At 40.6% G+C, this 288,358-nt stretch overlaps 4 protein-coding genes and 1 long non-coding RNA gene across 6 annotated transcripts; 4 read left to right on the top strand and 1 right to left on the bottom strand.

Moving 5' to 3' along the window:
- Positions 1 to 843: 843 nt before the first annotated feature.
- Positions 844 to 20,906, bottom strand: LOC129551812 (complement factor H-related protein 3-like). The gene is made up of 7 exons (XM_088845231.1): positions 20,849 to 20,906; positions 15,017 to 15,205; positions 14,401 to 14,577; positions 11,255 to 11,428; positions 10,378 to 10,554; positions 7,646 to 7,819; positions 844 to 1,052 (listed from the first exon to the last, which is right to left on the bottom strand). Exons 1-7 carry the CDS (start codon positions 20,904 to 20,906, stop codon positions 844 to 846), a joined length of 1,158 nt encoding a protein of 385 aa, XP_088701357.1.
- Positions 20,907 to 28,096: 7,190 nt separating this feature from the next.
- On the top strand, positions 28,097 to 79,393 carry LOC148775075 (membrane cofactor protein-like). The gene is made up of 11 exons (XM_088845021.1): positions 28,097 to 28,258; positions 36,415 to 36,600; positions 36,945 to 37,044; positions 47,289 to 47,374; positions 48,642 to 48,839; positions 51,229 to 51,411; positions 60,839 to 60,886; positions 65,355 to 65,408; positions 66,122 to 66,157; positions 66,691 to 67,063; positions 78,626 to 79,393. Exons 1-11 carry the CDS (start codon positions 28,138 to 28,140, stop codon positions 78,696 to 78,698), a joined length of 1,458 nt encoding a protein of 485 aa, XP_088701147.1. The 5' UTR covers positions 28,097 to 28,137; the 3' UTR covers positions 78,699 to 79,393.
- Positions 79,394 to 96,074: 16,681 nt separating this feature from the next.
- On the top strand, positions 96,075 to 135,894 carry LOC129551813 (membrane cofactor protein-like). The gene is made up of 7 exons (XM_088845020.1): positions 96,075 to 96,117; positions 102,357 to 102,545; positions 102,883 to 102,985; positions 119,958 to 120,043; positions 120,861 to 121,055; positions 134,901 to 135,083; positions 135,791 to 135,894. Exons 1-7 carry the CDS (start codon positions 96,075 to 96,077, stop codon positions 135,892 to 135,894), a joined length of 903 nt encoding a protein of 300 aa, XP_088701146.1.
- A 42,827-nt stretch (positions 135,895 to 178,721) lies between these two features.
- LOC129551221 (membrane cofactor protein-like) lies at positions 178,722 to 232,280 on the top strand. Of its 2 annotated transcripts, none has more exons than XM_088845024.1 (13): positions 178,722 to 178,919; positions 184,237 to 184,425; positions 184,762 to 184,864; positions 200,046 to 200,131; positions 202,767 to 202,961; positions 211,570 to 211,752; positions 212,155 to 212,199; positions 213,734 to 213,772; positions 217,793 to 217,835; positions 219,579 to 219,613; positions 228,556 to 228,606; positions 231,671 to 231,706; positions 232,210 to 232,280. In XM_088845024.1, the coding sequence occupies exons 1-13, from the start codon at positions 178,877 to 178,879 to the stop codon at positions 232,278 to 232,280; spliced, it is 1,119 nt and encodes a 372-aa protein (XP_088701150.1). In that variant the 5' UTR covers positions 178,722 to 178,876. The 2 variants fall into 2 exon arrangements, with proteins under 2 accessions (XP_088701150.1, XP_088701149.1); XM_088845023.1 differs by having other exon boundaries at positions 217,793 to 217,832; positions 219,576 to 219,613.
- A 30,827-nt stretch (positions 232,281 to 263,107) lies between these two features.
- Positions 263,108 to 269,086, top strand: LOC129551042 (uncharacterized). Its single transcript, XR_008684983.2, has 3 exons — positions 263,108 to 264,206; positions 265,763 to 265,805; positions 268,960 to 269,086. It is a non-coding gene; the product is annotated as an uncharacterized LOC129551042 (long non-coding RNA).
- Positions 269,087 to 288,358: the final 19,272 nt, after the last annotated feature.

Here is a 288,358-nt window from a genome sequence, read left to right on the forward strand (position 1 = left end):
AATAACACATTCTATGCTTCAAAGGTGATACACATTAAAGACAGAAAAAGTCAAGAACGCATGTATGCAAAAAGGAGTTAAACACCACATTTTACCCCATTATCTCTAAATTCAGCTATAGTTATTCTAAATATTCTATTACGCTTCTTGCCAATATTTTTCTATTAAAATGCATTCAGTGTTTAAAGCATAGTGTGTTTATGTACATGTGTGTTTATACTAGATGTAATTAAATGTTTTTAATTACTTTAGTCACTTTTAAAGTCATGTTATAATCATTATGTACCCAGTTGGATTCTAATTCCTCTTTCTTTGAATTATTGTGTGCTAGACATGCATATTGTAAACGGTCATGTATTTCATCACTTTTTGGTATATTTATCTTTTGGTAGATGAACAAAAGTAAGAAATATCTACTTACATCTTGTTACTATCATGTGTATGACACAGTTCGCTCTTTACATGTTTGGAAATGATATTATTTTGAAGATACCAACAAGGATTCTTTTCCTTTTTCTTTTGAAATAGTCTCAGAAAACCTCAGAAGTTATGGAGAAATCTTTGAGAAAGTTAGGAAACTGATTGATAGAAGAGGCACTGAAGTGATTGCATTAATTGCTTACTCGGGTATTTTATCAACAGGACACAAGACACAAAGCACTTGGTTTGCCAAGTTTAATGAGGTGCTTTAAAGAAGTGATTCATTAGTCTTCCTGATTATAATTTCATCATCCCCATAACATCTGATTTATGAATCAAAATGAATTAAACAATACTTGATAAAATAAACTGAGAATTGGATTAATAATGAAAAATTCTCAATACATGTACATACAATTGCATTTAACCAGTGTTTTGTTCACAATGAGGATACACCACTTTTCCTTCCTGACAAGCTGTTTGAAATGTATGATATGGTGTCACTGGACGATATCCACGTTTACATATAAATTCAATACGATCCTGTGTTTTAGAGTAAAGTTTTTTTGAAGTTGTCCATTTTAACTGTATGTTATGTTTTTTCATCATTTCTTCTGAAATTTCACAGGCCTCTGAAGATAAAAATATAAACATAAAACATTATATAGTGAACAAATATTTTCCATAGAATTTCAAGCTTTCAAGTAGAATCTTCTACTCTAGTCCAAATATTCCTTCTCAAAACCTTTTCCAGACCAACTCATTGAAAATCTATTATGCAGGTTTCATCATTTTAAATGTAAGAATGAGGTACTATATTTAATGTAATAATTAAGTGTTCTAATCATAGACTTACAATGTCAATTACCTTATGAAAAATTTCATTAAGGAACCTCTTGTTGCTCTTTTTCCTGACCAGAAAATTTCCAAACTTTATTTCCACACATGGTGATATTTGGTAATCAAGCGTGCGACAGAATGGTTTGTCAGTCTGTGAGGGCTCTGTTATAAACGGCTAAGCCGCATGCTCAGCGCGAGGATCTCCGCAGGATCCTGAGGAGACTGAAGCATGTGCCTGAGCGCTCCGGTGGTCCAGACCGCTCTCCGCTCCGACCCACACTGCTTCTCTTTCCCTGAAGCCCACAGGCGGCCTGGCGCTGAAACGCCACAGCTGACCCCAGAGGACACACAGGGGTGAGGAGTGACGTAACGTCTCCGTTGTCTGTTGGTGGAGGAGGCCCACCTTTTCCTTGAGAGTCTAAAATCTGTGTTGTTTGATTTATTGAAAAACCACCCCCCCACAGTTTAAAATAAAGGGAAAAAATGTAGCCTACTCTGTAATATCAAGACTTGTGACTTCTGATGACAGAAATGATTTATTGAAGAACATCTAATCACTTAACAGGAAAGGCACATTTTTAAGTTTTACTTTACCCCACTTGAAGTCACACATAATACATTCACAAATATGTCTTCTGTGCAGGGTTCTGTTATTAAAATACATTTTCTTAGTTAATGTATGCTAGGCAGATGGATACTGAGGAGAAATATAACATTTCTTTCATCCTTACGTACAACATACTGCAGTGTCTTGAATCTCGAGTCATTTTTATTGATTTTCAAATTGTTACAAAAGGAACATTAGCTCCATCAACTCCTTAAATAAAATTCAAACAATTACAGATTTGAATAGTGGATTTCCTTTCTTGCATAAGTTGAGATGCTTATTACATCTGTGAAGTATTTCTTCTGCTAATTAAAAATCCTGACATATTATAAAAACCAACACAGGAGATTTTTAAAGATGTAGAGAAGATGTCAATCTGATTAGAGACCTTGGGATTCAAGAAATTACACTGCAGACAGTGGCTTGGGTTTTAATTTGCTTTCTGTGTATCTTGGTCAAGCCACTGAGATGACAACCCAGAAATGATAACAAGTTCAAGCAAAAAAGAAAAAGGTCTCAAGAAATACTTGACCTTTTTCATCAGAGGCCCAGAAAGTGGTATGCATAAGCCTGCCAAGTCACTTGTCGTATCCAATTCTGTGCGACCCCATGGACTGTAGCCCTCCAGGCTCCTCTGTCCATGGGATTCTCCAGGCAAGAATACTGGAGTGGGTTGCCACTCCCTCCTCCAGGGGATCTTCCTCCAGGGATCAATCCTACATCTCCTACAATGTAGGCGGATTCTTTATTGCTGAGACATTGGGGAAGCCCAGAAAGGGAGCAGGCTAGCAAGACAAAAAATTTTTATAATACTGACTTACTCTAGAAATACACCATAATGGAAACCTAATACTTTGGCCACCTCATGCGACGAGTTGACTCACTAGAAAAGAGTCTGATGCTAGGAGGGATTGAGGGTGGGAGGAGATGGGGACGACAGAGAATGAGATGGCTGGATGGCATCACCGACTCGATGGACATGAGTCTGAGTGAACTCCGGGAGTTGGTGATGGACAGGGAAGGCTGGCGTGCTGTGATTCATGGGGTCCCAAAGAGTTGGACACGACTGAGTGACTAAACTGAACTGAACTGAAGACTAACTCTTTCCCTGTCTTGATCAGCAGGGGCCAAGCAAAGAGCCCAGACTTCCACTCACACGGTTGGGAAGCAAGATACCTCTGCCCTTTCTCCTTGAGTCAGTGGAGGCCAGGTGGGAACCCTGGACTTGCACCCTGCCTGGCAGTAATGGAGGCCTGATAAATGAAAGATTCCAATAAAATCTAGGATCTCAAAAATCATAATACCCCAAAAGTCCAGGATACAGATCATTCATAAAACCAAGGACCTGGAAAGCCTCAAAAGAAAAAATAAATCCACAGAAGACAACACTGAGATGACACAGATATTGAAATAATTGGTAAATGTTCTTTCTTAATGGAATCAAATTTATAGAACTAAAAAAAGTGACTAATATAATTTTAAAAACACATTGGATAGGCTCAATAATACACTGCAGATGACAGAAGGATAAATAAGCTTAACTACAGACTAACTTTGAATATAGACTGAAAAAAAATGGACAGAGCTTCAGGCAACCATAGGAAGATAGTAAAAGATTGGAGACCCTGAAGGTAAAAAGAAAAGGGATTGAGATGAAAACATAACATAATGACTGAATATTTCCCAAATAGGGCACAAGGCACAATTCTACATATTAAAACATCTGAAGAATTCCAAACAGTATCAGTTCAGTTCAGTCGCTCAGTCGTGTCCAACTCTGTGCGACCCCATGAATCACAGCACGCCAGGCCTCCCTGTCCATCACCAACTCCCAGAGTTCACTCAAACTCATGTGGATCAAGTCGGTGATGCTATCCAGCCATCTCATCCTCTTTCATCCCATTCTCCTCCTGCCCCCAATCCCTCCCAGCATCAGGGTCTTTTCTAATGAGTCAACTCGTCGCATGAGGTGGCCAAAGTATTGGAGTTTCAGCTTCAGCATCAGTCCTTCCAATGAACACCCAGGACTGATCTCCTTTAGGATGGACTGGTTGGATCTCCTTGCAGTCCAAGGGACTCTCAAGAGTCTTCTCCAACACCACAGTTCAAAAGTGTCAATTCTTCGGCGCTCAGCTTTCTTCACAGTCCAGCTCTCACATCCGTACATGACCACTGGAAAAACCATAGCCTTGACTAGATGGATCTTTGTTGGCAAAGTAATGTCTCTGTTTTTTAATATACTATCTAGGTTGGTCATAACTTTCCTTCCAAGGAGTAAGCATCTTTTAATCCAAACAGTATAAACCCATAGAAATTAATGTCAAGATACATCATAACTAAATTGCTGGAACCCAAAGGAAAAAGTCTCAAAAGCAGCTAGATAGATATTATACAATACTTATACAGAAAAAGGATCCAAACATCAGTAGAGTTCTCATCCATGACAATAGAGACAGGAAAAAGTGACATCATTTTTCCAATCCTGGAAGAAAGGAATCGTCAATCCCAAATTCTATATCCTGTGATACCATCCTATAGGATTAAAGGGAGAAAGAAAGACATTCCCAGACAAAGGAAAACAGAATTTGTCACCAGCAGACCTACTTAAAGAATTGCTAAGGGAATTCTTAAGATAGGAAAATAGGGGATTGAGACTTTAGGAAGGAAGGAAAAATAATAGAATTGATTAAAAAAATTCAGGGGTAAATATAATAAGACTGTCTTTTCCCTAATGATTTTATTAGATCATCAGTTCAGTTCAGTTCAGTCGCTCAGTCGTGTCCGACTCTTTGCAACCCCATGAATCACAGCACACCAGCAAAATTATGTCATTTGGAATGTGAAGTCAAGTGGGCCTTAGAAAGCATCACTACGAACAAAGCTAGTGGAGGTGATGGAATTCCAGTTGAGCTATTTCAAATCCTGAAAGATGATGCTGTAAAAGTGCTGCACTCAACATGCCAGAAAATTTGGAAAACTCAGCAGTGGCCATAGGACTGGAGGGTCAGTCTTCATTACAATCCCAAAGAAAGGCAATGCCAAAGAATGCTCAAACTACTGTACAATTGTACTCATCTCACACGCTAGTAAAGTCGTGCTCAGAATTCTCCAAGCCAGGCTTCAGCAATATGTGAACCATGAACTTCCAGATGTTCAAGCAGGTTTTAGAAAAGGCAGAGGCACCAGAGATCAAATTGCCAACATCCGCTGGATCATGGAGAAAGCAAGAGAGTTCCAGTAAAACATCTATTTCTGCTTCATTGACTATGCCAAAGCCTTTGACTGTGTGGATCACAATAAACTGTGGAAAATTCTGAAAGAGATGGGAATCCCAGATCACCTGACCTGCCTCTTGAGCAACCTGTATGCAGGTCAGGAAGCAACAGTTCGAACTGGACATGGAACAACAGACTGGTTCCAAATAGGAAAAGGAGTACATCAATGCTGTATATTGTCACCCTGCTTATTTAACTTCGATGCATCATGAGGAACGCTGGGCTGGAGAAGCACAAGCTGGAATCAAGATTGCCAGGAGAAATATCAATAACCTCAGATATGCAGATGACACTACCCTTATGGCAGAGAGTGAAGAGGAACTCAAAAGCCTCTTGATGAAAGTGAAAGAGGAGAGTGAAAAGGTTGGCTTGAAGCTCAACATTCAGAAAACAAAGATCATGGCATCTGGTCCCATCACTTCATGGGAAATAGATGGGGAAACAGTGGAGACAGTGTCAGATTTTATTTTTTTTGGACTCTAAGATCACTGCAGATGGTGACTGCAGCCATAAAATTAAAAGACGCTTACTCCTTGGAAGGAAAGTTATGACCAACCTAGATAGTATATTAAAAAGCAGAGACATTACTTTGCCAACAGAGGCCTGTCTAGTCAAGGCTATGGTTTTTCCCGTGGTCATGTATGGATGTGAGAGTTGAACTGTGAAGAAAGCTGAACGCCGAAGAATTTATGCTTTTGAACTGTGGTGCTGGAGAAGACTCTTGAGAGTCCCTTGGACTGCAAGGAGATCCAACCAGTCCATTTTAAAGGAGATCAATCCTGGGTGTTCATTGGAGGGACTGATGCTAGAGCTGAAACTCCAATACTTTGGCCACCTCGTGGGACGAGTTGACTGACTGGAAAAGACTCTGATGCTGGGAAGGATTGGGGGCAGGAGGAGAAGGGGTTGACAGAGGAATAGATGGCTGGATGGCATCACCAACTCGATGGACATGAGTTTGAGTGAACTCTGGGAGTTGGTGATGGACAGGGAGGCCTGGCGTGCTGTGATTCATGGGGTCGCACAGAGTCGGACATGACTGAGGACTGAACTGAACTGATATAGTGCTCAGTGTGTTGAGGGAATACTTAAGGAATTTATGTTAAAAATGTGGGGAGGGTAAGTAAATCTAAATGGAAATAAGGTTTCCACATTTCACCTGAGGTGATAAAATGTCAGCAACAGTAGGGAGTGATAAACTACCTATGTGTGCCTGAGTACCTACAGCAACTATTAGTAAAACCCTGCAGAGAAAAGCGTATGCCCGAAAGCAACGCAGATGTATCACAGTTAAATCATTTTATTGGAGAAGGAAATGGCAACCCACTCCAGTACTCTTTCCTGGAGAATCCCATGGATGGAAGAGCCTGGTGGGCTGCAGCCCACGGGGTCGCAAAGGGTCAGACACAACTCCACAGTGAAGAGAATGAAATGGAGATGAGAAACAGAGAAAACACACAAAACACATAATAAAATGGCAGACACTGTCCCTCAGAGTAGTTACTTTAAATGCAAATGGTCTAAATACTCCAGTTTAAAGACTGAGAATGGCAGGTGAGCACAAAACCTGTATGCTGAGCTGTGTTTTAAACATGAAGACATATTCAAGTGGAATTTGCCAAAAATTCACACCAGGCAAACGTTAACTTGATAAACTAGAAGACGCTTGAGAGTCCCTTGGACAGCAAGGAGATTAAACCAGTCAATCTTAAAGAAAATCAACCCTGAATATTCATTGGTGGGACTCATGGTGAAGCTAAAGCTCCCATACTTTGGCCACCTGGTGGAAAAAGACTGTAATGCTGGGGAAGATTGAGGACAGGAGGAGAAGGAGGCAACAGAAGATAAGATGTTCGGGTGACATCACTGACTCAACGGAGATGAGTTTGAGCAAACGCTGGGAGATAGTGAAGGACACGGAATCCTGGTGTGCTGCAGTCCATGGGGTCGCAAAGAGCTGGACATGACTTAGGGACTGAACAACAACAATTTCTTGTTTCAATTCCCTTCCTTTCTGAACTCTAAACACTGAAGCGTCCCAAGACCAAGTTCCAGACATTTTTTTTATGTGTACACTAATTCCCTGAATGAGTTCAACTCATTCATACCTTTAAATATTGCCCATATGTGAAGATGCCCAAAAGAGCCACATTCTGTTACCAGGCCCCAGTTGCTTATTCCATGTCTCAGAGTGAAATTCCTTGGGCTGTCAAATGTACTTATGGTATCTTTAACACATTTATTCTTCAAGAAATAACTGTCTTAATATTTAAGACAGGAAATGTTCCGTGATTCCAACCATTCAAATCTGGTCAACTATTTCATAAAATATATATGTGAGATTATTTATTCATTCCACAAAAGAACTGGATGTTAAGCACCATCATTTTCTTTTAATCAAAAAATTATTCCCTAAGAACTTCTTCAGTATCTATTTATATCAACATATTTTATTCCTAATACTTTCTCTTAAATCAAGGAGTGGGTAGACAAGATACTCTACCTTTGCACCGAGGTGGTTTTGTCCAAGTTCCATTTAAACATGTCACATCTGCGTCCCCCAAAATGTCGTAAGTTCCGATGCATTCATAACGTGCTCTCTCACCATTTTGATACCTAGGCCTCTCACTTTGTACAACTGCATTTTCCACTCTGGGTGGATTCACACAGGAAACATCTGAAAAAAAGAAGAAAAGTATTTCTAATATAATGATCCTTATGAACAATATGCCAATGAGTGAATGTCAAATATATTCCATGGATACTTAAATTCAGTAGGTAATCTGTCATGAAAGACTGCTAAATTCAATAAGTTTACATATACGATTAAGGAAAAGGAGATAAAGCAATATTTTTCAGGGCAAATTAAGCCTTATTACCTTAAATCTCTGCCCCAGCCATCACTAGCAGGTTAATACATGATTTCAGGCCAGTGAAAATGAGAGCTTTTCTGGAAAACTCTTTCTGAGTTTAGTAAAATCAGTGTTATAAATTATATAAATTCACAATGAATTTATAAGCCATAAGGAAGTCATAATAATAAGATCATATGGATTTGATTTAAATCATCAGGATTTGGTTTACAGTCATTCTGTTTATTAACTGTAACTTAAGACACCTAGAAAAATAACCACAGTAGATACTTCTTTAGAAACTTGATCAAGATTTAGCACACTTTGAAGAATACCATTGTTGAAGGAAGAAGATGATTAATTAAAAGATCCAAACATATCCGGGAAACAAAACTATTCTTTGATGATATTTTTTGGAAAATGCTTAAGGACACCACAGTGAGTGATGGGTCATCCCTCAGTGAGATTCAGAGAATGTAAGGTACAAGAGGCTGTAGCCTTGACTTCTAAACTGAAATGTGCACAGAATCCCTTGGGATTCCTTAAAACCGTGTCAGAGTTGCAGCCCCAGAGGTTTTGATTCAACAGGTCTGAGTGAGCCTGTGAATCTGCTTGCATATCTAACAGTTTTCCAGAATATGCTGAGATTGCTGTGCCAGGGATGTGCTTTTATTTATTTATTTTTAATTTTATTTATTTATTTTTAATTTTTTATTTTTATATTTATTGGAGGCTAATTATTTTACAATATTATATTGGTTGGTTTTTGAACATTGAGTTTCAAGCCAGCTTTTTCACTCTTCTCTTTCACTCTCGAGACTCTAGTTCCTCTTTACTCTCAGCCATTAGAGTGGTATCATCTGCATATCTGAGGTTGTTGATATGATCCCCAGAAATCTTGATTCCAGCTTGTGATTCAGCCAGCCTAGCCTTTCACGTGATGTACTCTGCATAGAAGTTAAACAAGCAGGGTGACGATATACAGCCTTGTCGTACACCCTTCCCAATTTTGAACCAGACAATTGTTCCAGGTCAAGTTCTAACTGTTGCTCCTTAACCCGCATATAGGTCAAAAAAGTTTATGTCTCAGCATAAAAAGAGATGGGATTGTGTTCTCAGTGTTTAGCATTGTAGCCCTAAACACTGAGAACACAATCCCATCTCTTTTTATGCCCATGGGATGTGCTTTTAGAATTATTGGGCTACAACGCTAAACACTGAGAACACAATCCCATCTCTTTTTATGCCCATGGGATGTGCTTTTAGAATTATTGGGCTACAACACTAAACACTGAGAACACAATCCCATCTCTTTTTATGCTGAGACATAAACTTTTTTGACCTATATGCGGGTCAAGGAGCAACAGTTAGAACTTGACCTGGAACAATTGTCTGGTTCAAAATTGGGAAGGGTGTACGACAAGGCTGTATATAGTCACCCTGCTTGTTTAACTTCTATGCAGAGTACATCATGTGAAAGACTAGGCTGGCTGAATCACAAGCTGGAATCAAGATTTCTGGGGATCATATCAACAACCTCAGATATGCAGATGATACCACTCTAATGGCTGAGAGTAAAGAGGATCTAGAGTCTCGAGGGTGAAAGAGAAGAGTGAAAAAGCTGGCTTGAAATTCAATGTTCAAAAAACTAAGACCGTGGCATCCAGTCCCATCACTTCATGGCAAATAGAAGGGGAGAAAGTGGAAGCAGTGACTGATTTTATTTTCTTGGGCTCCAAAATCAATGTGGATGGTGAGTGCAGCCATGAAATTAACAGACGCTTGCTCCTTGGGAGGAAAGCTGTATCAAACCTAGACAGCGTATTAAAAAGTAGAGGCATCACTTTGCCTCCAGAGGGCAGTATAGTCAAAGCTATGTTTTTTCCCCAGCAGTCATGTATGGATGGGTGAGTTAGATCATAAAGAAGGCTAAGTGCTGAAGAATTGATGGTTTCAAGCTGTGGTGCTGTTGAGAGTCCCTTGGACTGCAAAGAGATCAAACCAGTCAACTGTAAAGGAAATCAACCCTGAATATTCATTGGAAGGACTGATGCTGACGCTGAACCTCTAATACTTTGTCCATCTGATGCGAAGGGCCAATTCACTGGAAAAGACCCTGATGTCGGGAAAGATTGAAGGCAGGAGAAGGGGGTGACAGGGGATGAGATGGACTCAATGGACGTGAGACTGAACAAACTCTGGGAGATAGTGAAGGACAGGGAAGCCTGGTGTGCTGAAGTCAATGGGGTCGCAAACAGTCAGACACGACTTATCGACTGAACAATAATAAGAACAACGAATAACCTAAGGCCATTTAATGATGGTGAATACTATATTACTTAAGATACGTTAATAATAAAATTTAAAAATTTTACCGAAGTACCTCTGCACACTGGTCTTCCTATCCATCTGCTCTTAACACACTGTATGGTGTTGGATCCTTCCAGCTGATAATATGGTCGACATTTAAAAGCCACTTGTTCTCCTGATCTATATGATTTCTTCTTCTTGCCTGTGAGTACAGCATCATCAAAGCTGGGCAAGTTAAAACAATCTGTGCCTGAAAAAATATATATTATTAGTTTAGTCCATCTTTAAAAATACATAGTGACCAATGATTATATTCTAGAAAAATAGGTACATATCAAACCAATCAGTATTGTACAGATTTCTCTCATAACTTAAAACAAACATCAGACATCTTGACCTAGTCACACTGAGTGTCTCTGTATTCATCAGAAGTACGGCATGGGAATGGTGATATTCAAAGAGATAGGGCTACACGTGATGCTTGAGAGCAGACTTCTCACACTTAAATTCTTTTTCCCCATTGCAGGCCGCCTACATTATAAACGCGTTTCTGTTTCTTCAATCAAAATCTGTTACCTTGAATTATGTCACATGTCTTAGAAAATTACATATTATAAAGAAATGATTGACAGATTAACAGTACATTGAGTAGTGATAAGACTGATGAGCAGAGGTCAACTATGATACAGTCATGTGGAACGAAGACCAGAAATCTGAGGATGTTTATCAGAGGGTGTCCAAACTGCCCCGAGTTGATGTGAAAATGAGATAATTTAGCTCCTGTTTTCAAACATGTTATTACGAGGATTGTTAATTCCCTACTAGAATTCAGAACTTTCACAAGATGCCTTGTAAAGTTCTAGAACTGCTGCTTAGTTTCATATTTGTACCATCTATGCTCTTAATTAAAGATATTTATCAGCATTAGAATAAAATGAAATGCACTATACTTATGCATTTTGGTGTACGGGACCATTTTCCTCCTAAACATCTTATAGATGCAAATCCATAAATCCTAAATCCTTTGGTACATGTGTATGTGACTTTTTCTCCATATTGATAACTGTCATTCTTGTGATGTACAACACCATTCTGAATTGAAGGTGGAGGTCCACAGGGAAGTCCTAGGAATAAATGAAAGAAAGATTTTATGTTTCACTAACTCTGAAGTTTAACTTCCGTACAGCTTGTCATATTTGATAGTTTAATTGAAAGTAATAAACGACTTTACAGGAGCTTTCAAGATATCACACAGAAGTGCACAAATGTGTCCGAAAATCACCATTCTGATGTGTGTCCAGCTGTCCACATAAGCAAGAACTTGAAACCAAAAGTACCAATACATGAAAAAGACTGTGCTCTCTAACCAGTCATGAGTAATCACAGAAAAGCACACTGAGATTTCATCATCGTAGAAGGAGTGCTATAAATTGTAAGATATTAGAAGGGACGTTGTAGGAAGGACAGAGGACATTTTTTGGAGGAAAACTTGGTGGCGATGCAAACACTGCAACTTCTAGGAATAGTCAGATTATGAATACATTTACTGATATGAATAGGAAGGTTTAATTTTGTTATACATCCAACGCCAACACAAAAAACTGCCAAACTTAAAAGTGGTTCTGTATGGAACCGATGAAATTAAGAAAAAGAATGATTTGAGCATGCAAAAATTAATAAAATGCATTAACATATAATCATCACCCTATGCAAAATCATGAAAATAGCCATTGTTCCCCAAAATTTCTTCATATTACAAGCAAGAATCTGCCAAACGTGTCTGAGTCACACTCTAGCTTTTCTGTGACAGATTTTCTATTCATGTTTTCATGAGCATATGCACATGGCCTCATAAACAACATTCAGTGGACTTTCTCACTGTGGTACTCAGAATATAGAAAACAATTCATTTTTATTTCCCCCTTAGGCGAACATGTTAATTTTTTCATTAAGGTATTACTTATAGGTATCTCACCTTGCAGGCTATTTCTACCAGGAGATTCACTAAAAATTATATGCACATGAAAGTAGATAAAATTATCTTTAGGAGGAAGGCTGAGTGTTTGAATCAATATCAACTTACCCTGTCCTTAAGCAGTGGAAAACCACAAGGTGAGGACATTGATTAGTAACAGCCTGTTAGATTTTCTCGATGGTACAGTCACACAAATATTCCAGCTGCACCATTTGAGCTTTAAAATCTGCCTCGTTTGCAGTTCCCAAATGTGACTCCGAAATTAAGTGTATTACAGTGAAGCTGGTTAATGTGTCACTTAGTAAATATCAAAGTTCAATTTCTTACACTATCCCTAAATGTTTTCTGTTGGTAGTTTCATGGTAAGTTATTTTACTCATCACCTGACAAGTAAGTCCATAGCTTTATGTGGGACCAGGTATGAACTGGCTCCAGAAGTAATATAAAATACTAATTTTCAATAAAACATCTCAAGATAGTAGAAGTTCTTTCTGCCTGTTGAATCATCTGTATTTTCATGGGCTATCGAAACTGATACATTTTTTAAAATTACAGTAGATCTTAATATGTACCACACAGGTTATGGGGTGTTAAATGTGGCGATAGTGTTAAAGAATCCACCTGCCATTGCAGGAGACGTTGGTTTGATCCCTGGATTGGGAAGATCCCTTGAAGAAAGGCATGACAACCCACTCCAGTATTCCTTGAGAATCCCATGGACTGAGGAGCCTGGCAGGCTACAGTCCGTGGAGTCGCAAAGAGTCGGACACAACTGAAGGGACTGATCATGCACAGTGTAATGATTTGACTTATATATATGTATGTATATAATGATAAGCTTACAACAGTAAGTTTAGTGAATATCCATCACTTCATTATTTGATATCCATTACTGTATAATTATTATGTTCTTCCGTTTGTGTTATAGTCCTTGATTTTTGTGTTCCTTATAGTCTCAAGTTTGTTTTGTGTTAGAAGCATGCTGTGTTTGCATTTAAAACAGCAGTCACTTCCTCTCATCTTTACAGACTTGCCTTGGGGAGAGAAGTTTACTCTGTCACTGATGAGATTTTGAGGCTTTTCCAGACCTCTTTTAAGGATGCACTGGCCACATATCTCAGTTCCTCTTGGGAGAGAATTTTGAAGCTCGTATGCTTCTCTCAACCCAGCAGAGCCAGTCTCTCTGCTGACAGCTTCCTGGCTGCTTCCCTGGGGCAACACTGAGGACTTGGTTTGTGTACTTTCTCACAGTCCCACGGGGCCAGACTGGCTTCTGCATGTCTCACGGATCAAAGGCTTGGACGTCACCGTGAGGGCCTGCACAGGGAGCCGGCCCTGGGGCAGGGGGACGTGGATACATTGCGGTGCCCGTGGGAGAGCAGGACCCACAAGCAAGGTGTCTGCAATGCCGAGAGGGTGGGCTTCCTGGTAGTGTCTCCAGCATGGTCAGGAGGATCCATGTCCCTCAGTGAGTTCTAGCTCTGGATGCTGTACAGCTGGCCTCTCCCTACCCCTCAGCCATGCAGATGACCCCAGTGTCCTGGATAAGGGGAGAGAGAAGTGCGCCTTCTCAACAGTGTTGGAAGCTGAGGAAGCCACCCTTGGTCAGATGCTCTTCTTCCCCCACAGGTGAAATCCTGCGCTGAGCAGTCTCTCTTGGCAGTAAGCTGTGCCACTTTAGGGGAGGGTGGCACACGTAAAGTGAGGCTGCTCCTCTAACCCTCTGTGATGTGCCAGGTCTTGAATATTTGCTGTAACTTCTCTGCTAGACTCCTTGCCTCCCACAAAGATACTCTCATTCATGGGTGGCTGTCAAAGTCTGTGTTTGTATCAGGAGAGACAGTAAAACTCCTATTCTGCCATCTTGCTAACTTCACTCTGTTACTACAGGTTTCTTCTTTGTGGTTTTTTTCATTTTCTTGACTAATGTCCATCAACAGGCACATTTATTTTGTTATACACTTATCTAGGAATCTGTACACTCACACATGCTTGTTAAAGAATAAAATTAAATAGGTCCTTTGACAAAACAAGAGGCTGATCTAAGCATTTTGCAGTGGATAATATAGCTGAGTGTTAGAAACTTATGAACATACTGGGGTCTCAGCCCAGTTTACTCACCGACGCGGACGCATACTGGAGGAGGGTACCAGCCCTTCTCTGTGCAAGTCATTGTGTTCTGATTATTGTGAAGACTATAGCCATCATGGCAGCGGACTCTTACAGTTTTACCTTGTAAATACTTTTCTTGGGAATTTGTGTAATATCCATTTTCCAAATAATTGAAAGTACATTGTCCTAAGGATCATAAAAACAATAGAATAGAAAAATAACATTTATTTGGTAAAAAAGCACAGTAAAAATTAACTTTTTGTATTTACCTGACAATGCATTAGTATTCTAAAATAGCATACAACTTAATAAAAATGAAAGTTACCACCACATTTGTTAAAAAGGAAAAACGAAAGAATACTCCATATCATTTATCTTTAGTTTTTATAATTAAGATACGTATAAATGATGCAGATATTCTTGTAAGGTCTCTATAATTCTCCTGTGATTTCCATGAAGAGCTCCTCATGAAAGGAAGCCCTATTTGGATCTTTTTACTCACAGAACTTGTCCCTCAGCCTTCCTGTTGTATACAGGACCTAACTGTACTCACTTACTAGTGAGTACTAGTGTCTTTTCACACTTTGAAAGATTTATACACATAAAATTAAAGAGGTCTACTTACTGAGGCAGGGCACTTCTGGAGACCATCCTTTCAGGGTGCAAGTCATGTAATCCCAGGAACTTTGTGAAGGAGTCACAAAATACCGATTACAGCGATAGGAAAACCGTTGACCTACACTTGCTGGAAAGTATCCTTTAAATGCATAATATAACCTTCCATGTTTTATTACTGGAAAATCACAAGGTTTCACTTGAAATGAAAAAAAAAGTATAAATAATATTTTATCTTAATAATCAAATTAAAATTGTTTCATCTATTAATTATACTCTCTTACTAGCATAATTACACTCATTGCACTAGGGATTCTAGGACAAGAAAATTTATAAAAACTTCAGATGATTAACATATGTAAGGAGATCCATGCTAATGTAGCTGCTATTCCAGGGTCTGGCTTCTCCTTGCCAGACCTCCTCTGGGAGGCCCAGCATCTCCAGTTTCCTGGGATTTCAGAGAACGAAATAGCAGTTATGAATGGCTGTGCCAGCGCTTCTCACAAGTCATTTCCCAGCTACTTGTGGAGTGAGCATCTCCCAGTTTCTTCATGGAAGAGTCACACCACGCATCTAGACCTTCATCTTCTTCAGCTGCTGCCCGAGGAACTGGCTTCTAGCTAACCCGTCCCTGCGAGCTGATGAAGCCCAGAGTTGGCTTGATGCCTGGGGACTACAGAGAGCTTAATCATGGTTTTGAAGAGCACAAGGTTTGAAGGAGCGTGCATGCATTTGCACAGCTCCTCTGCCCAGCTTAGTGCAGAAAGAATGAAATGATAACCTCCAGTTCCCAGGTTTACCAACTATTCTGGCTTCTAGCTCACCTCTCTCAGGACACTAATGGGAGCTGGCATACTCTAGACCCCTGAAAGACGCTAAAAACAAGGACAGTGGTTTGGATGAACATAGAGGTTAGAGAGGCACCCAGAATCTCTGGCTAGGCTGATTGATGAAAGGGTTCTACGTATGAGGCAGGTCTGTGAAGACTAGGCAAAGTGGACATTTAATATAATGCACAGATATCAACACGGAAAGTCAAGAAAAATGGTAAAGTGAGAAATATGTTCAAATCAGAAGAATAAGATCCACTATTTTTGCTTTTAACCCAACAACAGAAATTAGACATCCATCCACAGAGAAACCTGCCTTGGACGGAGGTGTTTGACTCAACACTCTATGCCAAGGGACCCAGAAGGAGTCTCGCCCAAACATGCATGAGGGAAAGGCAGACAGACCTCTGTCCTGACTGTGGTGGCTGCGGTGGCTCACGAGCCAGCTTTCAGCCTCTCAGCCACAGTCCAAGAGCCCCTGTAAACATTATCTTAGAAAATCAGGCATGGAGGTAAGTCCTCATGTGAAAGTCCAGTTTTTCACCGAAGCTCTGTCTGCGTCACTCACACACCTTCCCCACTTATAGCCAGCTCCCTGTGGGTGCAACTGACATTGGAGGCAAGAGCAACTTTGACAGATCACCAGTGAGTGTGCACAGAAATCTGGCTCGAATCTGTGGGACAGGAGGAGAACACAAGCTTAAATGAAGTGCTACTTCTGGGGAAACCAAAGATAGGCTGTCAGCACCCTTTCTTGTGCATTGCAGGATATAGTCAAGGCGTAGAAGCACAGAAATTCTCGGAAAAGAGGGATAAGTGTCAGAAGGTGCCCCATAGAAGATCTGAGATAGTTTGAGAGTCTCTAGAAAGGTTGACTATGCTTTATTGACTATGCCAAAACCTTTGACTGTGGGTCACAATAAACTGTGGAAAATTCTTAAAGAGGTGGGAATACCAGACCACCTGACCTGCCTCTTGAGAAATCTGTATGCAGGTCAAGAAGCAACAGTTAGAACTGGACATGGAACAACAGACTGGTTCCAAATCGGGAAAGGAGTACGTCAAGGCTGTATATTGTCACCCTGCTTATTTAACTTATATGCAGAGTACATCGTGAGAAATGCCGGGCTGGATGAAGCACAAGCTGGAATCAAGATTTCCAGGAGAAATATCAATAACCTCAGATACTCAGGTGACACCACCCTTAGGGCAGAAAGCGAAGAAGAACTAAAGAGCCTCTTAAAAGAGGAGAGTGAAAAAGTTGGCTTAAAGCTCAACATTCAGAAAACTAAGATCATGGTATCTGGTCCCATCACTTCATGGAAAATAGATGGGGAGACAATGGAAGCAGTGATAGACTTTATTTTTTGGGACTCCAAAATCACAGCAGATGGTGACTGCAGCCATGAAATTAAAAGACGCTTGTTCCTTGGAAGAAAAGTTATGACCAAGCTGCTGCTGCTGCTACTGCTGCTAAGTCACTTCAGTCATGTCCGACTCTGTGTGACCGCATAGATGGAAGCCCACTAGGCTCCCCTGTCCCTAGGATTCTCCAGGCAAGAACACTGGAGTGGGTTGCCATGACCAAGCTAGACAGCATATTAAAAAGCAGAGACATTACTTTGCCAACAAAGGCCCATCTAGTCAAGGCTATGGTTTTTCTAGTAGTCATGTATGGATGTGAGAGTTGGACTATAAAGAAAGCTGAGCACCAAAGAATTGATGCTTTTGTGTGTGGTGCTAGAGAAGACTCTTGAGAGTCCCTTGGACTGCAAGGAGATCCGACCAGTCCATCCTAAAGGAGATCATTCCTGGGTGTTCATTGGAAAGTCTGATGTTGAAGCTGAAACTCCAATACTTTGGCCACCTGATGCAAAGAGCTGAATCATTTGAAAAGACCCGACTCATTTGAAAAGACCCTGATGCTGGGGAAGATTGAGGGCAGGAGGAGAAGGGGATGACAGAGGATGAGATAGTTGGATGGCATCACCGACTCAATGGACATGAGTTAAAGTAAACTCTGAAAGTTGGTGTTGGACAGGGAGGCCTGGCATGCTGCAGCTCATGGTGTCTCAAAGAGTTGGACACGACTGAGCGACTGAACAGAACTGAAGTGACTTAGCATGCATGCATGCACATTTCCACCCAAAGATTGGAGACCTGTGATTTACCCAATGGAGACTTCAAAACAGCTGTTTTAAAAAACTCCATGTGCTACAAGAAAATACAGTAAGACAGTCAAACAGAAGCAGAAAAATAGTAAATGAACAAAATGAGCAGTTTAATAAAAGTAAACAAATCGTATAAAAATCCCAGAAATTGTGGTACTGAAGGATTCAAGGATGAAACGAAAGTGCTTCAGAGAGCATCAACCACAGACTGAAATGCGCAGAAGGAAGAACCTGTGAGACAGAGGACATAGTGACGTTACCGGTCAGGGAGGATCAAAGCGAGTAAAACAACAGCGACAGCAATAAAAAAAACAAAGAACGAAAAGTTCTACGTGATCTATGGAGCAGTATCAACAGAACTAACTTGTGAACTATTGAGTTTTCAGAAGCAGAAAAGGGGAGATGAGGGTGAAAGCTAATTTAAAGAATGACTGCTGCTGCTGCTGCTGCTGCTAAGTCGCTCAGTCGTGTCCGACTCTGTGTGACGCCATAGACGGCAGCCCACCAGGCTCCCCCGTCCCTGGGATCCTCCAGGCAAGAACACTGGAGTGGGTTGCCATTTCCTTCTCCAATGTGTGAAAGTGGAAAGTGAAAGTGAAGTCGCTCAGTCGTGTCCGACCCTTAGCGACCCCATGGACTGCAGCCTACCAGGCTCCTCCATCCATGGGATTTTCCAGGCAAGAGTACTGGAGTGGCTTGCCATTGCCTTCTCTGAAAGAATGACTGAGAGCTTGCCAAATCAGGGGTGTGATTTGGGTATCGAAGTTCGTGAAGTTTATACATGACTGAACAAAATCAACATTAAAACACATCTACAACACATACTATAATGAAGTTTCAAAAATTAAAGAAAAACAGAGAAGTCTTAAAGTCTTAAAGCGTGAATAAAAAAACAAAAACATCAAACAAAACAAAAAATCTTGAAACTTACAAAGGAACACTCATATGTCTCTAAGCATATTTCAAAGCAAAATCCTAACAAGTCAGGAGAAAGTGGGATGATATATTCCAAGTGCTGAAAGAGAAAACTGGCAACCAAGAATACTGTCATTCAGAAATGAAGATGCAGACTTCTCCAGACCAACAAATACTGAGGGAACTGAATACCTCTAGATTTGCCTTACTAGAAACCCTGAAAAGAGTTATTCAAGGTGAAATGAAAGCATGCCAATTAATATCATGAAAATTACCAGTACACTGGTAAATATAAGTGTACAGTTGCATGCAGGATACTCTAATGCTGTAACATGTTGTAATGTTAGGTGTTTTTCCCCTTCATTGTGGCTTCCATATTGGGAATTAAACTACTAATTTAATCTCATTCCTTTTGGTTAACATTCTAGTGTATGTTTCCAACACCGTTGGAGATTTGGTATAATCATTCTTACCCTTGGGTTTTTCAGTTTTCAGCATATGTCATTAACAAGTGTGATTTCATGATGAGAATGGGTCATGAACAACAGATGATTGTTCTATTTCTGTAATTTTGAGTTTCAATTAAAAAGATGTGACTCTATTTCTGTTGCATAAGGAAGTAGTTCTTAGAAGAAGTCTACAATTGTGAAGCATTTATCTATTATGAAAAATAACTATTCGCAAATATTCAGAACATTTATCTTTAAGGCCACTTTTAGAAAGAGTTCCCTTGTTAACAAGAAGACTAGTTATTAACTGGAATATCAGGCAAGGCTTTGTCCAAGTTCCAAATTTCTCTTTCATGCTTGCATACTCCTTCTCCTCTGCTATCTCTCTTCCTTAGAAATATGCCTTTAATGTTTTCTCTAACTGATTAATAGACCATCTCCCACATACCTGAGAACCAGGCATAAACTGAGTAACACATCTGTCTGCCCTTCAGCAAGCACTCTGGTAATGGAGCCATTCTTATAGGTGACCTGGGACCTAAGGTGCTTTTAATTGTTACCCTTAGGACTGGACAGGAAGCTTTGTTGTTTTGTAAACATTGTTAATGAGGAAAATTGACAAATTTATTTAAATAATATGCAAAACCCAACATGCAACATATTATGAAATCAATAATGCACAGCAATGCATATTATAGTCACACCTAGTGTTTAATGAGGTATCATAAAACTCTTTAGAAGATATATTTACAAGAAAGAAAGGACTGGATTATTTAAAAAAAACAACAGAAGAAAAGCATCATAATGAAGAACTTATAAATTTCAAGATAGCAGTGATTTAAATTGTTTTTTTAAATTTCACAATTTCCAATGCTCTCTGAAAACAATTTTAAAGTTTTGGCATTGCAGCAGGAATAAAGAATATAATCTGGATTTTGATAAAAGAGATATGCCTGTTACCTGTAGTTAATTTTGTTAAAACATTGATTTGGCAGTGATGTTAATGACTTTTAGTAGCTTTACTAAGATATAATTGAAATACAGTCAACTGAACATACTTAAAATTTAGTATTTGATGAAGTGCGAATCTTCAAAATCAACACCACATGTAAGATTATGAAGATATACACTGTTCTCTAAATTTCTTGGATCACAAATAAGAATGCCCTAAACATTTTGGAGTTATACTCTAGCTCCTCTGTGTCATATTTTCTGCTCACATTTTCATAAGCATATTCACACGACCTCACGAATCAATATTCAGTGGCTCTGCGTGCTGTGGTGCTCAGAGGATGCAGAGGACAATTTCTCTTATTTTCCCCTCAGGTGAATATGTGATGATTGTTTCATTAAGGTATTCTTTGTGGTTGTCACATCCTGAAGACTATTTCTACCAGCTGATTCAATCAAAACTACACACATGAAAGTAGAAAGGAAGTAGGACGAAGGGTGAGTGTTCATACCTGTTTCAACTTACCTTGCCCATGAGCACAGGGGAACCACAAGGCGAGAACAATATTGATGAGCAAAAACATGTTAGATTTTCTGATGATACATTCACACAAATACTCCAGTGGCGCTCTTTGAGGTTTAAAATCTACTTCATTTACAGCTAGCAAACATGACTCCAAATTTAAGTGCCTTACAATGAAGCTAGTTAATTAGTGCCATTTAATAAATATCAAAGTTCAATGTTTTACAATAGCCATAAATGATTTCTGTTGGTAGTTGCACAATAAGCTATTGTGTTCAACACCTGTTATGTCCATGTACAACTTTATGTGGGACTAGGTGTGGACTGGCTTCAAAGTATCATAAAATATTAATTTTTATTAAAACATTTCTAGAGAATAGGTGAAGTTTTTCTCAGCCTTTGAATTATCTGTATTTTCACATGCCTAGGGAAGTGAGGAGATTTTTTAAAAATTACATTAGATCTTAATACCAAGTACACAGGTTATAGTGAATTCTTTGTATTTATATGCTACTTATTTATGGACATTTAATGGTTATTATTTTTTCCAGCTCTTTTGACATATAATTGACATGCAGCACTGCATAAGTTTCAAGTGTGCAGAGCATAATTATTTTGTTTTAAAATTTTATTTATTTTAATTGAAGGATAATTACCTTACAATATTATGATGGTTTTTGCCATATATTAGTGTGAATTGGCCATGGGCATACATGTGTCCCCTCCATCCTGAGCTTCCCTCCCCACCATACTCCTCCAGGTTGTCATAGAGCACTGGCTTTGGGTGCCCTGCTTCATACATCAAACTCGCACTGGTTAACTATTTTACATATGGTAATGTATATATATATATATATTTCAGTGCTGTTCTCTCAAGTCATCCCATCCTTGCCTTCTCCCACCGAGTCCAAACATCCGCTCTTTACATATGTGTCTCCTTTGCTGTCCTGTATGTAGGATTGTTAGTACCATCTTTCTAGATTCCATATATAGAGCATAATGATTTAATTTATATATATCTTGAAATGATGACAACAAGTTTCGTGAATATCTATCATCTCATATGGGCTTCCCTGATAGCTCAAGTGGTAAAGAATCCCCCTGCAATGCAGGAGACCCCAGTTCAATCCCTGGGTTGGGAAGATTCCCTAGAGAAGAGAAAGGCTCCCCACTCCAGTATTCTGGCCTGGAGAATTCCTGGACTGTCTAGTCCATGGCGTCACAAAGAACTGGACACGACTGAGTGACTTTCACTTTCAGATCATCTCATATGAATACAATAGAAAAATATATTTTTTGTGAAGAGAACTCTTAGGACTTACTGTTCTACTAACTTTCATACATAAGATGCAGCAATATTAACCATATTTACCACATTGTATGATGCATCCTTGGTTCTAATTTATCTCACACCTGGAAGTTGTTACATTTTGACTGCCTTCATCCAATTCTCCCATCCCCAGCCCTAGCCTTCATAACCACATAACAGATCTCTTTTTCAATATGCTTGTTTTCTTACGTACAATTGGCCAAGAACACTGTTACTTCCTGTTACCCAGTGTAGTGATTCCATGTTTCTGTTTATTTCAAAATAATCACCACAATAAGGCTAATTACCATCTATCAACATTTTATTTAAAAATCACATAATTAAAGATTATATTCTTTACATTGAATATTTCATGCTCCTGGCTCATTTGTTTTGTACTGGAAGTTTGTCCTTAACCTCCCGATCCTCTCCCATTAAAAGACACATACAGAATGGTTCATGGCAGCTTTATTTATAAATGGCAAAAATACAAATTGTTCCCATGAACATTTTGCAAAGCATTTTTAGCATTTTCATACCATGGATTAATATTCACTAATTTAGAAACCAAAATGAAGTATAGCTATTGACAGCAATTTTGCAAAAGCTCACAGCTCTCATGCTAAACAAAAAAATCAAACACACTCACTAGGTTAATCAATTTATTATTGATATAAATTTAAAAACATGGAAAACCTGACCATAAGGGTGGTTGCCTATGGAGATACGGTGTGGTACAGAATGGGAAGAGACAAAAGGAAATCTTATGTTGTGCTGGACATTTGCTCTCTTTAGTTCTAGGTAGTAGTTATATGGGTATATATATGTGATTAAAAGACATCAATCAGAACACTTAAGGTTAATTTCACTTTAGGTACTTAACTATTTATATGTTTACTTTAGGTTTAAAAATACCATTTTTTTGAAGAATAAAGTTAAAATTACTGTTTTATTTCAAATGTTCGTTTTTCATTGAAATCAAACTTTCACCCTAAAAAATAATAATGTAATTATGGAATAGGGAGTGATTTCAAAAGGCATGAAGGAACATTTGGGATGATGAAAATATTCTACATCTTGATAATAGGGTGATTATATAACTGTATATATCTTATCTTTAAGATGTCTTCACACAAACATCTAACTGATAATTTCACCAAGCATCTGAGTACTACTGTCTAGCCAAGTTGACACAAAATTAACTACCACACAAAATATCCAAGATGAACTTGGATATTTAGTTCGGAAGATTCCCAACCCAACTATGAAAGATCCACCTGATTTCTTCTTGCTTCTTGTAGTAAATACATTCAGTGCAATGGAAATTGAAGAATGAACTGTCAAAGATAAAGGAACCAATATGAGATGATTTGAAATGAATCAGCCTATCCGTATACTATACTCACCAATCAAGCCCATAGTGAGGCTGGACAGTCCTTTGCTTGTAAGGTTACGCATGTGAGTGGAGATCCAATCAATTGTCTCAGCCTAAGCCAGAAGTAGAGATGCTATTATCCAGGGAAGATGTGTGATGTACACACACGACTAAGAGCTGGCATGTATTAGGGCATAACAGACTAAGTTTTTGAGAAGGTTATTCTAGCAGAAATGCTTCCAGCTAGGACTGAAAGGAGCAGATATCATACAGGTAAAGGAGGAATGTCTCCAAAGATAGCGCCCTGGTAGGCGGGGCCAACAGGGCCTCTTCCTGCTGAGAAGATAGTCTCACCTCCCTGGTGGTTCATAAAGCGGAGTCTCCCCGCATAGGGGCCGACAAGGAGCATTACTTTCACAGAGGAGTGTTCTCTGTTCCCAGAATCTAATGAGATTTCTCTTGGTTGGTTTTGAATTTGTTTAAGACTTGTGACCCCTTTCTTATCTCTTTCTCCATTTATGAATGGTAATTTCTATCCTATGTCAATATTAACATTCTACTTTGGAAGCACATTACTTGTTTTCTGGTTCACAGGGCCACACCTGACTGCAAATTTTGCCCAGGGATGGTCCAGAAACTGAGTCTCACTCATAACTTATTTAGAAGACATTTAAGTAAAATCTGGGCCTTTGAGTTGATGCTGGAAAGAGTGAAAACTTTGGAGGATGTTGGGATTGGGTGAATCTATTTGACACATGGGCAAATAGGAATCTGAGAGATTGCAATGTGAACTCTTAAGTGTCAAACAGGGTCCCTTACGGCTAGGACCTAAAAGTGTTACCTTATTTGGAATTAGGGTGTCTACCAGATGTAATCAAGTTAAGATGAGGTCATTATGATGACCTCCAATCAAATACGACTGACATCCTTGTAAGAAGAAGAAAATACAAGTAAAGACAAAGACAATCGGGGAGATTATTTTGTGACCAGAGGGGCAGAGATTAGAATGATGCAGCTGCAAGCCAAAAAAACCAAAGATAGATGCCCACTCCTAGAAGCTACAGAGCAGGAAGGAAAATTCTACCAATTCTCAGGAAGAGCATGAAATAAAGAGAACAAATGGAAGTGAAAGGAAGTACATGCTATCCTTGGTCTTCCGGTTCGTAAGTGCTCCGTCCAAAACACCTCATCTAATCCTTGATGTTGTTCAGTTACTCAGCCACGTCCGACTCTCTGCAATCCCATGGACTGCAGCACGCCAGGTTTCCCTGTCCTTCACTGTCTCCCAGAGTTTGCTCAAACTCATGTCCATCGAGTCGGTGATGTCATCCAACCATCTCATCCTCTGTCGTCCCCTTCTCCTCCTGCCCTCAATCTTTCCCAGCATCAGGGCCTTTTCCTTGAGTAGGCTATCCCATCAGGTGGCCACAGCATTCAAGTTTCAGCATCAGTCCTTGTAATGAATATTCAGGATGGATTTTGTTTAGGATTGACTGGTTTGATCTTGCAGTCCAAGGAACTCTCAAGAGTCTTCTCCAGAATCTGTGTCCTTACCGTTTTCATACATGTAAATTTCACCTTCAGTAAAACTTAGTTGCTCAAGGAGTGAGGTCCCATAGAGTTGAGGTCTTTTACGCTAATGGTCTGTGTGAATAATTTACCTTCCCAGGAGTCCTTTTCTAGGAGTAGAGGGGAAAATAATTGACTAGCAGTTGGGAGAGCAATGGCCATACCTTTCCTAATTTTGAAATCTATCGGGCCACTAGAGGCTTCAGCAGCAGACAGTCAACCATGGAAACCTCAGCTGTTGTTCTGAATTATACCTGCCTAATGCCAAAGACATGTCTACACATGGACATCACCAGATGGTCAACACTGAAATCAGATTGATTATATTCTTTGCAGCCAAAGATGGAGAAGCTGTATACAGTTAGCAAAAACAAGACCAGGAGCTGACTGTGGCTCAGATCATGAACTCCTTATTGCCAAATTCAGACTTAAATTGAAGAAAGTAGGAAAACCACTAGACCATTCAGATATGACCTAAATCAAATCCCTTATGATTATACAATGGAGGTGAGAAATAGATTAACGGACTAGATCTGATAGATAGAGTGCCTGATGAACTCTGGACGGAGGTTCGTGATATCGTACAGGAGACAGGGACAAAGACCATCCCCATGGAAAAGAAATGCAAAAAAGCAAAATGGCTGTCTGAGGAGGCCTTACAAATAGCTGTGAAAAGAAGGGAAGTGAAAAGCAAAGGAGAAAAAGAAAGATATACCCATTGAATGCAGAGTTCCAAAGAATAGCAAGGAGAGATAAGAAAGCCTTCCTCAGTGATCAATGCAAAGAAATAGAGGAAAACAAAAGATTAGGAAAGACAAGAGATCTCTTCAAGAAAATTAGAGATACCAAGGGAACATTTCATGCAAAGACGGGCTTGATAAAGGACAGAAATGGTATGGACCTAAGAGAAGCAGAAGATATTAAGAAGAGGTGGCAAGAATACACAGATCTGTACAAAAAAGATCTTCATGACCCAGATAATCACGATGGTGTGATCACTCACTTAGAGCCAGACATCTTGGAATGTGAAGTCAAGTGGGCCTTAGAAAGCATCACTACGAACAAAGCTAGTGGAGGTGATGGAATTCCAGTTGAGCTATTTCAAATCCTGAAAGATGATGCTGTGAAAGTGCTGCACTCAATATGCCAGAAAATTTGGAACACTCAGCAGTGGCCACAGGACTGGAAAAGGTCAGTTGTCATTCCAATCCCAAAGAAAGGCAATGCCAAAGAATGCTCAAACTACTGCACAATTGCACTCATCTCACACGCTAGTAAAGTCATGCTCAAAATTCTCCAAGCCAGGCTTCAGCAATACGTGAACTGTGAACTTCCAGATATTCAAGCTGATTTTAGAAGAGGCAAAGGAACCAGAGATCAAATTGCCAACATCCGCTGGATCATCGAAAAAGCAAGAGAGTTCCAGAAAACCATCTATTTCTGCTTCATTGACTATGCCAAAGCCTTTGACTGTGTGGATCACAATAAACTGTGGAAAATTCTGAAAGAGATGGGAATACCAGACCACCTGACTTGCCTCTTGAGCAACCTGTATGCAGGTCAGGAAGCAACAGTTCGAACTGGACATGGAACAACAGACTGGTTCCAAATAGGAAAAGGAGTACATCAAGGCTGTATATTGTCACCCTGCTTACTTAACTTATATGCAGAGTACATCATGAGGAACGCTGGGCTGAAAGAAGCACAAGCTGGAATCAAGATTGCCGGGAGAAATATAAATAACCTCAGATAAGCAGATGACACCACCCTTATGGCAGAGAGTGAAGAGGAACTCAAAGTGAAAGAGGAGAGTGAAAAGGTTGGCTTGAAGCTCAACATTCAGAAAACAAAGATCATGGCATCTGGTCCCATCACTTCATGGGAAACAGATGGGAAAACAGTGGAAACAGTGTCAGAGTTTATTTTGGGGGGCTCCAAAATCACTGCGGATGCTGATTGCAGCCATGAAATTAAAAGACACTTACTCCTTGAAAAGAAAGTTATGACCAACCTAGATAGCATATTAAAAAGCAGAGACACTACTTTGCCAACAAAGGTCCATCTAGTCAAGGCTATGGTTTTTCCAGTGTTCGTGTATGGATGTGAGAGTTGGACTGTGATCACCAAAGAATTGATGCTTTTGAACTGTGGTGTTGGAGAAGACTCTTGAGAGTCCCTTGGACTGCAAGGAGATCCAACCAGTCCATTCTAAAGGAGATCAGTGTTCATTGGAAGGACTGATGCTAAAGCTGAAACTCCAATACTTTGGCCACCTCATGGGAAGAGTTGACTCACTGGAAAAGACTCTGATGCTGGGAGGGATTGGGGGCTGGAAGAGAAGGGGACGACAGAGAATGAATGTCTGGATGGCATCACCGACTCTGTGGACATGAGTTTGAGTTAACTCCGGGAGTTGGTGATGGACAGGGAGGCCTGGCGTACTGTGGTTCATGGGGTCGCGGAGAGTCGGACACGACTGAGCGACTGAACTGAACTGAACTGAATGCCAAAGACTGAGCGAGGGCCCAGGTGTGGGCCAGTGTGGAGGGCCCCAGGTCCAAGGTGGAGTCCTGAGCGGTGTCTGCTCCACAGCGATCCACTGACTGCTTTCAGGTGGAGGCGCTTGATTCTTTTTAAATAGCCCAGCGTCTGGAAAAGCGTCAACGATGCCCGCGCCTGCCCTGATTCCTTCCCATCCTTCCTAAGTAGGGCAGAGACAGTGTGTTCACGGAGAGGCGGTGACCATTTCCCGCGAGCCGCGGAGGTTCTCTTCAGGTCTTCAGACGGAGAAGCGATGCAGGCGGGGTCTGAGCAGGAGGTGCAAGGCGGCCCGCGCGCTCAGCGGTTAGAGCCGGGGGGGACCGCCCCCGGCCCGAGGTCCGCCTGGGGACCGCCCGCTGGCCGGCCGTCGGCGTTCCCGGCCACGCCCCCTCCGTGACCGCCCCGGACGGGAGAATCGGCGGATTGTTGCGCGCGGCGGCCCAGTTCGGAAAGGTCCGTCCCGCGTTGGTCTGCGGGTTTCCGCTGGTCGTCCTGAAAATGACAGCGTCTCGCGCGCCTCGCCAGGCACCTCCCGCTCGCCCCGAGAGTCCCCTCTTCCCCTGGTGCTGCGTCGGGATGCTTTTGGCGGCCCTGGTGCTCCCGTTACCCATATTCTCCGGTAGGAGCCTGGAGACAGCGTGCACCCAGGCGGCGAACTGGCGCGGGGCGGGGGCGGGCAGCCCAGAACCGGGGCCTGGGGGCTTTGCTTGGTGGCGCGGGGCGCCGACACGGAGCTGGATCCACCGGGGGCCCCGCGGAGTTGGGGTAGAGGGCGGGGCGGGTGTTTCCCGGGTCTCGCTGTGCGGGGACCTGAGGAGAAGGCTTGCTTGTTGGGGGACATTGATAGCTGCGCGATGGTGGGCTCGGCCTGGGTTGACCAGGGCCGGGCTGGTTCCCTGGCAAGAGCTTGGAGGGTGTTCACAGGACAGAGCCTGGTGAGGACAGGTGCAGGGCCCTGGTGCTGCCGGAGAGGGCTTACTCAAGTGTGTGGGGATGTTGCGAGGGGAAGGGGTTGCCTTGTGTTCCCTGGGCGGGTGTGGGTGGGGGTTGTGTCCCGCTGGGGGAGCCGGGAGATGCTTTGTGGAAATCACCACCCCAGTGGTGCCCAGTGTGGGACTAGGAAGCTGTTTGCTTTGCATGGGGCTTACCAAAGCAACCGAAAACACATTGGTAGCCAAACCTGGTGAAAAATGAGTATCCTGGAAATGAACTATAAATGATGTTCTCCTGGTTTTCTCTTAAAGCTCATAAATTAGAGCTGAGACCCCGTTCGCTAAGTTTGTGTGTTTCATTGAATCGAATGAATACTTTAAGTATGTACAGAAATACATGCTTATTGTATAAAACATAAACGAGGACAACCAGTTTTTACTACTTTGGTGTATTTCCTTGTCTTTGTCCACAGATGTGTGTCTATGCCCAGGATAGTTTTAGGATTGGTTCCATGCAGTTTGTTTGCTGCAGTTTTTCTTAGCAGCATTCATTCAACAAATACTTGTCTTCTGTATGCCAGGTCCTGTCCAGGTCCTGGGGATGCACTGGAGAACAATAAACACAGTATTCCTATTTGCACTATCCCGATTTCACTCTGTCTGTCCCCCTCCCTCACACACATGTGAGTATATGCAGTGCCAGACACACATTAGGAAGTTGAATATTAATATTTGCTAGAATTTATTGGGAGTGGCAGACGGTAGCCAACACGTAAGACTAATAAATATGTTATAACCCAAGAGAAGTGCCCAAGAGGAAAGAAGCGTGATTCTCTGATGGCATTTAACAAAGGGCTGGTGGGAGGGAAGACTTTTCTGCTCAACAAACAGGCTAGACTTTGCCACCTTGTCTTCTGTACTTGCTGTTTCCTCAGAGGGCTTAGAGAATTTTTCTGCCTTATGCATAATTAACTCTTTCTTATTCTTTAAGCTCTGCGATGTCACCTTTTCAGAGGGACCTTCTCTGACCTACCATTTCCAGTGGACAACACACACTTCAGTTTAATTCCCCTGCTAACTGGTAGTCACCCACCCAAACTATGTTTTCCATTCTCTCCTCACTAGAATGCAGAGATCTTGGCTGTCTTGGCATACTTGTGGTTTGAAATGCCCATTTTTTTGGCCTCAGTGTCAACACTCTCGTATAACTATCGAGTACCAGGAAATTAGAGGTGACTTTCAGCTGGGGCTTAGAGCCCAGGAATAACTTCTCTTGCTTCCAGGAGGAAGGTTCTCTAAAGAGCCACACTTAGACAGCCTTTCTGTGGTGTCTAATAGCTAAGGCAGAGGCAGCTGAGAATCAGAAAGGATTTATATGCCCCTGCTACTAGACTCCTCAGGGCTCACACTCCTACAGTCTTGCTTGTTACAGGTCATTTAAAAAGTTTATTTCTCTGCAGGAGAGGTGTGAGCGATGGAACGGCAGTGCTAACAAGAAATTAGAAGGAATTCTTTAATGATGTTTAAAATATGCTTAAGGCTAGAAGTTGAATGAGATGATGAAAATTGTTCAAAATAGAGGGGAAAAAAGGATAAAATGAATAGGGTCTATCAGGGAAGATACCAACTGGAAATGAAGAGGATGAAAAGGTTATGTTTAAGGTTGAAAGGTAAAATCAGGATAGGTAGGAAACTTAAATAAGGTATAAATGGGAACTCACTATACGGGGCATGGAAAGTATGTGGATACTACAGTCACAGAAGTGGCTCTTGAGGAGCAGGTTTAATAAGTAGTAGTTGTGCCTGGAAGGCTTGCTAGCTCAGAGGTAGTTGCCAAATGGAAGGAGCCCACGGAAAGGACCAGTCTCATTCCTCCAGAGCAGGGTCTGCTTTTTGGGCCCAAACCTATAATTTCCTTTTATAGGTTATCTCTTCTGCCTATATTAAGTCTTTTCTTTCTTCCTAATGAAAGAAGCCAAGATCAGTAAATGTTTACATGATAGTTTCTCAGTTTTCTTACTCTTCGTATTACAGTGCAGGAACAACAGTCGTTATCGGTCAGTTGATAGGTTACCATACTGCTGGCAGATAGACAACAAAAAAAATGATGCGGTCAAATACTTCGCCAGTGCATAGATTATTTTCAATGGTTTGATTTATTGCACTATATTCTTTACCATTGATTTCTGTTTAACAGTCGTGATACTTTGAAAAGCAAAGCGTTTTGAAGAACGACTGTGATGGACATCATGTGTGAGATGTTGTTGGCCACAGGGATGAAGGGAGTCCACTGTATTATGTGTTAAACATAAAAGCATGTAGTGGCAAGCATGCAGAGGAAAGCCCAAGTGCTGCTGAACTCAGGTTGGACTACTCACCACTCAGAAAGCCAATACTTAAGAGACAAGTGCCAGTAGGAGTGGAAAGGTTGCTTTAGGCAGAAGGCTGGCATCTGGGGAGAAGGCGAACTTCTGTCCCAGGACCGACTCTGAGGATTCTGCTTGGCCCTGGAAGTTTTTAAAGGGAAAAAGGGGAAGTAATCTCCAAAGTTAATCATTGTGATGTGTGTGCATGCTCAGTCATGTCTGACTCTTTGCAACCCCATGAACTGTAGCCCGCTAGGCTCCTCTGTCCATGGGGTTCTCGAGGCAAGAATGCTGGAGTGGGTTGCCATTTCCTACTCCAGGAGAATCTTCCTGACCCCAGGGATTGAACCCACGTCTGTTGTGTGTCCAGGCAGATGCTTTACCACCGCACCACCGTGGAAGCCCAGTCACTGCGATAGGAGCCATATTGTTGACATCTCCAGTTGCCTGCAGACTTCCTGACTCCTATGATCTTTCTATAGATGCTCTCTCCTGGAGTTTGCTCTCAAGATTACTGAAGGGAAAACTGGGGGAAAGAGCTAGCCATCTCTTAATTATTCTTCATTTTTATTTCTTGAACTTAGAAAAGAGCCAATAGGTTAGGCAGAGTATTGTGTGATCAAAAGATGTGAAAGGTATGCTTGGGCCAGAGGTTAGTTACAATATAGCTTTGATAAAGTGACAAGACAAAGGGGACGTCCTGCAGATAGCTCTTTCCTACAGAAAGCTGCTTACACACGAGAAGGGACTGATCACTGCCTCCCCAAGGAAGACAAAAATACTTCCTAGAGGAGATGTTGTGTGAACAAGGAAGACGAGCTGAAGGAGTTGCTCCAGAGCAGGAAGAAAGGTTCAGAGCAGAGGAAGGAGTGTGAGCAAAGGCTCAGAGAGGTGACGTGGCTCAGGGCAGTGGTGACCTGTCTAGCTACCCTGCGTGGCAGCAGTGGGGTGAAGGAGGTGAGAGGAAGGCAGCAGTGTAGATGACAGAGTGAATAATTGTGGAGAAACAGGATAGTTAGGAATTAACAATTAAAATCCTGAAAATCAGGCTGCGATATTGTTACCTGTTCTTTTTGGGCACCTTGAGACTTTTTGTTGGCTCTGGCAAACGCACATCTAAACTCTGTGTGTGTGTGTGTGTGTGTGCGCGCTCAGGTGTGTCTGACTTTTTGCGACACAACTTGGCCTGCAGCCTGCCAGGCTCCTTTGTCCATGGAGTTTTCTAGGCAACAATACTGAAGTAGGTTGCCAGTTCCTACTCCAGGGGATCTTCTGATCCAGGGTCTCTCGCATTTGTAGGCAGATTCTTTAGCACTGCATCACCTGGGAAACCACGTCTAAACTAGGTTGCTTTAATTTCCCCAGGCTCAGTATAAGACCATTTCTTAAGGACTAAATGCAAACGTTGCTGTCATGACCGACAGTGATGGAAAGCAGTGTTGGTAGTGGAACCAAGATTCCTGGCTTGACCCTGGGTGTGCTACCTACTAGGAATGTATTCACGGGAAAGTTCCTCCACCTTGCCATAGTTCAAACTGCTTATCTTAAAGCAGGGAAAGTAGTACCCAACTCATAGGAAGACTGTGAAGGAGACATTAGTTTAAAAAACACCAAAACAATGATTGGCACAGGTAATGTCTGATTTGCTGTTTCTAAAATGATTGTTATCACCAATGTTTTTGTAAGAAACATGTTCTGGAATTGTTCATTGCTAATCTTTAGGAAAAATATAACCTACAGTCTTTGGAGTTCACTCTTAATGTTAAAATACTATTTCTAGTCATAGAAGTGATATAAAATAGGTTTATAATAAAATATTAAAACAAATATTTTGACATGAAAGAAGTGAAAAATTCTGATAAAGTGAAATTTTTGTAAAGAAACCCCCCAAAAATGGAAACAGACAAAAACAGCAGTAAAAAAAAAAAGTGATGGTTTGAAGATATTTCTGGAGCAGTTTGGCTGAAGAGTAAAGAATTTTAATTTTATCAGAAGTATGTAAAACTGATAACGGTGCTCCTTCAACTGTGGCGCTCGGAACCAGAAATGCAGTGGTGGATGAGACGTGCCTCCCAGGAAGGTTACCGTGCCCGAGGGAATATAAGCAATGAACAATTACAGTATGAAAAGTGCTGTGAAAGCAGTAAATTGCGGCAGCCATGAGGACACTTGACCCAATTTTTTTGAGTGATAGATGTTAAGAGCCTCAGGGAAGAAGTGGCACCTAAGATGAAACTGAAGGAGGAACGCGAGGCCTCTGGCCAAAGCTGGAGTCAAGTGGCGCATGGAGGTCCAGAGTGCCGCAGGAGGCTGAGTGATTTAACGGGCGCTGCTGGTGGGGTTGAATGTGGCTTAGAGAGTGTGCAAGAGTGAGCAGATACTAAAGCTCTCTTAGCCGTATCAAGGGACCTTAGACATTCTCATGAGGGAATAAGGGAGCCGCTGAAATATATCTGACTTGGAAGAGCCCTGGACATAGTACTGTGTCAGTATTGTATGGGGCAGTGTGTAAATGAACTGAATGAGGGTGGCAAGACCAGTACGGAGACCTATTCAGAAACTCTCGGAGCAGTTCAGGTAAGGAATGATAGGGCTTGAATTTTTAGTAGAAGTAAAGGTGGAAATGGAGAGAGAACAGGCATTTCAGTTGTGGAAGCTGGGTATGAAGAGTCAAAAGAGACCACACCCTGGCTTCATTATGTTGTCTGAGAAAGTGCAACACCTTCCAAGTAGAGCTGTGCTGGGAGGGAATTGAGTGCACAGACTTGGCGCCCCAGCGAGAGATCCAGGATGGACAGAGTAGTGTGGGAGGCAGCTCCTATCAGTGTCAATGATGTCATGAGGGTATGTATTCTCACCCAGGGGGATTTGCAGAATGAAAATTAGAAACGTTCCTAGAATAACCCACGAGTAATGTCACATAATGCAGTCAGACATAGAAGGGAGAGTAGCCACAGGACAGGCTGAACATCGAGGTCATTTGTTTCCTGAAAACCACGGGAAAGAGGTTTTTGGGCATGAAGGAGCAAAGGGAAAATGATCAATAGCTCCAGATGTTGTAGGCAGGAAACCTAAAATTACTGAGGGAAAGTGTTAGGGTGAATTTACCTAGAAGGAGGCTACTTAATGACTTTGAAAGTGCATTATAAATGAGTGGAAATTTAGAAGTAAAATTAACACATTATGTGTTAGAATTTGCACTTTGAAGAAGCAAAGAAATTTTAAAAATAGATAAGATTTGGGGACATTATGTCTGGGGTCAGAGACCATGATTTCCTGGGGGGACTACATGAGAAGGGGTATGGGTGTGTGCTTGTGTCAGAGATTTATTTTAAATTTTTGCAAGTGGGTAGAAAGTGAGCAGTTCTCTTGATTCATAGCAGAGTACTATTTCATTTTTCTGTCACTTTTCTGGAGCACTGGGGAATTTTCTGAATGCAGCCTATTGTATTATGTAATATTACCTATATTTAAAGTATAATATTGCATTTCTTGCCTTATTTTTTGCTAATGACTTATTACTTGATATTTAGTTTGTATTTATTTGAGACTATAGAAATGATGTTAGACAAAAAGCAAATTTGAGTGAATTTTTATTTGAGTTCAAAATGGGTCATAAAGCAGTGGAGACAACTTACAACATTAACAATGCATTTGGCCCTGGAACTGCTAACACACACACAGTGGAGTCGTAGTTCAAGAAGTTTTGCAAAGGAGACGAGCACCTTGGAGATGAGGGACATAGTGGCTGGCCATGGGAAGTTCATAAGAACCAGCTGAGAGGATTATCAAAGCTTCAGTGTCAACCATTCCACAGTCATTCGGCATTTGAAGCAAATTAGAAAGGTGAAAAAGCTTGATAAGTGGGTGTCTGAGGAGCTGACTGAAAATCAAATAAATCATTTTGAAGTGTTGTTTTCTCTTATTCTACACAGCAACAGTGAACCATTTCTTGATCAGATTGTGACATGCGATGAAAAGTAGATTTTCTGACAACTGACAACAGCCAGCTCAGTGGTTTAACTGAGAATCTCCAAAGCACTTCCCAAAACCAAACTTGCACCCCCCCCCAAAAAAAAAGCTCATGGCCACTGTTCGCTGGTCTGCTGCCCATTTAATCCACTTTAGCTTTCTGAATCCTGACAAAACCATTATATCTGAGAAGTATGCTCAGCAAATCAGTGAGATGCACCAGAAGCTGCAACGCCTGCAGCCAACACTGGTGAACAGAAAGGACCCGATTCTTCTCCACGACAGCACCCAACCGCACATCACACAACCAGCACTTCAAAAGTTGAAAAAATTGGGGTAAGATATCTTGCCCCATCCGCTGTATTCACTTGACCTCTTGCCAATCAACAACCACTTCTCCAAGCGTCTTGACAACTTTTTGTAGGGAAAATGCTTCCACAGAAAGAGGTAGAAAATTGTTTCCAAGAGTTCTTCGAATCCCGAAGCATGGATTTTTATGCTACCGGAATCAACAAACTTATTTCTCATTGGCAAAAATGTGTTGATTGTAATGGATCCTATTGTGATTAATAAAGATGTGTGTGAGCCTAGTTATAATGATTTAAAATTCAGTCTGAAGCCACAATTACTTTTGTATCAACCTAATATATAAAGTGAAGTCATATTTTGAAATACATAGTCCACATCTATTTTGATCTTTGAAATCCACAATGCTTATTTAATAATCTCTTCTTACTACAGCAAGTCTTGAGCACCCAGTGTGTACAGAGTGTAGTAGAAAAAGAAGGTAGATGATCCCTTCCCTCTAGAACTTTGCCTTCTGAGAGGAAACTGAGCCTGAATTGACAGATGATCATATGCTTGTGTTTCAAACTATGGAAGAGTAATCTGAGCAGAGTGTTATAGACTATAAAAGAACTTTTAAGATGAGAGGTGAGTTTTGAAATAAATTTAGAGAAAAAATGTGTAAGGAAACATGTGCTGTGCTGTGCTAAGTCGCTTTAGTCGTGTCTGACTTTTTTGTGACCCCCTGGATTGTAGCCAGCCAGGCTCCTCTGTCCATGGGATTCTCCAGGCAAGAATGCTTTAGTGTGTTGCCATGCCCTCCTCCAGGGGATCTTCCCAACCCAGGGATTGAACCCGCATCTCTTATGTCTCCTGCATTGGCAAGCGAGTTCTTTACCACTAGCAGCACCTGGGAAGCCCATGAGGATACATATATATATTTAATACCCAAAAGATAGATTTTGTGTCCTTGAATTTACTGTTGAATGAAAATTTAGCTTATTCCTCAACAAATTAAACGGATTTTAATAGGATTTTTTTAGTAAGCAAGACACATTCTCCACTACTGCCATCGCTTGGATAAAACCATGGATAAAATCATTTAAAATCTTGCTAAGAAACTTTCTACTTATTCTATACTACCTGCTTGCTGCTACGCGACAGTGGAAGATGGGAAAGATTAAATTCCTAATTGTCTGTTTTTATTCTCTTATTCCTAGTACGCTGCATTGATCCACCAGTACTGGAAAGTATGAAGCTTAAGGGGGTCATTAAACGCCATTATTATCCTGGGGACAGAATAGACTATGAGTGTTACCGAGGATACTTTTACGTGTGGCCTTATTTCCTCTCGTCTACTTGTGAGCCTAATGGCTCGTGGAGCTTTATTGAAGAAGCATGTTTAAGTAAGGAAACTGAACCATTTTTATTTCTTGGGTTTTTTTTTTCTTTTCATTCTCTAGAGATGTTTGCACATTTTAAGAGTTCATTTTCCACTGCAACAGTAATGATTTTCTCATGAGAAACTAGGTTGTAGATAGCAATCCATTTTTTCTGGCTTTGAGAAATCTCCAGGGAATCTTTCTTGGGGATTAGTCCCTCGATAAATGTGAATTTCAAGTTTGCCCTTATAATAATTAAATAAAGAAAATAATATTTCATCAATAGAAAAGAGCAGTGTAGAATTTTGATCTTGACTTAAATGTTTTGAAGTAGGTATGAAAAAACAAATTTGAAAATTTTCTTTTAGGAAAATCATGTCCAGATCCAAAAGTAAAACATGGTAAAGTAGTTGCCCCAAATGAAACCTTTGAGTGGGAATCAGAAGCTCACATTTCTTGTAATGAGGGGTAAGTAAGTCACTCTTTAGAAAGAAATAAGGTAAACATTGTGAATTTCATTTTTCTTTGCTTCTCAACTTGATCATTTCCTTAAAGTTGATTTCATTTTTCTTTCTAGGTGGTAAGTTGCACTTGAAATAATGTGTTATACTGAAATGATAAGTTACACTGAAAAAATGTGTAATTAATAGAACTTTAAATTGAAGAAAAGCACGATTATATACTTGTTACATGTGAGAATAAGCCTATTGGATGTGTCAAAAATGTAATAATCATGATAACTTTATCCTTAACTACAAAGTACACCTGTCTAAACTGGCCATTCTCAGAGTTGAAGGAGGGCTCCCAGAAATGACTGACACCAACAGTGTAGGAGGGCTCCTTTTTCTCCACACCCTTTCCAGCATTTATTATTGGTAGACTTTTAAATGATGGCCATTCTGACAGGTATAAGGTAATATCTCATTGTAGTTTTGATTTGCATTTCTCGATGGCATCACCGACTCTGTGGACACGAGTTTGAGTGAACTCCGGGAGTTGGTGATGGACAGGGAGGCCTGGCGTGCTGTGATTCATGGGGTTGCGGAGAGTCGGACACAACTGAGAGACTGACCTGACCTGAACTGAACTGAATAATTAGCAATATTTAGCATTTTTTTTTCATGTGCATGAAAAAGACACTTGTATGCGTCTTTGGAAAAATGTCTGTCTAGTCCTTCTGCTCATTTTTTTATTATGTTGTTGTTGTTTTTGGTATTAAGCTGTGTGAACTCCATATATTGGAAATTAATCCCTTCTTGGTAGCATCATTTATAAATATTTTCTCCTCGTCCATAGGTTTCCTTTATTTATGATTTCCTTTGTCATGCAAAAGGGCTTCCCATTTAATTAGATCCCAGTTTTTTTATTTTTGTTTTTATTTTCAGTACTCTAGGAGATGTATCCAAAAAAATATTGCCACAATTTATGTTAAAGAGTGTCTGCCTATGCTTTCCTCGAAGAGTTTTATAATATCAGGTCTTACATTTAGGTCTTTAATCCATTTTGAGTTTAGTTTTGTATTTATTTGTATATGGTGTAAAAGAATGTTCTATGTTCTATATGGTGTAAAATGTTCTATATGTAGAATGTTCTATATGGCGTAAAAGAATGTTTCATTCTTTTCATATATGGCTGTCTAGTTTTCCCAGCACCACTTATTGAAGAGACTGCCTTATCTCCGTTGTCTATTCTTGCCTCCTTTGTTCTAGATTAGTTATCAGTGTATGAGTTTATTGATGGGCTTTCTAGCCTGTTCTGTGGTTCTATGCATCTCCTTTTCTGCCAGTACCATACTGTTTTGAAGACTGTAGCATTATAGTTTGAAGTCAGGGACCATGACTCCTCCAGTTCCATTCTTCCTTCTCAAGATTGTTTTGGCTATTAGGGGTCTTTTGTGTTTCCGTACAACTTAAAACATTTTTTACTCTAGTTCTGTGAAAAATGCCATTGGTAATTTGGTAGGGATTGCATTGAATCTATGGATTGTCTTGGGTAGTATAGTCATTTTGACAAAGCTGATTCTCCAAATCCAAGAACATGGAATATCTTTCCATCTGTTTGAGTCATCTTCAGTTCCTTTCATCGGTATCTTATAGTTTTAAGAGTATAGGTTTTTTGCCTCCTCAGATAGGTTTATTTCTATATATTTTATTCTTCTTGATGCAATAGTAAATGGGATTGTTTCCTTAATTTCTTTTTCTGATATTTCATTGTTAGAGTATAGAAGTGCAACAATTTCTGTATATTAATTTAGTATTTGGCATCTTTTCAAAATTCATTGATGAGCTCTAATAGTTTTCTGGTAGTATCTTTAGGATTTTCTATGTATAGCATCACATCATCTGCAAACAGTGATGGTTTTACTTCTTTTCCAATTTGGATTCCTTTTATTTATTTTTCTTCTCATTTCCTGTGGTTAGAACTTCCAAAACTATGTTGAATTAAAGTGATAACAGTGGGCATCCTGGTATTTTTCCTGATCTTAGAGAAAATGTTTTCCATTTTCACCATTGACTATGATATTAACTGTGGATTTGTCATATATGGCCTTTATTATATTGAGCCATATTTTCTCTAAGCTCACTTTCTGAAGAGGATTATCATAAGTTTTTTCTGCATCTATTGAAAAGATCACATGGTTTTTGTTCTTTAATTTGTTAATATGGTGTAATGTGTTGATTGATTAATGAATATTTAAAAATCTTATATCCCTGGGGTAAATCTCACTGGATCGTGATGTATGATCCTTTTAATGTGTTGTTGGAGTTGGTCTGCTAGTATTTTGTTGAGAATTTTCTTTTATATTTTAATCAGTGATTGACCTGAAATTTTCTTTTTTGTGTGATATCTTTGGTTTTGGTATTAGGGTGATGCTGGTCTCATAGGATAAGTTTGGAACTTCTTTCTTCTGCAAATTTTTGGAATAGTTTCAGAAAGATGGGTGGATATTTGGTAGAATTCACCTGTGAAGCCATCTGGTCCTGGAATATTTTGCTTGTTGGGAGTTTTTAAATTACTGATTCAATTTCAGTACTGGTGATTAGTCTTTTCATACTTTCTATTTCGTCTTGGTTCAATCTTGAGAGATTATCTCTTTCTAAGAATATTTCCATTTCTTCTACAATAGATTGTCCATTTTATTGGCAAATAGTTGCTTGTTGTAGTCTTTTGTGATCCTTTGTGTTTCTGATGTGTTGGTTGTAACTTCTTTTTCCTTTCTGGTTTTATTGATTTGGGCCCTCTCCCCTTTTTTCTTGATGAGTCTAGCTGAAAGTCTACCAATTTCTTTATCTTTTCAAAGAACCAACTTTTAGTTTTATTGGTCTTTTCTATTTTTTAAAAGTTTATTTATTTTAATTGGAGGCTAATTACTTTACAATGTTGTGGTGGTTTTTGCCATCAGTTCAGTTCAGTCGCTTGGTTATGTCTGACTCTTTGCGACCCCATGAATCGCAGCACGCCAGGCCTCCCTGTCCATCACCAACTCCCGGAGTTCACTCAAACTCATGTCCATTGAGTCGGTGATGCCATCCAGCCATCTCATCCTCTGTCGTCCCCTTCTCCTCCTGCCCCTAATCCCTCCCAGCATCAGAGTCTTTTCCAGTGAGTCAACTCTTTGCATGAAGTGGCAAAGGTATTGCAGTTTCAGCTTTAGCATCAGTCCTTCCAATGAACACCCAGGACTGATCTCCTTTAGAATGGACTGGTTGGATCTCCCTGTAGTCCAAGGGACTCTCAAGAGTCTTCTCCAACACCACAGTTCCAAAGCATCAATTCTTCAGCTCTCAGCTTTCTTCACAGTCCAACTCTCACATCCATACATGACCACTGGAAAAACCATAGTACATTGACGTGAATCAGCCATCGGTGTACATGTATCCCTCCGTCCCAAAACCCCCTTCCACCTCCCTCCCCATCCCATCCCTCTGGGTTGTCCCAGTGTACTGGCTTTGAGTGCCCTGGTTCATGCATCAAACTTGGACTGGTCATCTGTTTCACATATGGTAATATACATGTTTCGATGCTGTTCTCTCAAATCATCCCACCCCTGCCTTCTCCCACAGAGTCCAAAAGTCTGTTCTTTTTAATCTGTGTTTCTTTTGCTGTTTTGCATATAGGGTCATCATTACCATCTTTCTAAATTCCAGATATATGCATTAATATACTCTATTGGTGTTCTTCTTTCTGACTTACTTCTCTCTGTATAATAGCCTCCAGTTTCATGCATCTTATTAAAACTGTTTCAAAGTCTCTATTTCATTTGTTGCTGCTCTAATCTTATGATTTCCTTCTCTTTACTGACTTTGACTTTTATTTGTTCTTCTTTCTCTAGTTGCTTTAAGTGTAATGTTAGGTTGTTTGTTTGAGATATTTGTTTCCTGTGGTGAGTTTGTATCTCTATAAAATTCCCTCTCACTACCATTTTTGCTGCAGCCCATAGATTTTAGATCATGTTTTCATTTTCGTTTGTGTCTAGGTATTTTTAAAAAATGTCCTCTTTGGTTTTTCTTCAGTGGGTCGTTGGTTGTTCCCTAGCATCTACATGCTTGTGTTTTTTGCAGTTTTTATTTTCTTCTTATAGTTGATTTCTGACGTCACAGGGTCATGGTTGAAAAAGATGGTTGGTATGATTTCAGTTTTCTTAGATTAGCAGGAGTTGCTTTGTGGCCCAGCATGTGATCTACCCTAGAGAATGTTCCATGTGTACTTGAAAATGATGTGTATTCTGCTGCTTTTGGATGAAATGCTCTATAAATATTAAGTCCATCTAGTTCAATATGTTCACTTAAGGCTGTTGTTTCCTTATTAATTTTCTGTCTGGATGATCTATCCATTGATGTAAGTGGGGTGTTAAAGTTCCCTACTATTATTGTATTCCTGTCAATTTTCCCTTTTTGGCTGTTAGCACTTGGCCATATGTACCGAGGTGCTCCTATATTAGGTGCATATATATTTAAATTGTTGTATTTTCTTCTTGGATTGATTCTTTGCTCATTATATAGTGTCCTTCTTTGTCTCTTGCAGTAGTCTTTATTAAAGAGTATTGTGTCTGCTAGAAGTGTTGCAACTCTGACTGTCTTTTGATTTCCATTTGCATGGAGTAGCCCTTCCCATTGCCTCACTTTCAGTGTGTATGTGTCTCCAGATCTAGGTGACTTTCTTGTAGACAGCATGTATATAGGTCTTGTTTTTGTAATCATTTGGACAATCTGAGTCTTTTGGTTGGGGCATTTAGTCCACTTACATTTAAGGTAATTATTGATATATGTGTTCCTGCTGTCATTTTGTTGATTTTTTTTTTTTTTGCTTTTTTTTCTCCTTCCTTTCTTGTCTCTTTTGAAGACTATCTTCACTGTTATATTTGGATTCCTTTATCTTTTTTATGTGTATATCTATTACAGTTTTTTTTGTGGTTATATGAGATTTTTGTATAGGAGTGTATATTTATACATACTTGTTTTAAGTTGCAGATTCCTTAATTTCAGATGTGTTTTAGATATCCTGCCTTTTATTCTCCTCCCCTCACAATTACTGTTTTTGATTTTATATTTCACATCTAATTTTTGTGTATCCCTTAATTGCTTATTGTAGATACAAATTATTTCATTGCTTTTTTCTTTTGACTTCCCTACTAGCTTTGTGTGTGGATGATTTTCTAACTGTATTGTAAGTTTGCCTTTACCCATTAGCTTTTCCATTTTATAATTTTCTTCTTTCTATTTGTGATCTTTTCATTTCCACAGAGAATTTCCTTAATTATTTGTTGTAAAGATGCTTTGGTAGTAGCGAATTATTTTATCTTTTGCTTGTCTCTAAGACTTTTGATTTCTCCATCAAATCTGAAAGAGAGCTTTGTTGAATAGAGTATTCTTGATTGTAACTTTTTGACTTTCATCACTTTAAAGCCTCTTCTTTATGGCCTGCAGAGTTTCTGCTGAAAAATTAGTTCATAGCCTTATTGGAGTAATCTCATATGTTATTTGTTGATTTTCATTTGTTGCTTTTAATATTTTCTCTTTATCTTTAGTTTTTGTCATTTTGATTATTCTATGTCATGGTATAGTCCTCTGTGGGTTAATCCTGTATGACACTCTACACTTCCTAGACCTGGGTGACTGTTCCTTTTCCAGGTTAGGGAGGTTTTCAGCTATTATCTTTTCAAATATTTTCTCAGGCCCTTTGTCTCTCCTCCTTCTGGGACCCTAATAACACAAATGCTAGCATGCTCAATGTTGTCCCAGAAATCCCTTAAATTGTCCTCATTCTTTGTCATTCTTTTTTCTGTTCCATGGCACTGATTACCACCACTGTGTCTTCCACCTCACTGATCTGTTCTTCTGCCTCATTTACTCAACTATTGATTCCTTCTCGTGTAGTTTTCATTTCAGTTATTGTATGCTTTAATGTATTTGGCTTTTCTTTATATTTTCTAATTCTTTGTTAAAAACGTCCAATTTTTAACTTTGTGCCTCCATTCTCCTGAGTTCTTTACTATCATTACTCTGAACTCTTTCTTGGGTAGATTCCATTTCTCCACGTCAGTTAGTTCTTCTGGGGTTTTATCTTGTTCCTTCATCTGAAATGTATTTTTCTGTGTCTTCATTTTCTTTAAATTGCTATTTGTATCTTTTGTATGTGGTAAGTTGGTTACTCTTTTTTGATTTTGGAGAAGTGACCCTCTGTAGGAAATGTTCAAAGCATCCCAGCAGTGCACTCCCCTCTCATCACTCAAGGGCCCAGGATTAGCTGGTCTGCATTTGTAGACTCAATCTGCAGGCTTCAGGGGGCTGTAATTTTCTTGCTTCTAGTGTCAGCCCCATGGCCCCTGGAGCTGGATCTTGGTCCTCTGTTGGGCAGCGTCATGTCTAGTGAAGTGAAAGTCGCTCAGTCATGTCTCTTTGCGACCCCATGATTTATATAGTACATGGAATTCTCCAGGCCAGAATACTAGAGTGGCTATCCTTTTCCATCTCCAGGGGATCTTCCCAATCCAGGGATTGAACCTAGGTCTCCTGCATTCTGAGCAGATTCTTTCCCAGCTGAGCCACAAGGGAACCCCAAATGTGGCTGTGGGCTCAGGAAGCCTTTAGGCAGCCTGTCTGCTCACATTCATTTGTTGTTTGGCCTGAGGTTTTTCCAGCACTGGATCCTACAGACTGTTGGGCGGGGCCAGGTCTTGGTGCCTAAATATCAGCCTCTGGGAGAGCTCACACAGATGAATGCTCCCTGATATATCTGCCATGCATGTGTATTCAGTTGTGTTCAACTTTGCGACCCCATGGGCTGTAGCCCTCCAGGCTCCTCTGTCTATGGACTTTCCCAGGCAAGACTACTGGAGTATGTTATCATTTTCTTCTCCAGAGGATCTTCCCAACCCAGGGATCAACCTGCATCTCCTACACTGCCTGTCAGGCAGATTCTTTACTGGGCCATCTGAGAAGTCCTATATATCTGCCACCGATGTCTATATCCCCAGAGTGATTCACAGCCACCCCCTGCTTCCTCAGGATACCTTTCAAGATCAGTAGGTAGTTCTGATCCAGGATCCTATGAAGTTATTGCTTTTGCCTTTGTTCCTGGTGTCTATGAGACTTTTATGTACCCTTTTAGAGTGAAGTCTCTGTTTCTTCCAGTCCTGTGAGCCCCTGTAATCAAGCTCTGGTGGCTTTCAAAGCCAAATGCTCTGGGATCTCCTCTTCCCAGTGCTGGAGTCTTGGGTTAGGGGCTTCACTGGGACTCAGAACTCACTCTAGTGGTAAAACCTCTATAATATAATTATTCTCTAATTTGTGGGACACCCACCTAAGGGAATGGGATTTGATTATATTCCTAATCTGCCCTCCTACCAGTCTCTTTGTGGCTCCATCTTTTTGTTCCTAGCTCTAGGGGACATTTTCAGTCTTTTTCGATGATGATTGTCCTGTAGATTGTTGTGATTTTGGTATTCTTGTTAGAGGAGGTGAGTTTAGGGTCCTTCTACTCTGCCATCTTAGCTACTCTGTCTTTGTCTTTTGAGAGTTTGATTATTATGTGTCTTAGTATGGACTTCTTTAAGTTCTTTTTACCTGAAAGTTGTTGAGCTTCTTGGTTGTGTTTCTCATCACATTTTGGAAGTTGTCTGCCATTATTTTTTTAAATGTTCTCTCTGTCCGTTTCTATCCCTCCTCTCCCTCTGAGACTCCCACAGTGTGTATGACCCGCTTGATGGTGTCACACAAGTCCTTTAGGGGCTGCTCATTTTTCTTCACTCTCTTTTCTTTCTGTAGCTCAGATTCAGTAACTCCCCCCATTCTATATTTAGGCTCACTAATTCTTCTTTCTGCCTGCTCAAATTTTCTTTAAATCCCTCTACTGAATTTTTTATACCAGGTATTGTACTTTAAGCCCAGAATTCCTTCTTGATTTCTTCTTAGGTTATCTGTCTCCTCATGATGGGCTTCCTATGTGGTGCAGTGGTAAAGAATCTGCCTGTCAATGCAGGAGACACAAGAGACAAGGGTTGGATCCCTGGGTTGGGAAGCTACCCTGGAATAGGAGATGACAACCGACTCCAGTGTTCCTGCCTGGAAAATTTCATGGCAGAGAAGCCTGGCAAGCTGCAGTCCATGGGGCCACAAAGAGTCAGACACAACTGAGCAGACACACACGAGCATTCTCCTTATGATTGTTCTGCTTTGCTCATACATCATTTTCTTGATTTTCCGCACATCTTTCTTTAGTTGTTCGAGCATGTTTAAGATAGTTCTTATCTAATCTATCTGTCATCAGATGTTTTTCAGGAGCAGTTTCTGTTCATTTATTTTTATTTTGAATGGGCCGTAATTTCCTGTTTCTTTGTATGCCTGGTGATTTTTTGTGGAATACTGGACATTGGAATTTAATAACTTTGGAAGTCAGATCCTCCCCTTTCCCTGGATATTGCAGTTTTTGTTATTGTTTTTTGATTGCTGTAGGATACTTCTCTGCCAGCAATCATCCTAAGTTGTAAACTGAAGTTCTTCTCAGGCCATTTCTGAATTTTTCCCAAAATGTGCACACTTACTTTCTAAATTTCCCCTCATATGCACTTGTTTTTGAATGTCTAATCTTTAATTATTGGCTTCCGATGCATTAAAATGAAGTTGGAAGCAAAAATCAAATTGGAAGCAAATGGTGCTCAATCTTTAAATCCCATGTAATCCACTTCAGCCAACAAGGAAGGGGCTTGCAAGTGTCAGCAGGACATGACAACAATGGCTGCCCACCATTTTCTGTGATCAGGAACAAAAAGCAACTAGAGTACATATCCGTGGTTCTTGGAGGACAGTCCTTTCTGGGTACTCTGCCTCCTGCAATCTGTGTGTGAGCCACTCAGGAAAACATGCACAGCTGCCTGCTACACTGCTGAGAGTGGGAACGGGTAGCTGCTGTTTTCCTAAGGGCTGAAATTGACTGAAATGAATGTGATTTGCCTGCCTGAGCTTTCCTCTGGAACTTGCAATTCTTCAGCAGACTCCAAAGTCCAAAAATAGTGACTCTGCCATTGCAGTTTTTGTCTAGTTATGGAGACAGATTCCTAGTTCCTCCAACTCTGCCACCTTCCCCAAGTCCTCTCCTAAAACACTATAGTATACAAAAAATGAGGGCAACTTGATGGAGAACTTGACTAGAACCTTGTGCAAGCAGTTTCACTGATATTTGAAAATTGATCCAGTAAAAATATTAGAACATTCTGTCATAGATGTAGAGAGCCTATTAGCTACTTTGAGAGGTTCCAAAAACTTAAAGCATAGACTCTTCTCAAAAAATTGAAACACAATATATACTAGTATAATTCAGTTCATTTCAGTTCAGCTCAGTCGTGTCCGACTCTTTGCGACCCCATGAATCACAGCACACCAGGCCTCCCTGTCCATCACCAACTCTCAGAGTTCGCTCAAACTCATGTCTATCGAGTCGGTGAAATCCAGCCATCTCATTCTCTGTCGTCCCCTTCTCCTCCTGCCCCCAATCCCTCCCATAAAGCAAAATAGTAAATAAGAAGTGCCGAATACATACAATTATTTATGATCATTACAATGAGGGTCCAGAGGGAGGAGAGAGCACTGTGAATTTAAATTATCAGAAAAGATTAAGAGAAGATTGCATTAAGTAGCAGTCCTAAGATGTTCCTAGGAAGATACTCTGATCTAAAGAATATTAAAAAGAGCTAAAACTTACCTAGCACTCACTATGGGTCAGATGCTAACTTACTCTCTAAACAGTCCCACGAGGTATGTCCTATTGTGTCGTTTACATAGATGAGGGAATTGAGCAAGAAAAACCGTAAAAGACTTTCCCAAGCTCAAATAACAAGTCCGTCATGCAACTAGAACTTGAATCCAGGCAGGCAAACTTTAGAGCCTGGTCTCTCTTTCTCAGTTCTAACTGAACACAGTGGTGGGAGCAAAAGCTTAGAAGTGAAAGTGTGATGCGTTTGCCAGAGAGAGCAAAGATGCCAGACTGACAGCTTGACAGAGTCATGGAGACTTTGCTGTGGGCCAATGTGTGTTCACAGGCAATAACTCTTTATTTGATTAGAATTGAAGATTTGATTAGCACTTTCATTTTTATCATGTCACTTAAGAAACGTCTCCCTCAAAGTACTATAGTATAGAAAAACAACCATATAAAAGTTTTCATTATTATGTGTGCTGTTAAAGAAAGAGTAACCTTTTCTTTTTTCAATTTAGTTATTTCTTAAGAGGAAAGCCTATTATAATTTGTAACCTTATTGGAGAGAATGTGTCTTGGAGTGATACGATTCCACACTGTGAAAGTAAGTAAATTCTCACTTTAGAATTTAGATCAAGAATGTTCATAAATCAGCAATGATCCCAAAGAACTTTTCTTTATGTGCCTTGCTGTGCTAAGTTGCTTTAATCGTGTCCAACTCTGTGGTCCTGTGGACTGTAGCCCACCCTGGGATTCTCCAGGCAAGAATACTAGAGTGGGTTACCATGCCACCCTCCTTGGGATCTTCCCCACCCAGAGAATGCACCCGCGTCTCTTATGTCTCCTGTGTTGGCAGACGGGTTCTTACTACTAGTGCCACCCGGGAAACTGTTTCTTTGTGTGGTTTATGTCTACTGGTATTCATTTTATTGAAATTAGAGTGAAAGTTTTTGAAATAGTTTTTTATTAAATCACTTTTAAGACTTGTACAAAGTCAATACATGTTAACATATACACCATATTTTTATGAAAAAATAAAAAATTTCCAAAACAGAATAGTGGCATTGTTTTACATTTTTTGCAAATATCTGGCTTAAAGGAAGACATCTGGATTCAGTCTGTTTCAAATTCACACAATTTGTAGATTCTGCGAAATTTCACTGTACAGTTACAAGGATGACAGTGAAATAAGACAGTATTTTGGTATTATTGTGAACCTGTGATGTAGCGAATGGATATGTTTATAAATTATAAAGAATTTCTTAGCTAGTGGTGGATTTTATTATTTTTAAATTAATTAATTTTTTAAATTGAAGGATAATTGCTTTACAGAATTTCATTGTTTTCTGTCAAACCTCAACATGAATCAGCTATAGGTATCCATATAGCCCCTCCTTTTTGAACCTCCCTCCCATCTCCCTCCCCACCCCACCTCTCTAGGTTGATTCAGAGCTCCTGTTTGAGTTTCCTGGGCCATACAGCAAATTCCTGTTGGCTATCTATTTTACATATGGTAATGTAAGTTTCCATGTAATCACAAGCATATTTTCTCATTAAATTTCCATCTCTTATGATGTCTAGAACAAAACTTTGCATGTCCTTGTAGATAATATAGGAATTTCATGCAGATACTTTAATAGGTATTTAAGGAAGTGAGTTTGGTTCTTAGAAGTTAATTTCTATATGAGTTGAATTTGGAATAATACATTCTCTTATGGAAACTTTCCTCTAAGTGGATAATGGATTCACAATTAGCTTCTAGAAATCATAAGTTAAAGCGCTTATTGAAGGCAGTGATAGGATTTTACTAACGCCATCTTACTCTTCCACCTTTCTTTTGCCTTTGTTTTCTCTTTTTCTCCCCTTTTAAGAGATTTATTGTGGACAACCTCCAAAAATAAAACATGGAAAACACACCAATAGCTACAGGAATATATTTGAATATAATGAATTAATAACTTATAGTTGTGATCCTTCAAATGGACCAGATGAATATTCACTTGTTGGACAGAGCAGGCTCACTTGTGTTGAACCTAACAAATGGAGTAGTGACCCTCCTCTGTGCAAAGGTAATCACATTTCCATTTATCTCCTTTATTTGTAAATACTGTGGAACTTTGTAAATAGTTTTGTTGTTGTTCAATGACTTAGCTGTTGTCTTTGCAACCCCATGGACTGCAGGATGCCAGGCTTCTCTGTCCTTCACCATTTCCTGGAGCTTGCTCACACTCATGTCTATTGAGTTTTACCAATAAGTAAATAATTTTGCCAATAAGTAAAACAGTCATGCAAGTTTCCTCCTCTGTTTACATTGACTTCTAATTTAATTTAGGCCAAACTGAATAGGAAATAGTTCTAGTTGTGGGGTTTCCCACTCCTTGCCCCAGATGTTATTGGCATTCCAGTTTACACATTGTGAACTGATATGTGTGTGTGTATAAAGGTTAGGATTTTTTGCTTCAAAAACTAAAAAACTCAACACACACTGCCTTAAAAATAAAGATTTTCCTTATATTGCAAGATGTCTGAGCGTTCTGGCCACAAATAATAGTAGTGCAGATTTTTAAAGGCTAACTCTCTCATTGATAATAATGACAAACTCTGGACAAAATATATTTTTAAAACACTGTTTAAGGCACTCAAGTGACATGAAGCAAGGAGATGCTAGAGGGGCTTTGACTCTTGGAAGGAAACAATCACTGAGTACAGGATAATATTTACTCTTTTCAACTGCACATGGAACATTTTCTGAGGGAGATCATATTCTAGCACATTCCAGAGAAATAAAGTCATTCTGAATACATTATCTGATCAAAATGGAATACATGTAGAAATTAAAACAGCTAATCTAGAAAATTCTCAAATATTTGAAAATTATGAAAGATACTCATAAATAACCCTTAGTTAAAGTAACAAGGAAAGTTAGAACATATTCTGAATTGAATAAAAATGAAAAATACGATATATCAAAATAGCAAAATTTTGTGTGATACACCTAAAGCATTGCTTAGAGGGAAATTTATAGCATGAATTTGTGTTAGGAAAAAAAAGTCTCAAGTCAATAATTGAATCTTCCAGCATACAAAACTAAAAAAGAAAGAGCAAACAAACTCAAAATAAGGAGACATAAGATAATCATAAATAGAGAAAGATCAATAAAATTATAAAGAGAAAATAATGGAGAAAACCAATGAAACCCTGTGGTTCTTGGAAAAGATTGATAAAATAAATAAAGCTATAACAAGGCTGACAAGAAAGGAAAAAGATATTTAATAAATCAGACAGAAAGAAAAATATCATACAATATCATTTATATAGAGAATCTAAATAATACAACAAACAGTAAATATAACAAAAAAGAAACAGACTTAGCTACTGTTAAGAGAACAAGCTACTGGTTATTAGCGGGGAGAGGAAAGAGAGGCAATATCGGGGCAGGGAGCATGGCCGTAGCTGTGACAGCTTAGCCATGGCCAAGACAGGCTACAAGAATGCGTTGTATAACATGAGGAACATCGGCGCTAGTTTGTAATAACTGTAAATGGAGTGTACCCTTTAAAAGCTGTTTAAAAATTTAAAATTTTTACAAAGTAAAAAAGAGGACATGGCTAATGTATTATACAGACATTTAAAGGGATGATCAAAGAATATGATGATGATGATAGTTGTAATATCACAAATTTATGCTTATAAATTTGACAACAAATGAAATTAACAAATTCCTCTGAAGAAAAATATACCAAAATATCTCCAACACAAAGATGTAGGTAGCCTGAATAGTCTTATATCTATTAAGGAAATATAATTTGTACTTAAAAACCTTCCCACAATGAGAACAGAGACCTCCTTGATCTGAGAGATGGCCTTCTTGGGGAATTCTGCCATACACTGCAGGAATAAATAATAACCCCTCTATACAAACTCTTCAAGAAATATGAGAAACAAGTGCTTTTCAACTCATTTCATGGGGACTTTACCCTGATACCAAAGGCAGACAAAAAATTTGAAAGAAAATTATAAACAAGATCCTTACTGAATATAGAGCTTCTCAACAAAGAGAAGTCTGGCACGCCACAGTCCATGGGGTCACAAAGAGTCGGACACAACTGAACAGCTGAACAACAACATTGAAAAGAAAGAAATAAAATAATCCGTATTCACTTACAACATGATTGTCTCAAAGACTGATGTTTTACCAAGGTCGCAAAATATAGGATCAACATACAAAGAATGTAGAAAGCCAATAAACTATAATGACAGTTTCTTCTAAGTGGAAAAATGTTGTTTTTCTAAATCTGTTTCCCTGGAATTCAAATGCACAAATGAAGTCTTCTTTTTTTTTTTCCAATTAGCATCTTGCTTTTTTTTCCTGGCCTCTTTCTTCCCACTTTGCACTAGTTTTTCTGGTCCTGTGCGAAAGCAGCTTTTTATTAATTCTGGAATTTCTCCACTTTTCAGTTGTCAAATGTGAACGACCATTTCTTGAACATGGAATAATGGTGTCAGGAAGTAGAGAAAAATTTTCGTACCAATCAGTGGTGGTGTTTGAATGCCTCCAGGGTTTTTACCTGAATGGCAGCAACCTAGTGTTCTGTGGTGGTAATGATACTTGGGAACCTGAGATGCCAACATGTATTAAAGGTACAAGTGTTGTCTTTTTGCTTTTTCTAATTTTGTCTTTTAGTTTTTAAGACTAATTGAAAAAATTGATAATAATAGATAAGAATAATTGAAAAAAATCTTAGTATTTAACTCTGTCTTATATGCATTTCCATGGCAGATGTACGTCAAAATCTACATAGAATTCTATTGTGATTTGGTATGTTTTTATGGAGTCTTAGCATGTTCTGTTAGCAAATAATGCAGGAGTATTTATTTCTCTTGTTCAGTATTTTTATGTATAAAAATAAGTGGGGAACCATCTTTCAAGAATGAGAATTTTTACCTATTTAAGTCAAGAAAAAAAAAATGAGAGGCATAATTCACATAAATGAAATGAAAGCAGTAATCTCAACTGGTTGGCCCTACATTATTTCTTTTTCAGTGGTGATTTCTCTCAATACAAAGCTCACAATTTTGAGCCATTTGGATTTAGTATCTTTTTGCTTATGTTTTACAGAAAATTATTTAAATTCATACGATTTATACTTATTCATCATTTTCAGTAATAAAAAGAGGAAGAACATATTTACAGCCATTTAGTTATAATTCTCTCAGTTCAGTTCAGTTCAGTCATTCAGTCGTGTCCGACTCTTTGCAACCCCATGAATCGCAGCACGCCAGACCTCCCTGTCCATCACCAACTCCTGGAGTTCACTCAAACTCATGTCCATCGAGTCGGTGATGCCATCCAGTCATCTCATCCTCTGTTGTCCCCTTCTCCTCCCGCCCCCAACCTTTCCCAGCATCAAAGTCTTTTCCAGTGAGTCAACTCTTCGCATGAGGTGGCCAAAGTATTGGAGTTTCAACTTTAGCATCAGTCTTTCCGATGAACACTCAGGACTGGTCTCCTTTAGAATGGACTGGTTGGATCTCCTTGCAGTCCAAGGGACTCTCAAGAGCCTTCTCCAACACCACAGTTCAAAAGCATCAATTCTTCAGCGATCAGCTTTCTTCACAGTCCAACTCTCACATCCATACATGACTACTGGAATAACCATAGCCTTGACTAGATGGACCCTTGTTGGCAAAGTAATCTCTCTGCCTTTTAATATGCTATCTAGGTTGGTCATAACTTTCCTTCCAAGGAGTAAGCATCTTTTAATTTCATGGCTGCAGTCACCATCTGCAGTGATTTTGGAGCCCCCCAAAATAAAGTCTGACTCTGTTTCCCATCTATTTCCCATGAAGTGATGGGACCAGATGCCATGATCTTAGTTTTCTGAATGTTGAGCTTTAAGCCAACTTTTTCACTGTCCTCTTTCACATCCTTAGTGATTCCAAAAGTATTTGTTGAGGTCTGCAGATGTCAACAGGTGTGTAAACTCGGGCAAGTTATGTAAACTTTACATATGTTTACCTCCATGTAAAGGAGTGCTTTCCTCACTGGGTGAAAGTAAAGTTAAACTAGGTCCATTTAAAGCCCTGTAGCATGGAGAAGGAACTGGCAACCCACTCCAGTGTTCTTGCCTGGAGAATCCCAGGGACGGGGGAGCCTGGTGGGCTCTGTGGGGTCGCACAGAGTCAGACACGACTGAAGCGACTTAGCAGCAGCAGCAGCAGCACGGTGCTTGGCATTTAGAAAGCTCTTAAAAGGTAGCTCGTATGACTTCCAGCATCACATTTAGAGAATATTTCCAGATCCAAGACTGTGTTTTGTTTTCCAGACTGCAACTGTCTTGGTTCTTTTCATAAAACTGGGTAATTTCTGCTGTCACCAGAATAATATCAGTATTTCTACCACCCCCATCATTCCCACCTCATACAATTATTATTTTTCTGTTTACTGGTCATTTTTACTTGGCAACAGAAAGTAAATTTCTTAAGAACTGAAAAACAGGAAAAGTCCTTACTTACTGAAATGACGTGGAGGATTTCTGGCAGGGACTATTTTTCAGCTGCACTTTCTAAGACTTAAGAGACTATTTGATATGGCTGCTTCTATTTAGTTGCATCGGAAGCTAGAGACAAGAGGAACACTTGGAAGAGGGTTAGCCTGGGCAGAATGCTCTCAGGGTCCTGCTGCTGCTACTGCTGCTAAGTCACTTCAGTCGTGTCCGACTCTGTGTGACCCCATAGACGGCAGCCCATCAGGCTCCCCCGTCCCTGGGATTCTCCAGGCAAGAACTCTGGAGTGGGTTGCCATTTCCTTCTCCAATGTGTGAAAGTGAAAAGGGAAAGTGAAGTCACTCAGTCATGTCTGACTCATAGCGACCCCATGGACTGCAGCCTACCAGGCTCCTCCATCCATGGGATTTTCTAGGCAAGAGTACTGGAGTGGCTTGCCATTGCCCTCTCTGCTCAGGGTCCTAGCAACTTCATTTCTGTGGGTTCTAGTTTCCTGTGGTCTGTTGATACAAACAAATGTCACTTACTGGCTTCTAATTTGTTTCCTATTGTCCAAATATTTTAAAGTATTGAGGGGCATTATTCATGTTAACATGGTAATGAGAACTCCTTTTTGTAATTCCTGTAAACCTGGTACCCAGTAGCTTCCTTGAGTACTTTGGTGAGTGCTATGAAGTTTTGTGGGGAAAAATACATTTTTCTGATGGATGAGATATATATATATATATCATATACTTATATATAAATATATTTATTTATTTATATATGATATATAAATTATAAATTTTTATATATAAATTATATAAATATATATTTTATGTAAATATTTTATTGAAATCTATACTCATTGTCCCATCCGTGTTTACTCATATGGTTAGTGAGTCTATGCACTGTGGTATACAGTGTTTGTTGATATGCCTTTTTAAAAGTTGACCATAAACATTTCATAAGAAGAAAAAGCAATACAAGATGGCAAAGTGATCATCTGGGGAGGCTTTACAAATAGCCGAAAAAAGAAGAGAAGCTAAAGGAAAGGGAGAAAAGGAAAGATATATCCAACTGAATGCAGAGTTCTGGAGAATAGCAAGGAGAGGTAAGAAGGCCTTCTTAAATGAACCATGCAAAGAAAGAGGGGGACAGCAGAATGGGAAAGACTAGAGATCTCTTCACGGATACTGGAGATATCAACGGAACGTGTTATGCAAGGATGCACACAAATAAAGGACAGAAAAGACAAGGAGCCAACAGAGGCAAAAGAGAGAAAGAGAGGCAGAAGAATACAGAGAAGAATCGTACAAACAAAGGCCTTAATGACCTGGATAACCACAGTCGTGTGGCGACTCACCTAGAGCCAGACATCCTGGGGTGTGAAGTCAAGTGGGCCTCAAGAAGCATTATATGAACAAACCTAATGGAGGTGAAGGAATTCCACCTGAGCTATTTAAAGTTCTAAAAGATGTGACTGTTAAAGTGCTGCCCTCAATATGTCAGCAAATTTGGAAAACTCATCCGTGGCCACAGGACTGGCAAAGGTCAGTTTTCGTTTTAATCCTAAAGAAGGATGACGCCATGAATGTTCAAACCACCGTACAAGTATGCTCATTTCACATGCTAGTAAGGTGATGTTCAAAATCCTTCAAGCTAAGCTTAAGCAGTGTGAAATGAAAACTGCCAGATGTACAAGCTGCGTTTAGAAAAGCAGGCAAACCAGAGATCAAATTGCCAACATCCGTCAGATCATACAGAGCAAGGGAATTCCAGAAAAGCATCTACTGGTTCACTGACTATGCTAAAGACTTTGATGTGTGGATCACAGCAAACTGTGGAAAATTCTTAAAGAGATAGGAACACCAGACCAGCTTACCTGCCTCCTGAGAAACCTGTATGCAGAGCAAGAAGCAACAGTTAGAACTGGAAATGGAACAACAGACTGGTTCAAAATTGGGAAAGGAATACATCAAGGCTATGTATTGTTGCCCTGCTTATTTAACTTCTATGCAGATCACATCATGCAAAATGCTAGGCTGGATGAATCACAAGCTGGGATCGAGATTGCTGAGAAAAGTATCAGCAACCTCAGGTATGCAGATGATAGCCAATCTAATGGCAGAAAGTGAAGAGGAACTAAAAAACCTCTTGATGACATTGAAAGAGGAGAGTAAAAAAACTGGCTTAAAACTCAACATTCAAAAACTAAGATCATGGCATCTGGTCTCACCACTTCATGGCAAATAGAAGGGGTTAAAGTAGAAACAGTGATAGATTTTATTTTTTTCAGTTCCAAAATCACTGTGGACAGTGACTGCAGCCATGAAATTAAGATGCCTGCTCCTTGAAAGAAAAGCTATGACATGCCTAGACAGTGTAATAAAAATCAGAGACATCCCTTTGCCAACAAAGGTCCATATAGTCAAAGTTATGGTTTTTCCAGTAGCTGTGTACAGATATAAGAGTTGGACCATAAAGAAAGTTGAATGCTGAAGAACTGATGCTTTTGAATTGTGGTTCTGGGAGGACACTTGGAGTCTCTTGGACAGCAAGGAGATCAAACTACTCCATCCTAAAGGAAATCAACCCTGAGTATTCATTGGAAGGACTGATGCTGTTGATGCTGAAGCTGATACTCCAATACTTTGGCCACCAGATTCGAAGAGCTGACTCATAGGGAAAGACCCTGATGCTGGGAAAGATTGAAGGCAGGAGGAGAAGGGGACAACAGAGGATGAGATGGTGGAATGGCATCACTGACTCAGTGAACATGAATCTTAGCAAACTCCAGGAGACAGTGAAGGACAAGGGGGCCTGGCATGCTGCTGTCTACAAAGTGGTAAAGAGTCAAATGTGATCAAAACAACTGAACAATAATCAAGTAATTTTAAAACACTCATACAGTTTACTGTTTGAAGAAGAGGTGAATATTTTGTGAGAAAAATCATATGAAAAGACTACAGGGATCTTTCCTTTTTTAACAAAAAATAAACTCTCCTTATAGGATTGTCAGTCATTTTTTATCCTTAGTTAGAGAAAGACTCCAACAAAAGGATCATTAGCAATATATAATGGTGTTAGTCAGTTCAGACACTTGGTCGTGTATGACTCTTTGCGACTCCATGAACCACAGCATGCCAGGCCTCCCTGTCCATCACCAATGCCCGGAGTCTACCCAAACCCACGTCCATTGACTCGGTGATGCCATCCAACCATCTCATCCTCTGTTGTCCCCTTCTCCTCCTAACCTCATTCTTTCCCAGCATCAGGGTCTTTTCCAATGAATTAGTTCTTTGCATCAGGTGGCCAAAGTATTGGAGTTTCGATTCAAAATCAGTCCTTTCAATGAACTCCCAGGCCTGATCTCCTTTAGGATGGACTGGTCGGATCTCCTTGCAGTCCAAGGGACTCTCAAGAGTCTTCTCCAACAACACAGTTCAAAAGCAACAATTCTTCGGTGCTCAGCTTCCTTTATAGTCCAACTCTCAGATCCATACATGACCACTAGAAAGACCATAGCCTTGACTAGACGGACCTTTGTTGACAAAGTAATGTCTCTGTTTTTCAATATGCTGTCCAGGTTGGTCATAACTTTCCTTCCAAGAAGTAAGCATCTTTTAATTTCATGGCTGCAATCACCACCTGCAGAGATGTTGCAGCCCAAAAAAATAAAGTCAGCCACTGTTTCCACTGTTTCCCCATCTATTTTTCATGATGTGATGGGACTGGATGCCCATGATCTTAGTTTTCTGAATGTTGAGCTTTAAGCCAACTTTTTCACTCTCCTCTTTCACTTTCATTAAGAGGCTTTTGAGTTCCTCTTCACTTTCTGCCATAAGAGTGGTGTCATATGCGTATCTGAGGTTATTGATATTTCTCCTGACAATCTTGATTCCAGCTTGTGCTTCATCCAGCTCAGGATTTCTCATGATGTACGCGGCATATAAGTTAAAAAAGCAGGGTGACAGTATACAGCATTGATGTACTCCTTTTCCTATTTAGAACCAGTCTGTTGTTCCATGTCCAGTTCTAACTGTTGCTTCCTGACCTGCATACAGGTTTCTCAAGAGGAAGGTCAAGTGGTCTGGTATTCCCATCTCCTTCAGAATTTTCCACAGTTTATTGTGATCCACACAGTCATGCGACGAGTTGACTCACTGGAAAAGACTCTGATGCTGGGAAAGGTTGGGGGCGGGAGGAGAAGGGGACGACCGAGAGTGAGATGGCTGGATGGCATCACCGACTCTGTGGACATGAGTTTGAGTGAACTCTGGGAGTTGGTGATGGACAGGGAGACCTGGCGTGCTGTGATTCATGGGGTCGCGGAGAGTCGGACACGACTGAGTGACTGAACTGAACTGAACTGAACAGAGTCAAAGGCTTTGGCATAGTCAATGAAGCAGAAATAGATGTTTTTCTGGAACTCTCTTGCTTTTTCAATGATCCAGCGGATGTTGGCAATTTGATCTTTGGTTCTTCTGCCTTTTCTAAAACTCATTTTAACATCTGGAAGTTCACGGTTCACGTATTGCTGAAGCCTGACTTGGAGAATTTTTAGCATGACTTTACTAGCATGTGAGATGAGTACAATTGTGTGGTGGTTTGAGCATTCTTTGGCATTCCCTTTCTTTGGGATTGGAATGAAAATTGACCTTTTCCAGTCCTGTGGCCACTGCTGAGTTTTCCAAATTTGCTGACATACTGAGTGTGGCACTTCCACAGCATCATCGTTTAGGATTTGAAATAGCTCCACTGGAATTCCATCACCTCCACTAGCTTTGTTTGTAGCGATGCTTCCTAAGGCCCACTTGACTTCACATTCCAGGATGTCTGGCTCTAAGTGAGTGTGAGTGATCACTCCATCATGATTATGGGTCATGAAGATCTTTTTTGTACAGTTCTTCTGTGTATTCTTGCCACCTCTTCTTAATATCTTCTGCTTCTGTTAGGTCCATACAATTTCTGTCCTTCGTTGAGCCCATCCTTGCATGAAATGTTCCCTTGGTATCTCTAATTTTCTTGAAGAGATCTCTAATCTTTCCCACTCTATTGTTTTCCTCTATTTCTTTGCATTGATCCCTGAGGAAGGCTTTCTCACCTCTCCTTGCTGTTCTTTGGAACTCTGCATTCAATAGGTATATCTTTCCTTTTCTCCTTTGCTTTTCCCTTCCCTTCTTTTCACAGCTATTTGTAAGGCCTCCTCAGACAGCCAATTTGCTTTTTTGCATTTCTTTTTCTTGGGGATGGTCTTGATTCCTGTCTCCTGTACAATGTCATGAACCTCCATCCATAGTTCATCAGGCACTCTGTCTATCAGATCTAGTCCCTTAAATCTATTTCTCACTTCCACTGTATAGTCATACAGGATTTGATTTAGGTCATACCTGAATGGCCTAGTGGTTTTCCCCACTTTTTTCAGTTTAAGTCTGAATTTGGCAATAAGGAGTTCATGATCTGAGCCACAGTCAGCTCCCAGTCTTGTTTTTGCTGACTGTATAGAGCTTCTGCATCTTTGGCTGCAAAGAATATAATCAGTCTGATTTTGGTGTTGGCCATCTGGTGATGTTCATATGTAATCTTCTCTCATGCTGTTGGAAGAGGGTGTTTGCTATGACCAGTGCATTCTCTTGGCAGAACTCTATTAGCCTTTGCCCTGCTTCATTCCGTACTCCAAGGTCAAATTTGCCTGTTACTCCAGGTGTTTCTTGACTTCCTACTTTTGCATTTCAGTACCCTATAATGAAAAGGACATCTTTTTTGGGTGTTAGTTCTAGAAGGTCTTGTAGTTCTTCATAGAACCGTTCAACTTCAGCTTCTTCAGCATTACTGGTCGGGGCATAGACTTGGATTACTGTGATATTGAATGGTTTGCCTTGGAAACAAACGGAGATCATTCTGTCATTTTTGAGATTGCATCCAAGTGCTGCATTTCGGACTCTTTTGTTGACTTTGATGGCTACTCCATTTCTTCTAAGGGATTCTTGCCCACAGTAGTAGATTTAATGGTCATCTGAGTTAATGGTGTTGTCAGATCTAAATGTGCTAATGTGAACAAATGTCCAAGAAATCCTTAGTGAAAAAGAATTATGGAATATGGTACTGCCTGGATTTTTTAAAATAACACATAAATTTTATTATTTATTATTAGTTAATTAGCTCACTTCAGCAATATGAGAACCGTGAACTTCCAGATGTTCAAGCTGGTTTTAGTAAAGGCAGAGGAACCAGAGATCAAATTGCCAACATCTGCTGGGTCATGGAAACAGCAAGAGAGTTCCAGAAAAACATCTATTTCTGCTTTATTGACTATGCCAAAGCCTTTGACTATGTGGATCACAATAAACTGTGGAAAATTCTGAAGGAAATGGGAATACCAGACCACCTGACCTACCTCTTGAGAAACCTGTATGCAGGTCAGGAAGCAACCGTTGGAACTGGACATGGAACAACAGACTGGTTCCAAATAGGAAAAGGAGTACATCAAGGCTGTATATTGTCACCCTGCTTATTTAACTTCTATGCAGAGTACATCATGAGGAACACTGGGCTGGAAGAAGCACAAGCTGGAATCAAGATTGCTGGGAGAAATATCAATAACCTCAGATATGCAGATGACACCACCCTTATGGCAGAAAGCGAAGGTTGGCTTAAAGCTCAACATTCAGAAAACTAAGATCATGGCATCTGGTCCCATCACTTCATGGGAAATAGATGGGAAAACAATGGAAACAGAGTCAGACTTTATTTTTGGGGGCTCCAAAATCACTGCAGATGGTGATTGCAGCCATGAAATTAAAAGACGCTTACTCCTTGCAAGGAAAGTTAAGACCAACCTGGACAGCATATTAAAAAGAAGAGATATTACTTTGCCAACAAGGGCCCGTCTAGTCAAGGCTATGGTTTTTTCAATTGGTCATGTATGGATGTGAGAATTTGACTGTGAAGAAAGCTGATCGCTGAAGAATTGATGCTTTTGATCTGTGGTGCTGGAGAAGACTCTTGAGAGTCCCTTGGACTGCAAGGAGATCCAACCAGTCCATCCTAAAGGAGATCAATCCTGGGTGTTCATTGGAAGGACTGATGCTAAAGCTGAAACTCCAATACTTTGGCCACCTATGCTACAAGTTGACTCACTGGAAAAGACTCTGATGCTGGGAGGGACTGGGGGCAGGAGGAGAAGGGGACGACAGAGGATGAGATGGCTGGATGGCATCACCGACTTGATGGACATGAGTTTGAGTGAACTCCGGGAGTTGGTGATGGACAGGGAGGCCTGGCGTGCTGCGATTCATGGGGTTGCAAAGAGTCAGACATGACTGAGTGACTGAGCTGAACTGAATTGAATTAACTATTAGGATGTTCATTATAAAATACTCAGTTGTAGTGAATATTTTATACATACATCCTTATGTACTTGTTAAATATTTAAGTTAAACCCAGAAAGAGAATTGCAAAGTCTGAGTCTATGTTTTTATTTTTTTAAGAAATAATTTTTAGAAGAATAAAAACCAAAATTAAATTCATAATTTTGTATTGATATGGCTGGCGAATGGAGTCAAATTTATTTTTCCAGGTTACAAGCCAACTCATCCAACGAAGACTCCACTTTCAAAATATCCAGGTTCAGTAATTCTTTATTCTACTTCTAGTTAAGAGCTTTATAAGGTGCAAAAGTTGCCTTATATGGCTGCAAAATCATATGTTTTATTTTAATATTCATTTCTTTAATCAGTGAGACTGAACTTTTTATTGTTTACATTTATTAATGTTTTTTGTTCATTTTTCTATTAAGTTTCTAAAATATTTTTCATTGTTAATTTGAACTTATAAAATCCTTTAATATGAAGTTTTTTCCGAGGGTTGTTAATTTTTTCTTTCTTTTTTTTTGCTTTATTTTCAGTAGTCACTAGTTTTATAAATGAATATATGTTTGTAAATTTTCAAATATTACCAATGTATACAGAGTAAAAGGTGAGTTATTCTTATCTTTCTGTAGCCTATTGCTATTATCACTCTTAATATTTTAGTGTCTTTGTCATGTAAAAGTAGACATTTCCAAATTGATTGGCTTTCTAAAGAATCTTTGAAATTAATTTCTCATTTTGGTAACAGTTTCTCATTTAAATACTTTCTTCTCTGCAATTGCCTTCTGTGTTTTTTGTCTTAACTCTATTGAGGTTTTCAAATGGCTGTCGAAGATTTCTCTTGGTAAATGTCACATTGCACTTGCAACTATGCAGGTTATTTTCAAATATCTTTTGATAATGATTTCTAGCATAATCCACAATAATAAGAGAATAGACTCTATATGATTTCAATACCTTCAAACCATGAAATTTTTGCTCCTTGTTTTATGTCATTGGATATGTTCCAGTGTCTCCTGGTTTATAGTCTTTGGGAACATGAATAGAATTTGTATCCTGCCTTTGTGTGAAAATTATATAAATTTAATTATGTTGAATTGGTTCATAGTGCTTTTCAGGTCTACTATATCCTTTTACTTTTCTCTCTAATCATCCTATTTTCTTTTGAGATTTGATATTTAAACTCCAACTAAAAATCTTAATTTATCTACTTAAAAATAATTATAATATATAGTAGAATTATATGTAACTTTGTTCTGTATTTTCTAAGTCTCCTGAGAATGTGTTATTATGCTTTCATAATTTTAAGAAAATTTTAAAAATTAAAACTAAAAACAAAACAAAAATAGTTTAAGGTGACTTTGTATCTATTTCTGTATATCAAAATCCTTACATGTGTAGCTACACATTTAATTTGGTGTCTGTTTCTTTTTTACTTAAGCAAAAATGGCATCATACTGTTCACATTTTTCTGAAACTTGGATTTTTCTACTTAATATCCTGTATTGGGATTATAGTTTGAGTTATTCTCATCCTTTTCAATGATGACTTTAATATGCACCATTATATTTTATTTAACTATTCTCCTATCCGAGAATAGTTAATGATTTATATGTGCAAAAGTTGTATATTAATAGGTAGCTGGATGCATGGATCTTTTGTCTGATGGCTATGAGTGTTGTGTCTTTCTTTAAAAGCTTTAGGATTTCCCCATGCCAAAATTATATAAACATAACACCCATACATACTGATTGCATTCTTTGGTACATCTGAAATTTATTATGATATGGAATGAGATTGGATCCCTCTTCACTTCACCCAACCCCCATCCAATGGCAAAGTGACACCACTTGTTGAATAACTTGTCTTTTCTCCAAGTGTTTTGAGATCAACATTTATGTAATTTTTCTTACCACTTCAGCCAATTCAGTAGCATTAAATGTATTCACATTGTTGTACAACCGTCACTGCTATCTCTAAAACTTTTTCACCACCTCAAACTAAACTTTATACCCACTATAAGCAGTAATGCTTCTTTCTCAACCATCATCCCAGCTTCAGTAACCTCTATTCTTTCTGTATCTATGAATTTAACTTACCTAGATACCTCATTTAATTAGAATTTTGCATGTGTCTTTTTGTGTCTGGGTTATTTCTCTTAGCATAATATCTTCAAAGCTCATCCACCTTATCTCAGAACTTTATTCCTTTTATGGCTGGAAACATTCCAGTGTTTGTATATAACATATTTTATTTGTAATTTCATCTGTCAATAGATACTGGGTTGTTTTTACCTTTTTACAATTCTAAATGATGCCTCTCAGAATATTGGCGTCTAAGTATCTATCTGGAGTCCCTGTTTTGAATTTTGGGGGCGGGTATATACCATGGAGTGGAATTATTGGGTTATATGTTAATTCTTGTTTAATTTTCAGAGGAACTGAAAATACTGTCCTCCATTAAAAAAAAATGTTTTAAATTGGTTGCACCATTTTCATTCCCACCAGTGAACAGTTTCTAATTTCTTGCCCTCTTTTCCAATACATGTTAATTTCTGGTTTTTATAATAACCAGAATTATCTATATTAGTTAACAGGTGTGAAGTAGTATCTCGTGGCTTTTATTTGCATTTCCCTAAAGTTATGACCAGCCTAGATAGCACATTAAAAAGCAGAGACATTACTTTACCAACCAAGTTCCGTCTAGTCAAGGCTATGGTTTTTCCCATGGTCATGTATGGATGTGAGAGTTGGACTGTGAAGAAAGCTGAGCGCCGAAGAATTGATGCTTTTGAACTGTGGTGCTGGAGAAGACTCTTGAGAGTCCCTTGGACTGCAAGGAGATCCAACCAGTCCGTTCTAAAGGAGATCAATCCTGGATGTTCATAGGAAGGACTTATGCTAAAGCTGAAACTGCAATACTTTGGCCACCTCATGCGACGGGTTGACTCACTGGAAAAGAGTCTGATGCTAGGAGGGATTGGGGGTAGGAGGAGACGGGGACGGCAGAGAATGAGATGGCTGGATGGCATCACCGACTCGATGGACATGAGTTTGAGTGAACTCCAGGAGTTGGTGATGGACAGGGAGGCCTGGCGTGCTGTGGTTCATGGGGTCGCAAAGAGTCGGACACGACTGAGCGACTGAACTGAACTGAACTGAACTGAATGATTAGCGATGTGAGCAGCTTTTCATGTGCTACTTGGCCATTTATATATCTTCTTTGGAGAAATGTCTATTCATATCTCTTGCCTATTTGTAAAATGGCTTCTTGTTGTTGCTGAGTTTTAGAAGTCCGTGGTATATTTTGCATATTAATCCCTTATCAGGTTTATTATTTGGAGATGTTTCTACTCATTCTGTGAGTTGCTTTTCACTCTATTAATGGTGTCCTTTGATGCACAAAAGTTTTTAGTTTAGATATAGTCTGATATATCTATTTTTCTGTTTGTTACATGTGCTTTTGATGTCACATCTAACAAATTGTTTCCAGTTCAATATCATGAAATTGTCTTCTTTATTTTCTTCTAAGAGTTTTATAGTTATATGTCCTTTGTTTTTCAATTCATTTTTAATTACTTTTTGTATATGGTATATCACAGAGGTGTAATTTCATCCTTTGCATGTGGATATCCAGTTTTCTGAAAATTGTTTGTTGAAAAAAGCTGCCCTTTTCCCATTGAATGCTCTTAGCACCCTTGTGAACAATCATTTGACCATACAAGCAAGGGTTTATTTCTGGGCCCTATATTCTACACCACTGGTCTGTACGTCTGTCTGTATGCCAGTATTGTCCTGATTATTGTAGTGTTTTAGTAAGTTTTGAAATCTCCTTCATTTATTTAAATGTTCTTCACTTTCTTTCAGCAATTTTTTTATACTTTTCAATGTACAAGTCTTTTATCTTCTTGGTTAAACTTATTTGAGTATTTTATGTTTTTGGTGCCATTGTGAATTGAATTGTTTGCTTACTTCCCTTTTTGGGTTGTTCATTGTTAGTGTATAGAAACACAACTGTGTTTTGTGTGTTGATTTTGTATCCTTCAACTTTGCAGAATTAATGTACTAGTTCTAGCACTTGTGTGCATTTGTGTGAATGTATGTGTGATCTTTAGAGAGCTTTCTATGTGAAAGATCATGCCATTTATAAAGAGATCATTTTATTTCTTCCTTCCCATCTGGATATTTTTAATTTCTTTTTTGCATAATGACTGTGACCCAAACTTCCAATATTATGTTGACTTCAGTGGCAAATGCAGGAATTCTGTCTTGTTCTTGACCTGAAAATAAAGTTTTAGTCGTTCGACATTGAGTGTAATGTTCGCTATGAGTATTGTATAAATGGCCTGTATTATGTTGAGGAGTCTACTCCAGAGCAATTTATAAATCACTTTTAAGCCCTCCTCTATCTAGAATCACATTGAATTCAAGACTGATTTTGAGACTATGCTGATGATAAATTTGCTTGCTGTACATAGAGTTAGTCACAGGACTATCAACAGACCAGAAGAAGAATGCTAATGGCACTGAATATAATAATATAATTTAAGCTAAAATAAAAGTTTATAATATTTAATGATGCAACTTTGAATGAGAAACAATATAATTTATAAGGAAAATTAAATTATAATTATAAATTATAAAAAGGTGCAAAACCAACAGCAATGAATTTATAGATCTTTAAGATTTATTTAGTCTTCCTTTTATTTCCAATTTTTTCCCTTAGGATATCCCAATCCCAGTGAAGAAATACCATCACTTGAAGACTTTGAGGATTTAGGTATTATTTTGAGTATTAATAACCCTGCATTATGAAACCTTAGATTTCTATATGGAAACATGATGGTTCAATCATTTGTAGGTAGGGAAGAAACAATGTGTCACAAATAATTAGTAATAATTGACATTTACAATTATGTTATTAATGCAGCTACCATGACAAATGTTAAGTGGTGGGATATATAGACACATGTAGTTAATTTTCTCTAATCTAGTGAATTCTAATAGTCTTGGTGTGCTTGTGCTAAATCATTAAGTCATGTCCAACTAGTTGTGACCCCATGGACTGTAAGCCTGCCAGAATACTGGAGTGGGTTGCCATTTCCTCCTCCAGGGGATCTTCCCAACCCAGGGATTGAACCCTATCTCTTGCATGTCCTGCATTGGCAGACAGATTCTTTACCACTGAGCCACTTAGGAAGCCCCTAATAAGCTGTACTCGATAACCTGGTGTTGTTAGGCTGTACTCGATAACAACACAATGAAAAGGGAGGTTCCTGTTAAGAGTTTAACAAGATGGATCCTGTACCTGGAATCTATTTAAAAGGGTTCTGCAACCAAAATGACTTGGATGCACTCAGCAGTCGTGCTCAAACTAGACTGATAAACATTTTTGCTGTAGTTCTTAGATGATATGATCAAAATTAAAGTGTAGCTGCTATCTGGGATCCATATGTGTTTCATATCTTCAAATTTTTTTAAATTTTTTCTCAGATGCAGGAATCATTGCTCTGGCTATTCTCACTGCAAGTAAGTATCTCAAATTTTAATACCACTTAAATAATGATGGAATATGAAGATGAAATGTGCATTATTTTTTCAATGATTCTCAGTTACTGTAATTTTTACAGTAGAACAGTCTACTAACACCTGACCTTTTCTATGATATACTGCCTTATGTTGGTGATTGTGTATTGTTTTATATTCTACATGTCCTCTTAGTAACAAACCCTAAATAATACATGTTTTTTCAGTTGGTCATGAAAATGACCATGACCATTGGTCATGTGAGTCTACTTCCCAAATATGCTTTGGATAATTTTCTAAATTAAATAAGGGCTCTAACTTACTGTGGACTGTTCAAGTGATTCCAGGGGGCTGGATTTAGATACTGAAGAATCAACATGGAATGTAAATGTACACGGGCTTAAATAAAATAGTATTTTCTGATGATAGAAATGGTCAGAAATAAACGTAACTCACGTTGCTTTCTTCTGCTTGGTTTGGAATCTTGGTAGTTAGTTTTCAGCATCACATGTCACGTGTTTCCTGTCTTCTTGTAGTTGTTGCTGTTATAGTAGTTTGCACGTGCCTGTACCGATGTCTTTTTGGTTGGAAGAAGGAAGAGAAGGAGATGAAGGAGAAGGCAAAGGAAATAAAAGAGAAGGAAGAGAGGGATGTGAGAGAGAAGGAGGAGAGGGAGAAGGAGAAGGAGCAGAAGGAGAAGGAGGAGAAGGAGAAGGAGGAGAAGGAGAAGGAGAAGGAGCAGAAGGAGAAGGAGGAGAAGGAAAAGGAGAAGAAGGAGAAGGAAAAGGAGAAGAAGGAGAAGAAGGAGAAGGAAAAGGAAAAGAAGGAGAAGGAAAAGAAGGAGAAGGAAAAGGAGAAGAAGGAGAAGAAGGAGAAAGAGAAGCAGCAGAGAGAGGAGGCGATGAAAGGGTAAATCAAAACACATTTCCTCTAACTTATTCTGGCCTTTTTACTTTTGACATATTTTTGTGAAGTTTTTGTTTGTCTTCTGTATTGCATGCTATATTTTTTTAATGTGCCTGCATGAGTACACTGTCTGGATTTCATTTCATTACTAGAAATGTTTTTAGCTACTTTTAATATCACTGAAGCAGGAGGAATTTGTGCAGAATTTTGTCAGCTACTATGACTGTAAGAAAAATTTCTGTGGAGTTTGAGGTTTAAGTTCTATAGCAAATCATGGACAGTTATGGGGTTTTCCCCACCCTAGGTATACCCTCCTCCTTGGATTGGACTAGTGGCCCAGATGAACTTTTAAATGGTTCCCTGTGAAGACTTTGGCATTTATATTCACTAGAATTTTTATGATGAAGATCTCCATTTGTCTGTATAACTTAGGTCATTGTAAGAAGCTGTGTAGCTAAAAACAGATTTCATTTAGAGTTGTTATTTATATGTTATACTGAAGAATTAAAAGCAGCATTATTTGATTTCCCCTTTATGTTTTCTTAATTTGCTAAGTGGCAGTGGAACTGATGGGGTTAAAATTACTGAAAGGAGTAGGATTTACAAGTCATCTCATTAATTTTGTCTTGATCTATGAAAATGAAAAAACTCTGCTAGGGGTACTGAGAATTTAAAAAGTATACAAATTCATATTGTTTAAGGAAAATAGAGGTTTTAAACATAAAACTTAAATTTTAAGGAAATAATTCACAGTTTAATGAAATATTTAGAATAAGTCATGGCTAATAAACCTGATTAACATAGGCACAAAAAATCCTTAACAAACATAATTCAACAAAACATTAAATGGATCACACACTATGATAAAGTAGAATTTGTGGCAGTGATGCAAGGATAGTTCAACATCTGCAAAATAATCAATGTGTTGTTGCTGCTGCTGCTAAGTAGCTTCAGTCGTGTCCAACTCTGTCCGACTATAGACAGCAGCCCACCAGGCTCCCCCGTCCCTGGGATTCTCCAGGCAAGAACACCGGAGTGGGTTGCCATTGCCTTCTCCAATGTATGAGAGTGAAAAGTGAAAGTGAAGTTGTTCAGTCATGTCCAACTCTTCGCAACCCCAGGGACTGCAGCCTACCAGGCTCCTCTGTCCATGGGATTTTCCAGGCAAGAGTACTGGAGTGAGTCGCCATTGCCTTCTCCAATCAATGTGTTACACCACATTAACATAATATAGAATAAAAGTTATACAATCTTATCGATCTGTTCAGTTTAGTTCAGTTGATAAGTCGTGTCTGACTCTTTGCAACCCCATGAACCACAGCAGCCAGGGTTCCTTGTCCACCACCAACTCCCGGAGTCTACCCAAACTCATGTCCATCAAGTCAGTGATGCCATCCAACCACTTCATCCTTTGTCGTCCCCTTCTCCTCCTGCCCTCAATCTTTCCCAGCATCACGGTCTTTTCCAATGATTCAGCTCTTTGCATCAGGTGGCCAAAGTATTGGAGTTTCAGCTTCAACATCGGTTCTTCCCATGAACACCCAGGCCTGATCTCCTTTAGGATGAACTGGTTGGATCTCCTTGGATCTGGTATTCCCATCTGTTTCAGAATTTTCCTCAGTTTATTGTGATCCACACACTCAAGGGCTTTGGCATAGTCAATAAAGCAGAAATAGATGTTTTTCTGGAACTCTCTTGTTTTTTCGATGATACAGCAAAGGTTGGCAATTTGATCTCTGGTTCCTCTGCCTTTTCTAAAACCAGCTTGAACATCTGGAAGTTCACAGTTCACGTATTGCTGAAGCCTGACTTGGAGAATTTTGAGCATTACTTTACTAATGTGTGAGATGAGTGCAATTGTGCGAAAGCTCAACATTCAGAAAACTAAGATCATGGCATCTGGTCCCATCACTTCATGGGAAATAGATGGGGAAACAGTGGAAATAGTGTCAGATTTTATTTTTTGGGGGCTCCAAAATCACTGCTGATGCTGATTGCAGCCATGAAATTAAAAGACGCTTACTCCTTGAAAGGAAAGTTATGACCAACCTAGATATTATATTAAAAAGCAGAGACATTACTTTGCCAACAAAGGTCCGTCTAGTCAAGGCTATGGTTTTTCCAGTGTTCATGTGTGTATGTGAGAGTTGGACTGTGATCACCAAACAATTGATGATTTTGAACTGTGGTGTTGGAAAAGACTCTTGAGAGTCCCTTGGACTGCAAGGAGATCCAGCCAGTCCATTCTAAAGGAGATCAGTCCTGGGTGTTCATTGGAAGGACTGATGCTAAAGCTGAAACTCCAATAGTATGGCCACCTCATGCGACGAGGTGACTCACTGAAAAAGACTCTGATGCTGGGAGGGATTGGGGGCAGGCGGAGAAGGGGACAACAGAGAATGAGATGGCTGGATGGCATCACTGACTTGATGGACATGAGCTTGAGTGAACTCCGGGAGTTGGTGATGGACAGGGAGGCCTGGCGTGCTGTGATTAATGGGGTTGCGGAGAGTCAGACACGACTGAGTGACTGAACCGAACTGATTGAGATTATTATGTGGTTTTTTTTTCCTTCACTTCTGTTGTCGATGTGGTATATCATACTAATTGAGTATGTTGGACCATTCTTGTGCTCCTGGGATGAATCTAACTTGGTCATGTTATATGATCCTTTTTATGTATTGCTGAATTTGGTTGCTAATATTTTGTTGAGAAGTTTCACATCTATATTCAAAGAGATACTGGCCCACAGTTTTCATCTTTGGTAGTGCGTTTGGTTTTGGTGTCAGGGTGATGGAATGACTTTGGGAGTGCTTCTTCCTCTTCAGTCTTTTGGAAGAATTTGAGAAGGATCTGTGTAAGCTCTTTGTACATTTGGTAGAATTCCCCAGTGAAGCCATAGGGTCCTGGACTTTTGTTGGAAGGGAGTTTTTAAGTTGCAAATTATATTTCACTTGTAGTGATAGGACTATTCAAATTATCAATTTCTTCTTGATTCAGCTTTCATGGGCTCTGTGTTTCTAGAAATTTGTTCATTTATCCTGGGTTGTCCAATTTGTTGACATATGACTGTTCATATTGTTCTCTCTTGGACTTCCCTGGTGGCTCAGATGGTAAAGAATCTGCCTGCTGTGCAGGGGACCCGGGCTTGATAGTTTTCTCTTATGAATTTTTTGTGGAAGTTCTTCTTTTGTGCCAGAATGTATGTCTGCAAAGCTGTGACAAGAAGATACACCTCCCTCCACTGGTAATGCAAGGCACTACCCTAGATTATAATCACAAATTTGGGAGCAGATTCTACAAAGGGTAATAAGAAGGGCAACTTCATAGTAAAAGCACAGAGGTGTCTTTGACCACAGGGGCAGAGGGAAAGGCAAAACATACTGGCTAAAATGGCCATGTGGGCCTACCCAACACTATATATCTGCTGGGTTCTCTAAGGATGCCACTGGGGCTAAAGTCAACCAGGAAAATTGTTTTCATATAGGCCATGAGCTTCAAGTGTCTTTAAATACTTGATGTTAATAAATGCTGAAGGTAATATAACAAAGCTGTGATTAGTAATTCACTTTTGCATTTTAATCATCTTCAATTATCTACATTGTTATGTCAAATGAATATTTAAGTTTATGTTACTGCTATTTATCTTTCTTACATATTAGATTTCTATTTATAACTCTATTTTAAGAAGGGATTCCATTAGAGAAATATAGTGATCAGGCCTAACTATTGAATCTCTCTCCACAATAACCCTGAGGAAATAGCTATGGAACAGGTACTGTGCTATGACAGTGCTGGTTCATAGAGATGCCTCTCCCACCAAGGGAAATATTAAAGTCTCCAGCATTAACACGGTTAACTCTTACATGAGGTAGGCACCCCAGGGGTTTGCTGGGGCAGGCACACTGTAAATAACCAACGGGTCCACATTTGGTTCCCTTTGCAGTTCCCTGGTGGCTCAGTTGGTAAAGAATCTGCCTGCACAGAAGATAGGATAAGTGAGGTGGAAGACAGAATGGTGGAAATAAATGAAGCAGAGAGAAAAAAGAAAAAAGAATTAAAAGAAACAAGGACAACCTCAGAGACCTCTGGGACAATGTTAAACACCCCAACATTCAAATCTTAGGAGTCCCAGAAGAAGAAGACAAAAAGAAAGGCCATGAGAAAATACTTGAGGAGATAATAGTTGAAAACTTCCCTAAAATGGGGAAGGAAATAGCCATCCAAGTCCAAGAAACCCAGAGAGTCCCAAACAGGATAAACCCAAGGTGAAACACCCCAAGACACATGTTAATCAAATTAACAAAGATCAAACACAAAGACCAAATATTAAAACCAGCGCAAAAAGCAACAAATAGCACACAAAGGGATTCCCATAAGGATAACAGCTGATCTTTCAGTAGAAACTCTTCAGGCCAGAAGGGAATGGCAGGACATACTTAAAGTGATGAAAGAGAAAAACCTACAAACTAGATTAGTATACCCAGCAAGGATCTCATTCAAATATGAAGGAGAAATCAAAAGCTTTACAGACAAGCAAAAGCTGGGAGAATTCAGCACCACCAAACCAGCTCTCCAACAAACGCTAAAGGATCTTCTCTAGACAGGAAACACAGAAAAGGTTTATAAACCCGAAACCAAAACAGCAAAGCAAATGGCAGCGGGATCATACTTATCAATAATCACCTTAAACGTAAATGGGTTGAACGCCCCAACCAAAGACAAAGACCGGCTGGATGGACACAAAACCAAGACCCCATACATGTGTCTACAGAGACCCCCCTCAAACCAGGGACACGTACAGACTGAAAGGGAAGGGCTGGAAAAAGATACACCATGCAAATGGAAACCAAAAGAAAGCAGGAGTAGCAATACTTATATCAGATAAAATAGACTTTGAAATAAAGGCCGTGAAAAGAGACAGAGAAGGACACTACATAATGATCGAAAGATCAATCCAAGAAGAAGATATAACAACTATAAATATATATGCACCCAACATTGAAGCCATGAAATTAAAAGACGCTTACTCCTTGGAAGGAAAGTTATGACCAACCTAGATATTATATTAAAAAGCAGAGACATTACTTTGCCAACAAAGGTCCGTCTAGTCAAGGCTATGGTTTTTCCCGTGGTCACGTATGGATGTGAGAGTTGGACTCTGAAGAGAGCTGATCCATGAAGAATTGATGCTTTTGAACTGTGGTGCTGGAGAAGACTCTTGAGAGTCTCTTGGACTGAAAGGAGATCCAATCAGTCCATTCTAAAGGAGATCAGTCCTGGGTGTTCATTGGAAGGACTGATGCTAAAGCTGAAACTCCAATACTTTGGCCACCTCATGTGAAGAGCTGACTCACTGGAAAAGACTCTGATGCTGGGAGGGATTTGGGGCAGGAGGAGAAGGGGATGACAGAGAATGAGATGGCTGGATGGCATCACCGACTCAATGGACATGAGTTTGAGTGAACTCCGGGATTTGGTGATGGACAGGGAGGCCTGGCATGCTGTGATTCATGGGGTCGCAAAGAGTCGGACATGACTGAGCGACTGAACTGAACCGAACTGAACATAGAAGCACCACAATATGTAAGGCAAATGCTAACAAATATGAAAGGGGAAATTAACAGTAGCACAATAATAGTGGGAGACTTTTATACCCCACTCACACCTATGGATAGATCAACTAAACAGAAAATTAATAAGGAAACACATACTTTAAATGATACCATGGACCAGTTAGACCTAATTGATATCTATAGGACATTTCATCCCCAAACAATGAATTTCACTTTTTCTCAAGTGCACACGGAACCTTCTCCAGGATAGGTCACATCCTGGGCCATAAATCTAGCCTTGGTAAATTCAAAAAATTTGAAATCATTCCAAGCATCTTTTCTGACCACAATGCAGTAAGATTAGATGTCAATTACAGGAGAAAAACTATTAAAAACACAAACATATGGAGGCTAAACAACATGCTTCTAAATAACCAACAAATCACAGAAGAAATAAAAAAAGAAATCAAAATATGCACAGAAACGAATGAAAATGAAAACAACAGCCCAAAACCTATGGGATTCAGTAAAAGCAGTCTTAAGGGGAAGGTTCATAGCAATACAAGCTTACCTCAAGAAACAAGGGAAAAATCAAATAAATAACCTAACTCTACACCTAAAGCAACTAGAAAAAGAAGAATTGAACCCCAGGGTTAGTAGAAGTAAAGAAACCATAAAAATTAGGGCAGAAATAAAGGAAAAAGAAACAAAGGAGACTATAGCAAAAATCAACAAAACTAAAAGCTGGTTCTTTGAGAAGATAAATAGACAAACCATTAGCCAGACTTATCAAGAAAAAAAGGGAGAACCAAATAAGCAGAATTAGAAATGAAAATGGAGAATCACAACAGACAACACAGAAATACAAAGGATCATAAGAGACTACTCTCAGGAACTATATGCCAATAAAATGGACAACTTTGAAGAAATGGACAAATTCTTAGAAAAGTATAACTGTCCAAAACTGAACCAGGAAGAAATAGAAAATTTTAACAGACCCATCACAAGCACAGAAATTGAAACTGTAATCAGAAATCTTCCAACAAACAAAAGCCCAGGTCCAGACAGCTTCACAGCTGAATTCTACCAAAAATTTAGAAAAGAGCTAACACCTATCCTACTCAAACTCTCCCAGAAAATTGCAGAGGAAGGTAAGCTTCCACACTCATTCTATGAGGCCACCATCACTCTAATACCAAAACCAGGCAAAGATGCCACAAAAAAAAGAAAACTACAGGCCAATATCACTGATGAACATAGATGCAAAAATCCTTAACAAAATTCTAGCAAACAGAATCCAACAACATATTAAAATGATCATACATCATGACCAAGTGGGCTTTATCTCAGGGATGCAAGGATTCTTCAATATTCACAAATCAATCAATGTAATACACCACATTAACAAATTGAAAGATAAAAACCATATGATTATGTCAATAGATGCAGAGAAACTCTTTGACACAATTCAACATTCATTTATGATAAAAACCCTCCAGAAAGCAGGAATAGAAGGAACATACCTCAACATGATAAAAGCCATATATGATAAACCCACAGCAAACATTATCCTCAATGCTGAAAAATTGAAAGCATTTTCCCTAAGGTCAGGAGCAAGACAAGGGTGCCCACTCTCACCACTGCTATTCAACATAGTTTTGGAAATTTTAGCCATAGCAATCAGAGAAGAAAAAGAAATAAAAGGAATTCAGGTTGAAAAATAGGAAGTAAAACTCTCAGTGTTTGCAGATGACATGATCCTCTACATTTTAGAAAACCCTAAAGATACCACCAGAAAATTACTAGAGCTAATCAATGAATATAGTAAAGTTGCAGGATATAAAATTAACACACTGAAATCCCTTGCATTCCTATCACTAACAATGAGAAAACAGAAAGAGAAATTAAGGAAACAATTCCATTCACCATTGCAATGAAAAGAGTAAAATACTTAGGAATAAATTTACCTAAAGAAACAAAAGACCTATATATAGAAAACTATAAAACACTGATGAAAGAAATCAAAGAGGACACAAATAGATGGAGAAATATACCATGTTCATGGATGGGGAGAATCAATATGGTGAAAATGGGTATACTACCCAAAGCAATCTATAGATTCAATGCACTCCCTATCAAGCTACCAACAGTATTTTTCAGAGAACTAGAACAGATAATTTCACCATTTTATGGAAATACAAAAATACTTGAATAGCCAAAGCAATTTTGAGAAAGGAGAATGGAACTGGAGGAATCAACCTGCCTGACTTCAGACTATACTACAAAGCTACAGTCATCGAGACAGTATGGTACTGGCACAAAGACAGAAATATAGATCAATGGAACAAAATAAAAATCCCAAAGATAAATCCATACACCTACAGACACCTTATCTTTGACAAAGGAGGCAAGAATATACAATGGAGAAAAGACAATCTCTTTAACAAGTGGTGCTGGGAAAACTGGTCAACCACTTGTAAAAGAATGAAACTAGAACACTTTCTAACACCATACACAAAAATAAACTCAAATTGGATTAAAGATCTAAATGTAAGACCAGAAAGTATAAAATTCCTAGAGGAAAACATAGGCAAAACACTCTCTGACATAAATTACAGCAGGATCCTCTGTGACCCACCTTCCAGAGTAATGGAAATAAAAGCAAAAATAAACATATGGGACCTAATTAAACTTAAAAGCTTTTGCACAATGAAGGAAGAAACTATAAGGAAGGTGAAAAGATAGTCTTCAGAATGGGAGAAAATAATAGCAAATTGACAGAGAATCTCAAAAATATACAAGCAGCTCTTGCAACTCAATTCCAGAAAAACAAATGACCCAATCAAAAAATAGGCCAAAGAACTAAACAGACATTTCTCCAGAGAAGACATACAGATGGCCAACAAACACATGAAAAGATGCTCAACATCATTCATTATCAGAGAAATCAAAACCACAATGAGGTACCATCTCACACCAGCCAAATGGCTGCCATCGAAAAGTCTACAAACAATAAATGCTGGAGAGGGTGTGGAGAAAAGGGAACCCTTTTTCACTGTTGGTGGGAATGCAAACTAGTACAGCCACTATGGAGAACAGTGTGGAGATTCCTTAAAAAACTGGAAATAGAACTGCCATATGACCCAGCAATCCCCCTGCTGGGCATACACACAGAGGAAACCAGAATTTAAAGAGACACGTGTACCCCAATGTTCATTGCAGCACTGTTTACAATAGCTAGAACATGGAAGCAACCTAGATGTCCATCAGCAGACGAATGGATATGAAAGCTGTGGTACATATACACAATGGAGTATCACTCAGCTATTAAAAATAATGCATTTGAATCAGTGCTAATGAGGTGGATGAAACTGGAGTCTATTATATAGAGTGAAGTAAGCCAGAAAGAAAAACACCAATACAGTACACTAACACATATATATGGAATTTAGAAAGATGGTAACGATGACCCTATATGTGAGACAGCGAAAGAGACAGAGATGTAAAGAACAGACTTTTTGAGGGTGGGATGATTTGAAAGAATAACATTTAAACATGTATATTACCATATGTGAAATAGATCGTCAATCCAGGTTCCATGCATGAGACAAGGTGCTCAGGGCTGGTGCACTGGGATGACCCTGAGGGATGGGGTGGGGAGGGAGGTGGGAGGGGGGCTCAGAATGGGGAACACATGTATACCCATGGCTGATTCATGTCAATATATGGCAAAAACCACTACAATGTTGTAATTAGCCTCCAATTAAATAATAAAAAAAAAAATCCTCCTGCAATGCAGGAGACCTGAGTTCAATCCGTGAGTTGGGAAGATCCCCTGGAGAAGGGAACAGCTACCCACTCCAGTATTCTGGCCTGGAGAATTCTGTACAGTCCATGGGGTCACAAAGAGCTGGACATGACTGAGTGACTTTCACTGTTCACTTTGTCTGTTGTAGTCAGTTTCCTAAGCAGGGGTGGAATTGTGTTTTCCAGCTCCAGAGCCAGTGGCTTTCAAGGACATCAAAAGTGTTTCATTCTGTGTAAAATGAGCTTGAGTGCACAGTACACATCAAAGACTTCATACAAAATATGTACACTCCATGAATACCAGATTAGGCGAGATATAATTGAAACTAATTTTCCTGCTTCTTTTTGTTTTTTTAAATGTAGCTTCTAGAAAATTCAAAATTACCTATATGGCTTGCACTATATTTCTTTGTGCAATGATGGACTTGGATAATAGATATTATTAAGCTCTCTTTGTTACCCAAAACAGTGTAATGTGAGTTTTGGTTACCTAGGGGCCTTTCTAACCAGAACACGTGATTCCCTGGCTTCAGCAATATGTGAATCGTGAACTTCCAGATGTTCAAGCAGGTTTTAGAAAAGGCAGAGGCACCAGAGATCAAATTGCCAACATCCGCTGGATTATGGAGAAAGCAAGAGAGTTCCAGAAAAACATCTATTTCTGCTTCATTGACTATGCCAAGGCCTTTGACTGTGTGGATCACAATAAACTGTGGAAAATCCTGAAAGAGATGGGAATCCCAGACCACCTGACCTGCCTCTTGAGAAACCTGTATGCAGGTCAGGAAGCAACAGTTAGAACTGGACATGGAACAACAGACTGGTTCCAAATAGGAAAGGGAGTACGTCAAGGTTGTATATTGTCACCCTGCTTATTTAATTTATATGCAGAGTACATCATGAGGAATGCTGGGCTGGAAGAAGCACAAGCTGGAATCAAGATTGCCGGGAGAAATATCAATAACCTCAGATATGCAGATGACACCACCCTGATGGCAGAAAGTGAAGAGGAACTCAAAGGCCTCTTGATGAAAGTGAAAGAGGAGAGTGAAAAGGTTGGCTTGAAGCTCAACATTCAGAAAACGAAGATCATGGCATCTGGTCCCATCACTTTATGGGAAATAGATGGGTAAACAGTGGAAACCGTGTCAGACTTTATTTTTTTGGGCTCCAAAATCACTGCGGATGCTGATTGCAGCCTTGAAATTAAAAGACGCTTGCTCCTTAGAAGGAAAGTTATGACCAGCCTAGATAGCATATTAAAGAGCAGGGACATTACCTTGCCAACCAAGGTCCATCTAGTCAAGGCTATGGTTTTTCCCGTGGTCATGTATGGATGTGAGAGTTGGACTGTGAGGAAGGCTGATCGCCAAAGAATTGATGCTTTTGAACTGTGGTGCTGGAGAAGACTCTTGAGAGTCCCTTGGACTGCAAGGAGATCCAACCAGTCCATTCTAGAGGAGATCAATCCTGGGTGTTCATTGGAAGGACTTATGCTAAAGCTGAAGCTCCAATACTTTGGCCACCTCATGCGACGAGTTGACTCACTGGAAAAGAGTCTGATGCTGGGAGGGATTGGGGGTGGGAGGAGACGGGGAAGACAGAGAATGAGGTGGCTGGATGGCATCACCAACTCGATGGACATGAGTTTGAGTGAACTCCGGGAGTTGGTGATGGACAGGGAGGCCTGGCATGCTGTGGTTCATGGGGTCGCTAAGAGTCGGACACGACTGAGTGACTGAACTGAACTGAACTGAACTGAGGGATAAATGAGGCACCAGTGAACTTTAATATGCTCGATATCATTACCTTTGTAAAGGTTTCATCTCAGAGCCAGAATTAAAATTGCATTTTAGGGAAAATGAATGTTTCTCTCTAGCCTTTCCCACTGGTCCTAAACTAAAATAAGGAAATATTTACTGAGTAAATGCAACTGCTCTATTTCTTGTGTTAGAATCAAAAGTATAATGCAGATATAGAAAGGGGATTCCTGGAGTGAGACTAATTGAACATTTGAAATTTCTTTAAAAGAACCATTTTAAAGAAATGAAATCATTTTTAAGAAAGAAATCATTTCCCAGTTCAGTGACTCTTGGTGTTGAAAATACATTTTTTTTCATTGTTTCCAAATGGACTGCTAGAATTTAATTTCTGTACTTAACTGTGTTTACCTCTGATGCTGTCTTTTTGTCTTTCCTTGCAGAAAAAAGGGAGTTGGTGCTGGACCTACCACTCAGCAGAAAAAACCTACCAGTCTGGCAGTGCAGAAGCGCTAATTATTTTCTACAAACCTATGTATCAATTTATATTTTGATTATACTAATATGTTAAGATCTACAGTAAATTCATACATCAACTATGGAAAACTGTATACAGGTCCCTCAATAAGTTAAAAATAGCACCACCTTTTGAGTCCATAATTCCACCACAGGTATATACCCAAAGGAAACAAAACCACCATATGGAAAAGATAACTGCACCTCCCTGTGTATTGCAGAATTATTTATAATAACTGTGACATGAAAGAAATCTCAGTGTTCACTGCCAGATGGATGGGCAAATAAAACGTGAGATATACAGATTATATATATATATGTATACACACATACATGTAAGTGTATATGCATACGCATATATACACACACAGTGGAATACCATTCAACATAAAAAATAAACCCTGTCATTTGCAACAGCACTTATAGAACTCTAGGGCATTACGCATTGGAGAAGGAAATGGCAACCCACTCCGGTGTTCTTGCCTGGGGAATCCCAGGGACAGGGGAGCCTGGTGGGCTGCTGTCTATGGGGTTGCACAGAGTCGGACACGACTGAAGTGACTTAGCAGCAGAAGCAGCAGGGCATTACACCAAGTGAATCAGTCATACAGAAACAGACAAATACTGAATGACCTCACTGATACATGGAATCCAAAAATCTACACTCACAGGAAAAGAAACCAGATTTCTGGTTGTCAGAGGCAGGGGCTAAGGATGATGGTGGAACTGCGTGACAGGTGTCAAAAGGTACAAAATTCCAGTTATAAGATAAACAAGTACTGAGACGCAATGTACAGCATCAGTTCAGTTCAGTTCAGTCGCTCAGTCGTGTCCAACTCTTTGCGACCCCATGAACCGCAGCACTCCAGGCCTCCTTGTCCATCACCAACTCCTCGGGTCACCCAAACCCATGTCCATTGAGTCAGTGGTGCCATCTAACCATCTCGTCCTCTATCGTCCCCTTCTCCTCCTGCCTTCAATCTTTCCCAGCATCAGGGTCTTTTCAAATGAGTCTCTCTTCACATCAGGTGGCCAAAGTATTGGAGTTTTAGCTTCAACATCAGTCCTACCAATGAACACCCAGGACTGATCTCCTTTAGGACGGACTGGTTGGATCTCCTTGCAGTCCAAGGGACTCTCAAGAGTCTTCTCCAGCACCACAGTTCAGCATAGTGACCGTAATCAGTGATTCTATATTGTACAATAGTTGATATCCTGACAGTTGCTCGTTCCCAGATAAAGAGAGCTGCTGGTGTTGTGCCATGTTAAAGGACTCACGCATTCAGATATTTATTTGCTGGGGAAGGAATGGGGGATCTGGCACCAATCTGCCTCAGATCCAAGGAATGACGGCACTGGCAAATTGCTAAGAGAGTAGATCTTAACATTTGTAATCCTAAGAATGATTGGGTGTTAAGAAATGTATTGTCGTAACTCTTCAGCGTATACATTATCAAATCATGCTGTACAGCATGAACTTGTACAGTGTTACATAGGCATACCTCATTTTCCTCTTCTTCACTTTATTGCACTTTGCAGATACTGCATTTTATTTTTTCACAAATTGAAGGTTTATGGCAACCCTGTATGAACAAGTTTATTGGTGCCATTTTTCCAATAGCATTTGCTCATTCATGTATCTGTTTCACATTTTCGTAATTCTTGGCAATGATTCAAATTTTTAAAATTATTTTTCTGTTTGTGATGGTGATCTGTGTTCAGTTATCATTCTGGTTCCTGCTATAACTCACTGAAGGCTCAGGTGGTGATTAGCAATCTTAGCAATAACTTATTTTTAGTTAAGACTTGTACTTTTTTTGTTAGACACATAAAACTGCACACTTAGTAGACTGAAGGACAGTTTAAACATAAAACTGGGAAATACAACAATTTATACTACTTGCTTTATTGAGATGCTCACTTTAACACAGTAGTCTAGAACCAAGCCCATAATATCTTCAAGTTATACCTGTATGTCAGTTATGTCTCAATGAAAACAGAAGGAGAAGAATAATCCACAAAGTTTGTTCTCCAGTTTCTTTTTAGTCTCATGAATGCAACTGTTAAGTCACAGTGCTAGTATTTTACTGTGACTTGAACATCTCACCATCCTTTACACTTTTCTGAAAAATGTAGGAATTTGGAATTGAACATTGTGTGTGTTTTCCCTCAAATAACAGTTGAATTTATAGGGTAAGTCAACACAGCATCCCTCGTAGTATTAGGTGAAGAAATTAAAAAAAAAAATAAAATCTCCAAACTCAGAGAAACAAAATTCAAAATGAAACTGCATTTTGTTTCTTAAAGAAAGTGATTTTGAAAGGATTTTTGTTCAAAGATGAAAGCTGACTATTGAGTAATTATTTAACACCCACAAAATGTATTTTATATGTTTATCATAAAGAGCCTTTAGAAATATATGTACACTAATTCAGCCCTTAGACAGTAAAAAGGACAACACTGCAGATTTGGAATTTGAACAAGTTTGACTTCCTTAACTAAGCATATTGCTAGAAAATATGCTTAGAGTAACAGGGTAAAATTCTGTGTTTAAAAATTATTTGTAACTTCCTGATGATTTAGAAAAGCAATAAAATTTATGTCTGGCATTTGTTCTTCACCCTTTTAATAACAATAAACCAGTCTAAGAAATAAAAAATAATTCAGCATCAGTTTCAGGCTTCTGTAGACAGAGGGCTCCGACTCTTGTAGCAGGAATGCCAGCTCAGGCCAAAGTGAACACGGCAGCCTTGATGTTTTCTTAACAAAGAATTCCACTCTTTAAGAGAATTGGAATCCAGTCTAAATTCTGGCTATAGGTGGTTTTCTCTCCCCACTTTAATAAAGGAGATGTCTTACTTTAAACATGTTACCTGAATGTCAGCAGTCTGTAGGGCCGCATCAGATAACCTCAAGTTGCATGAGAGCCTTTGTGGGCTCTTCACCTCATCTATAAAGGGCAGAGTGAAAATGAAGCCCCGTATTTCAGAAAAGCAGACTTTGCAAATTTACTGTAGGTCATACAACGGAATGTGGAGAAGGAAATGGCAACCCACTGCAGTATTCTTGACTGGAGAATCCCAGGGACAGGGGAGCCTGGTGGGTTACATATAGTCCATGGCATTGCAAAAGAGTCGGATACAACTGAGCATGCATGCATGCAATGGAATGGAAACAGGAAACAGCTCAGGTAGCTCTGGACACTCGGGTGGGACAGCTCCCAGCTCTGTGCTCACATCAGCGGCCACAGAGGAGGGACTATGCTCTAAACTCAGATTATGTTTTTATAGGTGGTGTTTCAGACTTCTATAGGTAGTAGCATAAACTGGGCCAAAGAAATGTTGCCTTGAGAAGGATATAAATGAGAAATTAAGAGTGGACCAGAGTAATTATTGTTTTACTCCTGAAGGACATGTTTGAGGTCCTTCCCTTTGTAATCTCTGGTGAGGAACTTTAGGTAGATATGTTTGAGCAGAAATAAACAGGATTTCTGAACTAAATACAGAGTTGAAGTTGCACTATAATCATTTTCACGTCCTTTTCAAGAACCAGAGCACTTGCTTAGAAGCGAGGGGTGACTATGTGATTTATCTTTTTAACCCTGACTGAGGAGTTTTTCAAATACAAGTTTTATGCTAATCAAAATAAATGGACTTTTATAGTTGTTTCTTTTATATGTGAGATTGATATGTGTATATTAATATAAATTATGTTATATTTATCAAATAATTTATCAATTACCTAAATATATGGTGAAACTTTTTCTCTAGTAAAGTTTGTTTAAATGAGAGGGGAAACATGTATTTGAGTTCAAAGGTGTCTTAAAACTGCAAGAATGTATCCCCTGTGGTCTAATGTCTTGTTCATTTTTTTTGAGAACTGGATCTTCAAGTCTATTTAAAAAATAAAATGTTCTTTTGGAGAAGTTACATTTGGAATGGTGTATTGATTTCCAATGCGTTTTAACTCAAATAAGAGTATGCTTCTAACGGGGCCCACCTTCTCTAAACACCCCTCCCCCCCCCGCCAGTCACCACTCCCGCCCCTCCCATCTCAGAGTCTGCAGGCTTCTCTTCTCCTAATCGGTCCTGTGCCTCCCCTGCTCAGAGGTGTTCAGTCCCACCACATTACCTGCAGCATGAAGTTCAAGTTTCTTTCCTGATACTCGAAGACTTTGAACCACTAAATCCCAGCTTTTCGCTTCCAAGTCTCCTCTTTCTGCTGCACTTCAGATAACCTGCTCCCAGTCCAGCTAGACCATCTGCTCCCCGCTCTCCATGGTAATCCTAGTTCACTGTTGTCTGAAGCGCCTCGTCTCCTGTCTGATCCTGAGCATCTTTCAAGGCCCAGCTCACGGAGTGCGCTCCACGCAGCACTCCCGGGATGCTACCCAGCTCTCCTAGTCTCTGTGATCACCCGGCCTTGAGAAAACTACATTTTAGTATCTAAGTACACGTTTGGTAGAAGACCTATCTTCCACATACATTATTGCATGTGTATAGCTGGTTAAAATCCCAAGTTCCAACCATGAAAGCATAACATGTTTCTGTATGGAACTAATAATGGAATTTGTTTCAAATTATGCAAAAAAGTATGTTTTCTTGGCAGATTTGAATCTCATTGCTATACCTTGAGATCCAGCCTCAGGCTTTCTGAACCACAGCTGTGCACTGGAATATCCTGGGAATTTTCACTAATGCCTGGATCCCACCCCTCAGAGACTTGTCATGTCCTTGACCTGGAGTGTGACCTAGGCATCATTAAAAGCTTCCCAAGTGATTATAACATGTAGCTAAGTGTGAGAATGTCCTCCTCATTAGCGGTTTTCAAGTCCCAGAGTCCACTTCTGCATATGAACTTATAAAGACATATGGTAAATGATTATAATTACAAAATATAACCATGGTTTTGCAATCCAACTTATTAAAGAAATAAAAAACATCTGAAACTTGAATAAAATCTTGTTTCCTGCCTAACCAAAGGAGACTATCTGTGGTTTAAAAAGCAAAACAAAATAAAACAGAAGCAATCTTTCTAATATCCACCCTGGATGAACATTAGTTTGGCTATAATTTCAAAATGTGTTTTATCAAATTTTTTAACTTGAGACTACAGTATATTTTTTCAGTTGGCATTAAATACACAGGAAGTTCTTTTAAAGTGAATAATAAAAGTCCTGTACAAGAATTCTGAAGACAGCTGGGGTAGGCAGGAATTTAAATTTAAATTGTTGAAGAACATTCTAGGTCTTAGGAAAATAAGCAAATCTGGCATTCTAAAACTTTAATTCTTGGTAATATTGTAACCAAGAATGAATAATTTTGTATACTAAAAGTGTATATATTTGTACTCAAGAGCAGAATTTAACATAATCTAATGAATTCCAGAAATATTGCAAAACTGAGTGAGCGCACACACATTTTTTATTTCCCTAACCTGCATTGCTTTCATCATTTTCTAGGCTCATCCATTCAGAAAAGCTTCCTCTGGAATGGTCAGGCTTTATAGTCTTAGCGCTGCTGCCCTCATGTGGGCTATTAAGGCATTTGCCTTACATTGGTCAGATTTCCGTCATTGCGGATTCCCAGAAGCCATTTTTTATTTTGTTTTTATTAACTAGCTATTTTCTGCTTGCCTCCTAGGAAATTAACTTTTGAAAAGAGGCTAACATCTGCATTGTCAATCAACTGTTTTTCCTCCCCTCTGGCTTACAAACCTAAAGAAAGTGACCAAATTGCCTTAAGCATGAATCACACTGAGAAAGGAACAGCCCTGATTCCTGACTTGCTAGCCAATACCCCCACCGTCCAAAAAAAAAACTTGTTTGGGGTAGTAAACTCATATTAGCTGGGCATCAAACTTAGGCACTCGCCTTTTTTATTGTCCAGCTCTCACATCCATACATGACTACTGGAAAAACCATAGACGGACCTTTGGTTGACAAAGTAATATCTCTGCTTTTTAATATGCTGTCTAGGTTGGTCATAACTTTCCTTCCAAGGAGCAAACGTCTTTTAATTTCATGGATGAAGTCACCATCTGCAGTGATTTTGGAGCCCCCCAAAATAAAGTTTGCCACTGTTTCCATCGTTTCTCTATTTGCCATGAAGTGATGGGACCAGATGCCATGATCTTAGTTTTCTGAATGATGAGCTTTAAGCCAACTTTTTCACTCTCCTCTTTCACTTTCATCAAGAGGCTCTTTAGTTCCTCTTCACTTTCTGCCATAAGGGTGGTGTCATCTGCATATCTGAGGTTATTGATATTTCACCCAGCAATCTTGATTCCAGCTTGTGCTTCTTCCAGCCCAGCATTTCTCATGATGTACTCTGCATTTAAGTTAAATAAGCAGGGTGACAATATACAGCCTTGACGTACTCCTTTTCCTATTTGGAATCAGTCTGTTGTTCCATGTCCAGTTCTAACTGTTGCTTCCTGACCTGTATACAGATTTCTCAGGAGGCAGGTCAGGCGGTCTGATATTCCCATCTCTTTCAGAATTTTCCCCAGTTTATTGTGATCTACACAATCAAAGTCTTTGGCATAGTCAATAAAGCAGAAATAGATGTTTTTCTGGAACTCTTGCTTGTTCGATGATCCAGTGGATGTTGGCAATTTGATCTGTGGTTCCTTTGCCTTTTCTAAAACCAGCTTGAACATCTGGAAGTTCACAGTTCACGTACTGTTGAAGCCTAGCTTGGAGAACTGTGAGCATGACTTTACTAGCGTGTGAGATGAGTGCAATTGTGTGGTAGTTTGAGCATTCTTTGGCATTGCCTTTCTTTGGGATTGGAATGAAGACTGCCCTTTTCCAGTCCTGTGGCCACTGCTGAGTTTTCCAAATTTGCTGGCATATTGAGTGCAGCACTTTCATAGCATCATCTTTTAGGATTTGAAATAGTTCAACTGAAATTCTATTACCTCCACTAGCTTTGTTCAAAGTGATGCTTCCTAAGACCCACTTGACTTTGCAATCCAGGATGTCTGGCTCTAGGTGAGTGATCACACCATCGTGATTATTTGGGTTGTGAAGATCTTTTTTGTACAGTTCTTCTGTAGATTCTTGCCACCTCTTCTGAATATCTTCTGCTTCTGTTAGGTCCATACCATTTCTGTCCTTTATCGAGCCCATCTTTGCATGAAATGTTCCCCTGGTATCTCTAATTTTCTTGAGATCTCTAGTCTTTCCCATTCTATTGTTTTCCTCTATTTCTTTGCAGTGATCATGAGGAAGGCTTTCTTATCTCTCCTTGCTATTCTTTGGAACTCTGCATTCGAATGGGTATATCTTTCCTTTTCTCCTCTGCTTTTCACTTCTCTTCTTTTCACAGTTATTTGTAAGTCCTCCTCAGACAGCCATTTTGCTTTTTTGCATTTCTTTTCCATGGGAATGGTCTTGCTCCCTGTCCCCTGTACAATGTCACGAACCTCCGTCTATAGTTCATTAGGCACTCTATCAGATCTAGTCCCTTAAATCTACTTCTCACTTCCACTATATAATTGTTAGGGGTTTGATCTAGGTCATACCTGAATGGCCTAGTGGTTTTCCCTACTTTCTTCAATTTAGGTCTGAATTTGGCAATAAGGAGTTCATGATCTGAGCCACAGTCAGCTCCTGGTCTTGTTTTTGCTGACTGTATAGAGCTTCTGCATCTTTGGCTGCAAATAATATAATCAATCTGATTTTGGTGTTGACCATCTGGTGATGTCCATGTGTAGAGTCTTCTCTTGTGTTGTTGGAAGAGGGTGTTTGCTATGACTAGTGCATTCTCTTGGCAGAACTCTATTAGCCTTTGCCCTGCTTAATTCTGTACTCCAAAGTCAAATTTGCCTGTTACTCCAGGTGTTTCTTAACTTCTTACTTTTGCATTCCAGTCCCCTATAATGAAAAGGACATCTTTTGCGGGGTGTTAATTGTAGAAGGTCTTGTAGGTCTTCATAGAACTGTTCAACTTCAGCTCCTTCTGCATTACTGGCCGGGGCTTAGACTTGGATTACTGTAATGTTGAGTGGTTTGCCTTGGAAACGTACAGTGATCATTTTGTCGTTTTTAGATCTCTGAGGTTCTGTATTTCCTTGTGTTCCATACACTATTTGTGGAGGATGTCTAACAGCTTCCAGAGGTATCTGAGTCCTAATGCCTGCAAACTGGGAATGTTTTCTTATAACTAAAAATAAAAGGTCTTTGAAGAAAAGATCTTGGATGGGGAGATTATCACCACCACCCCCGCAGGTGGGGCCCTAAATGTAACCTCGTTTAATCCTCACAAGAAGAATGTAGAGGGAGACGTGAGTACAGCAGAAAGCGGTGAGACCTCTGAGGCAGCGTGCCAGGGTGCTGGCTTGGAGGACGCAGGAGGGGGCCTCAAGCCAAAGCATGCAGCTCCCAAAGCTGAAAAAGGCGAGGTAATGAATTCTCTTCCAGTACATCTTGGAGGGAATGTGGCCCTGTCTGTAACCTGATCTCAGACTCTGACCTTTCAGAACTTAAAGAACACAGATGCATTGTTTTAAACAGTAATTGTGTGAATGTTTGCATCACATCAAAATTTCTGTTAAAATACTACTCCAGAGGTGACAGCATTAGCCAGTGGGGGCCACTGAGAAGTGATTAGGTCACGAGGGTGGATGACTGGGGTTAGTGTTCTTATGAAAAAAGACCTGGTAAAATTTGCTCACCCCGCTGCCCCAGGAAGTTACAGCTAGAGGGCACTGTCTGCAAACCAGACAGCTGGTTCTCCCCAGACACCATCTCCGCCAGGGCCTTGATCTCGGTCTTCCCAGATTCCAAACTGTGAGAAACAAATCTGTTGTTTGCAGGCTGCCTTGTCTGGAGTGTTTGTTATAGACGCCCGAAGCCACTAAGGCAAACACCAGGTTTGCTGTACTTGGTGAAAGAAGCCGCAGAAAAGCTCAGACAGAGGGACACGCGCCCCTGACCGCACAGCCGCATAACCTGGGCAACTTGCAAATCAGAATTGTAGGGGTGGGACCTGAAAATCACACACTAACGGCCCCTCGGGTGACTGTGATGGGAAGGTGGGTAGAACAGAATCACATCAGAATAGACACAAAGCATAGCATTCCCTGCGTTCAAGGAAAACTCTCAAACTGCCCCAAAATGTACTAGTCCGCTAGGCACTTCCCTAAAACTATACACCAGCTTCTCAAAATGCAGAGTTGCCAACATCTTACGTGAGGACTTAACCAGGTTCGAGATTTAACACAGTCTTTTCACCCTAAGTTGGCCAAAGATTCGGCTTCTCTCATGTTTATTGAGATTCGCCGGCAGTTAGTTCTGCAGCTGGAAATTCTTCGGCAGTGCAACCGGCATGAGGCTGGGGGTGCCTTCAGCCCAAGGCGCTATCCACTGATGCGCTTACCGTAAATATGTGGCAAAACTCAGGTGAGTAGTACGCATGCCCGGCAAAGAATTTTCTAGCCAGATAGAAACCATCGCTTGGAAAACCGGACTCAAGATATCTCCAAAAGAAACATTTTGCTTAGCAATTTATTAGGGAAAACCACTTGGAGTGCTGATTTTAAGCAAAGAGCTGCTAGCCTGCAGATGAATAAAGCAAAATAAACCTAAATGAGGGTCACGTTAGTTACTTGGGGCATGCGTTTTGCTTTTCATGACCCAGCCTTGAGCACTGTTAAACATTAAGCATCCATGAGAACTCCAGAAACTGCTTTTATGGAAAAGATGTACAAGTCACTGTTTTTATGCTTTTATGTTCAACTCTGTCTTCTGACACTTTCTTATTTGGGGACTGGAATCACAGCAACCTGCTGGCAGGATCCACAGGTTACTTCCTTTACTGGCAATATCTAGCCTGGAGCCAGGGCCACAGTAGGTGAATCGGAAGCTGTCCAGTTTGTTACAGCTGAACCAAAGCTGTCATGCCCATGGGTCTGTTGTAGCTACCTCAGCAGAGAGGTGAATAAAGCAAACCAGGGTCTTAACTGTTCCCACATAATGGGAACCAGAACCTGAATTCTCCAGTCAACAGCCCCAAACAGCCCTGCAGCTGCAGTGGGAGGTGCCCCCCATTCCCGGGGAAGTTTTCCCAACAAGAGTCTTCACCCGCCTCACCCCACCCCACCGGGCAGGGCAGCCAGCTGGGGGGAGACTGGCAGGAACTGGACCTCAAAAGACTTCCCAAGTGGTTGAGATGCCACCGCTTAAGAAGAACCACTGGTGTGAAATCAAAGTCCTGCAGGTAGGTCAGGAAATGGCTACCCACTTCAGTGTTCTTGCCCGGAGAATCCCGTGGACAGAGGAGCCTGGCGGGCCACAGTCCATGGGGTCGCAAAGAGTCAGACACGACTGAGCACAGTAAAGAAATCAGAGTTTAAAATACCACAAGTTTTAGTAAATTTCCTATCTTTCTGAACTACTTCTTCAGATATCAATGTGAACTAGTCTAAACCTGGCATTTCATAGTTATGCCATGTCAGAAATCTTATTTTCAACAGAAGGTAGTATTAATATTAATAGAAATAGATACAGGAGAAGGTAAAGATATGGGAGAGGCATTTAGGGCTAATATATAGGCAATTCAATTTTTCTGAACAACAAAAATAATACAGCTTATATCCTATTTCCTCCTAAACAGAAATAAATTTTCAAAGCCCTGTCTGTATTATCTGGGATGGCACTCAACTTATGTCTGTGACACCATGCCCCTGGAGTAACATGTTTTCCACTAATATCTGTGGAAACAAAATCTACATTACTTTTTAAGAATTTAGAATTAGTAATTCATTTTTTGAAGCTTTAAAGATCATCCATCCTGATCTTTCTCAGTGGGTCTGTGCATATGTTCTGAGGATGCTCAGCTGGTATGGCAACAGGATATAAAGGCTCAAGATGAAAATGACAAGGCTTCCTGTGAGAATACTTTTTCTAGCTGTATTCCAATAGTTTGAAGGGGAAATAGAATTATTTCTGTATTTACACAAATACATATATAAGGGAGCAGAAGGCAAACGAGGCAGAATAGTTTATGATGAATACAATAGAGAATATCGTGTTTTCAGGAATGTTTTAAGTTATGCCTCCAGCTCTTTCGGGCGCTGCATTCCTTTTCCTTTACTATTAGGGTACTAGGTTAGAAAAGTTGTACAAAACGATTCATCGCCATCTGTGCTACCATCATATATAAACAGACTAATTCCAGACTCTGAAAATATAAACATAGGTTGTCCTTACAAGTTATTTAAAAAGTATATTCCATAAGAATGCTCAAAATATCATTTGACTTGGCCTTATTCCTGCCAGGTTACCTGCCTAAAACACATTTCCCCTTTCTTTCTATCTAAGCTGCATTAATATAGCTCAGAATTCACTCAACCATGAAGCTCTTCCAAACAATTCCAAAGTGATATCTTTCTTTGGAACTCATTGCATTTCCTCTCCATACTAGTTTGTACTTATTTTTAAACAATTTTTTTTAAAAAATAAGCCATTTTCCTTGAGTAATATGTGCTTATTATTGAACACACAGAAAATACAGAAAAATATAAAAATTATCTATAATGGCCTCCTTCCAGTGGTAGCATTCTTAAGCTTCTTTGCATATTATTTTACATTTCCAGATTTGTATCTTGAGATTATCCTGACCGTATAATACTGAAATCTTTTTAAAAATTTTTACCAAATGACAACCATTTCACCCTTTACTCAAAATTGTATATGAACACATCCCATAGTATTTGACGATCACGTCTTTTAATTGCTTTCTTTCAATTTCTCATTCATTCATTCTTCTAATATTGAGTAGTCATTTTAATTTACCACAGATTGTGCTTATGTCTTCTTTCCCATGCTAAATTAACATCTGTGTAAGGCTCAATTTTTTAAGATACATAATTTCTGAGTATAGACAATCAATGAGAAGTGTAAATATTTGAGAATGAATTTATCAAAATTGCAATTATTCCCCAATCTTTGGAAAACATACTTCACAGCATCTCAAGCTGTGCACCTTGACTACTGAGCGCCTTTCAAATAAAACAGCAGGAAGCCCTGGACAAATTTGTCTCAACGGTTTCTTTTCAAATAGCTTCTTTGTTCACAATGTTCCAAAGTAGCAAAGTTAATCATTTGCAGCAACATATGGTGGATAAAGATCGGGTCAGAGTCCTTGCAAAGTCTAACCTCTGTGCACCTAGAACAGGTGCAGGGGCAGAGAGGGCGACCCAGGGGCAGAGAGGGCGACCCAGGGGCAGACAGGGTGACCCAGGGGCAGAGAGGGCGACCCACGGGCAGACAGGGCGACCCACAGGCAGACAGGGCGACCCAGGGGCAGAGAGGGCGACCCAGGGGCAGACAGGGTGAAGAAGCAGACTCCAAAGACACAGCCTCACACTGGAGGCCACCAGAACATGTTCTGGAATCAGGCTCTTTTTATTAGTTGCTTAACTCTGAAAACTCTTTCCTTTGACAAAAGAAACAATAAGGAAAAGTCAAGTTAGCCAATACTCTCTCTCTTATCTACTCCGCGTCTTGAATCATGCTCTTTCCTGCACTCAACATAAGAACCGCCACAGGGAGGAAACAGACACTTCTTTTCAACTTATTTTGATAATGTATGTGTAGTCCTTGCATCATGATTATCAGCATAAAAAATTTGGGTAATCCATATGTCGATCAAGCTCTCATCTAGATAAAAATCTGTTATTTCAGTGTCCTTCCTTGACAAAGAAATATAAAGCTGGAGAACACCTTATATTAAAATGTTGATTGAAAAGGAGCCAATTCATGTCACCAGAGTAAGCTCTGAGAGTTATAAAGTGTAAGAAGTGACTTCACAGAGATGCGGACATGGACCCTCGAAGATGCCGAAGCTCTCCCGGCATGCAACGAAGCTCCCTGCTCTTAGTCTGGATTCTGGTCACCCCTTCACCCTTCTCTCTTGTGCTGAAACCAAACATTATCTAGTCAGGAGAAACTGCACTTGGGACTTATAAGTAATGTCAATTACTTAAAAGAAAGATGTCACCTAGGGTTTCTATTTACATGTTTGTCATCTTTCTTATTTTCAAATGTTTATAATATAGAAGGGAGTCATCAAGGAGAATTTAGAAAATGCAGGAATATTTAACATAACATGTACTTATATTACTCAATGATAACCATTATTAATGCTTTAATTTTCTTGTAATCTTTCTTTATATGTTTCTTTATACACATATACCTTTCTTAAATAGCTATTATCTTTATACAGTTATTATTCTTAAAGTTATTATTTTATAGATTTATAATATATTCCCTGTAGACAGACTAAAGTAATATATATATAGTGTATCAGTTTTTCACTTTCTTAAAAAATGTAATTGCAAGAGATCCATGATTTTTTTAAAACTTCAGTTATCTATGGAAATACTCTATGTATTAACTATGGATAAAATACTATATTGCCTAACTTTACTTGTTCAGTTCAGTCGCTCAGTCGTGTCCGACTCTCCGCGACCCCATGAATCACAGCACGCCAGGCCTCCCTATCCATCACCAACTCCCGGAGTTCACTCAAACTCATGTCCACAGAGTCGGTGATGCCATCCAGCCATCTCATTCTCTGTCGTCCCCTTCTCCTCCCGCCCCCAACCTTTCCCAGCATCAGAGTCTTTTCCAGTGAATCAACTCGTCGCATGAGGTGGCCAAAGTATTGCAGTTTCAGCTTTAGCATCAGTCCCTCCAATGAACATCCAGGAGTGATCTCCTTTAGAATGGACTGGTTGGATCTCCTTGCAGTCCAAGGGGCTCTCAAGAGTCTTCTCCAACACCACAGTTCAAAAGCATTGATTCTTCGGCGATCAGCCTTCTTCACAGTCCAACTCTCACATCCATACATGACCATGGGAAAAACCATTGCCTTGACTAGACGGACCTTGGTTGGCAAAGTAATGTCTCTGCTTTTTAATATACTATCTAGGTTGGTCATAACTTTCCTTCCAAGGAGCAAGCGGCTTTTAATTTCATGGCTGCAACTTTACTTGTAGTGTTGAGCAACTCTGTTCACCTCTGGCCTCACATTTTCTATCTGAAAAGCAGGAACTGCAACTATTGGTCTGGAAGCTATTCCTAGTGACAGCGTTCTAATTTTGTTTCATTTGCTTTTTGTATGGTTAAGCGTGAGATGTCAGTCAGTTTCAGTCTACGATGCAGGAGAGCTCGAAGCCTATACTCTCCGTTCTCTCCTCATTTTCTCATTGGCACTTTCACAAAATCTTTAGGGGACGTTGGAGGAACCACTAGTGTTTAAGCCCCCACTTCACTCAAAGCCTTGACTCTTAAGTTCTATTCCTCTCAGGACCTTAGGAAGTTTGCAGTCAATACCCCCCCTCCTTTGAACTCTGTCGCTAAAATCATCTCAAGGCTAAGGGTTAGACAGTGAACAGATTCACTTCATAGGTCAGCTTGTCTGCCTGATTTAGGAAAGTTTTCTGGGCATACACTTGTAGGTCATTCTTTTCAGAGGCAAATCCTGCTTTGTTCCCAGAACATAACATTATTAAAATCTCTCATAACCTTCCCAAGATTTGGTAAATCCACACTGGGGGAGGAATAGCAGAGACATGTTAAATGCATCTGACAGCAACACCCATTTATTTTATTCAGTATTTAATGGGTATTTGTTATGCACCTAATATAGGTCTAGAACTGTCTCAGTGTTGGAGAAACAGCAAGAAAACTATCTCTGCCCAATGGAACTTGTACAGGAAAATAGAGGACAAGGTTCAAAACCTTGCAAATGGAACCTCCTTTTCGTCAAATCAAAATAAGCAGAAGAAATCCATGTGAAAGTCTTTAATTTAGAATAATTTGATGAATCCCAGGTGTTGAAACTTTAGAGATCATAAGAACATTTCAGTAAAACCCAACCTTTAAATCTGATATACCAACTGAAACTAGAAAACCAAAATATAGCATTATCTCTTTCCTACCTTTTAAAAATCTGATGAGGAAACACACACAATTTACTTACAGACCTAAAAATACACAGGAAACTTTTTCTCAGTTTTTTTTGAAATATAATTAAATGGATTCTCCTTTCACAAATAATTGCCAACAATAAACCACAGATTATTTCTGTTACATCACTCTTTCACAAATACAAGAATTAAAAGAAATTTCAGTTCTCTCTCATTGTGTTTCCTTTCATTGTCTTTTTGATTATAACTCCCTTAATTGCATTATCATGGATTTTATAACCCAAGACACTAGGGTATTTCTTTTATACATCACACCCACACTTTGGGTTTTATATGCTCTTCCAAGAATTCAAAAAAATTGTGTTGGTCTGGGAGGAAGAAGAAATTCCATGGTTTGTGTATCCCAGAATATCTTTAGCATATTTCAGATATAAAACTGCTTAAACGCTTATAAAGTATAGTAATCCAAGCTGATGCATTTGACTTTTATGAGCAGAATTTTCATTTCCTAACCATCCTCTCATTCCTTTACTCTGTGTGATACAGGCTCTGTCCCAGCCATTCTATGAACAAAGGAACATTTGAGATGCAGGTTGCATGTAAATTCTTTTCTTTACCTGGTTCAAATGTAACATAGGGTCAATATAGAAAGCTGAAAAGCACAAGGAAAATGAAATATCCATAATCCTATCAACTATTACTTCATTTTGGAATATTTCCAGCTAATCTCTTTATGTGTATCAAGTACTATTTTTGTTTTAATAGAAGGAATGACAAAAGTTATGAAGTGGTTTGGAGTCTGTTTTGTCCACTTAAAATATATCATAGTTTCCCACATTGATATTTTTTAAGCTGCTGCACAGAATTTCATCCTTTAAATGACCTATCATAGAATCCTTAAGGCTTCTGCTAAGTACATAGGGCTTAAATTTCCCCAAAAAAACTATAAATCTTTGCTCACAGATGATTCTTTGGGATAAACTCTAAATGGGACGGCTAAATTGTTAAGAAGTCATGTTCACTTTAAAACTTGTGGCATATAAAAAGTTATGTTAAATATAAAAATTGGAGAGTACTGGTCTCCCAATATGTTTACTCACATTGGTTGCCCTTTTTAGCTTTTCTCAACTAAGAAGATGGAAATGTCAACTCCTTTTGTTTGCTCTTTACTGCCAGTCATGTTACTTTTGTCTTTCTTCTACTAAGCATACAGGTTTACTTATAACTTTACAAATAAATTGAGCTCACTCTTGATGTTGCAGCGTCGTTTGCAAGATTGTTTCAACAGAAAAGTTCTCCCGCTTGCCACTTCACCTAACCAATTCCTACCCCTCCCAACTCTAACGACAGTCATTGCTTCCAAGAATTTTGCACTTAATGCATCCTTGTCCTCACCTTTTCAATAAAAGTGTATTTCATCTTTAATAAAACATTTAGTCGTTCAATGACAAGGGTTCCTGCGAGTTGAAACCCATTATGCTAACGACCCATGTTATTTAATAATTTACCTTCCCGGGGCACTCTCTCGGAAATGTGTGGGAGACTGACTGATCCTAGCAATTGGGAGAGCAATGGGTAAATCTTTTCTGATTCTGAAATCTATCAGGCCATGAGAGATTTCAGTAGTAGACGCTCAACCACAACTATAATAGTTTCCTGAATTATCCCTGCTGCTGCTGCTAAGTCACTTCAGCCGTACCAAAGACTGAACAACGGACCCAGGTTGTCCGGACAGTCTGGAATGCCCCAGGTCCAGACTGCAGTCCTGAGCGGTGTCTGGCTGACAGTGACACGCTGCCTGGGCTTAGGTTTTTATCCTCAGGCCGATGCACTTGATTCTTTAACCCAGACTTCCAGAAAAGGGACAATAATGACCGCCCCAGCCCTTGACTCCTTTCCACCCTCCCTGCGCAGGGTGGTAACAGTCTGTTCACCAAGAGGCGGTGAACCAGATATTCCCGCCGAGTCGCCGCGGCTCTCGTTCACGTCTGCAAGGAGAGGAACCAGAGATACGCCGGGTGTCGGCAGAGGCGCTCCGACGTCTGCGCGCCCACGGGGAACCCTCCGTAGCGCCGCGCCCCGCCCCACGGCGCACGGACCGCCCCTACGGGCACTGGAACCTCCCTCCCCTCCGGGCGCCGGGACCGCCCCACCAGGCTCGGGTACGGCTCCCGGCGCCGAGGCCCCGCCTTGCAGCCCGCCCATTGGCCCCGCTAGACCCTAACCCCGCCCCCGGCACGGCCCAGCCACGCCCCCCGCGTTACCGCTCCGGACACCTTGTGAGTCTGGGGATTGTTGCGTCTGGCAACCGAGCTCAGAGTCCCGCCGGGCCGGGCTCAGCTTTCCCGCTGGTGTCCCCGAAAGTGATAGGCTTTCGTATCGCGCAAACCCCCTCCTGATCGCCCCGAGAGGCCCCTTTTCTGCCGCCTTGTAGGGATGCTTTCGGTGTTCCTCGTGCTCCTGCTGCCCACAGTCTCCGGTAGGAGCCTGCAGAGTGTGCCCGCTGGTGGGGAACCGGAGCGGCTCCGAGGCCGGCCGACTGGAACCGAGGGTGGGAGGAGATTCGCTTTTTGTCTCTCGTGAGAGTCGCGGGGCTGCGTCCACTAAGGAATTGGGGTAGAAAGCGTGACCAGAGGGGACCACGTAGCGCTGGAAGAGACGTCTTGCCTGTTGGTGCGCGCTCAGCGGTGCGGGGTGATGCGCGCAGCCGGAACTTACCAAGGGACAAACTGGGTCACTAGCAAAAGCTTGCAGGGTTTCTGGGACTGAGCCACTTGGGGACGGGCCTGCTGGCCTGTTGGTGGTGGTGATGGCTTGCTTTTGAGTTCCCAGGTGCCTGGGGATATTGGTAGGCTGGTTCTGTGGCTGTGTTATGTGTGGAGGGAGGGGACAGGGTGGGCAGGGAGGTTTGCTCTCTGTACTCTGGGCAGGTTTCTAACAGGAGTGGAGTATTTGTATCCCACTGCCCTGGGCTGGGGGAGTCCGTGCAGGGTGTTCGCTAGTGTGACTTATGTAGAAGTGGCCACCCAGCGGTGCCAAGTTGGGGAGCTCGTGTGGTGCATATAACGGTCAGGTGGGAGAAGCCGCTGTGTATTCTGCCTACATCCCCACGTTCCCAGCCCGGCTTGGTGATGGAGGCTGTGGCTCAGAATCCAGGAGGCAGCTCAAGAAGTCGCCATCCTTGTGCCCCGGGTCCTCATACCATTGACACTGGCAGCAGCAAGGCACCAGTAACCACAGAGGCATAAGAAGTGACAAGGTGGCCACTGGGCATATTATCCTGATAGAGGCAGTGGAGGGTGAAAAGTGCTCACTTGCCTTGATTACCAGAGGGAGCGCTGGACTTTCCAGGTGGCTCAGTGGTAAAGAATCTGCCTGCCATACAGGAGACACCACTCTATCCCTGAGTGGGGAAGATCTCCTGGAGAAAGGAGTGACAACCCACTCCAGTATTCTTGCCTGGAGAATCCCATGGACAGAGAAGCCTGGCAGGCTACAGCCGATAGCGTCGCAAAGAGTTGGACATGACTGAAGCAGCCTAGCGTGCATGCACGGAATGTCAAGCTGACTGTCGTAGGCAATGCAGAGCCCCAGCCACCCCAGGACCCAGTCTTGCCCACCAGAAGGCTGAAGACACAGCGGCCCGCATTAACCCTAGGATCCCTGGCACCCCAAAACCAGGTGTAGAACACGGTCTTGTCTGCAGGAGGTCAGCATCGATCCCTGACCTGGCCTAATCCGTGAAGAGAGGGACACCTACCCCAAGAGCCCCTGAGCCACAGCCCACTGTGAACACTGTGTGTTCACACCAACTCCAGGACCCTGCCCTGAAAGCAGGGTCCCTGGGGCCTGGTCCTGCCCACCTTGAGCCTTGGTAATGCCAAGACCCACAGAGCCCCAGTCCACCAGCAAGCTGACACAACCTCCAAGATACCTTGCACCCCTCAGCCAGCCATGTCAGGATCTGACCCTACCCATCAACTGGTCAGCACCAGCTATGGAACCCACCTGTGCCATGACCCCAGCCATCAGCAGGAACACCAGTTCTGGGGCCCCTGACCCTGCAGCTGCCACCCTGAGACCAGGTTCTATCTACCCCCCAACACACACCCAAAAAACCACCCACTCACGTCGCCATATCCAGCCACTTTGTGACCTGGTCCTACCTGTCAAAGGGCTGGCTCCAGGACTGGGATTCCCCTGACCTCGCAGCAAATCATACTAAGATCCAGCCCTACACACCAGTGACTAGCAGCCTCAACACAGAACAGAGCCTGGCAGTCATCCAGACCAGGAGCCCGCCATTCCTGCAGTCATGCCCACAGTAGTCAGACCACCACAGCAGAGGTGTTCGGACAGCCCAACTTACGATCTCTGAAGACAAGATATGGCTTGGCATTCAGTACCCTTCCTTTACGATTGATGATGCATCTGCAATCCAGTTTCATCTTCCCCACCAACTAGAATCTTCTTTATGTGGCATTTTTTTCAAGTTTGATAAAAAAAAAAAAGTGCAGTGTTGTAGGATATAGCTGTTCTTGCTCACGAGCATTGTATCAGCCTTTTAGAATGTTAGTTTATACAAACATGGACTTATGTCTCAGTGAAATTTATTTTGGTATTCCTTTTAAAGAGTAGTTCGTGTGGACAGTGAGAGAAGGGGCACGATGGTCAGGTTTCATTGAGGTCCCACTTTGATCAGAGACCATAATTATCCTGACGTTACCATCTGGGCACAGATCTGGGTTTGTGCTTGAGTGTGAGAGTTATTTTTAAATTTTGTAAGCAGGTAGAGAGTGCTTGCCCAACTTTTGCAAGTGTACAGAAGGTGAACAGTTCTCTTGATACGTATAGAGACTGTTTCATCTTCTTTAAACTCATCTGGAAAATTGAAACATTGGGGATTTTCTGAGTGAAATCTATCATATTCTATAATGGCATACTATACAATGCTTCTTGTAAAAGTATAGCATTGCAGGCCAATAACAATTGTACTGTAAACCATCTGGAAAAAAATCTTAGTCGAGATATGTTTACTTTGAAAATCATCACAGGAATAAAGAATCCAGTAGTATGAATAAGAGAAGAAATTATTCAGATACATGAAGCAAATCAAATACATAAAACTAACAATACTTTTATAATTTAATTATGGGCATGCTATTAACTTGATTTCTTTCTTGGTTCCAGGAAGCTCTGAATGATGTTATACATTTCTGTCTAGAATGGAATTGTATAGCATTTCTAGTCCATTTTTCCCCTATCGTAAAATGAGAACGTATAGCTCAAATTGAGTAAATATAACGTTATTAGTAAAATCCAACTCTATACTGATCATTAAACAGTGTTTTTAATAACTGCATCCTTTTTTTTGTTTTGTTTTTTGCTTTTGTTTGGGGCAGTTGATGGAGGTGCATTCATATATTCAGATCAAAATACTGGAAATGTTGAAAACATTTTGCCAATAGGTGGATTTCAGCACATGGTGTAAATGAAATGTCAGACAGAATATCAAGTGAGCAATCTGGAATTTAGAAGATGATGAAAAAGGAGAATAATATTTCACTTGTTCAGAGTTCTCTCTTGACTAGTCTGTCAATCTGAGACCTAGATCCAAGAAGTAATTACAGTAAAAGTTCCTCAGGGATCAAAATATATCTATCTCCCTTCTCCTTTAGGTCCTTAACCTTGTAGGAAAGGCCTGTGCATTCTTTTAGAGCTTTAGAACTTTAAATATCATAATATTTTACATCATTTCTAGCAGATTCATAAGATTTCCAAGAGCACAGATAATTGAAAGGAAGAGGACTTCTTGAAGCAGGAATGACACTGTTCTAGGGAAGAACCCCCCACAGAAAAAGGCCAGAGGTAAAAAATTCTAAAATCATAGCAATATAGTTGACTGTCAGGATACGTTGTATAAACAGCCCAAACAGTGACTGCAGGAAGCCTTTAAGGGCATGTACAATCCATTAATCAGCAAATGAAGATTAAATTATGTTTACAGTAACAGCCAAGAAACCAATTTTTTATGTAAGGTTATTCAAAGTAATAAAATTTGATATTTAAAGGGTATCCATTTACTTATAAAACATTCAATTCACTAACCTAGACAGTGTATTAAAAAGCAGAGACATTACTTTGCTGACAAAGGTCCATATAGTCAAAGTTATGCTTTTTCCAGTAGTCATGTACGAATGTGAGAGTTGGACTATAAAGAAAGCTGAGCGCCAAAGAATTGATGCTTTTGAAATGTGTTGGAGAAGACTCTTGAGAGTCCCTAGGACTGCAAGGAGATCAAACCAGTCAATCCTAAAGGAAATCAGTCCTGAATATTCATTGGAAGGACTGATGCTGAAGCTCCAATATTTTGGCCACCTGATGCGAAGAGTGACTCATTATAAATGATGCTGGGAAAGATTGAAGGCAGGAAGTGAAGGGGAAGACAGAGGGTGAGATGGTTGGATGGCATCACCAGCTCAATGGACATCAGTTTGAGCAAGCTCTGGGATATGGTGGAGGACAGGGAAGCCTAGCGTGCTTCAGTCCATGGGGTCGCAAAGAGTTGGACGTGAGTGACTGAACAACAATTCACTAATACAAAACACATCAGTTCAGTTCAGTTCAGTCGCTCAGTCATGTCTGACTCTCCGCGACCCCATGAACCACAGCACGCCAGGCCTCCCTGTCCATCACCAACTTCCGGAGTACACTCAAACTCATGTCCACAGAGTCGGTGATGCCATCCAGCCATCTCATTCTCCGTCGTCCCCTTCTCCTCCCGCCCCCAACCTTTCCCAGCATCAGAGTCTTTTCCAGTGAGTCAACTCGTTGCATGAGGTGGCCAAAGTATTGCAGCTTCAGCTTTAGCATCAGTCCCTCCAGTGAACATCCAGGATTGATCTCCTTTAGAATGGACTGGTTGGATCTCCTTGCAGTATAAGGGACTCTCAAGAGTCTTCTCCAACACCACAGTTCAAAAGCATCGATTCTTCGGCGATCAGCCTTCTTCACAGTCCAACTCTCACATCCATACATGACCACGGGAAAAACCATTGCCTTGACTAGACGGACCTTGGTTGGCAAAGTAATGTCTCTGCTTTTTAATATACTATCAAGGTTGGTCATAACTTTCCTTCCAAGGAGCAAGCGTCTTTTAATTTCATGGCTGCAATCAGCATCTGCAGTGATTTTGGAGCCCCAAAAAACAAAGTCTGACACTGTTTCCACTGTTTTTCCATCTATATCCCATAAAGTGATGGGACCAGATGCCATGATCTTTGTTTTCTGAATGTTGAGCTTCAAGCCAACCTTTTCACTCTCCTCTTTCACTTTCATCAAGAGGCTTTTGAGTTCCTCTTCACTTTCTGCCATAAGGGTAGTGTCATCTGCATATCTGAGGTTATTGATATTTCTCCCAGCAATCTTGATTCCAGCTTGTGCTTCTTCCAGCCCAGCATTTCTCATGATGTACTCTGCGTATAAGTTAAATAAGCAAGGTGACAATATACAACCTTGACGTACACCTTTTCCTATTTGGAACCAGTCTGTTGTTCCATGTCCAGTTCTAACTGTTGCTTCCTGACCTGCATACAGGTTTCTCAAGAGGCAGGTCAGGTGGTCTGGGATTCCCATATCTTTCAGAATGTTCCACAGTTTATTGTGATCGATACAGTCAAAGGCTTTGGCATAGTCAATGAAGCAGAAATAGATGTTTTTCTGAAACTCTCTTGCTTTCTCCATGATCCAGCGGATGTTGGCAATTTGATCTCTGGTGCCTCTGCCTTTTCTAAAACCTGCTTGAACATCTGGGAGTTCATGGTTTACATACTGCTGAAACCTGGCTTGGAGAATTTTGAGCATGACTTTACTAGTGTGTGAGATGAGTGCAATTGTGCGGTAGTTTGAGCATTCTTTGGCATTGCCTTTCTTTGGGATTGGAAAGAAGTTATATTTTTAAATACTTTAGTCCATGTTTATTTTGACCTATGAAATTCACAATGTTTATCTGATATTACCTCTTACCCAGTGTGTACAAAGTGTAGTACAGAAGGAAGGCATATGATCTCTGTCCTCTAGGACATTGCTTCCGAGAGGAAACTGAGCCTCAACTCTGGACGAGTAATCTGATCAGAGTGCTATATTCCTTACAAGACTTCTTAGGGAGAGGTGAGTTTTGAAATGATGACTTTAGAAAGAAGAGGGAAGGACACATACCTATAAATGCATTTTAAAACCCAAAATATAGATGCTATCTTTTCAATTGTATTGAATGAAAGTTCACCTTATTCCTCAACAAACCAAAAAAACTCATAGATGGTTATTTAAAGTAAGCAAGGCACATCCTTTGCTATTACTGCCACACGGGTAAAAGCATGGGCGTGTATGTGTGCTCAATTGTGTCCAATTCTTTTCGAGCCCGTGGACTATAGCCTGCCAGGCTCCTCTGTCCATGGGATTTCTTCAGGCAAGTATACTGGAGTGGATTGCCATTTCCTCTTCCAGGAGATCTTCCTAACTGAGGGATCGGACCCAGATCTCCCGCGTCTCCTGCATCCTCAGGCAATTCTTTACCACTTAGCCACCTGGGAAAGCATGAGACAGTCATTGAATCTTTCTATATATTCTGTAGTACCTACCTGAGGCCAGGCCGCAGTCCCTGGCTGATGAAAGAGTTAAAGTACTTCACTTGCATGTTCTTATTCTCTCTGTTCCTAGAGGCTTGTGATGATCCACCAAGATTTAAAACTATGAAGCTCCAGGGTGAGCTTAAACACAATTACTATCCTGGGGAATGTGTACAGTATGAGTGTCGTCTAGGTTTCAAGCCCAAGGTTCCTGCGCTCCCCAGATCTGCTGTTTGTCAAGATAATGATACATGGTCATCTCTCCAGGAAGCCTGTGTAGGTAAATAAACAAAAATGTTATATAGCGCTGGATATTTACACACATCTTAGTGTGCCTCTTCCACCACTTCAGTGATGATTTTATTGTGTGAAAATAGGTTTTTAGATATCTGTGTATTTGTTCAGGCTTTGAAAAGTCCCCAGGGAATCTTTTTCTTGGTAATTGTTTACCTGGGTAAATATGAATCTTGTTTGGCCATATAATATGGAAACAAAATAACAGTTAAGTGAATAATAATATTCCCATGAATTCAAACAAGCAATGTAGACTTTTCAATTTGATTTAAATCTATTTTTGAAATTAGTACAAACCAACATATTTGAATATTTTCTTTTAGAAAAATCATGTCCTAATCTAGGCGATCCTGTGAATGGCCAAGTTAACTTCGTGAACGGAAGTGTTCTGTTTGGCTCACAGGCTCACTTTGATTGTAATCTGGGGTAAGTAAGATGCTTGTTACAGAAAATAAGGTTCAGTATTACTAATTCCATTTTTGTTCTGCTTCTCTTTTTAAACATTTCTATAAACTAGATTTCATTTTGTTTTCTATGTGACAAGTTGTACTTGTAGCCAAACAATTATTGCACTATTTATGAAGACCTGAAAAATATGTAATTAGAAAGAAGTTTAAATTGAAGTAAAGCAAAACTGTATAACTTACCATGTGTGTGGTCAGTCAGTCAGTCATGTCCAACTCTTTGAAACCACATGGGCTGCCAGGGTTCTGCCAGGCTGCTCTGTCCATGGAGTTTTCCAGGCAAGAATACCTGGGTGGGTTGCCACTTCGTACTCCAGGGGATCTTCCCAATGCAGGGATCGAACCCGCATCTTTTGTGTCTCCTGCATTGACAGGGCATTCTTTAACACTTGCATCACCTGAGAAACCCATATAACTTACTATATGTAATAAAAAACCTATTGTATAAATTAAAAATGTAGTAATCATGGTAACTTTATTCTTGACAGTTGTTTAAAATTGCCAATTCTTAGAGTTGAAATGGGGTTTATGGAAATAGGAAGTAGAACTGTCAACCAAACATACTCTTATTTTGAGATAATCTGTAGTTTTAAGGACCTAAATTGATCTGCTTAGCCTGGATGATAATGTTGATCATAATCTCTTAATGGGAGAACCTTATTTTTGACGCTGCTACAAAGGAATGAAACATCTCAAAAAGGGGTACTGAGCATTTAAAAATCGCTTTTTTTCCCCCTACAGGGCTCCTTTAATGCTACATATTGGAGATACTGGGCATTCATTTTAAAATATGATTTTAGAATTCAAATGTAATACACTGGAAAGCAACAGGTTTCCTTAATATTAAGCATCTTTGCCTTTGTTCATCTCAGAGGAAAGTCTTCAGTTTGTCACCACTGAGTGTGATATGCTGCTGTGTGTTTCTCATGTGTGGTATTTGTTACCCTGAAGTGGGTTCCCTCTGTTCCTAGATCGTTGAATAATTTTTATCATGAAAATGTAGAGTTTTGTCAAATGCTGCTTCTTCATCACTTGAGATGATCACGTGGGTTTTGCCCCTTCCTTCTGCTGATGTGATGTATTGCATTGATTGATCTTCATGTTGAACCATCCTAGCATTCCAGGAATAATTTCTGCTTGGTCATGGTTTTTAATCCTTTCCATATGCTGATGAACTGTATTACATTGAGTATTTTTACATCAGTATTTATAAGGAATACTGTTCTGTAGCTTGGTTACTTGTAATGTCTTATTCTAGCTTTGGTGTCATTATTACACTGGTATCATAGAATAAATTCAGAAGAGTACCTTCCTCTTCAGTTTTTGTAAAACTGTTAGAAGAATTGGTATTACTTCTCTTTTAAATGTTTGGCAGAATTAAACAGTGAAGACATCAGATCCAGGACTTTTTTTGTTATTGGGAAAATTTTGATTACTGATTCAATCTCTTCACTAGTCATAATCAATTCAGATTTTGTATTTTTTAATGAAGTCTTGGTAGAGTTTGTGTTTCATGAATTTGTCTTTTATATCTAGGCTATCCATTTGTTGCATAAAATTATTCATAGAAGTCTCATAATATTTTTTAATTCTGTAGAACTAAGGGAAATATCACCATTTTCCTTTCTGATTTAGGTAATTTGGATCTTCCTTTTTGTCTTAGTCCATCTAGCTAAGGGTATATCAGTTTTCTTCCTCTTTTGGAAAACCAACTTTTGGATTCATTTGGTATTCTCTACTAATTTCTCTTCTGCTCTAATCTTTATTGTTTACTTCTTTCTACTAGTTTTGTGTGTTTATCTTTGTTCACTAGTTCCTTAAGTTGTAATATTAGGTTGATTATTTTAGAGCTGTCTTCTTACTTTTAGTTATGTGGTCCACTGGAGAAGGGAATGGCAAACCACTTCAATATACTTGCCTTGAGAACCCCATGAACAGTATCAAAGGGCAAAATGATAGGATACTGAATGAGGAATTCCCCAGGTCGGTAGGTGCCCAGTATGCTACTGGAGCTCAGTGGAGAAGTAACTCTAGAAGGAATAAAGGGATGGAGCAAAAGCAAAACCAATACCCAGCTGTGGATGTGACCGGTGATAGAAGCAAGGTCCGGTGGTGTAAAGAGCAATATTGCATAGGAACCTGGAATGTTAGGTCCATGAATCAAGGCAAATTGGAAGTGGTCAAACAGGAGATGGCAAGAGTGAACGTTGACATTCTAGGAATCAGTGAATTAAAATGGACTGGAATGGGTGAATTTAACTCAGATGACCATTATATCTACTACTGTGGGCAGGAATCCCTTAGAAGAAATGGAGTAGCCATCATGGTCAACAAAAGAGTCCAAAATGCAGTACTTGGATGCAATCTTAAAAACAACAGAATGATTTCTGTTCGTTTCTGAGGCAAACCATTCGATATTACAGTAATCCAGGCCTATGCCCCAACCAGTAACGCTGAAGAAGCTGAAGTTGAACGGTTCTATGAAGACCTACAAGACCTTTTAGAACTAACACCCAAAAAAGATGTCCTTTTCATTATAGGGGACTGGAATGCAAAAGTAGGATGTCAAGAAATACCTGGAGTAACAGGCAAATTTGGCCTTGGAGCACGGAATGAAGCAGGGCAAAGGCTAATAGAGTTTTGTCAAGAGAATTCACTGGTCATAGCAAACACCTCTTCCAAGAACACAAGAGAAGACTCTACACATGGACATCACCAGATGGTCAACACCGAAATCAGATTGATTATATTCTTTGCAACCAAAGATGGAGAAGCTGTATACAGTTAGCAAAAACAAGACCAGGAGCTGATTGTGGCTCAGATCATGAACTCCTTATTGCCAAATTCAGACTTAAATTGAAGAAAGTAGGGAAAACCACTAGACCATTCAGATATGACCTAAATCAAATCCCTTATGATTATACAGTGGAAGTGAGAAATAGATTTAAGGGACTAGATCTGATAGATAGAGTGCCTGATGAACTCTGGATGGAGGTTCATGACATTGTACAGGAGACAGGGACCAAGACCATCCCCATGGAAAAGAAATGCAAAAAAGCAAAATGGCTGTCTGGGGAGGCCTTACAAATAGCTGTGAAAAGAAGAGAAGCGAAAAGCAAAGGAGAAAAGAAAAGATATAAGCATCTGAATGCAGAGTTTCAAAGAATAGCAAGGAGAGATAAGAAAGCCTTCCTCAGTGATCAATGCAAAGAAATAGAGGAAAACAACAGAATAGGAAAAACAAGAGATCTCTTCAAGAAAATTAGAGATTCCAAGGGAACATTTCATGCAAAGATGGGCTCAATAAAGGACAGAAATGGTATGGGCCTAACAGAGGAAAAAGATATTAAGAAGAGGTGGCAAGAATACACAGAAGAACTGTACAAAAAAGATCTTCACAACCCAGATAACCATGATGGTGTAATCACTCACCTAGAGTCAGACATCCTGGAATGGGAAATCAAGTGGGCCTCAGGAAGCATTACTACAAACAAAGCTAATGGAGGTGATGGAATTCCAGCTGAGCTATTTCAAATCTTGAAAGATGATGCTGTGAAAGTGCTGCACTCAATATGCCAGCAAATTTGGAAAACTCAGCAGTGGCCACAGGACTGGAAAAGGTCAGTCTTCATTCCAATCCCAAAGAAAGGGAATGCCAAAGAATGCTCAAACTACCTCACAATTGCACTCATCTCACACACTAGTAAAGTCATGCTCACAATTCTCCAAGCCAGGCTTCAGCAATATGTGAACTGTGAACTCCCAGATGTTCAAGCAGGTTTTAGAAAAGACAGAGGCACCAGAGATCAAATTGCCAACATCCGCTGGATCATGGAGAAAGCAAGAGAGTTGCAGAAAAACATCTATTTCTGCTTCATTGACTATGCCAAAGCCTTTGACTGTGGGGATCACCATAAACTGTGGAAAATTCTGAAAGAGGTGGGAATACCAGACCACCTGACCTGCCTCTTGAGAAACCTGTATGCAGGTCAGGAAGCAACAGTCAGAACTGTACATGGAACAACCGACTGGTTCCAAATAGGAAAAGGAGTACGTCAAGGCTGTATATTATCACCTTGCTTATTTAACTTATATGCAGAGTACAACATGAGGAACGCTGAGCTGGAAGAAGCACAAGCTGGAATCAAGATTGCTGGGAGAAATATCAATAACCTCAGATATGCAGATGACACTACCGTTATGGCAGAAAGAGAAGAGGAGCTCAAAAGCCTCTTGATGAAAGTGAAAGAGGAGAGTGAAAAGGTTGGCTTAAAGCTCAACATTCAGAAAACAAAGATCATGGCATCTGGTCCCATCACTTCATGGGACATAGATGGAAAAACAGTGGAAACAGTGTCAGACTTTATTTTTTGGGGCTCCAAAATCACTGCGGATGCTGATTGCAGCCATGAAATTAAATGATGCTTACTCCTTGGAAGGAAAGTTATGACCAACCTTGATAGTATATTAAAAAGCAGAGACATTACTTTGCCAACCAAGGTCCGTCTAGTCAAGGCTATGGTTTTTCCCATGGTCATGTATGGATGTGAGAGTTGGACTGTGAAGAAAGCTGATCGCCGAAGAATTGATGCTTTTGAACTGTGGTGTTGGAGAAGACTCTTGAGAGTCCCTTGGACTGCAAGGAGATCCAACCAGTCCATTCTAAAGGAGATCAATCCTGGGTGTTCATTGGAAGGACTGATGCTAAAGCTGAAACTCCAATACTTTGGCCACCTCATGCGGCGAGTTGACTCACTGGAAAAGACTCTGATGCTGGGAAAGGTTGGGGGCGGGAGGAGAAGGGGACGACAGAGAATGAGATGGCTGGATGGCATCACCGACTCTGTGGACATGAGTTTGAGTGAACTCCGGGAGTTGGTGATGGACAGGGAGGCCTGGCGTGCTGTGATTCATGGGGTGGCGGAGAGTCGGACACGACTGAGCGACTGAACTGAAATGAACTTTACCTACAAATTAAATTAGTCCAGATGCATCAGATAGGGATTTGATATTTCTATATATTTCAAAGTGAATAGCATGATAAGTCTAGATACAATTTATCACCATACAAGGTTATTACACTTTATTGACTATTTTCCCCATTATATCCTTGTAACATTCTTTTGTAACTAGAAATTTGTACCTCTTAATATCACTCATTTAATTAATTTCTCCCTCCACCCCTTCCCAGGGCCAACACTTTTTTGTTTTTTGTAACTGGATCTTTTCATATTGTTCATGGGGGGAGGGCTGGCGTGCTGCAGTCCAGGGGGTTGCAAAGAGTTGGACACAACTGAGCAACTGAATGGAACTGAACTGAACTGGAGTCTGTTTCTGTTCTTTTTGTTTCCACATTTGCTTTGTATTTAAATTGCAAATATAAACGATATAATCCAATATTCTATTTTTCTGTCTGACTTGTTTCACTTAGCATAATATTCTATAGGCCAATCCATGTTGTCACTAATGACAAGATTTCCCAGTTTTTATGGCTGACTTGCAGTCCATTGTGTGTGTGTGTATAAATATATATATATATATGTTCTTAATCCAGTTAGACTATTGAAGGGTCTTTAAATGAATATAATCGTTTTATATTAGTTCAGTTCAGTCACTCTTTCATGTCCGACTCCTTTCGACCCCGTGGACCACAGCACGCCAGGCCTCCCTGTCCATCACCAACTCCCAGAGGTTACTAAAACTCATGTCCATTGAGTTGGTGATGCCATCCAACCATCTAATCCTCTGTCGTGCCCTTCTCCTCCTGCCTTCAATCTTTCCCAGCATCAGGGTCTTTTCAAATCAGTCAATTCTTTGCAACAGGTGGCCAAAGTATTGGAGTTTCAGCTTCAGCATCAGTCCTTCCAATGAATATTCAGGACTGATTTCCTTTAGGATGGACTGTTTGGATCTCCTTGCTGTCCAAGGGACTCTCAAGAGTCTTCTCCAACCCCACAGTTTAAAAGTATCAATTCTTTGGCACTCAGCTTTTTTTACAGTCCAATTCTCACTGGAGAAACCATAGCTTTGACTAGACAGATCTTTGTTTGCAAAGTAATATCTCTGCTTTTTAATATGCTGTCTAGATTGTTTATAACTTTTCTTCCAAGGAGCAAGTGTCTTTTAATTTCATAGCTGCAGTCACCATCTGCAGTGATTTTGGAGCCCCCAAAAATAAAGTCTGCCACTGTTTCCATTGTTCCCCATCTATTCGCCATGAAGTGATGGGACCAGATGCCATGATCTTTGTTTTCTGAATGTTGAGCTTTATGCCAACTTTTTCACTCCCCTCTTTCACTTTCATCAAGAGGCTCTTTAGTTCTTCAATTTCTGCCATAAGGGTGGTGTCATCTGCATATCTGAGGTTATTGATATTTCTCCTGGCAGCTTGTGCTTCATATTAGTTAGTCTACTAAAATGAATATCATCATTTTAACAGTATTAATTCTTCTAACCCATGAGCATGGTATATCTTTCCATATTTTTCTGTCAAAGAGTCAGACACGACTGAGCAACTGAACTGAACTGATAGCTATTTTGTTTATGGTTACCATTGGGATTACATTTAACTTCCTACAGTTATAGAACTCCAAGTTGAATTAACACCAAAATAACTACAAAAACTGTAGTAGCAAACCACCTTTAATCCAATGCTATTTTTAAAAATTGCCTATGAATTTACTTTTAGTGAAATCTTTATTTTTCCACAACAAATTGAGTTACTGTCTAGTGTCCTATGATTACACCTAACAAGACTTCCTTAAGTGTTTCTTACAGCTGAGGTCTCAGTCAGTTCAGTAACTCAGTTGTGTCCAACTCTTTGCGACCCATGGACTATAGCACGCCAGACTTCCCTGTCCATCACCAACTCCCAGAGCTTACTCAAACTCATGTGCATACAGTCGGTGATGCCATTCAGCTCTGTCATCCCCTTCTCCTACCCTTCTGCCTTGAATAGTTCCCAGCATCAGGGTCTTCTAAATGAGTCAGTGACTCATCAGGTGGCCAAAGTATTGGAGTTTCAGCTTCAGCATCAGTCCTTCAAATGAATATTCAGGACTGATTTCCTTTAGGATTGACTGGGTGGATCTCCTTGCAGTCCAAGGGACTCTCAAGAGTCTTCTCCAGCACCACAGTTCAAAAGCATCAACTCTTCGGCGATCAGCTTTCTTCACAGTCCAACTCTCACATCCATACATGACCACGGGAAAAACCATAGCCTAGTCTAGACAGACCTTTGTTGGCAAAGTAATGTCTCTGCTTTTTAATATACTGGCTAGGTTGGTCATAACTTCCCTTCCAAGGAGTTCAGTTCAGTTCAGACACTCAGTCATGTCTGATTCTTTGCGATCCCATGAATCACAGCACGCCAGGCCTCCCTGTCCATCACCAACTCCCAGAGTTCACTCAAACTCACGTCCATCAAGTCGGTGATGCCATCCAGCCATCTCATCCTCTGTCGTCCCCTTCTCCTCCCTCCCCCAAACTTTCCCAGCATCAGAGTCTTTTCCAGTGAGTCAACTCTTTACATGAGGTGGCCAAAGTATTGGAGCTTCAACTTTAGCATCAGTCCTTCCAATGAACACCCAGGATTGATCTCCTTTAGAATGGACTGGTTGGATCTCCTTGCAGTCCAAGGGACTCTCAAGAGTCTTCTCCAACACCACAGTTCAAAACCATCAATTCTTTGGCGATCAGCTTTCTTCACAGTCCAACTCTCACATCCATACATGACCACGGGAAAAACCATAGCCTTGACTAGACAGACCTCGGTTGGCAAAGTAATGTCCCTGCTTTTTAATATGCTATCTAGGTTGGTCATAACTTTCCTTCTAAGGAGTAAGCATCTTTTAATTTCATGGCTGCAATCAGCATCCGCAGTGATTTTGGAGCCCAAAAAATTAAAAGTCTGACACTGTTTCCACTGTTTCCCCATCTATTTCCCATGAAGTGATGGGACCAGATGCCATGATCTTAGTTTTCTGAATGTTGAGCTTCAAGCCAACTTTTTCACTGTCCTCTTTCACTTTCATAAAGAGGCTTTTGAGTTCCTCTTCACTTTCTGCCATAAGGGTGGTGTCATCTACATATCTGAGCTTATTGATATTTCTCCCGGCAATCTTGATTCCAGCTTGTGCTTCTTCCAGCCCAGCGTTCCTCATGATGTACTCTGCATATAAGTTAAATAAGCAGGGTGACAATATACAACCTTGATGTACTCCTTTTCCTATTTGGAACCAGTCTGTTGTTCCATGTCCAGTTCTAACTGTTGCTTCCTGACCTGCATATAGGTTTCTCAAGAGGCAGGTCAGGTGGTCTGGTATTCCCATCTCTTTCAGAATTTTCCACAGTTTGTTGTGATCCACACAGTCAAAGGCTTAAGCGTCTTTTAATTTCATGGCTGCCGTCACCATCTGCAGTGATTTTGGAGCCCAAAAAGATAAATTCTTTCACTATTTCCATTGTTTCCCCATCTATTTGCCATGAGGTGATGGGACCAGATGCCATAATCTTAGTTTTCGGAATGATGAATTTTAACTTTTTTTACTCTCCTCTTTCAATTCATCAAGAGGCTATTTAATTTTTTGCTTTCTGCCATAAGAGTGGTGTCATCTGTATAACTGAGGTTATTGCTATTTCTCCCGGCAATCTTGATTCCAGCGTGTGCTTCATCCAGTCTGGCATTTCTCATGATGTCCTTTGCATATAAGTTAAATAAGCAGGGTGACAATATACAGTCTTGACAAACTCCTTTCCTGATTTGGAACAAGTCCATTGTTCCATGTCCAGTTCTAACTGTTGCTTCCTGACCTGTATACAGATTTCTCAGGAGGCAGGTCAGGTGGTCTGGTATTCCCATCTCTTTAAGGATTTTCCACACTTTGTTATGATCCTCATAGTCAAAGGCTTTGGCATAGTCAATAAACCAGAAGTAGATGTTTTTCTGGAACTCTCTTGCTTTATCATGATACAGCTAGATGTTGGCAATTTGATCTCTGGTTCCTCTGCTTTTCTAAATCCAACTTGAACATCTGGAAGTTCACAATTCACATACTGTTGAAGTCTGAATTGGAGAATTTTGAGCATAACTTTGCTAGCATGTGTGATGAGTGCAATTGTGCAGTAGTATGAGCATTATTTGGCATTGCCTATCTTTGGGATTGAAATGAAAACTGACCTTTTCCAGTCCTGTGGCAACTGCTGAGTTTTCCAAGTTTGCTGGCATATTGAGTGCAGCACTTTCACAGCATCATCTTTCAGGATTTGAAATAGTTCAACTGGAATTCCATCACCTCCACTAGCTTTGTTTGTAGTAATGCTTCCTGAGGCCCACTTGATTTCCCATTCCAGGATGTCTGACTCTAGGTGAGTGATCACACCATCGTGGTTATCTGGGTTGTGAAGATCTTTTTTGTACAGTTCTTCTGTGTATTCTTGCCACCTCTTCTTAATATCTTTTTCCTCTGTTAGGCCCATACCATTTCTGTCTTTTATTTTGCCCATCTTTGCATGAAATATTTCCTTGGTATCTCTAATTTTCTTGAATAGCTCTCTAGTCTTTCCCATTCTACTCTTTTCCTCTATTTCTTTGCATTGATCACTGAGGAAGGCTTTCTTATCTCTCCTTGCTATTCTTTGGAACTCTGTATTCAGATGGGTATATCTTTCCTTTTCTCCTGCGTTTTGCATCTTTTCTTTTCTCAGCTACTCCTAAGGCCTCCACAGACAATCATTTTGCCTTTTTGCATTTCTTTTTCTTGGGGATGCTCTTGATCCCTGCTTCCTGTAAAATGTCATGAACTTCCATTCATAGTTTTCAGGCACTCTGTCTATCAGATCTAATCCCTTGAATCTATTTCTTACTTCTACTGTATAATCATAAGGGATTTGATTTAGGTCATATATGAATGGCCTAGTGGTTTTCCCTATTTTCTTCAAATTAGGTCTGAATTTGGCAATAAGGAGTTCATGATCTGAGCCACAGTCAGCTCCTGGTCTTGTTTTTGCTGACTGTATAGAGCTTCTTCATCTTTGGCTGCAAAGAATATAATCAGTCTGATTTTGGTATTGACTATCTGATGATGTCCATGTATAGAATCTTCTCTTGTGTTGTAGGAAGAGGGTGTTTGTCATAACCAGTACATTTTCTTGGCAAAACTCTGTTGGACTTTGACCTGCTTTGTTTTGTACTCTAAGGCCAAATTTGCCTGTTACTCCAGGTATTTCTTGACTTCCTACCTTTGCATCCAGTCACCTGTAATGAAAAGGACATCTTTTTTGGGTGTTAGTTCTACAGGTCTTTAGATCTTCATAGAACCATTCAACTTCAGCTTCTTCAGCATTAGTGGTTGGGGCATAGACTTGTATTACTGTGATATCAAATGGTTTGGCTTAGAAATGAACAGAGATCATTCTGTCATTTCTGAAGTTGCATCCATGTACTGTATTTAGGACTGGTTTGTTTACCATGATGGCTACTCCATTTCTTCTAAGGTATTCTTGCCCACAGTAGTAGATATAATGGTCATCTGAGTTAAATTCACCCATTCCAGTCCATTTTAGTTCGCTGATTCCTGAAATGTCGATGTTCACTCTGGCCATCTCCTGTTTGACCACTTCCAATTTGCCTTGATTCATGGACCTAACCTTCCAGGTTCCTATGCAATATTACTCTTTACAGCATTGGACTTTACTTCCATCACCAGTCACATCCACAACTGGGTGTTGTTTTTGCTTTGGCTCCATCTCTTCATTCTAATGAAGTTATTTCTCCACTGCTCTCTAGTAGCATATTGAGCACCTACTGACCTGGGGAGTTGATCTTTCAGTGTCCCATCTTTTTGCCTTTTCACACTGTTCATGGGGTTCTCAAGGCAAGAATACTGAAGTGGTTTGCCATTCCCTTCTCCAGTGGACCACGCTTTGTCAGACCTCTCCACCATGACCCGTCCGTCCTGGGTGGCCCCACACGGCATGGCTCATAGTTTCACTGAGTCAGACAAGGCTGTGGTCCATGTGATCAGATTGGTTAGTTACCTGTGATTGTGGTTTTCAGTCTGTCTGCCCTCTGATGGAGAAGGACAGAGGCTTATGGAAGCTTCCTGCTGGGAGAGACTGACTGAGGGGGAAACTGGGCCTTGTTCTGATGGGCGGGGCCGCGCTGAGTAAACCTTTAATCCAGTTTTCTGTTGATGGGCGGGGCGGTGTTCCCTCCCTGTTGTTTGACCCGAGGCCACACTCTGGTGAGGCGAGGAAGACAATGGCGACCTCCCGCAAAAGTCCCACGATGCACTGCTGCGCTCAGTGCCCCGCCCTGCAGCAGGCCCCCGCCGACCCACGCCTCCCCTGGAGACCCCTGGACACGCCCGGGCAAGCCTGGGTCGGTCTCTTGTGGGGTCACTGCTCCTTTCTCCTGGGTCTTGTGTGCACAAGCTTTTGTTTGTGCCCTCCAAGAGCCTGTTTCCCCAGTCCTGTGTAAGTTCTGGAGGCTCTATGGTGGGGTTGATAGTGACCTCCTCCAAGAGGGCTTAATCCATACCCAGGTCTACTGTGCCCAGAGCCCCTGCCCCTGCGGCAGTCCAGTGCTGATCCGGAGCTCCTCAGGAGACACTCACACATTGTTCTGGCTCAGTTTCTGTGAGGTCTCTGGGTCCTGGGGTGCACAAGGTGTGTTTGAGCCCTCTGAGCACCTCTGGCAGGTATGGGGTTTGATTCTAAACGCATTTTCACCCTTCCTATTGTCCTACTTAGGTTTCTCCTTTGCCCTTGGATGTGGGGCATCTTTTTTGGGGGATCCAACATTCTCCTGTTGATGGCTATTCAGCAGTGATTTGTAATTTTGGAGTTCTCAGAGGAGAAGTGGAGTGCACATCCTTCTACTCTGCCATCTTGGAGTCAAATATAAATCACACTTCTAGAGCAGGAGAATGAGTATTCATTACGTTGGTTGTCATGTTCAACAGCTATAACCCAAAATATCTTAAAAGGTCAGAAATTCTCTGAGACACGTTCAGGTTCTCTGTTCCAAAGCACAGCCAGCGCCACACACACCTCATTTCCCCAGAAAAGTCTGTGAGTGTCCAGGAGTCTCCAGTGGAGGTGTGGGTCAACAGTGACCTAGTGGTCACAGGCTCTCTCCGTTTTTATTTCTGGAAGGGTCCTAATTTCTCCATAACTTTTGAAGAACAGTTTTTCTCTGGATAGAAGATTTTTGTTTGATAGTTTTTTTTTTTTTTTTTTGGTTTGTTTGTCTTTTAGCACTTTGAGTATATATACTCACTGCCTTGGGGTTCTGAGTTCCTAATGAGAAATTTCATAATCTTGTTTAGAATCCTCTCTATGTGATCATTCTATCTCTTTCTTACAACTTTCAATATTCTCTCTTTGTCTTTTGAAAGCATGAGTATTGTGGGTTTCTTTGAGTTCATCTTAGGGTGCACTGAGATTTTTGTCATGTTTATAGTCACATCTTTAATAAAATTTGGATCGTTTTCTGCCGTTATTTTTTCAAACATTCTCTCTGCTCTCTTCTCTACATTGTCTCCTTCTGAGAGTCCTGCATTGTATATGTTGGTAAATCTCCTGGTGTTCCACAGTGCCAAAGGTTTCTTAGGCTCTGTTCGTTTTTCTTTAGTCTTTTCTCTTTCTGTTCCTCAGAGACACTGATTTCCATTATCCTGTATTCAAGTTCTCTGATCCTTTCTTCTTTCTGCTCAAATGTGCCTCCCATGGATTTTTAAAGTCCATTATTGTACTTTTCAACTTCAGACGTTCCTTGAGGTTTCTTTCTAGTTCTTCTGCCTCCTGTTTGAGATTTCCATGTTTCACACGTATTCTCTTGACTTCATTTCTTCCTTTAGTTCTTTAAACATCTTTAAGCCAGTAATTATGTTTTTGTTTTTCAAATATTACTGAGGGCCTACCCATGGGGGTTAGGCAGGAGGCCTCTGTGAAGTCAAAGCAGGCACCAGTGGAGAGGCATTATTTGACCTTCTTCTGGAGGCAGTTTATTGGTATGGCTGCATTTCTTCTTATGGCAGTTAGCAGCATGAAGATTTAGGTGAGCATACACTTGTGGGAGATCATTTGTAGCAGTATATTTTGGGGCAAACTTGCAGAAGGAAGTTCTCAATGATCCCACCCCACGGGCAAAGCACCAAATGCAAGGTGGATTATTATTATTTTTAATTGTCGATTGATGCTCTGTGCTGGGAGAAGGCAATGGAAAGCCACTCCAGTACTCTTGCCTAGAAAATCCCATGGATGGAGGAGCCTGGTAGGCTGCAGTCCATGGGTATCGGGGTCCAGCCTCGATATGACCCAGGGTATCCTCAGGATGAACGGCATCGGCGTCAGAGAGAGAGAGAGAGAGAGAGAGACAGGGGCTGATGATTCCTTGGTTTACGCTGGAAACCAATAAAACCCCAGCAAGGGGCTTGCTCTGTTTACGTAGGCCGCAGGCGCCCTCTCGAATCACTGGAGGCACCCCACCAGGGCACCCCCTCGAGTGGGTCTTAGAAGCCCAGGCAGATAAGTAAACTCAGAGGACCCAGTGCTCCAAGGATCTCAACCAGAAAAAGGAGAATAGAGAAAAGGATGGAAAAAGAGAAAGAACGACACGGGGAGACCAAGCTTCAGTGAGCAAGGCCCAAAACTTTATTTTCCAGTGCTGCTTTTATACCCTAAGTTATGCGCATAAGAAACAGAGAAAGGGAGGTATAGATTCACACCAAAATCACGTGGGGTCAGCAGTCTTGACCCTTATCAGGATCAGGGCTTATTTTTGTGTGATAAAAGTTTTAGGTGATTTACATCATCTTCTGGCCAGGGGGCCTGCTAACAGTTTTATGGCCCTCTCTCCTGACAATAGGTTAGTTAGCAAGTAAAAGACTTTTCTTTTAAGGTGACTTTCCTAAAGTTAGGTGGTAGACACATAACAAAGTTACATTCCTATAAGGCACCGGTGTAGTGAGCTGCAAGAAAGGAATTTATTAACTTAAGATCTGATGTGGTTAAATCAAAGGATTAATATATTTCCAAGAATACAATAGATAGAGGAAACTGCAGCAAGCATTGATTCAACAATGAAATCTTTTCTAGTACTATTCTAATGATTTTAACTTCTTCAACAGATTCCTGTATTTTAGAATATTAGGCTTTCTGTCCTTGCATGGCTGGGAGGCTATAAACAGTCACACTCATAGTTGTAAGAGCCCGGACAAACTTGTCATGCAAGTCAGAAAGCTATCAGAGGGGCTTGGATTGGAACACTCCTATTAAGCCGAGGAGAACTTTTAAACTACAGCTCTGAATTAATGTTTTCAGAGAAAGGTGGTTGGGGGGAAGCCCCTGTAAGTATTAGAGGACTTGGTAAGAGGCGTAAGATAGTAAAGCAGCCAGACTCCAGTTTTCTTTGGGGTAGATGCTCAGGTAAGTCCAGGGGGTTCCTCGAGCCCTGATTAGCCTTTGCCCGTCAGGCCTCTTCCCCAATTGACCTTTGCCATGGGTAGGATTTCCCTCGCTGGCTCCCGGCACATGGGGTCGCTAAGGGTCGGACACGACTGAGCGACTTCACTTTCACTTTTCACTTTCACACATTGGAGAAGGAAATGGCAACCCACTCCAGTGTTCTTGCCTGGAGAATCCCAGGGATGGGGGAGCCTGGTGGGCTTCCGTCTATGGGGTCACACAGAGTCGGACACGACTGAAGTGACTTAGCAGCAGCAGCAGCTCTGTGCTGAATATCAGCCTGATGTACAAACTGAAAAATATTTCAGGTCTTTCCTGAGCCACTCCCTAGGCATACACTATCACTTCCTGATTTTCCTGCATGTGCAGTTGCTTTTGAATGTCCTAGTATTTAATGTCTGGCCCCTATAAGGGGAGAAACTAAAAATGAAGTGGGGAAAAAAGGCACTTAATATTTAAGCCCCTGAAAGTTACTTCAGCCAGGGCAGAGGGGATTACAGGAGTAGGGGGAGGTGTGTCAAAAATGGCTACCTGTTTCTTTGTCTAATTATCTGTGATCGGAAGCAGCTATTAGTGACAAGGACACAGATCCTTATGTTTGGAGGACAGGATTCTTTTGTAACACCTTGGCTCCCACAACTTGTAAACTGCTCTGGGAACACATGCAGAGAACCCTGCCACACTCCTATGGGTGAGGATGGGTAGCTACTACTCTGCTAATGTAAGAGTTGAAATGGACCAAAATAAGCCAATTTACCTAAGTCTTTACCTGGACATTGTAAACTATCAACAGAAGTCAGAGTTCCAAAATAGTGACATCAGGCAGATTCTAACCATGCAATTATTATCAAGGTGGGGAGACAGATTCCTGATGCCCCTTAATTGCCATCATACCAGAAATACACATTATAATCTAGAATCAATGAATGAGTCTTGTAGAAAAGTCAGCTGGAAGCAGATAGGGTAACTTAATCAATTAGAAATAATGGAACATTCAGTGAGACCCTGCTAGGTATAGAGAGACCCTGCTAGGTACTTTGAGGAATGCCAAAAGTTTAATACATAGATTCTTCCTAAAGAGGTTGTATCCTTCTTGAGAAATACAACATATACAGAGAGGGGTCAAAGCATAATAGTGAGAAGAAGTATAAAATACATAGAATCACTCACAATCATTACAGTGAACTTCCAGAAGGCAGAGAGTGTATTGTGAATTTAAATCATCAGAGAAGATTTCATCAAATAGGAGTATTCCTGTGCTACTCCTAGGAAGGTGAAGACATACCTTGGAGATATTACAGATTCAGTTCCAGACCACTGCAATAGAGCAAGTCAAATGAATTTTTTACATATGTTTACACTATACCATAGTCTAATAACTATGTAATGGAATTATGTTTTTAAAAAATGTACATACCTTAATTTTAAAATGGCATATTGTCAAAAATTGTTAGGGCTTCCCTGGTGACTCAGATGGTAAAGAATCTGCCTGCAATGTGGGAGACCCAGGTTCAATCCCTGGGTTGGGAAGATACCCTGGAGAAGGGAATGGTCATAATCTTAACCTTCAGTGAGTCATAGTAGTAACATTAAATAGCGTTGATCACAGATGACCACAACAAATATAATAGTAGTAATAAAGTTTGAAATATGTGATATTTATCAAAATGTGACAAGAGAAATAAAGTGAGCAAACATTGTTGGGAAAATGGCACAAATAAACTTGCTTGATGCAGGGTTGCCATATACCTTCAGTTTGTTAAAATCTCAAAAAGTTAAGAGCAATAAAATAAGGTGGGTGTGTATTCTGATCTAAAAAATATTAATAAAAGTTAAAATTTACCTAGTACTCACAGTGTGCTAGAGACTAACTCATCCAATCCTTAGAACAATCCCATGAGTTATGTAGGGAAAGCATTAAGGAAGCATTAAGGGATTCCCTGGAGAAGGAAATGGCAAGCCATTCCAGTATTCCTGCCTAGAGAATCCCGTGGACAGAGGAGCCTGGTGGGCTGCTGTCCATAGCGTCGCACAGAGTTGGACACGACTGAAGGAACTTAGCAGCAGCAGCAGCAAGGGATTTCCCAAGCTCAAGTCAGTCATGGAGCTGGAACTTGAATCCAGGCAGGCAAGTTCTAGGGCCCTGATCTCTCTGCTCAGTCCTTACTGAGCAAAATGGTGTGAGCAAAGAGTAGAAGTCAGTGTTTAATACACTTGCCAGAGGGAGCAGAGGGGCTACACTGACCAGTGTGACAGTAATTTACACATTTTACTGTAGGCCAAAGTGGGTCCGCATGCAGAAACTCTTTGTTTGATTGAGTTGCAGATTTAAGACATCCATTATATTAAGAAATTTCTCACTCAAATTACTATAGTACAGCAAAACCATCATATAAAACATTTTTGATTATTATATACATCTTATAATTGCTTAAAGGACATGCTAACTTTTTTCTCTCATTTAGTTTTTATCTGATTGGAGCAAAAATTCTATATTGTGAAATTTCTGGAGATAATGTGGACTGGAGTGATAATCTCCCAGTTTGTGAAGGTAAGTATGTCTTCTCTTTAGAATATAGAGCAGCAGTTTTCAAACTTTATGACATCTTTCTGCTTTTAAATTAACATAGACACCAAAGAACTTCTCTTCATATGGGTTATGTCTATTGATATTTATTATATTGCAATTAAAAATGAAAAGTTTTAAAAATAATTATTAATTCATTTTTAAGAAGTGTTAGCTGCAATACATATAAATATATGCAACATATTTTTATGAAAAGTCAAAATTTTCCAAAACAAATAGTGGGAATTGTGTCATTGTTTTATATTTTTAAGTTACTTCAATATCTGGTTTAAAGGAACACATTTGGATCTAGTCTACTGGAAAATCAAACAGCTGTATATGAAAAATTTAATATACATCATCGGAATGAAAGTGAAAAATGACAGTAATGCTCAGTATTAATGTGAACAACCTATTTGTGAATGGAGATATTTATAAATCATGAAGTATTTTTCAACTAGCACTGGGTTACCTTTTAATCACAAGTACATTTTAGCATTAAATTGTCAGCATCTTTCATGATGATAAGAGCAAAACTTAGCATGGCCATGCTGATAAAAATGTATTTCATATTTCAGAAAATAAGTTTTTTCTACATTAATGGCTTGAATTTGGGATAATACATATTTACATAGGCTTTCTTCTAAACGGATATTGAGTTCACAACTGGAGTATATTAATCATATGTTAATGAATTATATGAAGGCAGTTCATAGGCCTTTGCTAATGCTGTCTTAATATTTTATACTTAATATAATATTTCATACTTAATACTTCATGTCCTTTTTCCTCCCTTTTTAAGTAATTCTGTGTGCAGCACCTGGAAATATAACAAATGGAAGATTCACCCATTATAAGGAAGTATATCAATATGGTGAAGTAGTAATGTATAGGTGTAATCCTTCAAATGGACCAGATGAATATTCTCTTATTGGAGGAACCACCCTTATTTGTGTTGATCATAACAGATGGAGCAGTGACCCACCAGAGTGTAAAGGTAATACTATTTCCATGTATTTCCTCCTGAATCTAAATGCTGTGGAAACACTTCAAAAATATTTTTATCTACAAGTTAACAAAAGATTCCTATGTAATTGCTCCTTCTGCTAAATTGACTTCTAATTTAATATTGCTCAAATCAAATTAAAAGAGTTCTAATTGTAGAGTTCCCCACCAGTCAGTCAACATGTTCTTGGCATTTCAACTTATACATCATGAACTACTGTGTATATGCAAGAGCTAGAACTTTTGGATTTTGTTGTTATTGTTTGTTCGCAAGCATCAGAAAACTCAACACACCGTGGCTTAAGAAATAAGAAAGTTTTGTCTTGTAATATAAGACTTCTGAGAGTTCAGGCTACAGGAACATTGAAAGACTAACCTTCTCACTGATAAGATTGTTAAAGTTTGGACAAAGCTTATTTTAACAACTTCACGTTAACTAAAAGTAGAGAGACACGGGATGGGATGTGACTCTTGACAAAGGATCCACTGAATGATAGCAAAATATTTATTTTTCCCCAGTGTACATGGGACATTCTGTAATATCATTTTTAGGTAATATTTTTAACATATTTATTTCCAAAATATTGAAACTAGTACCAGTACGTTAACCTGATCACAATGGGATGAATGTAGAAATCAAACCAAATACTTGAAAAGTGGGCAAGACACTTTTAAGTAACCCATGAGTCAAAGAAGCAGTCACAAGGGCAATAGAAACTGGTTTTAATTGATTAAAAATGAATAGCATATTAGTATACCAAAATTTGCAGGATACAGAAAAAGTTTTGCAAAAGTTTTGCTCAGAGGATATTTATAATGTGAAATACTTACGTTGGAAAAACAGAAAAGTCTCAAATCAGTCATCTATGCTTCTGCCATTAGATGTTAAAAAAGAAGAGCAAATTAAATCTAGAACAAGAAAACAAAAGGAAATAATAAAATTGGAGAACCATGAAATTGAAAAGAGAAACATAACAGAGATAATCAAAGAAATCAGCCTGGTTTTTGGAGAATATGGATACAATAGATAAATCCATACAGTCGGACAGGAAAACGATAAAATCACCAATACCAAGATTGAAAAGGAGAACATCATAAAATGTCCTGTAGACGTTTAAAGCATAATAAGGAAAAAAAAAAACCACTATATGCCTATACATTTGACAACTTAAACCTTCTCACAGAGAGTACTGCAAACCATGTATCCTTATTGAACTCTACCAAACATTTAAGCAATAAATAATGGCAGTCCTACACAAAGCCACTGGGCCTCCCCAGTGGCTCAGCAGTAAAGAATCTGCCTGCAGTGCAGAAGTGTCAGGGGCTACAGCTTCCATCCCTGGGTTGGGAAGATCCCCTTGAGGAGGGCATGGCAACTCACTCTAGTATTCTTGCCTGGAGAATCCTATGGACAGAGGAGCCTGAGGGGCTACAGTCCATGGAGTCACAAAGAGTTGGACACGACTGAAATGACTTAGCATGAACACACAAACACAAAGCCTTAAAAAAACACAAGAGGAGAGAATCTTTCACAATTCATTTCAAGAACAGCATTGCCCTGATGCAAAAACCAGGTGTATAACATAATGATTCCACATTTACATATATAACAAGCTGATCACCATGATGTCTAGTTCCCGTCTGTCACCATTTAAAATAAGTACAGAATTGTTGACTGTATTGTCTGGTCTGTGTATCATAACCTCATAACTTATTTATTTTATAGCTAGAAGATTTTGCATTTTAATCCACTTATTTTCCTCCTCTTTCCAGCCACCTCCTCTCTGCCAATCACTAGTTCTCTGTATTCATGAATCTGTTTCCTTTTTATTAGCTTATTTGTTTTATTTTGTAAATCCCACATATGACTGAAATCACATGGTGTTTCTGACTGACTTATTTCACATTGCATAATTCCCACTATGTCATCAATGCTGTCGCAAATGGCAAGATTGCATTCTTTTTCTGACTAGGTAATATTCCATTTTATATGTACCATATCTTCTTTATTCATTATTCTATCAGGACACTTAGGTTGCTTTCATATCTTCAGTTCAGTTCAGTTCAGTCGCTCAGTCGTGTCCGACTCTTTGAGACCCCATGGACTGCAGCACGCCAGGCCTCCCTGTCCGTCACCAACTCCGGGAGTTCACTCAAACTCATGTCCATCGATTGCAAAAGAAAAAAAAAAAATGCTGTAATGAAAAACGGGCTGCACAAATCTTTTCGAATTAGTGTTTTCTTTGGGTTAATACCCAGAAGTGAAATTGCTGGATCACGTGGTAGTTCTGTTTTCCTCAGTCTGTGGCTCACTTTATTTATTCCTATACAGTATCTTTTGAAGCAAAATTTAGCTGTTCTTTAAATGTGTAATAGAATTCATCTGCGAACCCACGGGTCCTAGATTTTGTTTGCTGGAAATTATTTACTAATTCAATTTCATTACTAGTAATTGCTCTATCCCCAAATTTTCTATTTGGAGATGGCAATAGCACCCCACTCCAGTACCCTTGCCTGGGAAATTCCATGGACAGAGGCACCTGGTGGGCTGCAGTCCATGGGGTCGCTATGAGTCAGACATGACTGAGCGACTTCACTTTCACTTTTCACTTTCACACATTGGAGAAGGAAATGGCAACCCACTCCAGTGTTCTTGCCTGGAGAATCCCAGGGACTGGGGAGCCTGGTGGGCTGCCGTCTATGGGGTCGCACAGAGTCGGACACAACTGAAGCGGTTTAGCAGTAGCAGCAGCAGCATTTTCTATTTCTTCTTGACTCAGCATTGGCAGATATGTTTTTAGGAATTTATCCATTTATTTAAGGTTTTCCAATTTTGGATATATAATTATTCATAGTATTCTCTTATGATCCTTTGTATTTCTGTGGTATTGTTAGTAACTTCTCTTTTATTATTTATTTATTCAGATCCTTTCGTTTCTTGATGAGTATGGCTATATGTTTGTCAATTTTATCTTTTCAATGAGCCAACTCTTATTTTCACTGATTTTAAGTCTCAATTTCATTTATTTCCACTCTTTTCTTTATTATTTTAATCTGCCACAAACTTGCAGAGAGGGTTGTTCTATTTTTTGTATATAGGTGTAAATTTAGATTGTTTACTTGAGATTATTCTTGTTCTTAAGGTAGACCTATATGGCTACAAACTTCTGTCTTAGAACAGTTTTTCCTGTGTTATGTAGATTTGGAATGGATTGTTTCTATTTTCGTTAGTCTTAAGATATCTTTTATTTCCTTTTTAATTTCTTCAGTGAACTACTGATAGTTGAGTAACATGGTTTTTTTGGTCCCCATGTGTTTTTTAGCCATTTTTCTTCTGATAGTTGATTTGTAGTTTCATACTATCATGGCTGTAAGAGATGTTGGACCACAGATTCAAATGTAAAACCTAAACTGTAAGACTTATGAGAAGACAGGAAATATGTATGAGTTAGGAGAAGGCAATGGCAAGCCACTCCAGTACTCTTGCCTAGAAAATCCCATGGACGGAGGAGCCTGGGGGGCTGCAGTCCATGGAGTCGCTACAAGTCAGGCATGACTGAGCAACTTCACTTTCACTTTCACACATTGGAGAAGGAAATGGCAACCCACTTCAGTGTTCTTGCCTGGAGAATCCCAGGGATGGGGGGCCTGGTGGACTGCCGTCTGTGGGGTCACACAGAGTCGGACACGACTGAAGTGACTTAGCAGCAGCAGCAGCAGCAGAGATTTCTTCAAAAACCTAAAAGCATTATTCTTTAAAGACAGAAACAAAAAACAAACAAAAAAAAAGAGTGGATTTCCTAAAAACTGAGAACTTCTCTCAAACACACTGTTTGAAGAAAGAAAAAACTTGTCACAGACTGGGAGAAAATATTTGTCAGGAACATTTCTGAATGGACTTCTAGCTATGATGTATAAACAACTCTCAAGACACAATAAGAAGAAAGCAGCCCAGTTTACAAAAAAAGGAGTAACATATTTGTATAGAATTTTTCCCACCAAAGAAGAATGTGGATGTTAAAAAAAGTACATGAAACATTGCTCAATATCATTAGTAATAACAGAAATGTAGTTTAAAACCATAAGAACTTATTAGAATGCCTGAAATTAAAAAGAAAAAAGTAACAATTCCATGTTTTGGTGATGATATGTTATATTTGGGACTCTGATAACATTGCTGATAAGAATGCAAGAGGTATGACCGTTTGGAACACAATTTAGCAACTTCTCATACAATTAAACATATACTCAAGGTATAATTCAGCTGCTGCTGCTAAGTCACTTCAGCCGTGTCCGACTCTGTGTGACCCCACAGACGGAAGCCCACCAGGCTCCCCCGTCCCTGGGATTCTCCAGGCAAGAACACTGGAGTGGGCTGCCATTTCCTTCTCCAATGTGTGAAAGTGAAAAGGGAAAGTGAAGTCGCTCAGTCGTGTCCGACCCCTAGCGACCCCACGGACTGCAGCCTACCAGGCTCCCCCCTCCCTGGGATTCTCCAGGCAGGAGCACTGGAGCGGGCGCCATTGCCTTCTCCGATAATTCAGCTCCCCAGGGTAAAATGAAAACATGTACACATAAAATCTGCATGAGAATATTCATAGTATCCTTAGTCGTAATCATCCTATACTGGAAACAATTCATATGTCTTTGAACTGGTAAATGGAGGAACATCATTGGTACATACATACATATACTCTGCAGGAGGGGATGATGAGCTTTTAATTCAGATAACAGGAATGAATCTCAAATGCATTGTCCTAAGGAAGTCAAACTCAGAGGCTGTGATTCCGTATGACATTCTGGAAAAGTGACACTATTGTGGTCACTCAGTTGTGTCTGACTCTATAAGACACCATGGACTGCAGCATGCTAGGCTTCCCTGTCCTTCACTATCTTGTGGAGCTTGCTCAGACTCATGTCCATTGAGTCAGTGATGCTATTCAATCATCTTGTCCTCTGTCGTCCGTCTCCCTATTCCTCCTGCCTTCAGTCTTTCTGAGCATCAGGGTTGTTTCCAATGAGCCGGCGCTTTGCATCAGGTGGCCAAATTATTAAGCTTCAGCTTCAGCGTCAGTCCTTCTAATGAATATTCAGGGTTGAGTTCGTTTACAATGACTGGTTTGATCTCTTTGCTATCCAAAGGACTCTCAAGAGTCTATTCCAACACCATACAGTTTAAAAGCATAATTCTTTGGTGCTCAGCCTTCCTTATGGTCCAACTCTCACATCCATATATGACTATTGGAAAAACCATACCTTTGACTAGACGGACCTTTGTTGGCAAAGTAATGTCTCAGCTTTTTAATACGTGGTCTAGGTGTGTCATAGCTTTTCTTCCAAGGAGGAACATCTTTTAATTTCATGGCCGCAGTCACCATCTGCAGTGATTTTGGAGCCCAAGAAGATAAACCCCATCACTGCTTCCATTGTTTCCCCATCTATTTGCCATGAAGTGATGGGACCAGATGCCATGATGTTCATTTTATAAGTGTTTGAGTTTTAAGCCATTTTTTCCACTCTCCTCTTCCACCTTCATCAAGAGGCTCTTTGGTTCCTCTTTAATTTATGCCTTAAGGGTGGTGTCATCTGCATATCTGAGGTTATTGATATTTCTCCCAGCAATCTTGATTCCAGCTTGTGCTTCATTCACCCCAGGATTTATCATGATGTCCTCTGCATATAAGTTAAATAAGCACAGTGATAATATACAGCCTTGACGTACTCCTTTTCCTATTTGGAACCAGTCCATTCTTCCATGTCCAGTTCTAACTGTTCCTCCTTGACCTGCACACAGGTTTCTCAGGAGGCAGGTAAGGTGGTCTGGTATTCCCATCTCTTTAAGAATTTTTCACAGTTTGTTGTGATCCACATAGTCAAAGGCTTTGGTGTAGACAATAAAGCATAAGTAGATGTTTTTCTGAAACTCTTGTCCTATTTCAGTGATCCAGTGGATCTTGGCAATTTGATCACTGCTTCATTTGCCTTTTCTAAATCCAGCTTGAACATCTGGAAGTTCTCGGTTCATGTACTGTTGTAGGCTCACTTGGAGAATAATGAGCATTACTTTGCTAGCCTGTGGAATGAGTGCAGTTGTGCATTAATTTGAGCATTCTTTGTCATTTCCCTTCTTTGAGATTGGAATGAAAACTGACCTTTTCCAGTCCTGTGGCCACTGCTGAGTTTTCCAAATTTGTTGGCATATTGAGTGCAGCACTTAACAGCATCATCTTTTAGGATTTTAAGTAGCTTAACTGAAATTCCATCTCCTCCACTAGCTTTGTTCATAGTGATGCTTCCTAAAACCCACTTCACTTCACACTCCAAGATGTCTGACTCTAGGTGAGTGATCACACCATCATGGTTATCTGGGTCATTAAGATCTTTTTAGTACAGGTCTTCTGTGTATTCTCTCCACCTCTTCTTAATATCGTCTGCTTCTGTTATGTCTGTACTGTTTCTGTCCTTTATTGTGCCCATCTTTGCATGAAATATTCCCTTGGTATCTCTAATTTCCTTGAAGAGATCTCTAATCTTTCTCATTCTATTGTTTTCTTCTATTTCTTTACCTTGATCACTGAGGAAAGCTTTCTTATCTCTCCTTGTTAGTCTTTAGAACTCTGTTTTCACATGGGTATATCTTTCCTTTTCTCCTTTGCCTTTCACTTTTCTTCTTTTCTCAGCTATTTGTAAGGGCTCCTCAGAGAACTATTTTGCCTTTTTGCATTTCTTTTCCTTGTGGATGGTTTTGATCACCACCTCCTGTACAATGAAACGAACCATAGTTCTTCAGGCACTCTATCAGATATGATTCCTTGAATCTGTCACTTCCACTGTATAATTGTAAGGTATTTGATATAGGTCATACCCGAATGGTCTAGTGGTTTTCCCTACTTTCTTCAATTTAGGTCTGAATTTTGCAATAAGGCGTTCATGACCTGAGCCACAGCCAGCTCTTGGTCTTTTTTTTTTTTGCTGACTGTATAAAGCTTCTCCATCTTTGGCTTCAAATAATATAATCAGTCAGTATTGACTATCTCTTTACAGCACCGGACCTTGCATCTATCATCGGTCACATCCACAACTGGGTATTGGTTTTGCTTTTGCTCCATCCCTTTATTCCTTCTAGAGTTACTTCTCCACTGATCTCCAGTAGCATACTGGGCACGTACCGACTTGGGGAATTCCTCATTCAGTATCCTATCATTTTGCCCTTTGAAACTGTTCATGGGGTTCTCAAGGCAAGTATACTGAAGTGGTTTGCCATTCTCTTCTTCAGTGGACCACGTTCGGCTGTGGTCCATGTGATCAGATCAACTAGTTTCCTGTGATTATGATTTCAGTGTGTCTGCCCTCTGATGCCCCCTCGCAATACCTACCGTCTTATTTGGATTTCTCTTACCTTGGTCGTGGAAAATCTCTTCACAGCCGCTCCAGCAAAGTGCAGCCGCCGTACCTTACCTTGGATGTTAGGTCCATGAATCAAGGCAAATTGGAAGTGGTCAAACAGGAGATGGCAAGAGTGAACGTAGACATTCTAGGAATCAGTGAATTAAAATGGACTTAAATGGGTGAATTTAACTCAGATGACCATTATATCTACTACTGTGGGCAGGAATCTCTTAGAAGAAATGGAGTAGCCATCATGGTCAACAAAAGAGTCCAAAATGCAGTACTTGGATGCAATCTTAAAAACGACAGAATGATTTCTGTTCGTTTCCAAGGCAAACCATTCAATATTACAGTAATCCAGGCCTATGCCCCAACCAGTAACGCTGAAGAAGCCGAAGTTGAATGGTTCTATGAAGACCTACAAGACCTTCTAGAACTAACACCCAAAAAAGATGTCCTTTTCATTATAGGGGACTGGAATGCAAAAGTAGGAAGTCAAGAAACACCTGGAGTAACTGGCAAATTTGGCCTTGGAGCACAGAATGAAGCAGGGCAAAGGCTAATAGAGTTTTGTCAAGAGAACGCACTGGTCATAGCAAACACCCTCTTCCAACAACACAAGAGAAGACTCTACACATGGACATCACCAGATGGTCAACACCGAAATCAGATTGATTATATTCTTTGCAGCCAAAGATGGAGAAGCTGTATACAGTTAGCAAAAACAAGACCAGGAGCTGACTGTGGCTCAGATCATGAACTGCTTATTGCCAAATTCAGACTTAAATTGAAGAAAGTAGGGAAAACCACTAGACCATTCAGATATGACCTAAATCAAATCCCTTATGATTATACAGTGGAAGTGAGAAATAGATTTAAGGGACTAGATCTGATAGATAGAGTGCCTGATGAACTCTGAACGGAGGTTCGTGACATTGTACAGGAGACAGGGACTAAGACCATCCCCATGGAAAAGAAATGCAAAAAAGCAAAATGGCTGTCTGAGGAGGCCTTACAAATAGCTGTGAAAAGAAGAGAAGTGAAAAGCAAAGGAGAAAAGGAAAGATATAAGCATCTGAATGCAGAGTTCCAAAGAATAGCAAGGAGAGATAAGAAAGCCTTCCTCAGTGATCAATGCAAAGAAATAGAGGAAAACAACAGAATAGGAAAAACAAGAGATCTCTTCAAGAAAATTAGAGATTCCAAGGGAACATTTCATGCAAAGATGGGCTTGATAAAGGACAGAAATGGTATGGACCTAACAGAAGCAGAAGATATTAAGAAGAGGTGGCAAGAATACACAGAAGAACTGGACAAAAAAGATCTTCATGAGCAAGATAGTCACGATAACGTGATCACTGACCTAGAGCCAGACATCTTGGAATGTGAAGTCAAGTGGGCCTTAGAAAGCATCACTACGAACAAAGCTAGTGGAGGTGATGGAATTCCAGTTGAGCTATTTCAAATCTTGAAAGGTGATGCTGTGAAAGTGCTGCACTCAATATGCCAGCAAATTTGGAAAACTCAGCAGTGGCCACAGGACTGGAAAAGGTCAGTCTTCATTCCAGTCCCAAAGAAGGCAATGCCAAAGAATGCTCAAACTACTGCACAATTGCACTCATCTCACACGCTAGTAAAGTCATGCTCAAAATTCTCCAAGCCAGGCTTCAGCAATATGTGAACCATGAACTTCCAGATGTTCAAGCAGGTTTTAGAAAAGGCAGAGGCACCAGAGATCAAATTGCCAACATCCGCTGGATCATGGAGATAGCAAGAGAGTTCCAGAAGAGCATCTATTTCTGCTTCATTGACTATGCCAAAGCCTTTGACTGTGTGGATCACAATAAACTGTGGAAGATCCTGAAAGAGATGGGCATACCAGACCACCTGACCTGCCTCTTGAGAAACCTGTATGCAGGTCAGGAAGCAACAGTTAGAACTGTACATGGAACAACAGACTGGTTCCAAATAGGAAAAGGAGTGGTCAAGGCTGTATATTGTCACCCTGCTTATTTAACTTATATGCAGAGTACATCATGAGGAACGCTGGGCTGGAAGAAGCACAAGCTGGAATTAAGATTGCTGGGAGAAATATCAATAATCTCAGATATGCAGATGACACTACCGTTATGGCAGAAAGTGAAGAGGAACTCAAAAGCCTCTTGATGAAAGTGAAAGAGGAGAGTGAAAAGGTTGGCTTGAAGCTCAACATTCCGAAAACAAAGATCATGGCATCTGGTCCCATCACTTCATGGGAAATAGATGGAAAAACAGTGGAAACAGTGTCAGACTTTATTTTTTTGGGCTCCAAAATCACTGCAGATGCTGATTGCAGCCATGAAATTAAAAGATGCTTACTCCTTGGAAGGAAAGTTATGACTAACCTTGATAATATATTAAAAAGCAGAGACATTACTTTGCCAACAAAGGTCCGTCTAGTCAAGGCTATGGTCTTTCCCGTGGTCATGTATGGATGTGAGAGTTGGACTGTGAAGAAAGCTGATCGCCGAAGAATTGATGCTTTTGAACTGTGGTGTTGGAGAAGACTCTTGAGAGTCCCTTGGACTGCAAGGAGATCCAACCAGTCCATTCTAAAGGAGATCAATCCTGGGTGTTCATTGGAAGGACTGATGCTAAAGCTGAAACTGCAATACTTTGGCCACTTCATGCGACGAGTTGACTCACTGGAAAAGACTCTGATGCTGGGAAAGGTTGGGGGCGGGAGGAGAAGGGGACGACAGAGAATGAGATGGCTGGATGGCATCACCGACTCTGTGGACATGAGTTTGAGTGAACTCAGGGAGTTGGTGATGGACAGGGAGGCCTGGTGTGCTGTGATTCATGGGGTCGCGGAGAGTCGGACACGACTGAGCGACAGAACTGAACTGAACTGAACTGATTGACTATCTGGTGATACCCATGTGTAGAGCTGTCTCTTGTGTTGTTGGAAGAGGGTGTTTGCCATGACCCGTGCATTCTCTTGGCAAAACTCTGTTAGACTTTGCTCTGCTTCATTCTGTACTCCAAGCCCAAGCTTGTCTGTTACTCCAGGTATCTCTTGACTTCCTACTTTTGCATTCCAGTCCCCTATGATGAAAAGGATGTATCTTTTTTTGGTGTTAGTTCTAGAAGGTCTTGTAGGTCTTCATAGAACCATTCAGCTTCCGTTTCTTTGGCATTAGTGGTTGGGGCCTAGACTTGGATTACTGTGGTATTGAATGGTTTGCCTTGGAAATGAACAGAGATCATTCTGTCATTTTTGAGATTGCACCCAAGTACTGCATTTCAGACTCTTTTGTTGACTATGAGGACTATTCCATTTCTTCTAAGAGATTCTTGCCCACAGTAGTAGATATAATGTTCTTCTGAATTAAATTTCCCTTTCCAGTCCATTTTCTTTCACTGATTCCTAAATTGTCGATGTTTACTCTTGCTGTCTCCTGTTTGACCACTTCCAATTTACCTTGATTCATGGACCTAACGTTCCAGGTTCCTGTGCAATATTGTTCTTACAGCATCAGACTTTACTTTCAGCACCAGTCACATCCACTACTGGGCACTGTTTCTGCTTTGCCTCAGCCTCTTCATTCGTTCTGGAGCTATTTCTGTTTTTCTCCAGTAGCATATCAGGCACCTGATGACCAAACAAAACTATAGGGATAGAAAATTGATCAGTGGTAGGCTGGTTGAGAAAGGCAGAGTTATTGGTGGGCATCATTTACAAAGTGGCATGAAGAAATTTGTGGGGGTGGTATGGAAACTTTCTGTGTCTTTATTGTATTGGTAATACATGATTATTTGCATGTATTAAACAGCAAGCAGTTGTACACTTTTACTGTTTAACTGTATCTAATGCAGTTAAAACTCAACATTCAGAAAACTAAGATCATGGCATCCGGCCCCATCACTTCATGGCAAATAGATGGGGAAACAATGGAAACAGTAAGAGAATTTATTTTTGTTGGGGGGGGGTTCCAAAATCACTGCAGATGGTGACTGCAGCCATGAATTTAAAAGACACTTGCTCCTTGGACGAAAAGCTATGACCAACCTAGACAACATATTAAAAAGCAGAGACATTACTTTGCCAACAAAGGTCCATCTAGTCAAAGCTATGGTTTCTCCAGTGGTCTATGTATGTATGTGAGAGTTGGACTATAAAGAAGGCTGAGAGAAGAAAAATTGATGCTTTTGAACTGTGGTGTTGGAGAAGATTCTTGAGAGTCCCTTGGACTGCAAGGAGATCCAACCAGTCCATCCTAAAGGAGATCAGTCCTGGGTATTCATTGGAAGGACTGATGCTGAAGCTGAAACTCCAATACTTTGGCCACCTGATGCAAAGAATTGATTCATTTGAAAAGACCCTGATGCTGGGAAAGATTGAAGGCAGGAGGAGAAGGGGACGACAGAGAATGAGATGGTTGGACAGCATCACCGACTCAATGGACATGAGTTAGTTTGAGTAAGCTCTGGGAGTTGGTGATGGACGGAGGAGTCTGGCATGCTGCAGTCCAAGGTGTCACAAAGAGTCGGCCACGACTGAGCGACTAAACTGAATGGAAACCTAACAACGAAAATCATTAGCACAAGTATCAGCAGTGTCGCACAGCAGAGAAAAGATCAGTGAGCCTGAAATCCATACTATACAAATGTAACATGATTTCAAAAGAAATATTACATGAGAGAGAGAGAAACTTACGCACCTGTGGAAGAGTAGCAACCAGTAAACGTACATGTAATTAGAGCGTCATAGTAAAAGAACAGTATAGACAATTATTTGTCTGTCTGTTTTATGTTGGAGTATAGTTGCTTTACAATGTTGTGTTAGTTTCTGCTGTATGGCAGTGTGAATCAGATATATGTGTGTGTGTGTGTATATATCCACATATATATCCCTATTTTTTAGATATTCTTCCCATTTACATCACCCAGAGCATTGAGTAGAGTTCCCTTTGTTATACTGGAGTTTCTCATTTGTTATCTTTTGTATACATAGTAGAGTATATATGTCAATCCCCATCTCCCAATTCATCCCACCCTGTTTTCCCTCTGGTACCCATAAGTTTGTTCTCTATTTATTTTATTCTCTATTATTTGAATTTGATCCACAACACTCACCCCAGAGATCCACCCCAGGGAATTCATTGACCCTAGCAGGATAAATAAATTCTGGAAATTTACCAAAGAATCCCCATTAGACTAAAAACAAAAGAAAAAGCTGCCAGTCAGAGGCAGAAAGAGCATATTACATTCTTCCTTCCTCACCTCAAAGAAAGAGTAGCAGCTGACTTCTCTCAAGAAACTGTAAAGAACAGAAGACAGCAGCTTCTGCTAATGTGCTGAAAGAAAGATAAAGCACTTATCCTAGAATTCCCTCTCAAGGAGGAATCTTTCAGAACTGAAGCTGAAATAAATGAAAACAGTTTCAGATAAAGAAGAGCTAAGAGAATTTGTCATTAGACAACCTGAACTAAAAGAATTGATAAGTTCTCCTGGCTGAACAAAAATTATACCTAATGAAAATTCAGATCCACAGGAAAGGAGAAAACATCTTTCTGGCTTAAAAGGCTATATTTCTGGCCCTCGTCTATTGCTCAGATTAATCTCATAAAACGTTCTCTTGAACTCACTGCCCTGCCCAGGGTTTTTTCAGATTTGTTTTGTTTCCAAATTCTACAAAATCCATTAGCAGATCTGAAGTCAATCTAGAGGGCCCTGACCTTTAAGTTAATTCTGGAGATGTAGAGTAGAATGGAATATACCACAATACACTGTTGTGAGTGCTAAATATTAACTTCTAGCATTATCTCGGGCATATGTGCTTGCATACTGGTTTAACACTTAAAATGTGTTGATCTATGGGTTTACAATCCAAAATGTTTGGAAAACACTGCCCTAACTCTACTGACCTTTGTATTTCTTGAACATCCCAGTTCCTGTATGTTGTTGCCAGCTGAGAACTATTTCCTCTTTTTTTCTTAATGGCTAGCTTCTTTTCAACTTTTAAATTTGTACTCAAGTATTACCTTCTCAAAAAAGTCGTTACTATCTTTCTAAAAGAACATGGTACTGTAATTAGTGTCAGCGTGACCTGAAAAAAATCCTAGAGCTAAAGAACATCAAAAGTCATTTTTGAACTTACCCTGAGTTTGTATCTGGTAGTCAGACCTTTCTCAATACATGTCAGTACTGGAAAAAAATGTAGGAAAGCCAAAAACTATTATGATAGACTGTTTTGGTAGAAAAACATTATTAGATTTCTCTACATCTGTTTCCCTGGAATCCAAATGCACAGAGTCTTGTGTTGTTTTATTTATGTTTTTTCAATTAACATCTTGCCTTTCATTCCTCATTTCTTCCTTTCTACTAGAAGTTATTATTTGCACTAGATATTTGGTCTTATATGAAAGTAGGCTTTCAGTAATTATGGAATTTCATCACTTTTCAGTGGTCAAATGTGACTATCCAATCGTCCAATATGGATCAATAGTATCAGGATTTAGAGGAAAATATTACTACAATGTGCAAGTTGTATTTCGGTGTCATGATGGTTTTTACCTTCAGGGGAGTAACATAATTGTCTGTGGTGCAAACGGTACTTGGGAGCCCGAGCTGCCAAAGTGTACTAAAGGTATGAAGTTGTCTGTTTCCTTTTTCTTTTTTAAAAGATTTTATTTTTTCCACAATAGATTTCAATGATATAGAGCAATTGGAAAGGAACAGTTTTAGTACTTATGTCTGTCTTATATTCAATTCCATGTTACATGTTTGACTTCTAATTCACAAAGAAACTTGTTTTGATTTTCCTTTTATAGACTCTAAGCATGTTGCATACATCACACAGATGCGTAAATTTCTCTTGTTCAGCATCTTTACATGTAAAATGGATCGCAAACATTTTTTAGTGTAAATTAGGAAATGACAACCCACTCCAGTGTTCTTGCCTGGAGAATCCCAGGGATGGGGGAGCCTGGTGGGCTGCCATCTTTGGGGTCGCACAGAGTCGGACATGACTGAAGTGACTTAGCAAAGTGTTAGTAGCTCAGTTGTGTCCAACTTTTTGCAACCCCATGATGGACTGTAGCCCACCAGGCTCCCCTGTCCATGGAATACTCCAAGTAAGAATACAGGGGATCTTTCCGATCCAGGGATTGAGCCCTGGTTTGCACTGCAAGCAGATTCTTTACCATCTGAGCCACCAGGGAAGCCCGAATTAAAACATGTGCATTTTTACCTAAATAAGTATGAAAAGCATAATTCATATAAGTGAATATTAGTAGAAAGCAATAAATCCCAAGTAATTAAATGAGTTTGTATATTTTTTTGTTTGTTTTCCAGAAGCAGTTGCTACCACTACGGTGTCTACAACTTCCAGTGCGTCAGGTTTCATAAAGTCCTGCTTATATTTGTCCATATCCTTTAAATTCCTTGTGATTTTCTAAAATCCTTTAAATGTCTGGTGATTTCCTTTCACTGGAACTTTTGGTAATAAAAGGAAGAAGAATGCATTTATAGCCATTTTTGCTATTATACTTAGTAAATCTAAAATTACAGGTCATAGTCCACAGATATAAACAGGTTTGTAAACTTAGGTAATTTATGTCAACTTGTTTACATACATGTGTAATGATTGAATGCCTTCTTCACTGTGTGATATTAAAGTTAACAGTGGGATGCATTTAAAGCACTTAGCACAGTGTCTGGTGTCTAGAAAGCTCTTAAAGGTAGCTCACCTAATTTACCGTTTCATTGGAGTCAATATTAATGTAGAAATCAATATTAATTAAGGTCCACAGCTTCTGTTTTTTAATATGTATGTTTTCTGTGTCATCAACATTGATAATTTGTTCATTTTAAAAGTAATCTGTTGACATCTCTGTACAGGGTATCATCCAGGTTCAGGAATGTGTTTCATTTTCCTGCCAACAACCAGTTTGGTTCTTTTTATAGAGTACAATTTTAACTGGGAAATTTCTACTGTCTCCAGAATAAGATTTGTATTTCTACTCCCCGTCCCAACCTAACCACCTCATGCAATTATTTTTTTCTCTTTACTGGCTTTTATTTCTTTATTTTTTTTGGCAACAGGAAGGGAATTGTGTAACAATGGAAGGGCAGCAGAAGTCCTTATTTGTGGAAATGAACTGGAGGACCTCTGGCAGGGTTTATGGAGCAGTCTCTCTGCCTAAGACTTGAGAGACTATTTTGATATGGTGAAAGGAATTATCTTCCTGCGTCCAGGCTGTTATCTTTGGCTTCTTTTTGGATGCAACAGAAGCAAGAGAACAGTGGCAAGAGCATTAGCCTGAGCAGACTGCTCTGCTTACTCAAGTAACATCATGTCTGAGGTTTCTAGTTTCTCACCGTTGAATGACTCAAACAAATGTCAATCACTTGCTTCCAATTAGTTTACTTCCTATTATCATATAATTTTAAGGGTTGAGGGGAATTATTCATATTAGCATGGTAATTAGAACACCTGTTTATAACTCCTGTAAACCCGGTACTCCGTGCCTTCCTTGGGTGCCCTGGGGGTGCTGTGGAGCTCTGTGGAGAGAGCAGTGTCTCTGGATGATGCATGAAGCTGCGTATGAGGTCCACACCCATTACCTCACTCGTGTTTGCTCGCAGGGGTCCCAGTGGGAACGTGCGCTGCAGCATGTTATGCTTATTGATGCGCTCTTTTGAGAGCTGACTGTAAGCATCTCATAAAGAATTTCTAAAACATATATTCAGTTTAGCATTGGAAATAACAGGAGAATTGTGAGGACAAGTTTATAGAGGTGATAAACTATAGGGATTTTGTTTTAAATATCATAAATCAGTGTTCCTTGTGAGGTTTTCAATAATTTTTTATCAGTAAGACAGTATGAAGAGCATCATTAGTGACATATAATGTTGATAAAGATAGATTTAATTGTGTGAATGTGAAAAAATTGGGGCAAATATGAAGTGACAAACTAAGAATACAAATTATGTAATATGATGCTATGTGGATGGTATGTTTTTAAGATTTGTAAACTTATTCTGAACACATAATTTCTATGATTTATTATTTGTTAATTTCCAGGGTTTCCACTATGTAATACAGAGCCATAGTGCATATTCTTATGCATACATTCTAATGTACTTGCATAAATATATATTTAAGTTAACTTCCCAGAAATAGAATAGCATAGTTTGGAAAGTATGTGTATTTTCATTCTGAGATATAATTCATTTTGAGAAATAATTTTCTTCCAAAATGAAAATAATTGAAGTTAATTCTACAATTTTGTATTGATGAGACTGGTGAATTGAATCAAAATTCATTTTTCCAGGTCCTCAAACAGCTCCAGCTCCAGAGTCAAGTCTTATAGGTTCAGTGCCTCTTTATCTTACTAACATTGTTTAGAACTTAATAAGATGATGGGTGAAAAGTAATGTCATGTACTAATTTGTATATTGAAATTATCAGTGAATTTTTTGGCTTACAGTCACTTATATTGGTCTTTCGTTCACTTTTCTATGTGATTTCTGAAATGTTTTTCATGTTGATTTAACAAAGCTCATTATGAATTAAAATCCTTTTATCAGGAAGCAGAATTTTTCTCTAGTTTGTCGTTATTAAAAGTCAGTTTTCTTTGAAGATTTTACACTATTAAATATCTATTGCTTTCTGTACCTTTTAACTATGTTAGTATACTAATCTGAGGGGCTTTCCAGGTGGCTCCCAGCAGTAAAGAATCCACCTGCCCCTTCAGGAGATGTGAATTCAATACCTGGGTTGGGAAGATCCCTTGGAAGAGGAAATGGCAACCCATGCCAGTATTCTTCCTGGCAAATCCCACGGACAGAGGAACCTGGCAGGCTCTGGTCCATAGGGTAGCAAAGAGTTATATACGACTGAGTGACTGAACATGCACACATACTAATATGAATTTTTAAATTTCAGATATTACTAAAGCATACATAGTGAAAAGATCGGCTCTCCACTTCTTTCTCTCGTCTAATTATGAAAGTTAATATCTTTATTAACTCAACATTCAGAAAACAAAGATCATGGCATCTGGTCCCATCACTTCATGGGAAATAGATGGGGTAACAGTGGAAACAGTGTCAGACTTTATTTTTTTGGGCTCCAAAATCACTGCGGATGCTGATTGCAGCCAGGAAATTAAAAGACACTTACTCCTTGGAAGGAAAGTTATGACCAACCTAGATAGTATATTAAAAAGCAGAGACATTACTTTGCCAACAAAGGTCCGTCTAGCAAGGCTATGGTTTTTCCAGTGGTCATGTATGGATGTGAGAGTTGGACTGTGAAGAAAGCTCATCGCTGAAGAGTTGATGCTTTTGAACTGTGGTGTTGGAGAAGACTCTTGAGAGTCCCTTGGACTGCAAGGAGATCCAACCAGTCCATTCTAAAGGAGATCAATCCTGGGTGTTCATTGGAAGGACTGATGCTAAAGCTGAAACTCCAATACTTTGGCCACCTCATGCGACGAGTTGACTCACTGGAAAAGACTCTGATGCTGGGAAGGATTGGGGGCAGGAGGAGAAGGGGGCGACAGAGAATGAGATGGCTGGATGGCATCACCAACTCGATGGACATGAGTTTGAGTGAACTCCGGGATTTGGTGATGGACTGGCATGCTGTGATTCATGGGGTCGCGGAGAGTCGGACACGACTGAGCGACTGAACTGAACTGAACTGAACTGAGGGACTGGACTGAACTGAACTGAACTGAATATCTTTATAGTTTAGGGAGTCTTTTTAATCTACTTCTATGCATAAACATTCTTATTTGTGTAGGTTTATATATTTGGCTTTATTCTTATCCAAAAATGTCATCTTGCTGTTCATATTTTTCTGAAATTTGCTCTTTTTCCACTTAATGTCTTGAATTGAAGCTGCAGTTAGATTTATTCCCATCTTTTTATACGATTTTAATATGTACCATATTTCACCTGATTTTTCTGTCAGTGGTCATTTAAATGTACAGAATGTTTATATTAATAGGAAGTTGGATGTGTTGATGTTTTCCCTAATGGCTAAGAGTGTTGTGTTTTTCTTATAAAAGCTTCAGGTCTTCTCCATGCTGAAATTACATGAACGTTGCCATCATAGTGCTTTTGTGATTGCATCAAATCGTTGATTTATCTCACTTTCTTTAGGGTATCTGAAATGCGGTTAGGTTTCTCTTTACTCCACTTACTTTCATCCAGTATGAAGTAGCACCATTTGTTGAGTAAGTCCTTTTCTTTCCAGCTTTGTTGAACTACCAGTTTTTATCACACATTAAATGATCTGATCTGATCTTTCTGTTCCCTTGAATTCTGCCCATTCCTGCCCCAGCACCAAATCAATGGTTTGATTACAGAACAATGATATGTTTTAATATCTGGCAGAACACTTCCTTTTCAGACGCTCAGGCTACTCTCTGTGCTAATTCTTCTAGGCCAACTTCTATTTTATTTAACTGACAATTTTAGCTAGTTTAATTGTACATTTCAGTGGCATTAAGTATATTCACATTTTTGTGCAACCATTATTCCCATCTATTTCTTAAACCTTTAATCACCTCAAAATGAACATTATACCTAAGAAACAATAACTCTCCATTCTCCCTCCTCCCAGCCGTGTTAACCACTACCTATTGTCTATGTTGATTAATTTGACTAGACTTAGAATCACTTCTGTATTATTTCACTTAGCATAATGGTTTCAAGGTTCATCCACCTTGTAACATGTATCAGAACTTTATTTCACTTATGACTTGGCAATATTTCCTCATATAAACCACAATTCCTTAATTCACTCATTTGTTGGAAGACCCTTTGTTTGACTATGCCAAAGCCTTTGTGTGGATCACAACAAACTGTGGAAAATTCTTAAAGAGATGGGAATACCAGACCACCTGACCTGCCTCTTGAGAAACCTGTATGCAGGTCAAGAAGCAACATTTAGAACTGGACACGGAACAATAGACTGATTCCAAATCAGGAAAGGAGTACGTCAAGACCGTATATTGTCACCCTGCTTATTTAACTTATATGCAGAGTACATCATGAGAAATGCTGGGCTGGAAGAAGCACAAGCTGGAATCAAGATTCCTGGGAGAATTACCAATAACCTGAGATATGCAGATGACGCCACTCTTATGACAGAAAGTGAAGAGGAACTAAAAAGCCTCTTGATGACAGTGAAAGAGAGTGAAAATGTTGGCTTAAAACTCATCATTCAGAAAACTAAGATCATGGCACCTGGTCCCATCACTTCATGGAAAATAGATGGGGAAACAGTGGAAACAGTGAGAGACTTTATTTTTAGGGGGCTCCAAAATCACTGCAGATGGTGACTGCAGCCATGAAATTAAAAGATGCTTGCTCCTTGGAAGAAAAGCTATGACCAACCTAGACAGCATATTAAAAAGCAGAGACATTATTTTGCAAACAAAGGTCCGTCTAGTCAAAGCTATTGTTTTTCCAGTAGTCACGTATGGATGTGAGAGTTGGACTATAAAGAAAGCTGAGTGTTGAAGAATTGATGCTTTTGAACTGTGGTGTTGGAGAAGACTCTTGAGAGTCCCTTGGACAGCAAGGAGATCCAACCAGTCCCTTCCTAAAGGAAATCAGTCCTGAATATTCATTGGAAGGACTGATGCTGAAGTTGAAACTCCAGTATGTTGGCCACCTGATGCGAAGAACTGACTCATTGGAAAAGACCCTGTTGCTAGGAAAGATTGAAAGTGGAAAAAGGGGAAGACAGAGGATGAGATGGTTGGATGGCATCACCGACTCAATGGACATGAGTTTGTGTAAGCTCTGGGAGAGGGTAATGGACAGGGAGGCCTGGCGTGCTGCAGTCAATGGGGTCGCAAAGAGAAGGACATGACTGAGCGACTGAACTGAACTGAATATTTCTTTGTATAAACCACAATTCCTTAATTCATTCATTTGTCGAAAGACCCTTGGCTTGTTTCCACCTGTCGGCTATTCTGAATAATGCTACTCTGAACAGTGGCATTCAGATATCTGAGTCCCTATTTTTAATTTTGGTGGTTATATACCTAGGAATAGAATTGCTGTGTTATATAATAGTACGTCGGGCTTCTCTGATGGCTTAGATGATAAACAGTCTGCCTGCAATGTAGGAGACCCAGGTTTGATCCCTGGGTCAGGAAGATCCCCTAAAGCAGGGAATGGCTACCCACTCCAGTATTCTTTCCTGGAGAATTCCATGGACAGAGGAGTCTTGTGGGCTACCATCCAGGGATGGCAAAAAGTCTGACATGACTGAGTAAATGACACTTTCACTTTTTTCTCATAGTATTACGGTTCATTTATTTTTTTGAGGAGCAACCAGGGAATCTTCTGCAGTGGCTGCACAATGTCGCGTTCCCTCCAGTGACACACAAAACTCTCAGTTCCTCCACTTTTTTGGCAGCAGGTGTTGTCTTTCTTTCTTTTTTTGATAAACGCCATACCAGTATATGCGAAGTATTATTTCATTGTGGTTTTTCTTTGCATTTCTGTAATTATTAGTGATCGATCACCTCTTCATGTGCATGTTATTGGTCTTTTCTATATCTTCTCTGGAGACATGTCTGTTCAAGTCCTTTGCCCATTTTTGAATTGGATCTTTTTCAATTCTTATAAGCTCATAATAGGTTCTGAAGGTTAATCCCTTATCAGATACATAACACAGCTCCCTCCCATCTGTGGACTGCTCTCTCTCTGATGAGTGTCCCTTTTTAAACAGCAGTGTTTGGTTTTGATGAAACCTGGCGTATCTGTGCTTTTGGTGTCACATCTGAGAAATCACTGCCAGACCCACATCCTGAAGCCGTCCTCCGTGTTCTCCGTAAGAGTTTCGTAATTTTACCTCTTAACTTCATGGTTCATTTTTGTTCCTTCTTTTCCTCTCTTCACTTGTACTCTGATGACTATATTTAGTGTTATGTTGGATTCCTTACTCTTTTTTATGTGTATATCTATTTTAGAGTTTTGTCCTCCTCATGAGGTTTATACGTAGCTATAATGTATATACACACATACACACATGATTATTTTAAGTCGCTGATCTCTTTATTTTGTACACATTCTAACAACCCAGCACTTTTACCCCATACCACCACATTTAATGTTTGTAGCATCATATTTTACAACTTTTTGTTTTTTTCGTCCTTTAGCTACTTATTGTGGTTATGAATGTGTGCTACTAGGATGACTCGTACTGACCAGCTGGGTGGTGGAGCTGGGTCCTGGGGAAGCCGGCTGTGGTCTCAGAGCAAGTGTTGGCCTACTGGCACATGGGGTTGTGGCCTGAGGGATCCTAAGGCTGGTGTTACCCTGCTGGCAGGCAAGGTCATTTCCTGACTTGGCTGATTGCAGTGTCCAGGGGGTCCTGGAGGTGGTGTTGGGCCACGTGTGGATGGGATCTGCCCTTGGGGAGGCTGATTGAGGGGTCCATTGTTCCTGGAGCTAAAATCTGACTGCTGGGCTTGGGCCCATGGGCTTCTGGGGCTGATGTTGGCTCACTGGTGAGCAGGGCCAGGTGCTGGGGCCTGGCTGCAGTGTCCTGGGCCTTCTAGTGGACAGGCGTCCAGGCGGAGGGTGAGGGGATCTGAGGCAGTCAGCCTGCTTGTGGGTAAGGCTCTATCCCTGCTCCAAGAACTTCTGGGCCCGGGGTGTCCCAGAACTTGCACTCGCCTGCTGGGGGGCAAGGTCATATCATAGTGCTAATAAGCTAGAGGGAGGATTCCAAAATGCCACTTGCCAGCCCCAGACTCCTTCTGGTATGCACTCCCACCAGTGGCTACTGCCAGAATCTCTGTGCGCAGAGTGAGTCCGTGTTGTCCTCCGCCTCTCCAAGATGACAAAGTGAATCTGACCAAAACTCCTTTCAAATTACTGCTTCTGCACTGGGTCTCAAGAGTGTGTGACAATTTGTTCGTGCTCCTTAAGAGCAGAGATTTTTTTTTTTTCCTACAGCCCCTTGGATCTCCCAAAAATATGCTGTGTTGGCTTTCAAAGCCCAACATTCTAGGAGCTTGTCTCCTGGTGCAGGACCCCTGCACTGGGGAATCTGATGTGAATCTCAGACCCCTGCTTCCTTGGGGAGAACTTGTGCGATTGTAATGATCCTCCTAGTTTGTGGGTCACCTACCTGGTGTTACGGGTCTTGTTTGTGCCATGTCTCTGGTCTTCTTTCCTATCTCATGTTGGTTCCTTCTTAATATCTCTGGTTGTAGAAGACCATTTATGCTAGTTTTCAGGTCGTTCTCATCCATTATTGTTCTGTAAATAGTGGTGATGTTCATGTGCCCAAGGAAGTATGCAAACTCAGAGTCTTTCTACTCCACTGACTTAGCAACTTCCTAGGCCTTAAGTTTAGTTCCTGATCTCTTAAATTAATTTTTGTGTATGGTGTAAGGTAGGTGTCAAAATTCATTCTTTTGCATATGGATATCCAATTTCCCATGAGGAACGCTGGGCTGGAAGAAACGCAAGCTGGAATCAAGATTGCCGGGAGAAATATCAATAACCTCAGATATGCAGATGACACCACCCTTATGGCAGAAAGTGAAGAGGAACTCAAAAGCCTCTTGATGAAAGTGAAAGAGGAGAGTGAAAAGTTTGGCTTAAAGCTCAACATTCAGAAAACGAAGATCATGGCATCTGGTCCCATCACTTCATGGGAAATAGGTGGGGAAACAGTGGAAACAGTGTCAGACTTTATTTTTTTGGGCTCCAAAATCACTGCAGATGGTGACTGCAGCCAAGAAATTAAAAGACGCTTACTCCTTGGAAGGAAAGTTATGTCCAACCTAGATAGCATATTAAAAAGCAGAGACATTACTTTGCCAACCAAGGTCCGTCTAGTCAAGGCTATGGTTTTTCCTGTGGTCATGTATGGATGTGAGAGTTGGACTGTGAAGGAAGCTGATCGCCGAAGAATTGATGCTTTTGAACTGTGGTGCTGGAGAAGATTCTTGAGAGTCCCTTGGAATGCAAGGGAGATCCAATAGATCCATTCTAAAGGAGATCAATCCTGGGTGTTCATTGGAAGGACTGATGCTAAAGCTGAAACTGCAATACTTTGGCCACCTCATGCGACGAATTGACTCACTGGAAAAGACTCTGATGCTGGGAAAGGTTGGGGGCAGGAGGAGACGGGGACGACAGAGAATGAGATGGCTGGATGGCATCACTGACTCTGTGGACATGAGTTTGAGTGAACTCCGGGAGTTGGTGATGGACAGGGAGGCCTGGCGTGCTGTGATTCATGGGGTCGCAAAGAGTCGGACACAACTGAGCAACTGAACTGAACTGAACTGATCCAATTTCCCAAGAATCATTTGTTGAAAAGATTGTCCATTCCCTATTAAGTGTTCTTAGAACCCTTGTGAACAATCATTTGACCATATAGGTGAAAGTTTATTTCTGGTCTCTCTGCTCTTTTATGTTTTTTTAATAGAAATATCGTTGTTTTACAATATTGTATTATTTCTGAACATAGAGATTCAATATTTTTAAAGTTTTACTCCAGGTAAAGCTATTACAAAATAGTAACTATATTTCCTTGTGGTGTACAGTGTATCCTTATTGTAGCTTTTTAGTAAGTTTTGGAATTGGGAAATGTGAGTCCTCTCAACTTTCCATTAAGATAACTCTCTTCAGATTCCATATTAGGTTTAATTTGTCTATTTTGCAAAGCACATTTTCAATATAGTCAAAGGGCTGCGTTTAATCTGTGGATTGCTTTGTGTGGTATTGACATCTTAACAATATTATATTTCAATCCGTGAATGGAGGAGGTCCTTTCATTTTCTTATGTCTTCTTCAGTTTCTTTATGCAGTGCTTTGTGGTTTTCAGGGGACAAGTCTTTCACTTTCTTAGTTAATGTTTATTCCTAAGTACTTTGTCCTCTTTGCTGCTACTGTATGTGGAGCTGGTTTTTTAAATTTTCTATTTAGACTGTTCATCCGTCGTGTATAGAAATGCAGCTGATCTTTGTTGATTTTGTAACCTCTGACTTTGTTGAATTAATTTATTAGTTCTATTTAATAGGTTTCTGTATGTGTGTGTGTGTGTGTGTGTGTGTGTGTGTTGGTGTGTGAGCATGCATAATCTTTTGAGTTTTCCATTTTAAAGATTATATAATCTGGAACAGAGAGAGTTTTATTTCTTCTTTCTCAGTTTGGATGATTTTTATTTTTTTCTCTTACCACTGCTCTCACTAGGCAAGAAAAATAAGTTAAAATATTTTGTTGTATTCATATGAACATCCAGGATTGCTCCTGACTTAAGGAAAATAAATTCAGTCTTTAACTATTGATATGATGTTATCATGTCTTTTTTTTAATAAGTGGCCTTTATTAAGTTGAATTTTATTATGTTGATTCTATTGCAGATCAGCTCTTAAATGGTTTTAGGCCACTGTATGTCTTTTGTTTTTCAGTCTTTTTTTAATGTTTTGATTGAAGGGAAAATTGCTTTATAATGTATTGGTTTCTGCCATAGTGAAGTAGCTCAGTCGTGTCCGATTCTTTGAGACCCCGTGGACTGTAGCCCACCAGGCTTCTCCATCCATGGTATTTTCCAGGCAAGAGTACTGGAGTGGGTTGCCATTTCCTTCTCCAGGGGATATTCCTGACCCAGGGATGGAAGCCAGGTCTCCCGCTTTGCAGACAGACACTTTACCGTCTGAGCCACCAGGGAAGCCGTATAACATCAAGCAGCCATAGTTATGCATCTGTCACCTCCCTCCCCTCTCCCCACCCCACCCCTCTAGGTCATCACAGAGCCCCAGGCTGGGCTCCCTGTGCTCTCTAGCAGCTTCTCAGAAGCTAGCTATTTTACACATGGTAGTGTTCTTCTGGGAGAAGGAAATGGCGACCCACTCCAGTGTTCTTGCCTGGAGAATCCCAGGGACGGGGGACCCTGGTGGGCTTCTGTCTATGGGGTCACACAGAGTCGGACACGACTGAAGTGACGCAGCAGCAGCAGCAACAGCAGTGTTCTTCTGGGAGAAGGAAATGGCAACCCACTCCGTTCTTCTTGCCTGGAGAATCCCAGGGAGGCGGAGCCTGGTGGGCTGCCGTCTATGGGGTCGCACAGAGTCGGACACGACTGAAGCGACTCAGCAGCAGCGGCAGCAGCAGTGTTCTTCTGTCTGTGCTGTTTTCCCGCTTCCTTCCACTCTCTCATTCCTTCCCCTGCTGTGTCCACAAGTCCATTCTCTATATATGCCTCCCCATTCCTTCCCTGAAAATAGGTTCATCAATAACATTTTTATAGACTCCATATATATGCATTAATATATGATATTTGCCTTTCTCTTTCTGACTTTCTTCACTCTGTGCAACAGGCTCTAGGTTCATCCACCTCACTGGAATCCATTCTTTTTTATGGCTGAGTACTAGTCCATTGTATATATGTAATTTAAAAAAAAACTAAACTGTATGTAATTTTTTAAAAAGACATTTAAAAATATATAATTTAAAACAAACAAAAACTAAAGGAATAATAAAGAACCACATTAGAACAGTATAAAATACATATATATATATAGAGAGAGACTGGTACTATGAAGAATGTCCTCCTGAGCCCTCCATTGTCCACTCCACACAGTGAGCACCAGCCAATCTACCTACCCAGAAAGTCCCGCAATATTTCTAGGAAGGTCTCTGGACCTGCTGTGGGCTCTGTGGGGTCAGCTCTGACTCAAATCTGGCCTCATTCCAGCTTGCACTTGCTCCCAAAGTCCACAATTGTCCCCAGAGCCCACAGTCTCGCTAATTACGGGGATTTTGTCAGCTGCACCTGCAGCTGCAGGGGTGAGTCCCCTTCCTGGCGCTCACACAGCCCGTGGCGCTCTGCTCTGCTTTGGGGACTGCCTCTGTTTCCAGGTCTCCCTCTGGCGCCTGTTTCCCACCCAGACCAGAGCAGGCAATAGTAGTGGCTTATTAGGGTCCACCTGCTCAGTCGGCCTGGGGAGAGGAAGGGGTGCGGAGGCCACAGCTGGGGTGTTTGGGGAGTGCCTGCTGCAGCTGAGGCCCATGGGAAGTTGCTACAGTCTGAGGCGGGCCGTGTGCTCTCCCAGACAAATTGGTCACAGGTCTGGTGTCCCTGGGCAAAGCCAAGCTGCACAGGCTCCCAGGAAGCTGTGCGTCATAACCTGGGCTTGTTCTTGGCTTGCTGACATCTGCAACCTCTGGGGTTGGCATTTTGTTCCCTGCCTCAGGTGCTCACCCTTGGCTTTTTGTGATGCTGTTTTTAAAGAGATGCATTGAGATAATGCACATAGGGAAAGTGAAATTGTACAAAGGAAAAAAAAACACCCATAAATGTATAGGTCTTTAAGCTTTATTATTTTCTTCTTCTACCTTTTATTCTTATTTCCTTTTTTTTTTTCTTTTTCCAGCATATCCCAATCCAAGTGATGATTTACAGCCTGAAGGTTTTGAAGATTTAGGTATTATTTTGGTTATAAATAGCCCTGCATTATGAAACTCTAGAGTTCTACATGAAACTATTGCAATAATATATAACTAGAGAAGAAATAACATATCACAAATTGGTGTTAATTGGCAATCATATTATTTTAATAATGCAGATCCCATGACAAATTTAAGTGGTGGTATGTAAAGTGGGAAGTGTTAGTTGCTGAGTTGTGTTCGAGTCTTTGCGACCTCATGGACTGCAGCCCATGAGGCTCCTCTGTCCATGGGATTCTCCAGGCAAGAATACTGGAGTGGGTTGCCATTTCCTTCTCCAGTGTAGACTTGTAACTAACACGATTTTCAAGAAGTGCCCCTACTTAGGGTTCCCAGTGGAGTGAGAGAACTTTTTTAAATGCTGTGGTCACGTGCAGGTTAAAATATATAAAATGTAACTTGCTTATCATGTGATAGTGTTCTTTTATCATGGAGATTTGTATATAAATTTTCTTTCTGTTGGTATGTTGTATACCCAAGCCTTATGTCCCATATTTTGGGATAGTTTTTCTATAACAGGCAGAGTCAGCACACTTCAGGTTGTCTCCCATAGTTCACACAATATATGTTAAAGAACATGGTGAAGTATAGTGGTGAAGTTAGTTGGAATATAAAGATTTCTTGATAAGAAAAGATCTGTTACTTTTCTTTATTTTACAGTGAGGTAGTCAAGTTTGTCTTTTCATCAAATGCACTTCAGGCTTGTTATGTTTCCTTCTGAAAACTGTGGTCAAGTTGTCGGTGTGCCAGGTGATCCCAGTGCCATTTTTTTGGTGTGGGGGGTAAAGCTGCTTGAGATTTTCTTCTCTCAAACGTGTTTGCGTGTTTTTTGTTTTGGTTGCGCTGGGTCTTCATCGCTGCGTGTAGACTTCCTTTGGTTGCAGCGAGCGGCACTCCTCCGTTGTGGCACACAGGCTGCTTCTTGTGGTGGCCTCTCTCATCACGGGGCACAGGCTCTGGGCTCACGGGCTCAGTAGTTGTGGCTTGCAGGCTGAGTAGTTGAGGTTCATGGGCCCTAGAGCTCAGTAGGTGTGGCACCCAGGTTTAGTTGCCCTACAGCATGTGGACTCTTCCCAGACCAGGGGCCAAACCTGTGTCCCCTGCATTGGCAGGCAGATTCTTATCCACTACACCCCCAGGGAAGTATTAGTGTCATCGTAAGACAGTTACAGTTAACATTTACGAAATAAGAAGAGCAGAGCTACCATGACATTTTATACTCTGAGTTAAAGGTAGACGCTGAGGTACTGCTGACAAACATTTATAAAGACACGTGTTAGTGTTATTTCTTGCTCTCTGGATTGTCAAAAATGCATGTTAACATTTTTGCACATAATTTTTATCCGTGTGCCCTGATGTTTCATTAGCATTATTAGACAAAATCTTCTTGTAATTAGGACTGTGTCTTAATCTGGGGACAGGGAAGTAAGAAGGGCTGATGGTAAGTTAAAGCATTGTTTGTGAAGACTGCAAATAGCATTTGTGTGATAAGAGTTATAGAGCTTTATTGTCATTTATTCAAAAATCACACTATTAGAATAGTGTGTTATATTCTTAATAATATCATAAGGACTAGATTGATGATGCTGTGAAAGTGCTGCACTCAATATGCCAGCAAATTTGGAAAACTCAGCAGTGGCCACAGGACTGGAAAAGGTCAGTCTTCCAATCCCAAAGAAAGGCAATGCCAAAGAATGCTCAAACTACTGCACAATTGCACTCATCTCACACGCTAGTAAAGTCATGCTCAAAATTCTCCAAGCCAGGCTTCAGCAATATGTGAACTGTGAACTTCGAGATGTTCAAGCAGGTTTTAGAAAAGGCAGAGGCACCAGAGATCAAATTGCCAACATCTGCTGGATCATGGAGAAAGCAAGAGAGTTCCAGAAAAACCTCTATTTCTGCTTCATTGACTGTGCCAAAGCCTTTGACTGTGTGGATCACAATAAACTGTGAAAAATTCTGAAAGAGATGGGAATACCAGACCACCTGACCTGCCTCTTGAGAAACCTGTATGCAGGTCAGGAAGCAACAGTTCAAACTGTACCTGGAACAACAGACTGGTTCCAAATAGGAAAAGGAGTACGTCAAGGCTGTATATTGTCACCCTGCTTATTTAACTTATATGCAGAGTACATCATGAAGAACGCTGGGCTAGAAGAAGCACAAGCTGGAATCAAGATTGCCGGGAGAAATATCAATAAGCTCAGATATGCAGATGACACTACCCCTATGGCAGAAAGTGAAGAGGAACTCAAAAGCCTCTTGATGAAAGTGAAAGAGGAGAGTGAAAAGGTTGGTTTGAAGCTCAACATTCAGAAAACAAAGATCATGGCATCTGGTCCCATCACTTCATGGCAAGTAGATGGGGAAACAGTGGAAACAGTGTCAAACTTTATTTTGGGGGGCTCCAAAATCACTGCAGATGGTGACTGCAGCCATGAAATTAAAAGACTCTTACTCCTTGGAAGGAAAGTTATGACCAACCTAGATAGCATATTAAAAAACAGAGACATAACTTTGCCAACCAAGGTCCGTCTAGTCAAGGCTATGGTTTTTCCCGTGGTCGTGTATGGATGTGAGAGTTGGACTGTGAAGAAAGCTGATCGCTGAAGAATTGATGCTTTTGAACTGTGGTGCTGGAAAAGACTCTTGAGAGTCCCTTGGACTGCAAGGAGATCCAACCAGTCCATTCTAAAGGAGATCAATCCTGGGTGTTCATTGGAAGGACTGACACTAAAACTGAAACTCCAATACTTTGGCCACCTCATGCGATGAATTGACTCACTGGAAAAGAGTCTGATGCTGGGAAGGATTGGGGCGGGAGGAGAAGGGGATGACAGAGAATGAGATGGCTGGATGGCATCACCGACTCGATGGACATGAGTTTGAGTGAACTCCGGGAGTTGGTGATGGACAGGGAGGCCTGGTGTGCTGTGATTCATGGGGTCATGAAGAGTCGGACACGACTGAGCAACTGAACTTAACTGACTGAACTGAACCTTACTATATAACCTGGTGTGGTCACTATAGTACACAGTGTAACAAGTTAGGTTCCTGTTAACAATTTCAGGAGATAGATCCTAACCCCGGAATGTATTTTGAAGTGTTCTATGAGAAGGCAATGGCACCCCACTCCAGTACTCTTGCCTGGAAAATGCCATGGATGGAGGAGCCCTGTGGGCTGCAGTCCATGGGGTCACTTAGAGTTGGACACAACTGAGCGTCTTCACTTTCACTTTTCACTTTCATGCAGTGGAGAAGGAAATGGCAACCCACTCCAGTGTTCTTGCCTGGAGAATCCCAGGGACAGAGGAGCCTGGTGGGCTGCTCTCTATGGGGTTGCAGAGAGTCGGACACGACTGAAGCGGCTTAGCAGCAGCATGGTCAAAATGACCTAGATGCACTAGCAGTCATGCTAAAACTAGATTGGTAATTTTTTTCTTTGCTGTAATTATAGCTGATCTATGATCAGATCATTAAAATGCAGTAGCTATTTGAACATACCTGTGTGTTTAATTATCATCAAAATTTTTCTTATTTTTCCCAGATATAGCACTCATTACTACAATTGTTATTTCTGTATGTAAGTATTCCAAACTTTGATATGACTTAAATCAAGATATTACTGTGAAATGCATTATCTTTTTTAGTGTTTTCTCAGTTTCATTTTAATAGTGTGAAATTAAGTAAAGCAGTTTATGAAAAATAGCCTTTTATATACTACTTTTCGTTGGTGATCGTATATTCTTTTATATTCTATAAGTCCACCTACTAACAACCATAAATAATACATGTTGTTTCAAGATGCATAGCCATATGTGTTTACATCCCAAATATGCTTGGGGTAATTTTCTAAGTTAATCAAGGACTGCTCTGACTTCCTGTGAACTGTTTTAAGTGATTCCAGGGAACTGGGTTCAAATAGTGAAGAAACCAGACAGAATAAAAATGTATACGTGATTAAATAAAATATCATTTTCTGACCATGGAAATCTAACCAACAATTTTTCCTTATTTTAGATTTTGAACAGTAAGCAGTGATTTTTCAGTTACATGCCATTTGTTTCCTGGTTTCTTGTAGTTGGTGCTGTTGCAATAGTTACTGCGTGTCTGTACAGATTTTCCACACGGCCGCCAGAGAGGGTACATTAAAGCATTTTTCTTTAATTTATTGGTCCTTCTCACTCTTAACATAATTGTATGCAGTTTTGTTTGTAATCTGTTTTATATGCCGACTTAAAAAAAGAAGTGCCTGCATGTGTATGCTGTTTGGGTTGCATTTCTTTACTAAAAATATTTTTAGCTGCTTTTAATGTCAGTTCCAGGAGTTGGTGATGGACAGGGAGGCCTGGTGTGCTATGATTCATGGGGTCACAAAGAGTCGGACACGACTGAGCGACTGAACTGAACTGAACTGAACTGAATGTCAGTTCAAGAAGATAATCCATGCTGGTCACTTCAGCTATTATGATGTAAGAAAAATTTCTGTGGGACTAGAGGTTTAAGTGCTGCAGCAAGTCATGCACTGTCGTGGCGCCATCCCTCCCCTGGATATACTCTGCTGCCCAGATTGGACTTTTATCCAAGCTTAAATTTGAAACACTGCACTGTGCACTTAAAAACTCTAGTCCCTGATATTTTTGTGGTAAAAGTTTCATTTGCCTGTGTAACTTAGGTAGTTGAATTCAGAAGGTACGTAGCTGTCAAATCCAAATACCTTGTTTTACTTTTTTTCATTTAGAATTGTACTTAATACAAGTTAAACTAGGGAATTAAAAGCAACTCTATTTGATTTCCCTGTTATGTTCTTTTAATTTGCTGGGTTGTAGTAAAGCTGATGGGGTTAAATTAAGTTGCTGAGAGGGATAAGATTTACACGTCACCTCATTAATATTGTCTCTTTTATCTCTATAAGTGAACAAAAAGGAAGGGAACTTAGATTTTTTTTTAAAGTACAAATGCATATATTCTAAGTAGAATAGGGTTTTTAAATCAAGCTTAGATTATTATGAAGTAATTTACAATTCAATGAAAGACCTAGAATAAATCATGAAGCATAGACTAAGATTAGGTGCTTTGATGTTTATGATTTTTAATGATTTTTTCCCCCTTTAATGCTTTGGAAATAGTTTTTTGAAATCAAACTAAGACTTTTGCAACTCATGGTTTATTTGTCGTTTTAATATTATAATTTTTATATTGATGACTGGGCTTGGACTAAGTATAAAAATATCTTCTTCACTCATATGGAGCTCAGATTATTTTCCAGTGTTGCTTGGTTATCTTTTTAAAATACCCACAGTGCCTTGGTTTGGATCTTAAACCTTATATTTATAGAATACATGATGGGCATATTTGATTTCTCTGTCAGTGCATATTTTTAAAAATACACAAGCACAGCAGTCTGGGTGGAAAATTCTGTCGGTGAATTTTTTCTGTTTCTTGACTGTGCTCTGTGCTCGTGGCGGCCCGTGGGGCCTTCACTGCGCCATGTGGGCTTTCTCTTGTTACTTGCAGGCTCCTCCTGTCGCAGAGCATGGGCTCTAGAGCACTCAGGCTCAGGAGCTGTGGCCCACAGGATTAGCTGTCCTGAGGCCTGTGGGATCTTAGTTCTCTAACCAGAGATCGAACCTTCATCCCCTGCAGTGGAAGTTGGATCCTCAGTCACTGGGCCACCAGGGAAGTCCTAGGTGAAATATTTTTAAAGGTCCAAAAGACTTGTATAGATATAACCTCTAAAGAGACAAAACAAAATAGCTTTCTGCTCTTCACTCTCCATCTTTTTTCAAAAACATCACTGAACCGAGAAGATACTTAAACGATACAGGATGCTCGGGACTGGTGCACGGGGATGACCCAGAGGTAGGATAAAGGGAGGAGGGAGGTGGGAGGGGGGTTCAGGAAGGGGAACTCATGTACACCCGGGGTGGATTCATGTCAATGTATGGCAAAACCAACCAATATAATATTGTAAAATAATTAGCCTCCAATAAAAAAAAAAAACATTCTCAAACAAGTATTAACCAAGCTCTCTCTAGCTGTAACGGGTCTTTTAAAGCCAAAGAATTATCTGAGCATCTTACCCCCAGGGTAAAGTACCAGTAGCATTAGAGCTCTGAGACCCCATTTCTAATGAGCTTCCCAGTGATTCTGCTGCCGGGCCTGGATGGCACTGAGAGGAACCAGGGTGTAGACTGTTACTGATGTGCCTGCGCTCTTTAGCTTTGAAAAATCACCAGGCTTATTGGGAAATGGCTCACCTGTTCAAGGTAACTGGATTTTGGAAAGACTGCTCAGCTATGTGTGTGCTTTCCAAAAGAATGTGGGGGTAACAACCTAGCTTTAGTTTGATTTCCTTTTAAAAAGGTGAATGTTTTTATTATGTTGTTTGCACTGTTGAATGCCCACTTTCTCTCCAAAATTGGATTTGTTGTCCATTTAAATGATGATGAAAAACGGCCACAAAGTTAAAGCGTTCAATTGTAGCTCTCTGTTTCTTAGCTCTCAACTAAGAATAGAATAGGATCCCACTTGGTGTGATGGGCTCCATCTACACCCTTTTCCCTTCCAGGCTCCTTTCTTAACTAACTCTTCTAACACACTTTCCAGACTTGGGAATCACAACCTTTGCCATCTCTTTTGCCACTGCCTGAGTACTATCTTGCAAGTCCTGACTGTGTGTGTCCCAAAAACAATATACCCTTCGTTTATATAATGTTTTCACTTATTTGTAGTGATTTTCCTTTCATAAATGAATGATTTCACTTACTGCAATTAAATCACCACAGAATAAATAAGAGTTTGCTGAGTTCATTAGAATTATTCCATAATTTATGTATTTTATAAACTAGGACAAAATTTTTTCCATTAAGGAGATTTATTATTTGTCATAAATTAATTTATTTTATTGAAGTATAGCTGGTTTACAATGCTGTATTAATTTCTGCTGCCCAGAAAAGTGATTCAGTTATACACATAAATATATTCTTTTCATATTCTTTTCTGCTATGGTTTATTACAGGATATTGAATAAAGTTCCCTGAGCTATACAGTAGGATCTTATTTATTCATCCTGTACATAATAGTTTGCATGTGCTAATCCCAAACTCACAAACTATCCCACCTCCATCCCCTTGCCCTTGGCAACTACAAGTTTGTCCTCAGTGTCTTCCAATACACTGATCCTTTGCTTTGCTTTGAGTCCCTTATCGTATTTTTCAGATCAGTCATTGTATTCTTTAGCTCCGTGACTTCTATCTTTACTTTCTTTTATTTTCCATCTCCTACTTGGTGTTCTCACTAGGTTCATCCATCCTTCTCACCAGTTTGGTGAGCATCTTTATGACCATTCCTTTAAATTCTTTTTTAGGTAAATAACTTACCACAATTTCATTAAGGTATTTCCTGAGGATTTATCTCATTCATTCATTGAAGATATCCCTCGATTTCTTCATTTTTTTAGACTGTTTGTCTTTCAGTTCAATCACTCAGTCGTGTCTGACTCTTTGGGACACTGTGGGCTGCAGCATGCCAGGCCTCCCTGTTCATCACCAACTCCCGGAGCTTGCTCAAATTCATGTTCATTGAGTAAGTGATGCCATCCAACCATCTCATCCTCTGTCATCCCCTTCTCCTCCTGCCTTCAATCTTGCCCAGCACCAGGGTCTTTTCCAATGAGTCAGTTCTTCGCACCAAGTAGCCAAAGTATTAGAGTTTCAGCTTTAGCGTCAGTCCTTCCAATGAATATTTAGGACTGATTGCCTTTAGAATGGACTGGTTGGATCTTCTTGCCATTCAAAGGACTCTCAAGAGTCTTCTCCAACACCACAGTTCAAAAGCATCAACTCTTTGCTGCTCAGCTTTCTTTATCGTCCAACTCTCACATCCATACATGACTACTGGAAAAACCATAGCTTTGACTAGATGGACCTTTGTTGGCAAAGTAATGTCTCTGCTTTTTAATGTGCTGTCTAAGTTGGTCATGACTTTTCTTCCAAAGAGCAAGCGTCTTTTAATTTCATGGCTGCAATCACCATCTGCAGTGATTTTAGAGCCCCCAAAATAAAGTCTGTCACTGTTTCCACTGTTTCTCCATCTATTTTCCATGAAGTGATGAGACCAGATGCCATGATCTTAGTTTTCTGAATGTTGAGTTTTAAGCCAACTTTTTCCACTCTCCTCTTTCACTTTCATCAAGAGGCTCTTTAGTTCTTCTTTGCTTTCTGCCATAAGGGTGGTGTCATCAGCATATCTGAGGTTATTGATATTTCTGCCAGTAATCTTGATTCCAGCTTGTGCTTCTTCCAGCCCAGCATTTCTCATGATGTGCTCTGCATATAAGTTAAATAAGCAGAGTGACAATAAACATACTCCTAAACGTACTCCTTTCCCAATTTGGAGCCAGTCTATTGTTCTATGTCCAGTTCTAAATGTTGCTTCTTGACCTAGCATAAAGATTTCACAGGAGGCAGGTCAGCTGGTATTCCCAGCTCTTGAAGAATTTTTCAGTTTGTTGTGATCCACACAGTCAAAGGCTTCGGCATAGTCAATAAAACAAAAGTGAATGTTTTTCTGGAACTCTCTTGCTTTTTCCATGATCCAGCGGATGTTGGCAATTTGAACTCTGGTTCCTCTGCCTTTTCTAAATCCAGCTTGAACATCTGGAAGTTTACGGTTCACGTACTGTTGAATCCTGGCTTGGAGAATTTTGAGCGTTACTTTGCTAGTGTGTGAGATGAGTGCAATTGTGTGGTAGTTTGAACATTCTTTGGCATTGCCTTTCTTTGGGATTGGAATGAAAACTGACCTTTTCCAGTCCTGTGGCCACTGCTGAGTTTTCCAAATTTGCTGGCATATTGAGTGCAGCACTTTCACAGCATCATCTTTTAGGATTTGAAATAGCTTAACTGGAATTCCTGCAAGGAGATCCAACCAGTCCATTCTAAATGAGATCAATCCTGGGTGTTCATTGGAAGGACTTATGCTAAAGCTGAAACTCCAATACTTTGGCCACCTCATGCGACGAGTTGACTCACTGGAAAAGAGTCTGATGCTAGGAGGGATTGGGGGTAGGAGGAGACGGGGACGACAGAGAATGAGATGGCTGGATGGCATCACCGACTCGATGGACATGAGTTTGAGTGAACTCAGGGAGTTGGTGATGGACAGGGAGGCCTGGCATGCTGTGGTTCATGGGGTCGCTAAGAGTCAGACACGACTGAGCGACTGAACTGAACTGAACTGAACTGAACTGAACTGGAATTCCGTTACCTCCACTAGCTTTGTTCATAGTGGTGCTTCCTAAGGCTCACTTGACTTCACATTCCATGATGTTTGGCTCTAGGTGAGTGATCACACCATTATGGTTATCTGGGTCATGAAGACCTTTTTTGTACAGTTCTTCTGTGTATTCTTGCCACCTCTTCTTATTATCTTCTGCCTCTGTTAGGTCCATACCATTTCTGTCCTTTATTGTGCCCATATTTGCATTAAATGTTCCCTTGATATCTCTAATTTTCTTGAAGAGATCTCAAGTCTTTCCCATTCTGCTGTTTTTCTCTACTTCTTTGTGTTGATCACTGAGGAAGACTTTTTTATCTCTTCTTGCTATTCTTTGGAACTCTGCATTCAAAAGGGTATATCTTTCCTTTTCTCCTTTGCCTTTCATGTCTTTTCTTTTCTCAGCTATTTATAAGGCCTCAGCAGACAACCGTTTTGCCTTTTTGCATTTCTTTTTCTTGGGGATGGTCTTGATCCCTGCCTCCTGTACAAAGTCATGAACCTCCTTCCATATTTCTTCAGGCACTCTGTCTATCAGATCTAATCCCTTGAAGCTGTTTCTCACTTCCACTGTATAATCATAAGGGATTTCATTTTGGTCATACCTGAATGGTCTAGTTTTCCCTACTTTCTTCAATTTAGGTCTGACTTTGGCAATAAGGAGTTCATGATCTGAGCCACAGTCAGCTCCTGGTCTTGTTTTTGCTAACTGTATAGAGCTTCTCCATCTTTGGCTGCAAAGAATATAATCAATCTGATTTCGGTGTCGACCATCTGGTGATGTCCATGTGTAGAGTCTTCTCTTGTGTTGTTGAAAGAGGGTGTTTGCTATGATCAGTGCGTTCTCTTGGCAAAACTCTAGTTTTTTTCTTTGTCTTTACCGTAGATGAAGCCACCACCTCTCTCGGTATTGAGGGAGTAGTTTCATGTGGAAACAAACCATGTCCAACTCCTCAGCTCCTCATATTCTCTCAAATCTCTGTGCTTGGCCAAGCTACCCACTGTATTTTTAATAGCTCCCAACAGTTAAGGATGTCCCAAGACATGTCAGTGAGCCAAAAGGCAGGATCTCAGCACCTAGATTCGGGCTGACTAGAAGACAGACTGCCAGGCATCAGCTTTTAACAGTATGAAATACATACAGTCTTTCGAGACTGCAGGCGTAACCTCCACTGATCACCAGAGCCAGCCAACCTGGAGGTGCCCCCTGAGTATCATGGACATTAGGGCTCCAGACAAATGTATAAACTCTTTTCTGTGTGATACCGGCAAGCTGAAGCCGGGCAGGAGGGGAGTATCAAGATGACATGCATAGTTTATGTTCCTTGAGAGCAGCTCCATAGACCACTAAATAAATGTGTGCCTGACCTGAAGACTGTTCCTCAGACCAAAGCTCCATGATAAGCACAGAGGGCTTCGTCACAGAAACTCTGGGCAGTGTGCCCCAGTACACTGGTTTGCAGTGCCTTGAAGGTGGCTGCATGCCAAGAGCCACCTCTTCAGTTGCCACAGGGCCTTGGGACCCAGGATGCAAGACCTCAGCCATCAGCACCAGGCCATCAAGAGACATCCCATGGAAAGCAGCCACAAACACTAGGCTCTGAGCAAAAATCAGGGCACCAATAACATGTAAAGCTTCCCTCCAGAAGACCCTGGTACATTGAGAAAGGCAGAGGATGAGCACAAAAATAGCATCCACCCTCCAGGGTCTCAGGAAAGGATTACAGGAAGCCCCAAGATCCTGCCAAGTGCCAGAGAATTGATGCTTTTGAACTGTGGTGCTGGAGAAGACCCTTGAGAGTCCCCTGGACTGCAAGGAGATCCAACCAGTCCATCCTGAAGGAAATGAGTCCTGAATATTCATTGGACAGACTGATGCTGAAGCTCCAATACTTTGGCCACCTGATGTGAAGAGTCAACTCATTGGAAAACTCATTCCTGATGTTGGAAAAGACTGAAGGCAGGAGGAGAAGGGGACGACAGAGGGTGAGATGGTTGGATGGCATCACCGACTCAATGGACATGGGTTTGAGCAAGCTCCAGGAGATAGTGAAGAACAGGGAAGCCTGGTGTGCCACAGTCCACGGGGTCACAAAGACTCAGACATGACTGAGCGACTGAACAACAAGATCCTGCCTAGTCAGATTCCCACCCCTTGAGCAGAACTCAGGATAACCAGTTTAAAAACCTTCACAGAAAAACCAAGCTCCTGAGCCTGTTGCCGCTTGCTGTGCCCAAGGGATGGTGTTTAAAAACTCTCCCTCTCTATGGATTACAGGCCTGTGACACCCACTAGGGTGAGTCCCACTGGCCTCCAGAGCCAGGTGTTGCAGAAGAGTTCCCTGGCAGCAGTCTGAAAACTCGGGGCACCAGATAGAGATATGACATCCTTTCTGAGTGACACCAAATATTAAAGAAACAAATGTTAAAGAACAGGAACACAAGCTTCCCCCAGAGAAATGAGCCATGGATGAAGAGATGCTCCCAAGAAAGAAGCCACAAAAAGTAGGAGCACTAGACACACGCAAAAGTTCCCCTCCAGGAGACAGCAGTGATCTGGAGCACAGCAGGAGGACACCGTGAGGCCGGCACACAGCAGCCTGTGTTCTCGGGGTGTTGAGGCTCCAAACGTCTGCTTAACTGGATGCCCCCGAGGCCTCGGCTGTAACGTAAGTAGATTACACTTTTCACTTTAAATCTGGATACTGTGGGCTGTCTATGAGCTGGGCTCTGGGGTGGGCAGCTCTGAGTAGGAGCCCTTTAAGAGTGGCCTCTCAGATCGCTACCATCTTGTGGGTCTTGGGAAGTGATCCCATTGGTTTTCAAAACCAGATAATTGGAGGCTTCTCTCTGAACTGTACATCCGCAAAGTAGGATTGCCCGATATGGGGTCTGAAATCCTTGCTCTTCAGGGAGAAACTCGAGGTTCAAAGGTCCTCCTGGTTGTGGAATACCATACTGAGGTAAGGTTTATGGTAAGAAGGTTTCCTGGGGTGTCCTACCCACTTCAGTGTCCCCATGTGAAGTTGGACAATGTGTCACTCAGCCAGCACTTCACATGATTTAAGAGGAGATTGTTCATACATAGCTATAGACTCAAGTGTGTCCATGGGAGGATGTGAGTGCAAGACTTTCTGTGCTTCCATTCTGAAATAGAACCTATTTTTAATTCATTTGTAATACCTTGCACATGGTTAAGATAGAGACTCAAATGTGTTCTGATGCCATGAGCACACACCATTTGGGCTGTGAATGGAGGGAGCTACAATTTGAGTCAAAATTTTCTCACACAGGCACTTCCCAGGTGCCGCTAATGGTAAAGAACCCACCCAGTGCTGGAGATATAAGAGATCCAGGTTTGATCCTGGGTCAGGAAGATCCCCTGGAGAAGGGGATGGCAACCCACCCCAGTATTGTTGCCTGGAGAATCCCATGGACAGTGGAACCTGGTGGGCTATGGTCCATAGGGTTGCAAAGAGTCAGACACGACTGAAGTGACTTAGCACACATGCATGCTCTATACAATCTATTCTCAAAGTGTATAGCTTTTTTCTTTTATGGAGATTTTGTTCTCGATGGCTTCTCTTGTCTTCTTATGCTGAAATGACTGACTTAGCTGTGAAATGGGGCAAAAGCAGGCTGCAATATACAGACCAAGCAGAGGCTTACAGTTCTGGAGGAGAAGCTAGGAGTAAAGATGAAGAGGGATGCAAGGCTGGCATACAGTAAGCTAGGTGAGGGCTCTGTTCAGTGACACTTGGGCAAAGGTGTCCCCTGTTGAGGCCAGAAAGGATAGCTTTCTAGAAAGCGCAAGAGTAGAACAACCCACCAGCACTCAGCTCTGTCCTGCATAGGCAGTCCTGGAAAGCAAAGGAAACTTCTGCTTGTGTCTTTGGAATGTTTTAGTAGAAAGCAACACAGACAAGGTACTGGAGAATCATTCATACTCAGCTCTGCCCCATGGCCTTGGTTTGCTTATCAGGAAAACATGGGCGCTGAGCTGGCAGATCTTTGAGGTCCACATTCTGTAAGTCAGATCTTTAAGCTCCCTGGTAAGCGCAGGGCTTCCCTGATAGCTCAGTTGGTAAAGAATCTGCCTGCAATGCAGGAGACCCCAGTTCAATTCCTGGGTTAGGAAGATCCACTAGGGGAGGGACAGGCTACCCACTCCAGTATTTTCAGGCTTCCCTGGTGGCTCAGCTGGTAAAGAATCCGCCTGCAATACGGGAGACCTGGGTTCGATCCCAGGGTTGGGAAGATCCCCTGGAGAAGGGGAAAGGCTACCCACTCCAGTATTCTGGCCTGGAAAATTCCGTGGGCTGTATAGTCCATGGGATTGCAAAGAGTCAGACATGACTGAGCGACTTTCACTTTAAGTGCAGGATACAGCAGAAACTATTCTGCATAGTTGACAGGTACTTTGCTGCTCTTTCCTCACTATGTCAGCCACCTCCAGAAATCCTGTATGGTCAGCACATCCCAAGACACAAGGCTGAATTTTGTCCTGGGCAGGAAGTACTTCACAGCTGTGAGCCTGGCTGTGGTCTCAGCGAGGATGCTTCTCTGCACTGTTCCTCCCAGTGAGAGTGGAACCGGGCAGCCCCCAGAGGTACAGGTGCTTATATTCTCATCTAGTTTGAGGATCAGCCTGTCTCTCCCCCGTGTGGATGTCTCACTCCTGTGTTATTTTTCCCTAGTGAAAGCATGTGCTGACTTCCTGGACCCACTCCTTAATGGACACATGTTCTTTCCACTTCATTTCCAACTTGGCATAAAAGTATCCTTCTTTTGCGATGAGGGAATCCTAGAATGGAGACCAGACCCTGTGATGAATAGTGGCTCTCTTGGGTTCTGGGGTCAATCCACAAGGGGATGCTGACCTGTGGAGCAGAAGTACCCAGTCTGACTGACCACTCAGCAGTTTTGAAAGAAGGGGGCACCACTGTTAGGACATAAAGAAAATGCCGCATGTAATTCAGTGTCAGGTACAACCATCGTTATAGACACTGAGTTTGAATTCCTGGTCAGAACTTGAAGCAAATGGGGGATAGCAGTTTGAAGGCAGGAGCACGTAACTTTCTGGGAAATCTGCTATATATATGTAGGACATATATTGGCCATAAAGGACAAAAATTGTTTGAAATGTGATAAATCAGGCCAAGGTTGTTTCGGGAAAATAAAAACCAATCAAAAGTGGAAGTTGTAATAGTGTATGGATAAGAATTACTTCAGTCACATGTCTGCACGGCAGTGTGTTGGATTCGGGGATTATATCGGCCAATGTCATGGTTTCAGGGGCAGTATTAGTTGTTTCTCTGGGTCTAGTCCTCTCAAGTAGAATGCAGTCTGTGGGAGCTAATGCCATTGGCCACTACAGTAGTTATTTAAACAATTTCCAAGTAATCTTTGATGTTTACAAAGTCTGCCACCCAATAATAAAGAGCAGATTTCATAAGAACAATAGGATACAATAATGATCTGGGCATTTCAGGGTGGCAGAGACCTCTGTGAGCCTCTTTCTGGCCATTACAGCCATAGCAGTAAGAACAACGTTGGTTCATTTCCAGGTGTTCTCTGCTTTGGTTCTGATCAGGAGCTGTTCTTGCTCAGGACCCACTAATAAAGATGAGAGGGGTGTCAGAGGTCTGTCACTGAGACGTAGGGGAGGGTCTCGGGCACAGGGGAGGATCCAGTCTGAGTTCAGAAACTCCTGAAGTGACACTGGGGTATGATGTCTGTTTGACTACTAAGTGTACACGTTCTGATTGCTTTGTCTGTCACAGGACACCATGATGCTTTAGCATAATTTGACTTCTGAATTTCTGGCAGCTACTGAATTCAGGTCCCTAATGAACTGAGACTTCCAACTTGTTCTGAGCCTCAGAACCAACTGGTATTTAGGCTGAAGTGAGAAAGCTGAGCATGTATCGGTGGAGAGATGGGAGTTTCTCCCCTACTTGCTGCCCTTTTTTCCTTAGGTTCCAATGAAAAGGCAGCTCTGCTAGTCAGTGTGTTTTGGTTGGGATGAAAAGCCCTTGGAACAGCAGCATTCCTGTGTGTGAACAGCAGTGTTCCTATGAGCATAAAGAATAACTCTGCAGCCTGGGTATCTTGTTTTGTTTTTTTTCCACTTCATGAAATCACCTGTTGTCTGGATCTTTATTTAACTGAATTACTGGCAAGACACTTCTTTGTTGTAAGAGTTTTTAAAAGATCTGGTATGTCTTATACATCATATGCTCATGTTACTAATATGGTAAGACATTTGTTTACTGCCAGTGTTGAATTTTGTAGGGAATATGTGGGGAGAAAGAAAACATAACTGTACATCAAACTTTAATTACTCACTTTTTTAGTTTCACTGTGAAGGAGTAATCTCTCTTAAATTTTTGTGTCCTTTTATCCCCTCACATATTTGAACTATTTATCCAGCCTTTCATTTAGTCCATAGTATTTATTAAGGAGTGCTTCCCTGGTGGCTCAGTTGGTAAAGAATCTGCCTGCAATGCAGGACACTTGGGTTCAACCCCTGGGTTGGGAAGATCCCCTGGAGGAGGGTATGGCAACCGACTCCAGTATTCTTACCTGGAGAATCCCCTTGGACAGAGGAGCCACGGGGTTGCAAAGTCAGACAGGACTAAGCACATTGATCAAGGAAGGCTTTCCATGTGCCAGAACTGTCCATGTTGGGAAAGTGCTAAATAGCAGAGTCTTATCCCTACTTTCATGGAGCTCGTTTCTATTTGGGGAGGCAGAAAACAAACAAGAAAATAAATCCATAAACAAGCTTAAAAATGAATGTATAAAATGGCATGTTATGAAAAAATATGATATGTTATAGGGAAAAGAAAACAGAGTTTATCATAAATTAGTATGGTATAAGGAGTTGAGTTAAATTCACCCATTCCAGTCCATTTTAGTTCACTGATTCCTAGAATGTCGATGTTCACTCTTGCCATCTCCTGTTTGACGACTTCCAATTTCCCTTGATTCATGGACCTAACATTCCAGGTTCCTATGCAATGTTGCTCTTTACAGCACCGGACCTTGCTTCTATCACCGGTCACATCCACAGCTGGGTATTGGTTTTGCTTTGGCTCCATCCCTTCATACTGGGCAACTACTGACCTGGGGAATTCCTCATTCAGTATCCTATCATTTTGCCCTTTGATACTGTTCATGGGGTTCTCAAGGCAAGTATACTGAAGTGGTTTGCCATTCCCTTCTCCAGTGGACCACATTCGGTCAGAGTAGCCATCATGGTCAACAAAAGAGTCCGAAACACAGTACTTGGATGCAATCTTAAAAATGACAGAATGATTTCTGTTCGTTTCCAAGGCAAACCATTCAGTAGTACAGTAATCCAAGTCTATGCCCCAACCAGTAATGCTGAAGAAGCCGAAGTTGAATGGTTCTATGAAGACATACAAGACCTTTTAGAACTAACACCCAAAAAAGATGTCCTTTTCATTATAGGGGATTGGAATGCAAAAGTAGGAAGTCAAGAAACCCCTGGAGTAACAGGCAACTTTGGCCTTGGAGCACGGAATGAAGCAGGGCAAAGGCTAATAGAGTTTTGCCAAGAGAACGCACTGGTCATAGCAAACACCCTCTTCCAACAACACAAGAGAAGACTCTACACATGGACATCACCAAATGGTCAACACCGAAATCAGATTGATTATATTCTTTGCAGCCAAAGATGGAGAAGCTGTATACAGTTAGCAAAAACAAGACCAGGAGCTGACTGTGGCTCAGATCATGAACTCCTTATTGCCAAATTCAGACTTAAATTGAAGAAAGTAGGGAAAACCATTAGACCATTCAGATATGACCTAAATCAAATCCCTTATGATTATACAGTGGAAGTAAGAAATAGATTTAAGGGTCTAGATCTGATTGACAGAGTGCCAGATGAACTCTGGACGGAGGTTCGTGCCATTGTACTGGAGACAGGGACCAAGACCATCCCCACGGAAAAGAAATGCAAAAAAGCAAAATGGCTGTCTGAGGAGGCCTTACAAATAGCTGTGAAAAGAAGAGAAGCGAAAAGCAAAGGAGGAAAGGAAAGATATAAGCATCTGAATGCAGAGTTCCAAAGAATAGCAAGGAGAGATAAGAAAGCCTTCCTCAGTGATCAATGCAAAGAAATAGAGGAAAACAAGAATAGTAAAAACAAGAGATCTTTTCAAGAAAATTAAAGATATCAAGGGAATATTTCATGCAAAGATGGGCTCGATAAAGGACAGAAATGGTATGGACCTAACAGAAGCAGAAGATATTAAGAAGAGGTGGCAAGAATACACAGAAGAACTGGACAAAAAAGATCTTCACGACGAAGATAATCACGATGGCGTGATCACTCACCTGGAACCAGACATCTTGGAATGTGAAGTCAAGTGGGCCTTAGAGAGCATCACTATGAACAAAGCTAGTGGAGGTGATGGAATTCCAGTTGAGCTATTTCAAATCCTGAAAGATGATGCTGTGAAAGTGCTGCACTCAACATGCCAGTAAATTTGGAAAACTCAGCAGTGGCCACAGGACTGGAAAAGGTCAGTTTTCATTCCAATCCCAAAGAAAGGCAATGCCAAAGAATGCTCAAACTACCGCACAATTGCACTCATCTCACACGCTAGTAAAGTCATGCTCAAAATTCTCCAAGCTAGGCTTCAGCAATATGTGAATCGTGAACTTCCAGATGTTCAAGCAGGTTTTAGAAAAGGCAGAGGTACCAGAGATCAAATTGCCAACATCCGCTGGATCATGGAGAAAGCAAGAGAGTTCCAGAAGAGCATCTATTTCTGCTTCATTGACTGTGCCAAAGCCTTTGACTGTGTGGATCACAATAAACTGTGGAAAATTCTGAAAGAGATGGGAATACCAGACCACCTGACCTGCCTCTTGAGAAACCTGTATGCAGGTCAGGAAGCCACAGTTAGAACTGGTCATGGAACAACAGACTGGTTCCCAATAGGAAAAGGAGTACGTCCAGGTTGTATATTGTCACCCTGCTTATTTAACTTATATGCAGAGTACATCATGAGGAACGCTGGGCTGGAAGAAGCACAAGCTGGAATCAAGATTGCTGGGAGAAATATCAATAAGCTCAGATATGCAGATGACACTACCCTTATGGCAGAAAGTGAAGAGGAACTCAAAGGCCTCTTGATGAAAGTGAAAGAAGAGAGTGAAAAGGTTGGCTTGAAGCTCACCATTCCGAAAACAAAGATCATGGCATCTGGTCCCATCACTTTATGGGAAATAGATGGGGAAACAGTGGAAACAGTGTCAGACTTTATTTTTGGGGCTCCAAAGTCACTTCGGATGCTGATTGCAGCCATGAAATTAAAAGACGCTTGCTCCTTGGAAGGAAAGTTATGACCAGCCTAGATAACATATTAAAAAGCAGAGACATTACTTTGCCAACCAAGGTCCGTCTAGTCAAGGCTATGGTTTTTCCCGTGGTCATGTATGGATGTGAGAGTTGGACTGTGAAGAAAGCTGATCGCCGAAGAATTGATGCTTTTGAACTGCGGTGCTGGAGAAGACCCTTGAGAGTCCCTTGGACTGCAAGGAGATCCAACCAGTCCATTCTAAAAGAGATCAATCCTGGGTGTTCATTGGAAGGACTTATGCTAAAGCTGAAACTCCAATACTTTGGCCACCTCATGCGATGAGTTGACTCACTGGAAAAGAGTCTGATGCTAGGAGGGATTGGGGGTAGGAGGAGACGGGGATGGCAGAGAATGAGATGGCTGGATAGCATCACCGACTCGATGGACATGAGTTTGAGTGATCTCCGGGAGTTGGTGATGGACAGGCAGGCCTGGTGTGCTGTGGTTCGTGGGGTCGCAGAGAGTCGGACACGACTAAGCGACTGAACTGAACTGAACTGAACTGATAAGGAGTTGAGTCCCTTGGACTGCAAGGAGATCGAATCAGTCAATCATATAGAAAATCAAGCCTGGAAGGACTGATTCATTGGAAGGACTGATGCTGAAGGTGAAGCTCCAATACTTTGGCCATCTATATAAGAGGTGGCCAATAAGAGCCAACTCATTAGAAAAGGCCATGATGCTGGGAAAGATTGAAGGCAAAAGGAGAAGAGAGAAGTAGAGGACAAGATGGTTGGATGGCATCACCTACTCAATGGACATGATTTTGAACAAACTCCAGGATATAGTGAGGGACAGGGAAGCCTGGAGTGCTGCAGTCCATGAGGCTGCAAAGAGTCAGATACAACTTAGCAACTCAACAACAACAAGGAAGTGAGACAAACTGAAATGAAATAAGGTGCCCTAAATCTCCACACCATACACTACAATAAAATATGCCAGAAATTCCATAATTGAAAATAGGTAAAAGTGTTTTATGTATCAATACATTACTGATTTATCCTATGCTATTTACTAGAGCAAGGCAAGATTTAAAAACACTTTTTTTCTTGATGATTGAAAAATGTTCATTTCTTTTGGGCATTTATTAAAATACCTTGCTAGAAATCTATCTGGACATCTTATAGGATTATGGTGGAACTTTACAAGAACATTCAATGTGTATAAAAGTCAGATATGCAACTCAACCTTCTAGAGACATAAAGCTGAATATAAATAAGTAATATAAATATATATTTAAATATATAATTAATATAAATATATAAATATACAAGGGGTGTGTAGCCAAGATGATAGAGCAGGAAAAGCCTGAGCTCATCTCCTGCTGCAGGAGAACAAACTTTACAACTATATCTAGAACAGATGTGAATAAGAGAGACTGGAAAGCTAGTAGAAAATATCTTCTACAACTGAAGTCCTAACGGAGTCAAAATAAGATAGGAGGGGCAGAAACATGGGTATAGTGGGTTTCGTATATGGGTATTGTAAAAACCCATACACCCCCAGGGGGGCAACCCATATACAAGAGGATAATTGCAATTGCAGGGGTCTCTCCAAGGAGCAGGAGTTCTGAGCCCCCATCAGGTTCCACGGCCAGGCGTCCTGCACCAGGAAGATGCGCCCCCAGAATGCTCAGCTTTGGAGTTCAGAGAACTTCCATTTGGGAGACCCAAAGGACTGTGAGAAATAGAAACTCCACTCTTCAAGGGCACACACAAAATCTTACACACTCTGGTACCCAAGGCAGAAGCAACCATTTGAAATGATCCTGGGTCGACCTACCTGCTGAGTTTAGACAGTCTCAGAGAGGCAGGATGCAACTGTAGCTCACCTTGGGAACACAGACCCTGGCAGCAGTCATTTGGGGGAGCTTGTTCTATCATGAGGGCACTGGCAATGTAACTCCTCCCTTTAGCTTATTAGCTTCTGGACCCAACCTCCCTCACCAGCCTGTCAGCGCCAGTGATGGGATGCCTCATGCCAAGCAGCAAGCAAGGCAGGGACACAGCCCCAAGCACCAGCAGGCTGGCTGCCTCAAGACCCCCTGAGCACTGAGCTGCCCAGGTCATGGCCCTGTCCGTCAGAATGTCCAGGGCCCATGCATCTGTGCGCAAGGACAAGCCCTAAGACACCAGACACCCTGCAACTGGAGACTCTGAGAAGAAGCTTCACTCACCAGTGGGCCAGCACTAGCCCCAGTACCAGCCTCACCCACCAGCGGAGGTGTGTTGGAGCCGTTGTTGTTTTTTGGTCGTTCAGTCATTTCCTACTGCAATCCTGTGAACTGAAGCACACCAGTCTTCTGTGTCCTTCACCATCTCCTGGAGTTTGCAATCATGTGAGCAAGTCACAGACAGCAGTAACAATCATAGCTAAATTTTTGTTCCAGCAAAATGTAAGTAATTATTAACTTGGTTAATGCAGTTATTTTACGATTTGGGTGATCAAACACAAAGAATTTGTAATTGACATAATTACCATTTAGATAATAAAAGCTCTTTGATAAATATAATTAAACCTATGCCAGTGATTCCCCTGGAGCTTGCTCAAACTCATGTCCATTGAGTCACTGATACCATCCAACTGTCTCATCCTCTGTTGCCTCCTTATCCTCCTGCCCTCAATCGTTCCCAGCATCAGGGTCTTTTCCAATGAGTCAGTTCTTCGCATCAGGTGGCCAAGGTATTGAAGCTTCATCTTCAGCATCAGTCCTTCCAGTGAATATTCAGGGTTGATTTCCTTTAGGAACACCAACAGTAAAGATAGTCATCCAATCACAGGGGAGGAGGACAAAAGAAGAAAAAATATAAAATAGAACTTAAAGAAAACCCCAAATAATAAAATAGCAACAATTACATATCTATTAATGGTTACTTTATATGTAAATGGACAAATAATCGAAAGACGTGGACTGACTGAATAGATATAAAATGAGACCCATGTATACTCTGCCTATAGGAGACTGAGCTCTGATCCAAAGACACACACAGAGAGAAGGTGGGAGGACAGAAAATGGTATTCCACGCAAATGAAAATCAAAACGAAGCCAGGGCAGCAATACTTAGATCAGTCAAAAGAGACTTTAACACAAGACTGTAAGAAGAAACAAAGAAAGCCATAGGATTAAGGAATCAATCCACGTTGAAAATATAGCAATTGTAAATATATATATATATATCAAAGTGGCCACCTAAGCACATAAAGCAAATATTAACAGATAAAAGAAGAAATGGACAGCAATAAGATAACAATAGGGACTTAATGCCCCACTTACATCAATGGACAGATCATCCACACACACACTTATGTGGGTATGTATTCTATATATTATACGCATATATATATAGAGAGAATACTACTTAGCCAGAAAAAAATATGAAATCTTGCCACTTGCAATGACATGGGTGAACTTTGAGGGTATTATGCTAAGTGAAATAAGTCAGATGGAGAAAGATAAATACATATGATTTAGTCACATGTGGACTACAAAAAACAGCAAAATAAAAGCAAAAAGAAGCAGGCAGATACAGAGACTGAGGAGCTGTTAGCAGAGGGGAAGAGTGGCGGGGAGAGTGAAATGGGCAAAGGGATCAGCTGTGTGATGGGAGATGGAAACTAAGTTTTTGATGGTGAGCACATGTTAGGTGTGCGGAACTGGGATAAAATGTTGTGCACGTGAAATTTATATGACATTATATGCTACCTAAATTTTCATTTTTTTCTTTAAAAAATTGAGAAATCAAATATTTACAAGTAAAGTAATGACATAATGTCAGTGATTATTTTAAAAATAAATCTGATAAGGAAAAATGGAGTGTCTGGATAAAATATGATTATCTACATGTTGACACTTGTTGAATTGGAGTGATGGGGACACTGGGTTCGTTACGTTCTCTCTCTGCTTTTGTATATGTTTGGAATTTAATTGGGAGCTAAGAAACAGAAAGCTACAGCTGAACGCTTTAACCTTGTGGCCGTTTTTCATCATCATTTAAATGGATAATAAATGCAATTTTGGAGAGAAAGTGGGCATTCAACAGTGCAAATAACATAATAAAAACATTCACCTTTTTAAAAGGAAAGCAACCTAAAGCTAGGCTGTTACCCCCACATTCTTTTCGAAAGCACACACATAACTGAGCAGTCTTTCCAAAATCCAGTCATCTTGAACAGGTGAGCCATTTCCCAATAAGCCTGGTGATTTTTCAAAGCTAAAGAGCGCGGGCACGTCGGTAACAGTCTGCACCCTGGTTCTTCTCAGTGTTGTCCAGGCCCGGCAGCAGCCTCACGGGGGAGCTCACTAGAAATGGGGTCTCAGAGCTCTAACGCTACTGGCCAAGGAATCCCACTGTGTGATACACGTGACCTGTGTGTGTCCTGGATGAGGCTCTTTGTATTTAGCTGCTCGACTCTAAGGAGCACTTTTAAAAGTCAGGTTACCCTTTGTCTTTTCTACTGAGTGTCTCAGTGTGTGCCATACTTTCTTGCATTCAACACAGAAACCACGGTGCATGTGTGTTCAGTCACTGCAGTCATGTCTGACTCTCTGTGACCCTACAGACTGTAGCCTGCCAGCCTCCTCTGTCCATGGGATTCTCCAGGCAAAAATACTGGAGTGGGTTGCCATTTCCTTCTCCAGGGGATCTTCCTGATCCAGGGATGGAACCCGTGTGTCTTACATCTCCTGTGTTGACAGGCAGGTTCTTTACCACTAGAGTCACGTACGAAGCCCAGAAACCGCAGTAGAGGGCAGCAAATACTTCTTTTGAAATTGCAATTTATGTGTAATGTTTGCATCATAATTATTAGCCTATTAATTCTAGGTAGTTCAGTTGTTGACCATGCTTTCATCTGAATAAAAATCTGTTATTTCAGTGTCCTTCCTTGACAAAGTACTACAAAGCTGGAAAACACCTCAAATTAAAATATTGATTGGAAAGGAGCCAATTCATGTCACCAGAATGAAATCTGAGACTCATGAAACATTTGAAATGACTTCACAGAGATGCGAACATGTATGTTGACGCTCTCCCAGGCATGCAACGAAGCTCCCTCCTCTTCCTCTGGATTCGGGTCACCCCTTTGCCCTCTTCTCTTGTGCTGAAAGCACAGATTATCCAGTCAGGGAAAACCACACTTGCGACTTATAAGTAGTTACAAAAACCAACCTAGACAGCATATTAAAAAGCAGAGACATTACTTTGCCAACAAAGGTCCATCTAGTCAAAGCTGTGGTTTTTCCAGGAGTCATGTATGGATGTGAGAGTTGGACCATAAAGAAAGCTGAGCGCTGAAGAATTGATGCTTTTGAACTGTGGTATTGGAGAAGACTCTTGAGAGTCCCTTGGACTGCAAGGAGATCCAACCAGTCCATCCTAAAGGAGATCAGTCCTGGGTGTTCATTGGAAGGACTGATGCTAAAGCTGAAACTCCAATACTTTGGCCACTTGATGCAAAGAACTGACTCATTGGAAAAGACCCTGATGCTGGGAAACATTGAAAGTGGGAGGAGAAGGGGATGACAGAGGATGAGATGGCTGGATGGCATCACTGACTCAATGGACATGAGTTTGAATAAACTCTGGGAGTTGGTGATGGACAGGGAGGCCTGGTGTGCTGCAATCCATGGGGTCGCGGAGAGTCAGACACGACTGAGCAACTGAACTGAACAATGACTTAAAGAAAGGTGTCACCCAGGATTTCTGTTTACATGTTTGTCATTTTTTTTGTGAAGGTAAAGTGAAAGTCAAAGTTGTTCAGTCGTGTCAGACTCTTTGTGACCCCATGGACTATACAGTCCATGGAATTCTCCAGGCCAGAATATTGGAGTGGGTAGCCTTTCCCTTCTCCAGGGGATCTTCCCAACCCAGGGATCGAACCCAGGTCTCCCACATTGTGGGCAGATTCTTTCCCAGCTGAGCCACAAGGGAAGTCCAGTCATTTTTATTACTTATTGTCAAAGAGTTTAATTAATATTTTTAATGTAGAAGGGTAATTGAGGAGAATTTGGAAAATGCATGAGGAAGACATGTAAAACTAGTCAGTTTAGTTCAGTTCAGTCGCTCAGTCGTGTCCGACTCTCCGCGACCCCATGAATCACAGCACGCCAGGCCTCCCTGTCCATCACCAACTCCTGGAGTTCACTCAAACTCATGTCCACAGAGTCGGTGATGCCATCCAGCCATCTCATTCTCTGTCGTCCCCTTCCCCTCCCGCCCCCAATCTTTCCCAGCATCAGAGTCTTTTCCAGTGAGTCAACTTGCCGCATGAGGTGGCCAAAGTATTGCAGTTTCAGCTTTAGCATCAGTCCTGCCAATGAACATGCAGGATCGATCTCCCTCAGAATGGACTGGTTGGATCTCCTTGTGGTACAAGGGACTCTCAAGAGTCTTCTCCAACACCACAGTTCAAAAGCATCAATTCTTCGGCGATCAGCTTTCTTCACAGTCCAACTCTCACATCCATACATGACCACAGGAAAAACCATAGCCTTGACTAGACGGACCTTGGTTGGCAAAGTAATGTCTCTGCTTTTTAATATATTATCAAGGTTGGTCATAACTTTCCTTCCAAGGAGTAAGCGTCTTTTAATTTCATGGCTGCAATCAGCATCTGCAGTGATTTTGGAGCCCCCAAAAATAAAGTCTGACACTGTTTCCACTGTTTTTCCATCTATTTCCCATGAAGTGATGGGACCAGATGCCATGATCTTTGTTTTCTGAATGCTGAGCTTCAAGCCAACCTTTTCACTCTCCTCTTTCACTTTCATCAAGAGGCTTTTGAGTTCCTCTTCACTTTCTGCCATAAGGGTAGTGTCATCTGCATATCTGAGATTATTGATATTTCTCCCAGCAATCTTGATTCCAGCTTGTGTTTCTTCCAGCCCAGCATTCCTCATGATGTACTCTGCATATAAGTTAAATAAGCAGGGTGACAATATACAGCCTTGACGCACTCCTTTTCCTATTTGGAACCAGTCGGTTGTTCCATGTATAGTTCTGACTGTTGCTTCCTGACCTGCATACAGGTTTCTCAAGAGGCAGGTCAGGTGGTCTGGTATTCCCATCTCTTTCAGAATTTTCCACAGTTTATTGTGATCCACACAGTCAAAGACTTTGGCATAGTCAGTTGTGTGTAATTATAGTACCTAGTGATAACCACTGTTAATAAATATTTTAATTATTTTTCTGATAATCTTTCTTCATATGTTTCCTAATACACATATTTTTGTTAAATAGTTGTTTTTAAATAGCTATTATTCTTTTAAGATCAGAATATATTTCTCCAGATAGAGTAATGCATGCTGTGTCAATAATATGCTATCACAGTAATATGCTGTATCAGTTCACACTTTCTCAAGGGAAAAAATGTAATTTCTAGAGACATATAATTTTTTTTAACTTCAGTTATCTATAGGGGAATATTTTATATACTATACTAACTATGGGTAAAATACTCTTTTGCCTAACTTTGCTTGTATTATTGAGAGGCTTTGCTTACCTCTGATCTTACATTTTCATCTGAAAAGCAGGGATTGGAACAATGGATCTTGAAGTTATTCTGAGTGACAGCATTCTAATTTTTTCTTTTTCATTTGCCTTTTTGTACAGTTAAGTGTGAGTTGTAAGGTAAAGTCTATAATGTTTAAAGGTACTGTCTCCACCATTATAATGAAAAAGGAATAAAAGATACTATCTTTGCAAACCTACTTCTGGAATATGGTTTGTAACATATTTATGGTATGAAGCTTCCAAAAGCCAAGAGGAAACAAAGTAAGTGATCCTTCTGAGAAATGCCCTCCTCTCTGTGCCTGGCTGGGTTCCGGATCCCTGTGTTGGGTGTGCTGCTGCCAAGTCACTTCAGTCGTGTCCAACTCTGTGTGACCCCACAGACGGAGCTGCACAGTAATTCTCCTGAGGCCTGGCAGGCGCCTACCAGGTGCAAGCAGAGGTGGCGGAGCTCCCAGGACCAACATCAGAAAGGTGGCTTAACTATCCTTCCTTAAGCCATTCTCTTTCAGGTTTCCACAAATGCCTAACCTCCAGGGAGGGGCAAGCCCCTTCTGAGAGCGTTCACAGGTCCCTTCGTGCTGCTACACCCACTTCTGAAAAGCAGAATGCAAATATACCCATTGAGGAGGCAAAGGATCATCAACATCATTTAATTTGGTGAACATCCCCAGACACTGCCCTCTACTTACCACCATTCCTAAAGCTTACAGGAGAGCTACTGCATCATTCAAAACCCGGTCTACAAACAATCCTGTTCTCCACTCTCTCCTCATTTTTCTGTTGGCAGTTTGCTGGAGAGACCACTAGTGTTTAAGCCGCTACTTCACTCAAAGCCTAGACTTCTGAGTTCTGTTCCTTTCAGGACCTTAGGAAGTTCACAGTCAATACCCTCCCTTTGAACTCTGTCACTAAAATGATCTCAAGGCTAAGTGTTAAACAGTGAACAGATTCACTTCATAGGTCAGCTTGTCTGCCTGATTTAGGAAAGTTTTCTGTGCAAACAGTTGTAGGTCATTCTTTTCAGAGACAAATCCTGCTTTGTTTTCAGTGCCTAACCTTATTAAAATCAAAATTTCTCAGAATTTCCCAGAATTTGGTAAATCCAGGCAAGGGGAGGATCAACGGACACATGTTAAATGCATTTGGTGGCAACACTCATTTATGTCATTCAGTATCTAGTGGGTACTTTTATGTACTTAGTGTAGGTCTAGAACTGTCTCAGCACTGGAGATACAACAAGAAAACTACATCTTTGCCTCATGGAGCTTGTTGAGAAAAATAGGGAACAAGGCCCAAAACCTTTCAAATGGAACCTCCGTTGGGTCAAAAATAATTTCAGAAATCAATGTGAAGTCTTCAATTATACTTAGAATGATTTGATGGATCCTAGGTGCAGAAATTTCACTGATCATAAAATTTCACTAAACACAACCTTTGAATCTAATCTATCACCTGTGAATAGAAAACCATGCTAAATTAAAAAGAAACTTACTTTTAAGCCTAAAAATAAGAGGGAAATTATTTTAGCTTCATGAGATATACTTTAGATGGAATACTGTGTACAGATGGTTTCAGCGAACTCTAAAAGGATTCCCTCTTCTCACAAAGTATTGCCAACACTGAGCCACAAAACATTTCCTTTACATCACTCTTTCACATCCGTAAGAATTAACTGACAAAGCCCTCTCATTATGTTGTCTTTCATATGTCTCTGTGTTTGTATCTCATTTAATTGTGTTATCATAGAAAGTCTGGATTTTTTAACCCAAGATACTAAGGTATGGTCTTCCCTGGTGGTCTGTGGTTAAGAATCCACTTTGATCCCTGGTCTTGGGATCCAAGATCCCACGTGCCCGTGGGGCAACTAAGCCTATGCTTCACAAATACCGGCCCTGAACACCCCGGATTCTGCGTGCCACAATTAGAGAAGCCCACAGGCCACAAAGACAAGACTCTAAGATGTGTTTTATCACACCCACACTTTGGGTTTTATATGCTCTTCCAAGAATTGAAATAACTGTGTTGTGCTGGGAGGAAGAAGAAATCCCATGGTTTGTGTATCCCAGAATATCTTTAGCGTATTTCAGATATAAAATTGCTTAAGTGTGTATAAAGTATTGTAATTTCAGCTGCTGCATTTGACTTTTACAGGGAGAATTTCCATTTCCTCACCATCCTCTCATTGCTTTATTCTGTGTGATGCAGGCTCTGTCTCCACCATTCTATGAACATTTGAAATGCAGGTCACATGTAATTTTTTTTTTTCTTTACCTGATTAGAAATGTAACATCAGGGACAAGCAAGCCACTCCAGTACTATTGCCTGGAAAATCCCATGGACAGAGGAGCCTGGTAGGCTACAGTCTATGGGGTCGCAAAGAGTCGGACATGACTGAGCGACTTCACTTCAGGGGCAATACAGAAAGCTGAAAAGCACAAAGAAAATGAAATATCCATAATCCTATCAACTACTAGTTAATTTTGGAATATTTCCAGCTAATCCCTTTATGTGTATCAAGTAGTGCTTTTGTTTTAATAGAAGGAATGACAAAAGTTATGTAGTGATTTGGAGCCTTCTTTTTCCACTTAAAATATATAATAGTTTCTCACATTCATATTTTTTTACACGACTGCACAGACTTCCATGCTGTAAACTACCTATCATAAAATCCTTAAGACTTCTGCTAGGCACATAGGGTTTAAATTTTTCCCAAAACTATAATCTTTGCTCACGGCTCTGATGATTTCTTTGGGATAAATTCCCAATAGGACTGCTGATTTAAAAGTCATGTCCATATTAAAACTTTTAACATTCAAAAATGTTACGTTAAAAACTAAAAGTTTGGGGGTATTGGTCCCCTCAACACCTTTACTCACACTGGTTGCCCTTTTTAGTCTTTGCCGAGTAATAAGAAAATGGCAGCTCCTTTTGTTTGTCCCTTAATGCCAGTCATGTTACTTTCAGTTTTCTTCTACTAGTCATACAGGTTTACTTACAACTTTACACATAAATCGTGCTCACTCTTAATTTTCCAGCATTGTTTGCAAGAGTGGTGTTTCAACAGAGAAGTTTTTCCTTGATCCATTTCACCTAACCAATTCCTACTCCTCCCAACTATAATGACATTCATTGCTTCCAAGAATTTGGCCCTTAATGCACCTTTCTCTTTACCTTTTTCATGTATGTATTATTCATCTTTCATAAAACATTTAGTCCCTCAATAGCAAGGGTTCCATAGAGTTGAGGCCCATTATACTAACGGCCCCGGGTTGTTTAACCATTTACTTTCCCAGGGGTGCTCTCCTGGGAACACGGGGTAGAACAAATTGATTTCAGCAGTTGGGGGAGCGATGGCTAAATCTTTGGTGATTTTGAGATCTATCCGGCCCTGAGAGGCTTCAGTAGCAGAGGCTCAGCCACGGAAACCTCAAATATTATCGTGAATGATGCCTGACTAATGGCAAAGACCGAGCAAGGGCCCAGGTGTCCTGACCATCTGGAGGGCCCCAGGTTCAAAAGGAGTCAGGACGGGTGTCTGCCCCACAGGGACCACTGCCTAAGCTCTAAATTTCTATTTTCAGGTCGTTACGCTTGATTTTTCCGGAAAAGGAACAATGGTGACCACGCCAGCCCTTGACTCCTTTCCACCCTCCCTGCGTAGGATGGTTAACAGTCTTTTCACCAAGAGGCGGTGAACCAGCTATTTCCGCTGAGTCGCCGCGGCTCTCCAGGTCTGCAAGCAGAGGAACCAGAGACACGCCGGGTGCGGGCGGAGGCACTCCGACGTCTCCGCGAACCCAGGGAACCCTGTGCAGCGCCGCGCCCCGGCCCACCGGCGCGGGGACCGCCCCCCAGGAGCGGGGACCGCCCCTCCAGCGCAGCGGCCGCCGCTCCAGGCGCGGGACCGCCCCTCTAGGCTCTCGGACCGCCCCTCCAGGCGCCGGGACCGCCCCCCAGGCGCGGGGACCGCCCCCCCAGGCGCCGGGACCGCCCCCCAGGCGCCGGGACCGCCCCTCCAGGCGCCGGGACCGCCTCCCAGGCGCGGGGACCGCCCCCCAGGCGCCGGGACCGCCCCTCCAGCGCAGCGGCCGCCGCTCCAGGCGCGGGACCGCCCCTCTAGGCTCTCGGACCGCCCCTCCAGGCGCCGGGACCGCCCCCCAGGCGCGGGGACCGCCCCCAAGGCGGGGGGACCGCCCCCCAGGCGCGGGGACCGCCCCTCCAGGCGCCGGGACCGCCCCCCAGGCACGGGGACCGCCCCTCCAGGCGCCGGGACCGCCCCCCAGGCACGGGGACCGCCCCTCCAGGCGCCGGGACCGCCCCCCAGGCGCGGGGATCGCCCCCCAGGCGCCGGGACCGCCCCTCCAGGAGCCGGGACCGCCCCTCCAGCGCAGCGGCAGCCGCTCCAGGCGCGGGGGCCGCCCCTCCAGGCTCCGGCACCGCCCCCCAGGCGCGGGGCCTCCGCTCCAGGAGCGGGGACCGCCCCCCAGGCGCGGGGGCCCCGCCTTGAAGCCCGCCCATTGGCCCCGCTAGACCCTAACCCCGCCCCCGGCACGGCCCAGCCACGCCCCCGCGTTACCGCTCCGGACACCTTGTGAGTCTGGGGATTGTTGCGTCTGGCAACCGAGCTCAGAGTCCTGCCGGGCTGGGCTCAGCTTTCTCGCTGGTGTCCCCGAAAGTGACAGGCTTTCGTATCGCGCAAGCCCCCTCCTGGTCGCCCCGAGAGCCCCCTTTTCTGCTGCCTTGTAGGGATGCTTTCGGTGTTCCTCGTGCTCCTGCTGCCCACAGTCTCCGGTAGGAGCCTGCAGAGTGTGCGCGCTGGTGGGGAACCGGAGCGGCTCCGAGGCCGGCCGACTGGAACCGAGGGTGGGAGGAGATTCGCTTTTTGTCTCTCGTGAGAGTCGCGGGGCTGCGTCCACTCCGGGGTCATAAGGAGTTGGAGTAGAAGGCGTGACCAGAGCGTCCGCGGGTCGTGCTGCGTGGAGGTCTAGGGGAGTAGGGACCACATGGCGCTGGAAGAGACGTCCTGCTTGCACTCAGCGGTGCGGGGTGATGGGCGAAACTGAGGCTTACCAAGGGCCAGGCTGGTGTTCAGTCGCTAGTCGTATCTGACTCTTTGCAAACCCGTGGACTGCAGCAAACCAGGCTTCCCTGTCCTTCACCATCTCCTGGAGTTTGCTCAGACTCATGTCCATTGAATCGGTGATACCATTCAACCATCTCGTCCTCTGCCGTCCCCCTCTCTTCCTGCCTTCAATCTTTCGCAGCATCAGGGTCTTTTCCAATGAGTCAGTTCTCATCAGGTGACCAAATGAACCACAGGACTGCTGATCTGGTACTGGAGGTGACGGTTTGCTCGTGAGTTCCCAGGTGCCTGGGGGTGTAGTTAGGCTGCTGTTGTGCCTGTGGGGAGGGTTTGCCCTATATTCTCTGGGCAGTTTGATAACTGGGGAGTAGCGGTGTTTGTGCCCCTGGGGCTTGGCTGGGCTAGGGGAGCCCACACAGAGTGTTCCCTAGCGTGTACTTTGTAGAAGTGGCCACCCAGTGGTGCCAAGTGTGGGCCCAGGAAGCTACTGCTTGCTTTGTGTGGGGCTGGGAAGTTCATTTGGAGGTCAGGTAACAACATGTGCCCACCCACTCCCCCCACCCTCCCGGTTCCTCTTTGGTGGTGGAGGCTGTAACTCAGGATCCTGGAGGCAGCAGAAGTCACCGTCCTTGTGCCCCCACGTGGTGATGCCATTGACTCTGGCAGCAGCAAGTCACCAACACCGAAGAGGTATAAATAGTAATAAGGTGGCCGCTGGGCAAGACCTGTGAAAGGTGCAGTGGAGGGTGAAACGTGCCCAGAGGCCGCACAGAGAGAAACCGAAGACTTGTGCTGTAGCGCCACCTGCTGGGGAAAAGTATTTTATTTTCTAAAGGGTTGAAGCATTCTCTTCCTGCACCTCAGTTCAGTTCAGTTCAGTCGCTCAGTCGTGTCCGACTCTTTGCGACCCCATGAATCACAGCACTCCAGGCCTCCCTGTCCATCACCAACTCCCGGAGTTCACTCAAACTCATGTCCATCGAGTCGGTGATGCCATCCAGCCATCTCATTCTCTGTCGTCCCCGTCTCCTCCCGCCCCCAATCCTTCCCAGCATCAGAGTCTTCCAGTGAGTCAACTCTTCGCATGAGGTGGCCAAACTATTGGAGTTTCAGCTTTAGCATCAGTCCTTCCAATGAACACCCAGGGCTGATCTCCTTTAGGATGGACTGGTCGGATCTCCTTGCAGTCCAAGGGCCTCTCACCTATTTACCCTCATACTTTTTATGCATGTTAAAGTTCCAAAGAAGTAAGTTAACCATGTATAGGGGTGGATTCTAACTAATCAAAATACTGTACGTGGTGTTTTATAAAAACATTAGGCCTTTTATACCCCAGCGTACCTGCTGGGAGCCTACCTGCAAAGGAAGGCAAACAGACAGAAAGTAAGAGATAGTGATGAATTGTTTCTGAAGACTTGGATTCAGTATCTTTTCTTTACAACTGATGATGCATCTGCCATTCAGTTTCATCTTTCCCACCAACCAGAACATGATTTTGTAGCACAGTTTCCAAGGTTGATAAAAAGGTGTGCAGTGTTATAGAATGTAGATGTTCTTGCTTACAAGCGTTGTACCAGCCTTTTAAAAAAGTTCATTAATCAAGCATGGACATTAATTTCAATAAACTTTGGTTTTTATATTCATTTTAAAAAGTAGTTTGTGTAGACAGTGAGAGAAGGGGCAGGATGGTCAGATTTCAATGAGATTTCACTTGATCAGAGACCAGAATTTTCCTGAAGGTACTACCTGGCCTGGGATCTGGTTTTGTGCTCTAGAGCAGTCCTGGGTGTTCATTGGAAGGACTGATGCTAAAGCTGAAACTCCAATACTTTGGCCACCTCATGTGAAGAGTTGACTCACTGGAAAAGAGTCTGATGCTAGGAGGGATTGGGGGCAGGAGGAGACGGGGACGACAGAGAATGAGATGGCTGGATGGCATCACCGACTCGATGAACATGAGTTGAGTGAACTCCTGGAGTTGGTGATGGACAGGGAGGCCTGGCATGCTGTGATTCATGGGGTCGCAGAGTCGGACATGACTGAGCGACTGAACTGACTGACTGACTGACCAGAGTAATGTTTACATTTAGCGAACAGGTAGAGAGTCTCTGCACAACTTTTTTAAGTGTACAGAAGGTGGACAGTTCCCTTGATATGTAGTAGAGACTGTTTCATCTTCCTGAAACTCATCTGGAAAACTAGGGAATTTTATGAATGCAGCTTATCATATTATATAATGGCATCTGCTGTTAACATATAGCATTGCAGCCCAATAATTATTATATTGTAAATTATCTAGGAAAAAACTTAGCCACAATACTATTTTTCTGAAACTAGAAATGTTTAGTTTGAAAAACCTCACAGGAGTAAAGAATTCAGTATTCTGAGTAAGAGAAGAAATTTGGTAATTAAAAAGTGTGATATTGGACTCAATCATTACAGTGTTTAAACCTTGTATCCAACTGGTTGCCAAAGCATACATTCCAAACTGTATATAGTTGAAAGTGTGCCTTTCATGATGCTTGTTATTGGGAGGAAATACTCATTAGCTGAATGGATTAAACCATCCCACTGACATTTCTTTTCTTTTCATATTAGAAATTCTTTCTTCATGATATGGTTTCGAGATAGGTAGTGAAATCAAATACATAAACAAATGACACTTGTATAATTTAATTATGGACATGCTATTAACTTGATTTCTCTCTTGGTTCCAGGAAACTGTGAATGATGTTATATATTTGTATCTATTAATAGGAATTATATTGCATTTCTAATCCATTTCTTCCTATTGCAAAATGACGATGTATGGCTCAGAATATTCAGTATATTTAATGTTATTAATAAAATTCAATGCTATACTGCTCTTTTTGTTGTTCCTGTTCAGTCGCTAAGTCGTATTCGACTTTTTGCAATCCCATGATCTACAGCAAACCAAGCCTCCCTATCCTTTGGTGTCTCCCAGAGCTTGCTCAAATTTATGTGCATTGAGTTGGTATTACTACCTAACCATCTCATTCTCTGCCCCCCTGTTCTCCTTTTGCTTCAGTCCTTCCCAGCATCAGGGTCTTTTCCAATGAATTGGCTCTTCGCATCAGGTGGCCAAAGTTTTGGAGTGAATATTAGGATTGACTGGTTTGATCTCCTTGCTGTCCAAGGGACTTGCAAGAGTCTCCTCCAGCACAATTCCAAAGCATTCATTTTTTGGCACCCAGCCTTCTTTATGGTCCAATTCTCGTATCCGTACATGACTACTGGAAAAACCATAGCTTTGGCGATACATACCTTTATCAGCAAAGTGATGTCTTTACTTTTTAACACGTTGTCTAGGTTTGTCATAACTTTCCTTCCAAGGAGCAAGCATCTTTTGATTTCATGGCTGCAGTCACTGTCCGCAGTGATTTTGGAGCCCAAGAAAACAAAAATCTGTCACTGCTTCTACTTTTTCCACATCTGTTTGCCACGAAGTGATGGGACCTGATGTCATGATCTTGGCTTTTTGAATGCTGAGTGTCAAGCCAACTTTTTCTCTCTCCTCGTTTACTGTCGGGAGGCTCTTTGGTTCTGAACTTTGAACAATGCTTTTAATAACTGCAGCCTTTTTTGTTTGCTTGTTGCCTTTGTTTTGGGCAGTTGATTGAGGAGAATTTGTATATTAAGACCAGAATACTGGAGATGTTGAAAACATTTTGCCAAAAGTGGATTTCAGCACGTAGTGTAGTGAAATGTTGGACAGAATGTCAAGAGAGGAACTTAGAATTTAGAAAGTGATGAAAAAGGAGCATAACATTCACTTGCTTAGCGTTCTCTCTTGACTAGTCTTTCAATCTAAAGACCTAGACCCAAAGAATAAGAAAGAAAATTTCCCTCGGGGATCAAAATAGTCTATCTCCCATCTCCTTAGGTCCTATAACCTTATAGGAGAGGCCTCTGCATCCTTTCAGCACTTTAGGACTTTAACCAATGTGTCTCCACCATAATATTTTACATTATTTTCTGACAGATTTATAAGGTTTTCAAGAGCACAGATAATTAAAAAGAAGAGGACTTGTTTAAGTAGGAACAACAGTGTTCTAGGGAAGAACCCCCCCAACAAAAAAAGGACAGAGGTCAAAAAAATTCTAAAAGCATAGCAATATAACAGCTTTACTGTCCGGATGCATTGTATAAACAGCCCAAAGAGGTACTGCAGGGAGCTTCTAAGGGAATGCACAATTCATTAATCAGTGAAAGAAGATTAAATTATTACTACTGGAACATCCAAGAAACCAATTTTTACTAAGGCTATTCAAGGTAATAAAATTTGATATTTCAAGGGTTTCCATTTATTTGCAAAATGCTCAATTCACTATACAAAACACATAAAAGGAAGTCATAATTTTAAATATTTTAGTTAATTCTTATTTTGATCTCTGATATCCACAAGGCTTATTTGATATTTACCTCTTGCCGTAGCCTGTCTTGAGCACCCAGTGTGTACAGAGTATAGTACAAGAGGAAGGTACATGGTCTCGGCCCTCTAGGACCTTGCCTTCTGAGAGGAGACTGACCCCGGAGTGATAGGTGATCATATGTTTGTGTTTCAAACTATGGAAGACCTCTTAAAGGAGAGGTGAATGTCAAAATAATGAATGTAGAAAGAAGTGGGGAAGGACACATACATAGAAACATATTTCAAAACCAAAAACATTGATGCTGTCTCTTCAATTTAGTGTTGAATGAAATTTTACCTTCAGTTCAGTTCAGTCGCTCAGTCGTGTCCGACCCTTTGCAACCCCATGAATCACAGCACGCCAGGCCTCCCTGTTAATCCTCAACAAAGCAAAAGCTCACAGATGATCATTTAAAATAAGCAAGACACATCCTTTGCAACAATTACCACTTGGGTAAAAGCAAGAACAGTCATTTAAAACCTTGCCAAGAATCTATTTATTCTGTACTGCCTACCTGATGCCAGCCACAGTCCCTGCCTGATGAAATAAATAAGCTACTTTATTTTCATGTTCTTATTCTCTTTATTCCTAGATACTTGTGGTGATCCACCAAGGTTTGAAACTATGAGGCTCCAGGGTGCGCCTAAACCCAGGTATCGTCCTGGGGAGCGTGTACAATATGACTGTCGCCTAGGTTTCAAGCCCATAATTCCTCTTCGTTCCAGATCTGCTGTTTGTGAGGATGACAATACATGGTCAGCTCTCGAGGAGGCCTGTACGAGTAAGTAAACTTTTTTTTTCTTGTTGCTTTGGAGAGTTTCACACATTTTAGGGCACATATTCATCTACTGCAATAATGGTTTTCTCATGTGAATATAGGTTTTAGATGATAATGCATTTTTTCAGGCTTAAAAAATCCCCAAAGAATCTTCTTCTTGGTAATTGGTTACCTGGGCAGGTATGAATCATGTTTGGCCATATAATATGGAAAGAAAATAATAATTAAATGAATAATAAGATCCCCATGGATTCAAACAAGAATTGTAGAATTTTGAATTTGATTTAAATCTATTTTTGACATTGCTGTAAACCAACCAATTTTAATATTTTCTCTTAGGAAAATCGTGTCCTAATCTGGGAGATCCAGTAAATGGTCAAGTTTACTTTGTCAATGGAAGTATTCTGTTTGGTTCACAGGCTCACTTTGTTTGTAATCAGGGGTATGTAAGATGCTACTTACAGAAAATAAGGTTAAATGTTACTAATTGTATTTTGGCTTTGCTCCTCTTCTTAAGCGTTCCTATAAACTTGATTTCATCGTGCTTTCTCTGTGACGTTATACTTGTAGCCAAACAACTTTTGCACTTTTTATGAAGATTTGAAATGTGTGCAATTAGAAAGACATTTAAATTGAAGTAAAACAAAATTGTATAATTTATGATATGTAATAGTAAATTATCATATGCATTAAAAGTGTAGTAATCATGGAAACTTTATTTTCTGACGATAAAGTGAACCCTGTTTAAAATTGCCAGTTCTCTAAGCTGAAGTGAGTCTTTTAGAAATAGGAGGTAGAATTGTCAACTGAACTCTGGCTTAAAACTCAGCATTCAAAAACCTAAGATCATGGCATCCAGTGCCATCACTTCATAACAATGGATGGGGAAACAATGGAAACAGTGACAGACTTTATTTTCTTGGGCTTCAAAATCACTGCAGATAGTGACTACAGCCATGAAATTAAAAGATGCTTGCTCCTTGGAAGGAAAGCTATGACCAATTTACAGCATATTAGAAAGCAGAGACATTACATTGCTAACAAAAGTCCGTCTAGTCAAAGCTATGGTTTTTCCAGTAGTCATGTATAGATGTGAGAGTTGGACTAGAAAGAAAGCTGAGCGCCAAAGAATTGATGCTTTTGAATTGTGGTGTTGGAGAAGACTCCTGATAGTCCCTTGGACTGCAAGGAGATCCAACCAGTCCATCCTAAAGGAAATCAGTCCTGAATATTCATTAGAATATTCATATGCTGAAGCTCCAATACTTTGGCCACCTGATGTGAAGAGCTGACTCATTGGAAAAGACCCTGATGCTGGGAAAGATTGAAGGCAGGAGGAGAAGGGGACGACAGAGGATGGCTGGCATCACTGACTTGATGGACGTGAGTTTGAGCAAGCTCCAGGAGTTGGTGATGGACAAGGGAGTCTGGTGTGCTGCAGTCCATGGGGTCACAACGAGTTGGACGTGACTGAGCAACTGAGCTGAATTGCTTTACCATGTGGTATTGGTTTCTACCATACAGCAAGGCAAATCGGTCATAATTATATATTTGTTGCCTCCCTCTTGAGCCTCCCTTGTTCCTGTCATCCACCTCTGCAGGGTTTCACAGAGCAGCAGGCTGGGCTCCTTGTGATACACAGCAGCTCCCCACTAGTTATCCGTTTCACATCTGATAGGGTATACATGCCAATGCTACTTTCTCAAGTCATCTCACCCTCTTCTTCCCCCGCGGTGACCAAAAGGCCATTCTCCATTCCTTCACTGCAAATAGATTCACCAGTACTGGTTTTCTAGATTCCAGATATATGTGTATAATGAGATTGTTTTTTCTGACTTACTTCACTCTGTATAACAGGCCCTAGGTTCATCCACCTCACCAGAATTGACTTACATTTTTCCTTTTTTATAGGCTGAGTAATATTCTATCGTGTATATGTTCTACATCTTCTTTATCCATTTATCTCTCGATAGACATCTAGGTTGCTTCTGTATCCTGGCTAATGTAAATAGTGCTGCAATGAACATTGGGTACATGTGTCTCTGAATTGTGGTTCTCTCAGGGCACGTGCCTGGTAGTGAGATTGTTGGGTCATATGGAAGATTTATTCCTTATTTGTTAAAGAATCTTCATACTGTTCTCTGTAGTCGCTGTATCATTTACACTCTCACCAACAGTGCAAGAGGGTTCCCTTTTCTCCACATCCTGCCCAGCATTTATTGTTTGTAGTTTTTTTGATGATGGCCATTTTGCTTGTTGTGAGGTGATCCCTCATTGTAACTTTGGTTTGCGTTTCTCTAATAGTAAGTGATGTTGAGCATCTTTTCATGTATTTATTGGCAATCTGTTTGTCTTCTTTGGAGAAACGTCTGCTTAGGTCTTGTGCCCATTTTTTGATTGGGCGTTTTGTTTTCCTAAAATTGAGCTCTATGACCTGTTTACGTATTTTGGAGATTAATCCTTTGTCAGGTGTTTCATTTGCAATTATTTTCTCTCATTCTGAGTGTTGTCTTTTCATCCTGTTTATTGTTTCCTTATCTGTGCAAAAAAAGCTTTTACTTTTAGTTAGGTCCCATTTGTTTATTTTTGTTTTTCTTTCCATTGCTCTAGGAGGTGGGTCAAAGAGGATCTTGCTGTGATTTATGTCAAAGAGTATATTGCCTATATTTTCCTCAAACAGCTTACAGTTTCTGGCTTTACATTTAAGTCTTTAATCCCTTGTGAGTTTGTTTTTTGTGTGGTGTTAAGAAGTGTTCTAATTCATTCTTTTATGTGTAGCTGTCCATTTTTCCCAGCACCACTTATTGAAGAGGCTGTCTTTTCTCCATTATATATTCTTGCCACCTTTGTCAAAGATAAGGTACCCATGGCTGTGTGGGCTTATTCTGGGCTTTCTATCTTGTTCTGTTTGTTTATATTTTTGTTTTTGTGACAGTACCATATACTGTCTTCATGACTTTAGCTTTGTAGCTTTGTAGCATAGTCTGAAGTCAGGAAGGTTGATTCCTCCAGTTCTATTTTTCTTTCTCAAGATTTCTTTGACTGTTTGGAATCTTTTATGCTTCCATACAAATGGTGAAATTTTTGTTCTGCTTCTGTTAAAAAAGCCATTGTTAGTTTGATATGAACTGCATTGACTCTGTAGATTGCTTTGGGTAGAATAGTCATTTTGAAAATTTTGATTTTTTCCAATTCAAGAACATGGTGTATCTCTCCATCTGCTACTGTCATCATGGATCTCTTTCTTGTAGTTTTCTGCATACAGATCTTTTGACTCTTTAGGTGGGTTAATTCCTTATTTTATTGCTTTTGTTGCAGTGGTGAATGGGGTTGCTTCCTTAATTTCTGTTTCTGATTTTTCATTGTTAGTGTATAGGAATGCAAGGGATTTCTCTATATTAATTTTTCTATCTTGGAACTTTAATAAATTCATTGATTAGCTCTAGTAATTTTATGGTGTTATTTTTAGGGTTTTTATGTATGGTGTCATGTTGTCTGCAAACAGTGCAAGTTTTCTTCTTCTTTTCTAATTCTGGGTTCAATATTTCTTTTTCTCCTCTGATTGCCATGGTTAGGATTTCCAAAACTATATTGAATAATGATAGTGAGAGTGTATACCATTGTTTTCTTCCTGATCTTAGAGGAAAGGCTTTCAGTTTTTCACAACTGAGAATAATGTTTGCTGTGAGTTTCTCACAGTGAAGTGAAGTTGCTCAGTCGTGTCTGACTCTTTGCGACCCCATGGACTGTAGCCTACCAGGCTCCTCAGTCCATGGAATTTTCCAGGCAAGAGTACTGGAGTGGGTTGCCATTTCCTTCTCCAGGGGATCTTCCCAACCCAGAGATTGAACCAGGGTCTCCCACAATGCAGGCAGACGCTTTACTGTCTGAGCCACCAGGGAAGCCATATATGGCCTTTATCATGTTGAGGTTGGTTCCCTCTATGACCACTTTCTGGAAAGTTTTTGTAAATGGGTGCTGAATTCTGTCAGACCTCTTTCTGCATATATTGAGGTGATCATATGGCTTTTATTCTTTAATTTGCTCATGTGGTGTATCACACCAATTGATTTGTGGATATTGAAAAATCCTTGCATTCCTGGGATAAAGCCCATTTGATAATGGTGGTGGTACATTTTAATGTATTGTTGAATTTGAATTGCTAGTATTTTGTTGAGGATTTTTGCATCTATGTTCTTCAGTAATAGTGCCTATAATTTTCTTTTCTGTGGTATCTTTGTCTGGCTTTTTTATCAGCATGATGGTGGCCTCATAGAATGAGTTTAGGAGTGTTCCTCCCTCTGTAATTTTTGGAATAGTTTGAGAATGTTAAATTATCTTTTAAATGTTTAATAGAATTCACCTGTGAAGCCATCTTGTCCTGGACTTTTATTTGTTGGGAATTTTTTAATCAACTTTCAATTTTAGTACTTGTAATTGGTCTGTTCATGTTTTCTCTTTTTTCCTGGTTCAGCCTTAGGAGAGTGTACCTTTCAGAAAGTTTCTCCATTCCTTCCAGGCTGTCCATTTCATCAGCATATAGTTGCTCATGGTTCTCTTATGGTCTTTGGTATTTCTGCATCTTCTGTTGGCAACTTCTCCTTTTTCATTTCTAATTTTATTGATTTGAATCTTCTTTCTTTTCTTGCTGAATCTAGCTAATGGTTTGTCAATTTTATATTCTTCAAGAACCAATTTTTAGTTTTATTAATCTTTTTTATTGTTTCCTTCATTTCTTTTTTAATTATATCGCTCTGCTCTTTATGATTTCTTTCCTTATACTAATTTTTGGGGTTTTTTTTCTTCTTTTTCTAGTTACTTTACATGTAAGGTTAAGCTGTTTATTTGCGGTTTCTCTTGTTTCTTGAGGTAGGCTTGTATTGCTATAAGCTTCCCTCTTAGCACTATTTTTACTGCATCCCATAGGTTTTCAGTTTTTGTGTTTTCATTGTCATTTGTTTCTGTATATTCTTCGAATTCTTCAGTGACCTCTTGGTTATTTAGAAGCATATTGCTTAATCTCCATGTATTTGTGTTTTTTACATTTTTTTCCCTACAGTTGATAATCTTATACCACTGTGTTCACAAAAAATACTTGATGCAATTTCAATTTTCTTAAATTTACCAAGCCTTGATTTCTGACCTAAGATGTGACATTTCCTGGAGAATATTTCATTTGCATTTGAGAAAAAAGTGAATTCTACTGCTTTTGGATGGAATGTATGTAGATATCAATTAGCTCCATTTGGTTCAATGTGTGGTTTAAGGCTCATATTTCCTTATTAGTTTTAATTTTTTGTCTAGATGACCTGTCCATTGGTGTGAGTGCATTGTAAAAGACTCCCATTACTGTTGTATTACCACCGATTTCCCCTTTCATAGTTGTTAGCATTTGCTTCATGTACTGAGGTGCTCCTATGATGGGTGCATATATATATTTGTAATTGTTATATCTTCTTGGACTGATCCCTTGGTCATTATGTAGTGTTCTTCCTTGTCTCTTTTAGCAGCCTTTATTTTGGTCTAGTTTATCTGATATGGGTATTACTACTCCAACTTTCTTTTGATTTCTATTTGCTGGAATATCTTTTTCCAGCCCCTCACTTTCAGTCTGTATTTATCCCTAGGTCTAGAGTGAGTCTCTTACAGATAGCATATATAAGAGTATTGTTTTGTATCCTTTCAGCCAATCTCTGTCTTTTGTGTGGAGCATTTAATCCATTTACATTTAGGTAATTATTGATATGTATTACAAATAGCTGTGAAAAGAAGAGAAGCGAAAAGCAAAGGAGAAAAGGAAAGATATAAGCATCTGAATGCAGAGTTCCAAAGAATAGCAAGGAGAGATAAGAAAGACTTCCTCAGTGATCAATGCAAAGAAATAGAGGAAAACAACAGAATAGGAAAAACAAGAGACCTCTTCAAGAAAATTAGAGATTCCAAGGGAACATTTCATGCAAAGATGGGCTCGATAAAGGACAGAAATGATATGGACCTAACAGAAGCAGAAGATATTAAGAAGAGGTGGCAGGAATACACAGAAGAACTGTACAAAAAAGATCTTCACGACCAAGATAGTCACGATAACATGATCACTGACCTAGAGCCAGACATCTTGGAATGTGAAGTCAAGTGGGCCTTAGAAAGCATCACTACGAACAAAGCTAGTGGAGGTGATGGAATTCCAGTTGAGCTATTTCAAGTCTTGAAAGATGATGCTGTGGAAGTGCTGCCCTCCATATGCCAGCAGATTTGGAAAACTCAGCAGTGGCCACAGGACTGGAAGAGGTCAGTCTTCATTCCAATCCCAAAGAAAGGCAATGCCAAAGAATGCTCAAACTACCGCACAGTTGCACTCATCTCACACGCTAGTAAAGTCATGCTCAAAATTCTCCAAGCCAGGCTTCAGCAGTATGTAAACTGTGAACTCCCAGATGTTCAAGCAGGTTTTAGAAAAGGCAGAGGCACCAGAGATCAAATTGCCAACATCCGCTGGATCATGGAGAAAGCAAGAGAGTTCCAGAAAAACATCTATTTCTGCTTCATTGACTATGCCAAAGCCTTTGACTGTGTCGATCACAATAAACTGTGGAACATTCTGAAGGAGATGGGAATCCCAGACCACCTGACCTGCCTCTTGAGAAACCTGTATGCAGGTCAGGAAGCAACTGTTAGAACTGGACATGGAACAACAGACTGGTTCCAAATAAGAAAAGGTGTACGTCAAGGTTGTATATTGTCACCTTGCTTATTTAACTTATATGCAGAGTACATCATGAGGAACGCTGGCCTGGAAGAAGCACAGGCTGGAATCAAGATTGCTGGGAGAAATATCAATAACCTCAGATATGCAGATGACACTACCCTTATGGCAGAAAGTGAAGAGGAACTCAAAAGCCTCTTGATGAAAGTGAAAGAGGAGAGTGAAAAGGTTGGCTTGAAGCTCAACATTCAGAAAACAAAGATCATGGCATCTGGTCCCATCACTTCATGGGAAATAGATGGAAAAACAGTGGAAACAGTGTCAGACTTTGTTTTTTTTGGGCTCCAAATTCACTGCAGATGCTGATTGCAGCCATGAAATTAAAAGACGCTTGCTCCTTGGAAGGAAAGTTATGACCAACCTTGATAGTATATTAAAAAGCAGAGACATTACTTTGCCAACCAAGGTCCGTCTAGTCAAGGCAATGGTTTTTCCCGTGGTCATGTATGGATGTGAGAGTTGGACTGTGAAGAAAGCTGATCGCCGAAGAATCGATGCTTTTGAACTGTGGTGTTGGAGAAGACTCTTGAGAGTCCCTTATACCGCAAGGAGATCCAACCAGTCCATTCTAAAGGAGATCAATCCTGGATGTTCATTGGAGGGACTGATGCTAAAGCTGAAACTGCAATACTTTGGCCACCTCATGCGACGAGTTGACTCACTGGAAAAGACTCTGATGCTGGGAAAGGTTGGGGGCGGGAGGAAAAGGGGACGACGGAGGATGAGATGGCTGGGTGGCATCACCGACTCTATGGACATGAGTTTGAGTGTACTCCGGGAGTTGGTGATGGACAGGGAGGCCTGGCGTGCTGTGATTCATGGGGTCGCGGAGAGTCTGACACGACTGAGTGACTGAACTGAACTGAACTGAACTGATGATCCTATTACCATTTACTTTATTGCTTGGCCTTTTTTAGGTCTTATCTTTATATTTTGTTTCATGTCTAGAAAAGTTCCTTTAACATTTGTTATAAAGGTAGTTTTGTGGTTCTGAATTCTCTTAACTTTTGCTCATCTGTAAAGCTTCTGATTTCTCCATTGAATCTGAATGAGATCTTTGCTGAGTAATTTTGGTTGTAGGTTTTTCCTTTGCATCACTTTAAGTATATTGTGCCACTCTCTTCTGGCCTGAAGCGTTTCTCCTGAAAGATCCAGGTGTTAATTTCATGGAGATTCCCTTGTATGTTATTTGTTGCTTTTCCCTTGCTGCTTTCAATATTTGTTCTTTCTGTTTAATTTTTGTTAGCTTGATTAATATGTGTCTTGGCATGTTTCTCTTTGGGTTTATCCCATATGGGACTCTCTGGGCTTCCTGGACTTGGGTGGTTATTTCCTTTCCCATGTTAGAGAAGGTTTTAATTGTAATCTCCTCAAATATTTCCTCATAATTTTCTTTTTCTCATTCTCTTCTGGGACCTCTGTAATTTGAATGTTGGTTTGCATAATGTTTTCCCAGAGGTCTCTGAGACCGTCCTCGCTTATTTTCGTTCCTTTTTGTTCTCTGCTTCAGTTATTTCTACTGTCTGCCTGCTCGCTTACCATTCTTTTGCCTCGGTTATTTTGCTATTGGCTCCCTCTGGTGTACTTTTTGTTTCAGCCATTGCCTTGCTCGTTGCTGACCGACAATTCTTTATTTCTTCCAAGTCCTCATTAAACATTCCTTGCATCTTCTCTATCTGTGCCTCCAGTCTATCTGTCTGTGCCTCTGTTTTATTTCTGAGATTCTGGGTCATCTTCACGATCATTACTCTGCATTTCTCAGGTAGACTGTGTCTTTTCTCTCCATTTATCTGGTCTTTTGAATCCTTACCAGGCTCTTTCATGTGCTACCTGTTTCTTTGTTTAGTTGGTTTGATTTACTGTGCCTTGGTCTACTTTTCACGGGCTGCAAGGCTGTAGTTCGTCTTACTCGTGGTGTCTGTCTCCCATGGGTGGGGCTGTTTTCCTGGTAGGGAGTGCCAGTGCCTCTTATGGCGGTTGGAGGTGGATCTCGTCTCTAAAGGGCAGTGCTATACAGCCAGTAGTGTATTTTGAGATGTCTGTGAACTTGGTATGGCTTTGAGCAGACTGTCTGCTAATGGGTAGGGTGCTATTCCTGTTTTGCTAATTGTTTGGCATGAAGTGTCCAGCACTGGAACTTGCTGACCTTTGTGTCGGGCCAGGTCTTATTGTTGAGATGGCGGCCTTATGGAGAGTTCTTGCCAATTAATATTCCATGAGGTTGGAAGTTCTCTGGTGGTTTAACGTCATGAATCAGGTCTCCTATCTCAGAGTTTCAGGCCTGACCCCATTGCTAGAGCACCAAAATCCCACAAGCCATACAGCACAGAAGAGAAAGAGAAAGAAAAAGACAGAAAAAAAGAAGAATTCAAACAAACAAATAATGGACAAAGGCCCAAGACAAACGTTAAAAGCAGCACTTAACATGTAATAACATACTATCGAACTGACAAACTAAAAAAAAAAAATTTTTTTTAAAGAATGAAAATGGGAACAAAAAAATGAAGAGAACAATTAAACCATAAATAAACCCATAAATGAAAACAAACAGTAGAAACTAGACTAGCAAAAATACAAAGTCAAAAACATGGAGAAAATTGTAATATAATGAGAAAGTACTGTGGAAATTTTTTAATTTTATTTAAAACCAAAAAGCATTAAGTAAAAGAAAAATAAAGCAGTAGTAAAGAACAGCAATAAAACAATACAAAAAAGAAGAAAGAAAAAATACATGGAGGAAGACTGGTAGTAAGAATATTTTCCTTTGGCTTTCATTTGTCCGAGTCCATGTCACACAGAGCTCCAGCAAGTCTGCCTACTCAGGAAGGCCTCCAAAAGTTCTAGGAAGGTCTCTGGGACGTGCTGTGGGCACTGTGGGGTCAACTCAGACTTAGATCTGGTTTTACTCCAGCTTTTACTTGCTTACAGAGTCTATAGTTGCCCTCAAAGTCCACAGCCTTAAGCTACTTGTGGGGATTTAGTCTGCTGCTCCTGGGGCAACACAAGGGAATTCCCTTCCTCCGAGTTCCTGGTGCTCAGTTTGGGGTTTGGCCCCATCTCTTTTTATAGACCATTCTCTGGTGTGTGTTCCCTGCCCAGACAATGGAGGCAAAAGCTGCAGCTTATTAGGGCTCACTTGCTTAGTCAGTCTGGGCAGAGGTAGCGATATGGCGGACACAGTTGGGATGTGCAAGGAAAACCTGTGGCAGCAGAGACACGTAGGAAGTTACTACAGCCTCAGGCAGGCCGTCTGCTCCCCCAGGGGAACTGGCCCCAGGTCGAGGGTCCCTTGGCAGCGCCCAGCAGTGCAGGTACGGGCAGTCACTTTTGCCTGCTGACAGTTTGGTAAGAGCTGCGGTGAACGTCATGCCAACCTCTGGGGCAGGGGTCTGCTGTGGCACTTTGCCCCCATCTCTGGGACGTGCTTTGGCAGCAGCCAGCCTGCTTGCCCACCTCTGGGACCACAGACCACAGCGCATCTCACCTCTGGCATTCACAAAGTCAGTGTCCTGCTGTCTGCAAGCGCACAGAGTTGGAAGGTCGCCACAGCAATGATCTCTTACCTCTCTGGCTGTCACAGGCTTTTCCCTGGAATCCCTTGGCTGTGTTGCACTAGGCCCTTCAGGCTTTCATCATGGCCGTTAACCCCAATCCTCTCTCTATAGCCTGATTTCCAAAGCCCAAGCCTCAACACCCAGCCACCACTCACCACAGCAGGCGCGCAAACACATGTCTCAGACTGGGAAGTGCTGTCAGCACTGATGTCTGTGGTGAATTCTTTCCACTTCTTTTTACAAGTACCTGTTTGCAGGCTCCCCTCTGAGGTTCTGAAGCTCACCCCTATCCCCGCCCATTAGGGGATCTCCTGGTGTGTGGAAACGTTCCCTCCTTCACAGCTCCCTCCCAGAGGCACAGATCATGTCCCCATACCTTTGTCTCCTTTTAAAATTTATTTTGCCTTACCCCGTTACGTAGAAATTAGCTTGCCTTTTTGGAAGTCTGGGATCTCTGCCAGCATTCCAATATTCTATAGGAGTTGCTCCACATGCAGATTTATTTTGGTATATTTGTGGGGAGGAAGATGGTCTCTATGTTTTACTTCTCAGCCATCTTGAAATCCCCCTCTTGTAGAAGGATTGGTATAACTTCTCTTTTAAACATTTGGCAGAATTAAATAGTTGAAAAACATCAGATTCAGGATTTTTTTTTTAATGGAAGATTTTTGGTTACAGATTCAATGTATTCACTTGTCATATTCAATTCAAATTTTGTAATTTTTTAATGAAGTCATAGTAGATACTGTGTTTACATGGATTTGTTCATTGTATCTAGGCTATCGTTTGTTGGCATAAAATTATTCATAGAGGTCTCATAATATTTTTTAATTCCTTAGAACTAAGTGATAATATCCCCATTTAATTCCTGATTTGGGTAATTTAGATTTTTTTTTTTTATTAGTCCATCTAGCTAAGGGTTTGTCAGTGTTTTTGCTCTTTTGGAAAACCAACTTTTGGTTTCATTGATGTGCTCTACTAATTTCTCATCTCTGTTTTACTGCTTTAATCTTTATTATTTACTTCCTTCTGGTAGTTTGCTCAAATTCATGTCTATTGAGTCAGTGATGCCATCCAACCATCTCATCCCCTGCCATCTGGGTTGATATCTTCTTTCACTAATTCCTTAAGTTGTAACATTAGGTATCTTACTTTAATTGAAGAATACTTTACCTAAAAACTAAACTCCTTCAGGTACATCACATAGGGATTGATATTTCTATGCATTTAGAAGTGATTACCATGATGTCTCGCAGAAGGCAATGGCAAGCCACTCCAGTACTCTTGCCTGGAAAATCTCATGGACGGGGGAGCCTGGTAGGCTGTAGTCCACGGGGTCGCTACGAGTCAGACATGACTGAGCGACTTCACTGTCACTTTTCACTTTCTTGCATCGGAGGAGGAAATGGCAACCCACTCCAGTGTTCTTGCTTGGAGAATCCCAGGGACAGGGGAGCCTGGTGGGCTTCCGTCTATGGGGTCACACAGAGTCGGACACGACTGAAGTGACTTAGCAGCAGCAGCAGCAGCAGCAGCACCAGCACCAGCACCGTGATGTCTAGTTATCATCTGTCACCATACAAGGTTACTGTGCTGTTATGACTGGTTTCCTGCTTTCATCCTCATAGCCTCTTTCTTTCGTAACTGGAACTTTGTGTCTCTTCATTTCAATCACCTAATTCATTTCTCCCTCCACCCCCCTCCTCCAGTAACGCTTTTTGTTCTCTGTGACTGGAGTGGGTTTCTGTTATGTTGTTTCTCATTTGCTTTGTGTTTAATTGTACTTATGGATGAAATCGTGCAATATTTATGTTGCTCTTTCTTACTTTTCTCACTTTGCATAATATTCTCTAGACCCACCCCATGTTGTTGCTAATGGCAAGATTTCCCTGTTTTCATGGCTGAGCTATAGTCCATTGTGTTTGTTTATCCATATGTTCTTAATCCCTTTAGTCTCCTGAAGGGCATATAGTTAGCTACTGGATCATCTCTACTTTATGCAGCAATGAACGTAGGGGTGCTGGGAAAAGTTGAAGGCAAGAGGAGAAGGGAGCAGCAGGGGATGAGATGGTTAGATGGCGTCACTGACTCAATGGACATGAATTTGAGCAAGCTCCAGGAGACAGTGAAGAAGAGCGGAGCCTGACATGCTGCAGTCCAAGGGGGTCGCAAAGAGTAGGACATGACTTAGCGACCGAACAGCTTTTCAACTCCAGAATTTCCTTTAGGCTTCTTTCTAGTTTTTCTGTCTCCTGTTTGAGATTTCCATGTTTTACACTTGTTTTCTTGATTTTCTAGATTTCTTCCTTTAGTATTTTAAGCATCATTAAGGCAGTCATTTTTTTCTGTCAGATTTTACTGGGGGCCCAGGACCTTGGGGTTTAGGCAAGAGGCCTCCCTGCAGGCAAAGAGGCACCAAGGAATGGGAATCATTTAATGTTGTTCTGGAGGCGCAGGTTGTTGGTGTGGGCACATTTCTTCTTGCGGCAGTTGGCAGCATTGAGACTGCAGTGAGCAAATACTTGTGAGAGATCGTTTATTTTGGGGCAAACTTGTGGAAGGAAGGCTCGGTGATGCCACCCCACAGGCACAGCACCAAGTGCAGGTTGAATCCTTTCTTGAATTTGTGGTCTGAGAGTGTGTGGTCAACCTCCAGCTATTTGCCCCCAAAATTCAAAACTGTTAGGCAAACAGGATGTCTTCCTTTTCTTGCATTTTAGATTTGATAGTCTTAATGGTGACACTGAACTTGACCCTGAGAGTGATGTTCTTGCTTGCAGGGTGTTCATATAGATCTGCAGCTCTATGCCTCCCACTTAGCCCCCTCACTGGAGAAAAATCAGACAGCAGAACTGACATTAACTGACTTACCACTGCAAATGCCTCCTTAAGACAGTTATTTTAAAGTCTTTGTCTAGTTCATCTGCCATCAGTTCTTTTTCAAAGACAGTTTCTTGATTTATTTCTTCCTTTGAATGGCTCGTACTCTTGTTTCTTTGTATGTGTTGTGATTTTCTTACTGAACAGAAAACACTTGAATCTAATACTTTGGTAATTCTGAAAATTAGATTTCCCCTCTTAGCTGGGGGTTGCTCTTTTGTGTTAATGTTTTTTGTATCTCTATGATGAAGATCAGCCTGATATAGAAACTAAAGATTGTCTCAGGTCTTTCCTGAGCCTTTCCCTGGGCATACAGTATCACTTATTTATTTCCCCTACATATGCAGTTGCTTTTGAGTGTCCTGATGTTGAGTGTCTGCCTCCTGAAAGGGGAAAAAGCAAACAATGAAAGGGGGAACAAAGTCCAGTAAATATTTAAGCCCCTTTAAGTTACTTCATCCAGGATAGAAGGGCTTGCAAGAATGGGGCAAGGTGTGACAAAAATGGAAGTCCATCTCTTTGATTATCTGTGATCAGAAGCAGCAATTAGTGATAAGAACACAGATCCTCATATTTGGAGGGCAGGGTCCTTTTTGACCACCTTGGCTCCCACAAGCAACTTGTAAGTTGCCCTGATGCAGAGATCATGCAGAGATCCCTACTACACTGCTATGGGTGAGGATGGGTAGCTCCCACTGTACTAAACAAGACTTGAAATGGACCAAAACAAGTCAATTTACCTGTCTACATCTTCACCCAGAAACTGTAAACCATCAACAGAAAGCAGAGTTCCAAAATAGTGACATCAGGCAGATTCTACCGGTGCAATTGTTACCAAGGTGTGGAGACAGATTCCCTGATGCCTCTTAAATTGCTATCATCCCAGAAATGCACATTGCAATCTAAAATCAATGAGTGAGCCTTGTGGAAAAAGTCAGCTGGAAGCAGATGGGCTATTTTTTTAATGTAGTCAATTAAAAATAATGGAACATTCAGTGAATATTTATATAGGGAGGCTCTGCTAGATACTTTTAGGGATGCCAAAATTTTAATACACAGATTTTTCCTAAAGAAGTTGTATCCTTCTTGAGAAATACAGCATATACAAAGAGGGGTCAAAGCATAGTAGTAAATGAGAAGAAGTATCAGATAGATAGAACCACTCACAATCATTACAGTGAACTTCCAGAAGGAGGAGAATGTGTATTGTGAATTTAAATCATCAGAGAAGATTTCATCAAGTAGGAGTATTCCTTAGCTACTCCTAAGAAGTCAAGTGACTGAGTCATGTCCGACTCTTTGCAACCCCATAAACTGTAGCCCACTGGACTCCTTTGTCCGTGGGCTTCTCTAGGCAAGAAAACTGGAGTGGGTTGCCATTTCTTACTCCAAGGGGTCTTCCCAACCTAGGGATTGAACCTGGGCTTCCCACATTGCAGGCAGATTCTTTACCCTTGAGCCACTAGGGAAGCCGTAATCCTAGGAAGGTGAAGACAAACCTTGGAGATGTTGCAGGTTCGGTTCCAGACCACCGCAATAGAGCACGTCAAATGATTTTTTTACATATGTTTACAACAACAGCAGCAACAACATATACCATAGTCTACTAAGTGTGATTAGAATCATATCTAAAAAGTGTACATACATTAACTTTAAAATAACATATTGCCAAATCTAAGCCTGCAGTGAGTCATGGTAGTAACATTCAGTACCGCTGATCGCAGGTGACCACAAATAGTGGTAATAAAGTTTAAATTTGTGATATTTACCAAAATGTGCCCGGAGAAACAGACTGAGCAAACATTGTTGGGAAAATGGCACAAATAAACGCTCAATGAAGGTGCCACACACCTTCAGTTTGTTAAAATGTCAAGGAGTTAAGAGCAGTAAAATAAGGTGGGTGTGTATTCTGATCTAAAGAATATTAATGAAAGTTAAAACTTACCTAGTGCTCACTATGTGCCAGAGGCTAACTCATCCAAGCCTCAGAACAATCCCATGAGTTATGTAGGGGAAGCATTAAGGAAGCATTAAGGGATTTCTCAAGCTCAAGGCAGTCGTGGAGCTGGAACTTGAATCCAGGCAGGCACGTTCTAGGGCCCTGATCTCTCTGCTCAGTTCTTACTGAGCAAAATGGTGTGAGCAAAGAGTAGAAGTCAGTGTGTAATACATTTGCCAAAGGGAGCAGAGGGGCTACACTGACTAGCGTGACAGTAGTTTACACATTTTACTGTAGGCCAAAGGGGGTCCACATGCAGAAACTCTCTATTCAGTTGAGTTCCAGATTTAGCATATCCATGATATTTTAAGAAACTTTTTCCTCAATTTACTGTAGTGTAGAAAGACAACCCTATAAACATTTTTTTCATTTTTATCCGCATCTTCTAATTGCTGAAGAACATAGTAACTTTTCTTTTCTCATTTAGTTTTTATCTGATTGGAGCAAGAATTCTATATTGTGAAATTTCTGAAAATAATGTGGACTGGAGTGATGATTCCCCAATATGTGAAAGTAAGCATATCCTCTCTTTAGAATATAGAACAGCCGTTCTCAAACTTTGTGATGTGGTGAGTGTGAGTGAGTGAAAGGTGCTCAGTCGTGTCTGACCCTGTGTGACCCCATGGACTATGCAGTTGATGGGATTCTCCAGGCCAGAATGCTGGAGTGGGGGGCCTTTTCCTTCTCCAGGGGCTCTTCCCAACCCAGCGATTGAAGCCAGGTCTACCGCATTGCCGGCAGATTCTTTACCAGTTGAACCTCAAGGGAAGCCCTTTTGATGCAGGGACCCCTTTATTCTTTTAAACTAGACACCCAAGAGCTTTTCTTTATGTGGATTATGTCTATTGATATTAATATTATATTGAAATTAAAGCTGAAAAAAATTTAAAATAATTATTAATTCATTTTTAAGAAGAGTAAGCTCAATACATGTAAATATACGCAACAAATTTTTATGAAAAATCAAAAAATTTTAAAACAAATAGTGAGAATTGTGGTACAGTTTTACCTTTTTCCATTTTTTTCTAGATTCCATGCACACTTTTTAATTTTTTTAAGTTAATTAATGTATTTTTGGCTATGCTGGGTGTTTGTTACTATGTGCAGGTGTTCTCTAGTTACTGTGAGCAAGAGGTTACTCTTTTTTATTTAATTTATTTATTTTTACACCAAAATAATTTTGTGTTGGAGTATAGTTAATTAATAATTTTGTGATAGTTTCAGTGAACAGTGAAGGAATTTAGCTGTACATATACATGTATCTATTCTTCCCCAAAGTCCCCTCCCATCCAGCTTGGCACATAACATTGAGCAGAGTTCCATGTGCTATACAATAGGTTTTTGTTGGTTATCCATTTTAAATAGAGCAGCGTGTACATGACCTTCCCAAAGTCCTTAACTATCCCTTCCCCTCGGCAACCATGAGTTCATTTTCTAAGTCTGGGAGTCTCTTTCTGTTTTCTAAGTAAGTTCATTTGTATCATTTCTTTTTAGTTTCCATATACAAGGGATGTCATATGATGTTTCTCCTTCTCTGTCTGACTTATTTCACTCAAGATCACACTCTCTAGGTCCATCTGTATTTTGCTGCAAATGGCCTTATTTCATTCTTTTTAATGGCTGTATATATCTCTATATATATTATATACATATACATATATACCACCTCTTCTTTATCCATTCCTTTGTTGATAAACATTTAGTTTGTTTCCATGTCTTGGCCACTGTAAACAGTGCTGCACTGAACATTGGGGTGCGTGTATCTTTTCGAGCCATGTTTTTCTCTAGATATATGCCCACTAGTGGGATTGCAGGGTCATATGGTAGCTCTCATTTTAGTTTTTTAAGGAACCTCCATACTGTTCTCCATAGTGGCTGTACCAATTTACATTCCTACCAACAGTGCAGGAGGATTTCCTTCTCTCCACACCCTCTCCAGCATCTGTTGTTTGTGGACTTTTTTGGTGATAGCCATTCTGACCAGTGTGAGGTGATATCTCATTGTCGTTTTGATTTGACTTTCTGTAATAATGGTGGTTTTACACATGTTTTCGTGTGAGGCTGATCTACTTTTAAGCACACAGGCCTCTCTTTGTGGTGACCTCTTTTGTTGCAGAGCTCAGGCTCTGGGTGCAGGGCTTCAGTAGTTGCAGCACAGGGCCTCATTAGTTGTGGTCTGCAGGCCCTGGAACATCTGGCTTCTGTAACTGTGGCCCACAAGCTTTAGCTTCCCACAGCAAGTGGGATCTTCCCAGACCAGGTATCAAACCTATGTCCTCTGCACCGACACATGGATTCCTGTCCACTGTACCACCAAGCGGAGAAGGCAATGGCAACCCACTCCAGTACTCTTGCCTGGAAAATCCCATGGTTGGAGGAGCCTGGTAGGCTGCGGTCCATGGGGTCTCTAAGAGTTGGCCAGGACTGAGCGACTTCACTTTCACTTTTCACTTTCCTGCTTTGGAGAAGGAAATGGCAACCCACTCCAGTTATCTTGCCTGGAGAATCCCAGGGACTGGGGAGTTTGGTGGGCTGCCGTCTATGGGATCGCACAGAGTCGGACACGACTGAAGCGGCTTAGCAGCAGCAGCAGCAGCAGTACCACCAAGAGAGTCTGCAAATTACTTTAATATTTTGCTTAAAGGAAGACATTTGGATTCAGCCTATTGCAAATCACACAGTTTGTAGCCTCTAAAAAATTTAACCATACTCTCATAGGGATGAAATTGAAAAATGACAGTAATACTCAGTATTAATGTTAACAATCAATTTGTTAGTGGAGATAATTATAAATCATAAAGGATTTTCTTAGCACAGAGTTTTATTTTTAATCACAAGTACATTTTAGCATTAAATTGTCAGCCTCTTTTATGATGATGAAAACAAAACTGAGAATGGCCTTGCAGATAAATATATGTATGTCATATTTTGGGAAATAAGCTTTATTCTAAAAGTTAATTTCTAAATTAATGGTTTGAATTTGAGATAATACATTTTGACATAGAGGCTTTCTTGTAATTGGATATTGGAGTCACCGTTAGCTTGTATTAATCATATGTTATTAATTATTTGAAGGAAGTTCATAAGACTTTGCTAATGCTGTCTAACTATTTTATCTTTGCTTCATGTCCTTTTCCACCCTTTAAAGAGATTTTGTGTTCCACACCTGGAAATATAAAAAATGGAAGATTTACCGTTTACAAGGATGAATATCAATATAATGAAATAGTAACTTATATGTGTGATCCTTCAAATGGACCAGATGAATATTCTCTTGTTGGAGAGAGCAGGCTTGTTTGTGTTGATCAAGACAGATGGAGCAGTGACCCTCCGGAGTGTAAAGGTGATAATATTTCCATTTATTTCCTCCTGAGTCTGCAAATACCATGGAAGCACTTCATAAATGGTTTTACTTACAAGTAAACAAAACAGTCATAAATAGTTACTTTTCTTGCTAAATTGACTTCTAATTTAATTTAATATTGGTCAAGTCAAATTAAAACATAATTCTAGTTGTAGACTTCCCCACCAGTCACTCCACATGTCCTTGGCATTCCAATTTATACATCATGAGCTACTGTGTATATGCATAAGCTAGGACTTTTTGGTTTTCTTGTTTGTTTGAAAACATCAGAAAACTCAACACACCCTGGCTTAAGAAATAGCAAAATTTTATCTTGTATTACAAGATCTTTGAGAGTTCTGGCTACGGGAATATGAAAAGACTAACCACTAAGTATCCATCAAAATATGAATGAAGAAGATGTGGTGTGATGTGATGTGGTATAGTGTGTATGTGTAATGGAATATTCAGTTCAGTTTAGTCGCTCAGTCGTGTCTGATTCTTTGTGACCCCATGAATCACAGCACCTCAGGCCTCCCTGTCCATCACCAACTCCCGGAGTTCACCCAAACTCATGTCCGTTGAGTTGATGATGCCATCCAGCCATCTCATCCTCTGTCGTCCCCGTCTCCTCCTGCCCCCAATCCCTCCTAGCTTCAGAGTCTTTTCCAGTGAGTCAACTCGTCGCATGAGGTGGCCAAAGTATTGCAGTTTCAGCCTCAAAATCAGTCCTTCCAATGAACACCCAGGACTGATCTCCTTTAGGATGGACTGGTTGGATCTCCTTGCAGTCCACAGGGCTCTCAAGAGTCTTCTCCAGCACCACACTGAGCCATAAAAAAGAAATCTCGCCTTTTGTGGCAATACTATAGACATAGAAAGAGCTATGCTGAGTGAACTAAGTTAGAGAAAAGCAAATACTGTGTGATTTCACTTATATGTGGAATCTAAGAAGCAAAACAAAGGGACAAACATGACAGAAACAGACTCATAAATACAGAGAGCAAACTGACGGTTGCCAGAGGGAGGGACAGGGAGGACAGGCAAGTGGTGCAGGGAGCAAACAAGGTGCAAGCCTCCCGTTATAAATAAGTCACAGGAATATAATAAGCACGTAGGAAATAGAGTCAATAATATTTTAACAGTTTTCCATGGAGAGGGATGGTAACTAGCGTAATGAACAAAAAATATCAAATCACTATGTTGTATACCTGAAACTAATATTGTATGTTACTTGCAATAATAGAAAATATTGAATCAGACACACAAAAAAGAAGGACTAACCCACTCACTGATAACATTGTTAACTTCTGGACAAAATTTATTCCAGCAACAGTGATTGATGACTTCGCATTAACCGAAAACAGGGAGACACGGGAGGACATGTGATTCTTGAAGGAGATACTGAATGATAGAAAAGTAGTTATTCTTTCCAAATGCACGTGGAACATTCTCTAATATCACACTTTATTTTTTTTAACACATTTATTTCTAAAATGTTGAAACTTTTACCTGTATAGTACCTGATCTCAATGTATTGAATGCAGAAATCAAAACAAGTTATATGTATAATTCCCAGATATTTGAAAAGTATGAAGACACTACTAAGGAACCCGTGAGTCAAAGACGCAGTCAAAAGGACAGTTAGGGAGTGTTTTGAATCAAATAAAAATTAGAGCACAGCAAGTCAATATATCAAAACATGTGTGATACAGCAAAAGTATTGCTCAGAAATATTTTTTTAGTGTGAAATACTTACGTTAGAAAAACAGAAAAGTCTCAGATCAGTCATCTAAGTTCTAGCATAAGAAACTAAAAAAGAAGAGCAAATTAAATCCAAAACAAGAAAACACAAGGAAATAATAAAGTTAGGAATCCGTGAAATTGAGAAGAGACGCAAAACAGGGATAATCAAAGAAATCAGCCTGGTTCTTAGAGAAAATAGATAAACTTATAGACAGTCCGACAGGAAAAAAGATACAAATTACCAATAACAAGAGTGAAAAGGAGACCATCAAAAATATCCTACAGACATTTGAAGAATAATAAGGAAGAAAACAAACCACTGTATGCCTATAAATTTGACAGCTTAAACCTTCTCACAAAGAGTACTATAAACCCTGTGTCCTCACTGGGGAATTCTACCAAACATTTAAGGAATAATTGATAGCAATTCTACACAAAGACTTAAGAAAATGCAAAAGGAGGGAATCCTCAACTCATTTCATGAGGACAGCATTGCTCTGATGCCAAAACCAGATGGTGTACAAGATAGCGATTTGGCATTTACAAGATCAAGCAAGTTGATCACCATGATGTCTTGCTCCCATCTGTCACCATTTAGAGTACGTACAGAATTATTGAGTATATTGTCTATTGTGTGTATCATAATCTCATGGCTTATTTATTTGACAACCAGAAGTTTGTGTCTTTTGATCCACTTCTTTTATTTTGCACATGCTGCCAACCACCTCCTCTGAGTCTATCACTTGTTCTTTGTATCGATGAATCGATTTCTGTTTTATTAGTCCATTTCTTTCATTTTGTAGATCCTACATATAAATGAAATCATATGGTGATTGTCTTTTTCTGACATTTTACTTTGCATAATACCCTCTAGGTCCATCAGCGCTGTCATGAATGGAAAGATTCCATTCTTTTTATGACTGGGTAATATTCCATTGTATACATACCACATCTTTTTCAACCGTTACTACCCTTAGGTGGCTTCCATATTTTGTTGTTCAAAAATATGGTTGTGTCCGATTCTTTGCAACCCCATGAACTCCAGCACACCAGGATTTCCTGTCCTTCACTATCGCCCAGAGCTTGCTCAAACTCATGTCCATTGAGTCGGTGATGACATCCTACCATTTCACCCTCTGTCGTCCCCTTCTCCTCCTGCCTTCAGTCTTTCCCTGCATCAGGGTCCTTTTCAGTGAGTTGGCTGTTCACATCAGGTGGCCAAAGTATTGGAGCTTCAGCTTCAGTATCAGTCCTTCTAATGAATATTCAGGACTGATTTTCTTTAGGATGGACTCGTTTTATCTCCTTACTGTCCAAGGGACTCAGGAGTCTTCTCCAGCATCACAGTTCAAACGCATCAATTCTTTGGCATTCAGCCTGCATGATGGTCCAACTCTCACATCGATACATGACTACTAGAAAAATCATAGCTTTGACTAGAAGGATCTTTGTTGGTAAAGTGATGTATTTCTAATACACTGTTTAGGTTGGTCATACCTTTTCTTCTAAGGAGCAATCATCTTTTAATTTCATAGCTGAAAGCACCATCCACGGTAATTTCGGAGCCCAAAGGAAATAAAGTCTGTCACTGTTTCTATTTTTTCCCTATTTGTCATGAAATAGGAAAAGGTGTACGTCAAGGTTGTATATTGTCACCTTGCTTATTTAAATTATATGCAGAGTACATCATGAGGAACGCTGGGCTGGAAGAAGCACAAGCTGGAATCAAGATTGCCGGGAGAAATATCAATAACCTCAGATATGCAGATGACACTACCCTTATGGCAGAAAGTGAAGAGGAACTCAAAAGCCTCTTGATGAAAGTGAAAGAGGAGAGTGAAAAGGTTGGCTTGAAGCTCAACATTCAGAAAACAAAGATCATGGCATCTGGTCCCATCACTTCATGGGAAGTAGATGGAAAAACAGTGGAAACAGTGTCAGACTTTGTTTTTTGGGGCTCCAAAATCACTGCAGATGCTGATTGCAGCCATGAAATTAAAAGACGCTTGCTCCTTGGAAGGAAAGTTATGACCAACCTTGATAGTATATTAAAAAGCAGAGACATTACTTTGCCAACCAAGGTCCGTCTAGTCAAGGCAATGGTTTTTCCCGTGGTCATGTATGGATGTGAGAGTTGGACTGTGAAGAAGGCTGATCGCCGAAGAATCGATGCTTTTGAACTGTGGTGTTGGAGAAGACTCTTGAGAGTCCCTTATACTGCAAGGAGATCCAACCAGTCCATTCTAAAGGAGATCAATCCTGGGTGTTCATTGGAGGGACTGATGCTAAAGCTGAAATTGCAATACTTTGGCCACCTCATGTGACGAGTTGACTCACTGGAAAAGACTCTGATGCTGGGAAAGGTTGGGGGCGGGAGGAGAAGGGGACGACGGAGAATGAGATGGCTGAATGAGATGGCATCACCGACTCTGTGGACATGAGTTTGAGTGTACTCCGGGAGTTGATGATGGACAGGGAGGCCTGGCGTGCTGTGATTCATGGGGTCGCGGAGAGTCGGACACCACTGAGCGACAGAACTGAACTGAACTGAACTGATGGGACCGGATGCCATGATCTTGTTGTTTTGAATGTTGAGTTTTAAGCCAGCTTTTTCACTCTCCTCTTTCACCTTCATCAAGAGGTTCTTTAGTTCCTCTTAGCTTTCTGCCATTAGGTGGTGTCATGTGCATATCTGGGGTTATTGATATTTCTCGCAGCAATCTTAATTCCAAACTGAGCTTCATCCAGCCCAGTATTTCACATGATGTAGCCTGCATATAAATTATATAATCAGGGTGACAATATACATCCTTGACATACTCCATTCCAAATTTTGAACCAGTCCATTGTTTCTTATCCGGTTCTGTTGCTTCTTGACCTCCATACTGGTTTCTCAGGAGGCAGGTAAGGTGGTCTGGTAGTCCCATCTCCTTAAGAATTGCCAAAGTTTGTTATAGTCTACAGTCAAAGGCTTTAGTCTATGAAGCAGAAGTAGATGTTTTTCTGTAACTCTCTTGCTTTTTCTGTGATCCAACGGATGTTGGCAATTTGATCTCTAGTTCCTCTGCCTTTTCTAAATCCAGCTTGTACATCTGGAAGTTCTTGGTTCACGTACTGTTGAAGTCTAACTGGGAGGATTTTGAGCATTACCTTGCTAGCAACCTAGACAGCATATTAAAAAGCAGAGACATTACTTTGTCAACAAAGGTCCATCTTGGCTATGGTTTTTCCAGTAGTCATGTATGGATATGAGAGTTGGACTATAAAGAAAGCTGAGTGCAGAAGAATTGATACTTTTGAACTGTGGCATTGGAGAAGACTCTTGAGAGTCCCTTGGACTGCAAGGAAATCCAACCAGTCCATCCTAAAGAAGATCAGTCCTGGGTGTTCATTGGAAGGACTGATGCTAAAGCTGAAACCCCAATACTCTGGCCACCTGATGTGAAGAGCTGACTCATTTGAAAAGACCCTGATGCTGGGAAAGATTGAGGGCAGGAGGAGAAGGGGACGACAGAGGATGAGATGGTAGGATGGCATCACCGACTCAATGGACATGGGTTTGAGTGAACTCCGGGAGTTGGTGATGGACAGGGAGTCCTGGCATGCTGCAGTTTATGGGGTCACAAAGAATCAGACACAACTGAGTGACTGAACTGAACTGAATTGATGCTGGGAAAGATTGAAGGCAGGAGGAGAAGGGGCCAACAGAGGATGAGATGGTTGATGGCATCACCAACTCAGTGGACATGAGTTTGAGCAAACTCTGGGAATTGGTGATGGACAAGGAAGCCTGACGTGCTATGGTTCATAGGGTCGCAAAGAGTCGGATGCTACTAAGTGACTGAACTGAACTTGCTGCTGCTGCTGCTAAGTCACTTCAGTCGTGTCCGACTCTGTGTGACCCCATAGATGGAAGCCCACCAGGCTCCCCCGTCCCTGGGATTCTCCAGGCAAGAACACTGGAGTGGGTTGCCATTTCCTTCTCCAATGTGTGAAAGTGAAAAGTGAAAGTGAAGTCGCTCAGTCGTGTCTGACCCTTAGTGACCCCATGGACTGCAGCCTACCAGGCTCCTCCATCCATGGGATTTTCTAGGCAATAGTACTGGAGTGGCTTGCCATTGCCTTCTCCAACTGAACTTGCTAGCTATCATAAAAAAATGCTGTAATAAAAAAAGTGCGTAATTCAAAAATCTTTTTGAATTAGTGTTTTGTTTTCTTTGGATTAATACCCAGAAGTAAATTGCTGGATCATGTGACAGTTCTATTTTCCCCTAGCCTATGGCTCGCTTTATTCATTTCTATACACTCTTTTTTGAAGTAGAAGTTAACTGTTCTTTAAATGTTTTTTGCAATTCACCTGTGAACCCACATAATCCTTATTTTGTTTGTTGGGAGTTGTTTGATTATTGATTCAATTTGATTACTAGTAGTCGGTATATTCACATTTTCTATTTCTTCTGGACTCAGTATTGCGAGAGTAAATGTTTCTGAGAATTTATCCATTTATTCTAGGTTTTCCAACTTTGGATGTATAATTGTTCATAGTATTCTCTATGATCCTTTGTATTTTGTGGTATTGGTTGCAATCTCTATTTTTTATTTCATTTACTTGGATCCTTTCTTTTGTTTCTTGATGAGTGTGGCTATATGTTTGTCAATTTTATCTTCTCAAAGAACCATCTCTTATCTTCATTGTTTTTAGCTCAATTTCATTTATTTCCACTCTGTTCTTTATTATTTTCTTCCTTGTACACATTTTGTGGGGAAGGTTTTTCTTTTATTGCTATGGGTGTAAGTTTAGATTGTTTACTTGAGACTTTTCCTGTTCCTGAGGTAAGCCTGTGTGGCTATAATCTTTCTTAGACTGCTTTTCCTGTGTTGCACAGATTTGAAACACACCATTTTCATTTTCATTAATCTTAAAAATATTTTTATATTCTTTTTGATCTCTTCAGTGAATGATTGACTGTTTAGTAACATGTTTTTTGGTTTCCCTGTGACATTTTTTTCCAGCTTTCTTCTTGTGGTTGATTTGTGATTGGAAAAGATACTTGATCATAGATTCAAATGTAAGACCTAAACTCTAAGACTTTATGGGAAGAGATAGAGAATATTTATGAGTAACCAAAGATTTCTTTGAAAACCTTAAAAGCATTATCCTTTAAAGAAAAGTAAATAAACCAGACTTCTTAAAATCTCAGAACTGCTGCTCTCAAACACATTGAAGAATGAAAAAAGAGCAATAGACTGGGATAAAATATATGCCAAGGACATTTCTGAATGGACTTCAAGCTATGGTAAATAAAGAACTCTGAAAACACAATATGAAGAAAACAACCCAATTTACAAAAAAAGGACATATTTGAATGGAACCTTTTCACCAAAGAAGAAATGTGAATGCCAATGTAGTATATGAAATGTTGCTCAATATCATTAGTAATAACAAAAATCTAATTTAACACCATGATGAGAAACCACTAAAAACCTATCAGAATGCCTGAAATTAAAAAGAGTAACTAACAATTCCATGTTTTGGTAAGGATATGATGTATTTGAAACTCCAATACATTACTGTTAAGACTGCAAAGTGGTATGACCATTTTGGAACCCAATTTAGCAATATTTTATACAGTTAACCATCCACTTAAGGATTTGATCCCTGGGTCAGGAAGATCTGTTAGAGAAGGGCATGGCAACTCACTCCAGTATCCCATAGACAGAGGTGCCTGGTGGGCTACGCTTCATAGGGTCGCAAAGAGTTGGATGTGACTGAGGGACTAACACCTCAAGGTACAACTCAGCAATCCAAGTCAAGTGAAAACATGTACAGATGGAAACCTCCATGAGAATGTTCATAGCATCCTTACTCATAATCATCCCACGCTGGAAACAAGCAAGAATTTCCTGTCAGTTGGAACCTGCAGGGTTACAGCCCGTAGGGTCTCAGAGAGTCGGACAAGGCTGAGTGGCTATCACTTTCACTTTTCACTTGCATCTACTGCAGACTTAATCTCATAAGATATTCTCTTGAAGTCACTGCCCAGTCCAGTGCTTTTTGGTTTTGCTTTGTTTCCAAGTTCTGCAAAACCTATTAGTAGATCCTGAAGTCAAGCCAGAGTGTCATGATTGTAATTTGCTTCTGGAGAAGTAGAGTTGGATGGGAAATAGCAGCACACACTGGTGTGAGGTCTAAGTATTAACTTGAAAGCTGACCTTGGGCCTGCATGCTTGTATACTGCTTTACAACTTAAAAGTCGTTTCTTAATCTCTGCATTGTAGTACACAATGTTTGGAAAACACTGTCCCAATTACATTGGGCTTTGTATTTCTTGAACATCCCAATTCCTGTGTATTTTTGCCATCTGAAAACTTTTTTTTTTCTCACTTTTTTCATGACTGGCTTCTTTTAAACTTTTAAATTTGAGCCCAACTATTACCTTCTCCAAAAAGTTTTCTGCTATCTTTCTAAAAGAGCAAGGTATGTAATTAGTCTCAGCATGAGCTAAAAAAAATCCTAGAGCTGAAGAATATCAAAAGTCACTTTTGAACTTACCCTGAATTTGTATCTGATAGTCAGACCTTTTCAAAACTTGTCAGCACTGGGGGAAAAAAAAAATGTAGAAAAGCCAATAAACTATAATGATAGTCTGTTCCTAGTAAAAAAACATTACTAGATTCCTCTAAATCTGTTTCCCTGGAAGTCAAATGCACAAGTAAAGTCTATTTTTTTGTTTGTTTTCAATTAAGTCCTGCCGTTCATTCTTTGCGTCTTTCTTCCCACTGGTAATTATTACTTTGCACTAGATTTTTGCTCCTATGCGAAGCAGATTTCCATTAATTTTGGAATTTCTCCACTTTTCAGTGGTCAAATGTGACTATCCAGTTGTTGAACATGGAATCATAGTATCAGGATTTAGAAGAAAATTTTACTACAAAGCTCAAGTTGTATTTAAGTGTAACCAGGGTTTTTCCCTTCAAGGCAGCAGCACAATTGTCTGCAACGCAAACAGTGCTTGGGAGCCCAAGATACCAACGTGCACTAAAGGTATGAAGGTGTCTTTCTCCTTGTTGGTCTTTTTTTTTAGATTTATTTTTTTGACAATAAATTTCAATGATACAGAATAACAGAAAAGAAACAATCTTAGTACTCATATCTGATTGCAGCCATTTCCATGTTACATGCATGACAACTAATTCACAAAAAAGCTGCTGCTTTGTTTTTTCTGTCCTTGTATAGGCTCTTCAAATGTGATGTTACTTACATCACAGATGCGTAAATTTCTCTTGTTCAGAATCTTTACATGTAAAGTGGATAGGAAACATTTTTCAGCGGAAATGAAAGCGATTGCATTTTTACATAAATAAGTATGAAAAGCATAATTCATGTAAATGAACAGAAAGTGATAAATTCCAAGTAATTCAATGAGTTTGTATTTTTGTTTTCCAGCGCCAGTTGCTGCTACTACTAAGCCTTCAACTACCCAGGCCTCAGGTTTCATAAAGTCCTGCTCATATTTGTCAATATCCTTTAAATTCTTTGTGAATTTTCAAAATCCTTTTAATGTCTGGTGACTTACACTCACTGTAATTTTTAGTCATAGAAGGAGAGAGAATGCATTTACAGCCATTTTTGTGCTTCAGTTCAGTTCAGTCGCTCAGTCGTGTCCGACTCTGCGACGCCATGAATCATAGCACGCCAGGCCTCCCTGTCCATCACCAACTCCCGGAGTTCACTGAAACTCATGTCCATCGAGTCAGTGATGCCATCCAGCCATCTCATTCTCTGTCATCCCCTTCTCCTCCTGCCCCCAATCCCTCCCAGCATCAGAGTCTTTTCCAGTGAGCCAACTCATCGCATGAGGTGGCCAAAGTATTGGAGTTTCAGCTTTAGCACCAGTCCTTCCAATGAACACCCAGGACTGATCTCCTTTAGAATGGACTGGTTGGATTTCCTTGCAGTCCAAGGGACTCTCAAGAGTCTTCTCCAACACCACAGTTCAAACGCGTCAATTCTTCAGCGCTCAGCTTTCTTCACAGTCCAGCTCTCACATTAGTCTAAAATTATTTACTACAGTCCACAGGCATAAAGAGATGTGTAAACTTAGGTAATGTGTATAAACTTGTTTACATATGTGTGTAATGATTGAATGCTTCCCTCACTGTGTGATAGTAAAGTTAAAAGTGGGATGCATTTAAAGCACTTAGCACAGTGCCTGGTGTCTAGAAAGCTCTTAAAGGGAGCTCACCTAATGCCCAGTTTCACTTATTTGTGTAGAGGAAGATCCACAGCTTCTGTTTTTTAACATGTATGTTTTCTGTGTCATCACATTGATAATTTATTCATTTTAAAAGTGATCTGTTGACACCTGTACAGGGTATCATCTGGGTCCAGGAATGTGTTTCATTTTCCTGCCAATAAGGAATTTGGTTCTTTTTAAATAGTGTAATTTTAACTGAGAAATTTCTGCTGCCTTAGGAACAAGACTGGTGTTTCTACTCCTCACCCCCAACACCTGCTAACTCATGCAATTATTATTTTCCTCTTTACTGGGCTTTTTGTGTGTGTGTGGCAGCAGAAAATAAGTTTTATAACAACTGAAGGGCAGAAAAAGTCCCTACTTATTGAAATGAAATAGAGACTTTCTGGCAGGGACTACTGATAGGCTACTCTTCCTAAGACTTGAGTCACTATTTTGATATTTCCTGACTTCAGGGCTGCTGTCTCTTCTCTTTGATTGCAGCAGAAGCAAGAGACAAGGGAAAGAGTGGGAAGACAGGATTTTTATGATTTATTACTTTTTACGTTCTACATAATACAGAGCTATAGTGAACATTCTTACACATATAATTTTATGTACTTGTATACATACATATTTAGGTTAGCTTCCCAGAAGTAGAATAACAGAGTTTGGAAAATACGTTTATTTTTCATTTTGAGAATAATCTTTTAAAAAGTGAAAAATCAAAATTAATTCTATATTTTGTACTGATGAGACTGATGAATTGAGTTAAATTTATTTTTCCAGGTTTTCGTCCAAATACAACTACAGTGCCAAGTTCGACAGGTTCAGTACCTCTTTCTCCTATCTACATAGTTTAGAACTTAATAAGGCAACAGGTGAAAAATGATATCATGTGCTAATTTTGCATTTTTAATTATCAATGAAGCTGAATTTTTTAATTTACTTTCACTGATTTTTGGACCTCTGTTCATTTTTTCTGTGTGGTTTCAGAAGTATTTTCTTGTTAACTTATCAGAACTCATTATAAGTTAAAGCCTTTTTAACATGGAGTGGAATTTTCTTTTAGGTTTTTTGTGTTATTTTACTAGTCAGTTGTATAAAATTGTAAGATTTTATACTATTGAATATAGATTGATTTTCATAACTTTTAATTACATAGTTCAGTTCAGTTCAGTCGCTCAGTGGTGTCCGATTCTTTGCGACCCCATGAATCACAGCACGCCAGGGCTCCCTGTCCATCACCAACTCCCAGAGTTCACTCAAACTCATGTCCATTGAGTCGGTGATGCCATCCAGCCATCTCATTCTCTGTCGTCCCCGTCTCCTCCCGCCCCCAACCTTTCCCAGCATCAGAGTCTTTTCCAGTGAGTCAACTAGTCGCATGAAGTGGCCAAAGTATTGCAGTTTCAGCTTTAGCATCAGTCCTTCCAATGAACACCCAGGACTGATCTCCCTTAGAATGGACTGGTTGGATCTCCTTGCAGTCCAAGGGACTCTCAAGAGTCTTCTCCAACACCACAGTTCAAAAGCATCAACTCTTCAGCGATCAGCTTTCTTCACAGTCCAACTCTCACATCCATACATGACCACAGGAAAAACCATTGCCTTGACTAGACGGACCTTGGTTGGCAAAGTAATGTCTCTGCTTTTTAATATGCTATCTAGGTTGGACATAACTTTCCTTCCAAGGAGTAAGTGTCTTTTAATTTCCTGGCTACAATCAGCATCTGCAGTGATTTTGGAGCCCCAAAAAATATAGTCTGACACTGTTTCCACTGTTTCCCCATCTATTTCCCATGAAGTGATGGGACCAGATGCCATGATCTTCGTTTTCTGAATGTTGAGCTTCAAGCCAACCTTTTCACTCTCCTCTTTCACTTTCATCAAGAGGCCTTTGAGTTCCTCTTCACTTTCTGCCATAAGGGTGGTGTCATCTGCATATCTGAGGTTATTGATATTTCTCCCGGCAATCTTGATTCCAGCTTGTGCTTCTTCCAGCCCAGCGTTCCTCATGATGTACTCTGCATATAAGTTAAATAAGCAGGGTGACAATATACAACCTTGACGTACTCCTTTCCCTATTTGGAACCAGTCTGTTGTTCCATGTCCAGTTCGAACTGTTGCTTCCTGACCTGCATACAGGTTTCTCAAGAGGCAGGTCAGGTGGTCTGGTATGCCCACCTCTTTCAGAATTTTCCACAGTTTATTGTGATCCCCACAGTCAAAGGCTTTGGCATAGTCAATGAGGCAGAAATAGATGTTTTTCTGGAACTCTCTTGCTTTCTCCATGATCCAGCGGATGTTGGCAATTTGATCTCTGGTGCCTCTGCCTTTTCTAAAACCTGCTTGAACATCTGGAAGTTCACAGTTCACATATTGCTGAAGCCTGGTTTGGAGAATTTTGAGCATGTCTTTACTAGAGTGTGAGATGAGTGCAATTGTGCAGTAGTTTGAGCATTCTTTGGCATTGCCTTTCTCTGGGATTGGAATGAAGACTGACCTTTTCCAGTCCTGTGGCCACTGCTGAGTTTTCCAAATTTGCTGGCATATTGAGTGCAGCACTTTCACAGCATCATCTTTCAGGATTTGAAATAGCTCAACTGGAATTCCATCACCTCCACGAGCTTTGTTCGTAGTGATGCTTTCTAAGGCCCACTTGACTTCACATTCTAAGATGTCTGTTTCCAGGTGAGTGATCACGCCATCGTGATTATCTTCGTCGTGAAGATCTTTTTTGTACAGTTCTTCTGTATGATCTTGCCACCTCTTCTTAATATCTTCTGCTTCTGTTAGGTCCATACCATTTCTGTCCTTTATCGAGCCCATCTTTAAATGAAATGTTCCCTTGATATCTCTAATTTTCTTGAAAAGATCTCTTGTTTTTCCTATTCTGTTGTTTTCCTCTATTTCTTTGCATTGATCGCTGAGGAAGGCTTTCTTATCTCTCCTTGCTATTCTTTGGAACTCTGCATTCAGATGCTTATATCTTTCCTTTTATCCTTTGCTTTTTGCTTCTCTTCTATTTGTAAGGCATCCCCAGACAGCCATTTTGCTTTTTTGCATTTATTTTCCATGGGGATGGTCTTGGTCCCTGTCTCCTGTACAATGTCACGAACCTCCATCCAGAGTTCATCAGGCACTCTATCTATCAGATCTAGTCCCTTAAATCTATTTCTCACTTCCACTGTATAATCATAAGGGATTTGATTTAGGTCATATCTGAATGGTCTAGTGGTTTGCCCTACTTTCTTCAATTTAAGTCTGAATTTGGCAATAAGGAGTTCATTATCTGAGCCACAATCAGCTCCTGGTCTTGTTTTTGCTGACTGTATAGAGCTTCTCCATCTTTGGCTGCAAGAATATAATCAATCTGATATCAGTGTTGACCATTTGGTGATGTCCATGTGTAGAGTCTTCTCTTGTGTTTTTGGAAGAGGGTGTTTGCTATGACCAGTGCGTTCTCTTGGCAAAACTCTATTAGCCTTTGCCCTGCTTCATTCGTGCTCCAAGGCCAAATTTGCCTGTTACTCCAGGTGTTTCTTGACATCCTACTTTTGCATTCCAATCCCCTATAATGAAAAGGACATCTTTTTTGGGTGTTAGTTCTAAAAGGTCTTGTATGTCTTCATAGAACCATTCAACTTCGGCTTATTCAGCATTACTCATTGGGGCATAGGCCTGGATTACTGTAATACTGAATGGTTTGCCTTGGAAACGAACAGAAATCATTCTGTCATTTTTAAGATTGCATCCAAGTACTGCATTTCGGACTCTTGTTGACCATGATGGCTACTCCATTTCTTCTAAGGGATTCCTGCCCACAGTAGTAGATATAATGGTCATCTGAGTTAAATTCACCCATTCCAGTCCATTTTAATTCACTGATTCCTAGAATGTCGACGTTCACTCTTGCCATCTCCTGTTTGACCACTTCCAATTTGCCTTGATTCATGGACCTAACATTCCAGGTTCCTATGCAATATTGCTCTTTACAGCACCGGACCTTGCTTCTATCACCAGTCACATCCACAACTGGGTATTTGTTTCGCTTTGGCTCCATCCCTTCGTTCTTTCTGGAGTTATTTCTCCACTGATCTCCAGTAGCATACTGGGCACCTACCGACCTGGGGAATTCCTCATTCATTATCCTATCATTTTGCCCTTTGATACTGTTCATGGGGTTCTCAAGGCAAGCATACTGAAGTAGTGTACTAACATACGGAGAAGGTAATGGCAACCCACTCCAGTACCCTTGCCTGGAAAATCCCATGGATGGAGGAGCCTGGTAGGCTGCAATTCATGGGGTCGCTAAGAGTCAGATACAACTGAGCGACTTCACTTTCACTTTTCACTTTCATGCACTGGAGAAGGAAACGGCAACCCACACATTTGTAAGATTTGCCTTTATGTATTGAAATGAAGTGGAAGTTTTCTGGCAGGAACAGGAGCTGATCAGCTACTCTTCCTGAGACTTGAGAGACTTTGATGTGGTGGAAGAAACTGTCTTCCTGACTTCAGAGCTGCTATCTCTAGTTTCTTTTCTTTGGTTGCAGCAGAAGCAAGAACAGGAGAAAGAGTGGGAAGACAGGATTTTTATAATTTACTACTTGTTACCTTCTACATAATACACACTATATAGTGAACATTCTTATGCATACAATTTTATGTACTTATATAAATGTATCTTTAGGTTAACTTCCCAGAAGTAGAATAACAGAGTTTGGAAAATATATTTATTTTTCATTTTGAGAAATAATTTTTTTAAAACTGATTAAAACCGAAATCAATTCTATAATTTTGTACTGATGAGACTGATGAATTGAGTTAAATTTATTTTTCCAGGTCCTCGTCCAAATACAACTACAGTGCCAAGTTCGACAGGTTCAGTACCTCTTTATCCTATCTACATAGAACTTAATAAGGCAATGGGTGAAAATGATATCATGTGCTAATTTTGCTTTTTAAATGATCAATGAAGCTGAATTTTTATCTACTTTCACTTATTTTTGCACCTCTGTTTATTTACCTATGTGGTTTCAGAAGTAATTATCTTGTTGACTTATCAGAACTCATTATATACATTAAAACCCTTTTAACATGAAGTGGAATTTTCTTCTAGTTTTTTTCTTTGCCTTATTTTTACTAGTCAGTTGTATAAAATTGTAAGATTTTATACTGTTGAATATAGATTGCTTTTTATAACTTTTAATTACATAAGTAGTATACTAACACACATTTGTAAGATTTGCCCTTATTTATTGAAATGAAATGGAGGTTTTCTGGCAGGGACAGGAACTGATCAGTCACTCTTGCCTAAGAGTTGGGAGACTACTTTGATGTGGTGGAAGGAATTATCTTCCTGACTCAGGGCTGCTATCTCTGGCTTTTCTTAGGTTTCAGCAGAAGTGAGAGACAAGAACAGTAGGAACAGCATTAGCCTGAGCAGAGCTCACTCAGGGTCCTAGTGTGGCTTGGCTCACAAGTAACACCATTTCTATAGGTTCCAGTTTCCCATTGTTTAATGACTCAAACAAATGTCACTTACTGCCGCCTTTTGTTTGTTTTCTTCCTTCTGCCCTAACATTTTGAGGAAGTGAGGGGCATTATTTGCGTTAGCGTGGTAATTGGAACATCTTTTTATAATTCCTATAAACCTGGTACCCTCACTGAGTAGACTCATTGAGTACCTTGGTGAGTGCTATGAAGTTTTGCGGGGAAAGAGATTTTTTTTTGGTGGATGATGATATACAAAGATTGCATATATTTACTCATTGACCCACCAATGTTTAATCACATGTTCCTTATGGGAATATGCACTGTGGTAGCTATATTGATATGCTCTTTTGAAAGAGTTGACTGTAAGCATTTCATAAAGCATTTATAAATCAAAATTCCTCATGAGAGGACATGAGTTCGAGTTTTTATCATCAGTTAGAAAAAGACTATGAAAAGGATCATTAGTGAAGTATAATGGTATAAAGATGTTATTATATGTGTGTGTGTGCTCAGTCGTGTCTGACTTTTTGTGACCCCATTAACTGTAGCCTGCCAGGCTCCTCTGTCCATGGAATTTTCCAGGCAAGAATACCGAAGTGGATTGCCATTTCCTTCTCGAGGGCATCTTCCCGACCCAGGGACACCCGCGTCTCTTTTGTCTCTTGCATTAGCAGATGGATTCTTTACCACTGTGCCACCTGGGAATTTTGTGTCCTTCCAGGGAGATGTGATTATGTGATTATGCGTATATGAGAAAATGTGGGCAAAATATAAGATGAAAAAGAAAGGATACAAAATATGCAGTATGATACTATGTGGATGGTATTTTTAAAACATTGTATATTTATTCTGAATACATGATCTTTATGATTTATTATTTGTTAATTTCTAGGATTTCCATTATGTAATACAGTAAACATTTTAATGTATACACTCTTATGTACTTATGTTAATATATGTTTAGGTTAACTTTCCAGAAGTAGAATAGCATAGTTTGGAAAGGATGTATATTTTTCATTCTGAGAAGTAATTCATTTTGTGAAATAATCTTAAAGAATGAACATCAAAATTAAATCTATAATTTTATATTGATGAAACGGGTTAATTGAATAAAATCAATTTTTCCACATCTTCGTCCAGCTACAACTGCAACATCAAGTCATACAGGTTCAGTACCTCTTTATCTTACTAACATTGGTTAGAATTTAATAAGGCGATGAGTGAAAATGATGTAATATACTAATTTACATTTTTGAGTCATCAATAAAGCTGAATTTTTTGTCTACTGTCATATATTTTGGTACTTTGTTCATTTTTCTATGTGGTTTCTGAAATATTTTTTTGGTCAACTTATTATTTAAGCTCTTTTAACATGAAGTGGAATATTCTTCTAGGTTTTTTCTTTGCCTTATTTTACTAGTCAGTTTTCTTTTAAGGTTTTATTCTATTTCCTATAGATTGCTTTCTGCAACTTTTAATTACATCAGTTCAATTCAGTTCAGTTAAGTCACTCAGTCATGTCCGACTCTCTGCGACCACATGAATCACAGCACGCCAGGCCTCCCTGTCCATCACCAACTCCCAGAGTTCACTCAAACTCATGTCCATCGAGTTGGTGATGCAATCCAGCCATCTCATTCTCTGTCGTCCCCATCTCCTCCCGCCCCCAACCTTTCCAAGCATCAGAGTCTTTTCCAGTGAGTCAACTCGTCGCATGAGGTGGCCAAAGTATTGCAGCTTCAGCTTTAGCATCAGTCCTTCCAATGAACACCCAGGACTGATCTCCTTTAGAATGGACTGGTTGGATCTCCTTGCAGTCCAAGGGACTCTCAAGAGTCTTCTCCAACACCACAGTTCAAAAGCATCAATTCTTCTGCGCTCAGCTTTCTTCACAGTCCAACTCTCACATCCATACATGACCACGGGAAAAACCATAGCCTTAACTAGATGGACCTTGGTTGGCAAAGTAATGTCTCTGCTTTTTAATATGCTATCTAGGTTGGACATAACTTTCCTTCCAAGGAGTAAGCGTCTTTCAATTTCCTGGCTACAATCAGCATCTGCAGTGATTTTGGAGCCCCAAAAAATATAGTCTGACACTGTTTCCACTGTTTCCCCATCTATTTCCCGTGAAGTGATGGGACCAGATGCCATGATCTTCGTTTTCTAAATGCTGAGCTTCAGGCCAACCTTTTCACTCTCCTCTTTCACTTTCATCAAGAGGCTTTTGAGTTCCTCTTCACTTTCTGCCATAAGGGTGGTGTCATCTGCATATCTGAGGTTATTGATATTTCTCCCAGCAATCTTGATTCCAGCTTGTGCTTCTTCCAGCCCAGCGTTCCTCATGATGTACTCTGCATATAAGTTAAATAAGCAGGGTGACAATATACAACCTTGAGGTACTCCTTTCCCTATTTGGAACCAGTCTGTTGTTCCATGTACAGTTCTGACTTTTGCTTCCTGACCTGCATACAGGTTTCTCAAGAGGCAGGTCAGGTGGTCTGGGATTCCCATCTCTTTCAGAATTCTCCACAGTTTATTGTGATCCCCACAGTCAAAGGCTTTGGCATAGTCAATGAAGCAGAAATAGATGTTTTTCTGGAACTCTCTTGCTTTCTCCATGATCCAGCAGATGTTGGCAATTTGATCTCCGGTGCCTCTGCCTTTTCTAAAACCTGCTTGAACATCTGGGAGTTCGTGGTTCACTTATTGCTGAAGCCTGGCTTGGAGAATTTTGAGCATGACTTTACTAGAGTGTGAGATGAGTGCAATGTGCGGTAGTTTGAGCATTCTTGGCATTGCCTTTCTTTGGGATTGGAATGAAGACTTACCTTCTCCAGTCCTGTGGCCACTGCTGAGTTTTCCAAATTTGCTGGCATATTGAGTGCAGCACTTTCACAGCATCATCTTTCAAGATTTGAAATAGCTCAACTGGAATTCCATCACCTCCACTAGTTTTGTTCGTAGTGATGCTTTCTAAGGCCCACTTGACTTCACATTCCAAGATGTCTGGCTCTAATTACATAAGTAGATACTAATATAAATTTATAAAATTGCAAACATTGCAAAAGCATACAGAGTAAAAGATTAGCTCTCCATCTCTTTCTCTGATCTATTATCTAAGCTAGTATCTTGAGAGTATCAGGCGAGCGTATGTTCCTCGGTTCTTTGTCTTGTCACAGCAATGATTTGGGGCGATGGACATTAAAGCCCTCGGCGTGTCACAGCTCTCGGGTCTTGAACAAACCGTGTCATAGCTCTTAGACAAATCACTGTTACAGCTCTATTTTATTTAGACGATAGCAGGAGAATCCATCCTCAAAGAAGAGAAGAGAGTGGAGGAGTGCGCCAGCGTGCGCAGTGGCGGGGAAAGAGAGAGAGAAAGAGAAGGAGCGTTGGCACGCGGGAGAGAGCGCGAGCACTTGGCTCCTCCTTTTGTATGTTTTCTTCCCCCTGGGCCTGCCCTGTGCAAATTGGGCTTAGTCAGGAGTGCTCTTCTACCTGCAATCCTCACTCCGGTCCTCGGACCTTCCTTGGACCTTCCTCTGTTCTATTTTCGCGGGCTTTCCTCTTCCTTGTCTTTTAGCCACCGCCATTTTGGACTCCTTTTCCCTATTCTATCTACCTAACAAGAGTTTAGGGTGTCTTTTTGATCTTTTTCTACACATCAGCATTCTTATTTCTGTAGGTATACATATTTTAGCATTTTTTCTATTTTATCCAAAAATGTCATTATGCTATTCACATTTTTATGAAATTTGCACTTTTTCCACTTAAATTGGAGGTATAGTCAGATTTATTCCCATCTTTTTAAATGATGATTTAATATGTACCATATTTCACTCAACGATTATCTCAGTGGTAATCTATTAGTGCAGAATTTTTACATTAATAAGAAGTTGGATTCGTTGATCTTTTCCCTAATAACTATGAGTGTTGCGTCTCTCTTAAGAAAAGTTTCAGATCTTCTCCATGCTAAATTATATAATGTTTCCACAATGTGACTTTGTGGTTGCATTCAATCACTGATTCATCTCACTTTCTTTATGGCTTGGGAAATCAGATTGGACTCCTCCTCATTCCACCGACCTTCATCCAATTGTAGGGAATATGCTGTGCACAGGCCTGTACTATAATTAACAGGGCCTCTTTGAAAAATAAAGATGACTTTCTCATCACTCCCAGATGAAGGGCTGGGAGCAGTAAAAAGGACATTGTGGAAAGACATCTTGAAAACAAGATGTTGAAGTACTGATGGAAAACCATTAGTGACTGTTCCCATAACCAGAGCCTTGAGGGGGTTGCTGAGACAGGCCGTCACTAGCTAAACAAAGGCATGAAAGGCCTGAAGGTTTGATGTGAGGACTGTGCATTGTTTATCTGGAATCTGAGACTGTAAAGAACAGATATCTCTAGAGCATATCTGTAGAAGGAAGTAGAAGTTAAAAGGCATGCAAGGATTAGGATCTGGGCTTTTGCCTGCGAATGGCATCAGCCCCCTGATCCCCACTTTATTTCTGAGTCTTAATTTTTCCTTCTTCTGCGGCACTGCTCCCTCAGATCAGTTCGTTGTTGGGCTGCTCCTGACACCAATGAGAATCAGCACCATTTGTTGAGTAAGTCGTCTCCTTTCCAGCTTCTGAAAGTGCCAGTTTTTGTCACACGTTAAATTCATGTGTAATCTGATCTTTCTGTTCCCTTGAATTCTGCCCATTCCTGCCCCAGCAGCAAATCGATGCTTTCATTACAGCACAATGATAGGTTTAATATCTGGCAGAACACTTCCTTTTCAGATTCTCAGGCTACTCTCTGTGTTAATTTTTCTAGACCAACTTCCATTTTATTTTACTGACATTTTTAACTAGTTTAATTGTACATTTAAGTGGCATTAAGTATATTCACATTTTTGTGCAGACATTACTATCTATCTCCAAGTGCTTTTCATCATCTCAAAATGAAACATTAGGCCTATGAAACAATAGCTCTCCATTCTCCCTCCTCCAACCCTGTTCAGTTCAGTTCAGTCACTCAGTCGTGTCCGACTCTTTGTGACTCCATGACTCACAGCACGCCAGGCCTCCCTGTCCATCTCCCGGAGTTCACTCAAACTCATGTCCATCGAGTCGGTGATGCCATCCAGCCATCTCATTCACTGTTGTCCCCTTCTCCTCCCACCCCCAATCCCTCCCAGCATCAGAGTCTTTTCCAGTGAGTCAGCTCGTCGCATGAGGTGGCCAAAGTACTGCAGTTTCAGCTTTAGCATCAGTCCCTCCAGTGAACACCCAGGGTTGATCTCCTCTAGAATGGACTGGCTGGATCTCCTCGCAGTCCAAGGGACTCTCAGCCATTGCCTATTCTCTATGTCTATGATTTCACTGTTCTAGGTGCCTCACAAACTTGGAATCACTTCTGCTTTATTTCGCTTAGCATAACGTTTTCAAGGCTCATCCACCATGTAACATGCATCAGAACTTTATTACTTTTGTAACTTAATAATATTCCATTATAGAAACCACATTTCCTTAATTCACTCATTTGTTGAAAGACCCTTGGCTTGTTTCCACCTGTTGGCCATTCTGAATAACGCTGCTCTGAACACTGGCATTCAAGTATCTGAGTCCCTGTTTTTAATTTTGGTGGTTATGTACCTAGGAAGAAAATTGCCTCTCCAAGATGTGCAAGTAGATCTAAGCCAAGATCTTTTCAAGTTGCTGCTTTGGCCCTGGGTCTCAAGGGTATATGACATTTTATTTGCACCCTTCAGAGTGGAGTCTCTATTTCCTAAAACTCCCTGGATCTCCTAAAAGTATGCCATGCTGGCCTTCAAAGCCAAACATTCTGGGGTGGGGGGTACTTGTCTTCCTGGTACAGGACCCCCAGGTTGGGGAATCCTATATGAAACTCAGACCCCTCCTTCCATGGGGAGAGCTTCTGCAATTGTAATGATCGCCACAATTTGTGGGTCAGCTCCCCAGAGTTATAGGTCTTGTTAATACTATGTCTCTGGTCCTCTTTCCTGTCTCACATTGGTTCCTTCTTTACATCTTTAGTTATAAAGATCATTTATGCTAGTTTTCAGGTCATTTTCATCCATTTGTTGTTGTTCAGTCGCTAAGTCGTGTCTGACTCTTTGCAGCCCTGTGGACAGCATGATGCCAGGCTTCCCAGTCATCTCCCGGAGCCTGCTCAAATTCATGTCCGTTGAGTCAGTGATGCCATCCAACTGTCTCATCCTCTGTCATCCCCTTCTCCTCCTGCCCTTAGTCTTTCCCAGCATTAGGGTCTTTTCCAGTAAGTCAGCTCTTCACATCAGGTGGCCAAAGTATTGGACCTTCATCTTAAACATCAGTCCTTCCAACAAATATTCAGGGTTTGTTTCCTTTACGATTGACTGGTCTGCTCTCCTTGCAATCTAAGGGACGCTCAAGAGTCTTACCACAATTTGAAAGCATCAACTCCTAGGTGCTCAACCTTTTGGGGGCTTCTCTGTTGGCTCAGACTGTAAAGAATCTGCCTGCTGGAGACTAACACCTTCAACTTTCACTTCATGACCTTCTTTGTGGTCAATCTCACACCCATACAGGACTACTGGCAAAGTTTTGACTATACAGACCTTTATTGACAAAGTGATATCTCTGCTTTTTAATACACTGCCTAGGTTTGTCATACCTTTCCTTCCAAGGAGGAACAGTTTTAAATTTCATGGCTGCAATCACTATCTGCACTGATTTTGGAGCCGAAGAAAATAAAATCTGCCACTGTTTCCACTTTTTCCCCATCTATTTGCCATGAAGAGATGAAACTAGATGCCATGATCTTAGTTTTTTGAATGTTGAGTTTTAAACCAGCTTTTTCACTCTCCTCTTTCACACTTATCAAGATGCTCTTTAGTTCCTCTTCACATTCTGCCATTAGAGTGGTATCATCTGCACATCTGAGGTTGTTGATATTTCTCCCAGAAATCTTGATTACAGCTTGTGATTCATCCAGCCAGACATGTCTCATGATGTACCCTGCATAGAAATTAAATAAACAGTGTGACGAGTCTTTCTCATTCTATTCCATTCCATTCCGTTCTGTTCCGTCGCTCAGTCGTGTCCGACTCTATGCGACCCCGTGGACTGTAGCCTACCAGGCTTCTCCGTCCATGGGATTCTCCAGGCAAGAATACTGGAGTGGGTTACCGTTTCCTTCTCCAGGGTCTCATTCTATTGCCTTCCTCTATTTCTTTACATTGCTTATTTATGAAAACGTTCTTATTTCTCCTTGCTATTCTCTGGAACTCTGCATTCAGATGGATGTATCTTTCCATTCTCCTTTGCTTTTTGCTTCTCTTCTTTTCTCAACTATTTGTAAAGCCTCAGACAATGACTTTGCCTTCTTGCATTTCTTTTGCTTTGGGATGGTTTTGGTCACCACCTCCTGTGCAATGTTTGGAACCTCCTTCCATACCTCTTTGAGACTCTATATACCAAGTCTAATCTCTTTAATCAAAAATGACAGGATGATCTTGGTTCATTTCCAAGGCAAACCATTCAACATCATGGCAATCCAAGTCTATGCCCCAACCACTAAAGCTGAAGAAGCTGAACAATTCTTTGAAGACCAACAAGACCTTCTAGAACCAACACCTAAAAAAAAAAAAAGAAAAGAAAAACAGATGTCCTTCATTGGAATGCAAAAGTAGGAAGCCAAAAGATACCTGGAGTAAAAGGCAAGTTCAGCCTTGGAGTACAAAATGAAGCAGGGCAAAGGCTAACAGAGTTTTGTCAAGAGAACACACTGCTCATAGTAAACACCCTCTTCCAACAACACAGATGGGATTCTACACATGGACATCACCAGGTGGTCAATACTGAAATCAGGCTTCCCTGGTGGCACAGCTGGTAAAGAATCCACCTGCAATGCGGGAGATCTGGGTTCAATTCCTGTGTCATGAAGATCCCCTGAGAAGGGAATGGCAACACACTCCAGTGTTCTTGACTGGAGAATCCCAAGGACAGAGGAGCCTGGTGGGCTACAGTCCATGGGGTTGCAAAGAGTTGGACACGACTGAGTGACTAACACACATCCAGTTTTCCAAGAACCATTTTTTAAAAGATTGCCCTTTCACCATTAAATTTTCTTAGTACCCTTGTGAACTGTCATTTGACCATAAAAGTGAAAGTTTATTTCTGGGCTCTCTGTTCTTTTTTTTTTTAATTGAAATATAGCTGTTTTACAGTATTATATTATTTTCAGGTGTACAACATAGTGCTTTTTTTATTTTTAAAGCTCATACTCCATTTAAAGTTATTACAAAATAATAGCTATATTTCCCTGTGCTGTACAATATACCCTGTTGCGTCTGGGCCCTCTATTCTGTTGTATTGGTCCGTGTGTTTTTCCTGTATGATTATACCAGTTTGTTTTGATTATTGTAGTTTTATAAGTAAATTCTGAAATTAGAAAAAGTGAGTCTTTTCAACTTTGCATTTCCTTATCAAGAGATTTTCTTGTATACTCTCCTCCCTTGAGATTCTGTATAGATTACAGGTTTAATTTGTCTATTTATGCAAAATGCATTTTCAGAATGGTCAAAGGGTTGCATTTAATCCGTGCATTGCTTTGTATGGTATTAACATCTGAAGAATACTGTCTTCCAGTCCATGAATGCAGGAGTGCTTTCACATTCTCATGTCTTCTTCAGTTTCTTTAAGCAAATGCTTTGTCGTTCAGTGTGCAAGTCTTTCACCTCCTTGGTTGCTTTCATTCCTCTTGTATTTTATCCTTCTTGATGCTACTTTATTGGATTTTTTTTTAATTTTTCTTTTTGATTGTTGTAGCTCAGCTGGCAAAGAATCTGCCTGCAATGTAGGAGACCTGGGTTTGACCCCTGGGTTGGGAAGATCCCCTGGAGAAGGGAAAGGCTACTCACTTCAGTATTCTGGCCTAGAGAATTTCATGGGTTTATAGTTCATGGGGTCGCAAAGAGCCGGACACGACTGAGCGACTAACAGTTTCACTTTCAGATTATTCATTGGTAGTGTATAGAAATGCAACTGATCTTTATTTGCTGATTTTATAGCTTCCAACTTTGTTGAATTAATTTTTCTCATGGGTTTGTGTGTATTTGTGTGTTTGTATGTATGTATAATCTTTAGAGTTTTCCACTTAAAAGATTATTTAATGTGGAACAAGATCATCTTATTTCTTCTTCCCCAGTTTGGATGCTTTTTGTTGCTTTTTCTTGCCTAATTACTCTGACTAGACAAGAAAAAGATATTAAAATATCATTTTATGTTGATAGAAATGGCAAACGTGGGCATCCTGTATTGTGACTTAAGGAAAAAAATCAATCTTTTACTACTGAGCATGGGTCTTCCCTGGAGAAGGAAATAGCAACCCACTCCAGTATTCCTGCCTGGAAAATCCCATGGACCGAGGAGCCTGGTAGGCTACAGTCCATGGGGTCACAAAGAGTCGGACACGACTAAGCGACTTCACTTTATGGGTCTTCCTAGGTGGCTCAGAGGCAAAAAATGCAGGAGACACAGGTTTAATCCCTGGGTTGGGAAGATCCCCGGGAGTAGGAAATGGCAACCCACTCCAGTATTCTTGCCTGGGAAATTCCATGAACAGAGGAGCCTGGTGGGCAACAGTCTGTGGTGTCTCAGAGTCAGACACGACTGAGTGAAAGCAAAAGCATTATTGAGTTAGCTATGGGTTTTTCATAAATGATCTTTATTAGGTTGAATTTCATTCTATTGCAAATAAACTTTTAAATGATATTTAAGCCATCTTATGTCTTTTAATTTTAAGTAAAATCACATTAAATTCATAGCTAGTTTTGGCATTATACTAATGACAAATTTGCTTTCTGTACCACAAAATATTATCCTAGGAAATGTTAATAGATAGGAAGAAGAATGCTTTGACATTGAATATAAATTTATGATTTTATAACACTAGCTTTAAAGAGAACCATTAGTATAATTCATGCAGGGGAAAATGAAATTAGGGATTTAATTTAGAAACAAATCAAACCCCTTAAATTTATAGATCTTTTAACCTTTATAATTTTCTTCTTCTACCTTTTTTTCTTATACCCATTTTTCTTCTTTTTTCAGCATATGTCTCTCCAACTGTTGACCTAGAGCCTGAATATTTTGAGGACTTCGGTATTATTTTGGTTATAAATAACCTTGCATGGTGAAACCTTAGTGTTCTACATGAAACTATTTCAATGATCTGTAATTAGAGAAGAAACATCATGTCACAAATTGGTGGTTATTGACATATATTGTTATTTTAATAGTGCAAATCCCATGACCAATGTAAGTAGCATTATGTGTAGACATGCAGATAACACAGTTTTCAAGAAGTGTCCCAATTTAGGATTTCCAATGGGATGATGTAACTTTCTTAAATGCTATGGTCATGTGTACATTAAAATGTATTGCTTGCCATTTGATAGAGTTATTTTGTGATGGAGATTTGTAGATAGATTTTCTTTCTGTTGCTATGTTGTATACACAAGCCTCATGGACAAGTGAAATACTTTTTCTATAACAGGCAGGAGTTGCACACTTTATCTTTTCTCACATAATTCACACAACATATGTTTAAGAGCTTGGTGAAGCATAGTGGTGACAGTTAAGTGAAATATAAATATTTCTTGATAAGAAAATGAAGAGAAATAGCTATTATTTTTCTTTATGTTAGACTAGTATAGTCAGGTTAATCTTTTTATAAAATGCACTTGAGGCTTGTTACGTTTTCCCCTCTGAAAACTGTGGCCAGACTGCCACTGTGCCAAGTAAATTCAGGGCCATCTTCAGAGGGTACTCTTGCTGTTGTTCAGTAGCTCAGTTGTGTCCAACTCTTTGCGACCCCATGGACTGCACTGGACATGGATGCCAGGCTTCCCTGTCCTTCACCATCTCCCAGAGTTTGCTCAAACTCACGTTCATTGAGTCGGGATGCTATCCAAGTGTCTCATCCTCTGTCGTCCCCTTCTCTTCCTGCCTCCAATCGTTCCCAGCATCAGGGTCTTTTCCAATGAGTTGGTGCTTTTCATCAGGTGGCCAAAGTATTGGAGCTTCAGCTTCACCATCAGTCCTTCCAATGAATATTCAGGGTTGATTTCCTTTGGATGGACTGTTTGGATCTCCTTGCAGTCGAAGGGACGTTCAAGAGTCTTCTCCAACACCACAGTTTGAAGGCATCAAACTTAGGCACTCAGCCTTTTTTATTGTCCGGCTCTCACATCCATACATGACTACTGGAAAAACCATAGCTTTGACTAGATGGACCTTTGTAGGCAAAGTAACGTCTTTGCTTTTTAATGTGCTGTCTACCTTTGTCATTGTTTTACTTTAAAGAGCAAGCATCTTTAACTTCATGGATGCAGTCACTGTCCATAGTGATTTTGGAGTCAAAGGAAAAAAAAAGTCTGTCACTGTTTCCATTGTTTCCCCATCTATTTGCCATAAAGTGATGGGAACAGATGCCATGATCTTCATCCTTTGAATATTGAGTTTTAAGCCAGCTTTTTCCCTCTCCTCTTTCACCTTCATCAAAAGGCTTTTTGGTTCCCTTTCACTTTCTGCCATAAGGATGGTGTCATCTGCATATCTTAGATTGTTGATATTTCTCCCCACAGTCTTGATTCCAGTTTCTGCTTCATCCAGCCTGGCATTTTGCATGATGTCTTCTGCATGTAAGTTAAATAAGCAGGGTGACAAGATACAGCCTTGACATACTGCTTTCCCAATTTTGAACCAATCTATTGTTTCATGTTTGGTTCTAACTATTGCTTCTTGACCTGCATACAGGTTTTGCAGGAGGCAGGTAAGGTGGTCTGGTATTCCCATCTCTTGAAGAATTTTCCATGATTTGTTGTGATCCACACAGTCAAAGGCTTGAGAGTAGTCAATGAAGCAGAAGTAGATGTTTTTTCCTATGCTTTTTCTGTGATCTAATGGATGTTGGCAACTTGATCTCTGGTTCCTCTGCCTTTGTCTAAATCCAGCTTGTACATCTGGAAGTTCTCAATTCACATACTGTTGAAACATGACTTGAAGGATTGTGAGCATTACTTTGCTAGCATGTGAAATGAGGACAATTTTACAGTAGTTTGAGCGTTCTTTGGCATTGCCTTTCTTTGGGATTAGAATGAAAACTGACCTTTTTCAGTCCAGTGGCCACTGCTGACTTTTCCAAATTTGTTGGCCTATTGAGTGCAGCACTTTAACAGCATCATCTTGTAGGATTTGAAATAGCTTAACTGGAATTCCATCACCTCCACTACCTTTGTTTTTAGTGATACATCCTAAGGCCCGCTTGACTCCAGGATGTCTGGCTCTAGGTGAGTGATCACACCGCTGTGGTTTTCCGGGTCATTAGCATCTTTTTTGTTAGTTATTCTGTGTATCCTTGCCACCTCTTCATATCTTCTGTTTCAGATGCTAATACTTCATAGTATTTATGGAATAAAAAGAGCAGGACCTAGCATGACATTTATTGTCTGAGTTGTAGGTAATACAAAGAATGGTAGTTTAGAAGCAGAGGTGCTGCCGACAGACATTTCTGAGAATTAACATCTGGTAGTATATTTATTGTTTTCTGGGGAGTTTCTAAAAAATGCATGTTTACATTTCTGTGTATAATTTTTATCCATGTGCCCTGATGTTTCATCTGTGTTATTAGAGACAATCTCCTTATAATTAGGACTGTATCTTAATTCCGGGAACAGGGAAATAAAGAGGGGTGATGATAAAGCTATCGCTTGTGAAGATGGCAAATAGCATATGTTTGATAGATTTATAGAATTTCATTATGGTTTATTAAACAATCACACTTTTGGGGGAAAAGTATGTAGAATTCCTAACAAAACATAAGGAATAGACTTAATACTGATCTATAACTGGATAGAATGTTTTAAAACAATTTTCTTCTAATCTGAATTCTAATTGTTCCAGCTACCTTACTAAATAGGGTGGTAGTTAACAGCACTTGATGTTAAAATATAAGGTTCTTGTTAAGAATTTCAAAAGGAATCTATTTTGAAAGGTTCTGTGGTCAGAATGACATGGATGCACTTGCAGTCATGCTAAAACTAGATTGATAATTTTTTCTTTGCTGTAATTATAGCTGATCTACACATTAAGATGCAACAGCTATTTGGAGACACCTGTGTGCTCAATTATCATCAAAGTGTTTTTTGTTTTTGTTTTGTTTTAGATGCAGCAGTCATTGCTGTGATTATTCTTTCTGTACGTAAGTATTCCAAACTTTGATACCACTTAAATCAAGATATCACTCTGAAGAAGTGCATTAATTTTTTAGTGATTTTTCAGTTTCTTTAGTTTTAACAGTGTGAAATTAAGTAAACCAGTTTAGGAAAACAAAAACTTTCATGTAATATACTATCTTGTAGTGTATATATTCTTTTATATTCTATATGTCCACTTACTGACAAACCTTAAATAATATATGTTGTTTCAAGATGCATAGCCATATGAGTTTACACTCCACATATGCTGTGGGTCATTTTTGAAATTAATCAAGGACTTCTCTGACTTACTGTGAACTATGTAAATGATTCCAGAGAATTGGATTCAGATAGTGAAGAGACAAAACAGAACAAAAATGTGTACATGCTAAATAAAATATCATTTTCTGACCATGGAAATCTAACCAACATTTATTTCTTCTGCTAGATTTTGAATTTTGGCAGTGATTTTTCAATTACATGTCCCTTGTTTCCTGGTTTCTTGTAGTTATTGCCGTTGGAATAGTTACTGCTTGCCTGTACAAATATTCCGCAGAGCGGACAGAGAGGGTACATTAAAGCATGTTTCTTTAATTTACTGGAACTTCTCACTCTTAACATACTTCTGTGAAGTTTTGTTTGTACTCTATTTTACATGCTGACCTAAAAAAAAATGTGTGCATGTGTATGCCATTCGGGTAGAATTTCTTCACTAAAAATGTCTTTATCTGCTGTTAATATCAACTCAAGAAGAGTGACCATTCTGATCACTTCAGCTATTATAAGAAAAATTTCTGTGGGGCTAGAGGTTTAAGTGCTGCAGCAAGTCATGGACTTTCCCTCCCTAGATGTACCCTACTGCCTAGATTGGACAAATAGCCAAAATTAAATTTAAAATAGTTAGCTGTGGAGACTTGAAAACTGTAGTCACTGAAATTGTTATGGTAAAAGTTTCATTTGTCTGTGTAGCTTAGGTAGTTTTAAGAAGCTGCATAGGTGTCTAATTCAAATACTCTGATTTCTTTTCATTTAAAGTTGTTATTTATCCAGGCTAAACTGGGGGTTAAAAGCAACACTATTTGATTTCCCTCTTATGTTGTTTTAATTTACTAGGTGGCAGTAAAACTGATGGGGTTATACTAAGTTGCTGAGTGGGTTAAGATTTACAAGACATCTCATTACTATTGTCTATCTTTTTATATATAAATTTAAATAAGGAAGGGGGACTTAGATTTTTAAAAAAATATATAAATGCACATTTTCTGAAGAGAATAGGGTTTTTTAATTAAGCTTAAATTGTACTGAAATAATTTACAACTTAACAAAAGACTTAGAATAAATCATGGAGCATAGACTTAGATAAGGTGTTTTGAAATTCATGAATTTTAGTAATTTCCCCCTATAATGCTTTGGAAATAGCTTTCAAACCAAACTAAAAATTTTAAGGTTTTTTGCAACTCATAGTTTACTTGTGGTTTTAATATACACATTTTTATATTAATGAGTGAGCTTGGACTATGTAATAAAAGTAATTTCTTCACTCATTTAGAGCTCAAATTTTTAAAATGTTGTTTGGTAATCTTTTTAAAATACCCAAAATGCCTTGATATGAATCTTAAATCTTATATTAATAGAACGCATGATAGGCATATTTGATTTATCAGCAGTACTTTTTAATTATGTATACACAGAAGTCTCAGAGAAAATTAAATTGATGATATATTTTTAAAGGTCCAAAAGACTTGTTGTAGAAATAACCTCTAAAGAAGCAAAGCAAAATAACTTTCTGCTCCTTACTCCTTTATTGTTTAAAATATCACTGCAGCAAAATGCTTAGAAGTTCTCAAACAACATTAACCAAACTGTCTCTCATTATAATGAGTTTTTTACAGCCAGACAATAATCTGAGCATCCTACCACCAATATCAGTAGTGTTAGAGTTCTGAGATCCCATTTCTAAAGAGCTCCCCAGTGAGGCTGCTGCTGGGCCTGGACGACACTGAGAGGGACCGGGATGTAGACTGTTACTGATGTGCTCACGCTCTTTAGCTTTGAAGAAACATCACCACGCTTACTGGAAAATGTTTCAGTGGTTCAAGATAATTGTATTTTTTGTAAAGACTGCTCAGGGCTTTCCTGGTGGCTCAGATGATAAAGAATCTGCCTACAATGCAAGAGGCCCAGGTTCAATCCCTGGTTTGGGAAGATCCCCTTGAGAAGGCAATGGCTACCCACTCCAGTATTCTTTCCTGGAGAATTCCACGGACAGAGGAGCCTGGTGGGCTACAATCCATGGGGTCCCAAAGAGTTGGACACAACTAAGTGACTAACCCACACACGTAAACACACACACATCTTATTTTTAAGTCTTTGTAATTAACTCTCTGTTAATTAATTAACTCTTGCTGCGTTTAGTATCCTCTCTTTATCTTTAATTTTCCCATTTTAATTGTAACATGGCTTGTAGAATTGCTGGGATTCATCTTGCTTGGGACACTCTGTGCTTTGTATACCAGGATATGCTTCTTTTGATAGGTATGGGAAATTTTTAGCCATAATTTCTTCAAATATATTTTCAATCCCCTTTTCTTTTACCTCTTCTGCAATCCCTATTGTGCATAAATTGGCAACTTTATATTATCCCATAGGTCTTTTATATTGCTTTCATTTTGTTTTTCACTTGACTTTGTCTGCTCTACTGATTGGGTGATTTTCATTTTTCTATCTTTCATATCACTTATTCATTCTTCTGCATTATTCAATGTTCAATTTACTGGCTTTGGGTCAGTTTTTGTCCCAGCAAATGAGTTTTCTAATTTTTGTGGGCTCCTCTTGTCTGTCTGGGCTCCGTCTGTCCCATTGTCAGTTATTTCCGGTCAATTCTTTTGCTCTTTTAATTGGGAGCAGTTCCTCGGTTTCCTCATGTTGCTTAAATTCTCTTCCTCTATGAATTTGGTGGAAACAATTATCTACTGTGGTCCTGGAAGACTATTTTCACATGGGCACATCCCTGTCTAGTCTGCATGGGTTTAATATTTTTGGTGGAAGGGCTGTTTTTATTATGGATGACTGCTGCCTCTTTCCTTACTGCGTGCTGGCCATTCTCCTCTAGGAACAGTGTGTGAAGAGTGTACAGTGGTGGCCAGAGCCTCTGCCAGACACCGAGCAGGACCTTGTCCTTGTTCTGTGGTTGTTACAGCCAGAAAGGGTGCAGGGTCTGCTCCTGAGTGGCTGGACCGGAAGTCCCCTGATACATTTCCGAGCTGCGATGTGAAACAGGCCGGATGGGAGCCCACTGTGAGATGAGCCGCCCAGCACTCCTCCACTGGCTCTGCCCGCAGGGGTGCACGCTCTGTGATGTCACCTGTCACCTGTTGCGCGGGCTCACCAAGTGCACTGTCTTTGGCACCGCCCTCAGCCCCACATCAATCATGGGGATGATACCAGCAATCAGTCTTGTTGTCCCTCAGGCATGGTTTTCAGAAGACCATCGGGGCAGATCGCTAAGTGTCTATGCACTGAAATCGGGTATGAGCCCCGCTTCTGCGCAAATGCATGCACATTGGGAGCTATGGAAGCACCCCAGACCCTGGCCTGGTCCAGTCCCCGTGTGCACACACCCACTGGATGCTAAGGCTACACCTTTCCCTGCGCTGCGAGAGTACCCGTTGTCCACTGGAGGTTCTGCGGGTGCTCAGATGACAAAGCAGGCATCAGTGGCTTGCCTCAGTGAACAGCACAGCCACGCGGAGCGGGCTCAGATTTCAGCTCTGTTCTCAAAGAGCATCCCTTGGGGATCAGCTCTGATTCCATCCCCCGCCTCTGCCTGTGGGCACCTCCCTGCTGCTTGCGTTCTTGAAACCTCCTAGAGGTGGTCCGGAGTCAGCTGGGAGCTCACTGGAACAGAGGCTGCTGTGGCGGGCCCTTCCCTTCCCTGTGCTTGTGTTCATGAACAATGGGCTTTCGGGGGTGTCACCACACCCACGCTGAGCACACCAAAAGTCAGGCTGTTGTTTTCAGACCCGGACCCTCCATCCCAGCAGCCTTTGACGACGCTGCTTCACTTCCAGGGGGAGGCCCAGGTTTCTTCCAGGTGCACCTGCCGGTAGCCGCCATACTACACTCCAGGCCCTTCGGAACGTTTGCAGCCAGCCCCCGTCCTCTCCTGGGTCTGTCCTCCATAGTCTCAGGGTCCAGGCCCCGCTCGCATCGGTGGGTGCGCGTCTCAGGCTGGGGAGCGCAGGGCGGTGGCATAGACGGTCAGTGCAGGTCTGCTTTGCCTGCCGGAAACTGATCGGCAGGCTCTCCGCTGACTCCTCGAAGCTCTCTTTCTGTCCCAGCCAGTGAAGGGACTTCACAGGGTGCAGGAACCTTCCCTCTTACAGCTCCCTCCCGTGCGTGCAGGCAATTTCCTTTCTGCCTCCTTTTTATTTTGTTTTTTCATGCCACCCAGTTGGGTGGAGATCTTAACTATCTGCTATTTTCTGGCAGCATTTTAAGAGGTATTCTGTGAGGACTGTTTCACATGGAGACATATTTTTGATGTATCCGAGGAAGGAGGTGACCTATATCTCCTATTTCACCATTTTGATGGAGTCCCTTATTTGTTATAACTTAAAATGATTTTAATGTTATGTAAATAACGACTCACTCAGAAACTTGGTAGTTTTTAAGCTGTCTGCTTAAATGAGCTTTCCTAAAGTTTTTTTGGATTCAGTAAATCCAGGCCAGGCAGTGGGAGTGTAAGCTATGCAGCAAAAACTTGAAGGATCAAATTAGTTGGAACTTTATCTACTTGGCTTACTCTTCTCGAGCAGTCAAAAAATGTTTTTAAAAAAGTTTAAACAGAAACTAATAACAAGGATTTTTTTGATTAGTTGAGAGAGCACATGTACAAAATGTAGATCCATTTCAGGAAAAGGAAAGGTTATATAATAAGCTGGATAGGTGGAAACAGCACAGGAAGAAACTGTTTTCAACGCAAAAGATCCGTCTCAAAAAATCGATTTCAGAGACAACATTCAGTTCAGTTCAGCTCAGTCGTGTCCGACTCTCCGCGAATCACCCATGAATCACAGCACGTCAGGCCTCCCTGTCCATCACCAACTCCCGGAGTACACTCAAACTCATGTCCACAGAGTCGGTGATGCCATCCAGCCATCTCATTCTCGGTCGTCCCCTTCTCCTCCCGCCCCCAACCTTTCCCAGCATTAGAGTCTTTTCCAGTGAGTCAACTCGTCGCATGAGGTGGCCAAAGTATTGCAGTTTCAGCTCTAGCATCAGTCCCTCCAATGAACATCCAGGACTGATCTCCTTTAGAATGGACTGGTTGGATCTCCTTGCAGTATAAGGGACTCTCAAGAGTCTTCTCCAACACCACAGTTCAAAAGCATCGATTCTTTGGCGATCAGCTTTCTTCACAGTCCAACTCTCACATCCATACATGACCACGGGAAAAACCATTGCCTTGACTAGACGGACCTTGGTTGGCAAAGTAATGTCTCTGCTTTTTAATATACTATCAAGGTTGGTCATAACTTTCCTTCCAAGGAGCAAGCGTCTTTTAATTTCATGGCTGCAATCAGCATCCGCAGTGATTTTGGAGCCCAAAAAAACAAAGTCTGACACTGTTTCCACTGTTTTTCCATCTATTTCCCATGAAGTGATGGGACCAGATGCCATGATCTTTGTTTTCTGAATGTTGAGCTTCAAGCCAACCTTTTCACTCTCCTCTTTCACTTTCATCAAGAGGCTTTTGAGTTCCTCTTCACTTTCTGCCATAAGGGTAGTGTCATCTGCATATCTGAGGTTATTGATATTTCTCCCAGCAATCTTGATTCCAGCTTGTGCTTCTTCCAGCCCAGCGTTCCTCATGATGTACTCTGCATATAAGTTAAATAAGCAAGGTGACAATATACAACCTTGACGTACACCTTTTCCTATTTGGAACCAGTCTGTTGTTCCATGTCCAGTTCGAACTGTTGCTTCCTGACCTGCATACAGGTTTCTCAAGAGACAGGTCAGGTGGTCTGGGATTCCCATCTCTTTAAGAATGTTCCACAGTTTATTGTGATCCACACAGACAACATTACGTGGAATTAATACTTGCTCTGTGAGTTGCCTCAAAATCTAAGGTGATAGAGGCCAGGACCATTCTCCTCATACGTCTCATTCTGAGAAAAAAAGAGTTTACGTTACTCATTTGAGGCTAAGTGGTTTCATGGGTAAACAGATTGTACACAAATTTACAATCCATTTATCTGCTGAATAATCTATAAGACTTTGAAGGTAAAGTTTCTTGCACCAAATTCCTGTTTCAGGTTCCTAATGAGAATCAGGAGAGCCATAATTTATGCACATAACTGTCAGCTTACTTCCCTTCTCCCCCCTCATTGGTTGTATCCCCTTTTTGTGCCCCTCTGGCTTCCTCTCTGTTTGACGTCACATTTCATTCAGCACTTTCCCTTCCTGTTCAGCACACACCTAACCGGTGAGAGCTGCAGACCAGGAGATTTTACTTCCTTGTGAGAAGAGCAGAGAGAGAGGTTTGCTTTTACCGTTGAAAAGTATCTCTTTTCTGATGCATTTTTTTTTCAGAGATGTTCAATGAATATTTAGCTGTTGATACTAAGCTAATTTGGCAGTGGACATCCAAGGGATTCCTGGTTTCCCATTCCCTTTGCTAGATTATTGATGTTTTCTCTTACCTTTCCTGTTTTCGTGTGAAATAATATGCACGCACACATTTTGCTTCGTCTTAGGATCCTTGTTGCTCAGTCAGTAAAGAATCTGCCTGTGGTGCAAGAGACCTGGGTTTGATCCCTGGGTTGGGAAGATCCCCTGGAGAAGGAAATGGCAACCCACTGCAGTATCCTTGCCTGGAAAATCTCATGGACAGAGGAGCCTGGTGGGCTGCAGTCCATGGGATCACAAAGAGTCGGGCATGACTGAGCGACTAACACTTACTTACTTACTTATTGTAACTGTTGACAACAGAGATAGTCATCAGACTAACTCCTCTACTTTCTAGGAGCTGGGAATCCAAAACATGGGGGAATTTTTTAGCTCAATGAGAAATAATAACAGAATCTGTTCATTTTATATTCACTTTGGGTTTTTTTGTGTGTGATAGAAATCACAATACATTTTACTTAATTTTCTAAAGAAATCTACATTCAACTTGTAAATATTAATTCTGCGAAGGCATTCCTTGACCAGGATATTTTTATCATATAATAAAATCCACCACCAACAAAAATCCATCGGTTTGGGAAAATCATGAAATGCATCGCCGTTAGATGTATAACCTCCCTCTACTTTCTGTCTCTGAATGAAATGAATTAGAAGTTCTTTTGGGGGGACCAGAATGTGGGTCCACATAGCTGGGAAGAGAGGAGGTGAGTTCTACATAACCTGTAATGTGTGGTGCTGCCTTAGGTTACAGTCACAACTTCGGGAGCAGATTCTATGAAAGCCACTGAGAGGGGCAACTTAGCAAAAGCACAGTGCTGTCCTTCATCACAGGGGAAAAGGTGAAGAGAAAGCATCCCACCTAGAATGGCGTATGGGCCTCGCCAGCCCTATGTTTCTGCCCAGTTCTCTAAGGATTCCTTCAAGGCTAAAGCCAACCAGGAAAGTGTTCAGACAGCCCATGAGCTTCAAGTGTCTGTAAACACTTGAAGTTGACTTAAGGAATGCTGAAGGTAATTTAACATAACTGTAATTAGCTCACATTTTAATCATCTTCGCTGTTTTAATCAGGTTCTTTGTTATATCAAACGAGCTGTTTAAGTTTATATTAATACTTTTTGTCTTTGTCAAGGGCTTCCCAAGTGGTGCTAGTTGTTAAAGAACCTTCCTGCCAATGCAGGAGATGTAAGAGATGTGGATTCAATCCCTGGGCCAGGAAGATCCCCTATAGGAAGGCATGGCAACCCACTCCAGTGTTCTTGCCTGGAGAAGCCCCACGGACAGAGGAGCCTGGTGGGCTACTGTCCATGGTGTTGCAAAGAGTCAGACATGACTGAAGCAGCTTAGCACACACACACACATCTTTGTCAAACGTTAGATTTCTATTTAAAATTCTTAAAGAGAAGCATTTCCTTCTAACAGGAAAAAAAAGTATTGCTTCAACAAATAGAAGAGTACAGTGGTGCTGGAGGATTTAGTGAGAGGCCTAACTGTTGAGTTGCTCGCCACAACAGTCCTGAGGACACAGCCATGTAACAAGCGCCACACCATGACAGTGCTGGTTCATGGCGAAGCCTCTCTCACCAGGGAAATATTAAAGCCTCCAGCAGCTCTTCCATGAGGCAGAAACCCTGAGGGTTTGCTGGGGCAGGCACACTGTGAATAATGAAAGGGTCCACGTTTGGTTTTAGTCTGTCTGTTGTAGTCAGTTTCCCGAGCAGGAGTGGAACTGCGTTTTCCAGCTCCAGAGCCAGGGGTCCTGAGTGGCTGCTGTGAATGTCAGAACTGGCTCATCCTATGTAAAGTGAGCTCAAGTGCACAGGGGTTAAGGAAAATATATGAAAACTAATTTTCCTGCTTTTCTTTTTTTTTTAATGTGGCTTCTAGAAAATTCAAAATTACCTGTGTAACTTGCATTATATTTCTTTGGACAATGCTGGAATTGAATAATAAATTTTAGAAAGCTGTCTGTTGTCACCAAAAAATGTGATGTGAGTTTTAGTTACTTAGGAGACCCTAACCAGACACATGATTTCCTTTAAGTGAGGGGTAAACAGAGACATTCCTGAAATTGAACACTCAGAATCGTTACCTTTTTAAAGGTTCCATCTCAGAGCAACGTTTTAAATTGCAATATTAGGAAAATGTGTGTTTTTATAAGAATCCTTTGTTTTGTAGTTCAGTGACTTTCTGAAAAATGCAGTTGTTGTTTAATTGTCCAATTTCTAAATGGACTGCTGGAATTTAATTTATGTACTTAATTCTGTACATCTCTGATGCTGTCTTTTTACCTTACCTTGTAGAGAAACAGAGTTTAGCACTCCATCCACCACTTATTAGAATAATTTGACCACTCCTGTAGTACAAACACACTAGTTTTCATAAATCCATGCATCCCTTTACCTTTTGATTCTTTTAAAATGTTAAGATCTACAGTAAACTCATACAGATACTATGTTAAGATCTACAGTAAACTCATACAGATACTATGAGAAGCAGCATGGATTTTCCTCAAAAAGTTGAAACAGAACCACTATGTGATCTAGCAGTTCTGTCTGGATATATATTTGAAGGAAATGAAACCACCACATGGAAGATAGAACACCACCTTTCTGTTTACTTCAGAATTATTCACAATAATAAAGATGTGGAAACAACTTAGGTGTTCATCGAGGGATGGACAAAGAAGGTATGGTTTATACATACAGTGCAATGTTATTCAGCCACGAGAAATAAGGAAACCCTGCCATTTGTGACAACACAACCACCTTGAAGGAATTATGCTAAATGAGTAAGTCACTCAGAGAGAAACAAGTACTGTATGATCTCACATGTATGTGAAATCCAGACATCCTCACTCACAGAAAAGGAAGTCAGATGTTTGGTTGCAGGAAGTGGGGACTGAGAGGTGGTGGGTGAAATGGGTGAAGGGGGTGAAAAGGTACAAAATTCCAGATATAAGATAAACAAGTACAAGATGTAATGTACATGGCAGTGGCGGTGGTCTAGCCACTAAGTTGTGTCCAACTCTTGTGACCCCATGGACTGTAGCCTGCAAGGCTCCTGTGTCCATGGGATTTCCCAGGAAAGACTACTGAAATGGGTTGCCATTTCCTCCTCCAGGGGATCTTCTCAACTCAGGGACTGAACCCAGGTCTCCTTCATTGCAGGCAGATTCTTTATGGCTGAGCCACCAGGGAAGCCCAATGTATACAGCATGGTAACTGTAATTTAGTCATGCTGTGTTGTATACAGTCGGCACTCTGGATCCAATAGTTCTGCATCAGCACCCTTGGATACAGAGGGCCAGCAATGCTATGCTATATTATATGAGTCTTGAGCATTCAGATATTTAGTTGCAGGGGAAGTGGTTGGGGATCTGGAACCAATCTTCTTTGGATATCAAGGGGTGACTACCTTGGCAAGTTGCTGAGGAAGAAGGTCTTAAATGTTCTGATCACAAGGAAAAGAATTTGCTAACTATGTGAGTTAATAGATGTTAAAAAAACACTGTGGCAATCATTTCACAAATGTATCACTATCAAATCATGCTGAGCATCTTAAACCTATGCAGTGTCACACAAGCAAACCTTGTTTACTTGTTCTCTGATTTGTTGCCCTTTGCTGCTAAGTCACTTCAGTCGTGTCCGACTCTGTGTGACCCCATAGATGGAAGCCCACCAGGCTCTCCTGTCCCTGGGATTCTCCAGGCAAGAACACTGGAGTGGGTTGCCATTTGCAGATGTTGCTTTTTTGTGTGTGTACAAATGAAGGTTTGTGGCAACCCTGCATCTGGCAGTTCTATCAGTGCCATTTTTCAAATAACATTTGCTCATTGCAGGTCTCTGTATCACACTGTGGTAATTCTTACAATAATTCGAGCTTTTAAAGTTATTATTCTGTTCGTTATGGTGATCTGTGTTCAGTTATCTTGGATGTCACTGCTACAACTCACTGATGACACAAGTGATGTTTAACATTTTAGCAATAAGGCAGTTTTTAATTTAGCTATGTACATTGTTGTTTAGACACACTGCTCCTGCACTCTTAATAGACCACAGGATGGTATAAACAGAACTTCTATATCCACGGGAAGAAACAATTCCTGTGACTCAGTTTATTGGGATAAAGGACTTTAATGAGCTACTCTAGAATCAAACCCATGGATGTCTCCGAGGTATGCCTATATATCAATTATGTCTCAGTGAAAACAGAAGGAAAAAAGCAATCTACAAAAGTTATTCTCTGGTTTCTTTCACTCTCATGAATGCAATTACGTCACAATGCTAACATTTTACTGTGGGCTCGAATGTGGTCACCATCCTTCACATTTCTCTGAAACATGTAGGAATTTGGAATTGAACACCTTGCCTGTTTTCACTTCAATAACACTTGTATTTATAGAGCAAGTCAAGATAGTCCCCAGTAGTATCTAGGTGAGAGAATGTGGTTTTTAAATAAAATCTCCAAACTTAGAGAAATACGCTTCAAAATGAAATTAATTAAATTTCATTTGTAAATAAAGTGATTTTTAAATCATTTCAAAGTGATTTTTTAAATTATTTAAATCATTTTCAAATAATTTTCAAATCATTTATTCAAAGATTAAAGCCAACTCTTAATATTCATTGCTCAATCACTGCAAAATCTGTTTTATATATTGTTTATTTAAAAAGCATTTACAAATATGTGGGTACTACTTCAGACCTTAGACAGTAAAAACACTGACTACTGGGAATTTGAACAAATTTGACTGTCTTAACTAAGAATATTACCAGAAAACACTCTTACAGTTAATAGGTTGAAATATCATTTTTAAAAGTTTGTAACCTCATGGTGATTTAGAGAAGCTATGAAGTTATGGCTGGCATTTGTTCTTCACCCCTCTTAAGAACAATGAGGCAGTTTGAGTGCACTCCAGGAGTTGATGATGGACAGGGAGGCCTGGTGTGCTGTGATTCATGGGGTTGCAAAGAGTCGGACACGACGGAGCAACTGAACTGAACTGAACTGAAGAAATCAAGAATAATTCAGAATCAGGCTTCTGTATGAGGTGAGGCTCCTCACCTCATCTGTAAAAGGCAGAGTAAAAATGAAGCCCTGTATTTCAGAAAAGCAAACTCAACTCTGTGGATTAGCTGTAGGTCATGCAGAGGGAAGGAGAGAGGAAACAGCTCAGGTGGCTCTGGACACTCAGGTGAGACAGAGCCCAGCCCTCTTCTCTGCCCTCACACCATCCGCCAAAGAGGATGGACTCTGCTCTAACTCAGATTACAGGCTTCTGTAAACAGGACGATAACTTCCAAAACAGGAATACCAGCTCAGGACAAAGTGAACCCTGTGGGCTTGATGTTATCTGAAAAAAGAATTCTACTCTGTAAGGGAATTCGAATCCACTCTAAAGTCTGGCTCTAGGTGGTTTTCTCTCCCCACTTGGATAAAGATATGTCTTACTTTATACATGTCATCAGAATGTAAGCAGTTTTGTAGGAACAAATTCATCAGATAACCTCAGGTTGTATCAGAATCTTGAGTCTTTGTGGGTTCCTCACCTCATCTGTGAAGGGCAGAGTAAAAGTGAAGCCCTGTATTTCAGAGAAGCAAACTCAACTCTGTGGATTAGCTGTAGGTCATGCAGAGGGAAGGAGAGAGATAACAGCTTAGGTGGCTCTGGACACTCAGGTGGGACAGATCCCAGCCCTCTTCTGTGTCCTCACACCAGAGGCCAAAAAGGAGGGACTCTGCTCTAACTCAGATTATGTTTTCACAGGTTTTGTTGTACACCTTTGAAAAACAAACAAAAAAATTTTTTTTTGACTGCACCTCAGCATGCAGAACTTCCCAGACTGGGATCAAACCCACGCCCCCTGAGGTGAAGTATGGAAACCCAACCACTGGACCACCAGGAAAGTCCTCAAACTTCATAGTTAGTAGCACAAATTGAGCCAAAGAAACATGGCCTTGAGAAGGATGTGAGCGAGGAATCAAAAGTACAGCAGTGTGAATATTATTTTTACTCCCAAAGGACATGTTGATAAGGCTCTGTAAATGGTTCTTCCCTTGGTAATCCCTAGTGAGGCGCTTCAAGAATGTAAGCCTGAACAGAATAAATTCAGGAATTCTTAAAAAATTGTACAGTTGAAGTTTTGCTGTCCCTACTTTCATATGCTTTTCAAGAATGTAGCTCTTGCTTAGAAGCAAGGGGGTGGCTTTATTAATTTCTTATACATTAAAAGCCCTCAGGAGGTATTTTTCAACCAAAGAGTTTTATGCTTACCAAAATAAATTGACTTGCATAGTAGTTTGCACTTCAAATTTAGTTTTTCCAATTTTATATATTTATAAGTGATTGAAATATATGTGCAAATATAAATTATTTTGTCTAGCAAATTTGTCAATTAAATATATGGGGAAACCATTTTTCTCTAAAAATGTCTGTCTGAATGAGAGGGAAAGACGTATTTGAATTTAAACTTAAAACTGCAAGAGTGAATCCCCAGTGGACTGAGAAGTCTCACGTTTGTATTGTTTGTTTTTGGAGAATTGATCAGATCTTTAAAACTATTAAAAAATAAAATGTCATCATGGAGAAATTTCATTTGTGATGATGCGTTTATTTCCAGTGTGTTTTATCTCAAATGAGAGTGTGCCTCTAATCGGGCCCACCTTCTGGAAGCGTCCCTCTCCCACAGTCACCACTCCTAACCCTGCAGTCTCAGAGCCTGAAGCCAGTCCACGCTTCTCCCTCCCAGCCTGCTCGTGCTTCCCCGCTCATGGTGTTCAGCCCCGCCTTGTTACCCACAGCCAGAATACCGGAATGAGTTGCCATGCACACCTCCAGGGGATCTTCTCCACCCAGGGATCGAACCCGAGTCCCTTACATCTCCTGCCTTGGCAGGTAGGTTCTTTAGCACTCCTGCCACCTGAGAAGCCCTAAAGACCAGAGTCAGTGCTTATATTTATAAGAGTAAATTATTAAAGAAGTCAGACGATGCCTAAGACTCTAATTAAGATATTGATGTCTGGCTAATCAAAGGAAGCCATCTGAAGTTTAAGGGAAAAAAAAGCAATCTTTCTAACACCAACACTAGGTGAAAATTAGGTTGGCTACAAAGAAAGAAAACATTTTGTCAAGTTTTACTTTCCTATAAACCCGAGACTACTGTATCTTTTTTAATTGTCATAAAATATACAGGGATAGCTTTTAATGTGATCGTAAAAGGCTTCTGTAAGAATGCTGAAGAGACCTGAGGTAGGTAGGAAGTTGAATTTTGATTGATAAAGTACATTGTAAGATTTAAGAAAATAGGCAAGTCTGGCGCAGTATTCTAAAAGTGGTAACGCCTGAAAGCATTTTATCCAGAAATTAACTCTGATGCCTATTTTTAAAAACTTGCGTATTTGTATTAAAGAGCAACATGTAACATAGTCTGCAGACTTCCAGAAACGAGTTAGACTTGATAGTCACAGAGAGATGTGGAGGTTCTTTTGTTTTTCTTCCTAAGCTGCATTGCTTTCATCATTTCCAGGCTCTTCTAGAAAATATCACCCTGGAATGTAGTGGGCAGGCTTTATAGAGTCATAGCACTGCTGCTTTCCTGTGGACTATGAGGGTATTCGACAAGCCCCATGCTTAGTTGGGTTGGACGACATCACCAGCTTGATAGGCAGGAGTTTAACCAAGCTCCAGGAGTTGGAGATGGACAGGGAAGCCTGGCGTGCTGCAGTCCATTGGGTCAAAAAGAGTAGGACACGACTAAGCGACTGAACTGAACTTGCTTAGCTGTTCAAAGTTTGCATTATTCAGGGGTTTCGGTCATTGCTGTGATACCTAGAAGCCATTTTCAATTGTATCTTAATTAACTACCTTTTTTCTATTTACCTCTAAGAAATGAACTTCTTAAAAGAGACAAACTTCTTTCCTTCTTGGCTTATGTATGAGCGAAGTAGGATATCGGGCTCTGCGGTCACTGAACTGTTTCCTTTCTCTCTGGCGTACATACCGGCAGAAGGAGATTGAATCCCTCTAAGAAAGGATCACACTGACAAGCTTGCTCACCCTAATCTGTTATTTGCTAGAAATGGCACCCACTCCAGTACTCTTGCCTGGAAAATCTCATGGACTGGGGAGCCTGGTAGGCTGCAGTCCATGGGGTCGCGAAGAATCGGACACGACTGAATGACTTCAATTTCACTTTTCACTTTCCTGCATTGGAGAAGGAAATGGCAACCCACTCTGGTGTTCTTGCCTGGAGAATCCCAGGGACGGGGGAGCCTGGTGGGCTGCCGTCTATGGGGTCACACAGAGTCGGACACGAGTGAAGCGACTTAGCAGCAGCAGCAGCCCGAGAAAACATGTATAGGGTGATAAACGTGTGGTAAAACTTAGATAAGGAGGAACATGCCTGACAAAGAATTCTCTATGTGTATGGAAATCACGGTCACAAAAACAAACTCAAGATGTCTCTGAAAGACACATTCTGCTTAGCAATATTTTTTTTTAGCAGAAACCACTTTGGAATGCCAATTTTAGGTAATGAGCCCAACCTCCAGATGAAAAAAGAAAACTAATCCTCCATGAGTGGCCCTTCAGTTAGAAGGAACTGGTTTCTCACGGCTTTGCTTCTCATGACACAGCCATGAGCACTGTATAAAATGAAGCTTTCATGGGAACACCAGAAATTACTTTCATGGAAAAGGTGTCCCAAGTCATTGCAGTTTTGCTTTCATATCAACATCAATCATCATCATTTGAGAACTGGAAGGCCAGCAACGTGCTGGCAGAATCCATGAGTTACTTGTTCTATTTGGAATACACAGGCTGGAGCCAGGGACACAGTAGGTAGCTGTCCAGTTTGTTACAATTGACCCAAAGCTTTTATGCCCATAGGTCTGTTGTAGCTACCTCAGCAGAGAGGTGAAGCAAACAATCCAGGGTCTTAACTGTTCCCACATCCTGGGAACCAGAACCTGAATTCTCCAGTCAACAGCCCCAAACAGCCCTGCAGCTACAGTGGGAGGTGCCCCCACTCCCAGGGAAGTTTTCCCAACAGAGGCTTCACCCGCCTCACCCCACCCCACCGGGCAGGGCAGCCAGCTGGGGGAGACTGGCAGGAACTGGACCTCGAACGGCTTCCCAGGCGGTTGAAGTGCCACCACGTATGGAGAACAGGTGTGAGATCAAAGTCCTGCAGGTAGGTCAGGGCTGGCCTTGCACTTTCTGCTCAAAAAGGTCAATCAAGGGGACACAGCCCTCCAAGCTGAAGACACCCCCCAAGTGAAGCCCCCTTTGAAGTCAAATCTGGCTCATCTCTGAGCACCTTTACAGAACTGGTTCACTCTGTCTCCAAGCGTTAATGGAAACGAAGAGCAAAAGTAGAGAACGCCTGCATGTCTCCTAAGGTCACTGAATTGGTCAGCACACCTGCCTCTAGGGGACATGTGAGTACAGGCTCAGTTAAGCGAACGATTCTGTGGGAACACTGGCTGCAGAGGCTCCAGGGCTGCTGCTCAGCAGGAAGCAAAGTTAGTTTCCCCTCCAAGCGATAGAATCCTTCATTCCAGGCCTGCAACACTTCTCTCTTCTGTGATCTTTTTCTCATTTTGTTTCTTGCCTCAGAGAATTTCATTCTTGTCTTAATGGATATTTTAAATATCTTTCTGATTTAACAGACTTCAAATTCTTTATGAAGAAGGTAAGATCTGCACATAAAATTAACGTTTTGGGACCCCATTCTCATCACCATAGGATGATGAGTGGAAAATAAAAGGAAACAAATATATGATAAATGTACCAAAACATCTATTAATGTTTCAGGATGCATTTACAGATTCCTCTTAACAGAAAGGTAATTTAACAGGAAGAGATTTATAGAGTTTACAGCATTACCACATTTCAGTAAACTGAGGACACTGAATCAATTATAATGGTCTTTTAAAAAATACATTAAATGCAACAATGTGCATAAAGTATTGCAGACGTAGTTAAGCAAGTCAGTGGGAAAAGGTATAACCTCCCTCCCCCTCTCTCTGCCGTCCATCTTCCAGGAAGCCACAGGCTCTTGCTGACCAGACTTGGCATGAAGCCTCGAGGCTGCTGCTTTTCCCCCTATATCATAACCGATTTCAAATGGTGCTAGACAAAAACAGACTCTGAACACCAGGAGAAATCGGTCAGCCTGTGTGAGAGATGGGTCCGGTGGTGCTCAGGGGGTCCACACCTTGACGGTGCAGGTGGCAAGTCTGATTCCACCCACTCAGCAACGGCAGCTGAACGTTCCATGGCATGTAGGAGCAGGCGGACAGTGCTGGTGTGATGAGGGAGTCCTTCCGGTCCACAGCCCTCCCACTGCCGACTGCGATCAAGTACCCAACACAGCACTGCCCAATCACACACTGAAAGGCCCCACCAATAGGTTCCTGCTGGTGGCTGCTGCTACCTGTCCATAGGAAGACTATCACAAACCCTGGCTGTGCTCAAGCCTCTGAGTTTCTACTGAACACAGCCCCATCCCTGCACTGTCCCCTTTTCCCAACCCAACATGTTCAAGAGTATACTTTTCAAGTTCTTCTTTTCTTGAACCAGCTCAGGGGGAAGGAGGAGGAGAGCTGGTCCCAGGGCAGCAGCTCCTCTACAGGTGGTTTGGTTGTGCTGTAATTCTTACTCCTAAAACACTGATTTCAAATGGTGCTAGATACAAAAATGGAAAAATCTAAGCCACTTCATTGACTATGCCAAAGCCTTTGACTGTGTGGATCACAATAAACTGTGGAACATTCTGAAAGAGATGGGAATCCCAGACCACCTGACCTGCCTCTTGAGAAACCTGTATGCAGGTCAGGAAGCAACAGTTAGAACTGGACATGGAACAACAGACTGGTTCCAAATAGGAAAAGGAGTGCGTCAAGGCTGTATATTGTCACCCTGCTTATTTAACTTATATGCAGAGTACATCATGAGGAACGCTGGACTGGAAGAAGCACAAGCTGGAATCAAGATTGCTGAGAGAATTACCAATAACCTCAGATATGCAGATGACACCACCCTTATGGCAGAAAGTGAAGAGGAACTCAAAAGCCTCTTGATGAAAGTGAAAGAGGAGAGTGAAAAAGTTGGCTTAAAACTCATCATTCAGAAAACTAAGATCATGGCATCTGGTCCCATCACTTCATGGAAAATAGATGGGGAAACAGTGGAAACAGTGTCAGACTTTATTTTGGGGGGCTCCAAAATCACTGCAGATGGTGACTGCAGCCATGAAATTAAAAGACGCTTACTCCTTGGAAGGAAAGTTATGACCAACCTAGATAGCATATTAAAAAGCAGAGACATTACTTTGCCAACCAAGGTCTGTCTAGTCAAGGCTATGGTTTTTCCTGTGGTCATGAATGGATGTGAGAGTTGGACTGTGAAGAAAGCTGATCGCCGAAGAGTTGATGCTTTTGAACTGTGGTGCTGGAGAAGACTCTTGAGAGTCCCTTGGACTGCGAGGAGATCCAACCAGTCCACTCTAAAGGAGATCAATCCTGGGTGTTCATTGGAAGGACTGATGCTAAAGCTGAAACTCCAATACTTTGGCCACCTCATGCGACGAGTTGACTCACTGGAAAAGACTCTGATGCTAGGCGGAATTGGGGGTGGGAGGAGACGGGGACGACAGAGAATGAGATGGCTGGATGGCATCACCGACTCAATGGACATGAGTTTGAGTGAACTCCGAGAGTTGGTGATGGACAGGGAGGCCTGGCGTGCTGTGATTCATGGGGTCGCAGAGAGTCGGACACGACTGAGCGACTGAACTGAACTGATGTGAAACCAGCTTCCAGAAGAAGAGGATCTCACTGAAGAAAGGAGGGAGATGCAATCAGAAGACCCAGCCTTTGCCTGAGCAAAAGATGACTTATTGAAGTTATACTTGTGACGGACATAACGTAAGGGTCCATTCGAACAGCAGAGAAGAGTTACAAAGTGATGCTCAAAGGACATGAAAGTCAAAGCTGGTAATTTATAATCGCAATTCACAAGTCATGAATTCTAGGCTAGTTTATTCAGTTCCATAAACAGTCCCTACATAATATATGACAAAATAAAATGGCCAAAGCTGTTATTAAACTGTTAGTAGTTAAGTTAGCATTTCTCTGCTTTGTAAAATATTTCACAGTATGCAAAGCATTTTCCGATATTATTTCACTTCTTCAGGGAACAAGCCAGCTTATTTGCCTGGGAGGATCTAGCCACTACACAAAGGCAAGTATCACCCGAGGCAGGTGTCCACCTCTTCCAGGTGTCCTAGGCAGGAAAAGCACAGGCTCCTCCCCTGCAGCCACAGGTGAGTGGTCAGGACATTCAAATAAGACCCCGGTAACTGCCGAACTTATCTATCTCTAATGCGACAGAAAAAAAGTTAGTGTTCTGTAACTGCGTTAAGTAGATGATCCTCCAATACAAGAATGGAGTTTTGTTTCGTCCTGTTTTCAAATTCTGCCTGTAAATAAGATTCCAAACAGTGTTCAGATGAGATTCTCCATCTCCTAATTGTACTGTCCTATTTGGTTGTTTGAAGCTGAGAAAATATGACTGTACTTCCTCTGATACCATAACCAAGAAAAAGAAGAGACGCAAAATTTTTATCAGTTATTCAGGACTCTAGATAAAGTCTTATGCTTTTCCTGCCTCCTGGAAATAACATTACATGCTGTTCTAGGGACAGGAAGGAAATAAAATGCAAACACCAAGCTGTACTCTTCAATTCTCACAACAGTATGGCGAAGCAGGGATTATTCCCGTTTTTGCAGGAGAAGAAAATGATCCTCACCGTCATTCAAAAACTTGTCCACAATCACATGACTAGTGAAGTTTGTCGATCCCAGGTCTGGCTCCAAAGTCTGTGTTCCTGCCCCTTTGCCCACTGCTGCCTGCTTTGTAGTCTGACTATTGTCTTATTCTGTTCTTAAACTTAATGATGAGCAAGATTCAGGGTGGGGGACAGTCCTAGGTAACACTTCTGCAAGGAAGGGGGCTGTTACTGACTGTACAACACGTTAAACTTGGGTGGAGATGGGAGCATGCCTGGTTCTGCAACGGACTGGGTGCTTCGATACTTGCTCTGTTCTCCAGCACACTGGTGCCTCCGTGGTCTCCCCTGCAGGGCTGCGGGAGCGGGAAGATGCCAGGGATGAACTGCCCTGCAGCATCTGTGCTGGACGCCCGAGCAATTCTGATACCAGTTCTAGACTCTGCACCCCATGGGAGGAGAAAACACTTCTTTAGTCAGGGATGACTTCTGTTGGGAGATGCAGTGCAGTCTTTCTCAAAGTGTGCTCAGTGTCTGCTTGATTCTAAGGTTGTATAGTGTTTTCTCAAAGGGGTCCATTCTGTGGAACAATCAGAAGCATATAGGCCACTCAGTATGTTACACTCCAGGCTGAATCTTAAATACAAAAGGGTTTTGCATTCTACACTTGGTCCTGAATTCTGCTTGTTTCATAAGAAAAGTGAAAGTGAAAGTTGCTCAGTTGTGTCCAGCTCTTTGTGACCCCATAGACTGTACAGTCCATAGAATTCTCCAGAACAGGATACTGGCATCTGTACTTCAAAAAGTAAGCAAGAGGACTTCTGGGTTGAGACAGTAGCTTGAACATAAAGCATATAACCTAGGAATATAAAATGAAGGAGCAGTCTGTACCATATAATAAACTGCAGGAGGGCACCAGGCTCCTGCTGAAGGTAGGACGTGAGAAACCTAGCAGGATATTCACTGGATAAAAGGACCAGCCTGCCAAATAAATGAAAGGAAGAATGCTGGTTAAACCATGCAAACAGCTTTGAGGTCAGTGGGTACATAGCTGACTACAGGCCTTGGAACAGGACTTGGGAGGGTAATCTTAAATGGTACAGCACCTCTGTGGAATATAACTGTTAAAGTGCACACAGAGTGGGGGCCTTCATGGAGTTCCTGCTGCTAACTTGGGGAGGCCTTACAAATAGCTGTAAAAAGAAGAGAAGCGAAAAGCAAAGGAGTGAAGGAAAGATATAAGCATCTGAATGCAGAGTTCCAAAGAATAGCAAGGAGAGGTAAGAAAGCCTTCCTCAGTGACCAATGCAAAGAAATAGAGGAAAACAACAGAATAGGAAAGACTAGAGATCTCTTCAAGAAAATTAGAGATACAAAGGGAACATTTCATGCAAAGATGGGCTCGATAAAGGACAGAAATGGTATGGACCTAACAGAAGCAGAAGATATTAAGAAGAGGTGGCAAGAACGTACAGAAGAACTGTACAAAAAAGATCTTCACGACCAAGATGATCATGATGGTGTGATCACTGACCTAGAGCCAGACATCCTGGAATGTGAAATCAAGTGGGCCTTAGAAAGTATCATGATGAACAAAGCTAGTGGAGGTGATGGAATTCCAGTTGAGCTATTTCAAATCTTGAAAGATGATGCTGTGAAAGTGCTTCACTCAATATGCGAGCAAATTTGGAAAACTCAGCAGTGGCCACAGGACTGGAAAAGGTCAGTCTTCATTCCAATCCCAAAGAAAGGGAATGCCAAAGAATGCTCAAACTACCCCACAATTGCACTCATCTCACACTCTAGTAAAGTCATGCTCAAAATTCTCCAAGCCAGGCTTCAGCAGTATGTAAACCGTGAACTCCCAGATGTTCAAGCAGGTTTTAGAAAAGACAGAGGCACCAGAGATCAAATTGCCAACATCTGCTGGATCATGGAGAAAGCAAGAGAGTTCCAGAAAAACATCTATTTCTGCTTCATTGACTATGCCAAAGCCTTTGACTGTATACTGTGGAACATTCTGAAAGAGATGGGAATACCAGCCCACCTGACCTGCCTCTTGAGAAACCTGTATGCAGGTCAGGAAGCAACAGTCAGAACTGGACATGGAACAACAGACTGGTTCCAAATAGGAAAAGGAGTATGTCAAGGCTGTATATTGTCACCCTGCTTATTTAACTTATATGTAGAGTACATCATGAAAAACGCTGGGCTGGAAGAAGCACAAGCTGGAATCAAGATTGCTGGGAGAAATATCAATAATCTCAGATATGCAGATGGCAGAAAGTGAAGAGGAACTAAAGAACCTCTTGATGAAAGTGAAAGAGGAAAGTGAAAAGGTTGGCTTAAAGCTCAACATTCAGAAAACTAAGATCATGGCATCTGGTCCCATCACTTCATGGAAAATAGATGGGGAAACAATGGAAACAGTGTCAGACTTTATTTTGGGGGGCTCCAAAATCACTGCAGATGGTGACTGCAGGCATGAAATTAAAAGACGCTTACTCCTTGGAAGGAAAGTTATGACCAGCTTAGATAGCATATTAAAAAGCAGAGACATTCCTTTGCCAACAAAGGTCCGTCTAGTCAAGACTATGGTTTTTCCAGTGGTCATGTATGGATGTGAGAGTTGGACTGTGAAGAAAGCTGATCGCTGAAGAATTGATGCTTTTGAACTGTGGTGTTGGAGAAGACTCTTGAGAGTCCCTTGGACTGCAAGGAGATCCAACCTGTCCATTCTAAAGAAGACCAGTCCTGGGTGTTCACTGGAAGGACTGATGCTAAAGCTGAAACTCCAATACTTTGGCCACCTTATGTGAAGAATTGACTCATTGGAAAAGACCCTGATGCTGGGAGGGATTGGGGGCAGGAGGAGAAGGGGATGACAGAGGATGAGATGGCTGGATGGCATCACCGACTCGATGGATATGAATTTGAGCAAGCTCCGGGAGTTGGTGATGGACAGGGAGGCTTGGCGTGCTGTGATTCATGGGGTTGCAAAGAGTTGGACACGACTGAGTGACTGAACTGAACTGAATCCAATAAATCTGAGATGGTACTCCTCTACAAATCAATGTACTAAAATACAGAAGGGAACAACAAGTCCTGAACAGAATATTAGAAACTGCTCATTTTTTTGTAACACAAAATTCATGAAATGATAGGAGGCATTTGTAAGATTTAATGACTTGACATCAAAAATTTTACATATGAATAAAACATTAGGATGTCTAAAAAGCAGCAATAATCAGGAGATTGAATCCAGAGAAAGAAACACAAAAGATATCATGAGAAAATAAGCTTAAATTCTCCATGGTGCTGTGCTTAGTTGCTCAATCGTGTCCGACTCTGTGACCCTATGGACTTGCCAGGCTCCTCGGTCCATGGAATTCTCCAGGCAAGAATACTGGAATGGGTGGATAGTCTATCGCTTCTCCAGGGGATCTTCCCGATCCAGGAATCAAACTGGGTCTCCTGCCTTGGAGGCGGATTCTTTACCAGCTGAGCCTCTAGGGAAGCCCCAGTTAACTATGGACCAAAGTGTAAATTATACATACATTCAGACACTTGAGCTCACATGTGTGTACACACATCTAGATATGAGAAAATAAAAGCCAGAAGAAGTGAAGCATGAATCAGCAAATAAATATGATTAATTTCCCAGATCAAGAGGAGAAAGACTCCATCAGTCAACTCATTAAGGCTAACTAAACAAATGCCAGTTTAATGATAAGTGACCCTGCCCTACATGGAGAAAATTTATGAAATTTGTATATTGAAAAAATACTGTAACTATCTAGAGATAAAATAAACAGAAAAAGAGAACATTCATATTAGTATCAAATGTGTCTTTCATAACTAAACACCAGAAATTAGTGTTTTGAGAGAAAATATGGCATAAAATTTCTGTACTCACCCAAGCTATCATGTATCTACAAGGCACAGATAAATAGTCTTACATAGGCAAGAACCCAAAACACATACCAATTACTAATAGATAGTCTTCCCATGAAAAGAAAACATCTCACAAACCCATGGGGAATTTTAAATTACTACAAAATAGTAATGAGGCACAAACTAGTTAAATAGTATAACCAAATTTTTTTTAAATATGGATCTGAAACTAGATTTAACGGTATGACAAATCTTGAAAGAGAACTCATGGACAAGGAAAAGTCAAATAATAAACTTGAGATAAAATAATAGATTTTGTCAACATAACTAGGAAGTTGAGGATGAAGTAATGGAAAAAAAAACTGTACTTGTAATACATATGGAATAAGTAAAACAGGAAAAACCTATTCTTGATAAAGAGAAAATGATATTCAACACTAATATAAAATGAAAAATGCAACTTTAAAAACACAAAGATAATCAAAACAGCAGAACCAGTCAGTCCATGTAACAAAGAGGAATGAGGAAAGGAAGAATGTGGAAGCTTTCTGTATCTCTTGCTGAAAACAGCATCAGCAGACTAAGAGCAAAGTTGGTCTTGTACAGTGCTGAGTTCAGTCCTTGGAACTGTTAAATAGACAAAAAGGAAAGAACTCTACTAGCAAGATCAAACACATAAACATATCAGGTATGAAAGTATATGTAAATGGCTTACATTTCCCTTTTGAAGGACTATATTTTCTAACTATACTAAATAAAAAACTTCAAACTACATGATACTTGAAGACACATTCCTAAACTAAAATGACATAGGAAAATTCCATTTATAATACTATCAAAAAGAATAACACTGTAGACATATATTTGACCAAGGAAACACGGACACACACTGAAAACTATAAATTGTCATTGAAAGAAATGAAAGAAGATGGACATAAATAGAAAAACATCCATATTCAGGGATTGGAAGGCAATATTTTTAAGATGAAAACACTGCCTGTGTACAATATACAATATACAGCCTTGATGTACTCCTTTCCCAATTTTGAACTAGTCCATTTTCCATGTCTGGTTCTAACTGTTGCTTCTTGACTTGTATACAGGTTTCTCAGGATACAGGTAAGGAGGTCTGGTAGATTCCCAACTCCTTAAGAATTTCCCACAGTTTGTTGTGATCCAAATAGTCAAAGTCTTTAGCTTAGTCAATGAAACAGAAGTAGATGTTTTTCCGAAATTCCCTTGCTTTTCCTATGATCCAGTGACTGGCAGCAATTTGATCTCTGGTTCCTCTGCCTTTTCTTAATCCAGCAGCTTGTTTCACGTACTGCTGAAGCCTAGCTTGAAGGATTTTGAGCATTATCTTGCTAATATATGAAATGAATGTAATTATATGGTAGTTTGAATATTCTTTGGCGTTACACTACTTTGAGATGGGAAAGAAAACTGACTTTTTCCAGTCTTGTGACCAGTGCTGAGTTTTCCAAAATTGCTGGCATATTGAGTGCAGCACTTTAACAGCATCATCTTTTTAAGATTTGAAAATAGCTCATCTGGAATTTCATCACCTTTACTAGCTTTGTTCATAGTAATGCTTCCTAAGGCCCACTTGACCTCACACTCCAGTATGTCTGGCTCTAGGTGAGTGATCACACTGTCATTATTATCCAAGTCCCTAAGACCTTTTTTGTATAGTTGTGATTTCTTGCCATTTCTTAATCTCTTTTGCCTCTGTTAAGTCCCTGCAGTTTCTGTCCTTAATTGTGCCCATCTTTGCATGAAATGTTTCCTTGGTATCTCCAGTTTTCTTGAAGAGATCTCTAGTCTTTCCCATTCAATTGTTTTCCTCTGTTTCTTTGAAATTGTTCACTTAAGAAGGCTTTCTTATCTACCCTTGCTTTTCTGGAACTCTGCATTCAGTTGGGTATGTCTTTCCTTTTCTCCTTTGCCTTTTGCTTCTCTTCTTTTCTCAGATGTTTGTAAGGCCTCCTCAGATGACTACTTTGCCTTCTTGTATTTCTTTTTCTTTGCAATGGTTTTGGTCACTGCCTCCTGTACAATGTCATGAACCTCTGTCCATAGTTCTTCAGGCACTCTGTCTATCAGATCTAATCCCTTGAATCTATTTGTCACTTCCACTGTATAATCATAAGTAATTTTATTTAGGTCATACCTGAATGGTCTAGCGGTTTTCCCTTTCTTCAACTTAAGTCTGATTTTGGCAATAAGGAGTTCATGTTCTGAGCCACAGTCAGCTCCCAGTCTTGTTTTTGCTGACTTATAGAGCTTCTCCATCTTTGGCTGCAAAGAATATAATCAAAAAAACAATCAAAGAATATAATCAATCAATATAATCAATCAAAGAATATAATCAGTTTCGGTATTGACCATCTGGTGATGTTCATGTGCTCCTGTGTTGTTGCAAAAGGGTATTTGTTATGACCAGTGTGTTTTCCTGACAAAACTCTATTGGCCTTTGTCCTGCTTCATTTTATATTCCAAGGCCAGCTTGCCTGTTACTCCAAGTATCTCTTGACTTCCTACATCTTCATTCCATTTTTTTTTCAATGTTAGTTCTAGAAGGTCTTGTAGGTCTTCACAGAGCTGTTCAACTTCGGCTTCTTTGGCATTAGTGGTTGCGGCACAGACTTGGATTACTGCGACGTTGAATGGTTTGCCTTGGAAATGGGTCAAGATCATTCTGTCATTTTTGAGACTGCACTCAAGTACTGCATTTCAGACTCTTTTGCTGACTATGAGGGCTATTTTATTTCTTCTAAGGGATTCTTGCCCACATAGTAGATAGAATGGTCATCTAAATTAAATTTGCCCCTTCCCATCCATTTTTGTTCACTGTTTCTTAAAATGTCAGTGCTCACTCTTGCCATCTCCTGCTTGACCAAAATAGTTATTAGAGTTAACTGGAGATATTAGTTGATGTCTAGTAAAAAGGCAAATATTCATAAATTAGTTACATTCTTTATCTGAGTAACTACCAAGTGAATATAGTGGGGAAAATACCATTCACAATAGCAACAATTCATCTAGAAACAGAACATTTAAACACTTTGGCGGGGATACAAAAAATGCTTGAAAAAATAAATAATGAAATTTTTATTTAAAAGAGGATTTAATATCGTGGAGATGTTAATTATCTCTGATTTTTTGTTTAAAAGATGTTTTAATACTGTGGAGATGTTAATTATCTCTGAATTAGAAGGCAAATTTAATGTAATTTCAATCAGAGTTTCAATGGCATTCTTTTTTTAATTTGATGGAATAATTATAAATGTCATGAGACTGATCAACAGAATTTATTGAAGGAGGAAAAGAAGGGTGTTCAGCTCCAGAACAAAATAAAAGGGATATTAAAATTATTTAAAAGATAAAATAATTGATATGATGCAGGGATAAAGACATTGATCCATAAACTAAAGACAGAGCCCTTGAAATAGCACAAGTTTTTGTAAGAATTTGACAGTAATTAACATGGTATTTCAAGACATGGAAAACTGGAATTATTAATAAGGCAACTATCTGAAAATATGTCAGATTCTTGCCTCATGTCATTCACCAGAGCAAAGTCCATATGGATTAAATATTAAAACCATAACAGAACTTCCTGAAAATATAGGCAAATATCTTTCTGATATGAGAGGTCTAGAGAGATGTATCTTGAGGGAAAATTCTACTACAGACAAGATTTTTAAAAATGGATACAAAATAAAACTTTGTACATAGAAAAATAATTTAAGGTAATAGACAAATGGGAAAATTAAAAAAACATCCAAGTATAAAAATTTAGCAAATTAAAAAACAAATAATTTATAAAAGGAAAGTTGAAGTAGTAAAAACAATATGGAAAAGGTTTAGCTTCACTTGTAATGTGAGAAATAATGCACTTTAGAAATGGAATACCTTGACTGCCTAAGAGATTGGGAAACTGACAAAACCTAGTAGTAATAAAGGCTCAGGAAAAGAGGCACTGCTTTGACTCACTAGTAACTGTGGTCCAAACTTTGTGGAGGGTAGTTTGGAAATAGGTACCTAAAATCTTACAACAAGGCACAGCCCTTCACTCAAATCTATAACTCCTGTCTTCAGTTCAGTTCAGTCACTCAGTCGTGTCTGACTCTTTGTGACCCCTGGGACTGCAGCACACCAGGCTTTTCCTGTCCATCACCAACTCCTGGAGTTTGCTCAAACTCATGTCCATCGAGTCGGTGAAGCCTCCAACCTTCTCTCTTAGGTAACCCTTAAGATCTGAATCCTCAAGCTTTCTTTGAAGTCAGTCAAGTTTCCACCTCATTTCTTTTTATAGCTACAAGAGTGTGTGTTGTGGTGCTTATTCTAATGATCAAAATTTTAAAGTAGTTCATTTCCAAAAATAGGCAATTAGATAGCTAGATGCCGGACCATCCGAGTAAAACCAGTAAACCAACCGCTACAGATGATGTGTGGACTAATACGTAACTATGAGGAAAAATTTCACAATAGAGTTAACAGAGATAAAGAAGGTTATAAGACTGTGTCAGGTGTGAGTTCAAACATTTTGGCTTAAATGATAACTACACATAAAGGTTTAAAGAAACTAAAACTATACTCATCATTTTTAAGGAAGGAATTGCATTTATTTAGAAAACACTCAAAGCAGAAGAGGAGACTAAATATGGGGAGACAATACTGTGAAAGATAATATGAGATATTTATTATCCAGAGAAGGAGGCTTAGGAAAAGAGAAGCCAAAAAGATGGATAGAGGTGCTGTTCAAGTGAATATCCTCCAGATTCCCAATAAACATAATAAAGTCATAAAATAATTGAATTTGAGTCACCTTTTTATAAAAGCTCACAGAAGCTTTGGCTTTGCAAGTAAATACTGCAGGTAGAACCATTAGCCAGCAGATATGGACACAGAGGTATCGAAACAGATAAAACACAAGAAAGTAACCCCTAAGGTATCTGAGAACTCGTGGTTGGGGCGTGGGTGGTAAGGGCAGGTGGGAGTCTGTATTTTACAGATGTGGTATTGCTGCTTGTGTTCAATTTAACCAGTTCTTGCTGTAAAGGTAGCTGAGCCGAGTTGATATCTGGGTTAACATGTATTTTCAGATAAACAGTCTAGAGGACGTCACAGCAAAATGCTAACTGTAATGAGTGGTAGAATTACGGATGGTGGTTTATTTGATCTTTGGGTTATTCATGACTTCCAAAATGTCTACAATGAATATACGTCAACTTTTATAATCCAATAAAGTTCTAAGTTTCCTTTAAAAAAAAAAAAAGTCCTGCCATGGAATCTTATCTGTGAACTATCTTTAATAAGTTGCAACTCCTTTAATGTCTTTGTCGATTTCTTCTACTACAAAATATTCCAAGATGCATGAGCAAAAGGAAAAGATAAAAACGACTCCATCCTAGCCCTCAATTCTCACATCATCCTTATAGGGCTCTCCAAAGCTTCGGTATGATTCTCCACAGTGGGTGACGTGTACAGGAAAAGGAGTCTCATTTCTTAGTGCTCACTTCGTGCCTTACTCGGCTCACTGTGACTCATACAGAGTGGAATTTGGTCTCCTCCCTTATGCTTCTTCTATCAGAAGAGCTGCTGTCCTCCAGGGAAAAATAACAGAATGCTGAAGAGCACAAGTATTTCAAAAGAGGACAGCATATAGGCTTCACTGGAACAGAAAAGGGGCTTCCCTGATAGCTCAGTTGGTAAGGAATCCATCTGCAATGCAGGAGACCCCAGTTCGATTCCTGGGTCAGGAAGATCTGCTGGAGAAGGAATATGTTACCCACTCCAGTGTTCTTGGGCTTCCCTCCTGGCTCAGCTGGTAAAGAATCCACCTGCAATGTGGGAGACCTGGGTTTGATCCCTGAGTTGGGAAGATACCCTGGAGAAGGGAAAAACTACCCACTTCAGTATTCTGGTCTGGAGAATTTTGTGGACTGTATAGGGGTCGCAAAGAGTCAGACACGATTGAGAACAGAAATAATAGAAGAGATGGATCAAGCATTCAGAGTTAGACAGATCATCATCCTGAAAGAAATAGGGATGGTATGCCACTCTAGTACTATTGCCTGGAAAATCCCATGGATGGAGGAGCCTGGTAGGCTGCAGTCCGTGGGGTCGCTAAGGGTTGGACACGACTGAGCAACTTCACTTTCACTTTTCACTTTCCACTTTCACACATTGGAGAAGGAAATGGCAACCCACTCCAGTGTTCTTGCCTGGAGAGTCCCAGGGACGGGGGAGCCTGGTGGGCTTCCGTCTATGGGGTCACAGAGTCGGACACGACTGAAGTGACTTAGAGTAGCAGCAGCAGCAGCAACGCAAAACAAGAATAAACAGAGGCTGAGAGAACCAAGCAGAAATAGCAGGCTTAAAAAACACAGAGGCTGAAGTAAAAAAAAAAAAGTCACATCAGATGGATGAAATAACAGAATGGATACAGTTGAATGAATTAGAATTCTAGAGTGAAGAAAGTTCTCCCAGAACAGAGGAGAAAAACACAAAGAAAAAATATATATAAATGAAGAGCTAAAAGATAAGGAGAATAGATATAGACATACTCACACATGAATAATAGGAGTCTTAGTTCAGTTGCTCAGTCATGTCCAACTCTTTGCGACCCCATGAATCGCAGCACACCAGGCCTCCCTGTCCATCACCAACTTCCAGAATTTACTCAAACTCACATCCATCAAGTCGGTGATGCCATCCAACCATCTCATCTCTGTCATCCCCTTCTGCTCCTGCCCTCACTCTTTCCCAGCATCAGGGTCTCTTCCAATGAGTCTCTTCTTCACATCAGGTGGCCAAAGTATTGGAGCTTCAGCTTCAGCATCAGTCCTTCCAATGAATATTCAGGACTGACTTCCTTTAGGATGGACTGATTGGATCTCTTTGCAGTCCGAAGGACTCTCAAGAGTCTTCTCCAACACCACAGAAATAAGAAATGAAAAGGAGGAAGTATTGAAGAAATAATGGAAAAAGTAGTTCTCTTTTAGAATTAAAAAGGAAAAAGAAAGCCCCTAGATGGAAAAAGGTTTCTTGGAGTGTTAAAAATGAGAGGCCCAGAAAAACTCACTTGTTGGGCTTCCCAGGTGGCTCAGTGGTAAAGAATCTGTCTGTAATGTAAGACATGTGAGTTTGATCCCTGGGTTGGGAAGGTTGCCTGGAGGAGGGCATGGCAACCCACTCCAGTATTCTTACCTGGGAAATCCCATGGACAGAGTGAGTAGCCTGGCGGGCCACAGCCATGGGGTCTAAAGAGTCGGACACGACTTAGCAAGTCAACAATGACAAAAGGAATGTTATGACTCTTCTTGAACAACAGTTTAGATTCAGGGCTACCCAGGTTTCTAATACTCAGGGGAACTATGTGGGCTCCAATAAAAGTATTTCACAGAGATGGGAAATCAGGTCGGGAAAAATGACCGTATAATCACCGCTATAGTATATTGGTGTTTTACAATACATTCAAAAATATTTACTGTTTTTTACAGTCATACAGAGGCTGGAACTTGCTTCATATTTTTATTTCAAAGCTCTAGCTTAGTCACAATGAGAACATTAAGAGCAACCTTTATTACATCAAAAGTCTGAGGACGCCCATGACCCTGTGCTCTAAGGCAAGGTTTAAATGTATGACAGGAGACCGGCAGAAGGAAACACAGAGGGAATGCAAGGATTATTCTTCGTTACTCGAGTGGTTCTCAAAATACCTATTTGCAGAAATTCTGAAGATTAAATATTTGCTGGGACGCTTAAAAGATTTTACAAGGTAGCCAATAAAAAAGAAGTTAATACTAAGCAAAATTCAATCACTACCTAAACACAAAATTGACTTGCTCTGTCTACAAAAATATTCCCTGTCACGGTTACACTCACATGGCTCCCTTCTTCTTTATACGTCACTGTTCCAGGAAGTACTGGTGTATCCGTTAAGATTAGATTAAGCTGTAAAAGACAGGGGGGAAGAGATACCAGGTTACTTCTCTCTCTGGGTAAGAACCATCGGCAGCCCAGGGTTCATATGGTGGCTCCAAGAGCCCGAGAAACCTGGGAGCTTCCATGACAGCGTCCGTCTCAACTCAAGGTCCAAACGCCCTTCTGCAAAGAGGAAGACTGGAGGGAGGGAGCACTGATCCCTCTGAAGACACTTTCAAGACACCCTGCTTGCATCTCTGTAGGTGGAACACAGTCACACGGCAACAAGGAAAGCTGAGAAATGAAGCCTTTAGGGAGGTGGCCAAGGATCCAGTTAAAAGTGCAGGGTCCTGTTACTAATGAAGAAGAGCAAAATGAATACTGGAGATTTCAGCAGTCTCTGCAACAAATGGGGACTGCCCTGACCCCGTGTCTTAGATAATCAAGAGGCAAAGTTCTCAGCGATTCCCGTAACTACCTCACGGTTATATAACTTTGCATTGTGCCCCTTACCTTGTACTTTATCCGCTTTAGCTCTGTTGTACATTGGAACACATGAAGAGCTTGGCTGAGTATCTTTCCTGACATTTCTCATAGTACTGAGAAACTATAAAAAATGATGAAAAATTAAATAATGAAATGTTCCAAATATGGGGCCTGCTCTAAATGATTTTATGGCAACCTTGCCTTTTATATTGGGCTTTCCCTGATGGCTCAGTGGGTAAATAGCCTGCCAGCAAGGGAGGTGACACAGGAAACTCAGGTTTAATCCCTGTCAGAAAAGTCCCCTGGAGGAGAAAATGACAACTCACTTCAGTATTCTTGCCTGGAAAAATCTCATGGACAGAGGAGCCTGGCGGGCTACAGTCCATAGGGGTTGCAAAGAGTCAGAATGGTTAGTTATTTCCTCTGAGTCTTACTGAGACTTCAGGGCAAAGGCATCATTCTTTCCTTAAATCAACAAATATTTTTCTGAGCACCCCAAGCTTAACCTTCTTTAGGCTGGGTATTGGAGAGTGCACATATTTCAATTAGACATCTTCCCCCTTATCAAGGAGTTTATAATTCCCCGGATAGAAATACACACAGATAACTCTGTGAAGTTCCCTAAAGACAAGTGAAAAAATGTCTCAAGATGAATCAGGAAACTACTGCATTAAGTTGTCCGGAGACCAGGAGTGAAGATGAATTAGAGGTAAGAATTTAAGCTTGTCCTTAGAAATAAAGGACATACTGCAGGTGGAGATGGGCTTTCTTCTTCTTTGTGGTCTCCCATGCATAGTCACTTGTAATATCCTCCTGCTGTTATTTTCTCGTGGTGATTTAAGTGGGAAATATGTGTAGAGTGTGATCATTTCTCATCCTCAGCTTCTAGGCACTGACTCACTGCTGCTTGTCTCGTCTCAGGCAGTGAGGTCAGCTGGGATAAGAAAGCACCTATTTGTGAGTCAGTAAGTTTTCCCACAACTCCCTCCACGTGATCCTGATTTGTTTCCGGGGTTAGAAAGAAAAATTCTAATTCTTCTTCCATAGAGTAATCTCTCAGATATCTAAAAATTGCTGTAATGTACTGCATGGCCCTTCTAGCTTTTTTTTTTTTTTGGAGGAAATTTATTAGAAACTGTGGGTTTAAACAGGTAAAATTGCTCTGCTCTGATAATAAATCCTTTCCAGTATAAAGATCATTCTCCTTAGTGACGAAATTAAAAGACATTAGAGAAAATTAAATCTGTTTGTGTTACTTCTTAAAGTAGCAACACAATCCCAGGAATTATACTACTCACTTCCTCATTATTCTTCTCCAAACAATGAAATAATTTCCCCAAGCCTCTGGTCATTCTTCGTTTTTCATCTTCTATCACATTTTTATTTGGGCTTATAAGGGCTCATTCTCTCAGCTGCATTTGTTTTGACTAGTAGACAGTCCCTCTCGAGCTTTTACTGAAGTATGTTAATTTCTGATATTACTAGTTTCAGGTGTGCAACGTAGCAATTATACTGTACACATTATTTTTATATTTATAAATTATATACACTATGAAATAATGAACATGTCTGGTTACCATGTCATCACACAGATTCATTACAATATTATTGACTATGTTTCCTATGTTGTACATTGTACCACCATGACCCCTTTGTCAGTAAGAGTGTGTGCCTCCTAATCCCCTTCACCTGTTTTGCCCATCTCCTCCATTCCCTTCCCTCTGGCAACCCTGAGTTTTTCTCTGTATCTATGAGTTTGTTTCTGTTTTGTTTTGTTTGTTCACTTGTTTTGTTTTTTAGATTCCACACATATGTGAAATCAGAGTCTGTCTTTCTGTAATATTTCACTTTGCATAGGTCCATCCATGTTGTCACAAACAGCAATATTTCATTTGTTATGGCTAAGTAATATTCCATTGTATACCAAATCCATTCATCTGTTGATAGACATGTGGGCTTCCCTGATAGCTCAGTTGGTAAAGATTTTGCCTCGTTCAATTGGGTCAGGAGGATTCACTGGAGAAGGGATAGGCTACCCACTCTAGTATTCTTGGGGTTCCCGTGTGGCTCAGCTGGTAAAGAATTCACCTACAATGTGGGAGACCTAGGTTTGATTCCTGGGTTGGGAAGATCCCCTGGAGAAGGGAACGGCTACCCACTCCAGTATTCTGGCCTGGAGAATTCCATGGGCTGTATAGACCATGGGATCGCAAACAGTGGGACACAACTGAGTGACTTTCACTTTTACTTTCTTTCTTTCACTAGGTTGCTTAAAAAATAAATCAAACAATGCTGCAACGAACACAAGGTGCGTATATCTTTTCTAGCATTCTTAACTTTTTCTAGTAAATACCCAAAAGTGGGATTGCTGGATCATATGGTATTTCTATTTTTAATTTTCTGAGGAATATCCCTACTGTTTTCCATGGTAGCTACACCAATTTATAATCCTGTTAACAGTGAATGAGGTATCTTTCCTATTCACATCCTCACCAACCACATTTTCTTTTTGATAATGGCCATTCTGAAGCGTATAAAGTGATATCTCATAGTGTTTTGATTTGCATTTCCGTGATGGTTAGTGATATGGGCCATTTTTCATGCTGGCGGTCTGTTTATCTTCTTTGGAAGAATGCTCAGGTTCTCTGCCCGTGCTTTAATCACATTGTTTGTTCTTTGGATATTAAGTTGTATGCCTTCTTTATATAATCTGGATATTAAGCCCTTATTGAATATACATGATTTACAACTTAGCAACTGAACAACAGCAAACGTTTAACTGAGTCACTATTGATTATATACATTTATGAAAACATATATGTAACCAATTATGCCAATATTTTAAATGTATTATGAGAGAACAGTTTTAATTATAATTTTATTACCCTGATTCTGTGATTATAATTTCTCTTGGCTTCTCTTTTATTATGTTTTTCTTTTCTCTGTTTTCTTTATGAGTAATGTCAAAGGCAGTATATATATCCTGCTGTTACTTCAGTGATCAATTAAAAAAACGGTCCAGCAGCAAGAAAATAACAATGACAGAGATTACCCACTGGAAAGCACAAATCTGTAAACCCTAATGATGCATAGATATGTTTACACAGAATCATTTTGTGCAGAACTCAGTCACACACAAAATTTCAGTGATGTTAACAACATGTCTGAATACTATCAAATATTAGAAGAACCGTATTTTAATTATTTAGGCAGTCATTTGATTCATTTTGTTATTTTAATTCATAGTAAAATCATTCACAATTAAAAACAATTAATTCTAGAATTTGGAGACAATAAAAACACCAGTGGTTGTCAGTGCTTGGTAAGAGGAGGGATTAACAGGCAGAGCACTGAGAAATTTCAGGGAGATAAAAATACCCTGTTTGATACCATAATGATGGATGCATGCAACATATGTGTCAAAACTGATAAAATCTGCCAACCAATAGTGAGGCTTCGTGTAAACTGTAACTTTTGGTGGTCACGATGTGTCAGTGTAGGTTCATCAATTACAACAAACGTAACTCTGGTAAGAGGTGCTGATAATGAGACTATGCTTTTATTGGGGCTGTGGGTATACAAGAAATCTCTGAACATTCCCTTCGATTTTGTCCTGAACCTAAAAGGCTCTAAAACAGTTAACTTAATAAAAGTTAAACTAAGCTATTGCTTACTACTCTCTCTCTTATCCCTCGTATATCTTCTTCTGTGGTTTCATGACTTTCTTTTATGGTATGCTTAAGTTTCCTCTCTCTTTATCTTTTGTGTATTTACTATGGGTGCTTGTTTTTTGGATATCTGATGCTTATGTACAGCAACTTACACATAACAGTCTATTTTAAGTTGATAACAACTTAAGTTTGATTCCATTGTAAAAATCAGCATTTTTACTCTATCATTTCACATTTATGTTTTTAATATTGCATTTTGCATCTGTTTATTCTGAGTATCCTTTAAATAATTGTTATAATCATAGTTGATTTTACTAATTTTGTTTCTTAAAATTCATACAAGATTTATAAGTGATTAACTCACAACCTTTACTATATATTTACCTTTTCAGTGAGATATATCCTTACATGTATGTTCTTTTTACTAATTAGCTCCCTTTCTTTCAGCATAAAGAAGTCCCTTTAACATTTCTTATAAGGCTGATCTAGTGGCTTTTGCTTGCCTGGGAAACTCTTTATCTCTCTTTCATTTCTGAGTGATAACATTGCTGGGTAGAGAGTAGTCTTGATTGGGAGTTTTTTCCTTTATCATTTTGAATCACTTCATATTGTGCTGTTCCTTTCTGGTCTGCAAAATTTCTGCTAAAAAGCCAGCTTTAGTTTTATGGGGTTCTCTTGTATGTAACGAGGTGTTTTACACCTCTGGACACTGTAATATTTTCTTATCTTTAACTTTTGACATTTTAATTATGATGTGTATTGGTGTGGGTGTCTTTGGGTTCCCCTTATATGGAACTCTCCCAGCACCATGGAACTGGATGTTGGTTTCATTCCCCAGGGTGAGGAAGTTTTCAGTCATTATTTTTCAAATAAGATTTCTGCCCCTTTCTCTTTTTCTTCTCCTCCTGGGATCCCTATGATATGAATGTGAGTCTTCTTGATATGGTCTATGGGTTCCTCAGGCATACTCACTTTTTAATTTTTTTTTCTTTTCGTTGCTCTGCTTGGGTGAGCTCCACTGCCCAGCCTTCCAACACACTGATTCTCTGCGTCCTTCATCTGGTCTGCTGTTGAGTCCCTCCATGGTATTTTTCAGATCAGTTATTGTACTCTTTAGCTCTGTGACTTCTATCCTTACTTTCTTCTATTTTCCAAATCTTTATTGACGTTCTCACTACGTTCATCCATTCTTCTCCCCAGTTTGTTGAGCCTCTTTATGACCATCACTTTGAATTCTTTATCATGTAAATAACACCTCAATTTCATTATTTCCTGAAGTTTTATTTTGTTCATTCATTTGAAGATATTCCTTTGTTTCTTCATTGTGTTTGGCTCTCTGTTGGTTATTTACAGTAGATGAAATGAAGGAATAGTTTCATGTAGGAAATAGACCTTGTTCAACTCTGCCTCAGCTCCCTCATTTTCTCTCAAACCTCTCTCCTTGTCCAAGCTGCCTATTATATTTTTAATGCCTCCTGGTATTTCAGGCTGTGCCTAGACACGCCAGTGACCTAAAGGGAAGGATCTCCTCCCTTTCAACGATTTCATCCTCATCCCCATACCTTGCTCATCAACTGGAGGGTCAAATTCCCAAGTCTAACTGTTGACTTGTTTCACCCCGGTAATTTAAGATCACATGCTCATATTAGTCATCCACAAGCGTAAACAAGATTTGATAACCATTTCATAAAAGCACTTCTTTGGAAATCATTATCTTATTAATCAATCTTAGATCACATACCATTTCTTTGCATATTCCATCTCTTAAAACCTGCCTGCTGTTTTTTTCAGGTTCTATAAACATGTAACATCCGTGGAGGAGCATTCTCTCTCTGACAAATGGCAACCAGGAGTGTGGCTGGGGAAAAGATCACAATTCTCTTTGATATTAAAGGTCAGAGAGCAAACCTCCCAAAAGTGTAAGCATCTCATAATGAAACCTATTATGTGTAATTCATGAAAATTTCAAAACATTTTAAAAACATTTATTTTTGGCTTGCTTTACTTTTTGGGATAACAAGCAATTTAGAATGAGACCTATTAAGTTTTGTTTATGAAAATTTCAAAATATTAAAAAAATATTTTTGGTTTGACTCACTTCTTGGGGTAACAAAAATAATGCATGACTTGAAATAATGCATGACTTAGAAATAATGCATGACTTAAAGTAGAGAAGGACATTCTAAGCCTAAATAATCAGAATGCAGAAGCTTCTTCTCTGCCTGGAAGGAGTTTCTCTTCTAGTGGAGGAAGACACTAGAAACGAGACACTTAACTAATGGATTATATTACAGGGGTGTATGTGTGGACACTGAGTTGCTCAGTCATGTCTGACTCTTTGTGAACCCATGGGCTCTAGCCTGCCAAGCTCCTCTGTCCAAGGGATTATTCTGGGAAGAATACTGGAGAGGGTTGCCATCTCCTTCTCCAGGGGATCTTTCCAACCCAGGGATCGAACCTGGGTTTCTTGTGGCTCCTGCATTGGCAGGTGGATTCTTTATCACTGAGCCACCTGGAACACCCATATCACAGGGGATAATGCTATGAATAAAAGAGCAGAGGAGGAGAGGTCAGGAACACGGGTGTGGGGGACATGTAATCTTTCAGTTCAGTTCAGTTCAGTCGCTCAGTCGTGTCCGACTCTCCGCGACCCCATGAATCACAGCACGCCAGGCCTCCCTGTCCATCACCAACTCCCGGAGTACACTCAAACTCATGTCCACAGAGTCGGTGATGCCATCCAGCCATCTCATTCTCCGTCGTCCCCTTCTCCTCCCGCCCCCAACCTTTCCCAGCATCAGAGTCTTTTCCAGTGAGTCAACTCGTCGCATGAGGTGGCCAAAGTATTGCAGTTTCAGCTTTAGCATCAGTCCCTCCAATGAACATCCAGGATTGATCTCCTTTAGAATGGATTGGTTGGATCTCTTTGCAGTATAAGGGACTCTCAAGAGTCTTCTCCAACACCACAGTTCAAAAGCATCGATTCTTCGGCGATCAGCCTTCTTCACAGTCCAACTCTCACAACCATACATGACCACGGGAAAAACCATTGCCTTGACTAGACGGACCTTGGTTGGCAAAGTAATGTCTCTGCTTTTTAATATACTATCAAGGTTGGTCATAACTTTCCTTCCAAGGAGCAAGTGTCTTTTAATTTCATGGCTGCAATCAGCATCTGCAGTGATTTGGGAGCCCAAAAAAACAAAGTCTGACACTGTTTCCACTGTTTTTCCATCTATTTCCCATGAAGTGATGGTACCAGATGCCATGATCTTTGTTTTCTGAATGTTGAGCTTCAAACCAACCTTTTCACTCTCCTCTTTCACTTTCATCAAGAGGCTTTTGAGTTCCTCTTCACTTTCTGCCATAAGGGTAGTGTCATCTGCATATCTGAGGTTATTGATATTTCTCCCAGCAATCTTGATTCCAGCTTGTGCTTCTTCCAGCCCAGCGTTCCTCATGATGTACTCTGCATATAAGTTAAATAAGCAAGGTGACAATATACAACCTTGACGTACACCTTTTCCTATTTGGAACCAGTCTGTTGTTCCATGTCCAGTTCTAACTGTTGCTTCCTGACCTGCATACAGGTTTCTCAAGAGGCAGGTCAGGTGGTCTGGGATTCCCATCTCTTTCAGAATGTTCCACAGTTTATTGTGATCCACACAGTCAAAGACTTTGGCATAGTCAATGAAGCAGAAATAGATGTTTTTCTGGAACTCTCTTGCTTTCTCCATGATCCAGCGGATGTTGGCAATTTGATCTCTGGTGCCTCTGCCTTTTCTAAAACCTGCTTGAACATCTGGGAGTTCACGGTTTACATATTGCTGAAGCCTGGCTTGGAGAATTTTGAGCATGACTTTGCTAGCGTGTGAGATGAGGGCAATTGTCCGGTAGTTTGAGCATTCTTTGGCATTGCCTTTCTTTGGGATTGGAATGAAGACTGACCTCTTCCAGTCCTGTGGCCACTGCTGAGTTTTCCAAATCTGCTGGCATATTGAGTGCAGCACTTTCACAGCATCATCTTTCAAGACTTGTAATAGCTCAACTGGAATTCCATCACCTCCACTAGCTTTGTTAGTAGTGATGCTTTCTAAGGCCCACTTGACTTCACATTCCAAGATGTCTGGCTCTAGGTCAGTGATCACGTTATCGTGACTATCTTGGTCGTGAAGATCTTTTTTGTACAGTTCTTCTGTGTATTCTTGCCACCTCTTCTTAATATCTTCTGCTTCTGTTAGGTCCATACCATTTCTGTCCTTTATCGAGCCCATCTTTGCATGAAATGTTCCCTTGGAATCTCTAATTTTCTTGAAGAGGTCTCTTGTTTTTCCTATTCTGTTGTTTTCCTCTATTTCTTTGCATTGATCACTGAGGAAGTCTTTCTTATCTCTCCTTGCTATTCTTTGGAACTCTGCATTCAGATGCTTATATCTTTCCTTTTCTCCTTTGCTTTTTGCTTCTCTTCTTTTCACAGCTATTTGTAAGGCCTCCTCAGACAGCCATTTCACTCTTTTGCATTTCTTTTCCATGGGGATGGTCTTGGTCCCTGTCTCCTGTACAATGTCACGAACCTCCGTCCAGAGTTCATCAGGCACTCTATCAATCAGATCTAGTCCCTTAAATCTATTTCTCACTTCCACTGTATAATCATAAGGGATTTGATTGAGGTCATATCTGAATGGTCTAGTGGTTTTCCCTACTTTCTTCAATTTAAGTCTGAACTTCGCAATAAGGAGTTCATGATCTGAGCCACAGTCAGCTCCTTGAGAACCCCATGAACAGTGACAAAGGGCAAAATGATAGGATACTGAATGAGGAATTCCCCAGGTCGGTAGGTGCCCAGTATGCTACTGGAGATCAGTGGAGAAGTAACTCTAGAAGGAATAAAGGGATGGAGCAAAAGCAAAACCAATACCCAGTTGTGGATGTGACCAGTGATAGAAGCAAGGTCCGGTGCTGTAAAGAGCAATATTGCATAGGAACCTGGAATGTTAGGTCCATGAATCAAGGCAAATTGGAAGTGGTCAAACAGGAGATGGCAAGAGTGAACATAGACATTCTAGGAATCAGTGAATTAAAATGGACTGGAATGGGTGAATTTAACTCAGATAACCATTATATCTACTACTGTGGGCAGGAATCCCTTAGAAGAAATGGAGTAGCCATCATGGTCAACAAAAGAGTCCGAAATGCAGTACTTGGATGCAATCTTAAAAATGACAGGATGATTTCTGTTCGTTTCCAAGGCAAACCATTCAATATTACAGTAATCCAGGCCTATGCCCCAACCAGTAATGCTGAAGAAGCTGAAGTTAATCGGTTCTATGAAGACCTACAAGACCTTTTAGAACTAACACCCAAAAAAGATGTCCTTTTCATTATAGGGGATTGGAATGCAAAAGTAGGAAGTCAAGAAACACCTGGAGTAACTGGCAAATTTGGCCTTGGAGCACGGAATGAAGCAGGGCAAAGGCTAATAGAGTTTTGTCAAGAGAATGCACTGGTCATAGCAAACACCCTCTTCCAACAACACAAGAGAAGACTCTACACATGGACATCACCAGATGGTCAACACCGAAATCAGATTGATTATATTCTTTGCAGCCAAAGATGGAGAAGCTCTATACAGTTAGCAAAAACAAGACCAGGAGCTGACTGTGGCTCAGATCATGAACTCCTTATTGCGAAGTTCAGACTTAAATTGAAGAAAGTAGGGAAAAACCACTAGACCATTCAGATATGACCTCAATCAAATCCCTTATGTAATCTTTAACACATGGTTAGAGTAGACCTCACTGAGATCTCTCTGGGTGTGTGTGTATATATTCTTTGTATTTTTTCTCATTTTAATTTCTTAGTAAAACATCTAATTGCTTATGCTTTTTTTGTTTTTAAAAGAAGATACTTTCTCATGCCCTGTTTAGAGAGGATACTAGGAATGAAGCAGCCAGACAGCAATGTTAGCAGGGGAAATGCCAGCTACAAACACTGGTCAGTGGGCTGAGGTGTGTTTAGAATCCAGAGGAAAGCAGTCTAGTGATCAATGAGCAATACCTTCTAGGGGTTTTGTGGTGCCCTGGGAATGAAGGGTTTTGATGGATGAAACTGCCACTCCTCTCCCTCAGGAAATGCTGCCACAGCTTGCTACCATGTTATACGGTGCACCTCCAACATGTCCTAAACTCACCCCAGGTTTCACTGTTTTACTTTACTAACACTGAGCTGAGTGAGCAAAGTTTCTTTTAGATGCATCACGTTATTGATGATTTCACATGCCTCCTCAATCCTCAGCTGTCCCAGATTCGTGATGTCTATTTACCCTGTGTATTTCCCACCCTCTGCTTTGGATTTTCCCACACTCATCAAATCTTCTGTCATCTTTTTGGTCACCACCAAACTCCTTACCCCAAGTCCTACCCCTCAGAACAGTGGTGAAAAAAAATACTGTTATCAGCATATTTGATATTTTACTTTGTATTTACTACAATACATCAATAATTTGTGACGAGTGTTAAATAAGGTAAGTCATGAACTGATTACTGAGAAATAATGATAGACTGCTCCACAGAGCCTGTTAATCTCTGCCTGTTTCTGCCTCTAATCCACTCCCATTTCTATACAAAACACTATCTTGTCCACAGTCAGATAAAGCCATGAGTCTTCATTAGTATTATGTGCAGAATTCAAAACTAGTAAGGCTGCTCTTTGGAAAGGCTTTCTGCATTGCCCTATATTCACATTCGGTTCAGTCGTTCAGTCATGTCCGACTCTCTGCGACCCCATGGACGGCAGCATGCCAGACCTCCCTGCCCATCACCAATTCATGGAGCTTGCTCAAACTCATTTCCATCGAGTCAGTGATGCCATCCAACCATCTCATCCTCTGTCGCCCCCTTCTTCTCCTGCCTTCAATCTTTCCCAGCATCAGGGTCTTTTGAAATGAGTCAATTCTTTGCATCAGGTGGCCAAAATATTGGATTTCAACTTCAGCATCAGTCCTTCCAATGGATATCCAGGACTGATTTCCTTTAGGATGGACTGGTTGGATCTCCTTGCAGTCCGAGGGACTCTCAAGAGTCTTCTCCAACAACACAGTTCAAAAGCATCAGTTCTTTGTCACTCAGCTTTTTTTATAGTCCAACTCTCACATCCATACATAACTACTAGAAAAACCACTGGAAAAAAAAATTCACATTAGGCACCATCAACCGCCTGCTCAGCCATTCTTTGAACACATACTGAGTACGGTTGTACCTTCTCACACCCTAGATTCGTACCTCCCAGCATCCAAGACCGCTTTCGTGCCATTACTCGCCTAACCACATGGTCACTGCCCCTTGGAAGCCCATACCCCTTGGCTGTCCAGCCCTCTGTGCCCCTCACGCCTAATCTCAAGTTGGCCCTCCGCATCCGGTGGGAACTTTGCTGCTGACTCACAGTCTCCACTTTAATCTCAAGTGATGCCGTCATCTAACCTCCACGGGAGGGAAAAGTAGCTGCGGAATGAGGAAGTATTTGGAACTTCTTGTGCTTCCATTCTTAAATCTCTAACACCAACCCAGACTTGAAGACGAAAGGTACTGGTGTTGCATGAGTCATCATTTCCTTTATGTAGAATGAGCTGCCTATTAAATGACCCACAAAGAGGCAGAGGCATACACTAGGTAAGACACTGGGCTTTGCAGTCGCTGAGACCTGTGTTCGCACCCGCTGACTGGCTATGAGACCCTCATCAAGATACTTTTCCTATCTAAACTCTAATCTCCTTGCTTACGAAATACAGAAAATTGAAGTTTCTATTTCGTTTAACACAGGGTCTCAGTTATGATGGATGTCAGAAAAAGTACTGACATTTAAGAGTGTGATTAAATATAATACTTCTGTTTGCTGTCAGTTCTCGTAGACCTTCACGACAACTACTGCTGCTCTCCTAATTGTGGATATTAACTGTACAGAAAACAGAACTTGTATCTTCATACAGGGGAAGAAGGAAGCCTTGTAAAATTGCAGTGCAATGACATTCACATTGTGAAGCCTACATGTCACAATGTTGTGGTGAATAACATTTAGTAATCACATTACTTTGGTAATAGTGAAATGTTTTGTTTTAAGGCAATTTAGATTCTTCTAGCAGCAACACAGTTGGATTGCTGTTCTTTAGTACTAAGTCATGTCCGACAATTTTAAGACCCTGCGGGCTCTAGCCCACCAGGCTCCACTGTCCATGCAATTTCCCAGGCGAGAATACCGGAGTGGGTTGCCACTTCCTTCTCCAGGGGATCTTCCCGACCCATGGATCCAGCCCATGTCTCCTGCACTGGCAGGTGTATTCTTTACCACTGAGCCAGCAGGGGAGCCCAGACACAGTGGATATGGTTTTATTATTATTTCCTAATAAGTATTTAGCCTTGAAATTTGGGATATAGTTATGTTTTTCCTTTTAGACCCTGCAAGTATTTAAAAAACCTGAGGCAAATTATGGCCTAAATTTAAAAATGAAAGCTGCTGTCTAATCTCTTTTAAGTTGTTAGTTTACTCAGTCACATCTGATTGTTGGTGACCCCATGGACTGTAGCCTGCCAAGATCCTCTGTCCGTGGGATTCAAGAACACTGGAGTGGGATGACATTTCCTTCTCCAATAATTTCTTTTAAGAAATTAAAGAAACCTATAATTGAGAAACTTTTCTTATTTTTTTACCCATTGCCAATCAGTAATAACAGATGAAAAATCTAAAAAAGTGATTATCCAATTATTTCAAAGAAGGCAATAGTCTTCATCCTCCATCGCTGTAAATCAAGAAAACAGTAATACACACACTGAACTAAAATGTTTTTCAACAATTCAAATGTTCAAAATGGAAACAGGATTTGAATACGATACGTCATTAGTTGGACAACTGGTAACAAAGCGTTGTTGTTGTTGTTTTCTTGGATTCTTGCTTTTTCCAGTGATTAGGGGTGATAACTCTGTCAGGGCTGTACACAGGCACTGTGTTGTTTTTTTTTTTTTCAAAACATTTCTATACTCTGCATTTATGCTGTGAAATTGGAGAAATAGTAAGCTTTTCTTTCTCGTGTGGAATAGAAGCATTGACTCCTTGGGTGAGTCTCCAAGCCCTCTAACTCCCTTAAACATGCAGGACCTCTTAAGGGTCCTGTGGAGACTCTGGCCTTACCTTCTCCCCTGCTCTGACATCCACTGAATTCTTGACCTCTCCTGGCCTCCAGTGACTGCTGTCTCCTTTCTGTCCTCCCCCACTTGGGCTTGTACCAGACCTTATCCATCATCCCACCTATTGAAAGTAGCCTTACCAGAAGCTGTTGTAATAAACATGTTCCTGTTTGCTTAGGGTTTGGGGTGGAGAGGGAAATTAGGCTACAACCCAAAGTGGCACACACTTGAGACAGAATAGCAGAAATCACTGAACTAAACATCACTGTTGTAAATATCTGTCCTGGAACACAGGCACACACATTCCTTACTCAACGTCTATGGCTCATTCACATCACGACAGCAGACCTGAGTGCATGCCACAGAGACCCAGAGACTGCACGACACACAAAGCCAAATACTTCTGGCCCATAAGAGGACAAGTTTGTCAACCCTTGAACCATATCATATCAGGCTATCAAGATTTTTCTCAAGGCTGGTCCTCCTTTAAGCCGTGGCTTTTCACCCTTTCCTCAAGAAGGCCTTTCTCCCAATAGACACTCATCCCCTGAAATCTTTTCTGTAATCACAGGGTATCTCATTTCAACTCTTGGTTTTCATGTAAATGCAAAACTTCAGTTGCCTTTATCAAACAGAGTATTTCACCAGGTCCTGCCTTACTCCACCTATGGCCAGGAGTCCTAAAATTTCCTATCCATAAGATCCTTAGGGCATTTTCAGAAACCATACCAAAAGCACTAGAAAGGAATTAGGCCATTGCTGTAGAAGCAGAAACAAAATCATCATATTTTAAAGTAATTTTCCTTTCTTTATGACCTACCCTTTTCCCCTATCAGTGTGCATTAATCTAAATCTGGCATTTTATATCTACATACATGTCTGAAGTTATGAATTTAACAGAGAGTAGTAGAAGGGGCCACAGGAAAAGATAAGGAAGTAGGAGAGGCTTTTACAGTTAAGTTACATGCAATTCAAATGTTTCTAAACAATAATGTACAGGACGAGGTCAATTTCCTCCTAAATAGAAATGAATTTGGAAAGGCCTATGTAACAGCTACTTCTGCTTCATCAACTATGCTAAAGCCTTTGGAAGTGTGGATCACAACAAACTGGAAAATTCTTTAAGAGATGGGATTACCAGACCCCCTTACCTGCCTCCTGAGAAACCTGTATGCAGGTCAAGAAGCAATAGTTAGAACTGGACATTGAACAAGACTGGTTCCAAATTAGGAAAGGAGAACGTCAAGGCTGTATATTGGCACCCTGCTTATTTAACTTATATGCAGAGTACATCATGTGAAATGCCGGGCTGAAGCAGAAGCTGGAATCGAGATTGCCAGGAGAAAGATCAATAACCTCAGATATGCAGATGACACCACCCTTATGGCAGAAAGTGAAGAGGAACTCAAAGGCCTCTTGATGAAAGTGAAAGAAGAGAGTGAAAAAGTTGGCTTGAAGCTCAACATTCAGAAAATGAAGATCATGGCATCTGGTCCCATCACTTCATGGCAAATAGATGAGGAAACAATGGAAACAGTGACAGACTTTATTTTCTTGGGCTCCAAAATCACTGCAGATGGTGACTGCAGCCATGAAGGTAAAAGACACTTGCAAGAAAAGCTATGACCAACCTAGACAGCATAATAAAAAGCAGAGACATTACTTTGCTACCTAATGTTTGTCTAGTCAAAGCTATGGTTTTTCCAGTAGTCAGGTATGGATGTGAGAGTTGGACCATAAAGAAAGCAGAGAACCAAAGAATTGATGCTTTTGAACTGTGGTGTTGGAGAAGACTCTTGAGAGTCCCTTGGACTGCAAGGAGATCAAACCAGTCAATTCTAAAGGATATCAACTCTGCATATTCATTGGAAAGACTGATGCTGAAGCTTTGGCCACATGATGCTAAAAGCCGACTCACTAGAAAAGACTGATGCTGGGAAAGATTGAAGGCAGGAGGAGAAGGGGACAACAGAGGATGGGATGGTTGGATGGCATCACTGACTTAATGGACATGAGTTTGATCAAGCTACGGGAGATGGTGATGGACAGGGAATCCCTGCGTGCTGCAGTCCACGGGGTCACAAAGAGTTGGACACGACTGAGTGACTGAACAGCATGTTTACTTTCTGGTTGCTAGTCAGTGTGTTTCTGTCAAGCAGCTTGTTTTTCATGACTGTTAGTGGAAAAAATGAAATAAACATTGTTTTTTAAAAATTCCAAATTGGTAATTTATTTTTTGAAGCTTTAACAATGCTTTTCTGAGGGTGTTTGCATATGTCCTGGGAGCGCTTGGCTGCTGTACAAATAGGATATAGAAATAATGCAATAAACATGGCAAGGCTTCCTGGGAGAATATTTTTTCTAATGTTATTCCAGTAGTTTAAATGGAAAACAGCATTATTTCTATATTAAAACAAATATATAATAAGGGATCTGAAGACAAATAAACCAGGATATTCTAAGATGAATAAGAGAGAGAATACTGTACTTCAAGAGATGCTTTAAGGCCTCTAAGGCTCAGGGGTGATGCATTCCTTTCCCTTTGCTATTGGGATCAGTTCAGTTCAGTCGCTCAATTGTGGTCTGGTGGTCTAGTATTCCCATCTCTTTAAGAATTTTCTACAGTCTGTTGTGATCCACACAGTCAAAGGCTTTGGCATAGTCAATAAAGCAGAAGTAGATGTTTTTATGGAACTCTCTTGCTTTTTCAGTGACCCAATGGATGTTCACAATTTGATCTCTGGTTCCTTTGCCTTTTCTAAATCCAGCTTGAACATCTGGAAGTTCACGGTTCACATACTGTTGAAGCCTGGCTTGGAGAATTTTGAGCATTACTTCGCTAGCGTGTGAGATGAGTGCAATTGTGTGGTAGTTTGAACATTTGTTGGCATTGCCTTTCTTTGGGATTGGAATGAAAACTGACCTTTTCCAGTCCTGTGGCCACTGCTGAGTTGTCCAAATTTGCTGGCATACTGAGTGCAGCACTTTCACAGCATCATCTTTCAGGATTTGAAATAGCTCAACTGGAATTCCATCACCTCCACTAGCTTTGTTCATAGTGATGCTTCCTAGGGCCCACTTGACTTTGCATTCCAGGATGTCTGGTTCTAGGCGAGTGATCACACCATCATGATTATCTTGGTTGTGAAGATCTTTTTTATACAGTTCTTCTGTGTATTCTCACCACCTCTTCTTAATATCTTCTGCTTCTGTTGGGTCCATACCATTTCTGTCCTTTATTGTGCCCATCTTTGTATGAAATGCTCCCTTGGTATCTCTAATTCTCTTGAAGAGATCTCTAGTCTTTCCCATTTCATTGATTTCCTCTTTCTTTACATTGATCATCGAGGGAGGCTTTCTTATCTCTCCTTGCTATTCTTTGGAATTCTGCTTTCAGATGGGTATATCTTTCCTTTTCTCCTATGCCTTTCACTTCTCTTCTTTTCACAGCTCTTTGTAAGGCCTCCTCAGACAGCCATTTTGCCTTTTTGCATTTCTTTTTCTTGGGGATGGTCTTGATCCCTGCCTCCTGTACAATGTCATGAACCTCCATCCATAGTTCTTCAGGCACTCTTGTCTATCAGATCTGATCCCTTGAATCTATTTGTCACTTCCACTGTATGCTGCTGCTGCTAAGTCACTTCAGTCGTGTCCAACTCTGTGCAACCCCGTAGATGGAAGCCCACCAGGCTCTGCTATCCCTGGGATTCTCCAGGCAAGAACACTGGAGTGGGCTGCCATTTCCTTCTCCAATGCGTGAAAGTGAAAAGTGAAAGTGATATCGCTCAGTCGTATCTGACTCTTCGCAACCCCATGGACTACAGCCTACCAGGCTCCTCCACCCATGGGATTTTCCAGGCAAGAGTCCTGGAGTGGGTTGCCATTGCCTTCTCCCTCCACTGTATAATCGTAAGCAGTTTCATTTAGGTCATACCTGAATGGTCTAGTGGTTTTCCCTACTTTCTTCAATTTAAGTCTGAATTTGGCAATAAGGAGTTCATGATCTGAGCCACAGTCAGATCCTAGTCTTGCTTTTGCTGACTGTATAGAGCTTCTCCATCTTTGGCTGCAAAGAATATAATCAATCTGATTTCAGTATTGACCATCTGGTGATGCCCATGTGTAGAGTCTTCTCTTGTGTTGCTGGAAGAGGGTGTTTGCCATGACCAGCATATTCTCTTGACAAAACTCTATTAGCTTTTGCCCTGCTTCATTTTGTACTCCAAGGCCAAACTTGCCTGTTACTCCAGGTATCTCTTGACTTCCTACTTTTCATTCCAGTCTCCTATAATGAAAAGGACATCTTTTTTGGGTGTTAGTTCTAGAAAGTCCTGTAGGTCTCCACGGACTTAATTGAAGTCTTCAACTTCAGCTTCTTCAGCATTAGTGGTTGGGGCATAGACTTGGATTATTGTGATACTGAATGGTTTGCCTTGGAAATGAACAGAGATCATTCTGTCATTTTTGAAATTGCACCCAAGTACTGCATTTAGGACTCTTGTTGACTATGAGGGCTACTCCAAATCTTCTAAGAGATTCTTGATATTGGTATGCTAGGATGGAAAAGTTGTGCAAAACTGTTCCATAGGCAGCCATGTTGTCACCAAATATAAATAGAGCAGACCCAGAAGCAATATTGTCTTTCCAAGAGTTCAATGAAAAAAATATTCCATAGGCGATCTAAAAATATCACTGGATTTGGTCTCATTCCTGCCAGGTTGCCTGTCTAAACACATTTCACCTTTGTTCTATCTAAATTGCATAACCAGCTCAGAATTCACTTACCCTCCCAAACAACTCCAGTGCAAAATGATGTCTTTCTTTGGAACTCAAAGCACTTTCTTTCTATACCATTTTAAAGTAACTTATTTTCTTTAAAAGTAATATGCACTCATTATCAAAAGCACAGAAATACAGAAAAATATGTAGAATATTAAAATTGCCTATAAGAGCCTCCACCCAGTAGTTAGTATTTTTAAGCTTCTTTTATATTTTACATTTGCAAGATTATAACTTGAGATTATATTGACTGTATATTTTTTTCACCAAATGAAAAACATTCCCGCATCATTTCCCCTAACATTTATCTAAACACATCTCATAGTACTTGATGTTTCATGTCTTTTTTACCTAGTAATGGTATTACATACCTTTGCTTGCTCACGATTCATTCTTTACTCAGTAGTTAACTATAATGTACCAAAGTTTGCGCTTATGTATTTCCTTTCCCATACTAAATTAATTTATGAGTAAGGATCACTTTTTTAATTGTCCCCACATTTCTGAGTATAGACTTAAGCAAACGAGAAGTATACAGTAAGTATTTCAAAATGAACTTACCAAAATTTCACTTATCCTCAACACTGTGAAAACATTCTTTTATACCAAGGTGCATCTCTAATTGTGCATGTTGACTACTCTGAATAACAGTTTTCTCAAAATCTTTCCTTTTAAGCTTGCAGTCTTGGTCACAGTCTTCCAAAGGAGCAAAGTTGACTATTTGTGGTGACGCATCGCAGACACGAAGTCAGAGTCTGTACCAAGCTTAACACCTGTGCACCCAGGCCAGGCAGAGGGGCAGAGATGGCAATACACTGCAGAAGCAGATGCCAAAGACACAGCTGTGTTTTGAAGGCCATGAGAATATTCAGTGACGATGCTGGAAAGTCTTATGAAGTAGAAGGAGAACAATGATGAGCAATCAGCAGTAACTGGGGGCGTCAGATAAACCGACAGGCCTCATCAGGGGTGTCTGTTAGTGGACAGACAGTGTTCCTGGCCTTACAAGACCAGAGCCAGGCACCAGCACAGCCAAGAGAGCATTCTGATACCTTGGATTATACAATAACTTCTTTCAGTCCTGACTGTGAGCGGGAAAAGAGGACACGGTATCTGAAGCCACGACCCTCCTGCGAACTACCAGTTCCTGTTCATTTCCTCTAACGAAACCATCATCCAGAGAAAAAAAACGAGAAAATACATTTTGTGTTAATAGGGACCTGTATGTGTTCCAGAATGAGGCTCTTTTTAGTCACTCAACTTGGGGGACACGTCGTTTTGACAAAAGAAGCGACGGAAGGTCAAGTTACTCTTGCCTCTCGCTTATCTCCTCAGTATTATGCAAGACTTTCTTGTTCCCAACATAGCAACCGTAGAGGGCAATAAACACTTCCTTTGAACTTATTATTTATGATGCTTGCATCAAGATTATCAGCATATAAATTCTGGGGTAGGTCAGTTGTCGACCATGCTGTCATCTAAATAAAGGCAGTTGGGATTTCAGTGTCCTTCCTTGACAAAGCACTATAAAGTTAAGAACATCTCGAAGTAAAACACTGACAAGGAGCCAGTTATTCTCAACAGAATAAGATCTGAGATTCCTAAAACCTCAGAAGTGACCACACAGAGATACAAACACGGGAACCTGAGGATGCGGGAGCTCTCCCAGCCTGTCCTGAAGCTCCCTCCTCTCAGTTTGGTCTCCGGTCACTCCTCCCCCTCTTCTCTCGTATTGAAAGCACACATTATCTAGTCAGGGGAAAACTACGCTCTGGATGCATAAGCTTATATCTTTCCTTTTCTCCTTTGCTTTTAGCTTCAATTCTTTTCACAGCTATTTGTAAGGCCTCCTCAGACAGCCATTTTGCTTTTTTGCATTTCTTTTCCATGGGGATGGTCTTGGTCCCTGTCTCCTGTACAGTGTCACGAACCTCCGTCCAGAGTTCATCAGGCACTCTATCTATCAGATCTAGTCCCTTAAATCTATTCCTCACTTCCACTGTATAATCATAAGGGATTTGATTTAGGTATATCTGAATGGTCTAGTGGTTTTCCCTACTTTCTTCAATTTAAGTCTGAATTTCGCAATAAGGAGTTCATGATCTGAGCCACAGTCAGCTCCTGGTCTTGTTTTTGCTATCTGTATAGAGCTTCTCCATCTTTGGCTGCAAAGAATATAATCAATCTGATTTCGGTGTCGACCATCTGGTGATGTCCATGTGTAGAGTCTTCTCTTGTGTTGTTGGAAGAGAATGTTTGCTATGACCAGTGCGTTTTCTTGACAAAACTCTATTAGCCTTTGCCCTGCCTCATTCCGTGCTCCAAGGCCAAATTTGCCTGTTACTCCAGGTGTTTTTTGACTTCCTACTTTTGCATTCCAGTCCCCTATAATGAAAAGGACATCTTTTTTGGGTGTTAGTTCTAAAAGGTCTTGTAGGTCTTCATAGAACCGTTCAACTTCGGCTTCTTCAGCATTACTGGTTGGGGCATAGGCCTGGATTACTGTAATATTGAATGGTTTGCCTTGGAAACGAACAGAAATCATTCTGTCGTTTTTATGATTGCATCCAAGTACTGCATTTCGGACTCTTTTGTTGACCATGATGGCTACTCCATTTCTTCTAAGGGATTACTGCCCACAGTAGTAGATATAATGGTCATCTGAGTTAAATTCACCCATTCCAGTCCATTTTAATTCACTGATTCCTAGAATGTCTATGTTCACTCTTGCCATCTCCTGTTTGACCACTTCCAATTTGCCTTGATTCATGGACCTAACATTCCAGGTTCCTATGCAATATTGCTCTTTAGATATAAGCATCTGAATGCAGAGTTCCAAAGAATAGCAAGGAAAGGTAAGAAAGCCTTCCTCAGTGATCAATGCAAAGAAATAGAGGAAAACAACAGAATAGGAAAAACAAGAGATCTCTTCAAGAAAATTAGAGATTCCAAGGGAACATTTCATGCAAAGATGGGCTCGATAAAGGACAGAAATGGTATGGACCTAACAGAAGCAGAAGATATTAAGAAGAGGTGGCAAGAATACACAGAAGAACTGTACAAAAAAGATCTTCACGACCAAGATAGTCACGATAACGTGTTCAATGACCTAGAGCCAGACATCCTGGAATGTGAAGTCAAGTGGGCCTTAGAAAGCATCACTACAAACAAAGCTAGTGGAGGTGATGGAATTCCAGTTGAGCTATTTCAAATCTTGAAAGGTGATGCTGTGAAAGTGCTGCACTCAATATGCCAGCAAATTTGGAAAACTCAGCAGTGGCCACAGGACTGGAAAAGGTCAGTCTTCATTCCAATCCCAAAGAAAGGCAATGCCAAAGAATGCTCAAACCAGCGCACAATTGCACTCATCTCACATGCTAGTAAAGTCATGCTCAAAATTCTCCAAGCTAGGCTTCAGCAATATGCAAACCGTGAACTCCCAGATGTTCAAGCAGGTTTTAGAAAAGGCAGAGGCACCAGAGATCAAATTGCCAACATCCGCTGAATCACGGAGAAAGCAAGAGAGTTCCAGAAGAGCATCTATTTCTGCTTCATTGATTATGCCAAAGCCTTTGACTGTGTGGATCACAATAAACTGTGGAAAATTCTTCAAGAGATGGGAATCCCAGACCACCTGACCTGCCTCTTGAGAAACCTGTATGCAGGTCAGGAAGCAACAGTTCGAACTGGACATGGAACAACAGACTGGTTCCAAATAGGAAAAGGAGTGCATCAAGGCTGTATATTGTCACTTTGCTTATTTAACTTATATGCAGAGTACATCATGAGGAACGCTGGGCTGGAAGAAGCACAAGCTAGAATCAAGATTGCTGGGAGAAATATCAATAATCTCAGATATGCAAATGACACTACCCTTATGGCAGAAAGTGAAGAGGAACTCAAAAGCCTCTTGATGAAAGTGAAAGAGGAGAGTGAAAAGGTTGGCTTGAAGCTCAACATTCAGAAAACAAAGATCATGGCATCTGGTCCCATCACTTCATGGGAAATAGATGGAAAAACAGTGGAAACAGTGTCAGACTTTATTTTTTTGGGCTCCAAAATCACTTCGGATGCTGATTGCAGCCATGAAATTAAAAGACGCTTACTCCTTGGAAGGAAAGTTATGACCAACCTTGATAATATATTAAAAAGCAGAGACATTACTTTGCCAACAAAGGTCCGTCTAGTCAAGGCTATGGTTTTTCCCGTGGTCATGTATGGATATGAGAGTTGGACTGTGAAGAAAGCTGATCGCCGAAGAATTGATGCTTTTGAACTGTGGTGTTGGAGAAGACTCTTGAGAGTCCCTTATACCGCAAGGAGATCCAACCAGTCCAGGGAGATCGATCCTGGGTGTTCACTGGAAGGACTGATGCTAAAGCTGAAACTGCAATACTTTGGCCACCTCATGCGACGAGCTGACTCACTGGAAAAGACTCTGATGCTGGGAAGGGTTGGGGGCGGGAGGAGAAGGGGACGACCGAGAATGAGATGGCTGGATGGCATCACCAACTCTGTGGACATGAGTTTGAGTGAACTCCAGGAGTTGGTGATGGACAGGGAGGCCTGGCGTGCTGTGATTCATGGGGTCACCGAGAGTCGGACACGACTGAGCGACTGAACTGAACTGAGATGCATACGCAGCCTCAGTTACTTAAAGAAAGGAGATGTCACTGAGGATTTCTGTTTACATGTTTGTCATTTTTCTTTCTTATATTTAAATGTTTATAACATGGAATGGGCTCATGGAAGAGAATCTGGAAAACACAGAAGGAAGATATGAAAATCTGGTTAGTTACCTATAAATATATTACCTAGTGATAACCACTGTTACTATTTTAATTCATTTTCTGCTAATCTTTCTTCAGATATACTTCTTTATAAACACAGGTATCTTTCTTTTTAAATACTTTCTTTTTCTTTTATAGAGGAGTACCCAATCCATATAGATAGATTGGAGTATGGTTTATGCTATGCCAGTTTTCACTTTCTCTAGGAAAAAATTAATTTCTGTTTAGTAAAAAGGCATTAAATGATTACAGAGAGGGGGTCAAGGGAATATCTGAAAGAAAATGAGGAAATTAATATTTCCTAAACTCTAGCTCAAAAGTACTTTGTATTATGTTCTATATAAAAAACACTAATATTTAAATAAAAGAATAATTTTTATCATAAAATTAACTAGCTTACTTTTAAAGGATTCAGAATAAACTAAATTAACTAAGAAAGCATGACTTTTAAGAATTTATCAGATTAATAAACATGTATTGATACTTTCTAGATAAGTGGTCCTGGAGTCTTAACTGGTCCAGATTTTTCTAGATCTAAAATGTATATGGAATGATATTGTGAGACTTGCTAATTGCCTCTAGAAAATGTCAGTATATTTTGGAATATTTAACAATAGATCAATATATGACTATTGCTAACTTCTGTGTAATTCTGGACTTTAACAGTTACTTTTAGAATACACTTCTGCCATATTTACCTTGATAAATATAAAGAATGAACTGGACACCAACTTGAATTGATGCTCGGGGCTGGTGCACTGGGATGACCCAGAGGGATGATATGGGGAGGGGGTTTCAAGATGGGGAACATACGTACACCCTGGGTTGATTCATGTCAATGTATGGCAAAACCGATACAATATTGTAAAGTAATTAGCCTCCAATTAAAATTTTAAAAAAAAGAAAAAAAAACTAGCATAAGCAAAGTCAACTGACAAACTGTGACCAAAAAAAATGAAATTATATTACAAATAAAGGGTAACTGGCTTCTTTAAAGAATTAATTATTCAAAGACCAACCCTCCCCTAACCTCTTAAAGTATGGGTAAATGACATGCAAGCAGGTAACTCAAAAAAGAAAGGCAAGTAGCCCATAAATATATGAAAAGATGCTCAAAGGTTCTACTTAGTTGAAACTTACTAATCTCTGTTTATTCTTGGTTTTCTGAAGAAGTAACATTTAAAGGACATAGAAATTAAATGCACAGAAATATAACTTTCTTAGAATGAAAATTCTCTATCACAAGAAAAAAATGTTCTGTTTCCCACCCCCTAAAATGGAGTAGATAGGTGAGCAATTAGATTAACAAATATCTGATACCTGAGATTTTGTAACTGCAAGAATCTGTGTAATTTTTTTCTATTACATCAGCTATCTCTGGGAAATACTGTATATATAAAACATGTCTAAAATATTGTATAGCCTAACTTGCATTATTGAGCAATTCTTTTCAACCCTGGCCTTACATTTTTCATCTGAAAAGCAGGGGCTGGAACAACTGGTCTTGAAAGCTATTCCTAATGTTAGCATTCTAATTTTGTTTTGTTTTGTTTGACTTTTTGTACAGTTAAGTGTGAGTTGTAAGTTAGTTTAAGTCTGTGATGTTTAAATGTACTGTCTCCACCATTATAATGAGAAACGAATAAAAGATTTTATCTTTGCAAACCTACTTGTAGAATATGGTTTGTAATATTTACAGTGTGAAGCTTCCAAAAGCCAAGAGGAAACAAAGTGAGTACGTGATCCTTCTGAGAAATGCCCTCCTCTCTGTGCCTGGCTGGGTTCCGGATCCCTGTGTTAGGTGTGGCTCCACAGTAAAGCTCGTGAGGTCACAGATAAGTAAGAAGGTCAACTGACTGGCAGGTGCCTACTGGATGCAAGCAGAAGTGCAGAGCTCCCAGGATCAACATCAGAAAGGGTGGTTTAATTATTATCTTTGTACTGCAAGGAGATCCAACCAGTCCCTTCTAGAGGAGATCAATCCTGGGTGTTCATTGGAGGGACTGATGCTAAAGTTGAAACTGCAATACTTTGGCCACCTCATGCGACGAGTTGACTCACTGGAAAAGACTCTGATGCTGGGAAAGGTTGGGGGTGGGAGGAGAAGGGGACGACAGAGAATGAGATGGCTGGATGGCATCACCGACTCTATGGACATGAGTATGGGTGAACTCCGGGAGCTGGTGATGGACAGGGAGGCCTGGCGTGCTGTGATTCACGGGGTCGCAGAGAGTCGGGCACCACTGAGCTACTGAACTGAACTGAACTGAATGGTGGTTAGTTATTATTCTCTCGCAAGTTTTCACAAATACAAAGAACTATACAAAAAAGGTCTTAATGATGGATGTAACCACAATGGTGTGGTCACTCACCTACAGCGGACATCCTAGAGCGTGAAGTCAAGGGGGCCTTAGGAAGCATTTCTATGAACAAGCTAGTGGAGAT

The sequence above is a fragment of the Moschus berezovskii genome, chromosome 17 (genome assembly GCF_049115385.1).
Source record: "Moschus berezovskii isolate FMDL1 chromosome 17, NW_MosBer_1.0, whole genome shotgun sequence".
Lineage (NCBI taxonomy): Eukaryota > Metazoa > Chordata > Mammalia > Artiodactyla > Moschidae > Moschus > Moschus berezovskii.

Excerpts from the sequence above, each read along its gene's own strand:
- LOC129551812 (XM_088845231.1), bottom strand. The coding sequence starts at position 20,906 with ATGTTTTTGCTCATCAATATTGTTCTCGCCTTGTGGTTCCCCTGTGCT. Across the intron at positions 15,206-20,848 it reads CCCCTGTGCTCATGGGCAAG|TGAAACCTTGTGATTTTCCA; the intron begins GTAAGTTGAAAC and ends TTTCATTTCAAG. Across the intron at positions 1,053-7,645 it reads AAAACCACCTCGGTGCAAAG|AGGCCTGTGAAATTTCAGAA; the intron begins GTAGAGTATCTT and ends TTTTATCTTCAG.
- LOC148775075 (XM_088845021.1), top strand. The coding sequence starts at position 28,138 with ATGACAGCGTCTCGCGCGCCTCGCCAGGCACCTCCCGCTCGCCCCGAG. Across the intron at positions 36,601-36,944 it reads TATTGAAGAAGCATGTTTAA|GAAAATCATGTCCAGATCCA; the intron begins GTAAGGAAACTG and ends ATTTTCTTTTAG. Across the intron at positions 60,887-65,354 it reads TCCACTTTCAAAATATCCAG|GATATCCCAATCCCAGTGAA; the intron begins GTTCAGTAATTC and ends TTTTTCCCTTAG.
- LOC129551813 (XM_088845020.1), top strand. The coding sequence starts at position 96,075 with ATGCTTTCGGTGTTCCTCGTGCTCCTGCTGCCCACAGTCTCCG. Across the intron at positions 102,986-119,957 it reads CACTTTGATTGTAATCTGGG|TTTTTATCTGATTGGAGCAA; the intron begins GTAAGTAAGATG and ends TCTCTCATTTAG. Across the intron at positions 121,056-134,900 it reads TGACCCACCAGAGTGTAAAG|TGGTCAAATGTGACTATCCA; the intron begins GTAATACTATTT and ends ATCACTTTTCAG.
- LOC129551221 (XM_088845024.1), top strand. The coding sequence starts at position 178,877 with ATGCTTTCGGTGTTCCTCGTGCTCCTGCTGCCCACAGTCTCCG. Across the intron at positions 184,426-184,761 it reads TCTCGAGGAGGCCTGTACGA|GAAAATCGTGTCCTAATCTG; the intron begins GTAAGTAAACTT and ends ATTTTCTCTTAG. Across the intron at positions 212,200-213,733 it reads TTCAACTACCCAGGCCTCAG|GTTTTCGTCCAAATACAACT; the intron begins GTTTCATAAAGT and ends TTATTTTTCCAG.